The 265,132-nt window shown below is 39.5% G+C and overlaps 1 protein-coding gene across 3 annotated transcripts; it reads left to right on the top strand.

Moving 5' to 3' along the window:
* The first annotated feature begins 36,030 nt into the window (after nt 1–36,030).
* Nucleotides 36,031–206,521, top strand: LOC149257089 (uncharacterized). Of its 3 annotated transcripts, none has more exons than XM_089413609.1 (7): nt 36,031–36,324; nt 87,603–87,672; nt 159,839–159,898; nt 160,899–161,013; nt 190,624–190,739; nt 190,939–191,063; nt 205,283–206,231. In XM_089413609.1, exons 1-7 carry the CDS (start codon nt 36,248–36,250, stop codon nt 205,293–205,295), a joined length of 576 nt encoding a protein of 191 aa, XP_089269735.1. In that variant the 5' UTR covers nt 36,031–36,247; the 3' UTR covers nt 205,296–206,231. The 3 variants fall into 3 exon arrangements, with proteins under 3 accessions (XP_089269735.1, XP_089269732.1, XP_089269730.1); XM_089413606.1 differs by lacking the exon at nt 205,283–206,231 and adding an exon at nt 203,586–203,714; XM_089413604.1 differs by having other exon boundaries at nt 36,040–36,324; nt 206,152–206,521.
* Nucleotides 206,522–265,132: the final 58,611 nt, after the last annotated feature.

Raw genomic sequence — 265,132 nt, 5'->3', positions numbered from 1 at the left:
TAGAAAAATAATGCAGTAGCAAATTTCAGCCAACATACCAAAAGGAGAAAACATCATCACACTACAATGTATGGAAGAAGAAGGAATCACAGTCAGAAAGATGTGGCGTAGCTCAGTGAACAGACAAAACAGACTCAGGAGGAACTGAAAGTATGAGAGAGATTGTGAGAATCCATGGTGTTCTAAAGAAGATTGTGTCTGGTAGGGATGCAAAGTTCACTTCCAAGTTTTTGAAGGAGCTATTTGCAGGCTTGGGTACAAAGTTGGCCTTCAGCACAACTTATCATCTGTAGACAGATGGTCAAACAGAGAGTGTCAACATGATTTTGGAGGATATGCTTAGGATGTATGTGATGCACTAGTAGAGGAAATGGGAGGAGTATATTCCATTGGTTAAGTTCACATACAATAATGGTTATTAGGAGTCATTGAGGACGAGTCCTTTTGAGGCATTTTATGGGTAGAGTTGTAACACTCCCATCCGCTGGAGTGATCTAGTGAATATGGTACTTATTGGACTGAACAAGTTGGCAAACATGGAGCAGGACATGTAGGTTATAACGAAGAATCTAAGGGAAATACAAGATAGACAAAAGAGTTATGCGTATCAACAAAGGGTGTTCAAAGAGTTTCAGGTTGGGGAGCATGTGTATTTGCGCATAAAGCCTAAGAAAATCTCTTTGAGGATTGGTTCATGTGCCGAGTTGGCACCACGATATTGCGGGCCTTTTGAGATCCTTGAGATGAATGGACCAGTGGCATATCGACTTGCACTGCCTCCAACAGTGAAATTCCATTATGTTTTCCATATTTCATTGCTTAAGAAGTAAATAAAGGATGTTGATCATGTTATTGATTGGTTTGTATTGTAGGTGGAGCAAGAAGGAGAGTTCCAAATAGAGCCTCAGTGCATACTACAGTAGAAACATCTCATGTTCAGGAACATAGCCATAAAGCAAGTTAAAGTGCACTGGAAGCATTTTGGGCATGAGGAAGCTATATGGGAGTTGGCAGATCATATGCATGCCCTATATCCTTCATTATTTGTCGGTTGAGGCAAAGTAGTTTTGGTTTGATGTTGGTTTATGTTTGGCATATGTTCTGTTGACGTTTTGATATTTGTACATGTATATGAATATGGATGTAAATACCTCCATGAGCTAAGTTATAAAGCTCCAATAAGTGGTATGGGTGTCATGTTATTATGGTTGTTATATTGTCATGTTGTCATGATGTTTTGCTTTTGAGCAGGTTCTTCATTGTAAATACTGCAACGAGCTAAGTTATAAAGATCCATAGGCAGTATGTTTGATTTCTAGTGGTTTTTCTAAGGTCATGGTGTGGTTTAACATCGAGGACGATGTTCCCCACAGGGAAGGGTTCTGTAACAACCCTAGTGAAAATTTCACGTAATAAAAGTTAATAAAAACAAAATAAGACCACGGTTAAGGGACACTTATTCCAAGCTGAATGTTGGGCAAATATATTCTAGTGGGCATCACTAGATGTGTGTTTCATCTAAGGAAAATTGGAAAAGGCTAAGGCAACGACATTAAAAGGCAGAAAGACTTTTTGACACATTTATTTATGAAAATAAAGGAAATTATGAGAAGAGGAAGGTAAAAGGTCATAGGTTGCATGTGAGGAGAAAATTGAAGGAAAATATTGGAATATGAAGAAATTAGAGGCCTCATGCATAAAAGGGCTTCTAAGGATCAGTTCATGGCTTTTGTCAAGTTCAAGTTTGGAGCTCTATTATTATTCTCTCTCTTTCTCACTCTCTTGGTCACTTAGAGTTTTCTTGGAGCGCTCTAGTTTGGAACAAAGGAAATGGAAGGCAAGCAAAGGAAAGGAACAACAAGCAAGGAACAAGGAAAGGAAAACAGGATCAAGCAACTTCGGCAGGAATACTTGCAGGTAACCTTTTGCATGTGTGATTTCCTAGCTGGTTTGGACATGCATGGCTTTCCATGTTCATGTATGGTTCTCTTGTTGTCGGTGGCATGGTTTTGTTGGGTTATGACAACAGATTTCAACATAGCTTAGCCTTTTTCCTGATTCCATGGTATGTTTGGATGTTTATTTTGGTTTTTGAGCTTTGGTTTACCAGATGGATTTAGGAATCCGGGGCGGAGGTGGTCTCAAGGTTCATTTCCAAAGGCCTAGGAATCCCTTGACCGGTTTTAGCGGGATACATGGTAAATCCTGAGGGAGAAGTCTTGATTTAGGGCCTAGTGATTCGGGTTTGGATTGTGGTAAAGCCTGAGAGACAAGGAAACAAAAAATTCCTCAAGGATAGTGATGGATTCCAGATGACATTCCAAGTTTTGTTCGGTTGTGATCAGAGCATCAGTTTTGGTGTGATCACGATTGGATGAGGGTGGAGGTGGTTTAACATTTAGATTCCCTTAATTGTTCTTGGATTAGTTGTTATATGAGATGCCACATTAATGCTTGGAATATGGCATGAGGGTGACTAGCTGAAAGAGAGATTTGGTTCAACCATGTCTATAGTCGGGTGGTACGTGGAAGTCCCGAAACTTATTGGATATGCCTATGATTAATAAAAGCTAAGTTCTCTTACTTTTGCACCGATTTATATGTGGATTTAATAGCTGTCTAATAAAAATGGCAATGTTTGTATTAAAGAATAAAACCCACTGGTCAGCTCTACGAAAGAGAGTCTGAACCAGGAGAGTTTGGTTCTGCAAAACGCTCTACATTGTTCATGCACATTACACATTAGATAGAAAACATGGTTTTAGGGAAGTTAGAACAACATCCTAAGAAATAGAAACTAATTCCTATCCTCAGGTTACGTGAACCAACTCAACCTATTATAGGATGTTCTCCATTATCTTCAACACCCCCCCTTAATGGAGAACGGGTTCACAAATATGCCTAACATCTCCCTAAACATTTTAAACTTAACTTTTCCAAGAGGCTTAGTGAAAATGTCTGCAACATTATCACAGGTATTACAATATTCCAAATGAATTTATTTGGATTGCACTTTCTCCCTTACAAAGTGGAATTGTGTATCAATATGTTTAGCGTTTTTGTGAAACATCAGATTATTCGCAAGTTTGATTGAACTCTGATTGTTGCATCTGATTATTGTTGCGTCTATCTGTTGTTCCCTAATGTCCTGGAGAAGTCTCCACAACCAAACTTCCTCACATGTTGTTGCACACATGTCTTGATACTCTGCTTCCACTGAGGACAAGGAGATTGTGTTCTGCTTTTTGCTGCTCCATGTGATCACCCCGCATCCAATGCTGAATGCATAACGTGTTATAGATCTATGATCATCTACATTCCCAACCCAATCTGAATTTGCAAATCTAACATCAGAGGAGTCAGTGTAAATAATACCGTAATCTACAATACCTTGTGGATACCTCAAAACACTTTTCGCTGCATTCCAATGGCTTTCAAGTGGCTTAGACATAAATTGACTTAGCACACTGACTGCATAAGCCAAATCAGGTCTGGTGTTGGTTAGGTAGATTAGACTCCCAACCAATTGTCTGTAAAGTGTTTCATTCGCCCCTTTTGAGCCATCCTCACACTGCAATTTGATGTTCTGCTACAATGGTACCGCTGCAGGCTTACACTGATCCATCCTAAACTTTTCTAACATGCTTTTGACATACTTTGCTTGGGATAGAAATGTTTGACTTGAATCTCTCCAGATCTCAAGACCTAAACAGTGTCTGAGTTCACCGAGGTGTTTCATTTCAAAAACCTGTGACATTTGTTAATTGATTTCATCGATTAGATATGTAGCATCACCTATAATGATCAAATCATCTACATACAATGAAATCAACACTACACGCCCTTGTTCATCTTTCATGGTGTAAAGATTAGGGTCATTTTAAATTATAACCAGCTTGCAGAAAAATGAATCAATCTTCTCATACAAAGACTTGGGAGCTTGTTTTAGTCCATAAAGTGCTTTCTTCAATCTACAGACTAAATGTCCTTTTCCTTTATGGACAAACCCTTACGGTTGCTCTAGATAAACCTCTTCTTTTAGTTCTCCATTCAAAAATGCAGACTTTATGTCTAGTTGGTGCATCATCCAATGTTTCTTAGTAGCTAAAGTAATTAACATTTTGATAGTATTCAATTTAGTTACAGGGGCGAAGGTTTCTTCATAGTCTATCCCTTCTTTTTGCGAGTATCCCTTTGCTACCAACCTAGCTTTTAGTTTTTTTATGGTCCCATCTACATTAATCTTCGGTTTATATAACCATTTACAACCTATGGTTTTTTTTCATCTAGGAAGTTCAACCAATTCCCAAGTGTTATTTCTGATTATTGAATCATATTCTTGTTCCATGGTTGTTTTCCATTCACTACATTCATTTGCTTCTTTATAACTAGAAGGTTCAACCACATTCATCATGCTAGTTATAAAAGCATTTTCCCTATATCTTGCAGGCATTTGAGCTTTCCTACTTGATCTCCTGAGTGGTGGGGTGGCTTCAAACCTTATTTGATCATCATTTTCTTTTACTTCCTGCTGCTATTGCTGCTGCTGTTGTTGCTGCTATTGTTGTTGTTGTTCATCCTCTGCCTTTGTCTGCTGCTGATCTTGATTGTTCCCTGCTTCTTCTTCCACCAAGTACAGAATGTCCCATTCCTCATTGTGCTTAACAGATTCTTCATGATCCTGCTCATGGAATTTGACATCTCTACTAACAAAAATCTTGTGAGTAGAGGGATTAAATATTCTGTATGCTTTATATGACGAATAATACCCTATAAAAGGTACATTTGATGGCTTTTGAATCTAATTTTCTTCTATCTTCCTTTGGAATCTGGGCAAATGCTTTAGATCCAAATATTCTTAATTATTTTATTATAGGCTTGAATCCATATAGTGCTTCATAAGGAGTTTTAGAATCAAGACTCTTTGTAGGACTCCTATTTTTCAAATAAACTGTAGTATTCATGGCTTCAGCCCAAAAACCATTCGAAAGATTCTTACCTTTCAACATACTTCTAGCACATTCCACTAGTGTTATGTTCTTTCTTTTTTACTCCATTCCGCTGTGGAGTATGGGGTACTGTGAACTGCTGCAAAATTCCATGATCTTTACAATACTTGATAAGCTCATCCTTCCTGTATTCTCCCCCTTGATCAAAACGGAGAATTTTTATCTGTTTCCCTGTTTGTCTTTCAATCATATTTTTAAACTGCTTAAAGTATTCGAATGTATGGCTCTTCTTAAGAAATACACCAAAGAAAAATTCGTACAGTCATCAATAAACAGTAGAAAATACAATGCACCTCCTAATGATTTTGTCTGCATGGGTCCACAAAGGTCTGTGTGCACTAATTCAAGTATATCCCTCTGCTTCTTTTCTACTTGAACAAGGAATTCTTCTTTATGCATTTTTCCTAAAGTACATGCATCACAGTCATTATGTACTTGCTTTAGTATAGGAAGATCTCTTACCATTTCCTTCTTTTGTAATAACAACAAATCATTGTAGTTGATGTGGCCGAATCTCTGATGCCAAAGCTCTTCTGTAGTCAGGCTCGCTGCTGTTAATGCTCGAACTGGTGCAGGTCTCACATCCAACTTGTACAGTCCTCCTGTTTGGATTCCTGTAGCAATTGTCTTCATGCCATCTAGCAGATCTTTAATGTAACAGTTAGATTTTAAAAATTCAACTTTCAAATCTTGGTCTATAATCATAGATACAGAAATTAAGTTCTTTGTTATGCCAGGCACATACATAACATTATAAATTTGTTTGATATTACCATTAGGTAGAATGACAAAAACTTTCCCACACCCTTTGATTTGATGACTTCTGTCATCACCTAGGTAAATCTATGTGCCTTCGTTGATTTCTTTAAAATCCTTGAGCGAGTGCTTATTCCCTGTCATGTGCGTTGACGCTCCTGAATCTACATACGAGATGTCTGCATCAAGATTTTCATCATGATCTGCCATGAACAATCTGAAATTCTGCCTGATTGTCATTTGTGAGATGACTTGCATGTCTTTTTGGCTTCTGCTGTTCTTCATGATATTTCTTTTTCCTACACTCCCTGCCAATATGACCCAATTTTCCGCAATAAAAACATTTAGTTTCATAGTAGTTTTTATTGGGATGCATACCTTGAGTCTGATTTGGCCGTTTCTGTGAACTTGCTCCGTTTTGCTGTTGTGGACCTCCTTTCCCTTTGTAGAAGTTTTTCTTCACCATCAATGCAAGATCGGCACTCTAGGGCTTTAGAGTTGATCTCCTCTCTTCTTCCTGCATCAATATACCTGTCAGCTCTTCAAATTGCGGGATATTCTCTCTGGCATTTATCCCAGTGATGAACATTTGAAAATCATTAGTTACACCATTCATTGTAATGGTTACAAGATCTGTATCGTCAACTGTATGAACAATGTCTTCTAGTTTGTTCTTTAGATCCTTGATCCTTGCTACAAATAAAGTAATTGTTTCATTCTCCTCCATCTTCAGGGACAGGATCTTACTCTTGAGGAATAGAAGATGATTTTAATTCCTGATCTCGTACAATTCCTTCAGAATTCCCCAGATCTCGTTAGCTAACTTACCTTCTCTGATGTGGGGTATAATGCAGTCTTTCACTGACATCTTTAACATTATCCTCGCTCTACTTTCTCATTTCTCCCAATATGGGATCGATGCTGATCCAGCTGCGGGCTTCGGCTCATCCCCATTCACAATCATCTAAGCACTCTACGCTTCTAGCACAGTCTACATCTTGAACTTCCAATTTGCATAATTGGAACCATCGAGCTTGTTATGCTTGTTCATGCATGCTTCAAATATATTGTTATTCATCTTGGCGATTTAGAAGAAAAAAATTTGATAGGTAAAAGATGTTAAATTTACCCCAGATCTGTGACAGAGACAGATCATTGTTCTTCAATGTTATTTGATCTTGCACCACACTCGCAGATCACTGTGGCTTCCGTCTTAGTGTCCAGATAACCTTCTGTTGTCAGCTACAACCTTGTTCTTGGCTTCCCCACGCAGCTTCTCTGATAGCTACAACCTTGTTCTTGGCTTCCCCTCGCAAGCCACAACCTTGTTCTTGGCTTCCATGATCGTCACAGATATGCTTGTCTTTTCTGCGACGTTGTCGCAGCTATACACGTCTTTCTTGCGACAAAAAAGTTTAAAATATGGGCGAAGGAGCTATAGTGCCCTCGTCGCAGAGGTACACTCAGAACCATCGACGATCTCGCAGTTATCCTCCTCACAACTGCGATGATCTTAGTTCAAAGAACCACCCACCAACCAACATACAGGTTCCTCGGCCCTAACGCTCTGATACCATGATAAAAATGGCAATGTTTGTATTAAATAATAAAAACCATTGGTCAACTCTATGAAAGAGAGTCTGGCTCTGCAAAATGCTCTACATTGTTCATGCACATTACACATTAGATAGAAAACATGGTTTTAGGGAAGTTAGAACAACATCCTAAGAAATAGAAACTAATTCCTATCCTGAGGTTACGTGAACCAACTCAACCTATTCTAGGATATTCTCCATTATCTTCAACACTGTCATATATCTGATATTTACATGGTTTAATGTTGGTTATAAGCATGGTTGTGTGACTCATTCATGTCATGGTAATTTCTTGTATTTACTTGTAACTGTTAAATGGATAGATGCAAGACCTAATTGATGATGTAGTAGTTCATTGCAAAAGGAGGTGATCCTTCTAGTTATGTTTCATAATTTGTTTCTGTCATTTATGCTTTGACTTGTATCCTGGACTTGTAGGTTGCATTGAAGCCAAATGTTTGACAGAAAGTCAGTCCCGATTGGGGATGCTCAGGCGTAGTCCTGACGGTGATTTTTGATTGATCAACATTGTTATTGTGTTTTTAATGATTTCTGAAAGTTACTATAAATTTTGGGCAAAGGCCAGGATTATGGGCTAGAAAAGTGGCTGAAATCCTGTGGTCGCTGGCACAGAACTGGCAATTCTAGACCACAGTCGCTAGCAGGCAGGCCTGAGCGACTTTGGGTTGCTGGTCACTCCCTTTGTTATGGTCCAACCCTAATCTCTTTATTTATGTAATAAAGCCCATGGGGCCGAGTCATAGTCATAGTTAGTTAAAGAGTCAATAAAGCCGTATTAATAATTGTAAGTGGTTGACCTGCATTTAAGAAAGGGACCACAGTTAGTTGTTGTTATGAAACCAACTCACAAAAAGTTAGAAAAGATATATCAATGACTTAGAAATCAGCCTCTTCGAGGGGGCAACCTCCTTTTCATTACACAAATGAACAATTCTTCGATGATACAAATGACAAAACCCCTTTTCTATATATAGGAGTCTAAGGGGTCACAACATAACCAAATCCGACCTAACAATAATAATATAAGGGCACAAAAATAAAAAATATTGGGCTTCTATGGGCCACAGTAATAACAATATGGGGACAATAGGGGCACAACAATAACAATAAGAGCTACAATGACAATACTAATGGGGGAATAACTAGTAGTACTATAGGGACCCAACATGTCCCTCTCCTTCAAAAAAGTGTTGTTCTCAACGCTTGAGTAGTTATGGATACTTTTGTATAAAATTCTCATCCTCCCATGTGGAATCTTCAGCGAGTAAGTTCTTCCACTTGATGAGATACTCTGAAATTGATCGATTTCGTAGCTGTCGAGTTCTTGTTTCCTGTGACTTACTTCAAGTTCCAATATGATTTTTCCTTCCTCATCAAGTTCTGGAAATATTGTTTAAACTGGGAGCTTGTCACCTAGAACCTTCTTTAAACATGAAACATGGAATACTGGGTGCACTCGGGAAGCTGCAGGAAGCTCCAATTTGTATGCCATAGTACCTATCTTTTACAGCACCTTGTACGAACCATAATACTTTGGTGATAATTGATTATCCTTCTTAGCTTTCTTGAGGGACATTTGTTTATATGGTTGTAGCCGTAGGAATACCCAATCACCTACATCAAAACTTCTTTCACTGCGATGTTGAGCTGCCTGTTGTTTCATTCTATTTTGCTCCAAAGTGAGGTTATCCTTTAAGAGTTGGAGAACTTGTTGTTGATGCTCGATGTGATCTTCCACTGCTTGAACCTTAGAATTTTCTCTTAAATATGATATGGTGGATGGTGGATAATATCCATAAAGTGCCATAAATGGGGTCATTTTTGTTGCAATATGGAAGGAAATGTTATACCACCATTCAGCGAAAGGCAACCATTTGACCCATTGTGTTTGTTTATCATATATAAAGCAAAGGAGATATCCTTCTAAGCATTTATTTACTATCTTGGTTTGTCCATCAGATTGAGGATGATAAGAGGATCTATATGCTAACTAGTACCAAGACAAGAAAATAATTATGTCTAAAAATTTCCAGTGAAAATGGGATCTCTTTCGCTTACAACAATCTTTGGGTTTCCATGTAGCTTTTGAATTGTTTCCATAAATGTAGTAGGAATTGTACTCCCTTTAAATAGATGAGATAATGCACAAAAGTGTGCATACTTGGTAAGTCTGTCAACTACCACCATGATAACACTCTTTCCTTCAGACTTGGGTAAACCTATGATAAAATCCATTGAAACCTCTTCCCAACGTTGGCTTGGAATGGATAAAGGTTGTAATAGACCTGGGGTCTTAATTGTTTCAACTTTATTTTGTTGGCAAACCAAACATTCTGCCACAAACTTTTGAATATCCGATTTAAGGCCATCCCCAAAAAAATCCTTCTTAACCTTGTTGCAAGTATTTAGAAATCCTGAGTGCCCTCCTAAGGGAGAGGTGTGCAATTCCCTAAGAATCTTTTGTTTGAGTTGGGAATTCTTACATAGGTATAACAGATCATTGTACCATAACGAATCATTTTTCTAGCTAAATGTATCAAATGTACTGGGATTTTGTTGTAACTTTTGAATGAGTGCCCACACTTCTTCATCATTCTTCCATTCATCCCTTGCTTCATTTATCCAATCTATTTGGATAATAGAAATGTCGCAAAGAAATGCTTCCACATCCTCATCCTTTCTTGAGAGTGTATCTGCCACAACATTTTGCTTCCCTTTTGTGTAGATGATTTCAAAGTCATAACCCAACATCTTTGTGATCCATTTTTGTTGCTCTTTTAAAGATAATATTTGTTCTAAAAAGTATTTAAGACTATCATGATCTGTTTTTACCTTGAAGTGTCTTCCCATTAGGTAGGGTCACCATTTCTTAAGTGCATGTAGTATTGCCAACATTTCCTTCTCATAAATAACTTTGTGTAAATACTTTCCTTTGATTGGATGACTTTCAAAAGCAATGGGTCTTTCTTCATGCATTAAAACAACACCAATTCCATTTCCTGAGGCATCATTTTCCATAATATAGGTTTTTGTGAAGTCCGGTGTAGCTAAGATCGATGTTTGGCACGTTGCATCTTTAAGATGTTCAAAGGCCTTCGTTGCTTCTAGAGTCCATGAAAATGCATTTTTCTTCAATAACGTTGTTAGAGGTGCTGCTATTCTCTCATAATTATTAATAAACTTGCGATAATACCCTGTCAACCCGAGAAATCCTCGCAGATGCTTTATGGATATGGGGATTTTCTATTCCTTAATGGTTTTAATTTTGCTAGGGTCTACCTTAACACCTTCATGAGATACAATATGACCCAGATATTCCACCTCTTGTACTCCAAAGAAACATTTGGAGCTTTTTGCATATAATTGTTTCTCCTCCAATAGTTTGAGTACTCTGTCAACATGTTGAACATGATCCTTCCAAGACTTGCTGTAGATTAGTATATCATCAAAAAATACTAACACAATTTTTCTAAGGAAGGGTTTGAAAATTGAACACATCAAACCTTGAAATGTAGAAGGTGCATTGGTAAGGTCAAAAGGCATGAACAAAAATTCATAATGACCCTCATGAGTTCTAAATGTTGCTTTCAGAATGCCTTCAGTCTTGATGCTGATTTGATGATATCTTGAAAGAACATCCAACTTGGTGAAGTAAATTGATCCATGCAATTCATCCAATAATTCATCAATGACAGGAATGGGAAATTTATCTTTAATAGTGAGCTTGTTGAGCTCCTTATGATTTGGACACGTGTGCCATGATCCATCCTTCTTGTGAACCAATACTACTAGAGCAGAAAGAGAACGTTGACTAGGTTGAATTATACGAGCCTCTAGCATTTCTGCAACCATAAGTTCAATTTCACTCTTTGGACATAGGGATATCTGTAAGGCCTGATGTTTGGAGGAACACTTTTTGGAATCAAATGAATAGCATGATCATGATCACGAATAGGTGGGAGGCCTTTGGGAGTCTCAAATACCTTGGAATGATTGTCCAAGAATTTTTGGAGATTTGGAGAAATAGATGATTTCGATGTGGGAACCTCTAGTGAACATAATTGTGCAATTATGCCTCGTTTATTTGTTTAGAAGCTTTGTCATTCCGTTAGAGCTGACTATCTTTCTTGGTTTCCCTACGATACCCCTTAATTCAAGTTCCTTTCCTTATGAAGAAAAGTTCTTGAAAATTAAAAGCTATTGTACCCAATGATTATAGCCATTGGACTCTTATTACAACATCAGCACCACCCATTGGAATGGAAAGCATTGGGCTATTCAATACATATTTTCCCATGGATAACTTGATATTATGGCACTTTCTAGAGAAATTTATGGTTCCTCCACTTGCAACCATCACTTGACACTATGGTGCTGGATATAGGAAGCAATTCAATTCCTTGGCTATCTTACAATGAATAAAATTATGGGTATTGCCTGAATCAATCAACACTATTACCTTTTTCTTCTTGATATGCCCTTCTATCTGTATAGTTCGAGGAGTGGTAATTCCAGCCAATGCATCACAAAATATGGTCGGATTTATTTCTTCTTTTTATAGGGTGTTTTCCTGGTGTATATCCTCTTCTTTTGACGTTTCTTGTTCCTTTTCTTCCTCCTCTTCACAATCTATGTAAAATTATTTCTTCTCAACACACTTATGACCTTTAGTGTATTTTCTATCACAACTGTAACAAAGCCCTTTTGCTCTTTTTTCTTCCAATTGTTGTGGTGTCAACCTTGTAGGTTGTGGAAGGCTAGGGGAAACAACACTTCCATCTTTATAATTGTGAGGGGTAGGCTTCCTTGTTGCCATAATTTTGCATTCCATTTTTCTTGCCAACCTGAATGCCTTCTCCAATGAATCAGGTTCCCAAAGGTGAAACTCATGTTGGATGTTATCCTTCAAAGTCCCTATGAACACATCAATCATATGCTCCTTTGGAATATCTTTTACCTTATATTCAATTTTTGGAAGTCCTCAATGTGCTCCATCATTGAGCCCTCTTGTTTGAGATTTATCAATTGGCTCAAAAAAGTGTTGATTTTTATATCCTCATAATGTGCTATCATTTCATTCGTAAAAATTTCCCAAGTGGCAATTTGTTTATGAGAGCAAAGCCATCGATACCATACAAACTGATTTGGTTCCAAATATAAAGTTGCAATGCATACCTTTTGTGTGTTTTGCACATTATGGAGATCAAAATATTGCTCCATTTGTAGTATCCATATTACGGGATCCTTGCCATCAAACTTCCTCATATCGATCTTTGGAACATGGTGGGTCTTCGATCCAACGTTAGAGTCGATGAAATCATGATTAGCATTTATTTTGTTCTCATAACGAGTTTCCTTTACTACCCTTTCGTATTAGTAATCATTTTCTGTAGAAACTTTGTCAAATCTATCTTCAAATCTTCCATATTAACTTCCACGCATTTCTTTAAACCATCCATCTTAGCTTCCACGCCATTCATCTTAGCTTCCACATCATTCATCTTAGCTTCTACACCTTCCTTTAAACCATCAATCTTAGCTTCCACGTCCTTTTTTAAACCATCCATCTTAGCTTCCATGCCATACATCTTAGCTTCTACGTCTTTCTTTAAACCATCCATCTTAGCTTCTGTTACTTTTTGTGAGAATGAATTTTGTTGCACTTGGTCTTGTAATTTCGATATATTATGTTGCATTTCTTCCTCTTCTTCATGACTCATGATAGAGCTTTCAGGTTGCTTACTATGTGTTTGCATTTTCTTTCTTCGAGGCATCAATTAATTATAATAATGGTTCACGATTCCCTTTGAATTCCTTCAAACTATTTTTTCAAACTAAACTTATGCAAAAATTTAAAAAAGCTACACACATTTTTTCACTTTGTAGGAGCTCGATATTTAATCTGTTGTAACTCTGTAATTTTGGATCTCCAATGTCTGAAATTGCTTCCTACGGTAGCCCTTTGAGTCCTCTTTCTAACCCACAAATCTGATCAAGATTGGATTCTCCAAGGAAGAGTTATGCCAAATCTCCCACGATGACCTAATTATAGACTCATTCAGTAGAGCGAATTTGTACGAAGTTCCATGTGTCACTGTTTCGACCTTAGGATCTAAAACTGATACACAGAAAACCACAAGTCGTCCTCTTTCTGTAACTTCTTACGAAATTTCAAACAGGTCATTGTTATAGCGAAAATGCCATGATGACTTGTTTGGAGCAGCGAAACCCTAGAATCTAAAGCTCTGATACCAAATGTTATGAAAACAGCTCACAAAAAGATAGAAAAGATAGATCAACGACTTAGAAATCAACCTCTTCAAGGGGGCAACCTTTACATTAAAGAATTCAACAATTCTTCGATGATATAAATGACAAAGCCTCCTTTCTATATATAGGAGTCTAAGGGGTCACAATATAACCAAAACCGACCTAACAATAATAATATAAGGGCACAAAAATAACAATAGTGGGTTTCTATGGGCCATAATAATAACAATATGGAGACAATAGGGGCACAATAATAACAATAAGGGCTACAATGACAATAGTAATGGGGGAATAACTAGTATTACAGGGACCTAACAGTTGCAAACGGGCCATAATTAATAAATAAAGTGGTTAACCCATGTTTTGCAAAGGACCACTAGTCGTTAGGTTGTTGGAGGTCATTTAGCTATAATAGTTGTAGTTAGAAGGGAAATATCATCGAGCCTTATTTGTAATCGAGTTATGCTCTATTGGAGGTTGCCCCCTCGAAAAGGCAACTGAACATTGCATCTATCTCTGAATAATAAAATACTTGTTGTTTTTTCTCATTTTATTATGTGTTCTGGGTTGTATTTCTTCGCATATTTGGCATTCTGGAATTTCTCGTAGGTCAAGAGCATAACAAGTGGCACCAGAGAACTTTCCAGGGTCGGTTGTACCTCCATTTTTTGCAGATTTTTTTTGGTCTAGAGACGTGTTCCAGCGTCTTTAAACCACGGGATCTGCCGTTGAGCGCATAAACCTGCGGATTTGGGGATTCATGCACACACGAAATATAAGAGGTGGTCATGGTTATTGAACTCCCTTGTAACCCCTATGGGTACCCCTTATAGTAGTAGTGCATTAGACAAAACCGCACACAGACTACACTTCCAAGTACCCTTTGGGTAAATCGGAAGCCCATTAGGATCACTTGAAACCTCGCCTTAGATAAGTCGTCGACCGTCTTGCTGCTATAATACATTTAGAACAACACTCGGGGAGATTATTCGCGCATACAATAGGGTAATCGGGTTGAGGGTACGGTTGATCCGCCTTAGTTAGTTCCCTGAAACATTGGGTCGAGTACTATTGTTGGACCCTTATGTATATTGCAATCTATAGCACCTGACACTCCTTTGTGACCATAGTTCCCTCTTTTCTTTGAATATCACCCATTATCTTATCTTCTAGATCAGATCCAACAGTTGGGGTTCTACCGCCGCAATACAATTTAGATCTAACAGTTGTGGTTTTGTCGCCACCACACCATTTAAATCCAACAGTTGGGGTTCCACTGCCGTAGTGCAACTCACATTCAGTAGTTGGGCTTTTGCAGGCAAATCTGATTCTCTATGCTGTGGGGCTTGCTACTGCTATAGTATGAGCTTGATTTTCGCTGGACATTGGGCAAGATCAATTTTTCTGGAATTCAGCCACTGCAGTATTAATCAATGGGGAGTAAAACTTCATTCACAGTAGAAAAAAAAAAGGACTTTGCCCCTAAGATTCAGGACAATGAGTTGATCGTAGTGGTACCATTCACTTGTCAGCTTCAATTTTCTGGTGGTCCCAATTTTTTTTGGAGTGACTTCCGAGATCTGTGTATGGTAGAAACCAGAGCTCAAGTCATGGCCAATGAGAAGATCCAGCTCCTTGAAACAAGGTTGGATGATTTCAAGGACCAACTGGACAAAATTGCAACATCGATTGCACAATTCACTAAGAGCATGTTAGGGTTTCATCAGGAGGCGCATAGTATTGATGAACACCTCGAAGGAGAATCTAGCCATCATATTCACTTCCATGGAAATCACCAACATTCCCACCCTCGGCCACCCAAGCTGGACATGTATAAATTTGATGGCTCTAATCGAGTGGTTGGGGTAGCACAAATGCAACAATATTTCACGCTGAATGATATCTGCAATGATCAAACTAAACTACGTGTGGGAGCCCTTTACTTGGACAAAGAGAGATGGAAATGGTGGCAGTGGCATTTGAAATGTTATCCCGGGAACATAACTTAGCACGTGTTCTCAAAAGCCCATTGTGACCGCTTTGACAGGGAATCTAATTTTTTGGACCGTCTTACTAAGCTCCGATAGGCAGGCATAGTAAAAGACTACATTGCAGCCTTTGAGACATTGGTCATCCAAACAGAAGGTCTAGGAGATGAATTTTACTTGGATTTTTTTATCAGTGGTCTCAAAGAAGCCATCCAAGCACATGTCCGGATGCACCACCCACCTACATGGATAGACGCTTGCAAAAAGGTTGTCGAGGTGGAACTTGCCTTAGCTGCCCAATCTACTCGTCCAAATTTCGTAGCCAAGGGGCGTCCCACCCAGGCTCAGGGCCCTACCCAAACACTTAAGGTTCAAAAGGTGTCTCCAGCAGAAATGGTTGAACGAAGAAAAAAAGGATTGTGCTACTACTGTGATGACAAATACTCCCCGGGGCATAAATGCAAGGAACCAAAATTCTTTCAAATTGATGTTACTGATCATAGCTCATCTGAGGAAGCCCCACCCCTTAGGGGGTCAGAGGACAAAGTTGAGGAAACCCAGCATGACAATGATCTCACAGCTATGCCAGATGAACCAGTTATCTCGCTACATGCTTTGGCGGGCATTTTTGCACCCCAAACTCTCAAAATCTGAGGCTTTCTTAAACATCGCCCAGTAGTGGTATTGATTGATAGTGGAAACACTCATAACTTTATCCATAAGTGAGTCACTGAAGCTGTTCATTGTTTTGTACGGGTAGTCTCTAATTTCCAAGTCCTTATTGCTGATGGGGGGACAATGAAATGTGAAGGCTGTTGCGAAAATATTAAACTTCAGATGGGAGACTACCACCTGAAGACACACATATTTGCGATTAATTTGGGTGGTTGTGACATTGTCTTGGGTGATAAATGGCTTCACGCACTAGGCTCGATCACAATGGATTTCCGGGAGTTATATATGAGCTTTAAGTGGAATGACCACATTCATACACTACGTGGACTCCAGGCAACTACTTCTATTATGATCAACTCACATCAAATGGAAAAGTGGTTGAAAAAGGGCCATCATGGAGTCATCGCCCAATGTAATGCCATTGAGGCCATTGAATCCACTACTCTTCATATTCATCCTGAGATGCAACATGTCTTAGACCACCACCAGCAGGTATTTGACAAACCTAAAGAGCTTCCACCCTCTAGAGGTGAACATGATCGTAGCATCCCTTTGGTCCCAGGGGCCCAACCGCCTAATGAGTGCCCATCTGGATATCCTTTCAACCAAAAGAATGAAATTAAAAAAATCATCAAGGAACTCCTTGAAGCAGGTGTTATTCGTCCTAACATTAGTCCTTATTCATCACCAGTGGTCATGGTGCTAAAGAAAGATGGAGAGTGTCACATGCGTCCAGACTTTCGAGCCCTCAACAAGCTCACTGTCAAAGACAAACTCCCTATTCTGGTTGTTGATGATCTGCAACTACATGGTCCTCAATTCTTTACCAAGCTCGATCTTCACTCTGGCTATCACCAAATACACATGAAAGAAGTAGACATTCCCAAGGTTGCTTTCCGAACTCATGAAGGCCATTATGAATTCTTGGTCATGCCATTTAGTCTCTGTAATGCTCCATCTACATTCAAAGCCTCATGAATCACCTGCTGAAACCATATCTCCAAAAATTTGTCCTCGTCTTCTTTGATGACATTCTCATCTACAGCCTCACTTGGGAAAAACATCTTCAACATGTAGACCTGATCTTGCAACTGCTTTGGAATCACAAATTATTTGTCAAATTGTCCAAGTGCTCTTTTGGCATGGAAGAAGTCGAGTATTTGGGACACATTGTGGGGCATGAAGGTGTGAGGGTTGATCCCAAAAAGATACAGGCAATGCAGGATTGGGCCCAACCAAAAACCTTGAAGAGTTTTAGGGGATTCTTGGGTCTCACTGGCCACTATCGCAAATTTGTCCATGATTATGGTCGCATTGCTAGACCCCTCACTAACCTTCTCAAGAAAAAAATCATCCCTCTGGATTGATGCAGCACAACAGGTGTTTGTGGCTCTCAAACAGGCCATGTGTTCCAATCCAGTATTGGCACTTTCAGACTTCACCAAATATTTGTGATTGAATGTGATGCTTTCGGTACTGGTATTGGTGTTGTCTTAATGCAGAAAGTTCGAACCTTGGCTTTCATTAGCCCACAACTGAGTGGGAAACATCTGGGTAAATCTACCTATGAGAAAGAGATGATGGCCATCTTACATGCAGTAGATACCTGGCGACCATACTTATTGGGGCGACGTTTCCAAATCCGCATAGACCATCAAAGCCTCATATATTTTTTGGAGCAACGTCTATCCTCGCCACAACAAAATAAATGGATGGTAAAAATGTTGGGATGTGATTATGAGATAATTTACAAGAAAGGGAATGACAATGTAGTAGCTAATGCTTTATTGCGCCAATTTGAGGATGAAAGCACCCTACTATCAATCTCTCTTCCCATGCCAAATTGGATTGAATAAGCCTGAAAGGAATGGTTTTTACACCCCTCTTTCCCCCAACTTATTAATAACTTAAGAGCAGATCCTAATTCCTCAGTTGGCTACTCTTGGAAGGATGAGATTCTTCGCTACAAGGATCTAGTAGTTATATTGCTGACATCCATCCTCAAAACCCGCATTTTGCAAGAATTTCATTCATATCCCACTGCAGGGCATGCAGGCTTTCAAAAGACTTATGCTCGCACTCGTCGTTCTTTCTTTTGGACAGGCATGAAAAATGACATTCTTACTTTTGTAGCTGAATGTGATGTGCGCCAACGCCACAAAGGAGAAACAATTACTTACAGCCATTGCCATTCCCTGCCTCCGTCTGGACAAATGTTTCCATGGGTTTCATTACTGGTCTCCCAAAGTCAGGCAACAAATCTGTCATCATGGTGGTTGTGGACAAACTTTCCAAATATGCTCGTTTTTGTGTTCCACCCCACCCATTTACCCCTACTTTGGTGGCTCAAGCTTTCATGGACCAGATCTTCAAACTACATGGCATGCCAACTTCCATTGTGTTTGATCATGACCCAACTTTCACTAGCAAATTTTGGTAAGAATTTTTCAAGCTATAAGGCACCCAACTCCAACTAAGTACTGCCTATCATCCCCAAACCGATGGTCAAAATGAAGCAATCAACAAATGTTTGGAGACATATCTAAGGTGCTTCACTTCAGAAAAGCAACATCAATGGGTACAAACCTTTAGGTGAATGGTGGTATAATACCAACGATCATGAAGCCACCAAGATGACTCCATATAAAGCAGTGTATGGCCAACTCCCACCTTCACCTATTTCTTATATCCCTGGATGCTCTAAGGTGCAAGTAGTTGATCAACTCCTGTAGAACTGTGCCACCATGCTCGCTCGTCTCAAAGATAATATCCATCAATCTCAGAATCGAATGAGGCAACAAGCAGACCAGCATCGTTCAGAGCGCACATTTCAAGAAGGGGATTAGGTATTCCTGCAGTTGCAACCATATAAGTAAGCATCGCTCAAAGAAAAGGGTTGCCAGAAACTAGCTCCAAAATTCTATGGACCTTATCAAATACTTCAACGCATTGGAGCAGTAGCCTACAAGTTGGCCTTGCCACCAACTTCAAAAATCCATCCAGTCTTTCATGTATCATGCCTCGAGAAAGTGGTGGGAACAATTGCAGAATTCAAACCAGTCTACCTGAATTGGATGAGGAAGGTTCACTATGGCTCCAACCAGAACAGGTCCTTGATACTCGTGAAAGACATGCGTGGCCACACGATCAAGGAAATCCTCATCAAGTGGAAAGACACCTCTCCAGAAGATGTGACCTGGGAACCAGCCACTAATCTTCAACAGTTTCCGTAGCTTCGACCTTGAGGACAAGGCTGCTTTTGATGGGGGAGGGCATGTTAGGTCCAACCCTAACCCCTTTATTTATGTAATAAACCTAGTGGGGCCGAGTCATAGTCATAGTTACTTAAAAAGTCAATAAAACATGTATTAATAAATGTAAGTGGTTGACCTGCATTTAAGAAAGGGACCACAGTTAGTTGCAAACAGACATAATTAATAAATAAAGTGGTTAACCCATGTTATGCAAAGGACCACAAGTCGTTAGGTTGTTGGAGGTCATTTAGCTATAAATAGTCGTAGTTAGAAGGGAAAGATCATCAAGTCTTATTCGTAATCGAGTTCTGCTGTGCTAGAGGTTTCCCCCTCGAAGAGGCAAGGAACATTGCATCTATCTCTGAGTAATAAAATACTTGCTTTTTTTTTTTCTCATTTTATTATGTCTTAGGGGTTGTATTTCTTCGCATATTTGGAATTTTGGAATTTCTCACAGGTCAAGAGCATAACACCCTTTCCCATATCATGAGAGGGACTAAGGCCTAAGAGTTGTAGAGTAGCAGTGGGACCCAGGGACGGGTTGTCTGAGTGGCTGACTTGTCTCCTAAGGGGTCTACTGATGATGTTGGATGACTGTAAGTGATGCTTCATCAATTCCACTTCCTTAAGGTGACCTAGGAGGTTGAATATGATTGTAGTAGCATCTCTCCTCATGTTTATCCTGGTTGGCATGGTTGCTTTGGGTAGACCTGGGAGGGGGTGTTACAATAAGAGCACAAGTGTATGTTTATTCTTCCATCTACATCTATTGTCAAGACATTGAAGTTGAAAAGTTCGTGGGCAAAGCACTCAAGCTATGAAACACTTGGATCCATAGAATGTGAGTGACATTGATTGTTCGATGTAGTGTTGACACTGCCTTGATTCTCGACACAGACATGGTGTATCGTTCTCAAGGATTTGAAGAGTCGACACCAATGGGTTTTAGTCAAAAACCTTTGTAGCTTGCTTTGTTGATTGGAGCAGTATCATATGGACACCCTTGCTGTCATTTTTGAATGAGGAGGAGGACAAGGTCCAAGAGAATCTTCTCTGACAAGTGAGATAATTTGTCAAGCTCTTCCTGCACGTTGAGGGCCTGGTGCACTCCAGGATTAACAGACATAAAAGACTGGTATTGTGGTATTCAACGCCATTTTTCCAACTAAGTCTCAATGTTGAATAGTGTGAATGATGTGTGGGCCTTGATGGAGTGGTTGGAATGGTGTTGTAATGAATTAGTGCATTACAAATTCCATTGTTGAATGTTGCTTGTATCCTGGTTTAGGATTCATGAGAACTGTGCGTTGATTAAACTCATGTATGCATATGGTGTGAATGTTACCTGCATAAAAGGCGTTCCTATGGATGATTCTCTGCAATAGAGAAGGTATCCATTTAGGTATTGATACCATTCATTCAAGTTTATGCATTGAAGCATTGATCACTGAAAGAAATTATATGTCAAGCCGAAAATGATAGGCGACTAGTCTTGGAATAAAGGAGCCCAATGAGTTTTCTATTATTCTCCACTCTACTCCAATCATCCATCTAAAGCTTGAACTTTAGATAAATAGTCAGCGATTTGCTTCTCATCTGTGCAGCCTACAGGACAATGAATGCTAGTTGTAAGTGCATTCATAAACGACTTCAGTCTTGCATTAAATCAGGGTAAACCAATGCTAAGAGAGAAGTATATGTATGCAGAAAGTAAAGTTGTATTGATTTGGAAACTAAAAGCATTATTTAGTTATTTGTATAGCCTGCCTTAAGATCTACTACACATTGATTTTTGATTCGATGCACTTGTTATGGCTCAAATTGACGAATTATTAGAGTTATTGAGAAATCTAATTATATCTACTACTGAAAGCATGGTGATAGTCAACAAGAACACTCTATGTGATATTAGAATCTATCTGCAAAATACACTAGAGAAAATATAATTTTTGGAGCTTGAATCTCAGTTTCAACGAGATGAGTTACAACAGAAAAGGCATCCTTCTGAACCTGTTTTTGTTCAGAACGATGCTCTGTTCGAGATTGAGACAAACTCCCCTATTCAAGATGAATTAAAACATAAGAGTTGACATTCTAAACCTGTTTTTGTTTAGAACATTGAGACAAGCTCCCATGAGCAACAAGAAATTCTAGATTCAATACCCATTTTAGGAGCATATGTGCAGAAAGATGCAAAAATTCGACATACACTTCCCATGCCCATCATCAGGCCTTGGGAAGATCTTGTCCATAACAAACACAAAATTGGTATTGGATATGACAAGGATGTGTCCTTTCATATTTCATCTTACTCAAAGCCCATTCAGTTTCATACTGTTGGATTTCTTCATGACAGTTCATCTTCAATTGTTCAAGATTATGCTCCTCTTCCACAACAACCAAAACAGATTGTTAAATGCCAACATTGTGACAGAGTTGGCCATATGAAATATTATTTTTTTAATATTCATTCATGTGAGCACTGTCATAAAACCACTCATTCTTCAAATAGATGCTTAAAAAACAAGCCTCCTGCAAGAACAAAGATTCACCTTGGATGGATCGCTTCTTGGCAATGGGCTTCAACAACCAAGAATATATTTCAGTCGTATGTCAGAATTTGTTCTAAAGTAATGGAAAGTCTTGCAGTTGAGTTTTCTCCACCATCTCACCTTGTATCTAATAGGGGGTGGGGAAGTGATGGTCATCTACAAGCTTCAAAGCCACATGAAGCGAGCCTGAGCCATAATCTGAACTTGTTGCCTAATTTAGAGTTGTAGCCAGAGACACAAAAGTTCAAGCGAGTCTGAGCCACAACTTGCCTTACCAGATTCAGGGTTGTATATAGATACAAAGGTGCCCTTGAGCATGCCTTTGGTTGATGGTAAGCCTTAAACCATCTATGCAGTGTTGAGACCTCCCTTTTCAGGTTGATATTCTCCCTCTTCAAAGAATTGGGGACACTTCCTCTAGCAGAAGATTTTAGCTTCTTGCCAGTTCTGAAAAAGTTCCAGGAATTGCATTAAGCATTCCAGAGTTGGTGGTCATCCTTAAACCACTGCAAGTTGCAAACTTCCCTTTTGTCTAGGTTGAAGATCTCCCTCTTCAAAGCATTAGGGACACTTCCTCTAGTAGAATATTTCAGCTTCTTGCTAGATTTGGAAGAGTTTCGGGAACTTCACTAAGTGTTCCAGTGTTAGTGGTAATCCTTAAACCACCACGGTTGATACCTTGAGTTCTCCCACCTTATGCCATCATTTCAGAGACCACATTCAACCTATTGCTGTCATGCATTATTGTATCTTGTATTATAGTTCTCTTCCTTGACTCAGATATACCCCTTCGGATAAAGGGGGGGGATGTTGGACACCTAATCCGCTAAGGGTTATAGTGTGGAAGTTGAAAAAGTCAAAGGAAGTCCAAGAGACCTTGGAAGATGAATCAAAGCGTCATAAGAATGTATTATAAATGTATATCTACGGTTAATAGAAAGGAAATTCATTGTTTTATCATTCATGTCTGTTCACATTCCATATGTGTCTAACAGTTCATATGACCATTGAATGACCATTGAGATTCCAACACCCTTGTGATGTTTTGACAACCCCAATTGGCAAGAAAATCAGTCACCCGATTACCTTCTATTCTAATGTGGGAGGGTATCAATTAATAAAATTCATTAAGGATGTTCCCAATATTTTGAACTAAATGGGTACTTCTCCAGTTGCAACTAACATTCTCACTGATGGATCCTTGGTTCAGTTTTTTGACTGTATCTATCACCAACCGGGAATCTCCTTCTATCACTAGTTTCTTATATCCTTCTTGTTTAGCGAAGAGTAAGCCCTTCTCTGAGGCAATGAATTCAACTTCATTATTGCTAGAAAATACACAATATGCTACATAAATGAATTTTATTCGATTTTTCCAATCTCTAATTATCCCCCCATATCTAGCCTTGCGCGGATTTCATTTAGAAGCACCATCAAAGTTTAATTTTAGAAAACCCTCCAGGGGAGAAGAGTAATAATTAAGAGAAGACACTGGAGGTACCTATTGTTTCCAAGATGAAGGGGCAATCATTTGAGGTGCTAGATTCAACTGGCAAAGGATTCAAGCTTCATGGGGAGACAATTGCTAGTCATTCAGATGCCATTGATCTACCAATATAGTTTCTCGGATGTTTAGAACTACACCTTCCCAGACCCTCTCCTAGGAGGTACTAAGAGCCTTGAAGATTCTTTTGTTGTGTTCCTTCCATGTTGCCCATAAAAGAAAGTGGATTGAAAGCCCCCAAGATCTATTAAGGACTGGACTCTAAATGAGTATTGTTTGCCAAATATTGATTGTTTCTTTGATGCTATGATGGTCCCTATCAATATGTCCAAAATAGTATCCATATTTCACCAAAGTTGCTCAACAAAGGTACATGTATTTAGGAGGTGTTCAAGATCCTCTCCCTGTTGGCTACACATAATACAATATGATAGTCCCTAAACTTCTCTTTTTTGTATCTGATCCCATGTCAGGATTCTTCTTTGACAAATAAGCAAAAGGAAGTGTGAAATTTTTGGCCATAGGTTCTCTCTCCATATCTTCCTCCACAGAGAGTTGTTATGATCATGAATTTCTTCTGTTGCTAATTGATAGGCCTCTCGTACATTAAACATACCTCTAGTAGAATAACTCCATTTGAGAATGTCTTGGTCATCTTGCTTAGCAATTTTCCTAGAACTAAGTCCCCTTTCTAGATTATGTCATTGATTAGTTATAAGGGGGTTTATCCAATCATTTTGTTTCTTCCACTGTCTCCAATTAGGATTGTTTTGCGTAGATTTCCAGAAGTGGGCTACTAAGGAGCAGTTTTGAATTCTTGTAAACACGAAAATGTCACCCAAATCTTACCCATCAAAGAGCTTCCCTCGTTGCTTCCAAGCATCTTGCCCAAATAGCGTTGTCTTCCCATCCCGGATTTCCTAAAAGGTATGATTCCTGATAATCTTGCAGTTACTGGAAGCTAGGTTCTAGATAGATGAACCTTTTGGTATATCCACACATCTTCACTTATCTACTTGGGAAGCAGACATTCTATATTTCCTCGTTTAGATATCCTTCCAGAGGTCTGTCCCACTGTTTAACCATCTCCACCATATTTTGGCTCCGAGAATTTTGTTTAGGATCTCTGGATATCTAAGGCCAAGTTCTCCCGCTAGCTTATGCCTTATTAAGTTTGTCCAGAACACTAAGGCCCATTTTTTGGATTGTTGAGCTCCACTCCAAAGAAACTTCTTAAAAATCTATGTCACGACGACACAAATTGATTTTGTGGCATCCAAACCCGAGAGTTGGTATGTCAAAATAGATTGCAAAACTACCTTCAATAGAACCACTTTTCCAGCGATGTTTAGCGCCTTAAAATTCCTATCCATTAAGCTTAGATTGATTTTTCTAAATGAGCTCCTACCAACAAGTTGTCCTGAGGGAATTAACAACAAAAGGGATGCCCAAGAATTTAATAGGGAGGGATCTGATGCTAAAACAAAAGGTTCTAAAAAGGAACGATTGGGTAGAGATCAAAGTATAGAAGAAAAGTACGCTATATTTCTTATTGTTAATCAAAGTGTCGAATGCCTACATAAACTCCGATAGAATATCTTTCAATTTTCTCACTTCAAGTAAGGAAAATTTGCAGAAATTCATATTGTCATCCACAAATTGTTGGTGAGTAATAGGAAGTTCCTCTCCCTAAAGACGAAGGCCGTTGATTTGAGAGGATTGGACAGTAGATCGGGTGTGCCTTCCCAAAACCTTCAACAATTGGGATGAACAAAAAGGGAGTCAGAGGATCTCCTTAGTGAATGCCACTTGCGGGAGTTAAGGTTTTTTAGGGATACCCATTAATCAAGATGGAGAAGACATGGGTGGATATGAGAGAAGAAACCCACATAATATAGAAAATCATGTGGATTGGTGTTGAACATCCATGTAACAACCCAGGCGAAAATTCCATGTAAATAAAGTTAATAAAGGCAAACTAATGACCATGGTTATGGGACACTTATTCCAAGCTGAATGTTGGGAAAAACATTCTAATTTGGGTGTTCATTTGGTTTATTATGGCTAAGAAAATCCGCAAAGGCAATAACAAAGGCTTTGGAAAGGCATGAGGCATTAATTGGTATTTTATTTATGAAAATAGTGGAATTTAGGAGAAAATGAAGGTGAAAGGTCACAAGTTGCATGTGAGGAGAAAAATGAAGGAAAATAATGGAAATTTGAAGAAAATATAGGCCTAATTAATAAAAAGGCTTATGAGGATCAATTGGTACCTTTTGTTAGTTCAATTTTCGAGCTCTCTTTGTATTCTCTCTTTGTCTCACACTCTTAGACACTTAGAGTCTTCCTGGAGCACTTCAGCATTGGATCAAGAAGAGCAAAGAAGGCGAAGGAAAGCAAGGATCAAACAAGGAAGAGTACGATCTAGCAGCTACAACAATATTATTTGCAGGTATCGATTTGCATGTGTGAATTCCTTGCTAGATTTAGCATGCATGGTTATGCATGTTTGTTCTTAGTTCTCTTGTTGTCATGGGCATGGGTTTTGCCAGGTGTGACCATGTTTCTCAACCTGGCCTTGCCATTTTCGGATAGCCATGGTGTGATGGGTTCTCATGTTTTTGGTTGAGTTGATGGATTCAAAACAAAGTGATGAAAGAAAGAACACATGGCTGAGTGACCCCTAAACCAAACTCTGGGTTGCGGTAAAGCCAGATTTTGTGTTACCTCAATGAGCCTAGGAATCCTCGACCGTTGAACGACAAGATATATGGTAAAGCCTAGAGGTGGGTGCTCTCCATTAGGCCTAGGAATCCTGGGATGTGATATATAGTAAAGCGTGGAGAGTGGAGTCTTGATTGGGTTTAGGAATCCCAGGATGAGATATACGGTAAAGCCTAGAGTTTGGAGCCTTAGTTAGGGCCTAGTGATCTTGTGTGGATTGTGGTAAAGCCTAGAGACTAAGAGACTGACAAATTCCTCATGGTGTAGGTGGAGAAATATAGTGGCATCCATGTTGTTTTTGGCCTAGTAATCCAGTGAGGATTGCAATAAAGCCTGGTTCTATTAATGAGGGTGAGGTGGCATAGCCTCGGGAAGCCCTAGTTGAGTTTTGCTTATGAGTCCCACCTTCATGCTTGGAATATGTCATGAGGGTGATTGACAAAAAGAAAGATTTGGTTAAGCCAATCTATGGTCGGTTGGTTCATGGGAGTCCCAAACCTGGTTGGCTTTTGCATTCATGAATAAGAGTTCCTTTCCTTGGTATTTTATGAGCAAATGTATTGGTTCATATGTGGTATTTATGGTTGATGTATCCTTATTATTTCCGTTTTTATATGCTGGTTATGAGTATGATTTATGACAATGATGATGTATGGCTGTCATCATGTTTTGATTTGTAAATGAATGAACAATGAATATATGACCTAATAGATGATAATGCAACTAATGTGATAAGGCATCGATGCTTTTTAACGATTCTCAGATAAGTATGAGACCCCTATGCTCATATCTATTGTTATGACATGTAAATTGCATATTTGTGACATGTTTGCTGAAATGTCTATCATGGTTAGTAGGGGTCCAGTCAAGTATTTGTTCAAGCATTTGCACTTGTATCAATGTTTCAATGTTACTTTTCATTCTTGAAGGTTTCATAGAGTTCTAGGCAGTGGCCTGAGCCTTGGCCCTTAAAAAGTGGCACAAAATCTGGGGTTGCAGGCTCTGAACTAGCTAAAAAAGACCCCAGTCGCTTGCATGCCCATTCTGTGAGAGCGACTGGAGGGCCCCAGTTGCATGCATGCCCATGTCATGGGAGTGAATGAGGCTCTAGGGCAGTGAAGTGTCAAGTTGTCTCAGGGGTTGATCACTTGGAAGGGTTGGTTGGCTCATGTAGGTTATGTGACATGTGCATAAGGTCAGATTGGTTATGTTGTATTAGTTCCAATTCCTTAATTGTACATGGGGATTTGAATCAGATTGTAGTAGTCTCTCGTCACATGTTTACCCCAACGGGCCGGTTAACTTGGGTAAATATGGGTGGAGGGTGTTACAGTCCATAGACCAGAAATTTTAGAGATGAGGTTGCATGCTTGTGTACAGCAAAAGTGTCACACACTGTAATATTACTTGTAAATTCAACAGTTCTATATCCCAAAGGGTTCAAGAATGAGACCACAACAATACTTGAAGTTTCAACTCATCCATAGATGAAAGGATTCAGGATCTGACCACAGAATTACATTTATGTCATAGGCAATTATGAATACAGAGAGCCATAGGTTCTGTGCAAATCGTATTCAAGTTTCCTTGCATTTGGGGTGGCGTTAGAAAACATACAGAACTCGAAAAAATAATTAAATGATTGGGTGTTCAGTGAATGCTTCCACAAGCTCTATTATTTGAATTTACAACAAAACTTCGAATCTCTCATTAAATCTTCAAAAAGGGATGCTGAGGTATCGCAAAATTGCATCAATATGTCTTGGCCATAGAGCATATTAAATCACCTGCACACATAATCGAAACCCAACGAATCCCATGCCTAAAAACTGAAATAAAAACCCTTTTAGCTTTCAACAAAATCCTCGCATCAAAATTCAAACAATAATCCAAAACTAGCCTTCATAGCTAATATTCGTCAGAGATCAGTGCACCACAAGGTCCTCCGAGAAACCCAAAAGTGCATAAACCCAAAGATGAATTTACTTTATGGCTGCAGAAGAGCAAAATTACACAAGTACTATATTTATAAGGGCCAAATAATATCTTTGAAGAATAGGCCGACACGAGGCTTTAAGGTAATTCAAATATTTTAAAATTTAATTTATGGAGCTATAAAAATTGAATTGTATTAACTTCTTTTCCATGATTCCAACTTTGGATATTATAGATCAGTCCTCCTTTTCACTTTTAGTCCTTTTGTTCATTATATTATATTGGACCAAATTTATTTTATCCACCTCCACATTCTATTAAAAGTATTAACCTCATTAAATTTAACTCGTGCCACAAATGCTGCCTCAACATCAATATGTTAGGACCCTCAATTCTTCTAAGCAACATTATCAAACAAATAATGTGATGCCACCCAACCAACTAACAATAGGACGCCACATATTCATTCAACCATCTGATGCCACCTCAGCAACCCTTGGGGTTGTGAGCCACAAATTGGGTGCACGACTTTGGTGGGGAAAATCTGTCAAACCGCGAGGACACATAGGTTGCTCCACATACCACTAGAATTTGCTTGACAAGGAGAATCTAATGATGATGATGATGTTTAGGTCAATTTTACTGTTCTTCATCTTCAAAAACCACGACAAATGCAGGGCTATTATGGTTTCCAACCATCCTTCAATTGGAGCTTCCAACTAATGCAATCTAGTCAAATATTAAAAGTGTTCATTACTAGCATTGGAATCAATGACAACACCATTCAACACAGAGTTCGTGAGGAAGACTATTAGCCTATTTGAGAAACCTATTTCGACCCTTGTCTGTGGTACTTCCACAATAATTTCAGTCCTCGCGTGGGGCTCTTACATGACTTGACCAAAGGCTTGAATTCTGTTGTTCTAATATGATTAAAGACACGAATACAGTTGATCTAAATCAATATAAGAATTCTGCCTTGTGTAGTGGGTATATGGAGGTAGGAATTTCCTTGACAAATTTCAGTACTAGGCTTGTTAAACAGTATTTAAGAAGCAAACTTGAAGTATGGTGTTTGAGGTGGCTAGACCATGATACCTGGACACAATTTTATTGACAATAATTTGAATATGTATTGATAGAAGTTGACAATGTTTGAAGGTTATTGTAATTGGGTCATTGTCCCTAGTATGAGAACCCAAGAGTTTTTCTTTTGTTTTGTTTTGTTTTTTTTTTTTTTTTTATTTATTGTTAAGGGCAATATTTTTTGTTCATTTTCTTGTTGTTATGAGTGACATGGTGGTGCTAGGCAAAGAAGTTGTAGCGTCCTTCAAGAGGTTGTTACCTCCTTCTAGTGAGAACTAGTAAACCTGGGGTTGTAGCTAATAAACCAAAAATTGTAACTTCCCTCACAATATAAATAAATTATTTATATATATCTAGTATGTAGAAATTTACAGGGTAAATTCCTCAGAAAGAATACCAAAAGGACACCGCTCACAACCAGATCTCAAATCAATACACCAGTATTTTTGACGTGGTTAAAACCCTCAAAGTGCAAAGAGGGAAACAGTCCACGGCCTGTCCCAACGTGGGTACTACAGGCAATTTATTAATCAAAGAATGAAAATTTACATAAGCTTCTCTCATGCACGGATTACCCGAACAATGACCCTCCATGCGCTTTAAATAGAACTCATGGACCAATCGGGTGTCAAGCCACGGATCAAGTGTCGGTAATACCGAGGTGAGAGTGAACCGTCAGATCACTACATATCGTGACCGTCGGATTGTAAGTTACAAAATGTACAACGGTAAAGAAACACACTTTACCTAACTCTATACTAGACCAAGATGAACTTAACTATATCCTATGTGTCGGAATATCCTAACATCCCCCCTTAAGAACAACTTGGGATAGGATTGAAGGATTTACAAATATGACACAATAGGAGAAGGAAGGAGGCACTAGAGCCTATCCCCCCTTAGTGACAACTTCCTGAACTCCAAGCATATATCGAAGTTTAGTGAACTTCGCCTCTGTGAGAGCCTTTGTGAAGATGTCTGCAACCTGATCATCTGTTGGACAATATTGCACTTCAAGAACATGGTCATGAATGAGCTTTCTGATGAAGTGCATGTGTAGTTCAATGTGTTTGCTGCGCTGATGCTGGACTGGATCTTTGCATAGCTGAATGGCACTTTGATTATCACACCAAAGTGTGGTTGGATGCTGCTGCTCAAAGCCAAACTCTGATAGGATCTGACGAAGCCACAAGGCTTCCTTACTAGCTTCCACGACACCACGATACTCTGCTTCTGCTGACGAAAGAGAAATGGCAGCCTGTTTCTTACAAGCCCATGTAATAGGTCCTGAACCAAGAGTGAAGACATAACCGGCAGTAGACTTCCGATCATCATGGTCACCAGCCCAATCAGAATCAGTGAAACCAACTAACAGAGGAGCTGCTTTGGCACTGTAATGAATCCCAAACTGTACTGTACCTCGAACATAACGAAGTATTCTTTTAGCTGCTTTCCAATGACTTTCACGGGGGTTTTGCATAAAACGAGCAACAAGGCCAACAACAAAGGAAAGATCAGGACGAGTATGGGTTAAATACAAGAGTTTTCCGACAAGTTGACGGTATAAGGTAGCATCAACTTCAGGAGAAGTACAAGAGACTGAAAGTTTGACTCCAGACTGAAAGGGAGAAGGGGCTGGCTTACAGTCTTCCATGTGAAAATGACGAAGAATATCACAAGCATACTTGGACTGGGAAAGGAAAATACCCTCTTGGGATTGCAAGACTTGAAGACCGAGAAAATAGTGTAAGTGTCCTAAGTCTGTCATTTCAAATTTCTTTTTAAGGCTGGACTTCACATGGTTTATAAGGTTGGGATCACTACCAGTAAGAATAAGATCATCAACATAAAGAACAAGGATGATAAGAGAGTTGCCCACTTTCTTGGTGTAGACAGTATTGTCAGAATGACACCTAGAAAAGCCAGATTCTAAAAGAAAGCTATCCATTTTGGCATACCAAGCCCGAGGAGCTTGCTTGAGGCCATAAAAGGATTTCTTAAGTCGACAAACAAGGCTGGAGTCTGTTTGTATGAAGCCAATGGGTTGTTCCATATAGATTTCTTCCTGCAAGTCCCCATGCAAGAAGGCAGATTTAACATCCATCTGATGGACTTCCCATTTTAAAGAGGCAGCAAGGGAAAGAACAAGGCGGATAGAGTTCATTTTGGCAACAGGGGAGAAGGTTTCAGTGTAGTCAATGCCTTCAACCTGTGAAAAGCCCTTAGCAACGAGACGAGCTTTATGTTTATCAACTTTCCCATCTGGTCCATACTTGGTTCTGTAAACCCATTTACATCTAACAAGTTTGCGTCCCTTTGGTAGAGGAACAAGATCCCATGTATCATTTGTCATCAATGAATGATATTCTTCATTCATAGCTGCTTCCCAATGTGGATGGCCTGAAGCTTCTGCAAAAGTGTCAGGATCATGATTTACTGGAGCTTGAGCCAGTAAAGAAGAGGCTCTTTCAAACTGAGAACGTGTACGTCGCTGATCTGTAGGATCACCGGCAAGATCACCTGCTGCATCCCGAGTAGCACGGACCCATCTTGGAAGTTGAGGATCCTGAGAAGGTGGGGGAGGATTATCATCCTCGCTTTCATCATCTGAAGAAGAAATGTTTTCAAAGGTAGAAGAGATAGGAAGAGGTGGCACATCCGCCGGACTAGGCTCGCAGGCCGATTTATTTTCATCAAATTTTACATCTCTTCTAATGATAACATTTTTGGACTTAAATGGAATAAGTCTATAACCTTTTACATCTTCAGAATATCCAACAAAAGTACATTTCTCACTCTTAGGTTCTAAAGCTTTATGCTTTTCATCTGGAATATGGGCCCATGCTTCACTTCCAAACACACGAAAGTGACTTACATCTGGTTTAATGGAACTCCAAGCTTCTTCTGGAGTGATATTCTCTAGAACCTTAGTAGGAGTGCGATTGATTATATAATTTGCACAATTAATTGCTTCGGCCCAAAAACTAAGACTGAGTCCTTTAGATTGCAGCATACAATTAGCCATTTCCTTTAAGGTGCGATTTTTCCTTTCAGCTACACCATTTTGTTGTGGAGTGTATGGAACAGTATGTTGCATTTGAATTCCATTTTCGGTGCAAAAGTTGATGAATGTGTTTTTAACATATTCTCCACCATTATCAGTTCTTAGCTTAAGAATTTGATGTCCAGATTGTTTTTCAACAAAGGCTTTGAAGGCCAAAAAAGTGTTAAATACTTCGCTCTTGAGTTTTAAGAAGTATACCCAAGTGCGTCTGGAGAAATCATCAATGAAAGTTAAGAAGTACTTGCAGCCAGAGAATGAAGCAACAGGAAGAGGACCACATAAATCACTGTGCACAAGCTGTAAAGGGGCTGAGGCGTGCCAAGAGGCACGTTTGTCAAAACTGTCCCGATGATGTTTTCCGAGTACACATCCGGAACAAACACCATCTCTGCAAGATACCATAGGAAGACCTGTCACCATATTTTCTTTACATAGATGCTGAAGGGAGCGATAGTTTAAGTGACCAAATCGCTCATGCCAAAGTTTGCTCACTTCATCATTATGAGCAACAAATACTGAGGGAAGATTTGATGACCCAAAGTTGTGAAACTTATACAACCTTTTGGAATCATCAGCAAGACCAGTAGCTAGAATCTGTTTAGGATCTTTTAGATCCTTGATTACAACATCATGAGGTGAAAATTCAACAATTTTACCTTCACCTGAATGAGTTATCTGATAGACAGATAGAAGGTTGCAGGATAAGGTTGGAACACATAATACATCATTAAACTGACCATTGTCTAGATGAACAGTTCCAGTCCCTACAACATTAAGAGATCTATCATCACCAATATATATATTTTTGGTGTTACAATCATTTAAAGAAGAAAACATGGCTTGGTTTTTGGCCATGTGACAAGAGGCTCCAGAATCAATGAGCCACTCATGAGAATGAGAAGAAGAAGAAGATACATTTAATGCATAACCAGACTGAGATGATTGACAATGACATGCAGAAAGTGCCATTCCGGAAGTTGAAGTTGAAGTAGGCTCCACATGGATGTTATGTTTCTTCATTGCGGCTTCCAAGGCTTCCATCTTCTTAAAGCATTTAGATTCTAAGTGGCCATCTCGATTACAAAAGTTACAATGTCTATCAGTCTTCTTCCATTTGTTTTTATTGGTCTTATCATTTTGCTGAAATGATCTTTCATTTTGAGGCTGAGATGGTTTAGGACCATTCTTTTGAGGATATGACTTCTTAGGATTCTTTGAATTTGGTTGCTGCTGGGCGGCTAACGCTTTCGTGGAAGAGTTTCCAAGATTAAGAAGACCAAGGTGTAAGAGTTTTTCTTGTTCTCTTATTAAGGAATCACAAAAGGAGTCAAAGGAAGGGGCCTTGTAGTCTTGTCCTTGACAAATGAAAGCTTCCCTTGTAGAATGGAAAGTGGAAACAAATACAGAGTAGGCTGGTCCCAACTTAGTAAGGATGGAATAAATAAGGTTACCATCTTCTTTCTTAACTTTAACACCTTCCAAGAGATATCTAAGGGTCTTGAATTTGGACAAGAAATCTTCAATGCAAGAAAAATTATTAGGATCCAAAGTAAGCAGCTCATTTTCAAGTTGATGGGCTCTAATTTCATTTTTAATCCCAAAAACTTTAGCAAGTTTTTCTAATGCTTCATGAGGAGTCTCAAGTTCTGCAATGTGGAATCTAAGATCAGGAGAAATAGACATCCCTATCAAACCACGTGCTTGATCTTGTCTATTTTCCCATTTTGCCGCCTTGTCTTCATCTTTTGGTTTCTTCTCTTGGTCTGTGGCTATTCTGTAGAGACCTTTACTTCTAAGTAAATCTTCCATGTAGGCTACCCATTGGAAGTAGTTAGTGCTGTCAAGAATGACTTGGCATGGACTTTCCATTTAAAAAAAAAACTGAAGCTGAAGATGCTGAAAGTAAGTGTTCCAATGGATAGATCTCGAAAAAATAGGCGGTTTAAAAAAAAACGGCTCTGAAAAAGGCTTCCGGATGAAGAAGTTATGGCTTTTGGAAAAAAAATTGTTGACGTTGCCGGCAAAGTGCGCGAATGTGCGGGAATGAAAAAATCCGCCCCCACAAAATGGAGACTTGAACCCAAGACCTCTACTCTCTTAAAATAGCTTTGAACCAATTGATCTATACAAAAAATTTGAGAGAGAGAGAGAGAGAGAGAGAGAGGGGGGGGGGGGGGGGGGCTTGGTTTGCGTGCTTGCCTTGAGAAAGCTCTTTTTCCCTACAAAACACAAAACACAAAACCCAACACGAATATGCAAAGAAAAACGAACCTTGCGGCTCGAAGTTAGCTTTAGCAAAAAAACTAGAAATTTAAAAAAAAAAATCTCAAGATTAGCTTTAGCCGAAAAACTAAATATTTTTCTCAATGTTTCTGATTTTCCGAGATCACACTAAGGTGCAGGGAAAAGAGCATACGCATGAGAAAAATCCTTCCTTTCTGTTTCTGATTTGCCCAGATCGCACAGAGTCGCAGGGCAAAGAGCATACGCAGAAATGAAAGGTATAGATCCGGTTAAAAAAAAGGCTAAATAAACTGAGACCGAAATAAGCAGAGAGAAAATAACAGTAAACTGCAAAAAAAACACTGTATACCTCCCGATCTGAAAAATGACGCAGCTAGGGCTACCGGAAACCTTTTCGCGTGAAACGAAAGGGGTTCCTCACTGGAACAGATGCTCCGAACGCAACAGAGCAGTCCTCTCGGCCCGAAAGCAGTCAGAAACAGCAGATCTAGGAAACGGCAGCCGCATGCAGTTCTACCGGCTTCAGATTTGGATCACCAACGGACGCGGCCCTCAAATAGCTCTGATACCATGTAGAAATTTACAAGGTAAATTCCTCAGAAAGAATACCAAAAGGACACCGCTCACAACCAGATCTCAAATCAATACATCAGTATTTTTGACGTGGTTAAAACCCTCAAAGTGCAAAGAGGGAAACAGTCCACGGCCTGTCCCAACGTGGGTACTACAGGCAATTTATTAATCAAAGAATGAAAATTTACATAAGCTTCTCTCATGCACGGATTACCCGAACAATGACCCTCCATGCGCTTTAAATAGAACTCATGGACCAATCGGGTGTCAAGCCACGGATCAAGTGTCGGTAATACCGAGGTGACAGTGAACCGTCGGATCACTACATATCGTGACCGTCAGATTGTAAGTTACAAAATGTACAACGGTAAAGAAACACACTTTACCTAACTCTAACCTAACTCTATACTAGACCAAGATGAACTTAACTATATCCTATGTGTCGGACTATCCTAACATAGTATTCCTTTGATTTGATGTTATAAATTAATACTTTTCATACTAAATTAAAAAAAATACTAAATCATGCTTGAGAATATCTAACAAATCATTCACTAAAATAACACAACAAAATTAATACAAATCAATGACACTTTAAAGATTAATCAACATCCCATATAGATGGAATTTAGTGCTAATCACTAAAATAACAAAACAAAAATAATTATATGGCACATATTTTTCTAACACAAAATGTTGAAAGGGCCTTAGCAGAGTCTAGAAGCCCGCAATCCATTAGTAAGAAATGTTTAGCATAGCATACCCAATGAAAGGAACAATATATCGGGAGGGATGATGCGTTTGATGTGCCCACGATCAATGGTCAAGTGGACAATTGTAGTTGTTGCCCTTAGGATCGAACTCGGGTAATAGGGCATATCATCTTATTTATGGTAGGTTACTTCCGTATGGTAATCGAAGAGTGGCTTTTATTTTTACAAATTCTTAGTCTGAATCGTTGGCTGAAGCTTTCTAGTAGCGACCAGAGTAGAAGAAAATGACGCTGTTCCACTTCTTCAACTGCGCAGCTCTCACCTTCGGTCCTCACGCTGTCTATTACACAGCCACTCCGCTGTGAGTTCCCATCCCCCTTCCATTACGGCTTTCTACAGAACGCCTTTGTTTACAGGAATCTTGTAATGCAGATTTTAAGTGTATCAGCAGTGCTTCTGTTATTTAGGGCTTTTCCAGCACTCTGTGCTGACACAATGAATCTTAGCTATAGGCAAATTCATGATTTATTTCTTACGAGATGATAAACACATTTATGACATATAACTTATTCCACATGGATAATATATTAGGTTTATTTCATAGTGAGATTTGGCTTAACAATAGTCATTGTTATAATTTTGCTAAAGTCATTATAGGATCCTACTCGCAGTGAAAACGAACTGTTCTTGTCCGATCTGTAATGCCCAGATCGACACCATAACGTGCCCAATCAATTATTTAGGAGCAACTTCTTTTCTTTGCAATTGTTTATTACTCTTAGTTTTGTCATGCTTGCCTGAGCATTACCCTCTCTCTTTGTAGCCTGTGCTCATCTCTTAATCAAGACGAGAAGATGCTGCTGGAATTCTGAGCTCACAGCAGTATTTGTGCCAAATATAAAATGATCGAAGCATATGCTGCAGCAAGTACATTAGTACTTGATCAAATCGCTGATGAGAGTTCTTAAAAAACTTGAGGCCGCACAATTCCTGATCATATATTGTTTAAAGGGAGAACTCATATCACAGAGCAATGTTGTTGAAGAAAAAACGTGCTGAGGGCCATAGTGTGATGTACCCAGAGTTCATTATTCTAATTAATTATAGTAATAAACATGTTCTATCACCGTAAGGTCGTTGCCAGTGGCGCAAAGCTCCAGATGGACTAAAAAATCGGTGGACTCTTGAACCTGGGCAATCGGAAAAATGGGAAAGAAATCAATAAAAAGCAGACAAAACTCGGACTTATAAAACTACGAAAAGTCAGCAACCTTAAACCACTCAGAAGAACTGAAAAACTCGAAGACATCCGAGAGTTTTGTGACACTGGTCATTACGAGTAGCCCATACTATTTACTTGTGAGGCCTAACTTATATGTTATGACATTTACATTCTCTAAGTCTTGGACTTTTTGTTGCGGATTATTGCAGCCACCCTGGGGTGTGTCACAGGCGGTAATGGTATTTGGTTTGTTTTTGTTAGAAGGCAATAAAATAATATTTAAAAAAATATCATATTTATTGTAATTTATTTATTTTTGGCTGATTTTTTTTGAAACTAGCTCCTGGGGCAGCTCGATTGACAATCATTGTGTTATGAAGTGTTATGTAAACCATGAGATTCAAGTGTCAAATACCTGTGGGTCAAACAAAAAAATTCATTAAAACTAGTTTGACAAATAAAAAATTTTAAGCAATAAAATGCGTGAACATCAAATTAGATTGTTAGAGACAGATAATGTATTGTGTATCACTATAATGAAATCATTTGTTTTCTCACCAGTACTGAAAATGAAGGCACGATGGAGGGCTTTCATCCATGAACAAAATCATGGTACAGAATGTATTCTATACATCATCATGAAATGTCTATTCGTAATGTAAGATACTTTAATTACTCTAACCCGAGTTAACATCAAAGTTTTCTTTGTAGCTTGCAACATTTGGTAGGTTTGTTAGAGATACGTTTTATGTATCACTATAGTGGAATCATTTGTTTCCTCACTAGTGTTAGCACCCTGTAATTACCTCTAGGCTGAAGGATCACAGAGGTAACCACGAACTTTTTGTAGGCTAAGGTCCAGCACCCCTAGTTTTGGAGAGGGCTCTCTCACTGTCTCGTGCTACCAATCACCTAGGGGACTGATAGGATCTGGGTTTTAGGCTGGCTATGATGATCAGAAAATGATTTTTGGTTTGATTTTTGAAGGTGGGTGCAGAGGGCAAGAACTACTTTGGATCAGAGTTACAGATCCAAATGAATAAGGGATATAATGCAATTTGCAACAGGGGCAAGATAGGCAGACTTACTGGGCGATTAATCAAAGTTCATTGTAGTGGAAGGATGAGTGGGGTAGGAGAAAAAGTGACAAACTGAGCATCAAGCCACAGATGAATTCATATTTTCCATAGAAGAAAAGTAACACATATGATCAGCTGAAATTAAACAGAGCAAATACATGAATTCTGAAATAAAACTTCTTTCAAGCTGAGCATGAAGAACTTATACAATATGAAACTATATTTTAGAAACAGATCTGAAAAGAAAATACATATGATTCACAAAGGGAAAACAAACCAATAAGCATGACACAAGTATCCCTGTCCAAATAACATTCACCTTCTTCTATTCATTTGGAAAAACAATACATGCATACAAAATAGCCTTAGCCTCTCACACTTTAGACCCAACAGAAAACATTTTTTCATGTCTTGTCCTCCTTAAATACAATAAGGAATTCGAAATTACCACTAGGTGGTCGAATTCACTGCATGGAAACTAAAAAGACTAGATACAATGTATCTGCAAAGAAGATCGAGACTATCCCAACTTAGAAACATCATGATTTAAAACTTAAAGAAAAATTTAGCAACATCATGTCTAGAAAATCATAATCTAGCTTATCCACACCTATCCGATCACTAACATACTTCTAGAAGGTCCCAAAATACCAATATGCAAAAATAGGCCTGATTGATATAGTTGCGCAACAGTGTGAAATAGGCTTTCAATCTTGACATGGTTGCAGATCATTCTGGACAAAATGAACTAATGGGTGTGCTTGGAATGATGTTGTGTTGGTGTAGAACCTTTTGAAATACTCATCCCAGCTCTGCAGACCTCCCAACTGACTAATACCCACTTGCGTAGCAGATGTGAAATTCTGAACTTGAATTGATAGCTACTGCCCCAAACTGATTGTAGTGACCAGTCAAACATCTCATTCATCCTTATAGAACCCAACATACTTCCAACCTACCAAAATTCGAATTTCAAAAATTTCAGAATTCTGTCAGCAAGAAATTGTGGAAAATAGGTCTCCAAGTGACACTTGTAATTCCGAAAATGTGATACCTGTGCACAAAATGAAGAGGTTTTTGTTCTTTGGCCCATGTTCGACACAAACCTCTTTTAGTTTTGAAAAATTCACTGCATCTATTAGAAAAGTGTGCCTAAAAACATTGACTGAAACAGGAGGAAAACACAGAGTTTTATTTTTTTGAAAAATAGGCCTCCAAGAGCATTGCAGAAATTAAAGGAGGCTTTTGTTATTTGGCCCGTGCTTGGCAAAAACCTCTTTCAGTTTTTTGAAATTATTTTCCACTCTGTCAAAAACCTCTTTTGAAAATGATGACCAAAACAGTCAATTTCGGAGGAAATTGCGTAGTAGACCTCCATGGTTGATATGGTTGCAGATGGTTCTATGCAAGGCTAAGTGTGTAGATGTGCTTGAGATGACCTGGTGATGATGTAGCACCCTTTGAGTGCTTTCCTCCATGCTTTCAGACCTCCATAATGGTTGTTCTCAGTTTGCACAGTGGTTGCGGAGCGATTGTGTGGCTTGGAGTTTGCGCAACAATTGTGTAGCGACCTTCTTCCACCTGAACAACACTTCCTTTTGATCTTCCTGCAACCTTCCTTCGACCCTCTGCTATTCTTTCAACCTTCTGCTCTGCAACCTATCGAAACCTCTTAGAGCGCAGGTTGCAAATGGAGAGAGAATGAGGGCAACTTAAAAAAATTTGAAATTTTGTGCCTCCCTATGTCTTGTTTTGTCATGAAGGTGAACTTTGAGTGAAGGGGTTATGGTATGTTAAAATTGGCAACTAGGGCCAAACTCCATGTGGGTCATCTTATTTATGGCAGCTGATATTTTTCATGGATTCCTCTCGTCGAGAGGTGTAGGATTGATCTAACGATCATCTGATTCGGACATGTATTCATGGAGATATTAATTTATTTGTATTTCTTGACAATTTGTCAAGGTCGGCTAGCAAGATAAAGTGTGTGGCATACCCCTAGCTTAACCTCAATGTTGCATATAAAGGAAGGAGACATTGTGCCTCATTTCACCATCACTCATCTCTTCATCTTCTCTCTCCTAATCTTATTGGGCAAGCGTAGGAGTAGCTGATCTCTCACACATGCAAGGAGGACATATTTCTGTTTTTAGGGTTGTGTTGACTTTTAGGGTTGCATTGACCAAGGTGTAGGGCTGTTGACTGTTGACCGCGTTGCTGAGGAATGCGTTGACCAACGTTGACCAAATCTGATTTGCGCATTTCTGTTTTGGGTGCCATGTTGACCAGTGTTGACCAAGCGTTGATTGGTTAGGGCTGACCGCAGGCTGCTGTTCATTCATTGCTATTTAATTGTTGACCAAGGGCTGTTTTGGGCTGCCCATCTTTGCTGTTGAAGACCAAGTTCTTCAAGGTTGACTTGAGGTCAAATTGGAGCCGTTTGATCAACTTTGACTCTGCTGGTTGATGTTGTATTGCTGCTTATATAAAATCATAGATTTGTGATATTGTACTATCTCTCTCTCTGCCGAATTATTGAAGAATATAGAACAATTGATCAAAGGGTTTCCCCGCATTGGGGTTTGTCATTGGCTAGCCGCCACATCTTGTGTCTCTTGTCTTGGCTTGTCTTCTGTCGATTTTATTTATGTTCTATCAGCATTTTACTTATATGTTAATGTGATTGCTATACTGAGAATTGACATTGGGCTAATAAGAAGAAATTGAAGTAAATTGCTCTAAGCATAGAACATACCATAATTTAACATGGTATCAAAGCTGAGGTGAAGACAAAGCCCAAGCAAGAGCAAGAGCAAGAGCAATCACCGAAGACTGTTGGAAAAAGTCAAAAGACTTCATGGGTTCCTCATCACACTTCCCCGCCGAAGACAAGCTCCGTGAGAAGTCTGACTATCACGGATGGAAGATGTCTCTTGATCTGACATTGGAAGAGCAAGAAGTGTTGGACTATGTGAGAGGCAGAATTATGGAGCCTCCATCAAATGCACCTGCTGTTACAAGGAACAAATACACTAAGGGTGAAGTCAAAGCGAAGAAGATCATCTGGGACTCTATTGACAAGCGCCTGGTGGCCTACGTTTTCGAGCTTGTTTAATGTTAGTGATGCAAATCAAGTTTTGTTCCTCAAGAATAAGCTGAAGGATTAAGGGCAAAGACGAGGATATTCAATCCTACTTCTTAAGGATCACTGAGATCAAGAATGATCTCCTATCGATTGGAGAAGTCATTGCTGACAGGGAACTGACTATCACTACTCTTGGAGGGCTCCCATCTGAATGGTATGTATTTAGAACCACTCTTCTCAACAATGATTGAATTCCAGGATTTGAGGAATTGATGACGAGATGCATTCAAGAAGAGACAAGGATGGTAGAGCAAGAAATGCCTTCATTCAAAGGCAACCCCACTGCTTTCTCGTCTCATGCTAAAAGGAGAAATAATTCTGGGTCTAAATTCAAAGGAAAGGCTAGATTGAAGGGTGGAAGAAAGGGAAGATGCTTCGCTTGCAATAAATTTGGCCACTATGCGAGGGAGTGTCCAAATAGGAAGGACACATCTCATGACAATGATCAAAATCACTCCCGGGGCAACTCCAACCACAATCAAAGGAATGGTAGGTTCAATGGCAAAGGAAAGAGGAATGCCGAAAATCAAGTAAGTGGTCAACCCTCCAAGAAAGCAAGGAACTCTAGGTGTGAATCAAAAGGTGTTAACAATAAGCAAGATGAATATTATCTGATATCGACCCTCTCTACTACCTCTCCGGACTCGTTGAGAAATTGGCTTATTGATAGTGGTGCCTCAAAGCACTTCACTGGTTACAAGGAGGCTCTCTCTAATCTAATAGAGAAAGAGACAAATTTGGAGATTATTCTTGGAGATAACTCCACCTATCCTGTAAAGGGTGTTGGGAATGTTACTCTTCAATTAAATCAGGGTAACACAATTCATTTGCAAGAAGTCCTATATGTACCTGATCTCAAGAAGAACCTCATGTCGATTTTGGCAATGGAAGACAAAGGCTACAAGGTGGCCTTCATTGATGGCAAGGTACGAGCGTGGAAAAAGAATTTTAAAGATGCTTTCACTCTATATCGAGTTGTAGGAAGTCCGTTGGGAGTCATGTCTCACGACACATCTCTCCAGTCTGAACTATGGCATCGGAGGTTTTCCCACCTTCACTATAAGGCTCTACCCGGCGTGAGACAAATGGTGACGGGGATGCCCGAATTCAAAATAGAACATGAAGGTGTATGTCCGGGATGCATTGAAGGAAAGCTCAAAAGGGGACCATTCCACTCAAGCCATAGCAAGACCTTTGACATCTTGCAGTTGGTTCACTCCGACATATCTGGTATGATGCTCGTGAACTCTCTGGGAGGATATCTATATTATCTCACTTTTACAGATGACTACTCTCGCAAGACTTGGATATACTTCTTGAAAAAGAAGGATGGAGTGTTCTCTTGGTTCCGTCACTTCAAAGCCTTGATCGACAATCAAACCGAGAAGAAGATCAAGATCTTGAGGACTGATAATCGGATTGAGTATGAATCCAATGAGTTCCATGACTTTTGCAAAGAGGTTGGCATTAAGAGGGAGACCACAACACCATACACTCCTGAGCAAAATGGTGTGGCGGAAAGGAAGAATTGTATGATTGTGGAAGCTGTTCATGCCATGCTCCATGATCAAAGACTTTCGAAGTTTCTATGGGCCGAAGCTGCGAATACCGCCATATATGTTCAAAACCGATGTCCTCATCAAGCGTTGGATTCCAAGACTCCCGAAGAGATGTTCACGGGTAAGAAACCCAATGTATCTCATTTTAGAATTTTTGGAAGTCTCGTGTATTTTCATGTGTCGAAAGAGAAAAGAAGCAAATTGGGTGCATCTGGAAAGAAGGGAATCTTCATGGGCTATAGCGAAAATTCTAAGGGCTATAGAATCTATGTGGTTGGTCAAAGGGAAGTCAAGATTAGTCATGATGTCACCTTTGATGAGGATATGGCTCTTACCAAGGTTGACAATCTTCCTATTCTAAGGAAAACTAAGGAAGCTGACACGAGGAAGTCGGATGAGAAGGAAGATGAGACAATGCTTGATGTGGACGAGCCTATGGATCCCTTTGAACCCCTTCGCAAGAGCCTTCCTCTTCTAGGAAGAGGCCCTCATGGCTTAGGGGAACACTTGATGATGCTGAAGGTCACATTGCACCCAGAGGGACTTTCCGTGAAAGTAAGAAGCCGACTAGGTATCAGGGATACTTCACCATTATGAGCACCATCATTCAAAATGAGGCTTCATCTTTTGAAGAAGCCGTGAAGCATCAAGTATGGAAGGATGCTATGAATGAGGAATACGAGTCCATCATGAAGAACGATGTCTGGGATGTGGTCCCCAGACCCTAGGACAAAACAGTTGTCACCTCAAAGTGGCTTTACAAAATAAAGCATGGAGCTGATGGGAGTGCTGAAAAGTATAAGGCTCGCTTTGTCGCTCGTGGCTTCTCTCAAAAGGAAGGTGTAGATTATGACGAGATATTTGCACTTGTTGCCTGATACACCACCATCTGCTCGATCATAGCCCTTGCTGCTTCGCAAGGATGGAACCTACATCAGATGGATGTCAAGACCGCGTTCTTGCATGGTTTGATTAAAGAGGAAGTCTATGTGGAACAACCCGAGGGGTTTGAGATTCATAATCGGAATCTCACGTATGCAGGTTGAAGAAAGCCCTCTATGGGCTGAAGCAAGCACCTCGAGCTTGGTATGAGAGGATCGATAGCTACTTGATGAAGCTAGGATTCACTAGGAGTGAAGCCGATCCAAACCTTTACTTTAAGGTTGAGGATGATAAGCCTCTCATATTGGTGCTGTATGTTGACGACCTCTTTTTGACAGGTGCAGACCCTCTCATTCACAAATGTAAGAGGGAGTTGGCTTTTGAATTTGAAATGAAGGATCTAGGACTGATGCACTATTTCCTAGGGCTAGAGGTCCGACAAAAGCCAGGAGAGATTTTCCTATCTCAAGGAAAATATTGGAGAGATTCGGTATGGTGGAATGTAAGCTCGTGACTACCCCGATGGAGCTTAACTCCAAGAAGTTATGTGGTAGTGTTGCCGGACTTGCTTTGGGAAATGCTGCTGAGTATCGTCAACTCATAAGAGCATTAATGTTCTTGGTGAACTCCTGTTCGGATATATGTTTTGTAGTCAACACGTTGAGCCAATATATGGTTGAGCCTCATCACTCACATTGAATTGGTGCCAAGAATCTTCTGAGATATCTTCGAGGCACAATCACTCATGGGTTGGGATACACTATCGAAGATGTGAGGCTACATGGATATTCCGATGCTGATTGGGCAGGCAGTGTGGTGGACTGAAAGAGAAATTATGGGTGCTGTTTCTCTTTGGGTTTTGCCTCGATCTCCTGGATGAGTAGGAATCAGAAGTCGGTGGCTTTGAGCACCACTGAGGTAGAGTACATTGTTGCGAGTATGGCCTCCTGTGAGGCTGTCTGGTTGAGGAAGCTCTTCAGTGAGCTGTTTGGACATACATTGGATACTACCGTGATCCTTTGCGACAACTAGAGTGGGATTTGTTTATCCGAGAATCCCGTATTTCATGATCGCTCCAAGCACATCGATATCAGGTACCACTTTATCCGGGATATGGTACAGTGAGGAGCAATAAGGCTCCATCATATCGGTACAGATGAGCAGGTCACCGACATTCTGACGAAGCCCTTGGGAAAGGTCAAATTCTTGACTTTCCGAGAACGACTAGGAGTTGTTGAGAGACCCTCTTATGAGGGTCCTGTATGATGCATACATTGAGCTATGGGAGCTCCGAGGGGCTTGGGGTACTTGGAGTGACGAGCGACCATAGGGTGACTCACCCTCCCCTAGTGATGCGCTGTGTACAAGGTGAATGGTTTAGCCTTCCCCTATGATACCCTGTGGCGACATGTAGGTAGGATGAGTGGTTCATCCTTCTCCTGCAGAGACATCCTACCCATGCAGTGTGGGACTCATGGGAAGTACCTCTCATCTGGCCAATGACTAGGGAAATGAGGATAGGGACCATAGTAGTACTGATGGACGCATTGTGTATCTACATTACTCTCTGTGCTAGGATGACATTGATCTGGGATCAATTGGCACTGACTTCGGGTCAGTAAGAGTGATATAACTCACTCTCTTTTGGAACTGATTTGGGACCAGTAAGAGTGGTATGACACACTCTCTTCATTGGGATTGACTTCGAGTCAGTAGAGGATGGTATGATACATCCTTGATCAATTCTTCTTCTTCATAGTTCAGCAGAGTGGAGCCGAGCAATGCAGGGCAGTGCATTTGATGGCAAAGATAGTACCGACAGACAGATGGATTAGCAGATGGAGTTCTCCCTAGTTGAGAGGGAGTGTTAAAATTGGCAACTAGGGCCAAACTCCATGTGGGTCATCTTATTTATGGCAGCTGATATTTTTCTTGGATTCCTCTCGTCAAGAGGTGTAGGATTGATCTAACAATCATCTGATTCCGACATGTATTCATGGAGATATGAATTTATTTGTATTTCTTGACAATTTGTCAAGGTCGACCAGCAAGATAAAGTGTGTGGCACACCCCCAGCTTAACCTCAACGTTGCATATAAAGGAAGGAGACATTGTGCCTCATTTCACCATCACTCATCTCTTCATCTTCTCTCTCCTAATCTTATTGGGCAAGTGTAGGAGTAGCTGATCTCTCACACGTGCAAGGAGGAGGACGAATTTCTGTTTTTAGGGCTGCGTTGACTTTCAGGGTTGCGTTGACCAAGGTGTAGGGCTGCTGACTGTTGACCGAGTTGTTGAGGAATGCGTTGACCCAACGTTGACCAAATTTGATTTGCGCATTTCTATTTTGGGTGCCACGTTGACCAATGTTGACCAAATGTTGACCAAGCGTTCACTAGTTAGGGTTGATCGCAGGCTGGTGTTCGTTGACTGCTGATCGAGGGTTGTTTTGGGCTACCCATCTTTGCTGTTGAAGACCAAGTTCTTCAAGGTTGACTTGAGGTCAAATTGGAACTGTTTGACCAGCTTTGACTTTGTTGGTTGATGTTGTATTGCTGCTGATATAAAATCACAGATTTGTGATATTGTACTATCTCTCTCTCTCTGCTGAATTATTGAAGAATATAGAAGAATTGATCAAAGGGTTTCCCCGCATTGGGGTTTGTCCCTGGCTAGCCACCACATCTTGTGTCTCTTGTCTTGGCTTGTCTTTTGTTGATTTTATTTATGTTCTATCAACATTTTACTTATATGTTAATGTGATTGCTATACTGAGAATTGACATTGGGCTAATAAGAAGAAATTGAAGTAAATTGCTCTAAGCATAGAACATACCATAATTTAACATGGTAACACGAATTATGAATTATGATGATGAATTATGAATTTAGGAGGTGTAATGGCATGATGATGAGATGTGAATTGAGGGGTGACATGATGATAAAATGTGAATGAAGGGAGTATATGATGGTGAATGGTGCATGGAAGGAGTACATAAAGGTGAATTATGAATTGTGAATGGTGACATGGGGATATGATGGACACCACTAACAGACCCATAGAACTTTAACTAATGGAACCTGACTGTCATGGTTTTGACTTGTGATAAATGAGACCCCATGAAATGACCCCTTGAACCCTCAATGACTCCTTTTCTCTACATGAGTACAGATTTGGAAATATGACCTTATGACCCTCTCATGGACTTTAGACTCTCTCAAATTTAATTTTGTATTTAAAGACCCCTTTATGACATGAAAAACTTGTAGTGACCTTAGACAATGACCCTTTAGACTATGACATTAGTGATTCATAGGCTAAACTGACATACAAACCCCCAAAATGAATAGAAAGAGGCAAAGACACTTTGATCCCTAGACCCTAGGACCCTAACAACTAGTAGTGAAAATGAAAGTGCAATGGAGTGGTTTCATCCATGAGCAAGATCACGGTACATACAATAGAACGTATACATCAATGTGAAATGTGTAGCTATAATGTAAGATACTCTAATCACTTTAGCCTTAGTTAACAACATTGTAGCTTGCAATGTTTGGTAGGCTTGAGAGGTGGTTAAGCATCACCTTCGGTGAAGAAGTGACCATCTTCTATTTATCCCAAATAATGTTTGATCTTTGATAGGCCACCCATGTTTTTCAACCCTATGACTTTTCAGAAGGCACATCAAAACAATTCATACTATTTTTTTGTTGATCACCTGTTGGCCGCAATTAAAAGATATTTTGAGATTAAGTAATTTAGATAATTTCACTGTTCAAAAAAAATCAATTGTTATTCTAGGTTCTCTAATACTTGACTTGGGGATTAAACCCTTGCACAATTAGTGGAAGTACTAGAATTGGGAGTATGCAAAGCCTTTCTTTAGATATAGTTAGACCCATGTACAAATGTTTGAGTTGGAAGCCCCTAATTGACATCATATGCAATAAATATTGAACGCTCATGTCTAATCTTTTGACTTTGCTCTTTAGAATCAAAGCTATTTGGAAAGCTCCCCTCAAATAAAAAAACATTGTGTTTGCTTGGCCCTTAACTCATAGAGGAATGGCTCTTGGTTGATGCTTGTCTTCTTTAGGTGTTGCAAGTTGCAACCCTTGCTTGTGCCTTTTGTGGAAAGTTGGAGTCTTTTAAACATTTTTTTTGGCATTGCAAAAAAGCCAAAGTGGTTTGGAAATAGGATTACGCCTCCAATGGCCAATTATTCCCACTCCATTTCTTATTTAATTTTGCTATCATTAGAGATGGACATCCTTAGAAATCCAATTTCAACAGTGCTTGTCGTTTAATATGTATATAAATCCTCTTTTGCCTCTCTCGAAATGCCATAATGATACTTTGACAAAAAGAATGCTATATCAAACTTAAGTTGGTTGACAAAGTGGTTTTTCTCACGAACTTGTCCTTACAAATTGACTCATAGGTTGATAAGGCGGTGCATATCTTATTGAATTTATTATCAATTGTTAGCTTTTAGGGTTACTTTAAAAGTGTTTACACCATACTTGGGGGTCTACATATAATGTGATGTTCATGGTGTATGGATGACCCTTGGTTGTTTCTTAATGGGCACTGACATGTGGAGGTTGCTAACTCTTGGATTGCTAGACCTTGCTCGATGTTTATGTAGCATTCTTCCTTGGAGTATTGAAGGCCTTGATAGCTTAGTGACTTTGTCATGATATCCACATGGAGGTTGAGTAGTTTGCTTGGAGTATGCCTTGATTTAGAGAAGTGGTGGGCATTATGGAGGAGGGCATTGGGCCGTAGATGGCATGGGCACACTTGGTTGCTTGCATGGATGCTTGTTCTTGTACTTGACTTGAGGACGCTTGGATAGAGAAGTGTTCAAACTTCATGGCTTTAGAGAAGCATTGGAACTTCAAAGGCTCGTGGTGAAGGAGCCTTGGACACGTCTTGTGGAGCACTCATGCCTTAGAGTCTTGCTTGTGAAATGTCTTCACCTTGGGGTTTGATATGTGTAACTTGGAGATTGAATGCTCCACTTGTGAGCTGGGTTGAGTAAACATGGCTGCTCGTAGAGGTTTAGGCCCACTTTATATTGTTGGCTGCTATTACTTCCCATGTAAACATAGGAAAGAGATAGTCTTTTCATACATTCATTCATAACACTTGTTAGAGTTGTGAGGTGTGTAACACACTAGTCTTTCTCTATGTACACTAGTTGTGAGGTGTATTACCCCGACCTCTGCTCAGCTTACTGTCGCCTCCTTCGCCGCAAGAAGCGCCTCTTCATTGCCCATAGGAGACAGGTTCTTTCTACTCTCCTCCTTCGCTCCCCTAAAGATTTCTGGGGGACCATCCTTTCTTGGCGCTCTCCTAGCCCAATCGACCTTGATCCTGCCTCTATGTTTTCTCACACCTCCCAACTATATGACATCCCTGGGCAGCCCCTGATTCGGGTTACTTCCCCCCCACCTCCTGCCACCTCTTCTCCGACAAAGATATCAGGGAGGCAATATGGACAATGAATAGCAGCAGGGCAGCAGACGAAGAAGGCTTCCAGGCAGAATTCTTCAAGCATGGACTTCACCCCCTAGTAGGATATCTGGTGGACCTTTTCAACCAGGTGGTTCGAGATGGATTTCCGGATAGCTGGTCACACCACATTATCTACCCGATCCACAAGTCAGGGCCTACTTCCGATCCCAACAATTACAGGACAATCATGGTTGGGCACACATTCTCCAAGTTATATGCCACAGTACTCCACAGGAAGCTCTCCCACTTTCTTGAGCAGAGACAACTTAGGGCCAAGGGCTAAGTAGGTTTTTGTCTAGGCCACCAGATGATCGACCACATCCTTACTCTTTGAGCGGTGATCGAGGAGGCTAGGCATTGATCCTCTAAAGTGTACTGCTGCTTCGTAGACTTCCGGAAGGCCTTTGACTCAGTTCCAAGGGAAGATCTTTTCCAGAGGCTAAGAGAGATTGGTATTTCCTCGACTCTCCTTAATGCTATCATGCGTCTCTATGAGGCTGTCCTTGGTCGTCTCCGCACAGTAGGAGGATTGTCGGATTTCATCCGAAGCACCATTGGAGTCAAGCAAGGATGCCCCCTTTCACCTACTTTATTCGGGATATATATCGATGAGCTTGAGTCCTTCCTCCGAGAGCATATCCAGGATACAGATGGATGTCTTCTTCACCAGGTCCTGATTTCCATCCTCCTCTTTGCAGACGATATTGCCCTCATTGCCTCCTCCCAAGAAGGCCTCCAGAGACAGCTGGATGCGCTCGCAGCTTTTTGTGACCGGAGGCATCTAACTGTAAACTTGGGTAAAACCAAAGTGATTATCTTCAATGGAGTCAAGAAATCCTCAGATTTCTGCTTCCTATTTAAAGGAGAAGAGATCGAGATTGTCAGCACCTATACATATTTGGGAGTTCAGTTTTTAGGGCCTCGCTTCAGCCTGCGGCCAACCCTTCAGCCTCAGATCAACAAAGGGTATGGCTCCCTAGCCCTTCTGGAGAGGCAGTGTTTCCGGCACCACTTCCAGGACATCTCGTCCAAAATGAGCATCATGGACACCTTGATTCGCCCCATAGTGCTTTACGGCTCAGAGATTTGGGGTCCCTCTCTCCTAGAGTCAGATTGGGCTTCAGTGGAGCGAGTCCAGACCCTCCTTTTGCGCCGTTTCATCAGATGCAAGCAGACAGTTCCCCAGCACATCATTCTAGCTGAGTTCGGGGCTCAGCCTTTCCGTCTAGAGGTAATTTTCAGGTTAGTGTCCCTCCTGCACAGACTCCGAGGCCTGGCAGACGCGAGGAAGGGTCGTGACAGATACCCGTATTTAGCATATTGCTCCTCGGAGCACATCGCCCGTATGCAGACAGGCCGATCCAAATGTTGGTACACCGGTGTGACAGAGATTTTGGAGGCTTCAGGAATTCAAATTGACCACCTCCCTCCTTTTCAGTACTCTCTGAATGCTCCTGGCCACCTTCTTCCCAATCAGCAAGAGCTGAATAAAATCATTAAGGAGGATATTTACAGACGATACATTCAGACTACATGGACCAATCCTCCCAATGGGTTGCGCCCAAAAATGGCCTTCTATGTGGAGCACTGCCTGGAGATCAGGGATGGGCTCATCATCAGACCTCAGTACACGTTCCAGCATTGGATGCATGCCCTTAGAATCCCCCTCGAGCAGTTCAGAGTCGGATCTCACAGACTCCGGGTGGAAACAGATCACCACATCGATAGGGCAAACAGGATCTGCCAGCTCTGTCATTTACAGGAGATAGAAACAGAGACACATTTCATCTTCGGATGCCTTGCGTTCTATGAGATCTGAGGCCGTTTCCATTGTCTCTTCAGGTTCTTGTTGATCCGAGATGCCTAACACTTTATCTCCAGGAGGCCTTCAGATTTTGGACCGTTTTCTTCAGCCTCCTACCAGGTCGAACACTACGTAGAAGATCATGAACTTCTTTAGGGTGCTACCCTCAGCACGGGGCACCAAAAGAACCATGGACCATCCCACTGATACTGAAAACAGATCAGTGCGGTCCCGGAGGGGCCGACCCACCAGACTGCACCAGCGCTCCAGGATTAGTTCCACCCCTGGGAGGCGCCTTAGAACTTCCAGGCGACATCATCGACAGCCCAGTATATCTACAAGACAACAGACTTTGACAAGCTTCCCTCAGTTTTCTTCTCTCGACCTCGGATGTTAGGAGTAGGGGATAGACAGGAGATCCTCCCCCCCCTCTTCTTCTTCTTCTTCTTCTTTTTCATCTCTGCTTCATCGCAGCGCTCTGTTTCGAAGTCGAGAGCTCCTTGCTTCTTCATTTACATTTTAGATGTATTTCCTGCTTTTTAAAAGAAATGTTAAAGGGGACTGTTTGGTCCACCGACTTGCATGATGTAATCATTGTAACCGACAGTCCCGTTGACCTACTATGGTCATTTGTTGGACATTAATAAAATTATCTTATCTTGCTTGTATTATTGTTGTTTGTCTTGGATGGCTAGGGTTCTTAAAGAAGTTCAAGGGCATTCTAGGGTTAGAGTTTCACACTAAGATGACAAAGAAACTAGGTTTGTGATAGACCCTAGAGAATAACAAAGCATTGTTCTTGTAGCTCTTTCTAGAGAAGGAAGACTAGGGTTTGGAAACCCCAATGCTACTTGCTATGCTAGATCAAGGAGACTTCTTGGACCAAGGTTATGTGGGAGCGAGAGAGGGGAGTGACATTTTCGAAAGCTCCCGGTTCAAGAGCGAATTTTTATATAACATATATTTTTATATATTTTGATGCATATATGTCAACAAAAGCATGTAGAATGATGAATTAGATATAAAAAGCATAAAAACATAGATTGAACCATATAACATCATTCATATATTAGTTATAATTTTCATCAACCATGTCCACATGTTATTGAGTCTCATGATTCATCAATCTTAAAGTTTCAAGCTTTCAAAATTCAATACATAACATTTACATCATTGATCACCAAAACTATATTAAAATTCTAATATGAAATGATATGTTATAAAATGAAATGAAATGAAACAATTTTCAACTTTCACGATGCATCATATTCATAATTCATTACCAATGAGTTATAATTGCCAACTTCAGACTTAAATTGTCATATATTGTTTACAAAAAGTATCATAATAAATATGAAAGAGTCAACAATTATAAAAACTACTAGAAACTAGAAAAGGCAAGTAAAACTATTATCTATTGCTAATGCTTGGGCCTCTTGCCGCCACGAGAAATGTCTAATTTTTGAGCCTTGTTGGAAAATCAGGATCTTTGTCATTAATATCACCCTCTAAGCATTAATATTCAAAGGTATCTGTTAATTTTAGGTAACAATGGTATGTTCTATGCTTAAGAGAAATTTTACTTCAATTTATTTATTAGCCCAATATCAATATCCAATTTAGCAATCACATCAACATGATAGTAAAATGCAGATAGAACATAAACATAAACAGTAGAGGACAAGCCAAGACAATAGGACACAAGATGTGACACCAGTTAGGGACAAACCCCAATGTGGGGAACCCTTGATCAATTCTTCTTATATTCTTCAATAGTTCAGCAGAGAGAGAGAGATAATACAATTTACAAATCTAATAATTTATGACAGTAGCAAAAAAGCCCTAACCAGAAAAGTCAACGCTGGTCAAATGGGGCAGAATTCTTCCTCTAATCAGCTCAGTCAAACCTAGTCGACTTCGGCCTCCAACAACAAGCCCGATCAACGCAAAACAGTCCGAAAAAGTCCAGTCAAAAACTGGTCAACATAAGTCAAATTGCGGCCAACCCTAGGGCAGTCAACGCTGGTCAAATGAGAGGTCAAATTGCCTTGATTCAGTGCCCAGAATCCAGATCTATGGCTTGCTAGGACAGGGACACCTCACCCAAACCACAGTCAAAACAGGTCAACATTAGAGGTCAACGCAGTCAAAGAACAATCCTGCAGCTCGGTCAATGCAGTCAACAAAATCTGTCCTTCTTCCTTCGTATGTGTGAAAGATGCCTAGATATGCGTACCCAATCAGATGAGGAGAGAGAGATGTGTGAAGATGAGTGTGTCCAAATGAGGCTAAGTCACCTTCTATTTATGTGCAACTTTGAGGATGAATAGACTTGATTGTTGGGCTTTTGAGCCTATGTAAGTTTGCTGGCCGACCTTCACAATTTGACCATAATCAAAACAAATTCATAATTTCATTTGTACATGTCAGAATCGGATGATCTTTAGATCAATCCTACACCTTTTGGAGAGAGGAATCCAAGAAAAATATCAGCTGTCATAAATAAGATGACCCATGTGGAGTTTGGCCCTAGTTGTCAATTTTAACAATATCTTTGTCATTACCTCTGGATCTGTATAGGGATCTTTGTCATTAATATCACCCTCTAAGCATCAACCTAAGATAGAGAAAACATAGCATGTCAAGTCAAGATTTTGTTTGAGTGATGGGTACATTTTTAGTAGGGTCATGATAGAGGAGTTCGACAACCACTGTCACTAACATCAAGGTACATAGAAGGATTGCTGCGCTTGATTAAATACGAGTTCCATGCCTTAGTACATGAAAAAATCCAATGGAAACATTGCGAACCCCCCAATCCTAAAATCCTGAAAAATTGATAAGTCTGCTGGATTTTGAATAAGATCTAAAATTCTACTTTTTCCATATGAAATCCAATGAGGTTCGAACCACTCTCAAACATCCTGAGTCATTTCATTGTAATGTTAAAAATTTAAGTAAATGTGACATTCTAAAATCTCAGTTGGATTTTGAATGAGATCTAACATTCTACTTTCTCCATATGAAATCCAATGAGGTTCGAACCACTCTCAAACATCCCAAGTCATTTCATGGTAATGTTAAAAATTTAAGCAAAAGAATGAAAATAAAGATTATGGAGAATGTCACTTTTACTTAAAGAATTTAACATTACTGTGAATCACATATCAATACTAGCTCCATAGGCTTGATCCTTAGGTTGCTTCATTAAAAAATTATTGTTTCTTTGAAAAGAAAGTGCATTTGGAATGTTTTTGCAAAAAAGGCTACGGAGCGAATTTTTTTAGGGAGCGCAATCCTGGAATTCGCTCCTTGTTGAAGTGATTTCGGGAGCACGCTCTCGGGGTCGCTCCCGAAGGGAGCGTGGTCCGGGAGTGGGTTCGAGGGGGGGGGGGGAAGCCACTCCCCCGCAACACTGTCTTGGGCACTTATGGAAGACAATGTTGATGCTATGTTGGGTCCCTATAATATTAGTGATTACCCCATTACTATTGTAGTTATACCCCTTATTTATATTGTTGTGCCCCTATTACCCCCATATTGTTATTTCTGTGCCTCATAGAATCCCTCTATTGTTATTTTTGTGGCTTTATATTATTATTGTTAGGTCGGCTGGATTATATTGTGGCTCCTTAGACTCCTATATATAGAAAGGAGGTTTTGTCATTTGTATCATCCAAGAATTGTTCATTTATGTAATGTAAAGGAGGTTGCCCCCTCGAAGAGGCTGAATTCTAAGGCGTTGATCTATCTTTTCTATCTTTTCTTGAGCTGGTTTCATAACATTTGGTATCAGAGCTTTGGATTCTAGGGTTTCGCTGCTCCAAACAGGTCATCGTGGAATTTTCGCTATAACTTTTTTTCTGTGACGTTTCAGAAGTCGCAAAAAAAACCCATTTGAGAAGAATTGGCGCTGAACCTTGGGTCCGAATTTCAGAGCTTTTCGCGCGATATTTTCGGAGATATGATCTGAGGAAGTTGGCCTTTTTGCAGACTCCTGAATTACATTCAAAACAGGTGACCTGGGGAAAATCGTCATAACTCTCTCTGAGGATCGGATTGAAATTTCGTAAAAAGGTACAGAAAGAGGACGGACTGTAGTTTCTTGTATGTGTGTTTCAGATTCAAAGGTTGAAACAGTGACTCGTGGCACGTCGTACAAGTTCGCTCTACTGAACCAGTCTAAAAGCAAGTCACTGTGGGAGATTTCACATAACTCTTCCTTGGAGAATCCAATTTGGCTCAGACTTGTGGCATTGGAAAGAGGACGCAGAAGGCTACTACAGGTAGCAATTTCAGAACTGGATGATCCGAAATTACAGAGATACATCAGATTCAATATCAGGCTTCTATAAAGTGAAAAAAGGTGTGTAGTTTTTTTAAATTTTTTGTGTAAGCTTGGTTTAACGGAATTCAAAGGGCATAGTAAAGCATTATTATCGGTAACTGATGCCCCGAGGAAAGAAAATGCAAACACCTAGTAAGGAACCTGAAAGCTCTAGCATGACTCATGAAGAAGAGGAAGAAATGCTACATGATATATCAAAATTACAAGAACAAGTGCAACAAATGTCACGCTCACAAAAGCTAACAGAAGCTAAGATAAGTGGCGTGGAATCTAAGATAAATGGCGTGGAATCTAAGATAAAGGGCATGGAAGCTAAGATGGAGGATTCGATGGTAAATTTGAAGATAGATTTGAAGACAGACATGGAAGAATTGAAGAAGTTGCTACAAGAAAGGGTCACTAATGGTGAAAAGGTAGTAAAGGAAACTCATGATGAGAACAAAAGAAATGTTAATCATGATTCCATAGACTCTAATGTTGGATCGAAGACTCACCATGTTCCAAAAATCGATATGAGGAAGTTTGATGGCAAGGATCCCGCCACATGGATATTACAGATGGAGCAATTCTTCGATCTCAATAATGTGCAAAACACACAAAAGGTACGTATGGCAACTTTATATTTGGAACCAAATCAGTTTGTATGGTATCAATGGCTTTGTTCTCGTAAACAATTTATCACTTGGGCAATTTTTACGGAAGAATTGATAGCACATTATGAGGATACAAAAAGCAACACTTTTTTTAGCCAATTGATAAGTCTCAAACAAAAGGGTTCAATAATGGAGCACATTGAGGAGTTCCAAAAATTGAACATAAGGGTAAAAGATATTCCAGAGGAGCATAGGATTGATGTGTTCATAGGGTCTTTAAAGGATAATATCCAACATGATGTGCGCCTTTGGGAACCTGATTCATTAGAGAAGGCATTCAGGTTAGCAAGAAAAATGGAAAGCAAAATTATGGCAACTAGGAAGCATACCACTCACAACTATAAAGACGGAAGTGTTGTTGCCCATAGTCTTCCACAACCTACAAGGTTGACACCACAACAATTGGAAGAAAAAAGAGCAAAAGGGCTTTGTTACAATTGTGATAGCAAATACACAAAAGGTCATAAGTGTGCTGAGAAGAAATTATTCTACATAGATTGTGAAGAGGAAGAAGAAAAGGAGCAAGAAAGGTCAAAAGAAGAGGATATATTCCAGGAACAAAGCCTAGATGAAGAACAAATAAATCCGACCATATCTTGTAATGCATTGGCGGGAATTACCACTCCTCAAACCATCAAGATAGAAGGACAAATCAAGAAGAAAAAGGTAATAGTGTTGATTGATTCAGGAAGCACCCACAATTTTATTCATTGTAGGGTAGCAAAAGAATTGAATTGCTTCCTATATCCAGCACCAGAGTGTCAAGTGATGATTGCAAATGGAGGAACAATAAATTGCTCTGGAAAGTGCCATAATATCAAGCTATCCATGGGAGAATATGTATTGACTAGCCCAATGCTTTCCATTCCAATGGGAGGTGCTGATGTTGTACTAGGAGTCCAATGGCTACAATCCTTGGGTACAATAGCTTTTAATTTTCAAGAACTTTTCATCAAATTTTCTTGGAAGGAAAGGAAGTTGAATTAAGGGGTATTGCAGGGAAACCAGGAAAGATAATCAGCTCTAATGGTATGACAAAGCTTCTAAAAAAGGAGCAAAGAGGTGTAATTGCACAATTATGTTCGCTAGATGTTTCCACATTGGAATCATCTATTTCTCCAGATCTCCAAAAAGTCCTGGACAATCATTCCAAGGTATTTGAGACTCCCAAAGGTCTCCCACCTATGCGTGATCATGATCATGCTATTCATCTGATTCCAGGAAGTGTTCCTCCAAACATCAGGCCGTACAGATATCCCTATGTCCAAAAAAGTGAAATTGAACGTATGGTTGCAGAAATGCTAGAGGCTGGTATAATTCAACCGAGTCAAAGTTCTTTCTCAGCTCCAGTAGTATTGGTGCACAAGAAGGATGGATCATGGCGCATGTGTCCAGATTATAGGGAGCTCAACAAGCTCACTATTAAAGATAAGTTCCCCATTCCTGTCATTGATGAATTACTGGATGAATTGCATGGATCAATTTACTTCACCAAGTTGGATCTTCGTTCGGGATATCATCAAATCAGAATGAAGATTGAAGACATTCCGAAAACGGCATTTAGAACTCATGAGGGTCATTATGAATTTTTGGTCATGCCTTTTGGCCTTACCAATGCACCTTCAACATTTCAAGGTTTGATGAATTCAATTTTCAAACCATTCCTTAGAAAATTTGTGTTAGTATTTTTTGATGATATACTAATCTACAGCAAGTCTTGGAAGGATCATGTTGAACATGTTGACAGGGTGCTACAACTATTGGAGGAGAAACAATTATATGCAAAAAGATCCAAATGTTTCTTTGGAGTCCAGGAGGTGGAATATTTGGGTCATATTGTATCTCATGAAGGAGTTAAGGTAGACCCTAGCAAAATTAAAGCCATTAAGGAATGGAAAATCCCCACATCCATAAAGCATCTGCGAGGATTTCTTGGGTTGACAGGGTATTATCGCAAGTTTGTTAAGAATTATGGGAGAATAGCAGCACCTCTAACAACATTATTGAAGAAAGATTCATTTTCATGGACTCCGGAAGCAACAAAGGCCTTTGAACATCTTAAAGAGGCAATGTGCCAAGCACCGGTCTTAGCTACACCGGACTTCACAAAAACCTTTATTGTGGAATGTGATGCTTCAGGAAATGGAATTGGTGTTGTTCTAATGCAAGATGAAAGACCCATTGCTTTTGAAAGTCGTCCAATCAAGGGAAAGTTTTTAAGCAAAGCTATTTATGAGAAGGAAATGTTGGCAATACTCCATGCACTTAAGAAATGGCGACCCTACCTAATGGGAAGACACTTCAAGGTAAAAACGGATCATGATAGCCTTAAATACTTTTTAGAACAAAGATTATCCTCTGAAGAGCAACAAAAGTGGGTCACAAAGATGTTGGGTTATGACTTTGAAATCATCTACAAAAAAGGGAAGCAAAATGTGGTGGCAGATGCACTCTCAAGAAAGGATGAGGATGTGGAAGCATTGTTGTGTGCCATTTCTATTATCCAACCAGATTGGATAAACGAAGCAAGGGAGGAATGGAAGAATGACGAAGAAGTGTGGGCACTTATTCGAAAGCTACAACAAGATTCCAGTACTTCTGATACATTTAGCTGGCAAAATGATTCGTTATGGTACAAAGATCGCTTATACCTCTGTAAGAATTCCCAGCTAAAACAAAAGATTCTTATGGAATTGCACACTTCTCCCTTAGGAGGGCACTCAGGATTTTTAAAAACTTACCACAGGGTTAAGAAGGAATTTTTTTGGGATGGCCTTAAATCAGATATTCAAAAGTTTGTGGCGGAATGTTTGGTTTGCCAACAAAATAAAGTTGAAACAATTAAGACACCGGGTCTATTACAACCTTTATCCATTCCAAGCCAACGTTGGGAGGAGGTTTCAATGGATTTTATCACAGGTTTACCCAAGTCTGAGGGAAAGAGTGTCATCATGGTGGTAGTTGACAGACTTACCAAGTATGCACACTTTTGTGCATTATCACATCCATTTAAAGCCAGTACAGTTTCTACTGCATTTATGGAAACAGTTCAAAAGCTACATGGAAACCCAAAGATTATTGTAAGTGACAGAGATCCCATTTTCACTGGAAATTTTTGGACAGAATTATTTTCTTGTCTTGGTACTCAGTTAGCTCATAGCTCATCTTATCATCCTCAATCTGATGGGCAAACTGAGATAGTAAACAAATGTTTGGAAGGATATCTTCGTTGCTTTGTATCTGATAAACAGACACAATGGGTCAAATGGTTGCCTCTGGCTGAATGGTGGTATAACACTTCCTTCCATACAGCAACAAAAATGACCCCATTTATGGCACTTTATGGGTATCAACCACCATCCATCACATCATATTTAAGAGAAAATTCTAAGGTTCAGGCAGTGGAACATCACATCGAACATCAACAACAAGTCCTCCAACTCTTAAAGGATAACCTCGTGTTGGCACAAAATAGAATGAAACAACAGGCAGATCAACATCGCAGTGAAAGAAGTTTTGATGTAGGTGATTGGGTATTCCTACGGCTACAACCATATAAGCAAATGTCCCTAAAGCAAGCTAAGAAGGATAATAAATTATCACCAAAGTATTATGGTCCGTACAAGGTGTTGCAAAAGATTGGTACTATGGCATACAAATTGGAGCTTCCTGCAGCTTCTCGATTGCACCCAGTTTTCCATGTTTCATGTTTAAAGAAGGTTATAGGTGACAAGCTCCCAATTCAAACAATATTGCCAGAACTTGACGAGGAAGGAAAAATTATATTGGAACCGGAAGCAGTCACAGAAACAAGAACTCGACAGCTACGAAATCGATCAATTTCAGAGTATCTTATCAAGTGGAAGAACTTATCCGCTGAAGATTCCACATGGGAGGATGAGAATTTTATGCAGAAGTATCCAGAACTACTCAAGCGTTGAGGACAACACTTTTTTGAAGGAGAGGGGCATGTTGGGTCCCTATAATACTAGTGATTACCCCATTACTATTGTAGTTATACCCCTTATTTATATTGTTGTGCCCCTATTACCCCCATATTGTTATTTCTGTGCCCCATAGAATCCCTCTATTGTTATTTTTGTGGCTTTATATTATTATTGTTAGGTCGGCTGGATTATATTGTGACTCCTTAGACTCCTATATATAGAAAGGAGGTTTTGTCATTTGTATCATCCAAGAATTGTTCATTTATGTAATGTAAAGGAGGTTGCCCCCTCGAAGAGGCTGAATTCTAAGGCGTTGATCTATCTTTTCTATCTTTTCTTGAGCTGGTTTCATAACAGACTATTTGATTTTGTTGATGCTTGCTTGGTGGAGATCTTTGGTGGTGGGTCGGGTTTCTTGTTTTTCCCTAGCTAGGGTTTGAAGATCTAGTGATTGTACCAACTTTATGATAAAGCTCTAGTATATACTTGTACTTCATCTTATATATATATATATAAAGTATCTAGATGTCCAAATATTGTGTATTTGTAGATTTGGTTTTCAGCTTGCATTGTCTTTTTGAGTTTGTAATTTTCAACACAAAATTTTGTGATGATTAGTCTTTCTTGGTTTTCCCTAACTTGGGTTTGAAGAGCTAGAGATTGTACCAACTTTATGATAAAGCTATGGTATATACTTGTACTTTATCTTTTATATATATATGAAGTTTCTGGCTGTCCAAATATTGCGTACTTGCAGATTTGATTTTCAGCTTGCGTTGTCTTCTTGAGTTGGTAAGTTTGAACACTAGTTGTTCATGTTGATTTGACATAACTAAGGTTGATAGTGTTAAAACTATTTAATATATATCTTGAAGTTAATACAGCAGATTTACTTTTTTTTTTGTCAATAATAGAGTAGATTTATTGTTGTAAGTATGTTGTAATTAAAGTGAATTCAGATCTCATTTCTGCTTGGAAAAGTGTGTGCCCTAAGGGTTGAAACTCGCAGACATATGTTTGGTATCCTTTTTTTGGGTTTCCTAGTGTGTTGGGTTGAAGTGAGATGAAATATTGCTTGTTCTTTGATATTGTAAATGAATATTTCAGATCAACCCTAAGGCATAAGTTTATAGGGACCAGATCTAAGAAACCTCCTTGGGAAGTGAAATTTTAGTTTTGCAGTGAAAATTAAAGAACACATCAATCTCTACATTGTATTAGAGCTAACTTGTCGAGATCACTCTTTTGGTGAAGAGGGAGTTGGTATTTCAGTTGTACTCATAGTCTTAAAAAGCGGAACTGGTCTTCAAACTGACCACCTATCAAATTGGGTTTCGAATCAAAACCGGATTGAATTGGATTCAGTGGACCATTTTCAAAAAAATACATAAAATAATTAATTTTAGTGGAAAAATATATTTTTAAGATTTCAAACCATTAGAGACAAAATATGCAAAGTTTGCTCATCTATATGCCATGTAAGGGTGAATATATCAAAATGGCACCGAATGCAATACATTTCAGCAACAAAATACATAATCGATGGAGCTCTAAATGGCCTCTAAAGTCCAAAAACCATGCTACATGCTACTGGGCCACTAGTGATTTATGTAATAATTAAAAAAGTGGTACTAGGAGGTGTTATATGCCCGGGGGTACTCGATTTCTAACTTAGAGTACCCACTTTACCTTAGTACCCCCTTTTTGAGAGAAAATATTATTTTTTTCCTCATGAAAATTAATTATTCACTCAAAAAGGTGAATAAATTAACTTTTTCAAAGTTAAAAAGTTTCCTCTTTTTTTTTAATTAATTAGAAAAAGTTTCTTATTTTTCTAGTTAAAAAACTTTTCTCTTTTCTATTTAAAAGAGTTTCCTCTTTTTCTAAGTTGAAGAGTTTCCTGTTTTCTGAGTGAAGAGTTTCTTTGGAAACTCCTCGGTTGAGCGGAGAGGCTCATTCTATAGCCCAGTGTGAGGGGATGTGTAAGTCTGTCCGTCTGTCCATTCCCTTTAAAATAAAAATAAAAAATATAAATTATGTTCTAAATAAAAAAATAATGTCAGCGATAATAAAAAAAAAGAATAGAAGTAACAAAACGTATGAGTAAAATGTTTAAATTTTATACTTTTCAAAAATATTTCAGCAAGAGATTTAAATAAACTATTTGAAGATCTATGTTAACTAATTTATGTCGATATCAACTTCATATATATCTATATATAGAAAACAAATTGTTAAAATAAAACATGTTAATGTTGTATATAAAAAATATTCAATGTAGCTTATCAATAAAATATTTTAATAAGAATTAATATAGACATATACTTAAAAATATATTAATAATAAAAAACCATTTTAATTTGCCTGTTAAAATGTCTCGATGTACATGTGATGTAAAATAATTTAATGTAAAATACGTTTATATTATATATCATTTAGAATTTTTTATACATATATCATGAAAAAAATAAGTATTTTAATGTAAATTACGTTTATATTATATATCATTTAAAAAAATTATGTATATATCGAAAAAAATAAATTTTTATGGTTAAAACATTTATTTGGTTCTATATATACTCTATTTAGCATTAAAAAATACAATTTAAACAATGAAAAATAATGCTTTGTTTTTTGCACTCTAAAGAAGTTTGCACATGAAGAAATTTGATCCCTCTCGGCTCATGTTAGGTCTGTACTTAGTATGGATCTATGCTGGTCTATAAAACAAAACACTCTCCTCCATTTCAAAAGGAGTTAGAGAGTGAGATTGGAAGGGAGCTTTGCTAGCATTTGTAATTGTTCTTCTCATTTGGAAGAAAAGGCTTTAGAGGGAAATAATGGCGTACAAGCTTTGTGTGGATGCTTGATGTTTGAGATATGAGATAACCTTGCTTTGTGTTTATATTGCTTTAAGCTTTGTTATAGGCCTTTGAAGGGTTATTGTTACCTAGTAGGAATAGATTTTTCAAAGTTGGTTATTTGTTAAATGTATTTGTTGTTTTACATCTCAAAATTCAAGGTTATATGTGCTTCTCGTTTGATTGGCATATTTTCTAGATTTCATATGTAGGAAACACCTATCTTTTAACAAAGTTTCTTGGCAAGAATATTTTGTAAGCTTTATTGGCACCTCGATTTGGAGAAGTGAATCACTTTTGCTACATGCTCCATTAACTTCAAACGATAAGAAGGAATATTTGCCCAAGGATTCCTTCTACAAGCTTCTTCCTCTTCTCTTACTTTTAAGTTAAAATCTCTAAAATCTTTTCAGGCTACTTTCCTAAGCTATCATTGATATATTTGGCAAATTTTAGTGCCAATCATTTGTTGTTCATGTTGGAGAATGTAACTAGTTTTGGTCTTCATATTTTTTACCATTATGTATTTTATGTAAAAAGCAAAAGAAAAGAAAAAAGAAAATTATTATTAGTTTTCTAGATAAGCATGTTCTTCATGTTTCTAGGTTTTTGAGTCAAAAGTCAAAGTCCTATTGTAAAAGAAAAAGAAAAATTTTAAATGTAAAATTTTGGGATAGAAACCCCTCTAGATGTCAAGTCGGCTCTGCCCCAATGGACGTGTCTATTTGCACCCCTCTGAATTGTATAATCAAAGGATAGATGGAGCTCTTTTGGACATACACACTTGGATGTTTTTGGTTTAAAATATCACAGAGAAGATGGAGAAGATAAGGAAGGTCGAAGTCTGGAAGAAGATCTACTTTGGTACATCTCTTGTTGTTGGTTTCTTGCTGGTGAATCTGCTATAAAGAATGTTAGGGTCCAATCCTAACCCCCTTATTTATGTAATAGGGTTGAGTCATAGTTATAGTTAGTTAAAGAGTCAATAAAGCCAATATTAATAATTGTAAGTGGTTGACCCACATTTAAAAGGATAGAGACTCCCCATTGAGGAGCGTCGTGTCTTATTTTGTAATCGAGCCCTGCTCTATTGGAGGTTGTCCCCTTGAAGAGGCAAGTGAACATTGCTTTCCTTTCTGAATAATAAAATACATGCTGTTATTTCTCATTGTTCTGTGTTATATTTCTTCGCATATTTGGTATTCTAGTTCTTGCAGGTCAAGAGCATAACAAGTGGTATCAGAGCACTTTCCAAGGCTGGTGGGATCTCCATTTTTAGCAGTTTTTTTTTGGCTAGAGATGTGTTCTGGCGTCTTTAAACCACGGGATCTGTCGTTGAGCGCATAAACCTGCGAATTTGGGGAGGCATGCACGCAGGAAATACAAGAGGTGGTCACGCTTGTTGGAATCCCTTGTAATCCTTGTGGGTACCCCTTCAAGTAGTAGTGCATTAGACAAAACCGCGCACGAATTGTCTTCCATGTACCCTCTGGGTATATCGGAAGCCCCCTAGGCTCACCTGAAACCTCGCCGTAGATAAATCGTTGGCTGTCTTGCTGCTACAGTACACCAAGAATAGCACTTGGGGAGATTACTCGCGCGTACGATAGGGTAGTCGGGTAGTACGACTAAGGGTACGGTTGATCCTCCTTAGTTAGTGTCCTGAAAGATTGGGCCAAGTACTACTATTGGACCCTTATGTATATTGCGATTTGTAGCTCTTGACACTCCTTGAGACCATAGTTCCCTTGTCTCTCTACAGATCGCCCATCATCTTCTTTGCCAGATCAGATCTAGTAGGTTGGGTTCTGTCGCAGCAACAACAATCAGATCTGCCATTCAGATCTAGCAGTGGGGGCTCGGTCGCTGCCACATTCGTACTCACACTCAGCAGTTGAGGGTTTCACAGACAGATGTGACTATTTGTGTAGGGAGGCTTGTGGCTCCTATACATTGGGGTGATTCTCGCAGGACATTGGTTAGGATTAACTTTTTTGAGAATTGGCTACTGCAGTATTCCTAAGCGAGGAGTAAAACTCCGTTCGGAGTAGAGTCTGAGGCTCTCCCGAGACACTTATAGGAGACTTAGCCCATAAGAATCTGGACGACGGGCTCAACAAGGTGGTACCATTCACTTGTCAGCTTCAAATTTTCGGGTGGTCCCAATTTTTTTTTTTTTTACAATAACGACAAGTGCACCAGATCTGTGCATGGTACAAACCAGAGCTCAAGCTATGGCCAATGAGAAGATAGACACCCTTGAACAAAAGTTGGATGACTTAATGAAGTAGATCCAGTCCTTAAGTGACGCGATCACAAAGGGCAAGTTGGGGTTACAATCGGAGGCGAACCTAGCCATTCTCTTCACTTCTATGGAAACCGCCAACAGTCCCACCCTCGACCACCCAAGCTGGACATGTATATATTTGATGGCTCTCATCCGGCCACATGGCTATCATAAATGGAGCAATATTTCACATTGAATCACATCAGAGATGATGAGACTAAGCTAAGTGTGGGAAGCCTTTACTTGGACCAAGAAAGATGGCAATGGTGGCAATGGCATCAATGATGCTATGCAAGGCCAATGACTTGGCAAATATTCTCAAAAGCCCTTTCTGATCGCTTTGATCATGAATCTAACTTTTTGGGTTGTCTTACTAAGCTCAAATAGACAGGCACAATACAAGAATATATTAAAGCCTTTGAAGCATTAGCCTTCCGCATAGGAGGTCTAGCAGATGAATTCTACTTGGAATGTTTTATCAGTGGTCTCAAAGACGCCATACAAGCCCACGTCCAGATGCACCACCCAGCCACATGGTTGGTAGCTTGCACGACGGCTCGTGAAGTGGAATGCGCGTTAGCGGCCCAGTTGCCTCGTCCAAATTTCATAGCCAAGGGACGCCCCACCCAGGCTCCGAGCACTACCCAAACACTTAAGGTTCAAAAGGTGTCACCAGTAGAAATGGCGGAAAGAAGAAAGCAAGGATTGTGTTACTACTGTGATGACAAATACTCCCTGGGGCATAAATGCAAGGAACCCAAATTCTTTCAAATTGATGCTACTGAGGAAGCCCCACCCTTTGAGGGACTAGAGGAGGAAGATGAGGACAACTAGCAGGACAATGAGCTCCCAACTACACCAGAAGAACTAGTTATCTCGCTCCATGCTTTGGCAGGCATTTCTTCTCCCCAAACTCTCAAAATTAGAGGTTTTGTTAAACATCGCCCTGTAGTAGTCTTGATTGATAGTGGCAGCACACATAATTTTATCCATCAAAGAGTCGCAAAAGCAGTGCATTTTTTTGTTAGAGCAGTTCCTAATTTCCAGGTCCAGATTGTTGATGGGGGGACAATGAAATGTGACGACTGCTGTGAAAATGTCAAACTTCAGATGGGGGATTACCACCTAAAGACCCACATGTTTGCCATCAACATGGGTGGGTGTGACATTGTCTTGGGGGCTGAATGGCTCCACACACTCGGCCCAATCACAATGGATTTCCAGGAGTTATATATGAGCTTTAAGCAGAATGACCACATGCATACCCTCTGCGGACTCCAGGCAGGTGCTCCTTCTATCATTAGCTCGCATCGGATGGAAAAGTTGTTAAAAAAGGGCCACCATGGAGTTATCGCCCAATTTAATGCCATCCAGGCCTTCGAGCCCACTTCTCTTCATATTCATCCTGAGATGCAACAGGTCTTAAACAACCATCTGCAGGTCTTTGACAAACCTCATGAGCTTCCACCATCGAGAGGGGAACATGATCATAGCATTACTTTGGTCCCAGGGGCACAACCACCAAATGTGCACCCATATAGATACCCTTTCGCCCAAAAGAATGAAATTGAAAAAATCATCAAGGAACTCTTGGAAGCCGATGTCATTCATCCTAGCATTAGTCCTTATTCATCGCTTGTGGTCATGGTGCTCAAGAAAGATGGGGAATGGTGTATGTGTCCAGACTTCAGGGCCCTCAACAAGCTGACGGTCAAAGATAAATTTCCCATCCTGGTTGTTGATGATTTGCTAGATGAACTAAATGGGGCTCAATTCTTTACTAAGCTAGACCTTCACTCGGGCTATCACCAAATTCGCATGAAAGAAGTAGACATTCCAAAGACTGCTTTCCGAACTCATGAAGGCCATTATGAATTCCTGGTAATGCCATTTGGTCTCTATAATGCCCCATCCACTTTTCAGAGCCTTATGAATCACTTGCTCAAACCATATCTCAGAAAATTTGTCCTTGTTTTCTTTGATGACATCCTCATCTACAACCTCACCTGGGAAAAACATCTTCAACATGTAGACCTGCTCTTGCAACTGCTTTGGAAGCATAAATTATTTGTCAAATTGTCCAAGTGCTCTTTTGGCATGAAAGAAGTCGAGTATTTGGGCCACATTGTGGGGTGTGAAGGTGTCAGGGTGGATCCCAAAAAGATCCAGGCAATGCAGGATTGGCCCCAACCAAAGACCTTGAAGAGTTTGAGAGGATTTTTGGGTCTCACCAGTTACTATCGCAAATTTGTCCGCAATTATGGTCGCATTGCTAGACCCCTCACTCACCTTCTCAAGAAAAATTCATTCCTCTGGAATGATGAAGCGCAATAGACATTTATAGCTCTCAAACATGCCATGTGTTCCGCTCCTGTATTGGCATTACCCGACTTCTCCAAATCTTTTGTGATTGAATGTGATGCTTCAGGTACGGGTATTGGGGCTGTCCTAATGTAGGAAGGTCGACCCTTGGCCTTCACTAGCCAAAAACTAAGTGGGACAAATTTGGGACAATCTATCTATGAGAAGGAGATGATGGCCATCTTACATGTAGTGGATACCTGACGACCATACTTATTGGGGCGGCGTTTCCAAATCCGCACAGACCATCAAAGCCTTAAATATTTTCCGGAGCAACGCCTATCCTCACCACAACAAAATAAATGGCTAGCCAAAATGTTTTGATATGATTATGAGATAATTTACAAGAAAGGGCACGAAAATGTCATAGCGGATGCTTTATCACACCAATTTGAGGAGGAAAGCACCCTGCTAGCAATCTCTCTTCCCATTCCAGAGTGGATTGAAGAGGCTCACAAGGAATGGTTTTCACATCCTTCGCTCTCCCAACTCATTAATCAATTGCAAGGAGATCCAAATTCCATAGCGGGCTACTCTTGGCAGGATGAGATTCTTCGCTACAAGGACAAAGTAGTGATATCACCAACATCCACCCTCAAAAATCGCATTTTGGCAGAGTTGCACTCATCTCCCTCTGCAGGCCATTCAGGCTTTCAGAAGACTTATGCTCGCACTCGGCGTTCATTCTTTTGGACAGGCATGAAAAAGGACATTCTTACTTTTGTAGCTGAATGTGATGTGTGTCAGTGCCACAAAGGAGAAACAATCAAATCCCCAAGCACTTTACAACCATTGCCCATCCCTGCCTCAATCTGGACGGATGTTTCTATGGATTTCATTACTGGTCTTCCGAAGTCAGGCAACAAATCAGTCATCATGGTGGTTGTGGACAGACTTTCTAAGAATGCTCATTTTTGCGCTCTACCCCACCTTTTTACACCTGCTTTGGTGGCTCAATCTTTCATGGACCAGATCTTCAAATTGCATGGCATGCCCATTTCCATTGTGTCTGATCGTGACCCGATCTTCATCAGTAACTTCTGGCAGGAACTCTTCAAGCTACAAGGTACCCAACTCCAACTCAGTACTTCCTATCATCCCCAAACTGATGGTCAAACTGAAGCAATCAACAAATGTCTGGAGACCTACCTCTGGTGTTTCACTTCACAAAAGCAACATCTATGGGTATAGTGGTTACCTTTAGCGGGATGGTGGTATAATACTAACTATCATGCCACCACCAAGATGACTCCATATGAAGCAGTTTATGGTCAACTCCCCCTTCACCTACTTCTTATATCTTGGGATGCTCTAAGGTACAAGCAGTGGATCAACTCCTACAAAATCGTGTAACCATGCTTGCCCACCTCAAAGATAATCTCCATCAAGCTCAAAATCGCATGAAGCAACAGGTAGACCAACATCGTTCAGAGCGCACATTTCAAGAAGGGGATCAGGTATTCTTGAGGCTGCAACCATATAAGCAAACATCACTCAAAGACAAGGGTTGTAAGAAATTATCTCCAAAATTCTACGGACCGTATCAAATACTTCAACGCATCGGAGAAGTAGCCTACAAGCTAGCCTTGTCACTCACTGCCAAAATCCATCCTGTCTTCCATGTCTCATGCCTCAAGAAAGTGGTTGGGAACAAGTGCAGAATTCAAACCAGTCTACTCGAATTAGATGAAGAAGGTTCAATCTGGCTCCAACCTGAACAGGTCCTTGACACGCGAGAATGACACCTGCGCGGCTGCACGATCAAGGAAGTCCTTGTCAAATGGAAAGACACCTCTCCCGAAGATGTGACCTGGGAACCAGCCACTGTTCTTCAACAATTTCTGTAGCTTCAGCCTTGAGGACAAGGCTGTTTTAATGGGGGAGGGCATGTTAGGGTCCAACCCTAACCCCCTTATTTATGTAATAGGGTCGAGTCATAGTTATAGTTAGTTAAAGAGTCAATAAAGTCCATATTAATAATTGTAAGTGGTTGACCCGCATTTAAAGAAGGGACCACAGTTAGTTGCAAATGGGCCATGGTATTAGATAGATGGTATTAATAAGAACCATGGTACTGACCCATGGTATTGCATGTATGAATCCTATATAAAGAATAGAGACTCCACATTGAGGAGCGTCATGTCTTATTTTGTAATCGAGCCCTGCTCTATTGGAGGTTGCCCCCTTGAAGAGGCAAGTGAACATTGCTTTCCTTTCTGAATAATAAAATACATGTTGTTATTTCTCATTGTTCTGTGTTCTGGGTTATATTTCTTCGCATATTTGGTATTCTAGTATCTTCTCGCAGGTCAAGAGCATAACAAGGAAGAATAATTTGACTTGGCATCTAGAGGTGGAAATTTATGTGGTGATGGGTCTTGGATATCTCATTTGATATGATTCTATAAGAACAAGATTTTCTGGGTTTTCCCTTGGCTTGGAGCCTATATTTTATGTTCTATTGTCCTCTATGATCTTCATGTTTTATGGTAATTGCTTGATGAAGAAAGAAAACGTAATAATAATAATGTTGACGGATTCACAAGTAATTATCATGTAATGGAAAATCTAAATAAATTACAGACCCTTCTTTTCCAACATGGTATCAGAGCTAAGGTCTAGTAAAGAGGCCCAAAGATCACGATTTTTCGTTGGCGTTCTTACTTTGTGTGACTTGAGGGTTTACTTGTCTGAGGTTCAACAGAGACTTGCTCTTCAATATAGCTCGCACGTGGATTATTTACCAGCCTACATCCATCTTAACCCAGATCTATCAAGCATCGAAGGGGATCAAATCTCTCGAGGTGCAAACCTTTCCTCAAGTTTTGCAATCAAAAAAGAGGTTTGCACATCAAAAGATTTGATCCCTCTCAGCACTCGATAGATGTGGGGTTAAGATGGATCTAGGCTGGTTATATAATACTATATAATATCTATATTTGTATCTGTCTCTTTCTTATTACCTCTCTCTATCTCACCCCCAAACATACACTCTCTCTCTCCATATCTATCTATCTATCTATCAATCTCTCCCTCCCTCTTCCTTTCACTCTCTCTTCCCCTTCTCTCCCTCTCCCTCTCTTCCCTCCCACTCTCCTCTTTCCCTCACTCTCTCTCTGCAACTCTCCCTTTTCACTTTGTCTCTCTCTCCACCTTTCTCCCCCTCCAACTCCATCTCTCTCTCCCTCTCCCTCTCCCTCTCTCTCTCCTCTCTCTTGAGTCCTCGCTTCCTTCCTCTCTCTCCCTCTCCCACCTCCCTCTGTCTCACCCCCCATCACTCTTTCTCTCTCTCTTCCTCCAACTTTGTCACTATCTCCTCCCTCTCTCCTTCTCTCTCTCCCCTCCATCTCTGTGCCCCCCTCTGTCTCTCTTCCTGTTCTCTCCCTATCTCTCTCCTCTCCTCTCCTCTCCCTTCCCTCCTCCCCTCTCCCTCACTCTCTCTCCATCTCTCCCTTGTCACTCCATCTCTCTCTCCACCTATATCTCTCTATGTCTTCGTTCTTTCCTCCCTCTCGTCCTCTCCAACTCCATCTCTCTCTCCCCATCACTCTCTCTCTCTCTCTCTCTCTCTTAAATTTGATCCCATTGTATTGTGTTTAAGAAAGTATCTAAATTTAAAAAACTCAATTGGTTGTAAAATATTAAACCTATATTTTGTATCAATCATGTCAAAGAAAATAAAATAATGAAAAACTTAAAAGAATTATCAACTATCTTTCCTCTATTATTGTTAGTCACTTTGCTTGCTCTCATCGCTTGGATCCTTAGTTAAGATGGATCTATGCTGGTTCTTAATAATATTATTTATATTATATAAATTTCACATTTATATATATAAAAATATTCTCATTTTTAATTTTATTAAAACCTTGATTTAATTTCCATGAGAATATTTTTAGTAGTTGTGAGGACAGAGGGTTTAGATATATCTCAAAAGTAATTATAACCTTTTTCTTTTTAGATTTAATTAAAAAAATGTTATAAAATTAAATTGAAATAAAATATTTTGATTGTGAAATAAATTATGGTTTTTGGGCATGTGGTATTGATAAGCCATAGTATTGGCCCATGGTATTGTAACTGTCAAGCCAGGAGGTAACTCCTCAAAGCAAATTGTGTTTTTGCATTAAGATTGATCATAGATATATACATGGAGGGAGAGACTCTTGGGTTTCAACTCCCAGTGTTTCTTTATCTTCTAATCATCCTTATTTTCTACTTACAATATTTACATGGTTTACCTAATGCCAAAGATTAGGTGTCAGCATTTCCCCCCTTAATCTGAAGGGATGTTGGTGAGTCCAAGCATCATTCTGAATCTTTCAAAGTTTTCTCTTCCAAGCACTTTGGTGAAGATGTCTACAATCTGCTCATTTGTGGAACAATGGCGTAGGTGGATTGTCTTGGCCTCAACATGATGTTGAATCAAATGGTATTTTGTATTGATGTGCTTTGTTCGATCATGGAACTTTGGGTTCTTGGCCAACTTTATTGCAAAAGTGTTGTCAATCATGAGAGGAGTTGAATGCACTTGTTTCTCCTGCAAATCTTCTAGAATTTTCCCGAGCCACACAATTTCCTTTGTTGCTTTAGCTGCTGCCACATATTTTGCCTCAATTGTGGAATCCGCTGGAACTGATTGTTTGCGTGACCTCCAGGAGACAACTCCTGATCCAAGACTCATAACATAACCTGAAGTAGATACCCCAGTTTCTTTATCTCCATCAAAGTCTGAATCAGAGTATCCAATCAAGCTGAAGTCACCCACCTGTGTATACTTAAGTCCAAAGTCTTGAGTTCCTTTCAAGTAATTTACAACTCTTTTTGCAATAGATCAATGTCCCTCGCAAAGCTTTTGCATAAACCTGGAGTATAGTTTTAAAAAACGACCGTTTCGAAACGGAAACGGCCGAGCTGGTCCGTTCCATTGCCCTCCGGAGTGACTCAGTACAAAAACGGCTCGGTTGGCCGAGTCAGCCATGACTCGGCCGAGTCATCCTTTTACTTAAATTTTTAACATTATCATGAAATGAGTCAGGATGTTTGAGAGTGGTTTCGGCCTCATTGGATTTCATATGGAGAAAGTAGAATTTTAGATTTCATTCAAAATCCAGCAGACTTATCAGTATTTCAGGATTTCAAGATTGGAGGATTGCAATGTTTCCATTGAATTTTGTCATGTATTAGGGTATGGAACTCGTATTTAATCAAGAACACCAATCCCTCTATGTACCTTGATGTTAGTGACATTGGTTGTCGAACTCCTCTAGGATTCGCTCCCAAATCAGGAGCTTCTAAAAATGTCGCTCCCGCTCCCGTTTTCGCTCCTGCTCCCAAGTAACACATAAGAGAAACCGTTTGAATAAAAAACGGTTAAATGATCTAGTTTATGTCCAATACAACCTCCGGCTCAGACGAAACCATTTGCTGAACAAAAGACCTGATTCAGATCCCATTGTGTTGGAAGACATTGATCCAACATCAGATTGGGTAGTGGAGAGTCGTCTAGCAGAGTTTGATCCTGATGAGGATCTTGATTTAGATTTAGATATCGAGACATCAGTTGAACTTGAACATGTTGTTCAGTTGAATGCAGATCCCAATCCACCAGCCTCAGTCTCACAGCCAGCAAGGACTCCAGTTGTAGGTGCTTCCTCTGCTCAGCCACGACAGAAGCGCAGCCGCATATCTACTCTATCTCAGCTTGCATCTGCTGCAGTTGCACAGCCTGCTAGTGGTACCACTTCTACAACTGCAGTTGGAGATGATGATGATGATGAGGAGCCATGGGGCCCCCTGTCTGACTCTGATGATGATCTAGAGATTGATCGACATGATCTTGGCTCCTCTGGAAGTAGCTACTAGCCAGTAGCTGTAGTACTAGTACTGGAGTCTGGTCACAGTTTACTTTTGTTGTAGAGGCCATTTCTAGCCTCCTTGGTTGTGTTTTTTGTTTTGAGTCTTTGATCATGTATGACAGTTGACTATGTATTGCCATTGGGTACCATTTTGATATAGTGGATTGGTTCATGAGCCTACTTTGATCATATGTTGTCTTCCATCTATATTATAATGTTGTGTGTTTGGAAACATGAATGAAAATCTTTAAAATTATGTTTAAAATCTTTAAAATTATGTTTTTTTATAAAAATAAATAAATATTTAATGTATTTTTTACAATGACTGAGTAATTGATATCGAGGCGGCCGAGTCATTACCGTTTCGGAGTCGAAGTCGGAGTTGATCCTCGGCCGAGTCGGAGTCGGAGTCGGAGTTTTAAAACTATGACCTGGAGAGGATTCCAACAACAAATGAAATGTCTGGTCTGGTAGTAGTCAGGTAGTTGAGACTTCCTACGAGCTGTCTATGCTTTGTTGCATCCTTAAATTCTTTTCCTTCAGTGGATGTGAACTTTAAATTCTGTTCCATTGGAGTGGTTAAAGGATTGCACTCAGTCATGCCAAACCTGTTCAACAGATCTCCAATGTACTTCTTTTGAGAGGAATATAAACTTCGGATGGAGTTACTTCAATACCAAGATAGAAGTGAACATATCCCAAGTCTGTCATTTCAAAACCTTTTTCCAATTCCTTTTGTATGGTTGCAATATAGCTCTCATTTTTCCCTGTCATCAAAAGATCATCTACACACACCCCAAGATATACAACTGTTTTGACAACTTTCTTGACAAACAAAGTTGCATCATCAAGACCATAATGTTTGAAGTTGAGTTTCAGAAGATGCTTAGTTAACTTCTTGTACCAGGCTCGTGGAGCTTGCTTGAGGCCATATTAGGATTTTATAAGCTTGCATACTTTATGTTCCTGACCCTTCATAACAAATCCTTCTTGTTGGAACATCAAAACATTCTCTTTCAGATCTCCATTCAAGAAAATAGTTTTTACATCCAATTGATGGACTTTACAACCATTCTGTGCGGCCAAGGCAAAGAGTGTCCAGATGGTAGCCCATTTTGCCATGGGGGCAAAAGTCTTCTCATAATCAACCCCTTCCTTTTGTGCAAAACCTTTTGCCACAAGCCTCGCTTTGTCCTTGTCAAGTGAGCCATCAAATTTATACTTGTTATTGTAGACCCACTTGCAGCTTATTGGTTTGGTTCCCAATGGAGGATCAGCCAGCTTCCAGGTGCCATTCTTTATCAAGGCATCATATCCTTTCTGCATTGCTTTTTTCCATTCATCATGAGAAGCAGCTTCTTTGAAGGAAGTTGGTTCAAAATTCGCAGACAAATTCAGTTCACAATCATAAGAAACATCCTTATTAACAGGTGAATCATAATCATCTACATCACCTCCATTTTGGTTGGTTGAGCTTCTTGTTCCTGTCTTTCCAACCTCATCAGGATGAACACTTTCAAGTGTCTTTGTCAGCGATTTTGGAGGACCTTTCTGAGATGGCCCAGGCTGCTCAATTGACTGAGATGGGGTTGAATCAAGATTTAGTCTCCCAATTTTGTCAATCACATCACTCAAAGTATCATCAGTGGCTAGAGCTTCATGTGGGAGAAAGATTCCATAAGAAGATTCCATAGATTGATCCAGTATAGGAATCCCCCCTTCAAGATGTGGAATCTCATTATCAAATTCTTGAAAAGACTTTGCATGTCCGAATCTATCCAAGTGATCAAACTGCCGCTCAACAACATTGTCAACCTTGGAAGATTCAAGAAATATCACATCTCTAGATATTATAAACTTCATGTTCACTTCATCATAGAGATGTTATGCTTTAGAGGTATTTGAGTACCCCAAAAAGATACATTTGCAACTCCTTGCACTGAGTTTGTTTCTTTGTTCCTTAGGTATCAAGGCATAACAGGTGGAACCAAAAACCCTGAGATGCCTCACCGAAGGAATGTGGCCATACCACATTTCATAGGGAGTCTTGTTTTTTATAGCATTAGATGGACACCTATTCTTTATATACACAACACATAGAACTGCATCAACCCAAAACATCAGTTTAACATTCTTGAAAAACATCATGGAATGTACCATATTTAAGATTGTCCTATTCATTCTTTTAGCTACTCCATTCTGTTGGGGATTATAAGGCACAATTGTTTGATGTTTGATCCCATGCTGACAAAGATAATTTTCAAATTCATTTGAAGTGTATTCTTTTCCATTATCAGTGTGAATAGAGCCAATATGAGATTGTGCATCATTTTCAATCCATGCATGAAAGTTCTTGAATGTTTGAAAAGCATCAAATTTGTTCTTCAATAAATAAACCCAACACATTCTGGTGTAGTCATCAATAAATGTCATCATATATTTATTATCATTTGCAAAAGGAACAAGCATTGGGCCACATAAATCTGAATGAACGAGTTCAAGTTTTGTATGTGCTCTGGAATGAGAATCATGAAAAGACTGTTCGCTGTGCTTTCTTACGATACAAGCATCACATTGCTTAAGTTTCCTAGGAATTTTAGGCAAACCAGTAACACCATTTTTCTTCAACAAACGAAGGCTGTCATAGTTCAAGTGTCCAAATCTAGCATGCCATAAAAGACTTGATGGAAATGTACCTTCATCATAGTGAGAATTATATGAAAAGTTTTGTGCACGAGCAGAGGTACCTTGTAGCTTCAGAAGTCTTTCTTCTTCTATCCCCATCATGATAAGTGAGTGATCTGATGCTTTTCTGACTTCGACCTTCCCATCAAATATATGAATGGAGTGTCCTTGCTGGCGGATGTGGACCAAAGACATCAAGTTTCTCCTCAGCTCCAGGAGGTATAGGACATCATGTAGAAGAAAGTCTGGAAGACTAGGTAGTTTGAGCTTGATGGTGCCAAGCCCTGATGGCTTGAGTTTTGATTTGTCTGCAAAATATACTGCTCCATCAACATTGTCAGTGAATTCTTAAAAAAAATCTCCTAAAGGTCATGTGGCAAGTTGCTCCTGAATCAAGCAACCAATCATTTTTCCATGAAGCAAGTGAAACATTAAACAAGTCTTTAGTTACTTCATTGTTACAATGTACCACAAATAATGAGTAGATTCAAGTGCTTTACCTTTCCCTTTGTCATTGGTTTTACCTTTCCCTTCATTTCTTTCCTGCTTAATTCTGTCCCAAGGCAACTTGCATGTGGATGCATCATGTCCATCTCTATTGCAATGTATGCAATGAAGATCAGACTTTTCTCCTTGGAACTGTCTGCCCCCCTACCTCTAAAATTCCTCCTTCCTCTTCCTCTTTGGCCACCTCTTCCTCTAGAAGAATCTTGTGCATGATTCTTCTCTCTATGTGCAAGACACACAACTTCTTCAGAAGACTGAGGAGTTGTCTTCTTCCCAAAAGCCTTCTCTCTCTCAACAAACTTCTTCTCAAGGGAGTCAAAGGTAATCTCCTTAAGGTTTCCACTTGCTTGCAATGACTCAAGATAATGTGAATAGGTGGGATATAGTGCCTTGACATAAGCTATGAGAGGAATGTCTATTTAAACACCAGTGGTTTTTATATCATGCATAATGGATCTTACTTCTGATGCTAAGGAAAGAGGGTCATCTTTTTTGTTAGTTTTAGGTAACAATGGTATGTTTTATGCTTAAGAGCAATTTACTTCAAATTCTTTATTAGCCCAATATCAATATCCAGTTTAGCAATCACATCAGCATGATAGTAAAATGCAGATAGAACATAAATATAAACAATAGAAGACAAGCCAAGACAAGAGGACACAAGATGTGGCACCAGCCAGAGACAAACCCCAATGGGGGAAACCCTTGATCAATTCTTCTTATATTCTTCAATAGTTCAGTAGAGAGAGATAGTGCAATTTACAAATCTGATAATTTATGACAGCAGAAGAAAAGCCCTCACCAGAAAAGTCAATGCTGGTCAAATAGGGAAGAATTCTTCCTCTAAACAGCTCGGTCAAACCCAGTCAACTTCGGCCTCCAACAACAAGCTCAAACAACCCAAAATAGTCCGAAAAACTCCAGTCAAAGAGTGGTCAACGAAAGTCAAGCTGCGACCAGATCTAGGGCAGTCAACACTGGTCAAATGAGAGGTCAAATCACCTCGATTTCAATGCCCAAATCTGTGGCCTGCTAAGAGGAAGATACCTCACCAAATCCACAGTCAAAAGAAGGTCAACGATGGTCAACGAAGCCCAAAACAACAACCTCTGAAATTCGGTCAAACTGGTCAATGCATCCAAACAAAAATTCGTCTTTCTTCCTTCACACGTGTGAGAGAAAGCTGCCCAGATTTGCTTACCCAATCAAATGAGGAGAGAGAGATGTGATGAGATGAGATGATGATGAAATGACTTGAGGTCTCCTCCTTTTATATGCAACGTTGAGGATGAGCTGGGGGTTTGAATCCCTGTTTTGCTTGCTGGCTTACCTTGACAATTTGTCCATAATATAAATAAATACATATTTTCATTTTTACATGTCGGAATCGGATGATTTTTAGATCAATCCTACACCTCTCGGAGAGAGGAATCTAAGAGAAATATCAACTGTCATAAATAAGATGACCCATGTGGAGTTTGGCCTTAGTTTCCAATTTTAACAATTTTTCAATTTAAGACTGAACAACTTAATCATCAATTGAACAACTTCAAGTTCAGAGTGTGAGTCATAAAATTCCTTCAACTTCTTTAAGGCTTCAAAAGCATTTGAAAATGGCGAAATATGGCGACTCACCTCTTCATTTACTTACGCTGCAATCAAGGCATAGGCCTTGCTATTCTTGTTTTCCCAAATGGCAAGCTCCTTATCTCAAGTGGGCTTTGCAGGTGCATTGTTTCCTTCTCTCTCACAAACCCTTTTCCGCAACTCATTAAAATGAGGGTGTGTTTTATCTTCCGGGACCACTCAAGATAGTTTTCTTTGCCAGAGAGAACTACTCCCCGAATAGAAATTAGTGAATGGCATCATAATTTTTTTTATCTGCTTTTGATTTCCAAAACAAACACAAACTTTCTTGATATCCTCTGTTTATGATAAACCTAACCATGGCAGACAAGAGATATGAAAGATAAGCCTTGAATTGCATTATTATTCACAATGATACATATTTATAATACGTTGGAGTGACCCTTGGTTTCATATTCCAAGTGGTCTCTTGGATTCCCTTTGACTATTCAGCTTCCATACCAACCCTTAGAGTATTAGGTGTACAACATTCCCCCCTTAATCCGAAGGGGTATGTGTGAGTCCAAGAGGAGAGTTGTAATATAAAATGTGCAAAAAATATAGATGGCAGCACTAGGTTGAATGTGCTCCCCGAAATGTTGGTATAAGGGGGTGGTTTAAGGATAACCACTAACACTGGAATGCTTATTGCAGTTCTCAAAACTCTTCCAAATCTGGCATGAAGCTGAAGTCTTCTGCTAGAGAGTTCTCCTAATGTTTTGAAGAGGAAGACCTTCAACTTGGAAAGGGAGGTCTCACCCCGCATAAAAAGGGATAACCTCAACCTGAAAAGGGAGGTCGAAACCTGCGGTTGTTTAAGGATGACCACCAACTTTGGAATGCTTAATGCAATTCCTAGAACTCTTCTAGAACTGGCAAGATGCTGAAGTCTTCTGCTCGAGGAAGTGTCCTCAATTCTTTGAAGAGGGAGAAGCTCAGCCTGAAAAGGGAGGTCTCACCCGACATAGATAGTTTAAGGTTGACCAACAACCAAAGGCATGCTAAGGGGCATCTCTGTCTCTGGCTACAACACTGAATTTGGTATGGCAGGTTGTGGCTTAGGCTCACTTGATGTGGCTTTGAAGCTTGTAGATGACCATCACTTCCCCCCTGTCAGATACAAGGTGAGAAGATGGAGAAAACTCAATTCCAAAACTGTTCAATACTCTAGAACAAGGTCTAACATATGACTGAAACATCTTCTTGGCTGTTGAAGCCCATTGCCAAGAAGCGATCCATCCAAGATGAATCTTTGTTCTTGCAGGAGGCTTGTTTTTGAAGCATTTGTGTGTGAAGAATGAGTACGTCGACCACAATTCTTGCACAGATGAAGATTGAAACAATGATCTTTCACATGGTCAACTCTGTCACAATGTTGGCATTTAACAATCTGTTGTGGCTGCTGTGGAAGAGGACCAGAATTTGAAACAGCTGAAGGTGAACTGTCATGAAGCCAACACTCTGAAACTGAATGGGCTTTGAGTAATCTGGACATAATGGTCTAGAACAAGAGCAGCTCTTGGACCCAATGAGTCTTCCAACACCAATGCTCAATTTATTTGAAGGCAGAGAATTCAATCCCTTACACACCGAGGTAACAATGCTGACAGACTGACTAAAATGTCGTTTTCAGAAGGTAGGTAGAGAATGGTACAGATAGCTCTGAGCGAAAGGTATGGTGGGTAGTAACGCCTACTGTGGTCGGACCAGTACGCAGATCAACAAAACACACTTGAATCATAGGAGAATAGGTCACAAAAACATGTGACTCAAACTGAAAAGAACCAATACACCAGTAAATTGAAACTTCTCACAAAGATGAGCCAGCATATCGGTTACAATGCAAGTAGAGGGACAATCATTAGACAAGCAGAGAGATAGAGCTAGTAATATTCCTCTTTGCAATCTTAGTGCAGGTTTGCAGGCGACAGAGGAATGGCAAAGTTTAGAAACATTGCCTATGTCTTGACAAATGCGTAGAAAGACATAAACCCACAAGCTTCATTGAGACAAAGAAGCGCAGGTTATGAACCTACCAGCTCCGATACCATGATAAACATAACCATGGCAGAAAGGAGATATGAAAGATATGCCTTGAATTGCATTATTATTCACAACGATACATATTTATAATACATTGGAGTGACCCTTGGTTTCATATTCCAAGTGGTCTCTACCCTTTGACTGTTCAACTTCCACACCAATGCTTAGAGGATTAGGTGGCAAAAAATTTCACTATATTAATATTTTTAATGTAGCATATATTCCTCCACTCACAAATATGACGATTCCAACATATGAACCATATAATATATATCAAAAAAAAGATTTCAACTAATTTCATGTCTCATTTCTAGCATCCATTCAACCTCTTCAATAAGTAGTCAGTTCCCACGAAATATTGTGTAAATATATACCAACTCCTTCAATCAACAAAGGAATTTGTGCTCCACACAAGCATAAACTTACTATATTTTGGATGTCAGGCTTCAGCAACTCGTCCAACTCCTAAAGGTAAACTCGCCCTTCCTTCTAAGCAATAACCATGACCAACAATAAAAGGAAGTCTTCTGTCACTTTAGCGTATCAGTCTAGCCACTAATGTGACCACAACTCAGCCAGCAAAGGAGGAGAACTCGACCCTTTTTACATAGACTTGACCATAACTCAAGCCAACAACCCAATAGGTGGTTTCTCCTAGAATTTTTTTGGCACATAGAAACTGACGATGAAGGAAGATTTGCAGAAGGGGCCTCTCGACAAAAATATGTCTGTTAACACTGGGGCCGTTATCGGCACCTTGGTTCCCATGACCTATTTCAGTAATGATACTCGACGCCCATCCAAAAAATATTCATTATATACACCATGTTAGTAAGGAGAACAAGTTTGGAGGAGCAGAGTCTAACTTTGAAACTGTGGACCTTTTTCCTTGGAACTAATGTGAAGCCCTTACCTGAATGGAGTCATTTCACTGAAAACCCTTGTTGGGCGATCTTGCTTTGAGAAGGATCAAGAAGAACGCAAGGCACTAGCAATACAGGGGCTAGGCTGAAGTTGCAGAGCACGCTGGTGGAGTGGAGGGAGGTGTTCAACCTTGAGCGAAGGAAGAGGATGAGTGTGCACATGAGCAAGATGGGGAAAAATATGAAAGAGCATTGGACATGTTTGCGATTTGAGAGGGCATCAATGGAACCAGAATCATTGGAATAGGTGGCATGAAGCATACATGCCCTTCGATTGCTTTCTTGGGACAACGTGGGAGATATTGCAGGCCAGAGGTGACAGTTATGCAAAAATATGCAGGAGGGAGTTACAAGGGCAGAAAGGAAGCCAAAAATAGATGTTGGGACCTGTGCTTTGATACCATGTTAGGCCATGAGGTAATTCCTCAAAGCGAATTGTGCTTTTGCATTAAGATTGATCATAGATATATACATGGAGGGAGAGACTCTTGGGTTTCATCTCTTAGTGTCTCTTCATCTTTTGATTCTCCTTATTTTCTATTTACAATATTTACATGGTTTACCTAATCCCAAAGATTAGGTGTCAACAGTAACAAAGCCTATTTACAAGTTAATAATATCCATGGTAAAGTGGGGATGAATATCCATGGTTAAGAATCTTGTCATATTGTTATAAAATATTTTGATTGTGAAATAAGTTATGATTTTTGGGCATGTGGTATTGATAAGCCATGGTATTGGCCCATGGTATTGTAACAAAGCCTATTCACAAGTTCATAATATCAATGGCAAGGTCGGGGTGAATATACAAAGTTAAGAATCTTGTCATATTGTTATAAAATATTTTGATTATGAAATAAGTTATGTTTTTTGGGCATGTTGTATTGATAAGCCATGGTATTGTAACAAATCCTATTTACAAGTTAATAATATCCATGATAAAGTGGGGGGTGAATATCCATGGTTAAGAATCTTGTCATATTGTTAGAAATAAGTTATGTTTTTTTTGGGCATGTGGTATTGATAAGCCATGGTATTGGCTCATGGTATTGTAACAAAGCCTATTTACAAGTTAATAATATCCACGGTAAATTGGGGGTGAATATCTATGGTTAAAATTCTTGTGGTATTGTTATAAAATATTTTGATTGTGAAATATGTTATGGTTTTTGGGCATGTGGTATTGATAAGCCATGGTATTGGCTCATTGTATTGTAAAAAAGCCTATTTACAAGTTAATAATATCCACGGTAAAATGGGGGTGAATATCCATGGTTAAAAATCTTGTTATATTGTTATAAAATATTTTGATTGTGAAATAAGTTATGGTTTTTGGGCATGTGGTATTGATAAGCCATGTATTGCCCATGGTATCATAGCAAAACCTATTTACAAGTTAATAACAAAATCAAAATATAACAAATTGAATTTTATTATTTTTATTACTTTAACTTTTTATTATTAATTGAGCCAACATTTAAATGTTTACACTCATCCGCGATACTAGGGTTTATATTACTTTTAACTTCTTATTTATTACTTCTAACATTTTGTATGCTACTTTTAACTTTTTATTATTAATTGAGCCAACGTTTAAATGTTTACACTCATCTCCAATGTCACTTTTATCTTTTTATTATTTTTTAATTGAACTGATATTTAAAATTGTTACATTACACCTACACATCTACTCTATACTAGGCTATAGAGCGCCTCTCAGTGCAAAAAGGCTCACTACAAAATGGCCTTGACTAAATATAATTGTTGCATCGCTTATCCTGTGGCTCAATTGGCTTGATAACTTCTATGGCTCAGATGCTCTTCTCTGCGGTCATGGCTCTCTGTGTTCGACTAACATCAATGGTTGTACACATGAAATAATGAACAATGGCTTTGTTTTGCAAATATACAGTGTCAATGCATGTCAGATGGTTTTTTGGCTCATTCGCTACATTGGTATCGCATTATTTGTGTCAGAACAATAAAAAATAATAACGAAACATCTCCAGATTGCTCATTGATGTTAATGATTGTGATTACATTTTTGATGCGAACCAGAACAAAGGAACTCCTCGCTCATAAATTTTCAAGCACAATTACAGAGTTTTTTTTGCACGTCCAATCAGATACAAATTCACTGTATATATAGGTTTGGTTGGGCCGGTTTATACGGACAGTCGACCATCTAACCATATTCATATTAATAATGTTGAATCATTAAAATTTGTGCAGGGTCGACATGCCTTCAAACAGAGTCTTCAAATTTTATGATCTTTGACCAAACCCAGTGAATGAAATTTAAGCCTAGGTCCATATGACTGCATTACATGGTCAGGGCCCACTTGTGCTTATAATAATATTAATTTGAAAATAATATTTCAACCAAATGCAAACTTGGGTGAGCTGGCCTCATGCATTTGGTGTATATTAACTTCAATTACACATATCTCCTCAACTGAGAGGAACCGTGGGGTGCCACCTACCGATGGAAATGACATGATGAAGACCACACAATGGAGATGGTCATGCAAGTAAATTAACTGATATTCCCTATCATATTCTTCCTCAAAGGCGGGGCTTTATGACCACACTGCAGGGACTTGCTTCCTTCTCTTCTTTTCTTGACCATGGGAGCTTCGAATCACTACAATCCATAGACGAATATTAAGGGCGTTCAAAGATCGATGTTGGCATGAATGACAACATCATTTAACACTTTACACTGTTATCTAGCTTAAAAGGCTGCCTTATCTACTGCTGCCCCAATGATAGCAGATAAACTAAGAGAAGACCAAGTTTTTGTTGGTTAGTTAGTGCAGAAATTCAACTTTGGTTATCGGAAATTTTACTTAACATTTTTGGCTAACATATGCAAGTAGTTTTAACTTGTTTTAAATTTTAATCTCTTTTTGGGCATATTCCAACTTCATTTTCTTGCTGGTTTTTAGCAGGCGCTCTCCATAACAAGGGGAGATGTTGGCAAAATTTACCCAGCGTTAAGGATTTGGAGAATCTGAAGGCAACCTAGAACCACCCCTTGCTAAAACAAGTGAAATTCACTTTTGTAAACTCTTCTAAGAATCTTTCTTCTACCCTTGATCTTTCAAGGGATCCATTGTAACTCTTTCAATTTCTCTCCATCCTTTTATTTATAAGGGATTTCCTTCTTTCTCTTGACTTCAATCCTTTTTTCCACGAGGGATCTAATAAAGCATTATAACTTTTCTTGGGAGTTAGGGGATTTTCCCCCTAAGCATCCCTCTCCCCATTTGGGGATCTTCTTGTGGGTGTGTATTTCCATGGTTTACTTTTTTGTGGATTGGATTTAAAATTAACTTAGGGTAGGTAATCACATCATAACATTAGAGTAGATTGCATTTTTTGAGTTAATTTCATTTCATGCAATATAGCTAGGCTTATCTTTCATTTCAACAATCGCGTTGTGATCTAGCTTAGTCTTTCATTTCACTTGAGCATCTAATTGATAAGTTTTGCTCCTTATTCTTAGAGTAGACTAATTGTAAATTTGCTTTAGCTAGATTTCATTTCACTGCTTTAGATTATAAATTTCATTATCTAGATTTCATTAATTAACCTCCAGCAAGTTCCAACGGCTTGTTGGTTGAAGTATATTAACTAGGGACCCTTCCTCTTCTAAGACTTCTTATTCTGAGATTGCGGCCCCAACGAGGATAAGGCACAAAGAGGAAGTTGATTTGTAACTAGTTCTAATTTTGCAATTTGCACTTATATACTGAATTTACCTTAATTCAAGTGAGAACCTAACTAAAACGAACCAAGAAGCACTTCAAAACATTTTGATTTTAGCATCTCTTGTACTTGGTTATTGCCTTTACTTTAAGCATTTATCTTTGAGCTATCATTTTCAAGGCATTTTACTTTCAAGTTGTTATCTTTACTTGGAGCATTTATTTCACTTTGGGCACTGGTCATTACTTGCTATTGATCCTTGTTATATCTCTTGTGATAAGTGGTTATGGTGGTTTATTCTCATTGATTACATCTACATGCTTTGAAGTCATTGCTGTAATCTACTTTCACCGAGATACATAGTTTCTTAACAATCTACAAGCAGTGGAAAAACACTAGAGATAAAAACACATGTACACAAAATTGACGCACTTGTTTTACCCAGGCAACCCAAAAGGGAAAACCTGCTTTCTTTGTTGTGTTATTTTATTGATTGTTCTTGAGCAATTGGATCTATTAGAATTCACGCTACTTCTGCAACTAGCAATCTGTCTCTGAGAACACAATTGTTCTCCTGCCGAATAGCCTTGACTTTCCTTGAGAATCCCTGATTTTTGCTCCACAATACTTGCGCACTGGGGCCCCTATTTCCTTGCTCACTTGCTTCTATTTTCTAACGCACAATTGGGCTCCTATTTTCTAGCGCAAACCTCCTATTTCCTTGCGCACAAGCTCCTCAATTCTGCACACTCTACACACAAAGAATTGATCTCTCTCGAATGATTGATCTTGTGCCTTCATCCTTCTCTTTATAGATAGTATACACACATGCAAGGAGGCCTAGTTCGATTTAGAAGTTTGAGTTGTGATTGTAAGTTAACTGAGAATTCAACTTGTTCTCTCTCCAATCAACACTGGAGTCTTAACTCGTTCTCTCTTCAATCAAGACTGAAGACTTAACTTGTTCTAGCTGAACTTGTAACTGCCACCTCATTCTGTAGTCAAACTGAAGAAGACTCCACTTAACTGAAGCTCCAACACTACGTATGAAAACTTGATGACCATTCCATAAACTGGAAATCAATTCATCGTAATTGAAGTCCATCTCATGAACTTACACTCATGTTACAGAAAGACTAAGTCGAGATCTTCATTGGGTAAGGCACAAGCCAGAAGACCTTCCATCTCTACATTTTCAACAACCACAGTCGATGTGGCGCAACTTCTTCCAATGTGTTTTTCTGATTTGTAGGGTTTCCTGATTTTGGAGTAAAGGCTAGGGTCTGAATCATAAAAGCTGCCCCATTTCAGGCCAGCTTGAACAGCAATGATTTACAGTTTTATGGTTCACAGTTCTGGCTAGAATGGAATGTTTTGGGGGGAGTGATAAATCAGAACCGGTGAAGGGCATGCAACAAAGCAGTTTGCTCTGCCTTTTGTAAATGGTGAAACTTCCGGTTGTAATTCCCTTTTTATAGAGCGTCATCATTTAGCAAAGATTTTTTGTTAATGGTGATTGTTGTGGGCGAATGTAGTTTATAAAATGTGTTTTTTCTTTTGCATACAATTGGTGATTAAAATCTTACAGGTATCAATATTTTCAATCAGGGTTTCTGTGGATTAGCAAAGGGCACTATTCAGCTTCAGAAATCTTCTTTTCCAGTGCTCTGTTTTGACTTGAATTTCATGGGTTCTTTTAAGTTTTAGTAGTATTTTGTTTCCCGTGCTTCTGCTTGGTTTCTATGATACATGTGGCAGTGGAATGATTTCCGGGTAACTTTCCAATTCTCTATTTACTGGTATGCTCCTATGTTCATACTACATAGTGCTTCTTTCACAGTAGTGTCTTGAAAAAATTGGCCACAAGAAGATCTTGCTGCAAGGCAGGATCATTTTGGTTCTGATACCAATGTTATGAACATGTTGGTTTGATAACTACAGATGTAAAAACATCCAATGGAAGTAAGATAAAAATGAGAAATACGTATAAGATAAATATATTTTCTATATACTGACCGAATATTTTCAAGAGCTCTTGTGATGATATAAATACTCATTGAATGGTCATGGTGGTGAAGGGCTATGAGTCATGACCATTGGTGATTAATTATGATTGTTATAATTGTTCATTATTATGTAATGTATAAGTATGCACGTTACACCTCATTTACACAGACCAAGCGATATCATCTTGATAATTCTATCTCTTCTTTACCGTTAAGAAGTTTTTTACTCCTTCAGAATGGTTGGTTGAGCACCTCAATATTTCATGAAGCATAGTACCCTGATATGACATATTCTACTTGCATTCTTAATATTAAAGGCATCATTATATTTTAAATTTTTATATTGTCGTTGATTTTAACACTCTTGTAGTTTCTTAGGAGTTTATACATTGTTATACTAAATTCAAGCTTATTGCATGTTGATTTTGTAATAAGTTCTACTTTTGATTACAAAAACACATGCACTAAAGGTTTTGAGTAAACTGCCAATGTTTTTTGCATTTTATTATGACATAATTTTGCTCCACTATAAAAATAAACAATTCCTTTTAATTCTTAAAGCCTTACATTTGACTCTATGAGGATTAGTTACTATTGATTGTTTGCTTGCAGATCTGAATATGATACTGTTGGAACATGCGTAAAAGCAGCTCTTGTCTACCTTGGCACCACTTTGATTAAGGTTTATTACTCGTCACTGTTGGACCTCTGTTTCCCATTGTCATAAATATCAAATAGCTGTGATTGCGAAACATGAAATTTTTCTTGTTTTGGAAAGTGAATGTTTTATATAAAGATAAATGTATGAAGGATGTAGAAAGATGATTGACACATTATAAGGTCTGATATCTCATAGGATTCAGTGTGCCAAATTACTTAATTTAAAACATAAATGTTACGAGAAAAGTTCGTTTACGCTCTGATACCAATGTTACAAACAGAGTTCGTAATAGCAGGTTAAACACTCCAAAAGACTTGGAATATGAAGATATCCATTGATGATACAATAATATATAAAATATATTGAATAAGAACATGATATGATGAGAATGTTACAAATGATGGCCCACATATATACTTAGGTAAGTGCCCTTTCACGAATGGTCATGTCCTTGGAGACATGCGTCTTCTTTACTAATCACTAATTAATTATTTGTTTGTTATGATTTATTTTTACGTTATTTTTATATATATTATATTCATAACATTGTCTTTCTCTTCAGAAAGCTTTGCCCTCAAAGCTTATTTCTGACAGAGTGTGTTATCTGTTTTTAGGCGCATCTTTCAGAATTTTTTGAGTTGTCATCTTTGTTGATACAGGTTGATATGATCCTCTGAGTGATAAACAAAACTGTCAAATTGAGAAGGGATCTGACCATCCTACATTAATCTTCTATGGAATCTTGCAGTTACTAGATACTTTGTGTGAGTTTTTATTAAGACTGAATTGTGCTGACATTAGCAGTTTGAAATATATGTAGCAAAATATTTAGAATATCTGAAATATAATAATGTCCATTATGAGAAGGATAATATATTATATAAGAATATTTGAATACAAGTGAAATGATAAGATGTTACAAATGAGGGCCCACATATATACTTAGGCAGGTACCCTTTCATGAATGGTCATGTCCTTAGAAACATGCTTCTTCTATACTAATCACTAATTAATCATTTGTTTATTATGTTTTTTTTGCATTATTTTTATATATATTGTATTTGTAGCGAACAAAGTTTGTTCTTCGGATTAAATACTCTAGAAGACTTGGAATATGAAGATATCCATTGAGGATACAAATATTATATATTAAATGTATGAATATGAATGATGATACAAATGAGAGTGAGAGGCCTACTTATATACTAGGCAGGTGCCTCTTCATGGAGAGTCATGTCTCATTTAGACATGCCTCTTCAACCTAATTACTAATTAACTAATCATTATTTATAATTATTATCATTTACTGATGAAAGCCCTGATCTCATTTTCCTGTTTCGGACGTCCTCTTGTCTCAAAATTGTCATCGTTGTCGAAGCAAGACGATATGATCCTCTAAGTGATAAACAAACTATCGCACTGAGAATGAATTTGACCGTCCTAAATTAATCTTCTGTGGAATCTTGCGGTGACTGAAAACTTGTGATGAATTGTTATCACATGAACGGATTGCACTGACATTAGTATTCTTCAGAACATTAGTTTGTTGTTTCTGTTCTAAGTGACACAGATTCGTAGATTGATTGAGATGTCTGTTCTTGTGATGAAGACTCCAACATTGATTAGCAACAAGAGCAATTATGGATCAGATGATACTGTATCGGGCAACAGGTGCAAATATCTCATCATAATCTTCTCCCTCTTTTTGGGAGAATCCCATGGACATGAATTTCGCCTTGAACTTCTCAATGCTACCATCAACTGCATGTTTGATTTTGTATAACCACTTGGAAGTCACAACAGACTTCCCCTCAGGTCTCAGAACCACCTCCCATACATCATTCTTCATGATGGACTCATAATCCTATGGCATCTCTCTGAACCTGTTCCTTCATTGCTTCTTCATAGCTGCAAGGTTCAAAGTGTATAATGTCACTCATCAAGGCAACATATCCCTAATATTTGTGAGGCTGCTTGCTCTCCCTGAAGGTGCCTCTCGGGGCTACGTGTCTCTCTGGATCCTGTTATGTATCACGAAGCCACAATGGTCTCTTTCTCGTGGGAGGATCACAAGGAGGAGGATCCATAGGATCCATGGGTGCCATAGGCTCATCAACAAGGCCAGACTCAAGCATGGATGGCTCAACATCTACATCCATAGAATCAATTCCTCTCTCACTGCTGGTAGGGACAGGAGAGTCCCTAGCTTTCCCAAGAGCAACATCTTCAACAAAAGTCACAGCCCGATTGAATTCAATGTTCCTTTCACCTTGCACATATATTCTGTAAGCTTTAAAATTTCCACAATAGCCAACAAACGTACCTTTCTTTTTGAAATCCTCTAGCTTTGATCTTTTCTCCTTCGGTACATGAAAGTAGACAGGGTAGCCAAATATGCTCAAGTGTCCAACTTCTAGTTTCACACTTGTAAAGACTTCTTTTGCAGTCTTATTTCTCAAGGCATGATGAGGACTCCTATTTTGGACATACACAAGAATATTCGTAGCTTCTCCCCACAGAAACATAGGAAGATTTTGATCATGAATCATGACTTTGGATGCTTCCAAGATGGACATGTTCTTCCTCTTAGCAACTCCATTTTGTTGAGGTTTGTATGGAACAATGACCTCCCTCTTAATCCTGACCTCTTTGTGGAATTATTTGAACTCATTTGAAGTATATTCTCCTCCATTATATGTCCTCAGGATCTTGATCTTCTTTCCTGTTCACAAGAGCCTTGAAATCCTTGAACACATCGAAAACTTGATCCTTGGTCTTGAAGTAGAAGATCCAAGTTTTACGAGAGTAGTTGTCAACAAAGATCGTATAGTATAAAGATCCTCCAAAAGATTTCACTAGCATGGGCCCACAAAGATCATAATGAATAAGATGAATCTCCATAGATCTGCTATTACTAGAAGGGAATGGTCCCTTAATATTCTTCTTGTTGCGGCCCAAAGTGTACACCTAAGGTGCAACGCTCAGAGTAAGGGTTGTCACCTATTCCCTACTCACTCCGTTTAAGCTCTCTCCTAGACAAGTTATGAGGGGTAGTCCCTAAAGATAAATGGAAAATGAAAACTTGTTGGAACAACAAGTTCTAGGAGACTAAGGGCAAGGCACTAACCTCTCTAAACAACCTGATTAAGGATTAGCAAGTAAGATTATTATTATTGAGCAAGGTGGATGCTAAAAGATAAATTCGATTAGATCAATATGACACTTAATGAGATTTAAAGTGAGAGACCAGTGCCTTAATAACAATGCTCAAATATAACTATGTACGCCTGAGAGCTGCTCCAGGCGCGATTTCTTTAGGTGAAAAGGAAAACAATGCTCAAATATAAATTAAAGTACTTGCAAATAACAATACAATATCAAGTTGTGAGGTAGGCAATGCTGCAAGAAAAAATGTTAGTACAAGAAATCAAGATATTATCAACAATTAAAGATATGAGAAACAAGGGATGAGCTTGCAAGAGAAATAAACCTTGTACTTCAAGTAAAGATGATATTTCAAGATGCAACAAGCTTGAAAATGACAAGTGTAATAATGTAAAACTTGCAAGTAGAAAATAAGTCCACAATTCCAATTACAATAATCAATTGAAATGCAAAATGATGATGTTAGATGAGAAAATGCAAGATATATCTATGTGAGATGCAAGATCTTGGTTAATTTTAATTATATGCCTATACTAAGGGTGAAGACCTTCCCCTCAATTATCAAAGCAAGTCTTAGAACAAGGTTGTTGGGAGAAGTGTTGGGGAAGGAGGCCAAGGCCTCATTAACGATACCTAACCAGGACTTCTAGCAACCCAAGTGCCTCCATTCCTACAAGGCACTCGACCACAAGAAAACTGCAAGGTCACTCATTTTAATCGTTGCTCAAGGGTCAAGCTTCTCAAATTGAACAATGTTGAAGGTGATCCTAACTTCCTATCAGCCACACTTATGTTTAGAGGTAAATTTTAGGGGATGCAATCTAGATCTAAGATGCAAATGCAAATGCTTCAATGAGATTCAATGACAATGATACTTCAATGGAGGAAACTTATAATCAAGATTTATGATAATCACTTAGAACACAAGATTATTAGCTTACAACAATGATCAATGAAGCAAATTTTAAGATTACTCAATGAAACAAGAGAGATGCAATTAGATTTGGATGTTAGAGCAATATCCCAAAATGCCTTTGACAATAAGTGCTTCTTAAGATGTTCTTTACTTATATTAGACAATGGAAACAAGTAAAGTTATATGATGAAGGCACAAGTGAATGATGGCAAATGAGATTGCTAACAAGAGATTAGAGAGACTACTTTAAATCTACAATTGCAAGTGAAACAAAGACAAGAACTATTTCAAATGCAATAGATCAAATAGCCAATAAATGCAACTTAAGAGATTAGATCTAATTTGTGATGATAATGAATCTAACAATGCAAGAGAGACAAGTTAGTAAGTTAGATCTAAAGACTAAGAGAAGAAGAAAGAGAAGCCCTCCCTTTTAAATAAGGAGGCGGGATACCATGGGATTGAGATCCCAAGCTCCCTCAAGGAACAAGATCTTTATTATTATATTACAAAGGAGGAAGTCCTTCCAAAGGATTCTTCAACTCAAGGAGATTTACAACAATGACAAGATTTATTCAACAACAATCTCCTCAAGATACAAGGCTGATCAAACCAGATCCAATTATGATTATGATTGTAAATTCCCCAATCCAATTGATCTAACCTTCCATTAACTCACAACCTTTGTCAAGGATGAATAACAACCTCCAAATGCTCTCAGCCTAGGTGAAGGAAAGCCTCCAAGAGATCACGACTAGCTCAGGAAATTGCTTCAAAATTTTGATTTTAGTTAAAGTTTTTATGGTGATTTCTTAAGGTTCAAGGCTCCAAACTTTTCGCAAAAATTCTGTCTTTCCACTGCCAAATCCACTCTTTCGCACCAGTTGAGAAAGGCGTCCTTTAGGAGCTCTCGACCTTGAGGAAAAGGGCTCAAAATGTATGCGACTTTCTCCAAAAAATTTGCAATGAAATCAAGCCTTCCAAATCTGATTTTTATGCCCAAAAATTTGTGATGAAACCCTTCTTAAGTTCATCGATCTCTGCAAAAATTCCAGGGGTTAACACATCAAAATCAAAGGCAAAAATTAAAGCCCTAGAGGGTTTGCGGCCTAGCAAATTTGAGCAAAAATGCTAGCGGACCTCAAAAGAAATCTTCAATGAAATTTTTTGAGCCACAAAAAATGAGACAAACCCTTGCTAGATACCCAAAGTAAGCCTCCAAGGCTAGCAACTATTACAAGAGAGTTATGAACTGTAAAATGACCAAAACGCCAAGTAAAATCCTCAAGAAAAATTTGCAAAAAATTATATGAAGTGAGAAACCGTTGGAAAGGATTCGATCTTGAAGTAAAAAAGGGCCTTCAAACCCTCCTGCGCTTATGTGATATCAATACGATGTGCCCACTCTGCTGCTTTATTCGTCGAAGCCTAAAAGTCATGTCTATGGCCGATCAACTGTTGGAGGACTTGCATCCTTGATCATCATTTATTCCCGGAAAAGAACAATTGGAGGTTTACATAAGATGTTTTTATCCCACACAGGGGGTACTTTTTAAGGCATCTAATGAAATGCCACGACCTCAAGAAAAAATGCCAGACAACCTCAAGAAAATTTCGCCCCCCTTGAAATCCTAGCCGTCTAGGCTAGGAGGAGGATTGTGGCTTCAATTTTTTTTTTCCTTGAAATTCGATGGGATCAATCCTGCAAAAAATATTTACAAATAGATCCAAGCCAAAATTGATGTCCTATCTTCAGATCTGCAAAGAAAACTCAATAAAACCCCACAAATATATACAAGATAAATAGAAATTATATACAAGGTTAGAAGAAAATATATACAAGATCTATATACAAATTTACAAGAATAAACTCTTCAATTACAAATCTATTCATTTAAAGTTATAAAAAATAATTTTGAGAGAGATTTAAAGACAGATAAATTTTGATCTAGAGCAAATGGCAAGAAAACCCCTTTCTTATTTCAAATGATAAGTCTCTAGATGATCCCACTATGGGTTTTTAACTTCTATTCCCGGAATAGTTGGTTAATTGTTAGTTTTAGGTATGTTCTATGCTAGAGCAATTTATTTAATTTCTTTTCCATATTAGCAATCACATCAGCATAAAGTAAACTGCAGATAGAACATAAATATAAATCGCAGAAGACATGCCAAGACAAGAGGACACAGGATGTGGCGCTAGCCAGGGACAAACTCCACAATGTGTGGGGAAACCCTTGATCAATTCTTCTTTTATGTTCTTCAAAGTTCAGCAGAGAAAGAGAGAGAGAGAGAGAGATAATGCATTTACAACAAAAGTCAACACTTTGACTTTTCTGGATCTGAGCATAGATCATTTCCTATAATGATGAGATCAGTTGAAGACATTTTGCTTCAACTGAATCTCCTAGGTGACGACTTCACCTATCCATTTCGTTCATCTGCTGCACCTTATCGTGTAGAACCATCATGCATCTTCATGCTGCTCATGATCGCTGTGCTGCCCATACATCAAGATGTCCATGACTTCATACTTCATGCATCATCATGCTTCATGCTGCCCATGTTGCCCATGATCTCATCATGCTTCATGCTGCCCATGCTCATGATCTCATTCATCATGATATTGCCCATGTCCATGATCTCATTCATTAACATGCTGCCCTTTATGACAGCAACTTCCAGCCTTGCGAATAACCGTTCAAGCCTGAAGGCTATCTTATGTGCCACGCTGTCACCTGCAATACTCAAAGGTTTACATGCTGTCCATCTAGATTACCTCACACTGTCAACAGGCTTGTGACAACGTTTGAGAGGCTCATCCTTAACGAGATCAGGATTGCATCTTTGAGTTCTGATATTATAACCAAGAATTACTGTTGAGGGTATACGAGCTAGCAGGAGCTCAGATCAATACACAAATATATACTGAACTATACGTATGCCAAAATATGCTTTGGCCCAGAACGTAGGAGAGTTCTAGCTGCATATATTGACAACGTATATGGTTCTCTCCATGTGTATGACTCTATTATAGGACTGCGTTCTTTATTACAACACTGCGTTCAGATGACATGACAACGTATCTTCATGCTATGCGTATATCATGACTGTCTTCCCTTACTGCGGTACTACAACATGTATATTACTATGTATATATATATATTTCCATTTGCTGCGTATATGTACCTCGGTTATATTGCCATTTGCTGCGTATATGTACCTCGGTTATATAGTCATTTGCTGCGTATATGTATCCCGGTTATATTGCCATTTGCTGCGTATATGTATCCCAGTTATATTGCCATTTGCTGCGTATATGTACCTCGGTTATATAGTCATTGCCAGCATATATATGAACTCATACACAACGTATTGAACAACGTATCCATGTCCCATTGACCTGTGTATGTTTTATTGGACAGTGGAATAGGTATCTTCATATACCTGCGTATATGTCTCCAGTCTACATATACCTGCGTATATGTTTCCATTTACAGCGGAATGTCCTCAAGATGAACAACATGAATTTTCTCTTCATGAACTATGCGTAGATTAGGGCCTGCGTGCCTCGTATTAGGTCTCTGTCTGTTGCTCATCCTCATATGCCTGCGGCTTCCTGCGGTTAAGGCATCACCCTTGGGCCAGCGTATCTTTAGTTCTCTCCAGTGTTACTTGGGAGCGGGAGCGGGAGCGGGAGCGGGAGCGGGGAGCGGGAGCGGAAGCGGGAGCGGGAGCGACCATTTTCAGAAGCTCCCGGTTTGGGAGCGAATCCCGGAGCGATTTTTTAAAAATATATATATTTTTTATATTTTTTAATTTTTGATACATATATGTCAACAAAAACATGTAGAATGATGAAATAGACATAAAAAACATAAAAAAACATAAATTGATCATTGAACCATATCACATCAATCATCTAGAAATTATAATCGTCATCAACCTTAGTAAAATAATAAATTAAAATAACATTCAATTCAATAACATTTATCATCATTGATCACCAAAGTAACAAGTTGTACTTGTAAGCCAAGTTTAACCATTACAAGAAGTAATATCGAAGATATTTCTAAGTCCTAACTTCTAACTGTTAACATGATATGAAATGTTAAAAATTTATAAAATGAAACATGAATAATGAGATGAAATGAAACAACTTTAGTCTTTCACAAAGCATCATATTCATAATTCACAATCATTACCAATGAGTTATAATTGCCAAGGCCCAACTTCAAACTTCAAATTTTCATTGTCACAGTGATATAATGTTTACAAAAAATATCATAATGTCATAATGATATGAAAGAGTCAAGAGTCAAGAGTCAAGGACTCAAAACTCAACACTGAACAGTTATGAAAACTAAAGTGACAAGTCTAATAGAAACTAAAAAAGACAAGTAAACTGTAAATCTACAAGTGGCCCTTGCCACGAGAGTCTCCAGGAGTATAAGTAGGTCTTGGCGGTCTTCTAGGAGTCTCCCTCCCAGACCGACGACCAGAACTAGAGCCTCCACGCGAGGGTGTCGATGGAGGTGGCGACAGCAATGGAACAAGACTCGGGCCCCGAGAACTGCTACTGGATGGTGGAGGTGGAGGTGGCATGGCTGCTGCAGCTGCTTCAGCTTCATCCCGTACAAGCTCATCTTCTAGTTCTTCCATATGTACAATGCCATCCTCTAAATTGTCGTCCTCAGGGTGACTGTCCCAAATTTTATATGTGGGATCTTCATTAGCCCGATCACAGTAATGGCTCAACAACCTCAAATTGTAGTGCACATAAACCAAGCTTTCTGCTCGGTTTTCGTTGAGCCTGTTTCTTTTCACATTATGTATATAACTGTAGGTGCTCCAACACCTCTCTGCAGAAGAAGAATTTACAACCTGTGCAAGAACTTTCAATGCCAATTTTCGCAAAAGTCCGTCGCCGCCATATGTTTCCCACCATGTGAGAGAATCAAATTTATCTTTGTCGTCCATTGCATGGAAGTTACCATACAAACCACTGCCAGTGAAGTATCTGCCTATTTCAAGGCGCACAGCTGCACATTCCTCCCTGTCAGGCACCAACTTTTCTAATGCATCCAGATATCCTTTAGTTACCTCTCGATCTAAATGGGGTTTGGTCCTAACACCACCCCCTGCTGCAGGTTTGCCCAACCAAGAATCTGAGTAGTATTTTGGCGTAAGGATATACGCCAAGCAATGTAGTGGAAGGTTAAGCTTTTTCCACCGTTCACACACACAATCGTGAATCAGATTGTACAAGTCGGGATCTCTGTTATTAACAATGTCTTTTATTTCCCCCAACATGGTATCCATTTGCTCATACACCTCGCCAATCACTGGTTTGTCTGTATCTGCAAACCGAATCATGTTATAAATTGGCTTGGTGAAATCCAATACCTGTCTCACAGCTGTCCAAAACTGCCCATCAAGAGCGGCCTCCTCCACCGTTTCAAAACCTGCAATGTCAGCTACATTTGTAGCCCTTTCCTTTAACACCTGCCAATTTGGACTTGATACCATGCTAGCTAAACCCTCTCTTACCTTCAAAAGGCGCCTGAAGGTGAGGTAATAGCTACCAAATCTAGTCCTCGCAATCTTCAGCAACTCCAATCTCGAGTGACTGCGGAAAAGGCCATGGGTATTGCTATGATTTGTAATAAATTTTATCATTTTTTTTCCTCTCTTGTACAAATCCCCAATCCATTGGTATTGTTCATTTTTGTTTTTGACAATATCATGCAACAGAAGGTTCAATGTGTGAACCAAACATCCAGACCAAAATATGTTCGGGTATCTATCCTCAATAATTGCTCCCGCTGCCTTACAATTAGGAGCATTATCAGTGATGACTTGGATGACATTGTATGGGCCAATACGCTCAATTGTTTCAAGCAATGCTTCTGCAATGTTGATAGCGGTCTTGAACTTGTCTGAGTAATCATGTGCAGCTAGAAAAATGGGACCACTTCGGGACACAGCAAGAACACTTATCAATGGCTTGCCTTTTACATTTGTCCATCCATCAGATACAATGGACACCCCATTGTCAGTCCAAGAACTTGTCATTTTATTCAAAGAATGTGATATTTTTGCTTTTTCATGATCAAGGCCAACTGTTCTTGCCTTGTCATACCCAGGGCTCTTGTATCCTTTAGGGGCATCATTTATGGCAGAAACCATTTCGTGCCAATAAGGTGAGCGTAGAACATTGAATGGTATCCCATTTGCATAGAGGAACCTGTAAATTTTTGAATCCACATCATTCCTACACCCCTCATCAAGGAAATCTGATATGGTTCTACGGCGTAAAGATGATGACCCTGAGCCTCCATGTCCATATCCACTGCCTTGGGAGGATGCTGAAGGAGTTCTTTGTGAGCTTGGTTCAAAGAAACCCCTTGATCTTTTTGCTTTGTATTGGGCGTCCTCCTCTTCCTTTATGTATTTGGCTCTATCAACTGTTGACACCGCGTCGCAAGTTCTGATTCCTATTTGTTTCTCTCCATCCCATGCCCTTTTCCCGCAAAGGTGTCTTCTCAAACGGGTGTATGAGCCTGTGAAATCAGTGTTGCAATGGGGGCAATGAAATTTAGTGGTTCCACCCCCTCTCCCTGTTTCAGGCCTCTGAACATATTTCCACAATGGAGTTTGGTCTTGTTTAGTTTTTTGACCCTCATGTTCACCCTCCACATCCTCCTCACTGGGGTTTTCACCTATTTGACTTCCTTCGGCTTCTTCATCCACCTCTTCAGTTTCAGGCCCCCTCCGTTTCCTACTCTCCACCACCATAATAACCAGAAAGGGGACCAGGAAGAGGAAAATGCCAATAAAAATGCTCAGGTCCATCGTGTTTGATGTTTGTAGGGTTTGAGTCTTGAATCTGCAAATTAATTTAGTTTATTGGGATTAATTCATTTAATTTATTAATTTAATTTAAATTAATGATCTTTAAACTCAAACAGGTAAATGAAACTAACCAAATTAACTACCTAACCAGCTAAACTAACTAAATGATTAAGTTACTTACCTCTGCAAGCTTGCTCCTCGCTCCTCGGCACTTGCTCCTCGCTCCTCAGCTCTGGCTCCTTGCTCCTCAGCTCTTGCTCCTTGCTCCTTTGCTCTCAAACTCAACCTCAATCTCATTAGAATGATTTTGTTTTGGCCCATTGGGCTTATAAATCCAAAAAAATTTGTTTAATTTTTTGTTTTTTTCGGGTCCGCGGATTTTTTTTCCGCCGAATCGCTCCCGGAAATTTAAAATTCGCTCCCGGAGTGTTTTTTAATGCCCGGGAGCGATCAGGGAGCGATCGCTCCCCGATCGCTCCCGGGCATTAAAAAGCGCTCCGGGAGCGCGGGAGCGATCGCTCCCTGAAGCGCTCCCTCACAGACCAGGGAGCGCAAATTTTTTTACGGGAGCGCGCTCCCGAAAATCGCTCCCGTCCGGGAGCGATTTGGGGAGCGCGCTCCCGACCCGCTCCCGCCCGGAGCGCGCTTCGGGAGCGGGTTCGTAGGGGGGGGGGGGCGCTCCCCCGCATCACTGGTTCTCTCCTTCTCCAAAAACCCGGACATGGAGAGGAGATCACCTCAAGAATACTTGTGATAAATGACTTCAAATCCTCTTCTATTTATGCTGAAATGTAGATGATGAATAGACACATCTATGGGCTTCTGAGCCTACTCAAATTGTTGGTCGGCTTGATAATAATTCCATAATCAAAATAAATTAATATCTCCATAAATACTTATCGGAATTGGATGATCTTTAGATCAATCCTACACCTCTCGACGAGAGGGATCCAATAACAATATAAGCTGCCATAAATAAGCTGACCCACATGGAGTTTGGCCCTAGTTGCCAATTTAACATTAATTCAACTGAGAATGTCCCCAAGTATCTAAGATCTGATCAATTACAATAAATTTATACACACTTGAAAAAGATTTGTTAGATCCACAGAGATTTGGATAGCACAATGGAAGAGTAGTCTAAGGGTTTAACCGAAAATCAATAGATCCACTCCACCTAAAGTGTTTCTCTAGATCTAAACAATGATGCAAGATAATTGTACACCAATGAATCTTCAAGAGCTAATTGAAATAACATGAAGCACAACACATCAGAAAGATATTGCCATATAACTGAAGAATAACACCATAGCTTTGCCCCAAAGACTTTATTTTATTGCTCAGAAAGAAATATTACAAAAGTATTAGAGCTCCACTTAGCCAAGAGCTCAAGATTTTTCATGATTAAATGATGAGCTTAGAGCTTCCTTATATAGAAAAATGAGAGCGTGAGACCTTCCAAGTGGGACAAACGACTAGTTTATTTGATCCATGGATTAATCCTTCGAAGAAAAAATTGAACCCTTGATTGTTGCTGCAAAGATCCATAGAAAATTTTGACCTCCTTGGATGATGAGTTGGATGGAGCATTCTTTGAGTCCGCAGTGGTTTTGGACTACTAGAATATTTTCGAAATTATTTTTCTCAAAATTTCCTCATTCAAAATAACCAACTGGACCAAAAAATTCGATTTCCTTTGAGAAATTATTTTCCTTCTGGCCTTGGAAATGAGACTTTCCCAACTTTCAATTTGATCCCTTATTTGGAAAGTGCACATTTCCTTTTTAATTATTTTTCCACTTGGAGGAAAAATTATTTTCTCTCACTCTAATTTTTTGACCATTTTCCAGCTAATTATTTTGCTATTTTTCACCGGAAAATAAAATAAATGACTTTAGAGGGGTTTAGCCATAATTTTTCACCTTCAAAGTGTGTTTAAATAGAAAGTTTAGGAGTTGAGGTATAATTTTAAGTACTTACCCCTTACAACTTCTATAGACAATATCTTTTACGCCTTACATGAAATATTACATAGATATCCCATTTCAGAAGGGGAATTTTGACATTTAAAAAAATGACCTCTAGTCTCAACCAAATTCTTCGACGCTTTCCAGATGATTTAGTATGATAATTTACATAGACTCTATACACTAGTACTCACCTAAGACTTCACCATCGAGCCACACTCTAGCTTTGGGGTATGTGTGGGAGAAAAACTCAATCAATTATTTGCGGTTGAAACACACAAATAATTAAAGGGAAAAAACTCCATAGAGTGAAACTCTTTGGTAAAAATCATAGGTTTACTTAGATGTTTTACATGGCTTTATAAACATACTAGAATCATTTTTACGTCATGGGCCAGAGGGCTGCATAATTTGGATAACATTATGATGACTAGACGCTGCATGAGGATGATGAAATCTGAAAAATTTCTAATTGCTCTGCACTGTGCTCTGCTCAAGGGGTGGTTGACACTTGAGGGGTCAACACTTCCCACTGGCACATCCCTGACATACACCTTCATGATCCACCTGAATCTTGGGTATCCTTGTAACTATCTTGCTCTAGTCAGGCAAAGCCTTGTAATGAAGGTGTGCAAATCTTTGGTGCCAAAGCTCATATTGATTGGTGGTGTCATGGATTAATGCTTGAATAGGTTGACCACAAACTCTGTAAAGGCCTTCATTTTTGACATCAAGTGTGAAGGCTTCCCTCATACTAGAATTCCTTGGCTAAGCAAGGACTTTACCATCAATGAATGCAACTCTAAACCCCTTGTCTTCTATGGCAGAGATGGAGACAATATTCTTCCTTAGGCTTGGCACATACATCACATGTTGTAGAAGAATAGTTTGACCAGTCTCCAAATGGAAAGAAGCAAAACCAAACCCTTTTACAAGATGAGAATAATTATACCTAAGCAAAATTTTCAAATTGGTCTCCCTCTCAACCAAATCAAAATCCTACTTAGCAGATTTGGTTTTCAGCTTGCATTGTCTTCTTGAGTTTTCAATTTCCAACACTAACTTTTGTGGTGGTTAGGCTTTCTTGGTTTTACCTAGCTAGGGTTTGAAGAGCTAGAAATTGTACCAACTTTTGATAAAGATATGGTATATACTTGTGCTTCATCTTTTATAAATATATGATGTTTCTAGCTGTCCAAATATTGTGTACTTGCAGATTTGGTTTTCAACTTGCTTTGTCTTCTTGAGTTGGTAATTTTGAATGCTAGTTGTTCATGTTGATTTGACATAACTAAGGTTGAAAGTGTTAAACTATTTAACATATATCTTGAAGATAGTAGAGCAAGTTTACTTTTTTGCCAATAATAGAGTAGATTTATGTTGATTTTTGGTAGCATTGGATGTGCTCTAGCCATGAAAATTGGTGGAAAGGCTAAGGCACATGAGATCTCCAAGACCCAGAAATCGTTTGGGGAAATTCCACTCCACTGGAGAGATATTAAAATAGTTAATATTTTTAATGAGACCCTAAGTCTAAACGTAGGAAAATTAAAATATTAACGTGTATTAATATAATATGGGTGATAAAGTTCTAAATAATGAGGATCAAGCCAGATCTAATCTTAGCCGTTGATTAGAGACTTAATGTCGTTCGTTGAATCGTCGACAGAAAAAGTATAAGAGGAGGCTTGAGGGTCACTTGAAGATACACCAAGTTGATCAAGAATTCGATTTTCTGGGGCAGGGTTTGCTGAGAAATCTAGTTAGTGATCTATTGCAGCGAGGGGCAGTTCGGCAGAACGCTGGGAATACATAACAGAGAGGCAGAGAGTGCCGGAGAGAGAGACTGCAGGGGCAGCCTAGGCTGACGCAGTGGCTTGGAGGGCCAGTGCTGAGGACGCAAGAGGCTGAGAAGCCGACGTAGAGCTGATGCAGGCAGATGCAGACGCTAGTAGAGTTGACGCTGGGCAGGAAGAGCTGCATTGTGGTGTTTTCATGGGGTAGACTAAGAGCTGAGAGGCAGACGTAGAGCTGTAGAAGGTGACGTAGTTCCAGAGAGAAGCTTGGAGCAGCGTTTGCTGTCCGGCAAGGAACTGTCGAAGTCACTGTGGGGTTCATCATCCGGTTGTTGATCAACTGGAATATTTGTCTCCGGAGCAAGGTACTTTTGCCAAGGAAAATCTCTGAAGGGTGAGCCATTTCTGGCACCCTAGTTGTATTCAGAAAACTGCATAATTATAAAACCCGCATTGGGTTTTTCCAGGGATGATTGTCCAAAAATAACGGTGTCCCTTGTGTTGTCTCAGTTTATTTCAGTTGCTGATTTGTATATGTGTGAAGGTTGAGTTTGTGTTTATTTCAGTATTTATATTAATAAATAACTTGTTAATGGAAAGACCAAGTAGGAGATAATAAACCAGATAATGCAGTAAGGATTTCTGATGTGTTAGACTTAGAAATTTTCACAATTTACTGTTGTATGTTGTAATTAAAGTGATTTGGGATCTGGTTTGTGCTTGGAAAAGTGTGTGCCCTAAGGGTTGAAACTCGCTGACATATGTTTGGTATCTTTTCTTTTGGGTTTCTTAGTGTGTTGGGTTGAAGTAAGATGAAATATTGCTTGTTCTTTGATACTATAAATGAATATTTTAGATCAGTCGGAATCAGATCTAATAAACCTCCTTAGGAACTGAAATTTTAGTGTTGCAGTGAAAATTAAAGAACATATCAATCTCTACATTGTATTAGAGATATCTTGTCGAGATCACTCTTTTGGTGAAGAGGGAGTTGGTATTTCGGTTGTATTAATAGTCTTAAAAAGCGGAACTAGTCTTCAAACCAGCCACCTATCAAATTGGGTTTTGAATCAAAACCGGATTGAATTGGATTCAGTGGACCGTTTTAAAAAAATACATAAAATAACTATTTTTTAATGGAAAAATATATTTTAAAGATTCTAAACCATTAGAGACAAAATATGCAAAGTTTGCTCATCTATATGCCATGTAAGGGTGAATATATCAAAAAGGCATTGAATGTAATACATTTTAGCAACAAAATACATAATCGATGAAGCTCTAAATGACCTCTAAAGTTCGAAAACCATGCTACAAGCTATTGGGCCACTAGCCTACTACAAATCACTTATCAACATGATCACTCATCACACTCATCACCTCTACTAGAAATGGAATCATCAACAAGAGGTAGATAAACATCCTCTTGATGTCAAAGTAGGAGTATTATGCCATTGATGTCAAAGCAGGAGTAGATGCAACAAGTACAAGTTGGTGCATAATGTAGATATTGTCATTGATGTCAGGGTTTGGAGGCCATTGATGTGATGGGTTCACAGGTTGATGCAGCTTAACCATGAAACCCTAGTTGGAGAAGAAACCCTAATTGAAGGGATGAAACCCTAACCTTGGGGTTTGGATCCCTTGGTGTAGTTATTGATGATACAACTTGATGAGACAAAGCGTTGAGGTCATGGATATTGTTGTAGATTGATGATGGATGATGTAGGTCATTGACACCTTAGCCACTAGATTTAGGGTTTAGGTTCCTTGGACAATAAGGATACCTCACAGTTTTTGGAGTTTTCGGAGCAGCAAATAAATAATATTGTCTTGGAAACCCTTGTCGTTGGATTCTACTCATCTTGCTGATTTCAGTGGTATGTGGAGTGTTCCATGGGCCTTCATGGTTTGGAAGAAACGCTTGGTAAAAGTTGAAGACCCAGTTTGTGGTCCAAAACCCCAAGGGTGATGATGATGTGGCAAATCTGACATCTCATGAAAATATTTCTGGTTGATGATGTGACAATTTTATGATGAGATGGCATCACATTGAAGTGGCAAAGAGGAAAGCCCCATCAATTGATGACTTGGCAAGTCATTTGTGAAAAATCAGAAAGTAAAAAATTAAATGGTTTGATGTGGGTATCAAAAATTGAATTTGGCTCCACGATAAAAATTCAATTTTAAAGTTTCCCTTCAAAAGTCGAACTAAAGAGATTAAGCTTTATTAAAAGGAATCAAAATTTATTTAATTCTCAACCCTAAGTCTGCTAAAGTTTTTTTGATCAAATTAATTTGAATTTCAAGTTATTATTTCCCCTCCTTATCTAAGTCGACCCATAAACCATCTTTCATATCTATAAATGTAGTGTTCGATACCTTCTCTAGGTCATGAATTAAGTGCAACATTTTGGGAGCAAAATAATTTCTCTAGGATCTCGGCCTGAGAATTCATATATACCTATACAAAGGTCGAAAATTGAAGGTAGTCGTTGTGGGGTTTATTTACTCTCCTTTGGGCTATGGCTTCGTTGTGTCTTGAGGATTATTTTTTGCAGGATGAATTCATGACTAGAAATCACACAAATGTTGGAAATACTAAGAGGTGGGGGGTGAATCAATATCCCTTAGCAATTAGCACTTTTAAATCTTTTTAGAGCATCAATTAATATTTAATTATTATTAATGTTTATCAATAACAACAGTAAACAATAAAACACAATAGGCACAAGTATTTTAGGTGGAAAACCCCCTCCGGGTCAAAAACCACAGAACGCTTTTCTAATAAATTCTTTAATCTTCAGCCTCAACTGAAATGAAAGTTACAACTTCCTAGAATTCTAGAAAAACATTCTTCTCCAGCTCCCACTAGAAGGATGCCCCTGCGCCTTGGTTTCTTCAGTAGTCTACTGAAAGGATGCCCCAACACCCTAGACCAACCTACCACCCTGAAGTGTTCACATGCTCCAACCTGTAGGTGACTTCATGCACCAGCCTAGCACCTCCTTGCCACCCTATAATGACTAGAAATGAGACAAGAGTGTGGACTCCTGTACCAGGGACAATGATCCACGATACAATATGATTTACAATGATTTTCTTGTACTTGACCGAACACCCAATCACACTATGACCTGCAACCCAACCATGACATCATCCCAACAATGACTCCTATACCTCCCAACAATGCCTCTTTGACTCTATGCAAATTGACTCTTTTACCATAATGATTCTTTTACAAATTTACAATAATGATCTTTTACAACATTGACTTTTAACAAGACCTGACACTTGACACTAATTATACATACCTTGTTGTAGCAGACTTACCCTTGACTATTGATGTGTGGTCCTTGTTGCAGGGATCTTTGAATGCATACTATAACAATCCTATCATCTATGACCTAACAAGTGACACAAACTATCCCTCTAGACACAACCTTACATAAACCTAGTAGACTGTACATACACCTACAATACATATACTAGACAGTCATCATAGTTCTATAAATCTTGACATATTTACATACTTCAGTATTGTTCAATAATATAGTTTAGAATCCTTGGGTGACTTTAGATGGGTTATGGGCCTACTTGATTTCAACACCATGTGAACTAACCAACCTACCTTGCTGTTGCAAGATCTTTGACAGTCTTGACCAGGATATCCTTTGCAATTATCCTCTTGTAACTGATTGCAGGGAGACCTTAATGAGGGCTTAACATTGCCGCAGAAACCTTGGTACAAAGGCACTGTCTTACTTTGATTGCTGTTCAGATAACCGCTGTCAGTCCTAATCTGTGCCTCCAACGAATTTCAAAACATGTCAATTCTGAGTTGTAATAAGAGTTTTAATGCAGGAAGATACAACTAGGTCTTCACATGTATTTTGATGCCCTAACCACAGGGATATATGGTCGTATGAAAGAGAGGTTGTGTTAGAGATAAGTGCCCTAGATGATCATCCTTCGCTGGCTCATTTCAACACCAGACCACGTTTTGCCACACACTAAGCCTCGGAGGGCCTCAGAAATGACACACTGCCACAACCAACATCACAAAGATAAAATCCTTACGCAGCCACAATTTACTGCCTCATAAAACCCTCTCGCTGCCACAAAAGTTATGCTACCAGTGCTTCATATCCCAAAATTTCTCACGCTGCCATATCAGTCATACGCTGCAAAAGAACAGTCATACGCTTGCCCAACGAATCACCAAACACAAATAAAATTGATCCCTAACCCTCTAAATTTTTTGCGTTGACTACCTCAGGGTTGGATGAAGATTTTGAGAGCCCTTTTCACAAGATCATTCGTTACATTCCATACATTAGGATATATCAAAGTTTCCTTTTATAAATAATCTCTATGAATAGAGGGGGCTTTCAATAATGACCGTTGGAGGACAAATGAACTTGATGTTTTAATTTTTATGTTGGAGTTAAAAAAAATTATTTATTTAACTAAATAATATATCATCTTAAGCCTTAAGCAAACGAATTACATGTTGACTGTGTTTAGAATGTGTTATAGTGTTTTGGAGAGGGCTTCATTAAGTGAATGTTGGAGATGACACATTTTAATTTTCTATTTTTTTTTTAATTAAATTAATTTAATTTAATAGTTATTGATAAATTGTTTGTTTAAGCTCTAAGGAATTTGTACACTAACCTTATTTGGTGTGTTTTGTAGGTGACACATGAGTGTATTAAGTCAATGATTGATTTATTGTAGTGTTGTGAACATCACGATTAAATCACGATTTTTTCGCGCTCCCAATTTAATCGCAGAAATCACATAAATGTTGGAAATAGTAAGAGGTGTGGGGGAGGGGGTGTTGAATCAATATTCCTTAGCAATTAGCACTTTTAAATCTTTTCAGAGCATCAATTAATCTTCAATTATTATTAATGTTTATCAATAACAACAGTAAACAATAAAACACAATAGGGACAAGTATTTTAGGTGGAAAACCCCCTCCGGGTCAAAAACCGCCGAACGCTTTTCTAATAAATTCTTTAATTTTCAGCCCCAACTGAAATGAAAGTTACAACTTCTGAGAATTCTAGAAAAACATTTTTCCCAGCTCCCATTGGAAGGATGCCCCTACGCCCTGGTTTTTTCAGTAGTCTACTAAAAGGATGCCCCAACACCCTAGACCAACCTATCACCCTGAAGTGTTCACATGCTCCAACCTGTAGGCGACTTCATGCACCAGCCTAGCACATCCTTGCCACCCTATAATGTCTAGAAAGGAGACAAGAGTGTGGACTCCCGTACAAGGGACAATGATCCACGATACAATATGATTTACAATGATTTTCTTGTGCTTGACCGAACACCCAATCACACTATGACCTGCAACCCAACCATGACATCATCTCAACAATGACTCCTATACCTCCCAACAATGCCTCTTTGACTCTAGGCAAATTGACTCTTTTACAAATTTACAATGATGATCTTTTACAACACTGACTTTTGAGAAGACCTGACACTTGACTTGACACTAATTATACATACCTTGTTGTAGCAGATTTACCCTTGACTGTTGATGTGTGGTCCTTGCTGCAGGGATCTTTGAATGCATACTATAACACAACTATGACAATCCTATCATCTATGACCTAACAAGTGACACAAACTATCCCTCTAGACACAACCTTACATAAACCTAGTAGACTGTACATACACCTTCAATACATATACTAGACAATCATCATAGTTCTATAAACCTTGACATATTTACATACTTCAGTATTGTTCAATAATATAGTTTAGAATCCTTGGGTGACTTTAGATGGGTTATGGGCCTACCTGATTTCAACACCATGTGAACTAACCAACCTACCTTGCTGTTGCAAGATCTTTGACAGTCTTGACCAGGATAACCTTCGCAATTACCCTCTTGTAACTGATTGCAGGGAGACCTTAATGAGGGCTTAACATTGCCGCAAAAACCTTGGTACAAAGGCACTGTCTTACTTGCTTTGATCGCTATTCAGATAACTGCTGTCAGTCCCAATCCATGCCTCCAACGAATTTCAAAACATGTCAATTCAGAGTTGTAATAAGAGTTTTAATGCAGGAAGATACAACTAGGTCTTCACATATATTTTGATGCCCTAACCACAGGGATATATGGTCGTATGAAAATGTTAGGCCCTATACTACTAGTGTAACACCTTATTGTTATTAGTACAACCCCCCTATTATATTGTTGTACCCATGTAGTCCCCATATTGTTACTATTGTGCCCCATAGAAGCCCACTATTGTTGTTATTGTGCCCTTACATTATTATTGTTATGTCGGCTCTGATTATATTATGACCCCTTAGAGTCCTATATATAGAAAGGAGATCTTCTCATTTGTATCATCCAAGAATTGTTCATTTGTGTAATGTAAAGGAGGTTTCCCCCTCGAAGAGGCTGAATTATAACACGTTGATCTATCTTTTCTATCTTTTTGTGAGCTGGTTTCATAACATTTGGTATCAGAGCTTTGGATCTAGGGTTTCACTGCTCCAAATAGGTCATCGTGGGATTTTCGCTATAACTCTTTCGCTACGATGTTTCAGAAGCTAAAACAAAAACCCATTTGAGAAGAAATCGGTCTGAACCTTGGCTCCGAATTTCAGATCCTGTCTTGCTATATTTGCGAAGATATAGTCTGAGGGAGTTAGGGTTTTTGCAAACCCTCGAATTACATGCCAAACAGGTCACCTTGGGAAAATCGTTGTAACATTATCTCTGAGCATCAGATTGAAATTTCGTAAGAAGTTACAGAAAGAGGACAGACTATAGTTTTTTGTATATATTTTTCAGATCCAAAGGTTAACACAGTGACACGTGGCACTTCATACAAGTTCGCCCTTCCGAAAAGGTATATAATCAGGTCATCTTGGGAGATTGTGCATAACTCTTTCTTAGAGAATCTAAATTCGATTAGACTGGTGGCATTGGAAAGAGGAGGCAGAGGGCTACTGCAGGTCGCAAACTTACCCATTGAAGATTCCACATGGGAGGACAAGAATTCTATACAGAAGCATCAAGAACTACTCAAGCGTTGAGGACAACACTTTTTGAAGGAGAGGGGCATGTTAGGCCCTTATACTACTAGTGTAACGCCTTATTGTTATTAGTACAACCCCCCTATTATATTGTTGTACCCATGTAGTCCCCATATTGTTACTATTGTGCCCTATAGAAGCCCACTATTGTTATTATTGTGCCCTTACATTATTATTGTTATGTCGGCTTTGAGTATATTATGACCCCTTAGACTTCCATATATAAAGAGGAGGTCACTACAGTTATGTCGGCTTTGAGTATATTATGACCCCTTGGAGCTAAAAAAATTATTTATTTAACTAAATAATATATCACGTTAAGCCTTAAGCAAACGAATTACATGTTGACTGTGTTTAGAATGTGTTATAGTGTTTTCGAGAGGGCTTCATTAAGTGAATGTTGGAGATGACACATTTTAATTTTCTATTTCTTTAATAAAATTAATTTAATTTAATAGTTATTGATAAATTGTTTGTTTAAGCTCTAAGGAATTTGTACACTAACCTTATTTGGTGTGTTTTGTAGGTGACACATGAGTGTATTAAGTCAATGATTGATTTATTGTAGTGTTGTGAACATCGCGATTAAATCACGACTCTTTCACGCTCCCAATTTAATCGCAGAATTTTGTAGCAATTTATTTATTTTCAAAAAATCGCCAAAAAATTGTGACGGGCGGAAACAACGGGTTTTAAGAGCCGATTTTGGGTTTTTTTGGTCATTTTTGCTGACATAGGGCAAGTTTGAGAGCTGAGGAGGAGAAGAAGTCATCTACAAGGGCAGGAGAGGAGAAAAACGAAAGAATTTAGCATCCCAAGTAAGACAAATTTGAGTTTGGACCAAGTTTCTTCAGCGAAAGGTGGTTTCCAGGTATGGGCACCAAATTTGGCCATTTTTTTTATTCTTTTTTTTTTTTTGTTTTTGCTTGGGTTTCTATAACCCATTGATTTTCAATGATTTTTGAGTGGATTTGATTTTGTTTTTTTTTTCATTTTTGTTGCATAGAGTGGAGAGGGTTCATTTTGGTAAAAAATGCAAAATCTTGATTGTTAGATTTATAAGTTTAATTTTTTTTTGTGCCCTAGTTTTTTTGCATCATTTTGCTTGGGTTTGAATGTGCATTTTTTCCATTATTGTTGCATTGAGTTGAGGTATTTTTTTGTTTGTTTGTAAAAAATTCAATGTGTTGTATGTAAATTTTATTTTTATTTTTTTAACTTGCAATTTTTCTTGTGCCCTAGGTTCAAATTCAAACTTCATCTTACATTAAAACTCAAGAGTTCAACAAAGTTACAAACATGCCAAGGGAATTGGACCCTCTGTGGGAATTTGTTGAACTTGATGGAGGGTTTGACAGATCAAACTTGACTTGCAAGTTGTGTGAGCATCATATGACAGGGGTATACATATTGAAGTATCACCTTGCACAAATCCCTGGACATGAGGTAGGGCCTTGCACCAATACAAATCTGGAAATCATCCGAAGAGCCCTTAGATCATTGGAAGAAATAGAGCAAACCAAACTGTCCAAGTCAGCTCTGAAGAGTCAACTAACAGGGAATAGAGTGTTAGGAGGTGAATATGAGAGTGGCGCTGGTTCAACTTTAGCATCAGTATCTACAACCAACCCTGTAGTTGCCTCATCATATTTTGTTTCTAGAACCATGTTTGGTTCACAACCATCTATTTCTTCAATTATTAAAAAAAAGGAGAAAGAAGAAACTGACAAGTTGTTGGGCAAGTTTATTCTTTGGAGTGATATTCCTTTCAGTGTTGCAAGGAATAATCCATTTTTCTAGCCTGCTGCTGATGCTATTGCAATTGTTGGCCCAGGGTACAAAGTCCCTTCTTATGATGACTTTAGCGGCCGGATTCTTCAAAATGAAAAGGTTGGCTGCACCAAAATATTGGAGGAGTTTAGGGCATCATGGGCACAAATAGGATGCACTGTGATGTCAAATGGTTGGACCGACCAAAAAGGGAGAACTCTTATAAACTTCTTGGTTAATTGTCCCAAGGGAATAATGTTTATGAAATCTGTTGGTGCATCTGCACATATCAAAGATGCACGATTATTATGTGATTTGATGGATGTGTTTATTTTGGAGGTGTGTCCAGAAAATGGTGTCCAAGTCATAATGGACAATGCTGCAAATTATGTTGCTGCTGGCAAGATGCTTATGGGGAGACATCCTACTTTATTTTGGACACCTTGTGCGGCACATTGCATTGATTTGATGTTGGAGAACATAGGAAAAATTCCTTTTGTCAAAGATATTGTTGACTCATAAAAAAAACATTACAAAATTTATATATAATTATGCATCTATCCTTCATTTGATGAGAACATTTACCAACAACAAGGAGTTGGTGCGCCCCGCCATTACATGGGTTGCCACCAGTTTCATATCTCTTCAATCCCTCTTGAATTCTATGTGGGATGTGAAGAGAATGTTTCTTTTAGATCAATGTCATGCTTTGGCATTTAGACGCAAACCAGAGGGAGAGGCCATATTAAGATTAGTTTCATACTAGGAAAGCTTCTGGGCGGGAGTGTAGGAGGTGTGCAACATCACTGAACCTTTGGTAAAGGTTCTTTGATTATTTGATGATGACAAGTCCGCAATGGGCTACTTGTATCAGGCCATGGACAGGGCCAAAGAATCCATTCAGACCTACTATGATGATAAGGGAGATAAGGGGTTTCAGAAGCAACTCCTCCTATGGGAAGTGATTGATGAACGATGGAACAACACACTCCATCGTCCCATTCATGCTGTAGGGATCTATCTGAACCCCACATTTGCTTACCCCTGTGGGTTCTTATTTGATGCTGAGACCATGGATGGATTCTTCACATGTGTTCAGAGGATGGTGCCATCTCCAGTAGAACGTGCAAAAATTTTCAAAGAAATGGAGATATACAGGATGGCAGGTGGCACATTTAGCTTTGACATGGCTATGGTTGATAGGAAGATTAAAATGCCAAGTATTTTTTAGTTTGTTTCAAATTTCATTGTCTCTTCAAGTTCATAACTTCATACTTTGCTTCAACTTTCAAGTTTCATTTTTTCTTATGTTTATCAACTTTTCCATCTGGTCCAAACTTGGTTATGTAAACCCATTTGCATCTTACAAGTTTTCGCCCCTTTGGAAGAGGAACAAGATCCCATGTGTCATTTGCCAATAATGAACGATATTCTTCATTCATAGCTGTGTCCCAATCTGGATGCCCTGAAGCTTTTGCAAAGGTGTCAGGATCATAATTCGCTGAAGCTTGAGCCAGTAAAGAAGAGGCTCTATCAAACTGAGAACGTGTATGACGCTGATCTGTAGGATCTCCTGCAAGAGCACTTGCTGCGTCCCGAGTAGCTTAGACCCATTTTGGAAGCTGAGGAGTTGAAGGAGGATCCCAAGAAGGTGGGTGAGGATTGTCATCCTCGCTGTCATCATCTGAAGAAATATTTTCAGAAGTAGAAGGGATAGAGAGAGGTGGCACATCCGCCGAACTAGGTTCGTAGGCCGATATATTTTTCAACAAACTTTACATCTCTTCTAATGATAACATTTTTGGATTTAGGTGGAAGAAGTCTATATCCTTTGACATCTTCAAAATATCCAACAAAAATACATTTTTCACTTTTAGGTTCTAAGGATTTATGTTTTTCTGTAAAAATTTCTGTTTTCCCACCCCGGTTTTCAGTTTCTCCTTATTTCTCCCATGTAGTTAAATGCCTATTCCCATAACCATACATTTAACAGACTGAAAAAATAAATATTGCTGAAAACACAAATTCTGGAAATTTTTCAGAATGCTGGAAATTGCAGAATTAAAAATCAGCAATTAAAAAACAGCCATTAAAACACATTAAAACACTGATATTTTTGGTCAACTTGACCCTGGAAAAACCCCCTACAACTCTTGGGGAAAACCAGTTTGAGAGCTCTTCTTTATTTCTGAAATTTGTCTTTTTACAGTGAGAATTATTCAGCAAAAATCAGCAAGTAAATTTACAACTTATCTCCTTTCCCGTGCCTCACAGCAATTTGGAAATTACAGCAAACAGGACAACAATAAATGCTGTACGACCTCCGTTTTGTGTGCAGAAAAATCAGCAAACTGCTCCTCGATTTTTGTGCAAAAATCTGCCTTTCACTATGTGCTGAATTAGCTGTACAAATCTGCTCAACTGCTGCCTTGGAATGTGTGCCAAGCTGCTGTCTCCTTCTCCTTCCTGCTCAGAAATCTCTCTTGCTCTCTTGCTCTCCTTCTCCCAATCTGCTCATGAAAGAATGAATGACCTTTTCCTCCTTTTCCTCCTTTAATATAACTCCAAGTGACTTTTGGGTGATCCAAGTGACTTTTGGGTGATCTCTAAATCCAATGGCTGAAATAGATTTAGATCAATGGTTGAGATTAAATGCTCATTTAAATCTCACTTTCTATTTTTTAATTCACCCCACTTTAATAAAGACCCACTTAGTCATTTATTTCCAAAGTCACTTTTCCTTTCTAATTTTTCATTGACTTTATAAAAGTCACTTTAAAATTAGACTTAATAACTTTATCACTTAAAGTCATTTTTAAATTAGATTTAACTTTATAAAATTATAAAGTCACTTTAGGAGAAAAATTAAATTCTTTTGGACACTTTTCCCTAGGCCAAAGATCAAAGCCTAAGGGAACCACCTGTCCTCCGGTACCAAATTTCAACACTCCCTCTTACCGAGGAAGGTGTTCCTCACCACACCCATCTTGTCTCTGAAGTAGACATGCTTGCCCCGTGGTAAGGCTTTGGTAAGGATATCTGCAACCTGCTCATCAGTGGAAATATACTCAAGCTTCACAGCTCCCTTCTGAACATAGTCTCTGATGAAATGATATCTGATCCCGATATGCTTTGACCTGTCATGAAATACTGGATTCTCCGTGAGTTTAATGCAACTCTGATTATCACAGTAAATCACTGAAGGTCTCAACGGCTGACCAAATAAGCCAAACAACATCTTGCGAAGCCAGATAGCCTCACAACTAGCTAGACTGGTTGCCATATACTCTGCTTCCGCTGAACTCAGTGCTACTGACTGCTGCTTCCGGCTGAACCATGACACTACTGCTGAACCCAACCCAAAACAACACCCTGAAGTGCTCTTCCTATCAGAAGCACAACCTGCCCAATCAGAATCAGTGTATCCTGCCAATCTCACTCCATCTCCCTGCCTGTAGTCCAGACCATAATCCACTGTCCCCTGCAAGTACCGCAAAATGTGTTTTGCAGCCACCCAGTGAACCTTCCTAGGCTCACACATAAACTGACTCATCGTGTTGACTGCAAAACAGATATCTGGTCTAGTGTTGACCAAATACATCAAGGAACCAATCAGCTGCCTGTACAATGTGGGATCCACCAACTCGGAATCCGAAGCATGAAGCTTCTTCCAGTTGGTGATCATCGGTGTCGACATGGGTCTACAATCCTCCATGTGGAATCTGCTAAGGATGTCCACAATATACTTCCCCTGCCCCAGGAAGAAATGCCCCTCCTCCTGCCACACCTCCAAACCCAAAAAGTAATGCATCAAGCCGATGTCCTTCATCTCAAACTCCGCCGCAAGATCTCTCTTGCAGTGCTCTATGAGTCTCTCTGCACCTGTAATGATCAAGTCATCCACATACAGCACCAGAATGAGAGGCTCCTCACCAATCACAATAAAGTAAAGGTTCGGATCTGCCTCACTCTTTGTGAAACCCATCCCCTGCAAGTATGCATCTATCCTGGAGTACCAAGCTCTGGGAGCTTGCTTCAGGCCATAAAGGGCCTTCTTCAATCTGCACACATGGGACTCCTTCCCATGCACCTCAAAGCCCTGTGGCTGCTCAATGTACACCTCCTCCTGTATGAAGCCATTGAGAAATGCGGTCTTCACATCCATCTGGTGGATCTTCCAACCCATCTCTGCTGCTATCGATATAATGGAGCGGATCGAAGTATATCGAGCCACGGGAGCGAAGGTCTCCTCATAATCAACTCCCTCTACCTGGGAGAACCCTCTAGCCACAAACCTCGCTTTGAATTTCTCAATGCTGCCATCTGCAGCATGCTTTACCTTGTAAAGCCATCTGGAAGTAACCACGGATTTGCCCTCAGGCCTCGGCACCACCTCCCAAACATCATTCTTCATGATAGAAGAATACTCCTCCTGCATGGCCTCTCTCCACACCTGCTGGCTAGCTGCCTCCTCATAGCTAGAAGGCTCAGAGTCAAGGATGCTGGTAACCATCGCCATATAACTACAAAACCTCTCAGGTGGTCTACTCTCTCTGACCGGCCTCTTCGGCTCAGCAACAGATGTGGCATCTCTCAAGGTGTCCTGAAGCCACTTGGGCTTCCTCTTCCCTGAGCGCACTTCTTCCACCGGAGAATGAAACTCCTCCTCCTCATCATCATCAGTAGCCTGAACTCCTGACTGTCTGTCTGCTGTCCTCCTGCCTGCACCTGAACCTGTAGAAGCTGAGGTACCGTGTGAACTGTCCATCAGTGGACTCCCTAGTGAACTGCTCTGTGAACTGCTCTGCATGCTGCCCGGAGCACCACCCCTCTGGCTCGATGAGCCACTGCTCACTGATGGACCTGACATCCTCATAGATGTACCTCCGGATCCTCCTGATCCCTGCCCACTGGATCCTTGCGACTGACTCAACTGCTGCTGAGGGTCTGGCTGATCCAGATACTCTAACTCCCGTGACCTCCTAAAGGCCCTGTCCTCCTCGAACTTCACATCCCGTCTGACAACAACTCTCCTCTGTGCAGGAATGTAAATCCGAAAGGCCTTTGAGGTCTCACTGTAGCCCACAAAGATACCCTTCTCTGCGGTGGGCTCTAGTTTGGTCCTCTTCTCTTTGGGTATATAGGAGTATGTAATGCATCCAAAGATGTGAAGATGACCAATATCAGGCTTCTTCCCAGAGAAAGCCTCCTCCGGAGTCATGTGCCCCAAAGCACGATGCGGACTCCTGTTCTGCAAGTAAACAGCTGTGTTGCAGGCCTCTGCCCACAAGAACAATGGCAACCCCTGATCATGTATCATGGCTTTGGCAGCCTCTATGATGGATCTGTTCTTCCTCTCCGCAACCCCGTTCTGCTGGGGGTTGTAAGGAACAGTGAACTCCCTCCTAATGCCTGCCTCCGCACAATAGTCAACAAACTCTCCAAGGGTGTACTCTCCTCCATTGTCCGACCTCAAGGACTTGATCTTTCGACCTGTCTGAGTCTCCACAAGAGCTCTGAACTCCTGAAACCGCTTGAAGACCTCACTCTTGGTCTTCAAAAAATAAATCCAGGTCCTCCTGGAGTGATCATCAATGAATAAAACATAGTACTCATATCCACTCAAGGAAACATGAGACATCCGACCGCTCACATCGGAATGAATCAAATCAAGTATCCCCGTCGCTCTGCTGTCACTGCTGGGAAAAGGGGATTTGGCAAACTTGCCCATCGCACAACCTCTGCAAGTATCAAAGTGATCAGTACTGAAATCTGGCACACCTGTAGTGATCTCCCGCAATGTCCTCAAGGCTCCATGATACATATGTCCCATCCTGCGGTGCCAAATCTCACACAGCTCAGAATTGCTAGCTCTGCTGTCGGTACTACTGCTCAATGCCAAAAGGGGCTGAAATGCAAACTTGTACACCTTTGCATGGCGTACACCTATCACTCTAGCTGAATCAGCTGGAGCGCCCCTGGGATACATCAACACTTGTCCTCCCCTGAACAGTACCTCATATCCTCTGTCCTCCAAAGCTGAGACGGATATGAGGTTCTTCCTCATCCCTGGCACATAAAGAACCTCTGACACTTTCAAGGGAGGTTTGGACTCCCTCTGAAATGTCACTGTCCCCACCCCGACTGCTCTAACAACTCTGTCATCACCGAGTACTACCTCAATATCAATACCACTCTCTGAAAGCTCTGAGAAGTACTCACGGACTCCTGTCATGTGACGTGAAGCCCCACTGTCCACATACCAGATACCTGTAGATGCTCCGCTAATCGAGGGAAAAGCATGCTCCCTCTGAACTTGTGTGGCAGGTGATCCTGTACTAGAGGACTCACATGTAGTGAACGCAAACTCTCGGTCAAAACGACCAGCAAAGTCCTCAATCTCTGCTGAAGCTGCCACGTCCTGGTTCTTCCCCTTCTTCTTCTTCTTCTCCGGACACACAACTGCATAGTGTCCCATCTTTTGACAATTCCAACACTTCACCTTGGAATAGTCCTTCTGTGTGTTCCCCTGTTTACCTTTACCTTTGCCTTTGCCTCCACCACCGCTTGTGGAAGCCTGCTTCTTCCCTTTGCCTTTCTTGCCTCCTGCCACCAGTGCTACGTCCTCATCCTGCTCAACTGACTTGGCTGCCCCAAGTTGCCCTTTCCTGATCTCTGTCTGAATACAATCATCCCAAAACCTCTCCCATGTGGGAAGGGTCTCACGTGCACAAACCCCATCAGCAAAGTTCAACCATGAACGGGGGAGGCCATTCACTGCAATCCGCACCAACTCAGTGGGTGGAATGGCCTCTCCAATCGCTGCCAACTCATCTCTCACATTAGTAATCTTTGTGAGATATCCAGCTGCACTATCATTACCCATCTTAATATTCTTTAGCTTCTCCTTCAGGACCATCTTCCGGTTCTCATTGGTACTCTGGTAGAGATTGGACAATGCTGTCCACATCTCATGGGCATTGCTCTTTCCTCTCACATGAGGAATGCAATGGTCTTTGATTCCGTCTAGAATCAGCCTCTTACCCTTATTGTTCTTCTTTTTATACTCAGCCAACTGAGTAACATCAGTGGGCACAACAACAGGGTTCTGTGCGGTATGCACCATGATATCCCAGACTTCTGCCTCCTCAAAGATACTCTGCATTCTCTCCTTCCAAACGCTGTAATTTGTATGCCCATCCAACCTATCCTCCACCCTCAATCCCAATGACATCCTGCTGTCCTAAAACTGAAAAATAGCACTGTTGTAGTAAAGATAAAACTGCTGTTTATGAAAAAATCAGCTTGCTGGAATTTTCTGAGTGAAAAATCAGCAACTGCAATTTTTCCTTTTGCTGTCCCAAACTGCCCTTCAGCACTCAAGCTCTGATACCATGTAAAAATTTCTGTTTTCCCACCCCGGTTTTCAGTTTCTCCTTATTTCTCCCATGTAGTTAAATGCCCATTCCCATAACCATACATTTAACAGACTGAAAAAATAAATATTGCTGAAAACACAAATTCTGGAAATTTTTCAGAATGCTGGAAATTGCAGAATTAAAAATCAGCAATTAAAAAACAGCCATTAAAACACATTAAAACACTGATATTTTTGGTCAACTTGACCCTGGAAAAACCCCCTACAACTCTTGGGGAAAACCAGTTTGAGAGCTCTTCTTTATTTCTGAAATTTGTCTTTTTACAGTGAGAATTATTCAGCAAAAATCAGCAAGTAAATTTACAACTTATCTCCTTTCCCGTGCCTCACAGCAATTTGGAAATTACAGCAAACAGGACAGCAATAAATGCTGTACGACCTCCGTTTTGTGTGCAGAAAAATCAGCAAACTGCTCCTCGATTTTTGTGCAAAAATCTGCCTTTCACTATGTGCTGAATTAGCTGTACAAATCTGCTCAACTGCTGCCTTGGAATGTGTGCCAAGCTGCTGTCTCCTTCTCCTTCCTGCTCAGAAATCTCTCTTGCTCTCTTGCTCTCCTTCTCCCAATCTGCTCATGAAAGAATGAATGACCTTTTCCTCCTTTTCCTCCTTTAATATAACTCCAAGTGACTTTTGGGTGATCCAAGTGACTTTTGGGTGATCTCTAAATCCAATGGCTGAAATAGATTTAGATCAATGGTTGAGATTAAATGCTCATTTAAATCTCACTTTCTATTTTTTAATTCACCCCACTTTAATAAAGACCCACTTAGTCATTTATTTCCAAAGTCACTTTTCCTTTCTAATTTTTCATTGACTTTATAAAAGTCACTTTAAAATTAGACTTAATAACTTTATCACTTAAAGTCATTTTTAAATTAGATTTAACTTTATAAAATTATAAAGTCACTTTAGGAGAAAAATTAAATTCTTTTGGACACTTTTCCCTAGGCCAAAGATCAAAGCCTAAGGGAACCACCTGTCCTCCGGTACCAAATTTCAACATTTTCCTCTGTAATATGGGCCCATGCTTCACTTCCAAAAACACGAAAGTGACTTACATCTGGTTTAATTGAGCTCCATGCTTCTTTTGGAGTGATATTCTTTAAAATCTTAGTAGGAGTGTGATTTACTCTTTAATTTGCACAGTGAATTGCTTCTGCCCAAAAATTAAGACTAAGTCCTTTAGATTGAAGTATACAATTAGCCATTTTCTTTAAGGTGTGATTCTTCCTTTCAGCTACACCATTTTGTTGTGGAGTATATGGAACAATATGTTGCAATTGAATTCCATGCTCAGTGCAAAAGTTGATGAATTTGCTGTAAACATATTCTCTGCCATTATCAGATCTTAGCTTAAGCATTTGATGTTCAGATTGTTTCTCAACAAAGGCCTTAAAGGCCAAGAACACGTTAAAGACTTCACTCTTGAGTTTTAAGAAGTATACTTGTAGCCAGAGAATGAAACAACTGGAAGTGGATCACATAAATCACTATGCACAAGCTGTAAAGGGGCTGAGGCGTGCCAAGAGGCATGTTTTTCAAAACTATCCCTATGATGTTTTCTGAGTACACTTCCGGAACAAACACCATCTCTGCAAGATACCATAGGAATACCTGTCACCATATTTTCTTTACATAGATTTTGAACGGAGCGATAGTTTAAGTGACCATATCGCTCATGCCATAGTTTGCTCACTTCATCATTATGAGCAACAAATACCGAGGGAAGAGCTGATGACCCAAAGTTGTTAAACTTATACAACCATGTAGAATCATCAACAATGCTAGTAGCTAAAATCTATCTTGGATCTCTTAGGTCGTTAATTACAACATCATGAGGTGAAAATTCAATGATTTTACCTTCACCTAAATGAGTGATCTGAAATACAGATAGAAGGTTGCAGGATAAGGTAGGAACACATAATACATCATTAAATTGACCGTTGTCTAGATGAATAGTTCCAGTCCCTACAACACTAAGAGATATATCATCACCAACATATATATTTTTGGTGTTACAATCATTTAAAGAAGAAAACATGGCTTTGTTTTTGGCCATGTGATAAGAAGCTCCAAAATCAATGAGCCCCACGCATGAAAATGAGAAGAAGATACATTTAGTACATAACCAGACCGAGATGCTTGACAACCACATGCAAAAAGTGCTATTCCTGAAGATGAAGTTGAAGTTGAAGAGTGCTCCAAATGGATGTTATGCTTCATTGCCGCTTCCAAGGCTTCCATCTTCTTAAAGCATTTGGATTCTAAGTGGCCATCTCGATTACAAAAGTTGCAATGTCTATTAGTCTTCTTCCTTTTGTTTTTATTTGCCTTATCATTTTGTTGAATTGTTTTTTCATTTTGAGACTGAAATCGCTTAGGACCCTTGTTTGGTTTAGGACCATTCTTTTTAGGATACTACTTCTTATGATTATTTGAATTTGGTTGCTGCTAGGCTGCTAAGAATTTCTTAGAAGAGTTTCCAGTATTAAAAAGACCAAGATGTAAGAGTTTTTCTTGTTCTCTCATTAAAGAATCACAAAAGGCATCAAAAGAGGGGGATTGTAGGCTTGTCATTGAGAAATAAATACTTCTCTAGTAGAATGGAAAGTTGAAACAAACACAGAGTAGGCTGGTCCTAACTTCGTAAGAATGGAATAGATAAGGCTACCATCTTCTTTTTTAGCCTTAACACCTTCCAAGAGAAGTCTAAGGGTCTTGAACTTGGAGAAAAAATCCTCACTGGAAGAAAAATTGTTGGGGTCCAACGTAAGCAACTCATTTTTGAGTTGATGGGCTCTAATTTCATTTTTAATTCCAAAAACTTTATTGAGCTGTTTCATTTCTTCATCAGGGGTATCAAGTTCTAAGATATGGAATCTAAGCTCTGGAGAAATATACATCCCTATCAACCCACGTGCTTGATCTTGCTTATTTTCCCATTTGGCTTGCTTATCTTCATCTTTAGGTTTAGACTCTTGGCTTGAGGATATTCTATAAAGACCTTTACTTCTAAGTAAATCCACAATGTAGGAAAACCATTGGAAGTAGTTGGTGCTGTCAAGAATAACTTGGCATGGCCTTTCCATTTTAATAGAAACCGAAGCTATAGATGCTGAAACTAAGTGTTCCAATGGAAAGATCTCGAAAAATTAGGCTAATTAAAAAAATGACTCTGAAAACGGCTTTCAGACGAAGAAGTTATGGCTTTTTGAAGAATAGTTGTTGAAGATGCCGACGAAGTACATGAATATTCAGAAGTGAATGATAATGTTATATTTAAAAAAAAATCCCCCCCCCCCTCCCCCTTCCCCTCCAAACTTAATCTAATTAGCTCACTTTTAAAAAATATTACTCTATGTGACCCACTTTTATAAATAAGTGAAAGTGACTTTTACAATGGTACTTTATGAGCTACCCACTAAATTATAACTTAAATAAAAGATAAAGAGACTTTAGACTTATAAGTGACTCACTTTTTATAATGGGTGAGAACATTTTTACATAAAGTAACTTTAAAACATAAGTTACATGCGTTTTTTGAAAAAGTAACTCAACAAAAAGAAAGACTTGAACCCAAGACCTCTATTCTCAAAAAGTAACTTTGGACCAAGTGAGCTAGTTTAAAATGTTAGTAATTTTTGGAAAAGAGGAAGGGAGGTTTTTTTTTTTACTCATTGAAGCTTTGGGGTGTGTGCTTACTTGAAAAACCCCTTTTTGCCTACAAAACAAAAAAACCACACAACCCAAAACGAACATGCATATAAAACAAGGCTTACGACGCGGCGGAAAAGAGCATACATATGAGAAAAATCCCTTCTTTCTGTTTCTGATTTGCCCAGATCGCACAACGTTGCGGGGCAAAGAGCATATGCAGAAACGAAAGGTATAGATCCGATAATAAAAACAGAGAGAAAAATAATTTTAGGTATGTTCTATGCTTAGAGCAATTTATTTCAATTTTCACTGTTGGCTCAATATATTTTCTAGATTAGCAATCACATCAGCATTAAAGTAAACCTCAGATAGAACATAAACATAAATTGCAGAAGACGAGGACACAAGATGTGGTGCTAGCCAGGGACAAACCCCAATGTGGGGAAACCCTTGATCAATTCTTCTTATATGCTCTTCAATAGTCTAGTAGAGAGAGAGAGAGAGAGAGAGAGCGTACATTTACAATAGAAGTCAACACTTTGACTTATTTAGATGAGAGCATAGATCATCTCTAAGAAGATGATACATGAGATCAATTGAAGACATGCTGCTTCAACTGATTCTCCAAGGTGACTCCTTCACCTATCATTGTGCTGCGTCTCGTCATCATGCTACACCTCACCGTGCTACACCATGTTGCACCCATCATCATAATGCTGGACCTCATGACCATGCTATACACATCATACTGCTGCACCTTATGCTGCATTGCTGTTCCATGTGCCATTGTTGCACCATGCTGCCGTAGTTGTCCCATGTGCCATATTGTACTAAGCACCATGCCTAGCTGTCCCATTTTCTTGTTGCATCTTGCCGTTGCTGCTATCCCATTGTGTCATTGCTGCACAATGTCATTGTTGTCCTATTTATCATGTAGCTGTCCCTTGCAGCTTCATGCTTGCCACTGTTGCCTGGTTATATTGCTGTAGTTGCTGTCCCTAACAGTCATGCTATCCCAATTGTGCTGTCCCAACATGTTATTGTTGTCCCACCATTATGCTGCTATCCATAATGACATTGTTGTCCCATCATTGTGCTGTCCCAACATGCTGCTGTCCATAATGTCATTGCTGTCCCATCATTGTGCTGTCCCAACATGCTGCTGTCCATAATGTCATTGCTGTCCCATCATCCTGAATAACCTTCTATGAGGGCAGCCTTCACACAGACCTTGCTGCCTCTTCACACAGTCCTCAAGGAGCAAATCCGAGCTCCTTTCCTTTGCTCTCCAATAGTCACAAGGGTGACCTTAACATCCCCTCTTCTTTTGCTGAAGTAGACCTTGTATTGCGACCTTCTAGGCTAGCATACTGACCCTCCTAACAGCAACTCGGTCCTCCAAAAGACCCATGGCTTTTGCTGCGACTAAGACATATTAGGGTAATGTATGTCCTCCTCTTGATTACCCTTGAGACAGTGTGGATATTGGGGTATCACTGCGTCCTCTAGGTTAGGTTAGGGCTCCTCCTTTGATAGTGTTAGGGCTGCCTTTAGGTCTGCGTTAGGGCAGGAACCAGTGTATAGGTTTAGGGCTCCTTCATGATAGCGTTAGGGCTTCTCTTCATGACTGCACCCTCTAGATTAGGGCAATGTATTTCTTCTTTTTATGGCTAGGGCAACCTCTTTTCCTCCAACATCTAGGGCTTCCACTCCTAGATTTCTCTTCCACTAAAACCCAAGACAAGTGGAGAGAAATCAAGATAGAAGTGTGTGTGAAATAACTCTCAAGTCATCTCCTTTTATACTAGAACGTTGACCACATGTGGGGTTTATTTGGTTGCTGGCCGGCCTTGACAAATTGTTTTATAACACAAATAAATTCATAACTCCATGAATACTTATCGGAATTGGATGATCTTTAGATCAATCCTACACCTCTCGATGAGAGGGATCCAGGAAAAATATGAGCTGCCATAAATAAGATGACCCACATGGAGTTTGGCCCTAGTTGCCAATTTTAACAGCATGAGAAAAATCTTTCATTTTTATTTCTTATTTGCCCAGATCGCACAATGTCACGGGGCAAAGAGCATACGCAAAAATGAAAGGTATAGATCTAGTAATAAAAACAAAGAGATAAATAAACCGAAATAAACGCTGAGATAAATAATTAAAACTGCAAATACAGATTGTATACATCCAGATCTTAAAAATGACGTAGCTAGGGCTACTAGAAACCTTTTTGCGTGAAACGAAAGGGGTTCCTCACTGGAACAGATGCTCTTAACACAATAGAGCAGTCATCTCGGCCCGAAAGTGGTAAAAATGAGTAAATCTGATGCAGGAGTATCTGGACTTAGCCAACAATGTGAAAGTTTGTTCACATATTGTGGCTAAACAAGTTGAATTTCACTGACCTGAGTGGTCAAAAGTCAGTTTTTACCGAGAGGGTTGGATCTCTCAAGAAATGAGTTGTATTTCATTATTGTAATAGTTAGGAATTGTCTTATTTTGGATTTAAAGATAAGTTGTTAGCATCGGTGTGTGATATAGCTGGAAAATAGTGATTTGACTGTTAGATTGTTTAAGAATAGGGATTGAGTCAGTGTTACTTGGGAGCGGGAGCGGGAGCGGGGAGCGGGAGCGGAAGCGGGAGCGGGAGCGACCATTTTCAGAAGCTCCCGGTTTGGGAGCGAATCCCGGAGCGATTTTTTAAAAATATATATATTTTTTATATTTTTTAATTTTTGATACATATATGTCAACAAAAACATGTAGAATGATGAAATAGACATAAAAAACATAAAAAAACATAAATTGATCATTGAACCATATCACATCAATCATCTAGAAATTATAATCGTCATCAACCTTAGTAAAATAATAAATTAAAATAACATTCAATTCAATAACATTTATCATCATTGATCACCAAAGTAACAAGTTGTACTTGTAAGCCAAGTTTAACCATTACAAGAAGTAATATCAAAGATATTTCTAAGTCCTAACTTCTAACTGTTAACATGATATGAAATGTTAAAAATTTATAAAATGAAACATGAATAATGAGATGAAATGAAACAACTTTAGTCTTTCACAAAGCATCATATTCATAATTCACAATCATTACCAATGAGTTATAATTGCCAAGGCCCAACTTCAAACTTCAAATTTTCATTGTCACAGTGATATAATGTTTACAAAAAATATCATAATGTCATAATGATATGAAAGAGTCAAGAGTCAAGAGTCAAGGACTCAAAACTCAACACTGAACAGTTATGAAAACTAAAGTGACAAGTCTAATAGAAACTAAAAAAGACAAGTAAACTGTAAATCTACAAGTGGCCCTTGCCACGAGAGTCTCCAGGAGTATAAGTAGGTCTTGGCGGTCTTCTAGGAGTCTCCCTCCCAGACCGACGACCAGAACTAGAGCCTCCACGCGAGGGTGTCGATGGAGGTGGCGACAGCAATGGAACAAGACTCGGGCCCCGAGAACTGCTACTGGATGGTGGAGGTGGAGGTGGCATGGCTGCTGCAGCTGCTTCAGCTTCATCCCGTACAAGCTCATCTTCTAGTTCTTCCATATGTACAATGCCATCCTCTAAATTGTCGTCCTCAGGGTGACTGTCCCAAATTTTATATGTGGGATCTTCATTAGCCCGATCACAGTAATGGCTCAACAACCTCAAATTGTAGTGCACATAAACCAAGCTTTCTGCTCGGTTTTCGTTGAGCCTGTTTCTTTTCACATTATGTATATAACTGTAGGTGCTCCAACACCTCTCTGCAGAAGAAGAATTTACAACCTGTGCAAGAACTTTCAATGCCAATTTTCGCAAAAGTCCGTCGCCGCCATATGTTTCCCACCATGTGAGAGAATCAAATTTATCTTTGTCGTCCATTGCATGGAAGTTACCATACAAACCACTGCCAGTGAAGTATCTGCCTATTTCAAGGCGCACAGCTGCACATTCCTCCCTGTCAGGCACCAACTTTTCTAATGCATCCAGATATCCTTTAGTTACCTCTCGATCTAAATGGGGTTTGGTCCTAACACCACCCCCTGCTGCAGGTTTGCCCAACCAAGAATCTGAGTAGTATTTTGGCGTAAGGATATACGCCAAGCAATGTAGTGGAAGGTTAAGCTTTTTCCACCGTTCACACACACAATCGTGAATCAGATTGTACAAGTCGGGATCTCTGTTATTAACAATGTCTTTTATTTCCCCCAACATGGTATCCATTTGCTCATACACCTCGCCAATCACTGGTTTGTCTGTATCTGCAAACCGAATCATGTTATAAATTGGCTTGGTGAAATCCAATACCTGTCTCACAGCTGTCCAAAACTGCCCATCAAGAGCGGCCTCCTCCACCGTTTCAAAACCTGCAATGTCAGCTACATTTGTAGCCCTTTCCTTTAACACCTGCCAATTTGGACTTGATACCATGCTAGCTAAACCCTCTCTTACCTTCAAAAGGCGCCTGAAGGTGAGGTAATAGCTACCAAATCTAGTCCTCGCAATCTTCAGCAACTCCAATCTCGAGTGACTGCGGAAAAGGCCATGGGTATTGCTATGATTTGTAATAAATTTTATCATTTTTTTTCCTCTCTTGTACAAATCCCCAATCCATTGGTATTGTTCATTTTTGTTTTTGACAATATCATGCAACAGAAGGTTCAATGTGTGAACCAAACATCCAGACCAAAATATGTTCGGGTATCTATCCTCAATAATTGCTCCCGCTGCCTTACAATTAGGAGCATTATCAGTGATGACTTGGATGACATTGTATGGGCCAATACGCTCAATTGTTTCAAGCAATGCTTCTGCAATGTTGATAGCGGTCTTGAACTTGTCTGAGTAATCATGTGCAGCTAGAAAAATGGGACCACTTCGGGACACAGCAAGAACACTTATCAATGGCTTGCCTTTTACATTTGTCCATCCATCAGATACAATGGACACCCCATTGTCAGTCCAAGAACTTGTCATTTTATTCAAAGAATGTGATATTTTTGCTTTTTCATGATCAAGGCCAACTGTTCTTGCCTTGTCATACCCAGGGCTCTTGTATCCTTTAGGGGCATCATTTATGGCAGAAACCATTTCGTGCCAATAAGGTGAGCGTAGAACATTGAATGGTATCCCATTTGCATAGAGGAACCTGTAAATTTTTGAATCCACATCATTCCTACACCCCTCATCAAGGAAATCTGATATGGTTCTACGGCGTAAAGATGATGACCCTGAGCCTCCATGTCCATATCCACTGCCTTGGGAGGATGCTGAAGGAGTTCTTTGTGAGCTTGGTTCAAAGAAACCCCTTGATCTTTTTGCTTTGTATTGGGCGTCCTCCTCTTCCTTTATGTATTTGGCTCTATCAACTGTTGACACCGCGTCGCAAGTTCTGATTCCTATTTGTTTCTCTCCATCCCATGCCCTTTTCCCGCAAAGGTGTCTTCTCAAACGGGTGTATGAGCCTGTGAAATCAGTGTTGCAATGGGGGCAATGAAATTTAGTGGTTCCACCCCCTCTCCCTGTTTCAGGCCTCTGAACATATTTCCACAATGGAGTTTGGTCTTGTTTAGTTTTTTGACCCTCATGTTCACCCTCCACATCCTCCTCACTGGGGTTTTCACCTATTTGACTTCCTCCGGCTTCTTCATCCACCTCTTCAGTTTCAGGCCCCCTCCGTTTCCTACTCTCCACCACCATAATAACCAGAAAGGGGACCAGGAAGAGGAAAATGCCAATAAAAATGCTCAGGTCCATCGTGTTTGATGTTTGTAGGGTTTGAGTCTTGAATCTGCAAATTAATTTAGTTTATTGGGATTAATTCATTTAATTTATTAATTTAATTTAAATTAATGATCTTTAAACTCAAACAGGTAAATGAAACTAACCAAATTAACTACCTAACCAGCTAAACTAACTAAATGATTAAGTTACTTACCTCTGCAAGCTTGCTCCTCGCTCCTCGGCACTTGCTCCTCGCTCCTCAGCTCTGGCTCCTTGCTCCTCAGCTCTTGCTCCTTGCTCCTTTGCTCTCAAACTCAACCTCAATCTCATTAGAATGATTTTGTTTTGGCCCATTGGGCTTATAAATCCAAAAAAATTTGTTTAATTTTTTGTTTTTTTCGGGTCCGCGGATTTTTTTTCCGCCGAATCGCTCCCGGAAATTTAAAATTCGCTCCCGGAGCGCTTTTTAATGCCCGGGAGCGATCAGGGAGCGATCGCTCCCCGATCGCTCCCGGGCATTAAAAAGCGCTCCGGGAGCGCGGGAGCGATCGCTCCCTGAAGCGCTCCCTCACAGACCAGGGAGCGCAAATTTTTTTACGGGAGCGCGCTCCCGAAAATCGCTCCCGTCCGGGAGCGATTTGGGGAGCGCGCTCCCGACCCGCTCCCGCCCGGAGCGCGCTTCGGGAGCGGGTTCGTAGGGGGGGGGGGGCGCTCCCCCGCATCACTGGTTCTCTCCTTCTCCAAAAACCCAGACGTGGAGAGGAGATCACCTCAAGAATACTTGTGATAAATGACTTCAAATCCTCTTCTATTTATACTGAAATGTAGATGATGAATAGACACGTCTATGGGCTTCTGAGCCTACTCAAATTGTTGGTCGGCTTGATAATAATTCCATAATCAAAATAAATTAATATCTCCATAAATACTTATCGGAATTGGATGATCTTTAGATCAATCCTACACCTCTCGACGAGAGGGATCCAATAAAAATATCAGCTGCCATAAATAAGCTGACCCACATGGAGTTTGGCCCTAGTTGCCAATTTAACATTAATTCAACTGAGAATGTCCCCAAGTATCCAAGATCTGATCAAATACAATAAATTTATACACACTTGAAAAAGATTTGTTAGATCCACAGAGATTTGGATAGCACAATGGAAGAGTAGTCTAAGGGTTTAACCGAAAATCAATAGATCCACTCCACCTAAAGTGTTTCTCTAGATCTAAACAATGATGCAAGATAATTGTACACCAATGAATCTTCAAGAGCTAATTGAAATAACATGAAGCACAACACATCAGAAAGATATTGCCATATAACTGAAGAATAACACCATAGCTTTGCCCCAAAGACTTTATTTTATTGCTCAGAAAGAAATATTACAAAAGTATTAGAGCTCCACTTAGCCAAGAGCTCAAGATTTTTCATGATTAAATGATGAGCTTAGAGCTTCCTTATATAGAAAAATGAGAGCGTGAGACCTTCCAAGTGGGACAAACGACTAGTTTATTTGATCCATGGATTAATCCTTCGAAGAAAAAATTGAACCCTTGATTGTTGCTGCAAAGATCCATAGAAAATTTTGACCTCCTTGGATGATGAGTTGGATGGAGCATTCTTTGAGTCCGCAGTGGTTTTGGACTACTAGAATATTTTCGAAATTATTTTTCTCAAAATTTCCTCATTCAAAATAACCAACTGGACCAAAAAATTCGATTTCCTTTGAGAAATTATTTTCCTTCTGGCCTTGGAAATGAGACTTTCCCAACTTTCAATTTGATCCCTTATTTGGAAAGTGCACATTTCCTTTTTAATTATTTTTCCACTTGGAGGAAAAATTATTTTCTCTCACTCTAATTTTTTGACCATTTTCCAGCTAATTATTTTGCTATTTTTCACCGGAAAATAAAATAAATGACTTTAGAGGGGTTTAGCCATAATTTTTCACCTTCAAAGTGTGTTTAAATAGAAAGTTTAGGAGTTGAGGTATAATTTTAAGTACTTACCCCTTACAACTTCTATAGACAATATCTTTTACGCCTTACATGAAATATTACATAGATATCCCATTTCAGAAGGGGAATTTTGACATTTAAAAAAATGACCTCTAGTCTCAACCAAATTCTTCGACGCTTTCCAGATGATTTAGTATGATAATTTACATAGACTCTATACACTAGTACTCACCTAAGACTTCACCATCGAGCCACACTCTAGCTTTGGGGTATGTGTGGGAGAAAAACTCAATCAATTATTTGCGGTTGAAACACACAAATAATTAAAGGGAAAAAACTCCATAGAGTGAAACTCTTTGGTAAAAATCATAGGTTTACTTAGATGTTTTACATGGCTTTATAAACATACTAGAATCATTTTTACGTCATGGGCCAGAGGGCTGCATAATTTGGATAACATTATGATGACTAGACGCTGCATGAGGATGATGAAATCTGAAAAATTTCTAATTGCTCTGCACTGTGCTCTGCTCAAGGGGTGGTTGACACTTGAGGGGTCAACACTTCCCACTGGCACATCCCTGACATACACCTTCATGATCCACCTGAATCTTGGGTATCCTTGTAACTATCTTGCTCTAGTCAGGCAAAGCCTTGTAATGAAGGTGTGCAAATCTTTGGTGCCAAAGCTCATATTGATTGGTGGTGTCATGGATTAATGCTTGAATAGGTTGACCACAAACTCTGTAAAGGCCTTCATTTTTGACATCAAGTGTGAAGGCTTCCCTCATACTAGAATTCCTTGGCTAAGCAAGGACTTTACCATCAATGAATGCAACTCTAAACCCCTTGTCTTCTATGGCAGAGATGGAGACAATATTCTTCCTTAGGCTTGGCACATACATCACATGTTGTAGAAGAATAGTTTGACCAGTCTCCAAATGGAAAGAAGCAAAACCAAACCCTTTTACAAGATGAGAATAATTATACCTAAGCAAAATTTTCAAATTGGTCTCCCTCTCAACCAAATCAAAATCCTACTTAGCAGATTTGGTTTTCAGCTTGCATTGTCTTCTTGAGTTTTCAATTTCCAACACTAACTTTTGTGGTGGTTAGGCTTTCTTGGTTTTACCTAGCTAGGGTTTGAAGAGCTAGAAATTGTACCAACTTTTGATAAAGATATGGTATATACTTGTGCTTCATCTTTTATAAATATATGATGTTTCTAGCTGTCCAAATATTGTGTACTTGCAGATTTGGTTTTCAACTTGCTTTGTCTTCTTGAGTTGGTAATTTTGAATGCTAGTTGTTCATGTTGATTTGACATAACTAAGGTTGAAAGTGTTAAACTATTTAACATATATCTTGAAGATAGTAGAGCAAGTTTACTTTTTTGCCAATAATAGAGTAGATTTATGTTGATTTTTGGTAGCATTGGATGTGCTCTAGCCATGAAAATTGGTGGAAAGGCTAAGGCACATGAGATCTCCAAGACCCAGAAATCGTTTGGGGAAATTCCACTCCACTGGAGAGATATTAAAATAGTTAATATTTTTAATGAGACCCTAAGTCTAAACGTAGGAAAATTAAAATATTAACGTGTATTAATATAATATGGGTGATAAAGTTCTAAATAATGAGGATCAAGCCAGATCTAATCTTAGCCGTTGATTAGAGACTTAATGTCGTTCGTTGAATCGTCGACAGAAAAAGTATAAGAGGAGGCTTGAGGGTCACTTGAAGATACACCAAGTTGATCAAGAATTCGATTTTCTGGGGCAGGGTTTGCTGAGAAATCTAGTTAGTGATCTATTGCAGCGAGGGGCAGTTCGGCAGAACGCTGGGAATACATAACAGAGAGGCAGAGAGTGCCGGAGAGAGAGACTGCAGGGGCAGCCTAGGCTGACGCAGTGGCTTGGAGGGCCAGTGCTGAGGACGCAAGAGGCTGAGAAGCCGACGTAGAGCTGATGCAGGCAGATGCAGACGCTAGTAGAGTTGACGCTGGGCAGGAAGAGCTGCATTGTGGTGTTTTCATGGGGTAGACTAAGAGCTGAGAGGCAGACGTAGAGCTGTAGAAGGTGACGTAGTTCCAGAGAGAAGCTTGGAGCAGCGTTTGCTGTCCGGCAAGGAACTGTCGAAGTCACTGTGGGGTTCATCATCCGGTTGTTGATCAACTGGAATATTTGTCTCCGGAGCAAGGTACTTTTGCCAAGGAAAATCTCTGAAGGGTGAGCCATTTCTGGCACCCTAGTTGTATTCAGAAAACTGCATAATTATAAAACCCGCATTGGGTTTTTCCAGGGATGATTGTCCAAAAATAACGGTGTCCCTTGTGTTGTCTCAGTTTATTTCAGTTGCTGATTTGTATATGTGTGAAGGTTGAGTTTGTGTTTATTTCAGTATTTATATTAATAAATAACTTGTTAATGGAAAGACCAAGTAGGAGATAATAAACCAGATAATGCAGTAAGGATTTCTGATGTGTTAGACTTAGAAATTTTCACAATTTACTGTTGTATGTTGTAATTAAAGTGATTTGGGATCTGGTTTGTGCTTGGAAAAGTGTGTGCCCTAAGGGTTGAAACTCGCTGACATATGTTTGGTATCTTTTCTTTTGGGTTTCTTAGTGTGTTGGGTTGAAGTAAGATGAAATATTGCTTGTTCTTTGATACTATAAATGAATATTTTAGATCAGTCGGAATCAGATCTAATAAACCTCCTTAGGAACTGAAATTTTAGTGTTGCAGTGAAAATTAAAGAACATATCAATCTCTACATTGTATTAGAGATATCTTGTCGAGATCACTCTTTTGGTGAAGAGGGAGTTGGTATTTCGGTTGTATTAATAGTCTTAAAAAGCGGAACTAGTCTTCAAACCAGCCACCTATCAAATTGGGTTTTGAATCAAAACCGGATTGAATTGGATTCAGTGGACCGTTTTAAAAAAATACATAAAATAACTATTTTTTAATGGAAAAATATATTTTAAAGATTCTAAACCATTAGAGACAAAATATGCAAAGTTTGCTCATCTATATGCCATGTAAGGGTGAATATATCAAAAAGGCATTGAATGTAATACATTTTAGCAACAAAATACATAATCGATGAAGCTCTAAATGACCTCTAAAGTTCGAAAACCATGCTACAAGCTATTGGGCCACTAGCCTACTACAAATCACTTATCAACATGATCACTCATCACACTCATCACCTCTACTAGAAATGGAATCATCAACAAGAGGTAGATAAACATCCTCTTGATGTCAAAGTAGGAGTATTATGCCATTGATGTCAAAGCAGGAGTAGATGCAACAAGTACAAGTTGGTGCATAATGTAGATATTGTCATTGATGTCAGGGTTTGGAGGCCATTGATGTGATGGGTTCACAGGATGATGCAGCTTAACCATGAAACCCTAGTTGGAGAAGAAACCCTAATTGAAGGGATGAAACCCTAACCTTGGGGTTTGGATCCCTTGGTGTAGTTATTGATGATACAACTTGATGAGACAAAGCGTTGAGGTCATGGATATTGTTGTAGATGGATGATGGATGATGTAGGTCATTGAAACCCTAGCCACTAGATTTAGGGTTTGGGTTCCTTGGACAATAAGGATACCTCACAGTTGTTGGAGTTTTTGGAGCAGCAAATTATTAATATTGTCTTGGAAACCCTTGTCATTGGATTCTACTCATCTTGTTGATTTCAGTGGTATGTGGAGTGTTCCATGGGCCTTCATGGTTTGGAAGAAACGCTTGGTAAAAGTTGAAGACCCAGTTTGTGGTCCAAAACCCCAAGGGTGATGATGATGTGGCAAATCTGACATCTCATGAAAATATTTCTGGTTGATGATGTGACAATTTTATGATGAGATGGCATCACATTGAAGTGGCAAAGAGGAAAGCCCCATCAATTGATGACTTGGCAAGTCATTTGTGAAAAATCAGAAAGTAAAAAATTAAATGGTTTGATGTGGGTATCAAAAATTGAATTTGGCTCCACGATAAAAATTCAATTTTAAAGTTTCCCTTCAAAAGTCGAACTAAAGAGATTAAGCTTTATTAAAAGGAATCAAAATTTATTTAATTCTCAACCCTAAGTCTGCTAAAGTTTTTTTGATCAAATTAATTTGAATTTCAAGTTATTATTTCCCATCCTTATCTAAGTCGACCCATAAACCATCTTTCATATCTATAAATGTAGTGTCCGATACCTTCTCTAGGCCATGAATTAAGTGCAACATTTTGGGAGCAAAATAATTTTCTCTGGAATGTCGGCCTGAGAATTCATATATACCTATATAAGGGTTGAAAATTGAAGGTAGTTCTTGTGGGGTTTATTTACTCTCCTTTGGGCTATGGCTTCGTTGTGTCTTGAGGATTATTTTTTGCAGGATGAATTCATGACTAGACATCACACAAATGTTGGAAATACTAAGAGGTGGGGGGGTGAATCAATATCCCTTAGCAATTAGCACTTTTAAATCTTTTTAGAGCATCAATTAATATTTAATTATTATTAATGTTTATCAATAACAACAGTAAACAATAAAACACAATAGGCACAAGTATTTTAGGTGGAAAACCCCCTCCGGGTCAAAAACCACACAACGCTTTTCTAATAAATTCTTTAATCTTCAGCCTCAACTGAAATGAAAGTTACAACTTCGTAGAATTCTAGAAAAACATTCTTCTCCAGCTCCCACTAGAAGGATGCCCCTGCGCCTTGGTTTCTTCAGTAGTCTACTGAAAGGATGCCCCCACACCCTAGACCAACCTACCACCCTGAAGTATTCACATGCTCCAACCTGTAGGTGACTTCATGCACCAGCCTAGCACATCCTTGCCACCCTATAATGACTAGAAAGGAGACAAGAGTGTGGACTCCTGTACAAGGGACAATGATCCACGATACAATATGATTTACAATGATTTTCTTGTACTTGACCGAACTCCCAATCACACTATGACCTGCAACCCAACCATGACATCATCCCAACAATGACTCCTATACCTCCCAACAATGCCTCTTTGACTCTATGCAAATTGACTCTTTTACCATAATGATTCTTTTACAAATTTACAATAATGATCTTTTACAACATTGACTTTTAACAAGACCTGACACTTGACACTAATTATACATACCTTGTTGTAGCAGACTTACCCTTGACTATTGATGTGTGGTCCTTGTTGCAGGGATCTTTGAATGCATACTATAACAATCCTATCATCTATGACCTAACAAGTGACACAAACTATCCCTCTAGACACAACCTTACATAAACCTAGTAGACTGTACATACACCTTCAATACATATACTAGACAGTCATCATAGTTCTATAAACCTTGACATATTTACATACTTCAGTATTGTTCAATAATATAGTTTAGAATCCTTGGGTGACTTTAGATGGGTTATGGGCCTACCTGATTTCAACACCATGTGAACTAACCAAACTACCTTGCTGTTGCAAGATCTTTGACAGTCTTGACCAGGATATCCTTTGCAATTATCCTCTTGTAACTGATTGCAGGGAGACCTTAATGAGGGCTTAACATTGCCGCAGAAACCTTGGTACAGAGGCACTGTCTTACTTTGATTGCTGTTCAGATAACCGCTGTCAGTCCTAATCTGTGCCTCCAACGAATTTCAAAACATGTCAATTCTGAGTTGTAATAAGAGTTTTAATGCAGGCAGATACAACTAGGTCTTCACATGTATTTTGATGCCCTAACCACAGGGATATATGGTCGTATGAAAGAGAGGTTGTGTTAGAGATAAGTGCCCTAGATGATCATCCTTCGCTGGCTCATTTCAACACCAGACCACGTTTTGCCACACACTAAGCCTCGGAGGGCCTCAAAAATGACACACTGCCACAACCAACATCACAAAGATAAAATCCTTACGCAGCCACAATTTACTGCCTCATAAAACCCTCTCGCTGCCACAAAAGTTATGCTACCAGTGCTTCATATCCCAAAATTTCTCACGCTGCCATATCAGTCATACGCTGCAAAAGAACAGTCATACGCTTGCCCAACGAATCACCAAACACAAATAAAATTGATCCCTAACCCTCTAAATTTTTTGCGTTGACTACCTCAGGGTTGGATGAAGATTTTGAGAGCCCTTTTCACAAGATCATTCGTTACATTCCATACATTAGGATATATCAAAGTTTCCTTTTATAAATAATCTCTATGAATAGAGGGGGCTTTCAATAATGACCGTTGGAGGACAAATGATCTTGATGTTTTAATTTTTATGTTGGAGTTAAAAAAAATTATTTATTTAACTAAATAATATATTATGTTAAACCTTCAGCAAACGATTTACATGTTGACTGTGTTTAGAATTTGTTATAGTGTTTTGGAGAGGGCTTCATTAAGTGAATGTTGGAGATGACACATTTTAATTTTCTATTTTTTTTTTAATTAAATTAATTTCATTTAATAGTTATTGATAAATTGTTTGTTTAAGCTCTAAGGAATTTGTACACTAACCTTATTTGGTGTGTTTTGTAGGTGACACATGCGTGTATTAAGTCAATGATTGATTTATTGTAGTGTTGTGAACATCGCGATTAAATCACGATTTTTTCGCGCTCCCAATTTAATCGCAGAAATCACACAAATGTTGGAAATACTAAGAGGTGGGGAGGAGGGGGTGTTGAATCAATATTCCTTAGCAATTAGCACTTTTAAATCTTTTCAGAGCATCAATTAATCTTCAATTATTATTAATGTTTATCAATAACAACAGTAAACAATAAAACACAATAGGGACAAGTATTTTAGGTGGAAAACCCCCTCCGGGTCAAAAACCGCCGAACGCTTTTCTAATAAATTCTTTAATTTTCAGCCCCAACTGAAATGAAAGTTACAACTTCTGAGAATTCTAGAAAAAACATTTTTCCCAGCTCCCATTGGAAGGATGCCCCTACGCCCTGGTTTTTTCAGTAGTCTACTAAAAGGATGCCCCAACACCCTAGACCAACCTATCACCCTGAAGTGTTCACATGCTCCAACCTGTAGGCGACTTCATGCACCAGCCTAGCACATCCTTGCCACCCTATAATGTCTAGAAAGGAGACAAGAGTGTGGACTCCCGTACAAGGGACAATGATCCACGATACAATATGATTTACAATGATTTTCTTGTGCTTGACCGAACACCCAATCACACTATGACCTGCAACCCAACCATGACATCATCTCAACAATGACTCCTATACCTCCCAACAATGCCTCTTTGACTCTAGGCAAATTGACTCTTTTACAAATTTACAATGATGATCTTTTACAACACTGACTTTTGAGAAGACCTGACACTTGACTTGACACTAATTATACATACCTTGTTGTAGCAGACTTACCCTTGACTGTTGATGTGTGGTCCTTGCTGCAGGGATCTTTGAATGCATACTATAACACAACTATGACAATCCTATCATCTATGACCTAACAAGTGACACAAACTATCCCTCTAGACACAACCTTACATAAACCTAGTAGACTGTACATACACCTTCAATACATATACTAGACAATCATCATAGTTCTATAAACCTTGACATATTTACATACTTCAGTATTGTTCAATAATATAGTTTAGAATCCTTGGGTGACTTTAGATGGGTTATGGGCCTACCTGATTTCAACACCATGTGAACTAACCAAACTACCTTGCTGTTGCAAGATCTTTGACAGTCTTGACCAGGATACCCTTCGCAATTACCCTCCTGTAACTGATTGCAGGGAGACCTTAATGAGGGCTTAACATTGCCGCAAAAACCTTGGTACAAAGGCACTGTCTTACTTGCTTTGATCGCTATTCAGATAACTGCTGTCAGTCCCAATCCATGCCTCCAACGAATTTCAAAACATGTCAATTCAGAGTTGTAATAAGAGTTTTAATGCAGGAAGATACAACTAGGTCTTCACATATATTTTGATGCCCTAACCACAGGGATATATGGTCGTATGAAAATGTTAGGCCCTATACTACTAGTGTAACACCTTATTGGGGAGCGATTTGGGGAGCGCGCTCCCGACCCGCTCCCGCCCGGAGCGCGCTTCGGGAGCGGGTTCGTAGGGGGGGGGGCCGCTCCCCCGCATCACTGGATTGAGTTGTTAGACAGGATGGGATTGATAAAATGAAGAAAAATGTAATGTAAAAAGATGGGGCAGAGAGAGAGAGGATTGAGTGGAGCGAGAGTCAAGTAATAGCGTGTGGATTTCCTGATTGAAACAGAGGTCTTTTAATCGCTGTAATGGAGCCAAAGGCAAGACTCTGTAACCATTTTTTATTATGAATAATTGATGCGTGTGTGATTATATTGATGCTGCATGTGATTATACATAAGATTTGTGGAATCCCTGGTTTGCCTTTGTTTCTTTGTATTTGGGACGGAGTCGAGTATTTCTTTGTTTTTTTTATGATTTATGATATAACGCATAGAGTTCAACGGGAATCGTAGTCATTAATGTTATTAACTTTGTTGACACTCGCTTAAAATCCCAACCGTTGATCTATAAGTTCCAACCGTTGGATCATCCCTTATCGCATCGCAAGATTTGTTTACAAGGGAGCGGACCTCAGGCCTTGAGGAATTGCGCTATGCGATCAACGTAATATCGCATCGCAAATAGGCAGTGGGGTGTGGTTGAATCGCGATCTCAAGGAGTTGTGAAGTGCGATCGCGAAATCTCGCATCGCAAGGAGGCTTGTGTATTATTGGAACCCCAGTTGTGGAAACACTGTGATATGCGATTGCGACATATCGCATCGCAACATTTCATTGAAATGGGAGTGGGCCTGGAATATTGAGGAATTTCAATATGCGATAAAAGATCTGGACCGTTTGATCTAAATGTGCTATGATCTACGGTGAATCATGAATGGTTCTATTTAAAAGGGGAATATCATTATTTTTGGCTTTTACAACGAAAATCCGATCAGAGCAGAAAAGGTTGGACTGTAAAGGAGATAGCAAACGCAGGGGCCAATTTAGAAGGAAAACCAAGTCTATATTAACTCTCATAGATGATTACATTATGGTCGAGTTTCGGAGTTTCGGGTATGGGTAGGTCCCGAAATGTCCGGTTCCTAAAAGTTTCGTGCAACATAGGTTTAATGTAAAAAATGTGTGAAATGATTACAATGAGGAATGTAAATGATTATATACCTAGGCAGGTGCCCTTTCATGAATGGTTATGTCTCTAAGACATGCCTCTTCATACTAACTAACTATTAGTTAATTAATTATTATTTATTATTATTATATTTATATTTATTATTTTTATATGAATTATATTGATAACACATACTTCCTTTATGACATAAGTTACACTCCTATTTTGGCATATGTAACTTCTCCTCAAGGCATGGGAGTTACTTAATGAATTCGACCTCCTTGCTCTTCCTATATATTTGTGCCTCTCATCTTATCTACTACTCACCTGTGCATAGTGAAAGGAGAGTACAAACCTGAGAAAGAGAGAATTAGAGAGACTAGAGAAGAATTGAGAGAGAGAGAGAGTCTTGAAGAGTAAGAGCAGAACTTGGTGAGCCAAAGTAATTTAGTGTTTGCATCAACTACTGCTATCAAAGATCTTCTTCAGATTTGTGTGAACTTCTTCTCTCTCTCATTGTATTCTGTATCTCTACTGAACAATTGTTTTCTAATAGAAGAAGAATTTGGTTGGGTTTCCCCTTTGTGGGTTTTGCCCTGGTCATTGGACCTAATTTCACTGTGTCTTATTGAGTTCTTGGCTATCTTCTATTGTGTATTTTGTTTATGTTCTATCTACAATTGCTTAACTAATATTGCAGATTAACGAAGTTATTGGATCTAGTAATAGTTACAAGTTACAACATAGAACTTTAGAATTTCAACATGAGATTGGGCACATCAGGGATTTTGGGTGCCTTACATATTCACGTCCCTGAGGCGAAGAGGATGAAGTTGGAACCCACTGCAGAGAAGGGTATTCTTGTGGGTTACAGTGAGACTTTCAAGGCCTACCACATATACATTCTTGCGTAGAGGAAAGTTGTCTTGAGGAGGGATGTGAGATTTGAGGAGGAGAGAGCCTTGAGGAGGTTGAGGGAGGATGATCGGGTAGAGCAGCAAGCTCCTCAGCAAGGGGCCACACTGTAGGTATTAGGATCTTCAGGAGGTACACTAGGGTCAGGACGATCACCGACTTCTAGGTTGACCGGATCATAGTGTTCAGGATCACCGGTCACTGGATCTCAAAGTACAGGTTCACCACAGAACACAGGAGGGGCATCCTCATCAGGAGGAGAGGCTCCAGGGGAGGATTTTCCCATACCAGTTGAGGAGGCTACTTCAGGGAAGAGGAAGCTAAGATGGCTTCATGAGACCCTGAAGGAAGCACATGAGACAGTGGGGAGACCCAAGTGGTCAGTTAGGGAGAGCAGACCACTAGATAGGTTAGGTGGATATGTGGCGGATGTTGTGGAGATTGAGCCAGCTAGCTATGAGTCAACAGTTCTGGAGGGATGCCATGGTGGAGTATGCCTCTATCATGAAGAATGATGTGTGGGAGATAGTGTCGAGACTTGAGGGGAAGTTAATGGTGACTTCCATGTGGCTACAAGATCAAACATGCCGCAGATTGCAACATGGAGAAGTTCAAAGTGAGATTGGTGGCACAGGGGTTTCACACTAGTTGCTTGTTATACCTCTATTAGAGTAGTGATCTCCATAACAACTGAGATGGGGTGGAAGATTCACTAGATGGATGTGAAGACTGCCTTTCTCAATGGGGTCATACAAGAAGAGGTGTACATTTAACAACCACAAGGCTTTGAGGTGCATGGGAGAGAGTCTCATGTGTGTAGGTTTAAGAAATCCTTATATGGACTTAAGCAGGTGCCAGGAGCATGTTACGAGAGGATTGATGCTTGTAGTAGATGGGTTTCCAAAAGAGTGAGACATATCTGAACCTATATTTGATCATTGTTGGTGAGGATCCACACATTTTGGTTTTGTATGTGGATGATTTGTTTATTATAGGAGAGGTGAGACTCATTCAACACCGTTTGCTTTAGAGTTTGACATAACCGATATGGGATTGATGCACTACTTTTTCGGGTTGGAGGTTTGATAAAAGGATGGGTATATCTTTGTGGGCCTGGGCAGATTTGCAAGGGACATACTGAGGAGATTTCGTATGGAGGATTGTAGGCCTATGGATCTGATGATCACCAACTGTAAGAAGCTGCATGCGTTAGATTCCAAGTTGGTGAACCTTGCTATGTTTTGTCAGTTGATCGGTTCGTTGATGTATTTGGTCAACACTAGGCCAAATATTTGTTTTGTAGTCAACACATTGTGTCAGTTTATGTTGGAGCCTAGGAGGGTACACTGGGTGGCTGCGAAACATGTATTACATTACTTATAGGGCACAGTGGACTATGGATTGGACTATTTGTAGGGGGATGGAGTCAGGTTGACAAGTTGTGTAGACTCAGATTGGGTTGGCAGTGCTAGTGACTGGAAGAGTACTTTCAGATGTTGTTACAGGTTGGGTTCGACAATGGTGTTGTGGTGTAGCAGGAAATAGAGATTAGTGGCATTGAATTCCACAGAGGCTGAGTACATTGCAACCAGTCCGGCTAGTTGAGAGTCTATTTGGCTTCGCTAGTTGAGAGTCTATTTGGCTTCGCAAGTTGTTGTGTAGCTTATTTGGTCAGAGGTTGAGACCGACTACGATATACTGTGATAATAAGAGTTGCATTAAACGTATTTCATGACTGGTCAAAGCACATAGAGATCAGGTACCACTTCATTTGGGATTGGGTTCAGAGAGGAGCAGTGAAGCTTGAGTACATATCCACTGAGGAGTAGGTTGTAGACATTCTCACCAAGTCATTGCCAAGGGGCAAGCATGTGTATCTTAGAGACAAGTTGGGAGTGGTGAGAAACACCTTCCTCAGTAAGAGGGAGTGTTGAGAAAAGGTACCAAGGAGGTGTTTCCTAGTGCTTTAGCCTTTTTGCCTAGGAAAACACATGAGAACACCTTTTTAGTAAGTGACATTATGAGTTATTAAAGTCGTGACTTAAAAGTCACTTTATGAGGTACTTTATTACTATGTACTTTATTTTATTAAAGTCAATTTATGATTTTAAGTTGACTTTATGTGAAAAGGGTACAAGGTACAAAAGCATATTAAGGTGACTAGGGAGACTCATTAATGAGGGGGACACATGAAAAAGGGGGTTAAGTGAAGATTATATCTCCACCATTGATCTATGAGAGCTGAGATCTAATCTCAACCATAGATCAAAGGGTTAGGGTTGTCTCATTGTTATGAGCGAATAAAAAGGGAAAAAAGGCAAAGGAGCTCTCATTTCTTTCAAGTGAAGTGTTGAAGAGGAGAGCAAGGAGAAGAGGAGATTTGCTCAAGGTGAGGATAACTTACAACAAGGAGAAGTTACCCATCAGGCCCGAATTTTCAGGCATGGATACAGGCACATAGTTGAAGGTCAAGGCTGAGTGTAAGTACAAGTTTCCAAGCATATTTCCAGCTCTACTATTTAAGGAAGATATCAGACCCGAGTTTAAGGTATGACAACAGAAAAACAAACCCGTGTCATAAGGTGTGTTCCAGTGTTGAGATTAAGGAAATATCAGGCCTGAAATTCAAGGAGGGTCTAACAGGCACATAGTACAAGGCATAGTTTGCTGGTTGCATGCACGATTTCCTAGAACATTTAATGTTGTGCAGTGGCTCAAGTTCTGAGGAGGATATTCTAGGCAGTGACACAAAAATCAAGGCTGAGGGTTGCTGATAGTGTTACACGGTTCAAGGAAGGCAGAGATTGTTGAAATGGCACTTTCAGTCAATGGCTCACTTTTCTAGGAAGTTGGGCACAAACTTCAAGGGAGAGATAAGTACTTGAAGTGTAATTATTGCTGTGTAAATTTTCCTGAGAAAAGCATAATATAAATCCTCTTCTAGACTAGTTTTCCCCTTGTGGGTTTTTCCAGGGTCAGATATTGACCAAAAACACTATCTCTAAATTTATGTATATGCTTGTTAAATGTTTTATATCAGCTGCAAAGTGAACAAACAATAGAGCTAGTCCTGCAATGTTTCTTTAAATTTGTATTCAGTTTATATATCAGCTTAACATTGCGAAATTTTCATTGTTGAAATCCTATTGCATCAACTGGAATTATTTCTTCTAACTGTTAATTAAATTAGCAGTTTAAAGCTACAACAACAACAAAATAAACACACTGCAATCTTCACAAAAATACTGCGAAAATAATAGTGCTAGAAATATGCTAGCACACATAAAAATTGACACACTTATTTTTGGACAAATGTCCCGTGTCATAAGGTGTGTTCCAGTGTTGAGATTAAGGAAATATCAGGCCTGAAATTCAAGGAGGGTCTAACAGGCACATAGTACAAGGCATAGTTTGCTGGTTGCATGCACGATTTCCTAGAACATTTAATGTTGTGCAGTGGCTCAAGTTCTGAGGAGGATATTCTAGGCAGTGACACAAAAATCAAGGCTGAGGGTTGCTGATAGTGTTACACGGTTCAAGGAAGGCAGAGATTGTTGAAATGGCACTTTCAGTCAATGGCTCACTTTTCTAGGAAGTTGGGCACAAACTTCAAGGGAGAGATAAGTACTTGAAGTGTAATTATTGCTGTGTAAATTTTCCTGAGAAAAGCATAATATAAATCCTCTTCTAGACTAGTTTTCCCCTTGTGGGTTTTTCCAGGGTCAGATATTGACCAAAAACACTATCTCTAAATTTATGTATATGCTTGTTAAATGTTTTATATCAGCTGCAAAGTGAACAAACAATAGAGCTAGTCCTGCAATGTTTCTTTAAATTTGTATTCAGTTTATATATCAGCTTAACATTGCGAAATTTTCATTGTTGAAATCCTATTGCATCAACTGGAATTATTTCTTCTAACTGTTAATTAAATTAGCAGTTTAAAGCTACAACAACAACAAAATAAACACACTGCAATCTTCACAAAAATACTGCGAAAATAATAGTGCTAGAAATATGCTAGCACACATAAAAATTGACACACTTATTTTTGGACAAATGTCCCGTGTCATAAGGTGTGTTCCAGTGTTGAGATTAAGGAAATATCAGGCCTGAAATTCAAGGAGGGTCTAACAGGCACATAGTACAAGGCATAGTTTGCTGGTTGCATGCACGATTTCCTAGAACATTTAATGTTGTGCAGTGGCTCAAGTTCTGAGGAGGATATTCTAGGCAGTGACACAAAAATCAAGGCTGAGGGTTGCTGATAGTGTTACACGGTTCAAGGAAGGCAGAGATTGTTGAAATGGCACTTTCAGTCAATGGCTCACTTTTCTAGGAAGTTGGGCACAAACTTCAAGGGAGAGATAAGTACTTGAAGTGTAATTATTGCTGTGTAAATTTTCCTGAGAAAAGCATAATATAAATCCTCTTCTAGACTAGTTTTCCCCTTGTGGGTTTTTCCAGGGTCAGATATTGACCAAAAACACTATCTCTAAATTTATGTATATGCTTGTTAAATGTTTTATATCAGCTGCAAAGTGAACAAACAATAGAGCTAGTCCTGCAATGTTTCTTTAAATTTGTATTCAGTTTATATATCAGCTTAACATTGCGAAATTTTCATTGTTGAAATCCTATTGCATCAACTGGAATTATTTCTTCTAACTGTTAATTAAATTAGCAGTTTAAAGCTACAACAACAACAAAATAAACACACTGCAATCTTCACAAAAATACTGCGAAAATAATAGTGCTAGAAATATGCTAGCACACATAAAAATTGACACACTTATTTTTGGACAAATGTCCCTGGAAAAACTCAACTTGGGAAAACTGGTGCAACAACTGAGTGTTTTAATTATTAAGCCGCAGTGAGAAATTTTGAGTACAATCTATGGATGCTCGACTGGCAATCATCCAATTACCAAAATAAATTGGCCAAAATATGTGTGAGGCAAATACCTCAACACCACACCTGATCCTGCTTTGACAATTGACCAAACTAGCCAATCGTACAACCTTTGCGTTGTGCTTGCACATACTCGCTAAGCCCGGAATTGTTGGAAAAATGATGTCCTGACTAACTCTGCATTTGGGAGAAATTCACTTGGCCTCCTGGAGAATTTATGGACCAACAACAACATAATTTCTCTTCCCTTCAGCAAAACCGATCTCCCTCTCAAGCTATCTGCGCTGCTTTTGCGCAACTTCTCTGGGAAATACGACCCTTCTGCTGTTGACTCTCGGGATCTGGAAGACTTCCTCCAGACTCACTGTGTCTGCCCCTCTTTGTCTCTGCTTCCCTTCTCTGGCTCGAACTCTTACGGCAAATTGCGGCTGCTTTATGGAAAATTGAACTGCCCAAGGAAATCGATCTCAAGTGTTTGTTCTCCATCTATCCATCGACCACCTCTGATAATCTCTTGTTAGGACTCCAACGACTAAGATTGGAACATAATTGATGGCTGAGATTATTTTTGGATTGATTTGTGTGATTTTCTAGATGATTTACACATTTCTCAATTAACTGATTAATTAACCCCTTTTCCTAAGTTTAGACTTAGGAAATATTTAAAAATAGGCCAATAATCTAATTGAAACACTTCTAGGTGGAATTTCTAGAAATGATTTCTGGATTATGGAGAACTCTTGTGTTTTAGCCTCTCCACAAAGCTTCAAGACTAAAACACCTCCGATGTTATAAAAACTAACACTCCCTCTTAGCGAGGAAGGAGTTCTAGTGCTGCACTACTGCTACAACACCTTGTCTCTGTACCATAGTTTTAAAAACCGTTTTTAAAAACCGGTTACCGGTCTAACCGGCCGGTTAGCAAGCCTGCCGGTCTAAACCGGCCAAAAAACCCGGTTTGAATGCTGACTTCTCCATTTTTGTGCCCTAACCGGTGAAAACCGGCCGGTTTAGGACGGAACCGGCCGGTTTGTAACAAACCGGCCGGTTTTGTCCTAAACCGGCCGGTTTTAGGCACAACCACCATAAAGTTAAAAAAACATGTTTTTGACTGTGTTTGAGGGGTTTTGGGGGGGGACTAAGGGTGTTTCAACCCTAACAATGTTGGCAATTAATGGTAATGTTAAATTCTTAAAGTAAAAGTGACATTTCCTTTAATTTTCATTTTCATCCTTTTACTTAAATTTTTAACATTACCATGAAATGACTCAGGATGTTTGAGAGTGGTTTCGACCTCATTGGATTTCATATGGAGAAACTAGAATTTTAGATTTCACTCAAAATTCAGCAGACTTAATGGTTTTCAGGATTTCATGGTTTGGGGGTAAACAATAAATGCAATTAGAGCACCAAATGATGAGAAAAACTCCTAATCTAGATCCGATTGTGTTGGACGATATTGATCCAACATCAGAATGGGTGGAGGAGACTGAAGAACCTGTGTTTGAGGCTGATTTTGATATCGACATGGCTTTGGCGGGGGATGAAGCAGATTATGTGGTGGCATCAGAACCAGGATCAATAGCGGCATCAAGGAAAGGCAAAGAACCAATGGAAGGCACTAGTCATGCAGGTCGACAAACTCGTGCTTCCATTAGGTCCACTTCTATTGTCATTGGTGGCATTGATACTGAGGTTGCAGATCAGGCTGAGGCATCCTCAGACTCTGAACCAGATGATGTCTATGTAGCTCCTGATGATGATCTTGTGTCTAGTAGTGGTAATGAACTTGATGATTGATCATGTGTATACTGTAGACTTGTAGTAGGCCAATGGCCTCATAGCTTGCAACAATGTTTTTGGACTTTATAGGCCATTTAGAGCCTCATTTGTTATGTATTTTGCTATTTTGTTGATGATATGTATTGCACTCGGTGCCATTTTGATGTATTCACCTTTACATGGTATATAAATGAGCAAACTTTGCATATTTTGTCTCTATTGGCTTGGAATCATGGTTTTACATTTAAAAAATAGTTTTGTTTCATTAAAAATTAATTATTTAATGTATTTTTTTAAAACCGGTTCGTTTAGACCAAACCAATGCCGGTTAGACCGGTTCCGGTCGGTAAACCGGTTCATTAGGTGGACCGGTGCGGTCACCGGTTCCGGTTTTAAAAACATTGCTCTGTACCACTCTTTGTCACACCACTGATGTCTGGCCATTGTGACTGCTTGCTACTACCCACCAGCCACTGCACAACTTTGATGTTGTATCTTTGCTGCTGTTGACATTGCTGTGCTGCTGCCAACTCTGCATTTTCACTACAATTACCTCTCATCTGTTGCTGTTGCAACTGCAACTACTGCAACTAAGAAGCATCCAAAATACTGAATCAATCGTGCCTTTGTGCTGTATCTATCTCCTGAGTATCTGACTGTTACTAGTTTCTGCACTGTCCATTGAAGAATATGTGCTGTTGCTGACTCTGCATTGAGCCTCCTGCTCTGCTGTCAACACTGCTCTGTGCTCCTTAGCACTTGACTACATAAATCACTCTGGAATCTGACTGCATCAACAAACATTGATCCATCTTGGTACTGAGTACTTTGGGCCCATGTAGCAAGGTAATGATCCATGAGGACGACACCTCAATGGACCCTGCCCAAACTTTGCGTTGCTCTGGGACTATAGCTACATATCGTCCCACCTCACTCTTGGAGTTATAGCTGCTAACATGGAAAAATCTTCCTCCAACCTGGAGGACAACTTGTTTATCTCTATAGATGTTGCCGCCTGGTCCTGCTTCTCTTGCTTGCCTTCTTCTTGAGATGACGCTGGGTATTGTAGTGGCCAAACTCGCCACACCTGAAGAACTTGACTTTAGATAGGTACTTCTTCTTCTTCTTCTCCCCTTGTCCCTAACTGGGACCCTTTGATGCTAGGGCCACATTATCCTCTTCCTTCTCACCTTTCATGCCCTTGTTGTCGCTTCTGCTGATGGTGCTCTTCAATAGTGCTCACCTTATCTCCTCCTGCTGTAGGTCTGACGACATCTTGTCCCATCTTGGCAAGTTGTCTCCCTCCAAAATACTTTGGACAAAGACTTGTCACTTCTCTGAGACACTGTTCAGTGCCATTCATACAAGGTCTATTGGTTGAGGTGACTCCCCAACAATTGCATGTTGATCATGGAGCTCTTGAATCCTGGTGAGGAAAGCATCTATGCCTTCACCCTTCTCAATTCTGATGCTCCTCAGCTTCTCTTGCAGGAACATCTTTCGTTGCTCGGAAGTGTTCTGATATAGCTGGACGAGAGCATCCCACATCTCCTTGGCAGTATTCTTGCCAGATATATGCAAGACTACATGGTCTCAAATTCCATCCAAGATCAACCAATTCACCTTCACCATCTCCTTCCTATACACCTTCAGCTGATCTGCATCTTGGGGAACTGCCACCACATTATCTACATAGGCTTTCAGGGCATATTCATCCAAAAAGAAGGACATCCTAGCCTTCCATATGACAAAGTTGGAGGCTCCATCGAACGTGTCTTGATATCTAAGCCCAGTTGTGGCCATCTTGAATTTGATCGAAAATCTCCCTCTCCTTTGCTTGGCTGTTGAATCTTCTATTCGCACTCCCTTCCGAAGTGAGAAAAACTGCTTGCAACAATTGTTGTCAGCAATTGGGAAAATCAGGTTTCTAGGCTAGAAACCCTATGAGAGAATTTCTCTGTGTGCGCCTTTCTCTTCCACTCGACGCTGATTCTGCTAGTGCAAACTATTGCAAAACCCTTTTGCGCCCAAGCAAGGAATCTGCTCAGCGAGAATACTGATTTGCTTCACCAGAATTGTGTCCCAGCTTCGCTACTGCATGTTGTAACTGCTCCTGGACTCTATTAATTTTTCCTGCCACCTGTACTGGAAAAATCGAACTCTTTGCCCAGTAGCTTGATCTGTTAAGCCAGCTCTGCGCAAATTTGGAAATCGTGCTGCCAGACTCCCTCTGAATTTGGACGATTTTTGCATTTCACCTATGAGCTTCCCACTTGATCAATCTCGCTTTGATACCATGTGAAAATTTCACTACTGAAATCCTATTGCAGCAACTGGAATTATTTCTTCTAACTGTTAATTAAATTAGTAGTTTATTGCTACGGAAACAACGAAATAAACACAGTGCAATCTTCACAAAAATAATGCGGAAAATAATAGCACTGGACACTGAGAAATATGCTAGCATACATAAAAATTGACACACTTGTTTGTGAACAAATGTCCCTGGAAAAACCCAACTTGGGAAAACCGGTGCAACAACTGAGGATTTTAATTATTAAGTAGCGGTGAGAAATTTTGAGTACAATCTATGGATGTCCGACGGGCAATCCAATCAGCAAAATAAATTGACCACAATATCTATGAGGCAAACACCTCAACACCACGCCTGATCCTGCTCCAACAACTGAACAAACTAGCTAGTTGTACAACCTCTTCGCTGTGCTTGCGCAAACCCCAACTTGCTAAGCCTGGAACCACTGGAAAAATGACCTCTTGGTTGAATCTGCCTCTGGGAGAAATTCGCTTGGCCTCCTGGAGAATTTCCAAGCCAACAACAATTGGATTTCTTTTCCCTTTAGCAAAATTAGTCTCCCTCTGAAGCTATATATGCTGCTTTTGTGCAACTTCTCTGGGAAATATGACCCTTTTGCTGCTGACTCTCTGGATCTGGAAGACTTCCTTCGAACTCGCTGTCTCTGCTCCTCTCTGTCTCTGCTTCCCTTCTCTGGCTCGAACTCTTCTGGAAATCCACTGCTGCTCTATGGAAAATTGAACTGCCTAAGGAAATCGATCTCAAGTGTCTATACTCCATCTGCCATTGACCTCCTCTTATAATGTCTAGTTCAGTGATGCAAAAATCGTGAACTTATCGGATTATCGCGATTTTTATAATTTAACGATATTATCGCCAGATTTTTAAACGTATTTTTTTCCACAAAAAATCGTGATAAAAACGAAAAAATCGTGATTCGATAGCGTTGTTATTGCTGGGTCGGCGGGCAGCGGTTTTATAACACCAAAACCGAATTTTTTTGATTCATTTGGACAAACATCGACAACGGTGGATTGGGAGTGACCTAGGAGAAAAACCTTGGTCGATTGGGAGCTGATTGGAGGAGAAAAATGACTCAAAAACTCTGGTGGATTGAGAGCTGAGGAGGAGAGGATCAATTTTCTCTGGCAAACCAGTATGGGCACCAAATTTATGTGTTTTGTTTTGGTTTTTTTGTTTTTGTTTTTGGTTGGTTTGGATAACCCGTTGTCTATCAAATATTTTTGAGTTCATTTGATGGTGTTTTTGTTTGTTAAATTGTCAAAAATTCAATGTGTTTTGTCATGTTACTCATGTATGTAATTTTTTTTAATTTGTAACTTGCAATCCTTATTTTGCCATAGGTTCACCATTCAACTTCAAAGTTCAAAGTTCAAACTTCATCTTACAAATATAAAACTCAAGAGTCAAGAGTTCAACCAAGTTACAAACATGCCAAGGAAATTGGACCCTCTCTGGGAATTTGGTGAACCTGATGGAGGGTTTGATAGAATAAACATGAGTTACAAGTTGTGTGGGCATCATATGTCGGGGGGGTTTATAGATTGAAGTATCACCTTGCACAAATCCCTGGATTTGATGTAGGGTCTTGCAAAAATACAAATTCGGAAATCTTCCGAAGAGCCATGAGATCATTGGAAGAATTAGAGCACGAGAAAGAGGCCAAAACAGAAATGAAGAAGCAACTAGTAAAGAGGGTGTTAGGCTTAGGTGAACAAGGAAGTGGTACTGATTCTACTTCAGCATCAACCAATCCAGTAGCTGCCTCATCATTTTTTGTTCCTAGAACCACGCCTGGGTCATAACCATCTATCACTTCAATGCTTAAAAAAACTGAGACAGAACAAGCTGACAAGTTTTTGGCCAAATTTCTCCTTTGGAGTGATATTCCTTTCAGCGTTGCAAGGGATAATCCATTTTTCCAGCCTGCTGTTGATGTTATTGCAACTGTTGGCCCAGGGTACAAAATCCCTTCTTGTGATGACCTTAGAGGCCGGATTCTTCAAAATGAAAAGGTTGGTTGCACCAAAAGATTGGAGGAGTTTAGGGCATCATGGACACAAACAGGATGCACTGTGATGTCAGATGGTTGGACTGACCAAAAGGGGAGAACCCTTATAAACTTCTTGGTTAGTTGTCCCAAGGGGACAATGTTTATGAAATCTATTGATGCATCTTCACATATCAAAGATGCAAAAACTTTATGTGATTTGCTGGATGTGTTTATTTTGGAGGTGGGTGAACATGTTGTCTAAGTCATAACGAACAATGTTGCAAATTATGTTGCTGCTGGCAGGATGCTTATGGAGAGGCATCCTACTTTATTTTGGACACCTTGTGCTGCACATTGTATTGATTTGATGTTGGAGGACATAGAAATTTCCTTTGTCAAAGATATTGTTGACTCATAAAAAAGCATTACAAAATTTATATATAATCATACATATGTGCTTAGCTTGATGAGAAAATTCACCAACAACAAGGAGTTGGTGCGCCCCGCCATTACACGGCTTGCCACCGGTTTCACATCTCTTCAATCCCTCTTGAATTCTATGTGGGATGTGAAGAGAATGTTTCTTTCAGAGGAGTGGCGTGCTTTGACAATGAGCCGCAAATTAGAGGGAGAGGCCATATGCAGATTAGTTTCATACTAGGAAGACTTTTGGGCGGGAGTGCAAGGGGTGTGCACCGTTACTGAACCTTTGGTAAAGGTCCTTTGATTAGTTGATGGTGAGAAGCCCGCAATGGGCTATTTGTATGAGGCCATGGACAGGGCCAAAGAATCCATTCGGGCCTACTATTTTGGACACCTTGTGCTGCACATTGTATTGATTTGATGTTGGAGGACATAGAAATTTCCTTTGTCAAAGATATTGTTGACTCATAAAAAAGCATTACAAAATTTATATATAATCATACATATGTGCTTAGCTTGATGAGAAAATTCACCAACAACAAGGAGTTGGTGCGCCCCGCCATTACACGGCTTGCCACCGGTTTCACATCTCTTCAATCCCTCTTGAATTCTATGTGGGATGTGAAGAGAATGTTTCTTTCAGAGGAGTGGCGTGCTTTGACAATGAGCCGCAAATTAGAGGGAGAGGCCATATGCAGATTAGTTTCATACTAGGAAGACTTTTGGGCGGGAGTGCAAGGGGTGTGCACCGTTACTGAACCTTTGGTAAAGGTCCTTTGATTAGTTGATGGTGAGAAGCCCGCAATGGGCTATTTGTATGAGGCCATGGACAGGGCCAAAGAATCCATTCGGGCCTACTATGATGATAAGGGAGATGAGGGGTTTCAGAAACAACTCCCCCTATGGGAAGTGATTGATGAACGATAGAACAACACACTCCATCGTTCCATTCATGTTGCAGGGATCTACCTGAACCCCGCAATTTATTACCCATGTGGGTTCATATTTGATGTTGAGGTCATGGATGGATTCTTAACCTGTGTTCAGAGGATGGTGCGATCTCCCGCAGAACGTACAAAAATCTCCAAAGAAATGGAGACATACAAGATGGCAGGTGGCACATTTAGCTTTGAGATGGCTGTGACTATAGGACGACTAAAATGCCAAATATTTTTTAGTTTGTTTCAAATTTCATTGTCTTTTAAGTTCATAACTTCATACTTTGCTTCAACTTTCAAATTTCATTTTTTTTCTTATGTTTATTTAAAATTTTATTTGTAATTTTGTTGTAGATGCATGGTGGAGAATGTATGGTGCCAGGGTACCCCTTCTGCAAAAGCTTGCCATTCGAATCCTCAGCCAAACATGTAGCTCCTCAGGATGCGAGCGCAACTGGAGTGTATTTGAAAAAATACACAACAAGAAGCGCAACAGGTTAAACTTAAAACTTAAAATATTGCAAATTTCCAATTAATTTTTTGAATTCATTAAACAATATTTTTTTTATAATTATTATTTCATGATCTTTGTACAGGTTGGAGTCCCAGCGACTTAATGACATGGTCTACGTCTACTACAATCTTTGATTATGGGTGAGGCAACTTGAGAGGATACCTGATATGGATGCCATTTCATGGGATGGGATTGACACCACTGCTGCATGGAGGGTTGAGGCCGAGAGGCCTCTCATGGACTCTGCCAATGATTGGTTAGAGCAGGAGGTAGTTGAAGGCGTAGAGGGGGAGGAGGAGGAGGAGGAACAATAGGAGGAAGAGGTGACACCACCTACCCGGGCTACCCCTGCCACCAGTAGAGGACGTGGTCTACCTCCTATAGCTCCTAGTTCTTCAGCTTCTAGAGCACAACAGAGTCCACTGCCAACTCCACCGACATTTACATCTAGAGGGAAAGGGAAAGCTATTGCATTTTCTCGCAAGAGGGGCAGAGGAAATTAGTTAGTCTATTAGACTTTAGTTATTTGGTTCATTTCATTGTATATGACATTATGGCTCATGATATGAGATACATTATTATATTTTTTGTTGATATTTTGGGGCTGAGTTTGGACTCAAGAGTCAGGACTTACTATTCAGGACATGATTCACTGTTATGTGTGATGTAGCTCTAGAAATGATATTTTACATCTTATATATTAGTTCTTTTATCATATTTATGTGTCAATGTATTTATTTTATGTTGTAGATGCTTTAGATATTAAAATAATTGAAAAAAAGAATATTTCTGTATTTTACGTTTTTTTCGCGATTATTCTCCGATTTTTTCCAATTTTTTCCCTATTTTTTCCTTGCGGATAATAGCCCGATAACGATAACTGCAACATTGGTCTAGTTGGGACTCCAATGGCCAAGATTAAAACATAGCTGATGGCTGAGATTATTTTTGGATTGATCCGTGTGAGTTTCTAGATGATTCACACCTTTCTCAACTAACACTGATTAATTAACCCCTTTTCCTAAGTTCAGACTTAGGAAATATTTAAAAATAGTCTAATAATCTAATGTCTAGGTGGAATTTCCAGAAATGATTTATTGGTTATGGAGAACTCTTGTGGGCATTAAACCATGTGCAAAACAACTGAAACTGGGAAGGGCTACGACATAACCAAAAATTTATACAACAATAATGAAATGGACGGATTGTGCAGAAGTCTAAAGCAATGGGAAGTAAATAGGGTCTATGTTGGCAGTTTCTTGAGTTCAACTTTCACTTCTATGTTTTTAGCATGTGTCTAGGTGAACAAGAGTTAAGTTTGAGTAATTAAAGGAACAAATAGATGCTTAATTTTTTTGGTAAATGAAAGATAAAACTTATATTACTATTGAAATACAAACATATACAAGTGTGTAATAGTTCCATCTATAATCAATTTTTTCTTGAGAGCCTTGACAAAAACTTGTCAACTATTTACCATCCAATCTATATCTTGCAACATAATCTAGTAACAAAAAGCAAAACAATATCTCATATAGCTTGAGTTTAATCCAAAACCCTATTAAAGACTATTATCATCTTGTCTACTATGAATTGTGGATATCTAATATTAACTCTACAATTAGGCATCTTGAAAATATTGATAACCCTAGACCTAGAAATAGAGGGAGCCTATTAACCATGCTAAAATGATTAAAACACTTGGTAGTATTGTAACCAACATATCCTGAGGTTTTAGGGTTTGCCATTCCATGATCTAATTCTCCTTTTCTACGGGATCCCATACGACTGGTATTGTGCTTGTTACCCATCCACATGCTGGGTAACCCTAGAAGAAATCTTTTTCTCCTATGGTGCAGTTTGGTAGCTAATAGCCCCTACATAATCCATAGATAGCCAACCTTGAATGATTCTCGCCCATTCTTCGATCAATACATTCATTTGTCTAGCCCATTCATCTGATAAAGGCGGGTCATCTTTTGTGAGGCATATTAACCATTTTTGCTATCAAGAGCTTTCATTTAATGTTTAAAGCATTCTAGAACGGATCATGGGTATTATAGATTGCTATTGGTTTTGTACTTGTTCCCTTATTTCACCTAGGTGGTTATCATTTTCCCCTTGTCCAGTGTGACCTTCCTTAGCGTTTTTCTTTCGTTTTTTAGGAGGGGCACAAAAAGAAGGAATTGACGATGGTAGTGTTCCATGTTACTCATACCTAACACTTGTCACCATTTCCCTCATTTGATTATCCCATCTTTTGGTTAGGTGTTGTTAGTCACTCGTATTGGTTCTCTGTTGGTCGTGTCCTATGAGAAGAAGGAGTTGGTAATACCTAGGGTTGATGCAATTGTAAGAAAAGAAAAAGCATAAGGCAAATATTTAAATTGCAAAAGAATGGAAAGGGATGTAAAGCAATCAAAAGGCAATTATAGCTTGAACTCTACCCCCTCTTATGTAGCGACATGTCCCCAAGAGTTCCATGCATTTCACATCTATCAAAGTAAAAGGAACTCTCAAAGAGCATCTCGACCTTGATGAAGCAATGAACTGTCCATCATTAAGGGGGGTTATATCATTATTATTACATGATAACTCAATAAAGATTGTTAAACGAGCCATATCAAATGAAGAAAAAGGAAAATACGGGGGCTTAGAAAAACAAAGGCAAGGGAACGTAACTCAAGAAACTACATGCTTCCTCTACAAAAGTGCCTATGGACAATGATTTTACATAACCTAGCATAAGAATATGATACTTTCCATGAAGTAAACCCCAAGCCATAATACCTATCACTTGCACTAATTGTTTGCATGGGTTGGCCGAGGAACTGTTCCTCCTCATATCGTTGGAAGCAACTAATAGGGTCATGTGATGACCCTCTTGTACCTAAGTATGATAACTTGTATATAATCATAAGCTAGTAAGACATTTGAAGATGATACTTATGTGAAGTACTTTGATGGCTTTGACATTGAATATGGTCCACCTTGATGCTCTTATGGTTCTTGTACCCATGATGTTGATCTCACTTGATTTCTTGAGTATGTGTTACATGATTCTTCTAGATGCAACCAAGATCCCCTAAGGCATGATATGATGCTTCTCTACTACTTCATGGATGATGTCTACTAACCAATTTGATGATGAATTAGAGTAGCTTGATAGAGGACGTTAGACGCCTATTGAGGGACATTGACCTTGAGATTGACTTGGCATAGTTGTTGAGACCCTCCCTTAGCTTAAGGACCTTGGATGTTGCTTAGAGATCAAGTGTAGCCAAGAGATGATGTTACCTTCTTGATGGATGTTGCTCTTCTCTTGATGATTATTGATGATTTGATGACTTGAAACCCCTTTGGAGGGGATTTTGCACCTTCTAATCCTTCGACCCCTTTCTTGCAATGTGCACTGCCGCCCTGCAACTCGCACTGGTAAACTGGTAATTCACACTAACCCTCTGACAACTTGTATGATTTCTGGCAACTCGCACTAGTGACATGTGTGGCCTTCTAGAACTCAATTTGCCTTGGAATCTTGATCTATCTTTCAAGCAATTCACACTGCCTCCTGGAGAACTCACACCTCCTCCGTCAAACTTGCATTTGCTCCAAAAAATAACTTGGCCTTATTTGCAGAAAAATAAATTGGCCAACGAAACACACTCTGAAGCTGGAAGTCTCTCAGATGAAGAATAACTCTGGAAAATGCTTCTTGCTCAATCATTGCTGAAACCCTCACTGGTGTCAAACCCCACGCTACCACTGCGCCTCTGTTCCTTGATCTCCAAGATGCCCATTGATTTCCTCTTATAATCTTATGTTGACAATTCAAGGACCAAGATCTAATTCTGATCGATGGCTAAGATCATCTTGACTCTATCAAGTACCTTTTCTAGACTAGAGAGAAATTGACTTGTCTTAATTAATACTGATTAATTAACCTTTTTCCCTAAGTTTTACTTAGAAAAACCATTAAAAATTGATTAATAATATAATTAAGACACTTTCTCTTAGAATTTTTTTTGGGCTTGGAGATATTTGATTTTTTTGTGCTCTTAGCCTCAATGACACCTCCTGAGACTAGAACACCTGCCCGAGCTACAAAATCTAACATATCATTGGTCAATACCCACAAGAGTTAACACATAATAATAGAAAATGATCCTCCTTCAGCTCGGATTTGCCACATATTTCCTTTTCAGCATCTCAGCTCAACCCTTTTCCTTAGCTTTGATCTTCTTGTCACCTCAAACTTTATTCCTTGAACAATACATGAGTTTTTCCATCGAATGAGCTACATAAGTGGCATATTTATACTAAACTGTGGGGGTCTAGGGGCCAACTTGTCACCACAAGAATTTGATTTGGTTAGGCCTTAATGATAGGGCCAACTTGAGGTTGACTTTAGTTGATTCATGTATATAATTACAAGATTCATTTCTCTTCATCATTAAGAGTTAGGGGGCGTACCACTTATCACTGGAAAGGTTTCGTAAAATGCCAATTGATTATGTAACTTTCCCTTTCTTCAGGACTGCCTTTGACATCAATAACAACCATTTTCAACACCATTTGTGTAATTGTGCCTCTGTTTGTTAGTGACCTGTGACCAATATAGGTTAAATGTGGAGGTTTGGGTCTAGGTGGTTAAAATTTAAATCACCATAGCCACTTAGAAGTGTTGGAAAATGCAATATGGCAACTATTAATTCAAATTTTCCTTAACCTTAATAATTGCTTGTGAACTTTATTTATCTTCTTGTGTTTTTCTTTATTAGATCTTCTTCATCAAACAATTATCAAGAGCAAAATAGTAAATACAATGGACACAAAAATTAGGCTCCAAGCCAGGGCAAAACCCCTCCAAGGGGAAAACCCAAAAAATCTTCTCTTCTTATAGAATATGCTTCAAATGAGACAACCAAGACCCAAACCCTAGACCAAGTCCTCCTCCAAGTACCAAGTCAACCCTCCAAGAAGCTCTTTCAAGTAGATTAGAGCAACGATGTTCAATCCTACATCAGCCAGTCCCTGGCTACAACTTCGACCCCCAGCTTCGATCCTGCAACTTCGTCCCGCAACTTCGTCCTGCAACTTTGATCCTGTATCTGCAACAAAAACCCTAATTCTGGCACAAGACAATTCTTCAAGAGGTCCTCCTTTGAGCAAGACAATGTCTCCCATGGTCAACGAAGCTACATTAGAATATTCGCTCTTCTAGCAACTTGTTTTTGCAACTTGATCTCCTGCAATTCGAACCTGCAATTTCGACTTTCCTTGAAGCTGTAGAAACCCTAATACTTCACATGTGTGAGAGAGATAGAGCCCAAAAACAAATCTCCAAGACTTCTTTTGCGTCCTTGATCTTTGCTCTAGCCTTGTTGATCTCCCCAACTTTAGATCGAACTATTTCTTGAGAGATCAAACTTGTGTGAGTGAGTGTGTTAAATGAGGTCGAAGTTGCTTGTATTTATACCCTTTCCAAAAGGCCGAATTTGCTCTTTTAGGCTGATTTGTACTTTGGAGGTTTCCAAGACCTTCTAGACTCAAAATAAATTCTTTTACAAGGTATATCTTGTTCGGAAGGGTCGTATAATCACGATGTTGGTTCTCTTGACTCATGACAATAAATCTTATGACCTAACAAACCCTAGAAGCATGAAGAACATGCTTTTACCTAGAAGACCATCAATAAGAAGCATGAAACCCATGCTTTAAAATAATAACTTTTCTTTCTTCTTTTGTTTGTTACATAAGATATACATATTGAAATGAGTACAATAACAATTATGAAGACTGAAACTAGTTACATTTCCAACACGAAGTGCGATAAAATTTAATTTCCATTTATATGGCGTAGTAATAATAAATTTTAATCTTTACCTTTCCTCTCCACCATTGTGTATATATCTGCACCCTAAATTTCTAAGAACACAATATACAATTTTAACACCTCCATCCCTGATGATAACTCAAATCAAGATAAAGGTACCTCTCTAAAGAAATAGAGGATCATGTGATGGTTGGGGAACACATTCATTCACTCAGCTGATTAGTACTCCCTACTATCCTATTGACCTAACTTACAATCGACTTCAAAAGTACATTATGACGTTTCAATAATATGACTCCATAATATGTTTAAACTTATAACACTTACATTGAACAGGCCATTAAAGTTAGAATAGATTACGATATAGAATATGATTTGATGGCCAACTCGTGGCTGCAAAGAAGGCTTTATTTGAGTGAAATACAAGCACTTTCTATTCTAAATTTTAAATCTAACCTGCAACAGAACTAACATAGACAAAAGACTTTCTTTGCACCATTAATGCCTGACTTACCAAAGTGCACCTCACGGAGTCCTGCCCGAAAAAGGAGTTGCTACTATCCTAAACAATTTTCAGAGCACAAGAAAAACTTAAGAGCTGATAAGAATCATAAATTCTAGATGCTTTCAGAATTATTTCTTTGGAGTGTGCATCTGTGTGACTATTCAGGCTGGTTGCTTGTGTGGTTACTCGAAAACATAAGCAATATGAAGAAATACCATACCATTCTGGACTCTGGAGTCACCCTTTTTTGGCTTGGGTTCTACTGTGTGGTTAGACAGTATAATATAACAATCGGAATATGTTCTCTATTACGTTCATAGTTGTTTAGGATGCACAAGATGGAAATGTATCCATGTGAAATTACCATGTATTTATTGCGTTTTGCAGTATTGCTAGGCTGCACTGTTGGCATGTTAGATAATGGAGAGAAGATGGGCTTTAAGGATATGAAAATTCAAAATTTCAGTTCTTGGATTATGTTTTTCTGTAGGGTACAAGTGCCTTTCTGAAACAGACACGTTTGTGTTTTTTGTGCAGCTCGTGTGCCTTGCAACCTTCCTCCAAGTTTCAGATAATGACAGCTTTGATCCATATCAGGTAGTATTTTCTTTTTTGTGCACCGCTTACTAAAATCACAATTTATTTAATCATGCAGGTAGAAATTAAAAGTGGTCTGGATTTGCTTTAGCTTCTGGTTTATACTACTAAGTTTTAGTCAAGATGGATATTAAAATTCTTGTTGATTATAATAACCAGAAATGTTGTGCTACAAAAGAGAGAACTGTTGTGAAATGGATCTAATCAATTCTTCTTCTGTGTTTGATTCATCTCTTTTATTGTTGTCTTCTCTTGTTCTCTTTATCTTCCTACATCATTCATGAATATGAACTCCTCTTAGGGGTTCTTACATTCAAATAGGTCTTAGCATACTCAGAACGATAGAAGAAATTGATGTTTTAATTTTTTTATCTGGCCTGACATGCCAAAGTCCAGTACATGTAAACCTAACCACTCTGTGATGTATGAATGTTTTCCTCCAAAGAGAAATGCAACCAAATTACCAGTGTTCTATAAACATGCCAAAGTCCAGTACATGTAAACCTAACCACTCTGTGATGTATGAATGTTTTTCTCCAAAGAGACATGCAACCAAATTACCAGTGCTCTATCAACAAGCCTGCCATTGGCAGGTTATTTTCAAGAGAACTGTAGTGATTCCATTCTGCCTAGGTCATTTGCTTCAATACCGTTGTCCATATTATTCCTGTACCATCTCTTTTATATGACTATCTCTGAAATTAATCTATCTCATAAAAATCACGTCATAATCTGCCGTGTTTCCATATTTCACAAATGTTTTTGGATTCCTTCTTGTATGTACATGATTTAAATGTTACCAATCAACAATAATTGCTTGTTCTTGCATTTGGGGTCACTTTTTTACTTTTACTTTTGACGTGAAATTATTTTTGGATTTTGATTGAACTTTAAAAGAGATGCTAAAAACCTGCAGAAATGAAATCCTAGTCCATGATTAGTCACTCTATGGATACCTAAACCATAAATTTCTTGAAAAAAACTGGCTTTTGTTTTGCAGGAGTTGTTGAAGGCATTCATTGGATTTCTTGATGTGGCTGGGTTGTATTTTGCACTCACACAGTTGACGCATAGAAACATTTCTCAAAATCATAAATTCCAAGCTATTGGACTTGGTGAGTGCATTTAATGTGGGAATGTTCAAACAGGGTTCTCTTCTCTTAACATTATTTACTTTAAACTACAAGTTTTGAATATTGATTGAAAGTATGCTTAGGAGAATTCACTCTATCCTTCCAAGCACTTACAATCAACAGATTGGTTTGAGTATACAACATGAATTGTTTAACTCAGCTGCTTTTTGTTTTGAGAAAGACTCACCAATTGTTTTTATTATATCACAACCTTGTGATTAACTAATTGTTGAATCATTTTTAAAAATTTTCTTTTTTTGACAGAAACAAGTCAAAAAATTCAATAATTTGAAGAATATTTTTTTCCAAGGAAAACCTTGTGGGGAAACCCAGGGGATGCTTCCTCACATTCGTGGATGGCATCCCTGGTAAACCAGTTGGCTTAAACTAGTGTGTATAAGTCAGGGGGATTCTAACTGGGCACCTGCCTGCACAATGTAGCTAAATGCCCAGAAACATTCTCAACAACCTGAGCTAACACCTTGGGATTATAATAATTTGCAGAAGATGTACAGAGATACTGGAGATCTATCCCTGTAATGCAGCAGTAGAAAAACCTTATAGGATAGTCTTTCTCAAAGACCAGTTCACTCACAAAACTACAATTGCTATTAAAATCAATAGTACAAATAGAACTAGAAAATTAAAGCACTGGTCTTCTCTATATGTTGACTCTAAACAACAAATTTTACACTCCTGCCGGTAGGATGTACCAGATCTTGCTTGCTTCCTTTGCATTTTATAAACTAACTCCTCAGTCTTTGAGAATAACCATCTTGGGCCTTGATAGTCATAATGATTAACCATGCAGATTAAAAGTTCTCTCAAAAAGATTTTGAAATTCCTTAAGTACCTTTATTGTTCATCTACAAAGACTGTAGCACAGCTGTTAGAGTGAAGCACTGTGCTACAAGATAGGGGGTCCTTCACTACTGATTGAAGGGAGTGGAGGAGGAAGGGGGTTGTGTCACCACCTGGTTCTTTAAGGCAACCGGGAACAAAAGAGGGGGATGTTGAGGGAAGTTAGGCCAGTAGGCTACTTATTAAATTTTGAATTAATGTTCTCCAAAGGGTTTGGTTGATTTTATGTTGTATTTCATTTAGGTTTATGAGGCTTCTTGATGAGCCACAGTTCTAATGTATTGAAGAAAAGAAAACTAGCTGATGAAACAGGAAATAAGCAAAATACCACAAAAAGAAAGGCAAAAGAGAAGGAGCACACCTGGACCAAGGAGAGGGCTGCAATACTTAATGAAGCCAGCCAAAAGGTTGTGTTCCCACTGCAGTTCATGCTACTGCCGATGCCCTCATACTTGTACCTAAACAATGCCTCCACAATGCTACTAGATGATAGATATAACTGACCCTCGGTGATGAGGTGATCTTGCTGTGCTGCTGGTGCTGGTTATTCTCCCTGAAGATGGGATTGAAGAATCAAAGAGAAAATCCTCAAGGCAAACTCTAAAATCCAAGTAACAAAGGGTGACAAAGAGGCGAAAACAAGCAAAAGGAAAGAACAAACCAAGTGAGGGTAAATCCTTGCTGCAACGGATTGATGGAGATAGTAATACAGGCAATGAAAATGTTTGAGTGAAGTTGAGATCCAATCCTAGTGAAAATCCAATATAATTTTCGTAAGATTTGAGAAGCGAAAGTGGAACTTAAACAAAGTCCAAAAGAGGGCTATTTATACATGAAGTAAATGTTGATGTGAGTAACATCGGAAGGTCTTCTACAAATGCTTGTCTTGGCATGTGGAAGGCATTCTTTGCCTCTCCTAGTGATTTATGTCTTCTTTCCTAACTTTAACTTAGGAAAAGTGCAATAATTAAAGTCAATTAATTGTTGTGGACTATTGTGTTATTTTCTAAGATAAATAATTTAATTATTTAAGTGACTTAGAAATAATCTCAACCAGTGATCTCTAAGATGTTTCTAGAAGGAAGATTCAATATGTTTCTAGAGGGGAGATTTGGGGTTATTGATTTGGACTCAATGAAGATTATAAATGGAGGCTAGCGAGGGAGGTGAAGACACAACAAAGAGCACAAGTGTGTGAGTGAGTCATCATGAGAGAGACAGAGTGATTTTCTTTGCAGTGCGAGTGGCTCAATGACCGGTGCACAAAGGAGGAAAGGTAGAAAGATTTTCTTATGTTGACAATTACTTGTGATATTCTTGTATTCTTATTAAACCTTCTTTATGTTCTTCTTTTGTATCCTTCTCATCAGGCAATTATCAAATGAAAAGCATGAAGATATAGGCACTCAGCTAGGGTAAAACCCCTATGAAGGGGAAAGCCCAGTCAAACTCTTCCTCTAGTAGTTTCAAACAAAATGTGACAATCCAAGACCTTAGACCTAGACAAAGAACCTCCTCCAATCCACCAAGCCAACCTCTCAAAAAGATTTATGAAACTCCAAAAATCAACTTAGGTCAAACAACAACAAAATTGCATCAAGTTCATAATTTCGGACCTTCGGCCCTATTGCTTCAGAACTTCGACCCTTCTTCAAATATGCAATTTTGGACTTTCTGGAGCTTCAAATCTCGCACATGTGGGTGAAAAGAGAGAAAAATAGTCTTTAACTTCTTCGCTAGGGTTCCTCATTCTTCGCTAGCCTTTTTGCACCTTCTTCTTGGTATTTCACACTTCTTATTTCCTCTTGCAACTGCAAATCAAACTTGCTTGATTGGATGAGCAAATGAGGTCGACTAGCTGCATATTTATAGTGGTTCGAAGATCCTTTTGAGGTCGACTTGTAGAACTTGAGGCCGACTTGGTGGAGGAGGGTTATTTGACCAAAATACATCAAAAAATATTTTTCTTTCTTGTTATACAAAGTCCAAGAAGGGTCTATTAAATGATAAGGACTAGGACGCATGGCATAAACCCTAGAAGCCTACAATGGACGCTTTGACCTAACAATAAAATAATAAAGCACGATGTTGAGAAATCTATAGGGCAATGATTAGATGGATTCCTCTTTCCTTGATAATTGCGTGTGATGTATTTTAACTTTTGCTTACTTATTAACTTCTTTACTTATTATAACTTTTTTACTTATTATTATGGTTGTATATCATCAAACAACTACCAAAACAAGAAGAACAAGAACACAAAATATAGGCTGCAAGCCAGGGCCAAAACCTCTCCAATTGAGAGGAAAACCCGCAAATCTCTTCTCTTCCTTATAGATTCTTCAATTGATGAATTCCAAGACCTCTATACCAAGACCAATACCCTCCAAGACCAAGTCCAACCTTTTTGGATGATGTGTTTTCCTTGAACAAGTCAAACCCAGTCAAATCTCTTCCAGTAGCACAACTTCGACCCCCAACTGCAGAATTTCGACCTCCACTGCAAACCTGAAATTTTCGGCCCTCTTGCAGTTACTGCTGCCACACGTGTGAGCTTCGTTTTAGCCTTCCAAGGCGTCCTTGTGAACTAGATGCACGACGTAAAGGGTGCAATACTTGTAGTTATCTGTATATGTCACATGATAGAAAGGGTGAAGTAACTTGATTGTCTCTCAAACATGCAACAACCACTAGAGGGGATTTTGCACATGCTTTGACCATATCTATCATTGAACATGTGTGTTCCGAATAAGGCTAGGCAATCAAGACAAACATTAAGGGGAAAGCCACAAATGCCTTGACGGTAGCACAAGAAGAACCTAATCATAGCTTTCCTTGAGCGAGGTAGAAGGTAAGAGGGGTCTCGACTCCCTTAAGGGAAGAGGATATACATGCCTATAGAAAGAGAAAATAGGGGAGAGGCTAAGCTAATTGACAAAATAAGGAAGGCATGATCATGTCAATCAACTTGGAGCGCTAAGAGACCAACACATCTAAGCTTGTGACTATGGAAGACAACATTGTTGTGGATCAACAAAGTCAAGGTGGAAAAAGCACAGGGGCAAGAAGAACAACAGAACATGGAATAAAACAAAAATCACATAAAAGTGATGTACATGGTTGAAATGAAGTGGAGCTAGGGCAAAAGTTAGGACGAAGAGTTACATCTGGATTTGCCCTTAATGATTCACCATCTGCATAAGAAGCAAAGGTTGTGGATGCTAGTGCATGTAGAGGAAAGGAGGGAGTCAAACTCCACCCTCTACAAAGGGGAAAATGACAAATAATAAAGCTTTGTTAAGCATGAGACATGCTTACCTCTGGATCTATACTCCCATAGAACATAAGAAGCTTGCACAAAATCCATGACCATGAGTCCATTCAACTACGAATTAGAGGCTTTCACATGGCAAGTCAAAGAAAGACCGACAAGGCCATCGTGTATTAGAAAGAGTGGGATGTCTAGGAGGAATCCATAATGTTTCTTGAGTCTCTTGGTCTTTGGGGAGTGTTACCCTTCCTTTTAGCAGGGGTACCTATAGTAAATTTTTTGATGAAAAGAATAGTTGTGGCATGGAATAACCCTCATTCATGATTTGGTTGCATTTTGATTTTTGGGTGCTTTCTCGTTTCCCAAGGTAGTTCATGTTGTTCAAGGCACTTCATGTAGATTGATGCATTGGTCATACCTCCCGAGGCAGTTTTAGGGTTGTTTATGACTACTGGACACCTCCTATATATGTCACATGGAAATTGCTTGAATGCTGTCCTTATTGGTCATTGATGGGATGATTATGACATCATTTCAGGGTTGATTTGCACCTATAACACTTGTGGTAGCATTTGGGATACTTTGGTGACCTAGAATGGTGATGTGTCACTCCCTTGGTGTACCTTAGATGATGTGAACATAGCTGGAATGAAATATTTTGAAGAATAGTTGAGCTGGAGTGGGAATTAACTTCATTATGTTTTATGTTACATGGTTTGATGAGGGTTTTATGACCCAAATTTTGACTTGAAAAGACATCTCCCATGTTTCGTAGAGTGCCTTGACGCAAGGTATGACCATGGGCCTCCATTAGGGACATTGTTTTGGGGCATTGGACCTTTATTTGGCATAATTTTTGGAGTTGTTATCATGATGCATATGATTTTGATAAAGTTTACGACATCTTCAGAGAGTCGTTGCCCTAGAAAAGGAAGAACGTTGAAGTCCTTGGCTTGGGAGGTCACTTTGCCACATCTTGAAGCATTGGACCATCTTTGTGCACCACCTTCCAAGGACCATTGAACATCTACAACAACATTGGAGCTAAGTTGCATGGTACAGGGAAACGAGAACACATATTCGAAATAGGAATGTGCTAGAGACATGACCCCCCAAAAATTAGGATATAGATTTAAGATTCAAGAATAAATGAGCATGTGCCAAGGTCCAATAACATTTAAATGAGAAACATAAAATAAATTGGACAAGTGATACATCATACATGTAACATAATGCAAGCAATAAACTCCAAAAACAACCTTTATTATTTATAAATGAGGCTATATATCCAAAATTAGCCTCTATATATGAGCCTTAAGGCTACAATGTTGCATGCATGAACTATGAACAATGAACATAGAAGCTAGTAAAGCCTAAAGGGCGAAGGCTAATAGTCATCATCCTCTTCTTCATATTCATCATGGAAAATAGAAGAAGAGGCACGTTCAACAATGGAATGTGGATTTGTAGAAGTATTTCCAATTCCACTTCTAGGTTCATCAATATTCAATGCAACAAGAGAGATGTCCAAGTCAGGACATTCAAGATCCACATCCCATTCTTTACAAGGTCCACTACTATACTTTGGAGCTTTATGAGATGTGAGGTGAAGGTTGGAATGTACATAAACAAGATCGTCAACCTTCTGCAAACTAGAGGCTTCTAGAAATCTCGATAAAAATATTATTAAAAGCAACTATCTGAATTAAAATTTTTTTAAACCATTAAAAATGAATTTTGTGGGTCCCAAGTGAAACTGGGGTCATCATCCACGCTTTAACCCATTGAAACATGTTGTACGACCGTGGAAATGCATTGTAAGATGCTTCAAATTCGTTTCCACAATTAGCATCATGAAATACATTTCAACCCCACAGAAACATGTTTTAGGCACATTTCTACGTGTTTCAACATTATTGTGCCCAAATGCGCCTGGAAATGGGAGGTGGGGGTTGCTCTTCCTGCATGGATCGATCCCTCTTTGAGGGTTTTACTCAATCTTTCATTCTACATGTGGCTTTCCCACTTCAATTTTATTGTTGTGATAGCTTAGTTAGTTGGAATTTTGATTTACTTAGTTAAATTTAAGGATTCACTTAAAGAATTATTATTTTATTGTAAAGGAAGTTAGATCTCACTCTATAAATAAAGGAATACTTCCTTATTTGTACTCATGGTTGGATTGTGAGAGCACTTCTCTCCTTGGAGCTTAATCGAAATATCTTTATTGGGGCATTTTTGGTGTTAAGGGCTTATCTATGTGGTGAATTTTTTTGACTTAGAAGTTGTTGTTTCTTGCTTATTCCTTCTATATCATTAAAGGCATCATTGTTAACAACCAAAGCTAGACATCATTGTGATTATTCAAGGCTACCATAAGGCTATTAAGATCGATCCATTTGAAGGGAAACTTTGTCACTTAGGAGGACATCTAGAGGCTCTTCTCACATGATCTCCTTTGTTGGTTTGGGGTAAGTTTTAATCCTCCTTTCTAGGCCATACTCTAAAGTTTCTTAGTAAGGGTTTTGATTCTATTTCATGCCATAGTCGATCTTGTAGTTGAAGGCTCTACCCTTGTAGGGATCCCTTCTAGTGGGACCATGATCTCATGATTTTCCTTGATTAGTTGAGGAGTTAATGTAGCTATCAGGTTCTAACCGCTTGACCTAATCCATAAAACATCCAATAACTGACCCAAGAGGGTTTTCTACTTGATCTCATATTTCCACTTGATTCCTCTTGATTCCATAACCCTAGAAGGATATTGGCATTGATCTTCATATCCCTCCATCACCTTTTTATTTTCTCCAAAAACCCTAAAAAATCTCCAAAAAAATGTTTCACTCTAGTCGCTATTGACATTACCTTTTTCTCTTTTGACTAAGCCTTGGTGATCCTAGTAGGGAAGCCCCCCTTGAGTCATAACGGAGCCAACCTAAAATGAGAGGACAGGTCATTGAGGTGGCAGTTGGTGACCTTCCTAAAAGGTTGCCATCATGTTGTACATCGTGGTTTGGGGCTTTTGTCACACGTGTACAATTTGGGCGGTAACTTTTCTTTGGCACCATTGCTGGGGATAAAGCCCATTCTTTGGGGAAAATGACATTTGTGAGAGTGCATTATTGAAGATTTTCTCCCATGGCGATTCCATGATGGGACAAAGCTCTTGTTCGTTACAAATTTTGAAAATGTGAGCACATCCATCAACCGTGAAGGCTTTTGAAGCAATCTCATCATGGTGACTCCATTGTGGCAATTTTTGTAAGGCACGATTAGCATCTATAGCATATTTTTATTCTTCAACCTCACTTGAGGATGAAGCTTCCTTCATGGATAGCACAATGGTATGATCTGGTTGATACCTCAAAAACCAAAGGTTTTCCCCATGAGCATCCATATGTAGGCTCAAAAGAAATTCCAAGATTTAATGAATATGGTAATTTGGTTACACACCTTCTACTTGCCCATATAGAATTCATCAACAACATTGTCGCCTTTCATGATGCTGCTACGATGAAATTTCTTGCACTTGGTTTGAAAGGAATTGCAAGGGACTAGAGGTAACTTTTCTTTGCGCCATTGCCGGGGATAAATCCCATTCTCCGGCGAAAACGACATTTGTTAGAGTGCATTATTGAAGATTTTCTCACATGGTGTCTCAATGATGGGACAAAGCTCTTGTTGCTTACAAATTTTGAAGACATTGTTGGGTGTAGAGGTGAGCACATCCATCAACCGTGACGACTTCTGAAACAAGCTCATCATGGTGACTCCACTGTGGCATTTTTTGTAAGGCATGATTAACATCTATAGCAAATCTTTATTCTTCAATCTTACTTGAGGATGGATCTTCCTTCATGGATAGCACAATGGTATGCTCCAGTTGATTTCTTGAAAACCAAAGGTTTTCCCCATGAGCATCCATATGTAGGCTCAAAAGAAATTCCAAGATTCAATGGATATGGTGATTTGGTTACACACCATCTACTTGCCTATATAGAATTCATCAACAACAATGCCCTCTTTCATGACATCGCTACTATGAAATTTTTGCACTTGCTATGAAATGAATTGTAAGGGATTGGTACAACAATCTCAGCCATGGAATATATGCCTCCTTTGTAGATATTCTAGAGGCATTTTGTGCACATTATGACTACGATGATGAGTAATGGCTCCCTATTGTCTGAGACATCAGAAAATTTTGTGAATGGAAAAAGCTTATTGAAGAGTGCCTTGGTATTCCTGAAGACATTGAAACCAACAATTAGAAGGAAGATATTTCCAGCTCAGTCTTAAAGGAAGAATGATAAGATTTGAGGGAGGATCAAATTTCAGTTTCAATGGTTATAAAGGATGCAGATGAGAGAAAATGCACAAATTGCCATAAAAGATGTGTTCAACTCTTCATTGGAAGATGATGGTTATCACACTGGTAACTTGATCAATGAACATAACAGAATTGAAGGGTACTCAATGAATGAATGTGACAAAGATGAACATGATTTCTGATGTGGTATCCCTGGCAAATTAAGGTGGAACAGATTGATTATTGGACAGAGTGATTGACAGATAAGACCAAGGAAGATATTTCTAGTGCTGTACTCCAAGAAGATGAAACCAGTGCTAAAAACGATGTTTCCTTAGGGACACAACCCCACTTACTCCCTACTACTATCTAGCAGATGTGATGTGACATTCATCAAAAGAAGAAAACCCTAAAATGGATACATTGATTACATTATTCTATATAGTTCTAGGGAATCGGTTATAGATTTCCTTAATGTGAAAATTCCTATCCTCAAGGAACCCCTACTGCAGCAAGACTGAATTTACTTCTCCTACTTGATTTTAATATACATTATCAAGTTATTTTCTGAATATTGAAGTAAATTACTTCTGCAACCTACACTACTTTAAATTTGATTACATGAAACGAAAAACTGAGCAAAGAACAAGATACATAGGACACAATTATTTTTGGACAAAATAGTCCCCGGAAAAACCCAATGCAGGAAAACCAATGCAACAACTCTGAGGGTTTTCTATTATTAAGCAGTAATTCTGAATATAATGTTGGATGCCCTCACGACAATCCAGTGACAGAAAATATAATGGTGGAAAACTGAGTGAGTTTTACCTCACTTAACCGGGCAAATTCCAGCTGATCCAGCAGCAGAACTGGTTAACCCGACTATCTCTGCGCTAGCCCTGCGTCAGCCTTACAAGCTTTGCGTCAGCTTCTGCGCTGTCTCTTCTACCTTCTGCGTCAACCTTCCTGGCTGTTCCAGTAATTCCTTGATAGTTTCCAGCTTTCTGCGTGAGGGAAACTTTACTTCTACGCTGGCCATTGTGGCTCTGCGTCAAGCCTGCATGAGCCTAGATTGGCCCAACGTTAGTCCTTCTAGCTGTTGCACTGCCTCCACAAGTGTCTCTCCGCCTCTCTGCCCAGTATTCCCGAACTATCCCTGCCCCTCCGCTGCAGAATGATCACCTAGTTCGAATTTCTCAGCTTACTAGCCCCAGAAATCGAACTCCAAATCAATTCGTTATCTCCGTGTGTGTTTCTAAATGAACCTTGAGCCTCCTTATAATTTTCTCGTTGAGACTTCAACGACTGAGATTAAGTTTCTAATCAACGACTAAGATTAAAACTTGACTTGATCCGCTTTATAGATCATTCTCACCCATATTTTGATTAATACCCTTTAATACTTTAATTTTTATAAGTTTAGACTTAGGAACCCCATTTAAAAATATTAATTATTTTAATAAAATACAATTCGGGTGGAATTTCACCAAAGGATTTCTGGGTTCTTTAGAAAACATCTGCCTTAGCCTCTCTACCAATTTTCACGGCTAGAGCACATCTGATGCTACCAAAAACTAACACTCCCTCTTAGTGAGGAAAGTGCTCTAGCAACAATGTCCATTTGCATGCTGCTCTGTCTCTGAAGCATCTCCTTTCCACACTGTTGCTGCCACCAACACTATGCTGCGACTACTACTATATTGCTGGCCATGACACTGCCATTGCCACTGCTGCATCTATACTACAACTCCCTCTGTATTTGCTGCTAACACAACCATTGCTAGCTTTACACTGCGTCATTTTCCAATTGCTGCTGCTCAGCAACGGAAAAGCATCCAAAATTTCTGAACTAACTGTGTTCAGCATAATATTAATATTGGAATCTGACTGCTACTAGTTTTTGACCCTCTGAATCTTCTGTGCTGCTGTGGACTTCTGCACTGTGCCATTTGCACTGCTGCCAACCTTGCTATGCGCTGATCAGTCTCTGGTCTCAGACGATTGCATCTGTCTCTCCACTCAACCCACTGCATCATTTGACACTAAGTCCATCTCGCTACTACTGAATCTCGGGCTCCCGTAGCAAGGAATTGATCCAAGAGGTGGGTTCCTCAAGGATCCTACCCACATGTAGTCCTCCCGACTACAGTTCTATATCGCCCCATTTCCCTCCTAGAGATGCGTGGGCTCTGATACCAATAGGCTCTAATGCCTCCTTCCTTCTCCTGTTGTGTCATATTTGTACATCCTTCAATCCTATCCCAAGTTGTTCTTAAGGGGGGATGTTAGGATATTTTGACACATAGGAAATAGTTAAGTATAACTTGGTCTAATGTAGAGTTAGGTAAAGTGTGTATCTTTACTATGTACATTTGTAACTTACAATCCGACGGTTCATTCTCTCCTCAGTATTACCGACACTTCATCCGTGGCTTAAGACGTTATTGGTCCATGATCTCTATTTAAAGAGCATGGAGGGTCATTTGTAGGTTGATCGTTCATGAGAGAAGCTTATGTAAACTTTCTTTCTTTTATTAATAAATTGCTTGAAGTGGATGTGTTGGCTCAGGCCGTGGACTGTTTCCCTCGTTGAGGGTTTTAACCACGTCAAGAATACTGGTGTATTGATCTGTGATTTGTTTGTGAGCGGTGTCCTTTGGTGTTCTATCTGAGGAACTTACCCTGTAAATTCCTACATGGTATCAGAGCTATTTCAGGGCTGCATCCGTTGGTGATCCAAATCGGAAGCCGATACAATTGCATCCGACTGTCGTTTCCTAGATCTACTGTTTCTGATCGCTTTCGGGTCGAGAGGGCTGCTCTATTGTGTTAGGAGCATCTGTTCCAGTGAGGGACCCCTTTTGTTTCACGCGAAAAGGTTTCCGGTAGCTCTAGCTACGCCATTTTTAAGATGTGGAGGTATACAATCTTTATTTGTAGTTTTAGCTATTTATCTCTCTGTTTATTTCGGTTTATTTATCTCTATGTTTTTAATTACCGGATCTATACCTTTCATTTCTGCATATGCTCTTTGCCCCATGACTCTGTGCGATCTGGGCACATCAGAAACAAAAAGGAAGGATTTTTCTCATGCGTATGCTCTTTTCCACCGTGCCTTAGTTGTTGATTTGGGGTAGCATCAGATGTGCTCTAGCCACGGAAATTGGTGGAGAGGCTAAGGCACATGAGATCTCCAATACTCAGAAAGGGTTTGGGCAGATTCTAAACAATTTGGGAGATATTAAAATAATCAATATTTTTAATGGAGTCCCTAAGTCTAAACTTAGGGAAAATAAAATATTAATGTGAATTAATATAAAATCTACATTAAAGTAGGTAGGAATAAATCAATAAAGTACATGAAGGGTTTCTAACAGGTTAGACGAAATTCCAACATGGTATCAGAGTGTGGTTGCGGATCAGAGGAGAACTGAGGACATCAACTGAGCAGAGCAACAACAGCAGAAAACAACTGTCCGGAGTGACAGAAGCTGTTCCTAGCAGAGAAGCACCAAGGAAGGGGTGACGCAGTGCCTGCGTCATCAAGTTCCAATAGAGTGTGGAGGCAAAGAGGGAAGTAGAGGAGGCAAAGACAGGCTCACGCAGAGGCCAGGAGGGCCGCCACAGTTGGCTAAGGAAGCTGATTTGCCGGTGTCGGGATTGCGCAGAGCCTAGGAGCTCTAACCTTCAGTTTGCTGGGATTTAGGAGGCTGTGGGTAAGTTGCAGAGTGGAGCTGGTGGGGTATTGTAGTCGGAACAATGCCTAACAGGGCAAGGTCAAGGAGGAGGGAGTTGCTACCGAGGATTTCTAGCTGAGAAATCCGGATCAGTGGTGCAGTTGCACTAACGATCGGAGTGGGGGCATCTCGACATTGGTAGAAGGGTTTCCAGGAGGGAAATCGAGGCTCAGAGGGAGTCACACCAAGAACTTCTAGGAGGGAAGTAGAGGAGCAGCGAGATGGCAGTGAATGGGGTAAGAGACCAGGACAGACTAGACGAAGCCTCAAACTTTGTAGTTTGGAAGGCCAGAATCCTATCCGTTCTAGACATAAATCGTGTCAAGCACTTCGCCTTGAGGATGATAGCTATCCTAGTTGACCCAACTGATAACGACAAGTATGAGGAGGCAATGGCGAGGGCCAAGAGCATCATTCTTGACGGGGTCAAGGACCATGTAGTACCACATATTGTCGAAAAGGACACAACAAACGAGATGTGGGAGGCCCTAAAGAAATTGTTCTAGCATACTTCTGTGCAGAGAAGGATGTTACTAGAAAATCGGCTGCGATCATACCAGATGCAGAAGGGAGAACAGATCGACGTCTTCCTTGGTCGATTGAAGGAGATTCGGGATCAGCTGACTTCCATAGGGGCCATGCCGGATCAAGAATTGATGGTGAGAACAACCTTGCACGTAGTCTTAGAAGATTGGGAGGTGTTTGTCCAGAGCATACTAGGCAGGGCGACCCTTCCAGATTGGGAGGAAATGTGGGTTGCTCTTCGCTAAGAAGAGATTAGAAGGCTGAGTAAGGTGAGAAGTAGTGGCAAGGGGATCAGAATCACGGAGGAGGAGGTGGATGCTGCCCTAGCATCTGAGGGAACGCAGGAGAAACGAAAGAAGGACCTTTCCAAGGTCAAATGCTTCCACTGTGGGGCGCTGGGTCATTATGTGACCCAGTTTCCAAGGAAGAAGAGTAAGGGAGAGGCCTCTGAGACCAAGGCTATGCCAGCAAGGGCAGAGAAGGAAGTGGAGACAAACGATGACTGTGCCATGAGTGCACACACACCACTTGAGCGGAAGTGGGGAGACATCGAGCTATAGTCAGACAGACTACAGGTGATGAGGGGCATGATCCTCGAGGTACCCAACCTCTTAGATTAGACCTTGCTACGGGAACCCCGAAGAGGAGTAGCAGTACTGGCGGATGTCAGTAGAGACGGATGCAGATGGAGTGATAGAGGGAACTACAGTGCAGGATTCCCATGACAACGTGAGGCAGCAATGCGAGAAGCACGTGAGTGTTGCACTAGTGCAAGATGGCACAGAGAGGTGTGCAACGATGCGAGATGCATGGAATAGTTGCAGCAGCGTAGAGAGGGAGCAATTGTTAGTGACAGAAGGAGCTTCAACATCGGGAGTGTTTCTAGCCTAACAGAGATGTCAGAGTTGGGAGATCAGTGACTTATTTCTTAGTAACTGAGTTGCAGTGCAACAGTTAGCAATGACAGCGCTATGGGCAACATGATGCAACAAGATGAGAGGGAGTTGTAGTATGGATGCAGTAGTGGCAGGGCCATGGGTAGCAGTACAGGATGCAATAGTGCAAATGATGGGTAGCAGACCTAGCATCAGCACAGTGACAAATGCTGAATGATCAGGGTGATACTCAGTGAGGAGTATTGCTAGAGCACAGTCTTCGCTAAGAGGGAGTGTTGATTTTGGGTAGCATTGGATGTGCTCTAGCCATGAAAATTAGTGGAGAGGATAAGGCACATGAGATCTCCAATACCCAGAAAGGGTTTGGGCAGATTCTAAACAGTTTGGGAGATATTAAAATAAATAATATTTTCAATGGAGTCCCCAAGTCTAAACTTGGGGGAATAAAATATTAATGTGAATTAATATAAAACTGTGTTAGAATGGTCCAAAAATCATGGATCAAGCCAGATCTAATCTTAGCCGTTGATTAGGGACTTAATCTCGGCCGTTGATTTGTCAACGAGAAAAGTATAAGAGGAGGCTTGAGGGTCACTTGGAAAATACACCAAGAGATCAAGATTTCGACTTTCTGGGGCTGGGTTTGCTGAGAAATTTGAGAGAGTGATCAGAGTTGCAGCTGAGGGGCAGTGAATACAAAAGTAGAGAGGCAGAGATAGCACCGGAAGGATTAGCGTAGTAACCGGAGAGAGGGATGCAAAAGCAGCCAAGGGTTCATGTAGAGGCAGCCAAGAGCTGTGCAGTGCTTCAGAGGGTCAACGTGGGTGACATAGAGGGCCAGAGGACTGACGCAGGCCAAGCCAGAGTGACGCTGGGCTAACGCTGGGCCAGAGAGAGGCTGATGCTAGGGTTTGGTGGGGCATATTGGAGCTACCAGAGTGTTTATTCGGGGTGTCAGCTGGAATATTTGCTTTTAGGTAGAGAGGTACTACTGTCAAGATTTTTCTCTATTGGGTGACCTTGATTTGGCACCCAGATTGTATTCTGAAACTGCTTAATAAATCAAACCCTCAGATCGCTGCACCGGTTTTCCTGCATTGGGTTTTTCCGGGGACATTAGTCCAAAAACAACGATGTCACTTGTGTGCTTGTTTCTGTTTCCTTCAGTTTTTGATTTGTAATGTGTTGATCATGTACTTGTATTTATTTCCAGTATTTACATGGTAAATAACTTGTTAATTAACAGAACAAGTAGGTAGGAATAAATCAGTAAAGTACATGAAGGGTTTCTAATGGGTTAGACTTAGAAATTCCAACATTAGTGTGATCTTAGAAAATCAGAAACATTGAGGAAAATATTTAGTTTCAGGCGAAAGTTAACTTCAAACCATAAGGTTTGGTTTTTTTGTATGTCCGTGTTGGGTTGTGTGTTTTTTCTGTTTTGTAGGCAAAAAGAGTTTTTTTAAGTAAGCATGCACCCCAAAGCTTCAGTGACTAAAAAAGAAAGCCCTTTCTCTTTTCAAAAAATTACTAACCTTTTTAAAGTAGCTCACTTGGTCCAAAGTTACTTTATGAGAATAGAGGTCTTGGGTTCAAGTCTTTCTTTTTGTTGAGTTACTATTTCAAAAAGCACATGTAACTTATGTTTTAAAGTTACTTTATGTAAAAGTGTTCCCACACATTATAAAAAGTGAATCACTTATAATTCTAAAGTCTCTTTATCTTTTATTTAAGTTACAATTGAGTGAGTAGCTCATAAAGTACCATTGTAAAAGTGACTTCACTTATTTATAAAAGTGGGTCGCATAAAATCTTTTTTAAAGTGAGCTAATTAGATTAAGTTTGGAGGGGGGGGGGGGTTTTTTTAAATATAAATCCTAACAACGAACTCATCTTCGTCAATTTTTGCTAGAGCAACCTTAGGATCATGATTCTCATCCTTATCCTTTTGCTTCAAAGGACACTGGGATGCAAAGTGGCCCATTTCGCCACATCTGAAACATTTCACCTTCGAAATGTCCTTCCGCTTCTGCTTCTGCTTTCCCTTTGATGCTAGAGCTGTGTTCTCCTCCTCCTCCTTGTACTTCGTGCCACTCCCATTGCTGCCATTGAGTTTGACCTTAATTAGATCCCTCCTTAATTCGTCATGTGGAAGGGCTGCCCACATCTCCACCCATGAAGGTAGTCTTTCCCTGCCCAATATACTTTGGACGAAGATTTGCCATACATTCAAGACTCCATTCAGGGTCGTCCTTACCATCACGGTAGATTGAGGAGTAGACCCCACTGCAACAAGCTGGTCTCTGGTGTCCTGAAGATGTTGAATATAGGAGTTAACCCCTTCTCCCTTCCCGCATCAATGTCCGCTGCAAATTTTGTTCTAGGTACATCTTTCGCTGTTAGGAAGAGCCTTCATACAGTGAAGACAAAGCTTCCTACATCTCTTGGGTTATATCTTTGCCCTGCAAGTGTGAGACCACATGATCTCGAACTCCATCGAGTATGAACCTCTTCGCCTTCCCTTGCTCGGCCTTGCACTTCTTCTTCTGATCATTGTCTGTGGGAACAACCACAACACTCTTGACGTAAGCTTCGAGATCGTACTCCTCCAGAACAACTAAGATTCTGGTCTTCCATATGACATAGTTGGAAGCTCCTTCTGACTTGTCCTGATCTTTGAGCCCATGTGATGCCATCTCACCCAAATTGTCGAACTGACCCCTCTAGTCATTGTGCAGCACTCGTCTATTGCCCGGCAAGTGAAAAAATTCGAACTTTTGGCGAGAAAAGTTCTCTAAGGAGAAAATTCCCCTTTTATGTGTCTTCGCTCTTTTCCAATAGATTTTTGCCCCAACAGAAACTGTGCCCTTCAAACACTGCGCCGAGGCTTTGCATCACTCCCTCTGCCTCTACTAACTCATGAACTGGAAATCGTACCTCTCTGTCGACTCTCTTAGAGAGAGATTTCCTCGGAATCTTTGCTTTCCTGGCAAGGACTGTGCAATCCCTTCTAGGGGATTCGAATTGCTGCCAAATGAAACTATTGGCCTGTCTACTCAATGTTGGATCTGCTCTTCCTGTTTCAAAATCAATGCTCTAATACCATGTGAAAATTCCTATCCTCAAGGAACCCCTATTGCAGCAAAACTGAATTTACTTCTCCTACTTGACTTTAATATACATTATCAAGTTATTTTCTGAATACTGAAGTAAATTACTTCTGCAGCCTACACTACTTAAAATTTGATTACATGAAACAAAAAACTGAGCAAAGAGCAAGATACATAGGATACGGTTATTTTTGGACAAAATAGTCCCCGGAAAAACCTAATGTGGGAAAACCTGTGCAACAACTTTGACGATTTTCTATTATTAAGCAGTAATTCTGAATACAATGGTGGATGCCCTCTCGATAATCCAGTGACAGAGAAAATATAATGGCGGAAAATTGAGTGAGTTCTACCTCATTTCACTCGGCAAATTCCAGCTGATCTGGCAGCAGAACTGGCTAACCCTGATTATCTCTGCATTAGCTTCTGCGCTGTCTCTTCTGTGTTCTGCGTCAACCTTCCCGGTTGTTCCAACAGTTCCTCGACAGTTTCCGGCTTTCTATGTGAGGGCAACTTTACTTCTACGCTGTCGCATTTGGCTCCGCGTCAGGCTTGCGTGGGCTCGGATTGGCCCAACGTCAGTCCTTCTAGCTGCTGTGTTGCTTCCACTAGTGTCTCTCCCTGCCCCTCTGCTGTAGAATGATCACCTAGTTTGAATTTCTCAGCTTCCTAGCCCCAGAAATTGAACTCTAGATCAATTCGTTCTGTCCGTGTGTATTTCTAAATGAACCCCAAGCCTCCTTATACTTTTCTCATTGAGACTTCAACGACCGAGATTAAGTCTCTAATCAACGTCTAAGATTAAAACTTGACTTGATCCCCTTTCTAGATCATTCTCACCCATATTTTGATTAATACCCATTAATACTTTAATTCTCCTAGCTTTAGAGTTAGGAACCCCATTAAAAATATTAATTATTTTAATAAAATACAATTTGGGTGGAATTTCACCAAACGATTTTTGGGTTCTTTAGAACTCATGTGCCTTAGCCTTTCCACCAATTTTCATGGCTAGAGCACATCTGATAAACTAACAATGGTGAAGGCTGCAATGTATTAGTTTCGATGTTTATTGTAGGAAACAGTAAATAACTTTGTTCAGTAATTAACAAATAGAAGAAACATAATCAGTTCTTGTAGTAGTAATTTGGGCATCCAAATTTTCACAATTGGTGGAAGGGATAGAAGAGGAGTCTTGAATCTCATAATTGTACTCAAATTTACTACTGTATAATAATAAAACCCTCAGAGTTGCTTCACCGGTCTTCCCGCATTGGGTGTCAAGGGGACATTTGTCCAAAAATAACTGTCATTGTGTTGTATCTTTTTCCTGTCCAGTTTCTTGTTTCCGCATTTTATTTAAATGGTGAAGGCTGCAATGTATTAGTTTCGATGTTTATTGTAGGAAACAGTAAATAACTTTGTTCAGTAATTAACAAATAGAAGAAACATAATCAGTTCCTGCAGTAGTAATTTGGGCATCCAAATTTTCACAATTGGTGGAAGGGATAGAAGAGGAGTCTTGAATCTCATAATCATCATACCCACTCTCTTTCATGGCTTCTAATAATTCCCTCTTCCTTGCAATGTCAACTTGGATGGCCTTCTCCCTAGCCTTATCCTCGTGAAACTTTTCAAGCTTGGAAAGGTATTCTGTCCTAATAGGACGTAACACTTCATTTGGTGCTTCACATGACTTGTTGAAATTTGATGACTAAAAAAAGTTTCCAACAATCCCAACCCGGTTTTAATTTCACCTTATCACTCCCATTCAATTAAATTCCTTTTCCCATGTGAAATCTTCTCAACACATCCACAACATACTGCCCCTGCACCAGAAAGATATGCCCCTCGTCCTGCCACACTTCAAGCCCCAAAAATTAATGCATTAGCTCAATGTCCTTCATCTCAAACTCTATAGCAAGATCCTCCTTGCAACCACTAATCAGTCTCTTTGCCCCAGTAATGAAGAAGTCATCAACATACAACACAAGAATGAGCGGATCATCTCCTACAACAATGTAGTATAGGTTCGGATCTGCATCACTCTTTGTGAAACCCATCTGCTGCAAGTAAGTATCAATCCTCGAATACCAAACTCTCGGAGCTTGCTTAAGTCCGTAGAGTGCTCGCCTTAACTGGCATACATGGGTCTCCTACCCAAGTACCTCAAAGCCTTGTGGTTGCTCAACATACACCTCCTCCTCTATAAATCCGTTCAGAAATGCGGTCTTCACATCCATCTGATGGATTTGCCAACCCATTTATGCAGCAATAGAAATAAGGGACCGGATAGAAGTGTACCGAGCTACGGGAGCGAAGGTCTCATCATAGTCAACTCCCTCTATCTGTGAGAACCCTCTAGCCACATACCTCGCCTTGAACTTCTTAATGCTACCATCCACATCATGCTTGATATTGTAGAGCCACCTAGAAGTCACAATTGACTTTCCCTCAGGCCTAGGCACCACTTCCCAGACATTGTTCTTAATGACAGAGGCATACTCCACCATATCCTCTCTCCATACCTCCTGGCTGGTAGCCTCCTCATAGCTAGTAGGCTCAGAGTCAACAATGCTGGTAGCCTTGGCTACATAACTGCAAAACCGCTCAGGTGGCACATTCTCCCTATTCCTTCGAAGGACCAACGAACTCTGCTTCCTTTAAAGTGTCTTGAAGCCACTTGGGCGTTCTCTTCCCCGAAGAAGCTTCCCCATAGGGAACCTCATCCTCTGCCCCCCCAGTCTGGTGAACTTGAAGGTCTGCCAACTGACCCTAGTGTGTCTGTACCAGCACCTGTCCTCGAAGAACCTGTACTGGCACCTGTGCATGTGTCAGCTGAAGTGCCATGTGAACTTTGTACCAGTGGACTCCTTAAAGAAGTGCTCAGTGAACTTGCCACTGGTGCCCCAAATGTCACTGGCACTGAAGTACCTCCTGTGCTAGTCGATCCAGAACCTTGAGGTCCTGCTCCTTGTACCTAACCTCCTTGTTGAGGCGAAGCCTATGACTCTCTCTCATCATACTCCCGTGATCTCCGATAGGCCCTCTCCTCCTTGAACTTCACATCCCTCCTAATCACCACTCTCCGTTTAGAAGGAATGAAGATCCAATAGGCCTTTGAAGTCTCGTTGTATCCCATAAAGATACCCTTCTCTACCATGGGTTCCAGCCTTCAGGTACGTTCTCTACTCCTTGGGGATATAAGAATATGTGAGACATCTAAAGATACGAAGATGTGCCATATGAGGCTTCTCTCCAGTGAAAGCCTCCTCCGGAGTCATATTCCCCAATACTCTGTGAGGACTCTTGTTCTGAAGATAAACAACAGTATTGCAGGTGTCAACCCACAAAAACAAATGCAATCCTTGATCATCAATCATCGCTCTAGCAGCCCCAACAATAGCTCTGTTGTTTCTTTCAGACACCCCATTCTGTTAGGGGTTGTAAGGAGCTGTGAACTCTCTCCTAATGCCCTCCTGTGCACAGAAGTCAGAAAACCCACCATCGGTGTACTCTCCATCATTGTCTGACCTCAAGACTCGAATCTTCATACCTGTCTACTTTTCCACAGGAGCTTTGAACTCTTTAAAGCGATGGAAGACCTCACCTTTGGTCTTCAGGAAATATATCCAAGTCCTCCTAGAGTTGTCATCAATGAATATAACATAATACTCATAACCACCCAAAGATACATGAGACATATGACCATTAACATCAGCATGAATCAAGTCTAGTATACTTGTAGATCTGATGTTGCTTGCTAGGAATGGTAACTTGGTGTACTTGCCCAAAGCACACCCTCTGTAGACCTCATAATGCTTGACACTGAAATCAAGAACTCTAGTATGATCTCCCTCAATACTCTCAAAGATCGATGATGCATATGTGCCATCCTCCGGTGCCATAACTCGCACAAGTTTCTACTACTGGTGGTACTAGTGTGAGTGCTACTAGATGTGCTACTCACCAATGCTCCTGCCGAATGAAAACTGAACCTGTATAGTTTCCCAGAGCGGAGTCCAATCACTTTGGCCGAAGTGATGGAAGCTCCCCTGGGGTGCATCAATACTTGTCCTCCTGAGAAAGTGACTTCAAACCCCTTCTATTCCATAACAAACACTGAAATCAAGTTTTTCTTCAACCCCAGAACATACAAACATCCATGACCTTCAAACGAGGCAAAGGCTGCCTCTCAAAGGTCACAGTCCGCACACAAACAGTGCTTGCCGTGCGGTCATCTCCTAGTACAATCTCAATATCAAGTGACCTCTCTGCAAGCTTTGAAAAGAACTCCCATGCACTTGTCATATGGCGGGAAGCCACACTGTCTATGTACCACACATCGAATGATGTACTCCTACTAGTTGTAGAAGTAATAAATGCAAAGTCCTGGTCAAACTGTGAAACAAACTGCTCCACCTCTGTTGAAGCTGCAGTACCCTTCTTCTCCTTGTTCTTCCTCTCAGGACACGTAGCAACATAGTGTCCCATCTTTTGACATGCCCAACATTTGACTTTGGATATATTCGTATCTTTCTTCTTCTTCTTCTCCTTTCCCTTAGCCCCATCTGATGAGGCCCCTTTTGTTGGCCTTACCTTTGTTCACCCCCCTAGCTATCAAGGCTACATCCTCCTCATCTGCTATCTTCACCCCACCACTGCTAGTCTTCCGTATCTCATGTTGCACACAATTATCCCATAATCTGTCCCAATTGGGAAGATTCTCCCTAGAGGTAACAACATCTCCAAAGGCCTCCCAAGATTTAGGAAGTCCTGCGACAACTATCCTGACTAACTCTGTGGGTGCAACTGTCTCACCAATAGCAGTCAAATCATCATGTACGTGTTTGACCCTGCCAAGATAATGAACTACACTTTCGGCCTTTGTCATCCTGATGTTCTTCAATTGTTCTCTGAGTACCATCTTCCTGCTCTCATTAGTACTCTGATAGAGAGTTGTTAGAGCTGTCCACATATGATATGCATGTGTTTCCTCTCACTTGAGGAACCACATGATCCTTCAGACTGTCCATCAAAATCCCTTTTGCCTTTGCATTATTTTTTGAGAATTCAGCAAGTTCATTTGCAGTAGTAGGAGGTACAACCACTTGCCGCACTATGTCCCAAACTACTGCCTCCTCAAACACTGTTTGAATTCTGTCCTTCCAAACGACATAATTAGATATCCCATCTAGTCTGTCTTCTATTCTTAAGAACATGGCCATGACTATTGTCCAAAATTTACAAAACCAAGAATATGGAGAAATGAACTTTCCAGCACACCTTGCTGTCCCAAAAGTTCAGTCTGTGTGAAATTTCACCTTGCTGTCCCAAAATATTAGTTTGCTGTCCAAAAATTCAGTTTGTTGTCCAAACCACTGTTTGCTGTCCAAACCACTGTTCGCTGTTCAAACTGCAATTTTCAGCCTATAGCTCTGATACCATGTTGAAATTTGATGACTAAAAAAACTTTCCAACAATCCCAACCTGGTTTTAATTTCACCTTATCACTTCCATTCAGTTAAATGCCCATTCCCATAAACATACATTCAAAATATAAAATTCTGGAAATGAAAATTTCAGATTAAAACACATGGGACTGTCAACACATGTTGAAAATAAATATGAACATAACTAGACTAACAACACACATAAAAATACACCCGGATTTTTGGTCGACTTAGACCCAGGCAAAACCCCTTTAATCTTCTCCGGGGAAAACTTGTTAGAGAGCTCTTCAAATTTATTTATTTTTCAAGTTTAGGAAAAATACATTTGCAGGCAAAACAAAACAGCGAAATACAACTTATCTCTTCAACCCAAAACTCCTTGAAAACCATGCCTACTTTACCTTGATTTTTGTGCCCAGTTGAAGCTAGAAATATGTATTGTACAGATACGACTGTACGGACCATCCCATATGGACTGTACGCATTTTTTTCAATTTTTTTTTTCAAAAATTTCTCTTGAATGGCTTGCATCTCACAACATTCAATGTTGTTCGTACTGTACCTTATGCTGTCTTCTAAACCTTGATTTCCATGCCCAACTTTGCCTAGAAATCACTCCTTCAGCTTGCTGCAACAAATTTCTCTTTCAGAACTTTTCTCCAGCTCTCAGCCTCCTTTCTCCAATTTGCTCATGAAGAATGAATGTAGTCTCTCTTTTCTTTTCCCCCTTTTGTTTCCCTAAATGACTTTTGGGCAACCCTAAGATCTAATGGCTTAGATTCATTTAGATCAAGGGATGAGAATAAATGTGCATTTAATTCTCACTTTCTGTTTTTTAACTCACCCATTAAATAAAGTACCCACATTGTACTTTATGTCTAAAGTCACTTTCACTTTATAATTTAACATTGACTTTATCACTTATAAAGTACTTTCACCTTATAAAGTCACACTTAAGAAAATAATTATTTTGGACACTTTTCCTTAGGTAGAGACTATCCCATGGGAAACCACTTGTCCAAGGTACATTAAAATCAACATTACTTGGCCTCTTACTCCAGCGAAGTGTTGTTTCAATCTGAGAATACCCCCACCTCCAATAGGTTTATGGCATAATTTGCATACCATTTTTCCATCAATCAAATTACAATGAGTCCATGCATTGTCCTTGGCTTTCGGAGCCATGTTGACTTGAAATAATTAAAATTTGGAAAGAAATTTGCCATATAAAAAACATTGCAGCTAAGAAACATTGAAAACCAAATCTAAATATAGGAAAACAAATGCACATGTAGCCTACAAAATTTGATAGCATATAACTAGAGATTTGATAGCATAGATGATAGAAGTTAGAAGTTTAGAACACAAAAAGATTTAATGCATGGACAACAACCAAATGAGGAACTTTCAAGTGAAAATCCTTGCCTGGAAATACAAATTAGCTTCCTTAGCCTCCTCTTGAAGATGCCAACTCCACTGACAACTCCAAACTATCTCCAAAATAGCTCCAACTCCAACTCCCATTCCAACTCCAAGCCTCCAAGATGACTACTCCAGCAAAAACTCAACACTCTCCAAGCTCCCAATCAAAATCACAAATACTCCAAATGAGATGTGTGAGACAAATGAGAGGGACAAGGTCCTTTTAAAGGCTTGGAGAGGGTGTTTTTGGAGGGAAAGAACCCTTATTTTTCCTTCAAAACACCCTACAACCTTGGAAAACCGCGCTGTGTGGGTCCTCCGCGGCCTTGGCAGCGAACCGACTAGTTTAGGATGGAACCGTCCGGTTTGACCATAAACTGGCCGGTTTCGTCCTAAACCGGCGGGTTGGGACTGTTTTTTCCTTTTTTGGCGAAATGAGGCGTTAAGCCAGGTTTTTCTGCTGGTTTGACTAGGTGGGCTAGTGAACCGGCCGGTTTGACTGGTTACCGGTTCAAACTGCCCAGTTTTTAAAGCATTGGTACTGCTTGCACTAAGTTTGCTATCACCCGTTCTTTCCCTAGTCATAGCACCATACACCTTGTTCCAAGAAAACCGTCGTCCAGTGAACAACCACATCAGTTCATCACAGACATCACCCATCACTATTCAATTTTGTAACCCATTTCGTCTAAAATCGTTAGCATAAAAGTTCTTTTGTAATGACAAAATATCTGAAGATAATAGTTTAAGTAACAAAATTATTATTTTATAAACAGGAGGCAATTTTTTTTAGATAAGTGCTAAAGGTTTGTTTAAAAGACTTAAAAATACATATATTTATATTTAAAAAAATCAATCTATGTTTATAAGCTAGCAAAAAAAAAATTATAAAAAGAAAAAAAAGAAAAAAAAGAAGAAAAGGGAAATACAACTATCATATTCCAAGGTTTGTTCTTATCTATCTATATATATATATTAAAAAAATTTAAATGGTCGTTTGTCATTGGCAAAGTATTGTTGACGAAAAATTATTGACATGCGTAAAATGGAGATCAATAATGAAAGATTTCCTAAAACCTTTAGTAAATGTGTTAGTACACTATTTAAAATCGAAGGATCATTCGCAGGAAGAGATATTATAATCTCTATCAGTCCTATTGAAGAGAGTAATTATGTTAGTCCTAAATTTGCTAACCAATTAGTGATTCCTGAATCGAATATAGTTGAAATGAATTTTGTTGACCCAAGTGACAAACAATACGACATAAACAATCTACAACTAAGTATTGGGGATTATACTTTTATCTCGCAATTCACTATGAAAACCTTATTTTTTGACTATAATAACATTGTTTTGGGCTTACCTTGGATGGAAACACTAGGGTCGTTTATCCTAAATATTAGAAAAATGTTTTCGATATTTTCCCACAAAAAGGGAAAAATAACACTATAAGACATTACTTTGAAGCTAGATTCAGTGACACCAAAAAACATACAAGATATTTCAAAAGTAATTTCTCAACAAAGTAAAATGGTGATACAAAATATGCAAAGGGAAGTTGACGAAATCGCTGCTGACAAAAATGAAGAAATTACTCGTGTCAAGGACCACAATGAGAAATTATTGACACAAATTAAAAACTCAAAAATGATAAGAAATCATTGAACAATAAATTAGAGGAATTTATTACGAAAGAAGTGTCGAAGCTTGTTGGAAATACAAAGAGGGGGAGGAATCAATATTTCTTTTCAATTGTTATTTTTACGAGTTAGATCACTTATATTTAGAACACAAAATGAACAATGATAGAATAAATACTTTTATTAATTTCTTCTTTCAATAAATCAAGTACAATATATGTAGGGCTCCAACCCTAGATGAAGACACCAATCTTCAATCTCCCAAGCTCCAACTTGTAATATGCCAAGCACCGACTTGGACTTCCCAAGGCACCAACCTTGTCAATTTCGAGGCACCAACCTCTAGGGCTCCAACCCTATTTTTGGTTCAGGCTCCGACCTGGTTTCTTGAGGACTCCTATCCTCTAGGGCTCCGACCCTATCTTCCAAGGCACCAACCTTGTCTCTACGAGGCTCCAACCTCTTGGGCTCCAACCCTTAGCTTTACTTCGTCAAGATATGTTTGGTTATTATTCACGGCTCCCAATGTCTTCTTCAACGAGCCCTGTCAATCTTCAACTGTCATCACTTAGCATCCACGTCACATCATCAATGACAACCTTGTTCTCTTAGAAGGTGTCACCACTGCTCTTCATCGTACCCAAACAATTTCTCCAAGGTCACCTCATGATGGCTAGTGCATCATGTCCTTCAATGTTATCTCCAAGATTAGTCAAGGCTGCAAGACAAATCTACAAAGGCTTCTTCAATATGCTTACACACCACTCTTAGAGTGTTCTTTAACAGGCTATCAAAACTTGAAGTGTCCTTCAATTATGCTTCAATATAGGATTAACCTTCAATCAAGACTCAAGTCTGCTTCACACAAGCTCCAAGATCTGATCTGGAAAACCTTCAAAATTTGTTCAAACTATCATCAAAGTCTTCTTCAAAGATCCTTCAATAGTTGCTCCAAGGAGGTTGCTCTAGGTTTTCAAGTGCTTCAAATAACTGTCCAAACTAAGTCTTCAAACCTGCTATAAATCCACCTTCAAAAGGTCTTCAATGTGCTACAAAAGGGTACCTCAGGACTGTTTCAAAAAGACTTTCAATTGCTGCTACTATTGGTCCAAAACTGGCTTCTAACAGCCTTAAAAGGTGCTCCACAAATACCTTCAATAAACTGCTATAAAGATCTCTCCCAAAACTGCCTTTTAAGTTTGAGAAACACTGCTTCAATATGGTGTTAAGGTCTGCTCTTTAGTTATGTAGAAAACTGTTCCAAGGTGAGACTAATCACAGGTGGCTCCCACAGCTTGCTGCACTAGTAACAGTCTTCTGCAATTGAAGACCGAGATCCTTTAAGTGACTGTCTCACTGATTCGAGTCACTGCCCACAAGACTGTCCAAAAATTTGCCTCTGCAATCCGAGTTCTGAAGGTGACAGTCCACCACTGTAAAAGGAATTAACCCAAACAATAGATCTTCAAGTTTTCCTCGGCTTCCTGTAGTTTCTATCTGAATTTCTGTGTCTTTCACCGAAATTTCTTGCATGAAATGAGTGTTAAGACTTGTATTAATAGTGATTTCGTCTTCCAAATGAAGGGACACGTCCCTTGACTGAGAGGCCGACTTGCATGAGTGAGTGTAGGTCGGCTTGCAATAAAATATATATTTCTCAACTTAAAAATTCATTTTCTCAGCAACCACTGGGAGTTTTGGGGAAAGTAAGGGCTCATTAGAAAGAGGAAAAAATCCTCTTTAAGATGGTCTAGGTCCCATTGAGAAAAGATGCCTCTAAGGTGGCAAAAATAATTTTTCTTTGTGACTGTCCTTAAATTTTATGCATAAAAAGTTTGGGACAACATGAGGAATGTTTGGGACAGTATGGCTTCTCCATTGTTTGGCTTCTTCATCATCATAGGATCATGTAGGACATCCATGTCATCATGATAGTATCCAGCAATGAGTGTATCATCCCGTGTCATCATATAATGGTGCAGTGATATGTCATAGGCAACATCATTAGGAAAGTTCCAAGGTAGTCTTCCAACCATCAAATGAGATCTTCCACATCATCATCTAGTCTTCCAACCATGTTATCAAGACCTCATCAAGTGCCATCAAGTGTGGTCATTCATCAAGTGTAGTCCTCCATATGTCATCAAGGGTTAAGGTCTAGATCATCAAATAAGGCACATGATTGGCATTTGGCACTTGGCACTTCCTAGGACTTCTTCATTAGTGGCTTGACATATTAATTGATTGCATCTTTGTCAAACAAGAATCATGACATCATCATCTGGAACCAGGCATCTATTGTCTTCAAACTTATCATCACATTCCAGGGTTTCATGATGATCATTAGGCATCTCAAGAACATTTGCCATCTTGGCCAATGCCATATTGACGTCAATGACAACCTTGATTAACAAAGCTTTCAGTCCAAGTTGAAGATAAAGGAATAAATACCAATCCAATCAATATCACAACTCAAAAAGAGGACAAATCAGTTGAAGAAAAAACATATTCAGATTGCAGTTCAAATGATGGAAATTCCAAGTGACGATTCGGTAACCAACTCAACATCAACACCTACAGTAAATCAGGAAATTGCCAAACACCTGATAAGAGAAAATCAAATCACTAGTACTCCTTATCGACATCTGAACCACAAGAGAAGATATCCCAATCAGTCTGCATATCTGTATCATTCAAAACAGAGACAACAAACATGTTCTGAAAAATTATGATGTCGGCACAATCCAGACTGATGATAACAAATTGTCCCAGCTATCAAGTAATTGCCAAGTTTCACAAAAGATTAATTTAGGATGGTCTGATCCTTTCTCAGTTCGGCAATTTTATTTATCACTTAAAGGATCATATCATCTTGTATCAACGAAGATGATAGTTCCGAGACGAGAAGACATTCAAAACAGGAAAAGTGATAAAACCTTTTCATTAGCAAGCTTTGAGGACAAAGCTTTTTGAGGAGGAAGACAATGTTATGAATAACATATAGATATAAAGAATGTAAATATAAATAATAAAAACACATCATAAATAATGATTAATTAGTAATTAGATAATGAAGAGGTATGCCCCTAAGGACATGGTTGTTCACAAAGGATCAGCTGCCTAGGGTATATAAGCAAGCCCTTATTCTCATTTGTAACATCATATTCTCATACATTTTAATATATATTCTTGTCTCTTCATTGGAGATCTACATATTCCATGTCTTCCTGAATGTTTAACTTGCTAATGAAGACAATGTTATGAATAAAATATAGATATAAAGAATGTAAATATAAATAATAAAAACACATCATAAATAATGATTAATTAGTAATTAGATAATGAAGAGGTATGCCCCTAAGGACATCACTGTTCACAAAGGATCACCTGCCTAGGGTATATAAGCAAGCCCTCATTCTCATTTGTAACATCATATTCTCATACATTTTAATATATATTCTTGTATCTTCGGTGGAGATTTACATATTCCAAGTCTTCCAGAATGTTTAACTTGCTATAACGAAACTTGTTCATTACATTGGTATGAGAGCATTCTTCTGATTATACGAACTTTGTTTGTTACATTGGTATCAGAGCATTCCTCTGAGTATACGAACTTTGTTCGTTACATAGCTAAGGTTTTATATCTCAAGTAATAGTCACTTGGCGCAGTACTTCCAAATATGTTGAAAAAATTGCATGATGAATTTGAATAGCATTTATAAAGACAAGTTGTAGTATCATTCAGAATTTGCACAATTGCATTTATAGTATATACTGGTCCCTTTTTAAATAAAGCTGATATTGTCAAATAAAAGGGACTAAACACTCTTGTTAGTTGCCTGTAAAAGCTGTAAAAGTAGTTGAACAATGCTTAGATTTTTCCTCTTATATTTGTGCTTAAGTTTAAGTTGTTAAAGGTGAGGGGTGCAAATATCTAACATATGAACAAAAACACCAAATGTATTCGGCAGTTCTTAGTAGTTTATTCCAAGTTCTACAAGCTTAAGTTTAATTTTGAAGGGAATTTAGCATATGACATGCAAAAACGATGACTGTATTTGGCAGTTTTTAATAGTTTATTTCAAGTTCAACAAGCTTACATTTAATTTTGGAGGGAAATTGCTTAATAAAAACGTTATTGATTTTTTTATTTGTTATAATTTTCAATGCTTCAACCATGTTCTGAAGATAATGCAGTTCCCCAATTGGTATTATGTACTTACATGAACTAAACTAATGGGTTTGTTTATCATTTCGTTCATCTAACTATGCAACGAAAAATTATGATTATGTTGATTTTTTTGGGTTTTTTGTTTCAATAATTAATTTAAAATCCTAAATGTATTCCTGTGTGTTTGTAGGATGGGCATTTGCAGATTCTTTATTACATAGATTGGCACCTCTATGGGTTGGAGCTAAGGGATTGGAGTTCACATGGGATTACCTTCTTCAGGGTCTCGAGTCAAATGCAAATCTGGTCTTCCTCTCTCCATCTTAGTGCTTTCCTCCATTGCTGAAAAGACCCTGAATTAAAAATTGCCAAAACCCTAGATGAATGTGTAATATCTTCGTTGGCTTTATTGTTCTGTCAATGCACACGCTCGTTTTCTCCTTTGAATGCTTATTATATCTAAATTGGTATCTATTCTGATATCATTCTTCCCCTTTTTGTGTAGGTGTTAACTGTGTCACTTGCTGCATTAGGATCCTTAATGTGGCTTCGCAAGAATAAGCCAAAGGCATTGGTTCCAATCATATATGCAAGTGCCGGTATTCTTGCATCTATGCCTTCTATTACAAGGTTGGTAATACTGTTTGAATTAGATTGCTTTCTGGATATACTTTGATGCAAAAATATGTTTGAAAAGTTTGTTTTCACCATTTATACGATATCTTTGAAGCGCTATAGATATAAAGAGTGTCATAGAATGTGATTTAAGTGTTGTATTGATATGGAAAATCCCTCTAAAATATTTTGAGGCTGATCATCAAAATCAAGGTTCTTCGATGTTTGGAAAGGAATCACTGTCAAGGGATGCAATCAAACTTAAAAGCTTTAAAGATTCAAAAATTTGAATATAAAATCCTGAAATTTAAATCTTATAATTCACGTGTCCATACTATTAGAAAATATTGCTCAGGTGGATGAAGAAAAGATTGTACCTACCCTCAAGGATAAGAAAGTTAAACAAAAGTTTAGAAGAGCTGCCTAGCTGCCACCTTGTTATACTCTCAATATTGATGAAGAGCTGCTGTGGAGAAGCTGGTGGGTGTTAGTGGCTGCTGTGAACGGAATCTGGACTGAGCTTTATTCTAGCCGAGTTTTCTCCTGTTGATACTCATGGAAATCATAAGATAAGATAAGATAATTCTATTAATGTTGAGAAATGGTACAAAAGAGGTATTTCCTAGTGCTTTGTGCCTAGCCTAGGAAAAGTGGTAAACTTTAAAGTGAACCCCTTGAGAAAAAATGATTTTATGAGTTTATTAAAGTCGTAATTTATTAGTTACTTTATGATATTACAAAAGTACATTGTACTTTTTATTATTAAAGTGACTTTACGAGAAAAGTTACTTTATGTGTTATAAAGTACATGGGACGCTTTTAAGTTATTAAAGTGACTAGGAGGGTCAATGCGAGATTAGATCTCCACCTTTGATCAAGAGAAGCTAAGATCTAATCTCAGTCGTTGATCTTAGGGATAGGTTTTTCTCTTCATTAAGAGAATAAAAAGGGTGAAAACTTAAAAGGCACTTTGCATGGATTCATTCTTCATGTGTCTGATTGGAGAAGAGAAAGAGAAGGAGAAGGATAGGAGAGTAGAACAGGTTGACTTGTAGAGGAGGCTTAAGGCAAATTGAGTGCTGAGAGGGAAAATCATACTGCCTGTGGAGAGCAAGAATTCCCAGGCAGACCGTATAACTGAGAGGGCACGAATTATTGTTGTCTAAGCAGCCTGATTTTCAAGGAGCAACAATGCTGAAATCAAAGTCAGGTTGAGTGAAATTTTCAGCCCATAGCAACTTTGGAAGTCTTTGATCATGTAGCATGGCCCGGACAGCTTCCATCATCGTGTGGTCCTCCCTTCCCACCACACCATTCTGCTCAGGATTATGTGGTGTAGTAGTCTCCCTCTTAATGCCAACCTCAGGTATGCCTGAGTAAACCAATTGTAATATATCGAAGGTCTTGCTTTGGCTTGAGGGGAATGGTCCCCTTTTGAGCTTTCCTTTGGCACATCTCGGACATACACCTTCTTTCTCTACTTGGAATTCGGGCATCCCTGTTACCATCTGTCTTACACCGAGTATAGCTTTATAATGAAGGGGGGCAAACCTCTAATGCCAAAGTTCGGACTGAAGAGATGTGTCATAATACATGACACCTAGCAGACTTCCATCGACCTGATATAATGAATCAACACTAAACCCAAGAGTAAAGGCATCTTTAACATTATTTTTCCATATACGTACCTTGCCATCGCTGAAGGTTACCTTATAGCCTTTGTCTTCCATTGCCGAGATGGATACCAGGTTCTTTTTGAGATCAGGTACATATAATACATCTTGTAAGTGAATCGTATTACCTTGATTCAGTTTAAGAGAAACATTGCCTACACCTTTCACTGGGTATTTCATGTCATCTCCAAGGACAATTTCCAGGTTAGTTTCTTTCTCTACCAGATTATAGAGTACTTCTTTGTAACCAGTGAAGTGTCTTGAGGCACCACTATCAATGAGCCAAATTCCCATTGAGTCCGAAGGAGCGGAGGTAGATAGAGCAGCTGGTAGATAATATTCAGCCTGCTTATCGTCAACAATGTTAGATTCATACCTGGAATTTCTAGCCTTCTTGAATGGTTGCCCTCTTCCTTGATTTCCCGCATTCCTTTTTCCTTTGTTGTTGAATTTTCCATTCCTTCGATTACCATGAGAGGGATTTTGATCATCGTCACAGTGAGAGTCCTTTCTATCAGGGCATTCCCTTGCATAGTGACCTGCTTTATTGCAAATGAAACATCGTCCTTTTCTTCCACCCTTAAATCCAGCCTTTCTTTTCGATTTAGACCCAAAATTGTTTCTTTTCTTAGCATGAGAAGAAAAAAGCAGCAGAAGGACCTTTAGGCAAGGGCATTTCCTTCTCTTCTACCCTTGTTTGTTCTTGAATGCATCTAGCCATTAATTCCTCGAAACTAGGAATTACATTATTGTTCAAGTGAGTAGTCCTGAACACATACCATTCAGATGGTAGTCCTCCGAGAGTTGTGAGTGCCATTTCTCTGTCAGTAATGGTTTCCCCAATAGATAGGAGATCATTCTTGATCTCGGTGATTCTTAAGAAGTATGCTTGCATACTTTCATCTTTACCCTTCTTGATTTCCCTCAACTTATTTCTAAGAAACAAAACTTGATTTGCATCATTAACTTTAAATAAACTCACCAGTCTGTCGTAGATTTCCTTGGAGGTGTCTAGATCAGAGATGTAGGCCACCAAGCGCTTGTCGATAGAGTCCCAGATGATCTTCTTTGTTTTGACTTCTCCATTTTTCCATTTGTTCCAGGCAGCAGCAGATGCATTTGATGAAGGCTCAACAGTATTGCCTCTTACATGGTCCAACACTCCTTGATCTTCAAGGGTTAGATCGATAGACATCTTCTATCCGTGATAGTCAGCTTTCTCACGGAGCTTGTCTTCGGCAGGAAAGAGTGTTGAGGACCCCATAGTTCTTTTAGGATAGCCTTGCCAATCTTCTCATCAATGATTGCTCTTGCTCTTGCTCAGGCTTTCTCTTCACCTCAGCTCTGATACCATGTTAAGTTATGGTATGTTCTATGCTTATAACAGTTTACTTTTTTTCTTATTATATTCCACCGATTAGCAATCACATGTACATAAAGTAAAGTGCAGATAGAACTTTAAACGATCGACAGAAAACAAGCCAAGACAAGAGACACAAGATGTGGCGGCTAGCCAGGGACAAACCCCACAATGTGTGGGGAACCCTTTGATCAAATCTTCTTTTATCTTCAATAATTCAGCAGAGAGAAATAGTACAATAAATCTGATTCATATCAGCAGTAGCAAACCCTAGATCAGCGGCATCAGTATTAGCGGCTTCATTATCAAACTAGGGCAGACGATATCTCACAAACCGACCGTCGGATTGACTTCATTCCACCACCAAAAGTTTCGGCTTACAGAGGAGGTTCAGATGAACCTACAACGCAGTTCAGATGAGGAGATCTTCTAGGCCACGCAAGTCAATCTTTACTTCTGCAGTTGCAGCAGTTTCCGGCTTCAAACTAGGGCAGTCGATATCTTGCAAACCGTTCGTCGGATTGACTTCATTCCACCACCAAAAGTTGCGGCTTTCAGAGGAGGTTCAAATGAACCTACAACGCAGTTCCAAAGAGGAGATCTTCTAGGCCATGCAAGTCAATCTTTACTTCTGCAGTTGCAGCTTCAAATTCAACAGCTTTCGGCTTCACATGTGTGAGAGAGAGAGACCCATTTCAACACAGTAGAGAAGAGACTCATATCTGCGCAGTAGAGAGAGAGAGATGTGATGAGATGAGTGAGTCTAAATGAGGAAAAGTCCTCTTATATTTATACACAACGTTGGTGGGTGAATAGATGCGACTGTTGGGCTTCTGAGCCTACATGAGTTGTAGGTCGGCTTGATAATAATTCCATAATCAAAATAAATTCATATCTCCATGAATACTTATCGGAATTGGATGATCTTTATATCAATCCTACACCTCTCGACGAGAGGAATCTAATAAAAATATTATCAGCCATGAATAAGATGACCCACATGAAGTTTTGCCCTGGTTGCCAATTTTAACAGCTTGTCGCTCCTATGGCTTCCGATACACTGCTCCAATAGCTCTTCTCTGATATTCCTCCGATATCTCATGATATGGTTCCTTTGTTAACTGCTCTTTCACTGGCTTCTCCTCCTGATGCATGTTCCTCTTTGTTCCTTCTCTTTTGATGACTTCTTCCTCTTTGCGGGACTTCTTGGGCATATAATACATGCGATACTCCCGATATGGCTCCTCTTGCTCCAATAGGTCTTCCTTTGGCTTTGCAATGTCTTTCAATGAACTTCTCTGATACCTTCATACCTTGATGGCTTCTGATATCTTTTTCGATATGCCTCTCTTGCTTTGATATTCTGCAATACTCCTCTGATGTGTTAACTCCTCTGATACTTTGCAATACTCTTAAGCATAAGCGATAGCTTTGATATGCCTCCTTTGTTAACTCCTCTGTTAATAGACTCTTACTCATGGCTTAGCTTTCCTGATGGCCTTGCTCCTGTTTCTTCATGAATCTACTCTGCTTCTCCTTGGCTTCATATCATCATTTAACATCCTAGAATATTGCCATATTGAGATCAATGGCAATCTAGGTCAACACTGTAATCTAGGTTGAATCAATCACTGTTTGGCACATCATGGTGACATTTTGTGGTATGTCATCCAATTTAAAAGGTATGTATTGCAGAGCCTTCGATCTACTATATAGATGACACTATAATTGCTGCAATTTTGCCTATCCGAAAATCACAGATATACAAGTATGCCGAGACTGTGTTCAGTATATTAGGTAGTACTCCTTGATTGAGATCCGAGCTTGTTGACTCATGCAACCGAACTGTGGGAGACTGAATATTGCACGGTGATTAACCAGAGCCCTTTCTTGTAACTAGAGCTCTGATACCATGTTGAGAATTTGATAGGGAAAACGATAATTTAAATTCTCTTAAATGATAACTGCTTGTGTAACATTTTTACTTATTATCTTTGTTCATTATTATTACAGTGTTCAGTACATCAAACATCTATCAAGACAATAACATCAGTGACACAATAGTTAGGCTTCAAGCCAGGGCTAAAACCCCTCCTCTTGAGGGGAAAACCAACAATTCTCTTCTTATAGATTCTTCATTAGATGAGTAAACTGACCTTGACAATTATATTTGACCCATAAAGCCTCTCCTAGACCAAGACATAGTCATCCTTCACTAGTTCTTCTATCATCACTATAACACCATGTATCACTAGCCTTTGTTATCATGTAGAGCAGGCACCAAACAATATCACTGAGTAAACTGAGCATGACTGTCATCATTGAGCTGTTGAAATTTCTAAGTATGACCCGTTAGAAATTTTATCTGTATTCTCTTGTTTATTTCTCCTACTTGTTAATTATGAACAAGTTATTTAAACATATAAATATCGAAATAAACACAATAGTGTCTCAACCATCTATAGATCAACAACTGAAAGAAATAGCAAACACACAAGTGACATCGTTATTTTTGGACAACTCGTCCCCGGAAAAACCCAACTTGGGAAAACCATACAACAATTATGAGGGTTTATTTTATTATGCAGTCTATCCTTGAGTACAATTGGGTGCCAAACTGGCTCACCCGACAGAGAAAATAATCCGACAATAATACCTCTCTATTCGGAAGCAGATATTCATAAAATCTGCCCTACGAAACCCTCTCCAACAACCTTTGAAGCTCATTGTCAGCCCACCTGGCCTCAGCGTCAGCCCTTTGAGGCACTGCGTAGCCTCTACGACTCTCTGCGTCACTCCTGCTGCCCTCTGCGTGGATGACGCAGGCCCTTTTGGCCTCTGCGCAGTCCCTGCTAGCTCTGCATGGCTCTCTCTGGCTCAGCGTCTGCCTCTCTCTGCTTCTGCGCTAGTCTCTCGGCACTATCTCTGCCTCTCTATCTCGTACTCACTGCCCCTCGCTGCAAACTGATCACTGATTCGACTTTTCTTAGCAAACCCCGCTCTAGAAAATCGAATCACTGATCACTCTGGTGTATTCTCCAACTGACCCTCAAGCCTCCTCTTATACTTTTCCTGTTGGTCCTTCAACGACCGAGATTACATCTCTAATCAATGACTAAGATTAGATTTGGCTTGATCCATGTCTTTTGGAACCTTCTAACCCAGTTTTATATTAATACCCATTAATATTTTATTTTTCCTAAGTTTAGACTTAGGAACTCCATTAAAAATATTAATTATTTTAATATCTCCTAAACCGGGTAGAATTTGCCCAAACCATTTTTGGGTCTTGGAAATCTCATGTGCTTTAGCCTCTCCACCAATTTTCATGGCTAGAGCACATCTGATGCTACCCCAAATCAACACTCCCTCTTAGCGAGGACTATGCTCTAGTAATACTCTACACTGAGCATCACTATGATTATACAACACTGGTATCTGTGTTGATGCTAGGCCTCCCTGCCCAACATCCTCTGCACTGTTGCATCCTGTACTGCTGCCCATGGCTCTGCCACTGCCACTACTGCATTTGTATAACAACTCCCTCTGCATCCCATGTTGCTGCTGTTCCTTTCTCCCAACACTGCACCTGCACTGCAACCCCCTCTCATCATGCTGCATCGTGCTACTGCACTGCAAGTCATTTATTGAGAAGTAAGTAACTGATCCACCCAACTACTGACATCCCTGTCAGGCTAGAAACACTCCTGATGCTGAAGCTCTCTTTGCTGCTATCAAGTGCTCCCTCTCTTGCCTATGCGCTGCTGCAACGACTCCCTGCTTCGCGCCGTTGCAAACCTCTCTGTGCCATCCTGCACTGTTGCAACCTTCTTTGTGCCTCTCGCACTGCTGCAGCGTGCTAGCTCTGCATTGCTCGGGGCTACTGCACTATAGCACTCTCTGCCACTTCATCCGCATTCATTTATACCGACATCCACTAGTCCTCCTGCTACTCTCTCTTCGGGGCTCCCGTAGCCCGGTATAATCCAAGAGTTTGGGTGCCTCAAGGATCCTGCCTCTCATTGCCGGTAGTGCTCCTGACTACAACTCGATGTCTCCCCCCCTTTCTCTAGAGGTACATGAGCACTCATGGCATAGTCGTCATCAACGACCATCTCTGCTCTTTCTTTCGACTCCTCTGAGTCTCTATTTCCCTCTGGAAGTTCTCTCTTTGACTCCCTCTGAGTCTCAATTTCCCTCGTGGAAATCCACCTGCCAACCGTCAAGTCTCACCTCTCTGATCCCCTATGCACTTGCAACACTGATCCAGATTCCTTCGCTAGAAATCTGCCTTGGTAGCAACTCTCTCTACCTTGGTTTTGCCCCGTTAGGTACTGTTCTGTCTTGGCAACAACGACACCCCGCCAACTTCACTCCTTGCAAACTGCCCACAACTTCCTAAGCCCCAACAATCAAAGGACCGAGCCTCCAGGGTCTGCGCAATCCCGACACTGGCTGAAATGCTCCCCAAGCCAACTGCATCAACCGTCCTGGTCTCTGCATGGCTCTTCGTGAGCCTTCTTCTGCCCTCCTCAGCCTTTGCGCTGACCTCTCTCTGGCCCGAATTGATGACACAGCCCCTCTGTGTGAACCCTTCTTCGCCGCTTTCTGCTAGGAACAACTTCTGTCACTCAGGACCACTGTTTTTGCGGCAAATGCTCTGCTTCAGCTCTCCTGTGATCTGCAACCATGCTCTGATACCATGTTGAAATTTCTAAGTATGATTTGTTAGAAATTTTATCTGTATTCTCTGGTTTATTTCTCCTACTTGTTAATTGCGAACAAGTTATTTAAACATATAAATATCGAAATAAACACAATGCAGTCTCAACCATCTACAGATCAACAACTGGAAGAAATAACAAACACACAAGTGACACTGTTATTTTTTGACAACTCGTCCCCGGAAAAACCCAACTTGGGAAAATCGGTGCAACAATTCTAAGGGTTTATTTTATTATGCAGTCTATCCTTGAGTACAATTGGGTGCCAAACTAGCTCACCCGATAGAGAAAATAATCCAGCAGTAATACCTCTTTATTCGGAAGCAGATATTCAGAAAATCTGCCCCACGAAACCCTCTCCAGCAACCTCTCAAGCTCAACGTCAGCCCAGAACCCTTTGCGTCAGCCCTTTGAGGCACTGCGCAACCTCTACGATTCTCTGCGTCACTTCTGCTGCCCTCTGCGTCGATGACGCAGGCCATTCTGGCCTCTACGCAGTCCTTGCTAGCTCTTCGTGGCTCTCTCTGGCTCATTGTCTGCCTCTCTCTGCTTCTGCGCTGGTCTCTTGGCACTATCTCTGCCTCTCTGTCTCTTAGTCACTACCCCTCGCTACAAAATGATCATTGATTCGACTTTTCTTAGTAAAGCCCGCTTTAGAAAATCGAATGACCGATCACTTTTGTGTATTCTCCAACTGAACCTCAAGCCTCCTCTTATACTTTTCCTATTGGTCCTTCAACGACCGAGATTACATCTCTAATCAACGGCTAAGATTAGATTTGGCTTGATCCATGTCATTTGGAACCTTCTAACTCAGTTTTATATTAATACTCATTAATATTTTATTTTTCCTAAGTTTAGACTTAGGAACTCCATTAAAAATATTAATTATTTTAATATCTCCTAACCCAGGTAGAATCTGCCCAAACCATTTTAGGGTCTTGGAGATCTCATTTGCTTTAGCCTCTCCACCAATTTTCATGGCTATAACACATCCGATGCTACCCCAAATCAACACGAGCTACTGTGGAGGTTTTTTGAGTTGCTGAGGAGAGATCCGAGTTTCTGAGTTGATGCCCGAGCTCCTGTACTTGGGATACAATCCGAAACATGAGATCTGAATCTTTGTGTTAATGATCGAGCTCTTGTAGTTGACCCAAACATCTCAGAGGATATGCGAGCTCTTAATCTCAAAGGATCTGCGGGGTTTCTCCATGCTGTAGCTTGACATCCGAATTCTTCCATAGTAATGAATCATCGAAACAAAGAATCCACACCTTTTCCTGTTCACCGAAATCTTAGAGTGATGCAAAGTTTCTTCTCTGTCTTTTTGCGATGAGCATAGCCTCATATATATAGTTGTTTGTTCATATATAGGCCGACTTATATCAACGAATAGTTGTATCTATTTATTTGATCCGACATAGATGAACCGACATGTCTCATATATATATTTATTCATTGGAGCCGACATGAAGCTTCTTTTTGCATACGTTGAGGCTAACTTATGGATGACTATGCTTGTCTTCTAGGAGAGCTTTTACATTGACATCTTCACAAGTGTAGCAATACTTCAATTATATATTTATGACAAGATGACAAAACCCGTAAAGACATCAAGAATAAGTCTTTGACCTACAATAAAAACTTCTTTCTCATGAAACCCATAATGCAAGTATAAAATACATTTTATTATCATTGTCTTCTTCATAAATTCATAATTACAAGTCATTATGAAGACCGAACCTAGTTACATTATACAACAACAAAGACCCAATGAATTATAAAATTTCCTTCTTAAGTAGCAAGATCTTGGCATGCAATATAGAGAAAGAAATATCCTCCTACTTGCCCCTGTGACAACGATGTAAAAATACAAACTCACTGGCTCTTGCATTTTCAAAACGAGAATGATTATGATCGAATCTAAACCATAAATGCATTAATAGAAAAATAAAAATCATGTTACCCATTTGTCTGGATTAGTCTCTCACTTTGAGGGGGCATCAATTTTTTATTATTATCTATAATGACATGAGGCTTGAAATAACAAGAAATATTTAAATCATTTATAAGTTCAATTACACACTAAGTTGCATGAAGCGCCGAAACGTTTTAGAGTTTCCGAAACAGATATGTTTAGAAATGTCACCTGCCAAAAATGGAAACATCGGTCGAAACGTCATACACACACACACACACACACACATATATATATATAAGTTTATAAATAAGTGATTAACACATTATCTTGGAAGAAAAAAGGGAAATAAGACCCATAGATGACACTTTAGAAGGAAAACCAAGTCTATATTAACTCTCATAGATGATTACATGATGGTCGAGTTTCGGTCAAGTTTCGGAGTTTCGGGTACAGGGACGCCCTGAAACGTCGGGTTCCTAGAAGTTTCGTGCAACATAGATTACACACAACGCCTTTTCCCTCTTACAAATTGGGGTTAGTTCGCAACAAGCTCTTTTCATTCAATCTGGCAGGAAAGAATATGCAGCCTCCAAACAAAAAATATCAGATCTGCAGAGTGAAAAAGTGAGTCCTCGAAAAGAAAAAAAAATGCTAAAAATTAACTTCTAAGTTGTTGTTGCCTTTTGCAAGGGATGCTATTTGATGCCAATATGTGAAGTTCGATTAATGCAAGTGCTCCTTATGGAAAAAGGAAGCATCCATTTGTAAGAATACATATTATTCATGTTCACACCATTGAACACACGTAACAATATACTTGCATGAATTCATGGAGCTACAAGCATTGTGTATATACTCTACATGAAAAGATGTGGGAATGCACAAAACACATTAAATGCACAGTTATTATCAACAAATTGATCATTGTACATATAGGTCCCATCATAAGGTTTGTGGATTCTCCAATTGACCCTAAGACTAGAGAACTCCAGGTCTATGTTGGAGCCCTCATAGCTTGAGGTTTGTGGATTCGCCAATTGGCCTTAAGACTAGAAAACTCTGGGTCTATGTTGGAGCCCTCATAGCTTGATATAGTGAATATTTATTGAAAAGACACGAGACATTTCATATTCAACCATATATAGGCATTCTGTGATCCATAGGCGATATGAACATTTAATATTTGCCCTAAAATTATTTTAGCCTTTATATTCCTAGCAAGGAGAGTTTTGTACAAACATTCTGAGTTACCTGTCATGTGGCTATCAATCCATAAAAGAAAAACTAAGACAAATTTACAAAATTAAATGCTGATAGGGATTTTAAAGAAAAACTAAGACATATTTACAAATTAAACACTGACAAGGATTTTAAAGAAAAGCGAAGACAAATTTACAAATTAAATACTGGCAAGGATTTGAACAGTGGAAGATACTCACCCATTATACGCGTCCAACTCAAAGCCGCTTATATTTGCAACCTGAGAAAGAGCCTCTTTCCAACCTTGAATTCTCTGTGGGTCGTATCGCCCCTCTTCTTCATAATCATGTAGGGCTTTAGCCTACGGTCCATCTTGAGCTCCGTCCACCTGCCAGACATCTGAGAAGGTGAACATTGTAAAATGCAGGTAGAATGGTAGCCCCACGCTTCTTCAAGTCTACCATGAGGACCAATTCGAATTTGCATAGTTTTTAGAGAAAATGGCTATGTGGACAGAGGCGTCTTGGATAACGGTTTCAATTTCAGAAGGAATTCTTTTTCTAGCTTGTAATTCTGGCTGGTTAAGAAATGCTCGCAATCCATGGGAACTTAGATGTAAGGCGTTGGTAGAGATGTGCGGCGATAGTTTTCTTGACATTGCAGCCATGGTGAGTTATAAATATATGGAAGTAATTCGACGCAGAATAGGTCGCGAAGGAGGAATTAAATGCAGAAGTAGGGGCGTTGCCATGGGACTATTGCCATATTTGCGTGGTTGGTGGCATATTCAATCAAACATAATGAAGGTCTGCTCAGGCGTACCAACAACACTTGAGGACTTGGTCAATTTGTCCTGTATATATATATATATATATATATATAATTTGAAACTTTTTTAACACTATGACACTTATGACACTTTTTTAAATTAAAAGCAAGTTGACCATGACATGTTTATTTTGAAATAAACTGTATTTGACGGCTAAAAACAGTTAAAACATGTAAACGAGCATCAATTTTAAAGCTTGATCATACATAACAAAGCACTTGGTTGAGACGAAATTTCTGTGTGCTATTCATGTTATGTTTTATGTTCTGTCTTGATGATCAGATTAACTAATGGAATCTAACCGATTGTAAAAATTAGAGGAAATACTGATTCACCTCCCTCTTCGTATTTCGAGCAATTGGTATTAAAACAGGTCCTTCTTGGAAGCTTAACCCATTAAAGGTAGATCCAGAGCATTGATTGAGCTTGTAGTTGAAGATAAGATGGTTGTTGATCTCAAAGATGTTAAGTCTCTCAAAGACAAACTTCAAAAGGTGGAACAAGACAGGGATTAGACCACAACTATGTATAAAAGCTTACTTTAGAACATAAAAAGCTAAAGATCGAGAATACGAAGAATTATGATAATTGGAGATGATCCGTAATTGAAAACAGCTAGCTTCAAAGTCAAATTAAGAAACTACAAACGCCATAAAAGGATTGTGAACTTGATGAATTTTAATTTCTATATATGTATACATTTATTTTTATAACTTTTTTCTCTCTCTCTCTATTTTTTTTAATGGCCAAGGGCCTCATGTTAAGATGGAGAATCTCCAAAACTGTGTAGCGAAATGCTTTGATCACAATGGCAATGATGTTGACAGAGAGTTGATGTCAAAGGGCGGATCAAACTAAGTTTGAGCAGCGGTTGAGCGGCCAGAAGATCGAACAAGTCTGAAACCAAATGTTATGAACAAAATTCATAAACGCAGCATAATACTCAGAAGATCTAAAATATATAAATATCCATGATAAGAAAAATATATTTATATAGAAATGTACAGAAGATATGAGATGATATGGATACAAATGAGGGCCCACTTATATATCTAGGCAGGTGCCCCTTTATGAACAACCATGTCTTTAGACTCTAGAGACCTACCTCTTCATAACTAATTATTATCTCTGTTACACGGGAACTGCCCCCGAGAGGTGGAAAACCCGTTTCGATGGTTCCTGCGATCCCGAGAGCTTTGGAATTGTATGGGAACGTTACCTTTTCAGCGGGAGTTGCAATGGGAGTTGGGGAAAGTTCCGGGAGCTTTGAAAACTGTTTTTTTTTGGAGTTCTGACATTCCTTGGGGTTGGGGAATACAAGCCTGTAGAGAAATATGCTGAACTGCCCACAAAACATGAGCCTATGTTGAAACCTTCGCAGGAAGAAAGGCCAAAGACATCCTTAACACCGATATCCTTAATTGAGAAACTGGAGCAATCTCTTGATGGGTTAAGGAAGCGTGTGGCACCTCAACGTAAGGGCTATATCTGGGATGTCATGCCGATGAGTATTTCTTTTGCTGTTTATGTATATATATCACAGAATATTGTGTGTGCATATTGTATGTGGCAATGAATACTTAAACATTAGAGTTGCTTTGCTTTTTCTCTTAAGAATAACTAGAGAAACATATGTAAAACTGTTCCTTTGTATTTTTAAGCCAGATTGTTTCAAAGACTGGTCATGTGTCAGAGAACTGATAATGAACTTGACATTTTATATATATATATATATAAGAGATTATATATTTATTATTTATATATTTAAATTGATTTTAATATTTGAATATTTTGATTCAATATTAATTTTGATTATTATATAAATTATATAATTAAAAAAATATTTTTTATTTTTTTATTATATAATATTACCGCTCCTGATTAACCGTTTCCTGTAAATTTTGGGGAAACCTCTAGCCGTTCCCGACACCCGTACCCAAGTTCTCAACGTTCCCACTTTCCAGAAACTCATGCAACATAGATTATTATTAAATTAATCATTATTATTATTTATATTATTTTTATACATTTTATTATAACAACCTCCCAAATATTTATAACGAGTCTTATCCTATGGTAAGAGTTTCACCCAAGATGGAAAGGTAAGAAATTTTATAGTCAAAGAAGCTATTTCATGATGTCAAAAATGGCATAATCAAGTACTGCTTTACACGCTTTCCTTTTCTTTATTTGTCCACGTATCAGATCACTTATTTTTTGTCTTTTATTTTAGAACCAGTTTCGTGGATCCATTTTGGATCATTATGTCATTGGACAAAATAGATCACAAGGAAAAATATAACAAAGTGACCAACTTGGGGATGAAAAACATAACCTGAGGCCTTGATAGAAGGCAAGGCCTCAGATTGGGCTTAGGCATATTCATTGATAAACAGGCTACTTTTGCACAATTATATTATAGACAAATATGCTAGAAATGAAAACAGTACAAAATGAAGCTTGAGAGTTTGGTGCGGTCACAAAGTTGTTTTCTGTTAACCACGTTGTTGGTCTTGTTGCACAGATTATCTGTTTAGACAGCTATACCTATCATCTGCTGGATGTTAACTATGCTTGAAATGTTACTGAGGAAGTTGAATTGAAACTGTATGGTAATGTCCCTTGGGATTTTAGACACCATTCTCATAGAATTCTCTTTAGGTTCTCGTGAGGTGGGCTGTTGTTTTAATGATTTAAAGTTGTCTCAGCAAAGCGATAAAAGAATGTTTGAAAGCTTAAATGCCTGTGTGATTCTCGAGTTCCATTCTTATATTATTTTCTATGCTGAATATCTGCTCTGGGATTATCCCTTCCATTTTATGGCTATTTTTCAGTCTGTTTAGGTTGCATTTTACGGAACTTTACGACATATTAATGATAATTGTGACCATTATAAAGTCGACTATTTGAGACATCATCTTTTATTGAATTCGCAATTACATGAGATAGGAGATTAGAGAGATTCATCATTCAGTTGTTTGAGATGTAAACCATGGAATCCACTCAATTATTTTCCCTTGGACTATATATAGAGGTTTTTGCACTATATTTCCATGCAATGCTATCTTTCTTTTGATCTTCTCTGTGAAGCTAATAATTTGTTTTTGACATCCTTACAGAAATTTGGGTTCCCTAAATTGAACGAACCTGTGGTTATTAACTTGTTCATGCCTTGTGCTGGCTGACTGGAATATTTGTGTATCTAATTTGCAAATCATCTTTTTATTGTTAAGATAATGACCAAGAAACTTAGTAAATGCACTTCCACCTGTAAGTTGTTAGTAAAGAACAAGCATCATTGGTAGAATAATATGTTTTGATACAGCAATCAATATAATGTAAATGGCAGAAAGTTTGATTGTTTGTTGCTTGTTGCTTTTAATGGCTGTGCAGCTACTTAAGAAGGGGTTTGGGATGGGACTTCGAGAGTGTGGTTGGATTTGAATTATTTTCATCATTATTGATGGCATTCATCAGCTGGCAACTTTTTAGTGCTTGTCAAAAGCCTTCACAGTAGGATTGAATCATTGAAAGATTGTCTTTCAGGTCCTATTCTGTGTTGTATGCTAGATACTGATAGATTCAGTTCCATTACATCAAAAGGCGAGACCAAACAGAGATTATCAACAAATCATTCTGGAAGGGGTGGTGGGAACATTTTTGTCATTAACTGATGAATAATAGTGAATGAATTTCACAATGTTTTCAAAGCTGCCGATAGAGCAGTTTAATTCAATTTCAAGGAACATAACATTTCATTATAGTTTCAGTCCTGAAACATCTCCGTTGTTTGTTGAATTCAGTTTTTAAGCATGGTTGTTATTTGTAGATATCCACTTTACGAGGATGGATACTAGTATAATTATGTGCACCAATATCAAAATAATTTTAACTCCTTTCTGATATCCTATTCGAATGTCCAACCATCCTAATAGATATCTCCAAGCTCCCTAATCATAATTCTTCCATTTTAATTCCTTGTATTAAAATGTGCTCAAGGTTTGTTATGTTGATTTTTCAAGTGTTCTCTAAACTTATAATTACTTCTTATGATTTCTCTTAGGTTAATCTTTTCTTACATTTGTATTCATCATAAATTAATTACACATAGGATGTCAGCAGTAAAACAAAATGCTAGTAGGATCATAAAGACGTAGCCAAACAAGAACACAAGATTTTTACCCTGGGAAAACCCCACTTGGTGGAAAAGCCCAACAACCTATTTCTTAGAGAAATTATTCTAGTCAACAGAGATGCATCTATGGCAAACATAAAGTCAATCTGACAACTCTGGTCACTCTTGGTCAAACTGCCGACAAGACAAGTCAATCTGTTGCTCAACAAATACAACCTAGTCTGCTTTGGAAAGGACTGAACTTTGACCTTCTTCTCTCAAGAATGACTTGATTCTGCTCCTTAGATAAACCCAGAAACTCTCCCACAGGTTTGTCCTTATTTGCCTTATATGCATCTTCTTCGCTTGCCTTAGACAAACCAATTTACTTGCCCTTGGAGGAGGACAAAATGGTATGTATATATAGTGTCTTGAGAGGCTGAATGGGTGCCTTTAGAAGCTGGTCCGACTTGTCTTGTTGCAGGGCCGACCAGGTCGTCTTTGGAGCCAAATTTCAAATTTAAAATTCCCAACTTTTCTCTTTTAAAAAAATGACATGAAGAACATGTCATATTTTATTTTTTATTTTTTATCTTTTGACAGTAGCATGAAGAACATGCTTTATATTTCGCATGATAAATGCATCAAGGGTTAAAATATTAATTATGAAGATCAACCATAGCTACAAAATTCAACGCTCCCTCTTAGCTAGGGAGGTATTCATAATGACTATCTAGATGCTTTCATGTTGCCAAATTTCTCTAAGAAAAGGTTATAACAAATCCAATTACCATGATGAGGTCAACAATTGTGACACCTCGTAACACAAGTAACCATAATCTGGTTAACAACTATGATACATGGTAAATCAATAGCATCAACATGTTACTGTAATATGGTCAATAATTGTGACACATGGCAAACCAACAACATCAACAAGTTACCATAATTTCGGTCGGTACCTCTAACCTATGGTATATCCTCACCATAATCTTGGTCAGTACTCCTAACACATGGTATAACATATAGCATCAACTAGTCACCATATTTCCGGTCTATCTAACACATTGTATATAGACTAGTCTTGGTTCACCATCATTCTTGTCAATATCTTTGACACATGGTGAATCTCCAGAGGCCACACTCTATTTGAGTAATTCGGGGCTTGATGCTAAACAAGACTGATGCTCCAGGACCATTCTTCCTAATTCGGGTGAACATACTTGACCCAGGAATAATGACTGTACTCTGCCAAATAATTCTCCCTTATTTTTGTCAATATACTTGATACAGGGAGAATGTCTGTCCATGATGCTATCTCATCAGCAATCCCTCTCACTGAGAGTGGCGTTCTCAACAAGCCAAGTTTGTCCTTGGAGTATACAAACTTTGATCTGAACATAGGCTTTGTAAGAATATCAACTATCTGCTCATCAATGGGGATGTAATCGAGCTTCACTGCTTCCTTTTGCACCATGTCACAAATGAAGTGGTACTTGATTTCAATGTTTTTCGATCTATCATGGATTTTTTGTAAGCTTCACACAACTTTGATTGTCACAATATATCACAGTCGATTTTAGCACCTGATCAAAAAGTCTTACGAGTAACTTCTGAAGCCACACTGCTTCACAACACGCTAAACTGGTTGCAATATACTCTACCTTGACAGTATTGAGTGCAACAAATGTTTGCTTCTTGGAGCCCGAACTGAAGCAATATCTTGATAAACTCTCTCTGACTTCTGCACTCTCTGCCCAATCTAAATCTGTGAATCCCTACAACTACACTTCACTTTTTGAGAGATATCTCAAACCATAACTAACTATGCTATGATCAACTGTACTATGCTGGTACTTCACATGTTGAGCCACACATGCCTTGGCTTAAACATAAATCGATCGACTTCCTTCACTGGGTCCATCATCATGGCTACTTTGTGGTTACCCTAATTGGGTGCTCTTTCTTTGCCACCATTGCCTTCCAACATATCAGCGATCTAGCCTGACAATGTTAATGACAGACCATCATTCGAACTTAGAGTTCAACTCGCTTTGAAGCTAAAAACAAGGCTTCCTGACCGCTCCTTTTGTTACGAAAACAAATCATTCTACTACAGTTGCTCCCTCTAACACATGAGTTCTTCTACTTTCAAACAAATCATATAATAATAAGATCAACCAAGAAACATAATATATCCATCAATCCAAGAATACCAAGCCCAACACGTCTGCTTGTAGTTGTACAAATCCTTCTTCAATCATGAGACTTCTCCTCATGTACTTCAAAGTCCTTGTTATTTTTTGTAGCATTAAATGGTGTTCTAGTCTCAAAATTTGTGGAGAGGCTAAAACACAGGAGATCTCCAAAACCCAGAAGTTGTTTATGGAAATTCCACCTAGAGATAGCCCAATTAAATTAATTGATCATCATTTAAATTTTTCCTAAGTCTAACTTAGGAAAACTGGTTAATTAATAGTAATTAATTGAGAAAGGTGAGAATTCTCTACAAACTCACATGGATCGACTTGGAGATGATTTCAACTATCAATTAAGTTTTAATCGTGGCCGTTGAAGTCTCAACTGGAGATTATAAGAGGAGGTTGATGGGGTTGGAGAAAGACAAAGTGTGAGCCAGTAGAGCGAGTTTCTTGGCAGGTCGAGCTATCTAGCTTTAGAGGTCGAGAAGAGGAAGAGAGTTCAAGCCAGAAGGGGCGCAGAGGGGTAGAGACAGTGATTCTGGAGGAGGATTCCAGTTTCAGAGAGTTAGGAGAGGAGGCCGAGTTATTTCTCTAGGAGGTTGCGTAAGGATTGCATAGTAGCCTCAAGAAGGCAATTCAATTTGGTTGAAGAGTAGGGTGTTTCAGGTGCCAGAGGCTGGGAATATTTCTAGAGGACTTGGCCAGTGACTTCGAACAACTACTGAAGGAAAAACAACTTGATCAGAGAGGGTTTCCAACCACACGTGTGAGGGTCTGTGTAGAAGGGCCTGCGCAAGAGTTTGGATGACCAATTTCTGAGTGCTTGTGAGAGATAGGATAATTTCCCTCAGTTGATTTTGGCTAGTATTTCTCTCAGATTGGATTGCTAGTTTAAGCATCCAATTTGTACTCAGAGTTTAACTGCTGCACAATACTATAACCCTCGACTGCTGCACCGATTTTCCCACATTGTGTTTTTCCAAGAACAATTGTCCAAAAATAATTGTGTCATTTTTATGTGTGTATGCTAGCATTTCTCAGTTTCCAACATTTTATTTTCTACAACATTTTTATGGTGAAAATTGTAGTTGTGATTTTATTCATTGTTTCTTGTAGGAAATAAACTGCATAAAAAAATTTACAGTTAGAAGAATAATTTCCAGTTGCTACAATAGACTTGTAAACTTTCACATGGTATTAGAGCACAGTTTGACGGAGAAGAGGCTTAGAGACGAAGAGGGAGAATTTCATGGCTCAGGAGCAACAACACAAATTTCTCAAGGGTTGCGTAGTGCCAAGTCTGGTAGTGCAAATTGCTGGACAGGGGTTTGATTTTCTAGTTGCAGGTGACAAGAAAGTTTGATTTGTCTGGGAAGTGATTCCAATAGGCAGAGGTGAGCAACACAATATTTTTGTAGAGCAGATTTCTTGTTTGGGCGCATTAGGGTTTTGTAGCAGTTTGCAGGAGTAGAATCAACACTGGGTGGAAGAGAAATTACACACACATAAGGAGTTTCTCTCAGAGGGTTTCTAGTTTCAAAAACCCAAAATTTCCAATTGTAGTTGTTAAAATTGGAAACCAGGGAAAAACTTCATGTGGGTCATCTTATTCATGGCTGATAATATTTTTATTAGATTCCTCTCGTCGAGAGGTGTAGGATTGATATAAAGCTCATCCGATTCCGATAAGTATTCATGGAGATATGAATTTATTTTGATTATGGAATTATTATCAAGTTGACCTACAACTCATGTAGGCTCAGAAGCCCAACAGTCGCATCTATTCACCCACCAACGTTGTGTATAAATATAAGAGGACTTTTCCTCATTTAGACTCACTCATCTCATCACATCTCTCTCTCTCTCTCTACTGCGCAGATATGAGTCTCTTCTCTACTGCGCTGAAATGGGTGTCTCTCTCTCACACATGTGAAGCCGGAAGCTGTTGAATTTGAAGCTGCAACTGCAGAAGTAAAGATTGACTTGCGTGGCCTAGAAGATCTCCTCTTTGGAACTGCGCTGTAGGTTCATCTGAACCTCCTCTGAAAGCCACAACTTTTGGTGGTGGAATGAAGTCAATCTGACGAACGATTTGCAAGATATTGACTGCCTTAGTTTTGAAGCCGGAAATTGCTGAAACTGAAGCTGCAACTGCAGAAGCAAAGATTGAATTGCGTGGCCTAGAAGATCTCCTCATCTGAACTGTGCTGTAGGTTCATCTGAACCTCCTATGGAAGCCGAAACTTTTGGTGGTGGAATGAAGTCAATCCGACTGTCGGTTTGTGAGATATGGTCTGCCCTAGTTTGATAATGAAGCCGCTAATGCTGATGCTACTGATCTAGGGTTTGCTACTGCTGATATGAATCAGATTTATTGTACTATTTCTCTCTGCTGAATTATTGAAGATAAAAGAAGATTTGATCAAAGGGTTTCCCCACACATTGTGGGGTTTGTCCCTGGCTATCTGCCACATCTTGTGTCTCTTGTCTTGGCTTGTTTTCTGTCGATCGTTTAATGTTCTATCTGCACTTTACTTTATGTACATGTGATTGCTAATCGGTGGAATATAATAAGAAAAAGAAGTAAACTGTTATAAGCATAGAACATACCATAACTTAACATGGTATCGGAGCTGAGGTGAAGACAAAGCCCAAGCAAGAGCAAGAGCAATCATTGAAGAGAAGATTGGCAAGGCTATCCTAAAAGAACTATGGGGTCCTCAACACTCTTTCCTGCCGAAGACAAGCTCCGTGAGAAAGCTGACTATCACGGATGGAAGATGTCTATTGATCTAACCCTTGAAGATCAAGGAGTGCTGGACCATGTAAGAGGCAATATTGTTGAGCCTTCATCAAATGCATCTACTACTGCCTGGAACAAATGGAAAAATGGAGAAGTCAAAACAAAGAAGATCATCCGGGACTCTATCGACAAGTGCTTGGTGGCCTACATCTCTGATCTAGACACCTCCAAGGAAATCTATGACAGACTGGTGAGTTTATTTAAAGTTAATGATGGAAATCAAGTTTTGTTTCTTAGAAATAAGTTGAGGGAAATCAAGAAGGGTAAAGATGAAAGTATGCAAGCATACTTCTTAAGAATCATCGAGATCAAGAACGATCTCCTATCAATTGGGGAAACTATTACTGACAGAGAAATGGCACTCTCAACTCTCGGAGGATTACCATCTGAATGGTATGTGTTCAGGACTACTCTTCTGAACAATAATGTAATTCCTAGTTTCGAGGAATTATTGGCTAGATGCATTCAGGAACAAACAAGGGTAGAAGAGCAGGAAATGCCCTTGCCTAAAGGTCCTCCTGCTGCTTTTTCTTCTCATGCTAAGAAAAGAAATAATTCTGGGTCTAAATCGAAAAGAAAGGTTGGATTTAAGGGTGGAAGAAAAGGACGATGTTTCATTTGCAATAAAGCAGGTCACTATGCAAGGGAATGCCCTGATAGAAAGGACTCTCACCGTGACGATGATCAAAATCCCTCTCATGGTAATCGAAGGAATGGAAAATTCAACAACAAAGGAAAAAGGAATGCGAGAAATCAAGGAAGAGGGCAACCATTCAAGAAGGCTAGAAATTCCAGGTATGAATCTAACATTGTTGACGATAAGCAGGCTGAATATTATCTACCAGCTGCTCTATCTACCTCTGCTCCTTCAGACTCAATGGGAATTTGGCTCATTGATAGTGGTGCCTCAAGACACTTCACTGGTTACAAAGAAGTACTCTATAATCTGGTAGAGAAAGAAACTAACCTGGAAATTGTCCTTGGAGATGACATGAAATACCCAGTGAAAGGTGTAGGCAATGTTTCTCTTAAACTGAATCAAGGTAATACGATTCACTTACAAGATGTATTATATGTACCTGATCTCAAAAAGAACCTGGTATCCATCCCGGCAATGGAAGACAAAGGCTATAAGGTAACCTTTAGCGATGGTAAGGTACGCATATGGAAAAATAATGTTAAAGATGCTTTCACTCTTGGGTTTCGAGTTGATTCTTTATATCAAGTCGGTGGAAGTCCGCTAGGTGTCATGTCTTGTGACACAACGCTTCAGTCCGAACTTTGGCATCGGAGGTTTGCCCACCTTCATTACAAAGCTCTACCCGATGTAAGATAGATGGTAACAGGGATGCCTGAATTCCAAGTAGAGAAAGAAGGTGTATGTCCGGGATGTGCCGAAGGAAAGCTCAAAAGGGGACCATTCCCCTCAAGCCAAAGCAAGACCTCCGATATATTACAATTGGTTCACTCAGGCATACCTGAGGTTGGCATTAAGAGGGAGACTACTACACCACATACTCCTGAGCATAATGGTGTGGTGGGAAGGAAGAACCGCATGATGATGGAAGCTGTCCGGGCCATGCTACATGATCAAAGACTTCCGAAGTTTCTATGGGCTGGAACTACAATCACCGACGTATATGTACAAAATCGATGCCCTCATCAAGCATTGGGTTCCAAGACACCTGAAGAAAAATTCACCGGTAAGAAACTTGATGTTTCTCATTTTAAAATTTTTGGAAGCCCTGTATACTTTCATGTGCCGAAAGAGAAAAGAAATAAATTGGGAGCATCTGGAAAGAAGGGAATTTTCGTGGGCTATGGTGAAAATACTAAAGGCTATAGAATCTATGTAGCCGGTCAAAGGGAAGTCATAATTAGTCATGATGTCACCTTTGACGAAGATATGGCTCTCAGCAAGGTGATCAATCTTCCGACTTTGAGGAGCTCTCAAGAAGCTGACACCAGGGAACCGAAAGAAAAGGATGATGAATCAATGCCTGATGTAGAAGAACCCATGGATCCGATTAATCCTCCTCCATATGAGCCTTCCTCTTCTAGGAAGAGGCCTTCATGGCTTAAGGGGTTACTTGATGATGCTGAAGGACATGCTGCACCCCGAGGAACCTTTCGTGAAAGTAAGAAACCTAATAGGTATCAAGGATACCTGACCATCATGAGCACGATCATACAAAATGAGCCTTCGTCATTCTCAGATGCCGTCAAGCATCAAGTATGGAAGGATGCTATGACCAAAGAATATGAGTCTATCATAAAGAATGATGTTTGGGAAGTAGTTCCCAGACCCCAGGACAAGACTGTTGTTACTTCAAAATGGCTTTACAAGATAAAGCATGCAGCAAATGGAAGTATGGAAAAGTATAAGGTTTATTTTGTTGCTCGTGGTTTATCCCAGAAGGAAGGTATAGACTATGATGAGATATTTGCACCTGTTGCCAGATATACGACCATCCGCTCGATCATAGCCCTTGCCGCTTCACAAGGATGGAACCTACATCAGATGGATGTCAAGACTGCGTTCTTGCACGACTCGATCAAAGAAGAGGTCTATGTGGAGCAACCCGAAGGATTTGAGATTTATGATCGAAAATCTCATGTATGCAGGTTGAAGAAAGCTCTCTATGGGCTGAAGCAAGCACCCCGAGCATGGTATGAGAGGATCGATAGCTACTTGATGAAGCTGGGATTCACTAGGAGTGAAGCCGATCCTAACCTTTACTTTAAGGTTGAAGATGACAAGCCTCTCATACTGGTGTTGTATGTGGATGACCTCTTTCTAACAGGTGCAGACCTTCTCATTCACAAATGTAAGAGGGAGATGGCTTCTGAATTTGAAATGAAGGACCAAGAACTTGAAGTGTGGCAGAAGCCAAGGGAAATTTTCCTATCTCAAGGAAAATATGTGGTAAATATATTGGAAAGATTCGGTATGATGGACTGCAAGCCTGTGACTACCTCGAGGATCTTGACTTTTAGAAGTTTTATGGTAGTGATGTCGGACCAGACTTGGGAAATGCCTCTGAGTTTCAAAAACTCATTCGCATTGATGTTCTTGGTGAACCTCCGTCCAAACATATGTTTTGCAGTTAGCATTGTGAGCTCATATTTGGTTGAGCCTCACTGGATTGATGCCAGGAATCTTTTGAGATGTCTTCAGGACACAATCTCTCATGGATTAAGATACACTGCCGGAGATGTGAGACTACTTGGATATACTGATGTTGATTGGGCAGGCAGTGTGGTGGACCGTAAGAGCACTTCCGGGTGCTGTTTCACCTTAGGATCTGCTTCGATATCCTGGATGAGCAGGAGATAGAAGTCGGTGGCTTTGAGCACCGCCGAAGTAGGATATATTGTTGCTAGCATAACCTCGTGTGAGGCAGTCTGGTTGCGAAAGCTCTTCAGTGAGCTGTTTGGATTTACATTGGATACCACTGTGATTCTCTGTAACAACCAGAGGTGGGATTCGATTATTGAGGAATCCCGTATTCGTCAATTGCTCTAGTAGATAGACGTCATCTGGGATATGGTAAGTCGATGAGCAAGGAAGCTCCATCACATTAAGATGATGTACAGGTTGATACACCTTGTCAAAGCCCCGAGGAAAGATCTAATCTGTGATTTTCCCAAACGACTTGGAGTCGGCAAGAAACCCTTGTACAAGGGTCCTGCATGTTGCATACATTGAGCTCTGGGAGCTCTGAGGGCTTGCGGTTCCTACTGGAGCAACATATGACCACAGGGTGACTCACCCTCCCCTGGTGGTGCACACTGGAACAAGATGATTCGCTCTCTTGTGGGACAAGATGATTCGCTCTCTTGTGGAACAGGATGATTCGCTCTCCTGTGTAGCAGGATGATTAGTTCTCCTGTGAGGCCTGGATTGATGTGTTCTCCATGGCAATTGTAGCAGGATTGATGTGTTCTCCTGTGAGGACATGATTGATTAGTTCTCCTGTCGAGGCATCCTACCCATGCAGTCTGGGACTCATGGGAAGTACCTCTCATCTGATCAATGAGCAGGGAAATGAAGTTAGGGACCATAGTAGTACCGATGGACGCATCGTTGTATCTACCGTACTCTCTACGATAGGATGACCTCCATTGATCTGGGATCAATGATACTGGTCTGGGACCAGTGGTAGGAGTTGTACCATACTATGATGCTGACTTCGGGTCGGTTGAGACTGGTCTGGGATCAGTGGTATATACTCTGAGACTGACTTTGAGTCAGTGGAGGATGATATTGGTTTGGGACCATTGGAGTTGTACTCACTATGACGCTGACTTTGGGTTGGTTGAGACTGGTCTGGGACCAGTGGTACATACTCTGAGACTGACTTTGAGTCAGTATGATACATCCTTGATCATTTCTTCTTCTTCATAATTCGGACAAAAGCAGAGTAGAACAGAACAATGCAAGAGCAGAGCAGAACAGAACAAAACAATACAAATCAGTGCAAGGCAGAACAAGACAAAGCAGAACAGGCAAAATAGAGCAGAGCAGGGCAAGGGTCAGGCTGTACAAGGCAGTGCATTTGATGGATGAATAGTAACGACCGATAGACAGATTGCAGATGAAGTTCTCCATGGTTGAGAGGGAGTGTTAAAATTGGCAACCTGGGAAAAACTTCATGTGGGTCATCTTATTCATGGCTGATAATATTTTTATTAGATTCCTCTCGTCGAGAGGTGTAGGATTGATATAAAGATCATCCGATTCCGATAAGTATTCATGGAGATATGAATTTATTTTGATTATGGAATTATTATCAAGTCGACCTACAACTCATGTAGGCTCAGAAGCCCAACAATCGCATCTATTCACCCACCAACGTTGTGTATAAATATAAGAGGACTTTTCCTCATTTAGACTCACTCATCTCATCACATCTCTCTCTCTCTACTGCGCAGATATGGGTCTCTTCTCTACTGCGCAGATATGGGTCTCTTCTCTACTGCGCTGAAATGGGTGTCTCTCTCTCACACATGTGAAGCCGGAAGCTGTTGAATTTGAAGCTGCAACTGCAGAAGTAAAGATTGACTTGCGTGGCCTAGAAGATCTCCTCTTTGGAACTGCGTTGTAGGTTCATCTGAACCTCCTCTGAAAGCCGCAACTTTTGGTGGTGGAATGAAGTCAATCCGACGAACGGACTGCCCTAGTTTTGAAGCCGGAAACTGCTGAAACTGAAGCTGCAACTGCAGAAGCAAAGATTGACTTGCGTGGCCTAGAAGATCTCCTCATCTGAACTGCGTTGTAGGTTCATCTGAACCTCCTCTGGAAGCCGAAACTTTTGGTGGTGGAATGAAGTCAATCCGACTGTTGGTTTGTGAGATATGGTCTGCCCTAGTTTGATAATGAAGCCGCTAATGCTGATGCTACTGATCTAGGGTTTGCTACTGCTGATATGAATCAGATTTATTGTATTATTTCTCTCTGCTGAATTATTGAAGATAAAAGAAGATTTGATCAAAGGGTTTCCCCACACATTGTGGGGTTTGTCCTTGGCTAGCCGCCACATCTTGTGTCTCTTGTCTTGGCTTGTTTTCTGTCGATCGTTTAATGTTCTATTTGCACTTTACTTTATGTACATGTGATTGCTAATTGGTGGAATATAATAAGAAAAAGAAGTAAACTGTTATAAGCATAGAACATACCATAACTTAACAGTAGTTCGTAGTTGCAACAAGCAGATTTTCTCACTCCAGGAAGGTGTGTGAATAACAATGCTAGCAGGTGAAAGAGGGAGATTTCCATCCTAGGTCGAGTTTTTGCAGTGATGGCTTCAACAAGACTGATATCAGGACATATTAGAGGGTGCATCGAACTATTGTATCTGGAAGGCTAGGATGGCATTCCTGCTAGATGAATATGGTCTGAAGATGTACACAAAACGAGTTGTAGTTGTGCCTACAAATGCAAACCAACTAGCTAATTACAATAAGGAGATGGCTAGGGCAAAGCGGTTGATTCTCGATGGAGTTTGAGATCATATAGTCTCACACGTTGCGGCCAAGAATACAACCAAAGAAATGTGGGATGCTATTGCCTCACTATATCAGAATCCTTCCGAGCAGCGGAAGATGTTCCTGAAGGAAAAGCTGAGGAATGTTCGTATGCAAAAGGGTGAAGGCATCAACCCCTTTCTCACCGTAATTCACGATATCTGGGATGAGCTCGCAACTGTAAGAGAGTTTCCACCAACTACAGAACTTGTGCGTTTAGCCCTCAACAATGTCATCGAGGAATGGGAGAATTAGGTTTAGAGCATTCTGGGACGAGATCAACTGCTTGGGTGGGACTAGATGTGGGCGAACTCTAGTAAAGAGATCCATAAGCGACAATAGTAGCAAAGGGTCGAACGGTGTGAAGGAAAAAGAAAATGTGGCCCTTGCATCGAAAGAGAAAGAAAAAGGTCCCAGTCAGGGACAAGGCTTGTAGGGAGAGAAGAAGAAGAAGAATGATCTATCCAAGATCAAGTGCTTCAGGTGTGTTCAGTTTGGCCACTACAACACCCATTGTCATCAGAGGAAGAAGGACAAGAAGGAGAAGCAAGATCAGGCGACAACATCCGCAGAGATAGATCAATTATCTTCCAAATTGGAGGACCAATTCACTTTGTGTGCAACTATACCTCTAGAAGAGAGGTGGGGAGACATTGAGTTCTAGACACTAGAGTAGCACAGAGCTGGGTAGGGTCCATAGAGGAGCAAAAATTGTAGTTTATTGCTCACATGGATTATTACCCTTGCTACAAGGGCCCACAATATTTAGTAGTAGGAGGATCAATGTCAGTTGGTGCAGTCAGTGCCAGAGTGACAATTGTAGACTAGTTGTAGTCAAATGTTGAGGAGCACAAAGTAGTGTTGGTAGTAGTGCAAGAGGCATAGTGTAGAGTCAACAACAATGCAAATATCCTAGTAGATAGTGTAGAGGCTAGTAGCAATCAGAAGCTTAGGAGACAAATGCAACATGTGATCACAGTTGATTCAATATTTCTGATGCTTCTCAGTTGCAATAGTTGTAGCAACAACACCAACAGTGAGAGGGAGTGTTTGTTGGGTTGTTGTGCAAATGCAAAGTTGGCAACAATACAAGTTGTATAATGCAGTGTCATCAACAACACATATGCAACATGGTTCAACTACATATAGTAGCAGATGAATCAAAGTTAGCACAATAGTTGGTGGACAGTGGTAGGCAACTACAGCTGTCAGACATCAACAACATGTATGGAAGGATGATGCAGAGATCGGGTGTATTAGCAGTGTAACACTAGAGAACACCTTCCTCGCTAATGTTGGTCAAAGTTGTCATTGATGTCAATATGAGCATTATTGAAGATGAAAACCCTAGTGCATTCCTTAATGATCTAAGTGCATTTATGACAAACCCTAGTTGTTGGAATGTGAAGATGCCCTAGCCTCATACAAGAAGTCCTCACTATGTGATGCCCTAAAAGACCTTGAGAATAATGCCCTAATCCTAGCCTAACAAGACCTAAAGTCATAAATCTAAGGACTATCATAAAAAACCTAAGACTATCACAAAAGAAAATATTTTTTTGGCATTTAGAGACATCATTTTGAAAATGTCTTTACATCAACTGATAGAGGGCTTCAAGCCCTTTCCAACAAGTATTCATATGCATTCTAACTCTTTGCCAATTGAGAGAGATTAATTTTTTAATTATGACTGTCTAAAATGGCAAAGTCTGCCAAGCCGACTTATGTAGTCTCACTAAGTCATAGACGTGTCCCTCCAATGGACATGCCCCTTCATGTTTAAGTAAAATCACTATAAATATAAGTCAAATTCTTCCATTCTAGCTATCTGAATTCGTAAAAGTAAAGGGAGTGTACAGGAGCAGCATAAGTTCATAACTCATGAACTAGAAGAGCTAAGGATATCAAGGGATCAAATTGTCTAAAGGTTTTTTTGGTACGCATTTCTTGAGAACAATTCAACATTTTCTGAAAAAGGAGTCCCTCCTATTGCAGCTCTACATCATAGAAGAAAATTCACATATCTTCAAGACTTGTGATGATATTTTTTGGACTTGTAGAGGCACTCCTTTGTGGATCTATGAGAGACCAGAATTTGGACAAATAATTGAAGCTTGGATATGTTACAACTATAATCCTCGATCTCCTACAACCCTGCAACTTCAGACTTGTAGAAAGGATTGGAATCTGTTGTAGATCAGTGGAGGTACAAGGAAAAGATTTGGTTGAGATTGTAAGAGAAAAAATCTGAGCAAGAATAGGAGTCTCTCTATGATATCAACCGAGAATTTTGTGTGTTATAACAACTAGACAAAGCCCTATTTTAGAGAGACTGTGTAGCAATGTAGGCTGCCTGATCTAAGCCACATTTTTTTGAGCACCAATGTATGGATTTAAGGCTTGTGAAAGAAATTTCCCTGTGATTTGAAGCTGCTATAACGCTGAGTGTAGGAATTTACAGGGTAAGTTCTTCAGAAAGAATACCAAAAGGACACCGCTCACAACCAGATCTCAAATCAATACACCAGTATTTTTGACGTGGTTAAAACCCTCAAAGTGCAAGGAGGGAAACAGTCCACGGCCTGTCCCAACGTGGGTACTACAGGCAATTTATTAATCAAAGAATGAAAATTTACATAAGCTTCTCTCATGCACGGATTACCCGAACAATGACCCTCCATGCGCTTTAAATAGAACTCATGGACCAATCAGGTGTCAAGCCACGGATCAAGTGTCGGTAATACCGAGGTGAGAGTGAACCGTCGGATCACTACATATCGTGACCGTCGGATTGTAAGTTACAAAATGTACAACGGTAAAGAAACACACTTTACCTAACTCTAACCTAACTCTATACTAGACCAAGTTGAACTTAACTATATCCTATGTGTCGGAATATCCTAACATCCCCCCTTAAGAACAACTTGGGATAGGATTGAAGGATTTACAAATATGACACAATAGGAGAAGGAAGGAGGCACTAGAGCCTATCCCCCCTTAGTGACAACTTCCTGAACTCCAAGCATATATCGAAGTTTAGTGAACTTCGCCTCTGTGAGAGCCTTTGTGAAGATGTCTGCAACCTGATCATCTGTTGGACAATATTGCACTTCAAGAACATGGTCATGAATGAGCTTTCTGATGAAGTGCATGTGTAGTTCAATGTGTTTGCTGCGCTGATGCTGAACTGGATCTTTGCATAGCTGAATGGCACTTTGATTATCACACCAAAGTGTGGTTGGATGCTGCTGCTCAAAGCCAAACTCTGATAGGATCTGACGAAGCCACAAGGCTTCCTTACTAGCTTCCACGACACCACGATACTCTGCTTCTGCTGATGAAAGAGAAATGGCAGCCTGTTTCTTACAAGCCCATGTAATAGGTCCTGAACCAAGAGTGAAGACATAACCGGCAGTAGACTTCCGATCATCAGGGTCACCAGCCCAATCAGAATCAGTGAAACCAACTAACAGAGGAGCTGCTTTGGCACTGTAATGAATCCCAAACTGTACTGTACCTCGAACATAACGAAGTATTCTTTTAGCTGCTTTCCAATGACTTTCACGGGGGTTTTGCATAAAACGAGCAACAAGGCCAACAACAAAGGAAAGATCAGGACGAGTATGGGTTAAATACAAGAGTTTTCCGACAAGTTGACGGTATAAGGTAGCATCAACTTCAGGAGAAGTACAAGAGACTGAAAGTTTGACTCCAGACTGAAAGGGAGAAGGGGCTGGCTTACAGTCTTCCATGTGAAAATGACGAAGAATATCACAAGCATACTTGGACTGGGAAAGGAAAATACCCTCCTGGGATTGCAAGACTTGAAGACCGAGAAAATAGTGTAAGTGTCCTAAGTCTGTCATTTCAAATTTCTTTTTAAGGCTGGACTTCACATGGTTTATAAGGTTGGGATCACTACCAGTAAGAATAAGATCATCAACATAAAGAACAAGGATGATAAGAGAGTTGCCCACTTTCTTGGTGTAGACAGTATTGTCAGAATGACACCTAGAAAAGCCAGATTCTAAAAGAAAGCTATCCATTTTGGCATACCAAGCTCGAGGAGCTTGCTTGAGGCCATAAAGGGATTTCTTAAGTCGACAAACAAGGCTGGAGTCTGTTTGTATGAAGCCAATGGGTTGTTCCATATAGATTTCTTCCTGCAAGTCCCCATGCAAGAAGGCAGATTTAACATCCATCTGATGGACTTCCCATTTTAAAGAGGCAGCAAGGGAAAGAACAAGGCGGATAGAGTTCATTTTGGCAACAGGGGAGAAGGTTTCAGTGTAGTCAATGCCTTCAACCTGTGAAAAGCCCTTAGCAACGAGACGAGCTTTATGTTTATCAACTTTCCCATCTGGTCCATACTTGGTTCTGTAAACCCATTTACATCTAACAAGTTTGCGTCCCTTTGGTAGAGGAACAAGATCCCATGTATCATTTGTCATCAATGAATGATATTCTTCATTCATAGCTGCTTCCCAATGTGGATGGCCTGAAGCTTCTGCAAAAGTGTCAGGATCATGATTTACTGGAGCTTGAGCCAGTAAAGAAGAGGCTCTTTCAAACTGAGAACGTGTACGTCGCTGATCTGTAGGATCACCGGCAAGATCACCTGCTGCATCCCGAGTAGCACGGACCCATCTTGGAAGTTGAGGATCCTGAGAAGGTGGGGGAGGATTATCATCCTCGCTTTCATCATCTGAAGAAGAAATGTTTTCAAAGGTAGAAGAGATAGGAAGAGGTGGCACATCCGCCGGACTAGGCTCGCAGGCCGATTTATTTTCATCAAATTTTACATCTCTTCTAATGATAACATTTTTGGACTTAAATGGAATAAGTCTATAACCTTTTACATCTTCAGAATATCCAACAAAAGTACATTTCTCACTCTTAGGTTCTAAAGCTTTATGCTTTTCATCTGGAATATGGGCCCATGCTTCACTTCCAAACACACGAAAGTGACTTACATCTGGTTTAATGGAACTCCAAGCTTCTTCTGGAGTGATATTCTCTAGAACCTTAGTAGGAGTGCGATTGATTATATAATTTGCACAATTAATTGCTTCGGCCCAAAAACTAAGACTGAGTCCTTTAGATTGCAGCATACAATTAGCCATTTCCTTTAAGGTGCGATTTTTCCTTTCAGCTACACCATTTTGTTGTGGAGTGTATGGAACAGTATGTTGCATTTGAATTCCATTTTCGGTGCAAAAGTTGATGAATGTGTTTTTAACATATTCTCCACCATTATCAGTTCTTAGCTTAAGAATTTGATGTCCAGATTGTTTTTCAACAAAGGCTTTGAAGGCCAAAAAAGTGTTAAATACTTCGCTCTTGAGTTTTAAGAAGTATACCCAAGTGCGTCTGGAGAAATCATCAATGAAAGTTAAGAAGTACTTGCAGCCAGAGAATGAAGCAACAGGAAGAGGACCACATAAATCACTGTGCACAAGCTGTAAAGGGGCTGAGGCGTGCCAAGAGGCACGTTTGTCAAAACTGTCCCGATGATGTTTTCCGAGTACACATCCGGAACAAACACCATCTCTGCAAGATACCATAGGAAGACCTGTCACCATATTTTCTTTACATAGATGCTGAAGGGAGCGATAGTTTAAGTGACCAAATCGCTCATGCCAAAGTTTGCTCACTTCATCATTATGAGCAACAAATACTGAGGGAAGATTTGATGACCCAAAGTTGTGAAACTTATACAACCTTTTGGAATCATCAGCAAGACCAGTAGCTAGAATCTGTTTAGGATCTTTTAGATCCTTGATTACAACATCATGAGGTGAAAATTCAACAATTTTACCTTCACCTGAATGAGTTATCTGATAGACAGATAGAAGGTTGCAGGATAAGGTTGGAACACATAATACATCATTAAACTGACCATTGTCTAGATGAACAGTTCCAGTCCCTACAACATTAAGAGATCTATCATCACCAATATATATATTTTTGGTGTTACAATCATTTAAAGAAGAAAACATGGCTTGGTTTTTGGCCATGTGACAAGAGGCTCCAGAATCAATGAGCCACTCATGAGAATGAGAAGAAGAAGAAGATACATTTAATGCATAACCAGACTGAGATGATTGATAATGACATGCAGAAAGTGCCATTCCGGAAGTTGAAGTTGAAGTAGGCTCCACATGGATGTTATGTTTCTTCATTGCGGCTTCCAAGGCTTCCATCTTCTTAAAGCATTTAGATTCTAAGTGGCCATCTCGATTACAAAAGTTACAATGTCTATCAGTCTTCTTCCATTTGTTTTTATTGGTCTTATCATTTTGCTGAAATGATCTTTCATTTTGAGGCTGAGATGGTTTAGGACCATTCTTTTGAGGATATGACTTCTTAGGATTCTTTGAATTTGGTTGCTGCTGGGCGGCTAACGCTTTCGTGGAAGAGTTTCCAAGATTAAGAAGACCAAGGTGTAAGAGTTTTTCTTGTTCTCTTATTAAGGAATCACAAAAGGAGTCAAAGGAAGGGGCCTTGTAGTCTTGTCCTTGACAAATGAAAGCTTCTCTTGTAGAATGGAAAGTGGAAACAAATACAGAGTAGGCTGGTCCCAACTTAGTAAGGATGGAATAAATAAGGTTACCATCTTCTTTCTTAACTTTAACACCTTCCAAGAGATATCTAAGGTTCTTGAATTTGGACAAGAAATCTTCAATGCAAGAAAAATTATTAGGATCCAAAGTAAGCAGCTCATTTTCAAGTTGATGGGCTCTAATTTCATTTTTAATCCCAAAAACTTTAGCAAGTTTTTCTAATGCTTCATGAGGAGTCTCAAGTTCTGCAATGTGGAATCTAAGATCAGGAGAAATAGACATCCCTATCAAACCACGTGCTTGATCTTGTCTATTTTCCCATTTTGCCGCCTTGTCTTCATCTTTTGGTTTCTTCTCTTGGTCTGTGGCTATTCTGAAGAGACCTTTACTTCTAAGTAAATCTTCCATGTAGGCTACCCATTGGAAGTAGTTAGTGCTGTCAAGAATGACTTGGCATGGACTTTCCATTTTAAAAAAAAAACTGAAGCTGAAGATGCTGAAAGTAAGTGTTCCAATGGATAGATCTCGAAAAAATAGGCGGTTTTAAAAAAAACGGCTCTGAAAAAGGCTTCCGGATGAAGAAGTTATGGCTTTTTGAAAAATAATTGTTGAAGTTGCCGGCAAAGTGCGCGAATGTGCGGGAATGAAAAAATCCGCCCCCACAAAATGGAGACTTGAACCCAAGACCTCTACTCTCTTAAAATAGCTTTGAACCAATTGATCTATACAAAAAATTTGAGAGAGAGAGAGAGAGGGGGGGGGGGGCCTTGGTTTGCGTGCTTGCCTTGAGAAACCTCTTTTTCCCTACAAAACACAAAACACAAAACCCAACACGAATATGCAAAAAAAACGAACCTTGCGGCTCAAAGTTAGCTTTAGCCAAAAAAACTAGAAATTTTATTAAAAAATCTCAAAGTTAGCTTTAGCCGAAAAACTAAATATTTTTCTCAATGTTTCTGATTTTCCGAGATCACACTAAGGTGCAGGGAAAAGAGCATACGCATGAGAAAAATCCTTCCTTTCTGTTTCTGATTTGCCCAGATCGCAGGGCAAAGAGCATACGCAGAAATGAAAGGTATAGATCCGGTTAAAAAAAAGGCTAAATAAACCGAAACCGAAATAAGCAGAGAGAAAATAACAGTAAACTGCAAAAAAACACTGTGTACCTCCCGATCTGAAAAATGACGCAGCTAGGGCTACCGGAAACCTTTTCGCGTGAAACGAAAGGGGTTCCTCACTGGAACAGATGCTCCGAACGCAACAGAGCAGTCCTCTCGGCCCGAAAGCAGTCAGAAACAGCAGATCTAGGAAACGACAGCCGCATGCAGTTCTACCGGCTTCAGATTTGGATCACCAACGGACGCGGCCCTCAAATAGCTCTGATACCATGTAGGAATTTACAGGGTAAGTTCCTCAGAAAGAATACCAAAAGGACACCGCTCACAACCAGATCTCAAATCAATACACCAGTATTTTTGACGTGGTTAAAACCCTCAAAGTGCAAGGAGGGAAACAGTCCACGGCCTGTCCCAACGTGGGTACTACAGGCAATTTATTAATCAAAGAATGAAAATTTACATAAGCTTCTCTCATGCACGGATTACCCGAACAATGACCCTCCATGCGCTTTAAATAGAACTCATGGACCAATCGGGTGTCAAGCCACGGACCAAGTGTCGGTAATACCGAGGTGAGAGTGAACCGTCCGATCACTACATATCGTGACCGTCGGATTGTAAGTTACAAAATGTACAACGATAAAGAAACACACTTTACCTAACTCTAACCTAACTCTATACTAGACCAAGTTGAACTTAACTATATCCTATGTGTCGGAATATCCTAACACTGAGTACCTCAGAAATTATATGATCAAATTTGAAGTGAATTGGGAGAGAAAGTAGGTTGTATTCAAGGGAAGAAGGGTGCCGGGGAGGTCCAGGTTTAAGACAATTTGTGGAGTAGTCTAAGAAAAGCGTGAAGTTCTAGTGTGGCTTGTTTCAAGCCCTAATAATAGTCATTGGTTAAGGAATTCAAAAATGTTAGGTGGGCAGATTTGTAGGCCCTAAGAGTTGATTCTTTGAGGACTTGTGAAGAGAAAGGAACTTTGAGCATTGGAATTTTGTACTCATTGAAGCAGTGATTGAAAACATTGTAGACCTTTTGAAGAAGCCCTTGAAGAATTGATTGAAGGCTTTGTTAAGTCTTGTTGAAGGAGCATTGATGACTTGAGAATTTTTGGAGCATCTCTAGTATTGTTGAAGATCCCTTGAATTCTAGTGTGCAGATCTTGTGAAGACTTGTTGACTTGTGAAGCATTCTTGAAGATTTGGAGCATACCTTGGAGAAGCCTTCATTTCTTGGGGAAACTTATTGAAGACATCTTGAGGCATTATTGAAGACATCTGGAAGACTTGTAGAAGTTGATCTTGGAGGCATTCTTGGATACTTTGATACATGATTGAAGCCCTCATGATGTGACCTTGAAGAAAATTGTTTTGGTGATCATGAAGAGTTTTGGAGACATCTTTTGAGGTTGATAAAGTTGTCATTGATGAGCTAGGGTACTTTTAGGGCATTGTTGAAGATGACTATCAGGGCTTGTTGCATAAGACATAGGAAGCCTTGAAGAACCATTGTACTTGTCTTGAAGAGTTGCAGCAGAGGGTTGGAGCCCTAAAGGATATGAGTCCTCAGGAAGATCGGGTTGGAGCCCTAGTGGTTGGGGCCTCATAACTACATTGTTGAAGCCTCATGGAAGATAGAGTTGGAGCCTCATAGAGACCAAGTTGGAGCTTGACATCATACAGGTCTGAGCCCTAAGCATTATTGTACTTGATTTATTGTAAAGAAGAGGATTGAAGTCCTCGTCATTTCTGATTAATAAAATCATTTATTCTATATTGTTCTAAGTGATCTAGAACTAGTAAAATGACAATTGTAAAATAAATATTGATTCACCCTCCCTCGGTATTTCCAACAACTAAGAGGGAGTTTTAGTTTTTGTAGTATTGGATGGTGTTCTAGTCTCAAAATTTGTGGGGAGGCCAAAACATAGATCTCCAAAACCCAAAAATCGTTTTTGGAAATTGCACCTAGAGATAACTCAATTAAATTAATTGACCATCATTAAAATATTTCCAAAGTCTAACTTAGGAACATTGATTAATAATAATAATTAAATGAGAAATGTGAGAATTCTCTAGAAACTGACACATATTGACTTGGAGACGATCTCAACCATCGATTAAGTTTTAATCGTGGTCGTTGAAGTCTCAATTGGAGATTGTAAGAGGAGGTTGATGGGGTTGGAGAAAGACACAAAGTGTGAGCCAATAGAGCGAGTTCCTTGGCAGGTTGAGCTATCCAACTTAAGAGGTCGAGTAGAGGAAGAGAGTTCGAGCCAGAAGGGACGCAGAGGGGCAAATACAGTGATTCCATAGGAGGATTCTAGTTCTAGAAAGCCAGGAGAGGAGGCCGAGTTATTTCTCCGTGAGGTTGCGCAAGGAATGCACAATAGCCTCAAGAAGGCAATTCGATTTGGCTGAAGAGCAGGGTGTTTCATGTGCCGAAAGCTGAGAATATTTCCAAAGGTCCTGGTCAATGACTTCCAGCAGCAGCTAAAGGCAGGGCGACTTGCACAGAGGCAGCACAAAAGGGCCTGTGCAAGAGTTTGGACAACCAATTTCTAAGGCATCTTGTGGCAGAATTGCTTGTGAGAGAGAGGGTAATTTGCCTCAATTGATTTTTGCTAGTATTTCTCTAAGATTGGATTGCTAGTTTCAACATCCAAATTGTACTTGGAATTTCGCTGCTGCATAATAATATAACCCTTAGTTGCTGCACCGGTTTTCCCACTTTTGTGTTTTTCTAGGGACAATTGTCCAAAAACAAATGTGATTTTTATGTGTGTGCTAGCATTTCTCAGTTTCCAACATTTTATTTTCTGCAACGTTTTTATGGTGAAAATTGCAGTTGTGATTTTATTCGTTGTTTGTCGTAGCAAATAAATTGCATAATTAAATTTACAGTTAGAAGAATAATTTCCAGTTGCTGCAATATACATGTAAATTTTCACAGTCTTGAGGTGGCTCTATATACACTTCTTGATCTCTACATCCATTTGGTGCAATTTTCAAAGCAACGATAAGACTTCTAATAAATGTGTACTTGAGAACTGAAACAAATGTCTTGTCATGATCCTCTCGCTCTTTCTGGGAGAATTTTCTATTTTCAACTCTCAATTTGTACTTTTCTATCCTGTATGCTAGATCTTGTATATCCATTTGAAAGTCATCATTGACTTCTCTTTGACACAGACAAGGTATACTTCAAACTTGATGATCTTCTTGCTCCCTCTAAACTCAGATCTCATCTAATACAACACACATCACTGATTTTGGGAAAGTCGTCTTGTCACATGCTTTGCTTCATTCTTCCACTACTTCCGTCTGCCCCCAGAGTCTAAGTGGCCTTTGCTATGTACCTGCAATTCGCACTAGGAGGCCATAGAAGAACAATTACAACCAAGCAAAGGATACAAAGACAAGAGACTAGCTGATAGTAAAATAACTATGATAAAGGAAGAAATATATAAGATACTGTTGTCACTGCTACAACACCCTCCAAAAATTTCACTACTTTCAAATTTTGGAGCCTTCTTTACTATCATACCTAGTGTTGCCTTGATCGTCAAGTGTCTTCTCATGTCATTCTATACATTTCAAGTGTTTTGGGATGTTCTCAAGCGTCGTCGCAATGATTAGAATATCTTTTAGTGCATCTCATGGTTGTAACATCTTTGTTGTTGCGAAACAACATTTTTTGGTCGCAATCGTGCACACTTCACCTGTTGTACTTGGGGAATGCATGCGTAGTGGCATTTTGATGTATACTTATCATTGTTCAAGCTTGTCTAAATTTTCTTGATGAGTTGGTATGTGTCACACTTCATTTTATGTCTAAACTCATCAGGTTCACCCCTTTTCCGATCTTCTAGACTTAGACAATTTTTGGTTTCAAAGCAAACCCATCAAGGCAAAGAGCGCATGAGCACACCCCGAAGGCTTGATTGGGATTTCTTCGTTGTTTAGAAGTGCACCATGCGCCATCCAAGAGCACAAAACGCAATCCCTAAGCCCTTTCCCCTTCCTTGTCTCGAACTGCACCCTTCAGGAAACCATGTCTTCCTTTGAGCGCATTTTTTTGACTCAAAGAAGTGCGTTCTCCTTGAGCGCATGAGCGCACTCGGAAGGCCTTAAGCTCAACGCTTCAGCCTTCCACAATGTGCCATGCGCCCTCCTGGCCCTGTAATGAACAAAGTTCATATACTTGGAGGAATGCTCTTATACCAATGTAACGAACAAAGTTCGTATACTCAAAAATTAAATACTCCAGAAGACTTGGAATATGAAGATCTCCATTGAAGATACAAGAATATATATTAAAATGTATGAATGAGAATATGTTACAAATGAGAGTGAGGGCCTGCTTATATACCCTAGGCAGGTGTCCCTTTATGAACGGTCATGTCCTTAGGGACATACCACTTCATTAACTAATTACTAATTAATCATTAATTATGATGTGTTATTATTATTTATATTTACATTATTTTTATCTATATTTTATTCATAATATTGCCTTCCTCCTTAAAAAGCTTTGTCCTTAAATCTTACTGATGAAATGGTTTGATCTCTTTTTCTATTTCGAATGTCTTCTCTGTTAATCTAGGTTGTCATTGATGTCAATATGGCATTGATGAAGATGGCAAATATTCTTGTAATACATGAATAACCCTTTCATGGTGTTACCCTAACAGAACCCTAGGAAAACCCTAAGCATGGAGATGATGCATATTCCCTAGCTACATGAAAAAATCCCTAAGTATTTATACCTTATGTTCTTGATCTATACCTAATGCACATATCTCTTAACTAGTGCACATCTCTTAAAAATCCCTAAGAAACCTAATTCTGGTATCCTAACCCTAACCTATGCATAATAGGAACCTTAGGTCTTTGTTGAATATACCGTAAGATAGCAACCCTATTATGTATTAGAAGATGAATGTATATGTTGACACTTGGATTAGGGAGCTGGAACTCCTCTTGAAAGCAGGCCTCAACTCACTCACCTTGGGCATGTCGTATGCCTGTAGGCTTTAGTATGCTTTGAGAGGAAGAGATATGTTGTCAACAGTAATCACAGGATGCAGTCAATAATTATCTGTGCTTGAATCCTCTACTCCCTGAAAGGAAATACGTATGCCTTAAGGAATGTTGGAAATTTAAATTGTATGTCTGCAATTATTGTTGCCCCAAAGAAAAAAATTAAAACAAAATTTAAATACGCAGGTTGTTCTACAGAGATTTAAGTCGACCCTCATGTCGGCTCTCTCTCCAATAGTCGTGTCCTTTCAGATATGGTAAATTACTATAAATATAAACCACAGTTCCTCAATTTTGACAAGAAAAATTTGGTGCAAAATACAGAGAATATAACGCAACAAGAAGTTCACAACTCGTGAACTATAGGAGGCCGAGAAGAAGTGTTTAAGGGTAAATCTGAATTGGGTAATCTGAAGAACATCTCCGTACCTCACAGTGGTTCAGATATCCAACCCTCAGACCTATTGTAGCCCAATTTAGGGCTCGAACTTGTGTTGCAACCTTGGATTGAGGCTCAAATTAGTTAAGAACAACCTTCAAACAATGTTGACCTCCTGTGGCTGGTTTTCTTTGAAACATTGCAGTTCTGACGTCTGATAGAACCTTAGTCCAGTATTAAGAAGCCTTTATACCCTCAGACCTGTGACAAGAGTTTAATCTTCAGACCTATGACAAGAAGTTTAACTCTCAGACCACTTCACATCTTTGATTAAATAATTCAGATCACTTACAACACTTCAGTCTTGGTTTTGGTGCAACATGGTGCATTGGACAATGGTGTAGTGTGGTGCAAGGATTGTCATTGCTGAAGTCTTGGTGCAACATGGTGCATTGGACAGTGGTGTAGTGTGGTGTAAGGATTGTCATTACTGAAGTCTTGGTGCAACATGGTACGCTAGACAATGGTGTAGTGTGGTGCAAGGATTGTCATTGCTAAAGTCTTGGTGCAACATGGTGTGTTGGACAATGGTGTAGTGTGGTGCAAGGATTGTCGTTGCTGAAGTCTTGGTGCAACATGGTGCATTGGACAATGTGATATTTTGAACAGTGGTCTGATGCAGTGAAAGATTATTGCTCATAGGAAGATTGAAGTTTGGGTCTGAAATTTATTGATCTGTTAAAAGAAAATTCACTTGGAACCTATGATGTGTGGATGAGCGAGACTTGAAAAATCCTTGGAGACATGATGTTGTGCTGAAGTCGTCATGAAGCAAACTTGAGGATTTGATTGGGTACCATGAAGAACAATGGTGACACCTTTGATATGACAAGGTTGTCATTAATGATGTAAAGTGGAAGACTACAGTGGAGCTGAAGATTGACAGGGCTCAATGAAGAATATTTTGGGAGCCATGAGTTACTACCAAACATATCTTGACGAAGTATTGCAGTGGGTTGGAGCTAAAGAGGTTGGAGCCTCGAAAAGATAAGGTTGGTGCCTTGGAGGATAGGGTTCGAGCCCTAGAGGATCAATGTCCTCAAGAAACCAGGTCGGAGCCTGTACCAGAGAAGGGTTGGTGCCCTAGGGGTTGGAGCCTCTAAATGCAAGGTTGGTAACTTGTGAAGATAGGGTTGGTGCCCTAGAGGTCTAAGCCTCACAAAAGTCCAAGTTGGTGCTTGGCAATAGGTTGGAGCTTGGGAGATTGAAGATCGGTGTCTTCATCTAGGGTTGGAGCCCTATATATACTGGTAAAAGTAACAATTGAAAAGAGATACTGATTCACCCCCCTCTCAGTATTTCCAAAATTCTCGTCTCAGAACTGCCATTTTCGTTAATACAAGATGATATGATCCTCTAAGTGATAAACAAAAATGTCGAACTGAGAAATGATCTAATCATCCTAAATCAATCTTCTGTGGAATCTTTTGGTTACTAGAAACTTGTGATGAACTATTATCATTGAACTGAATTGGGTGAACTTAAGTATTCTGTGGAGCATAAGTTTGTTGTCTATGTTCCAAGTGATACAAATTCATAGATTCACTGAAATGTCTACCCTTGTGATTCAAATTTTGATAAGGAATTCTAGTGATTTGATTTTCCCTTATCTTGTTTGTGTTGTTTTCTTGATTTACTTGAAGTACCTGATTTCCTTTAGCTATGGGTGTTGCATATTTCCGGATCTTCACTCGAAACTTTTGTTGCTTGAACTACAATTTCTGAGTACATCTTTACTTCAACTGGTTTGTCCTCTTCTTGAGTTGTGATATTGACTGGATCAATTTTTGTTCCCTTATCTTCAACTTGGATTGTTACGGCTTGCCATTTTTAAGCTTCTTTATTTGCGTAAGAAGGTTTTGATTATGATTCCTTAGACGTGAAACTTCTTTGTTGTATTTTTGACTTTAGCCAAATATCCTTCTCTTAATATTTTAAACTTTTGATTTGTTTTAATAAATTTGTATTAAGGTTCTTTAAACATAAATTTTTTTCGTCTTGTTCTAAAAAGTGCTTCTTGAGTTCCTTCTTTGTGACATTAGTCTTCTTCACTTGTGCAAGTAATTTTTCAACGTGGTCTTTGAGACAAGAAATTTCTTCATCCTTTTCCATTACTTCCTTGTAATGCATATCCACAAGATCTTTATATTCCCATTGTAACGCTTTGTTTTGTCTAAGTTTGGCTATTTCGTCCCTAAGGACATACCTCTTCATTAACCAATTACTAATAAATTATTATTTATGATGTGTTATTATTATTTATATCTATATTTTATTCATAATAGACTCATTGAGGACATTAGCGCACTCCGAAGCCACGAAGCTTCACCCTTCAGCCTTCAGACTTGCATCATGTGCCCTCCTGGGCCTCTTGAGCACATGAGCGCACCTCAAAGGCTTGAAGCCTTCATCCTTTAGCCTTGATGAGTGCGCCCTGTGCCCTCCCTCTCTCCCTTGAGTGCACAATGCACTTGGGAAGCCTAAAGCATTCCCCTTCGTCCTTCGGACTTGCGCATGTGTCTTGTCCTTGATGGTCTCTTCCTCTTGAGCGCATGAGCGCATGTCGAAGCCTTGAAGCCTCCCTCCTTTAGTCGTTCGACCTTTCGAAGTGCGCCCTTGCACCCAGAAGCTCTCCTTGCTCTTTCAAAAGCGCACTGAAAAGGAATGAACATAAAATCTGCATAAAACATGTTAGATGAGGAGATGAGATTTTCAGGCTGATGGTTGTTTGTCATGAGTGATTGTAGCTATAGGTATCTTAGGAACAACATGACAAGCACGCATGAGGAAGATTAGGCAAAGAAGGAAAACAAAAGAAGCATTGAAAAACAAATAACACATTGAAATCTTGATGATCAAAACACCTTGAAGACTCCATTAATCAAAGACCCTTGGAGGGTGAAGACATCAATGGTCGACGCTGCATGAAGAATGAAGAGACAAGTGGCTACCATGTCACCACTGAAGAAATTCTATGTCATCAGTAGGCCCAGTGATCAAAGATAGTGACATGTCATGTTTTCATCACATGATGATGTGGAGGTTATGATGTAATGTTCTAATCACCATAAAGACAAATAAGTGGAAGTCCAAGAGTTATGTATGGACAAAAGAGTCATGGAAGTCCTAAAGACATGTAATACAAAAATTCATATGTAATTCCAAAAGTCATTTGGAAGTCCAAAGGTTGGAGAAGTCCGGAGGTCATTGGGAGTTGGAAAGTCTAGAGTCATGGGGATGTGAAATATCACGCCTCAAGTTATAAAAGGATCCTCATTCTCATGTAAAGGGCTTTTAACCTTGGTTTCTCCCACAAGTCATTAAAAAGACAAAGTTAGTATTTTTGGGGAGCAAGTAGTGGCTCTAATGCTCCACTATTGGAGCGAGTAATGTTCATTGTATTTATGTATCTTGGAACTTTTGCTTAATATCGAAGCCTTTCAGGTCATCACATTTTCATGCATGGATTGTGGATGTTTCTGAAACTATTCTTTGAATGTTTATGATTCATGTTTTTTGTCACATGTACTGGAGTAATTGAACTATTTTGGTGACTTCGATGCTCAACCTGTGATGTAATCATTACATCTATGTGAACTATTTTGCTTGATGTTAGACGAATCTTTCTCATCTGTGTGTGTCTCCATTAGGGTAGTACTATTACTTCTCTCTTAGAGGCTCACTTTCTTTTCCTTATGTAGTAAAAGAACCTTGATACATTTGCAATCGAACATTCACAAGGCACACTTTCTTGATCATTCAAAATCACATACACGCTTCACTTTCGTGTTGACAGCTAAAGCCAAGGCATATCTTTAAGTAAATGCTTGTCGGTCCATATTCTAGATGGGACTCCTACACCAAATGGTGTGAGGTTTAATTGGGACCTTATATCAAGGAGATCCCCTGTATGTTGGCAATATCCATCATCGTCAACATTTTGGCGCTAGTGTTGAGAATTCAATAGGGCAGTAAGTAGGTTAATTCTCTTAACTTGATAACTGTTTGTGTTACCTTTTTACTTATTAGCTTTGTTCCTTATTATTGCAATGTGCGATACATCAAACAACTACCAAAACAATATGAACAATGACACAATATATAGGTTGCAAGCTAGGGCCAAAACCCCTACTCTTGAGGGGAAAACTCGTAAATCTCTTCTCTTCTTATAGATTCTTCAATTGACCAATACCATGACCTAGTGACTCAGACAAATACACTCCAAGATCAAGATCAACTCGACCTCCAGCTGTAGAGACTTCGACCTCCCAGTGTAGATTTGAAATTTTGGCTCATGACAACTGCTGCTACTTCTCTTGGAGTCTTTGATCTCCCTTGAATAGCCTTTTCCTCCCTTCGGTTGCCTTTCCTTGAGTCTTAGGGCTACTAAGATACCCTAAGAGACCTTCGCTTGCCTTCTTTTCTCTTCCTCTTCCAAGATCGAACCAGAGATAGTCCCATTGCAGAAACCCTAATTTCGACCTTCTCAAGAGAGAGAGATCAAGCCCAAGCACTCCGATTTCCTCTTCTTCATTCCCTCTTCTTCGACTTCTGCTCTTCCTCTTCTTTGCATAGAATGAGATGAGTGGATGTGTAGAATGGAGGACGAGTTCCTCTCTATATATAGGCTCTTCCAAGGGGGAGACGTTGCTCTTCATGTAGGCCGACTTGACAACTCATTAGGCCGACTTGATCTTGGAGGTATTTCGACACTTTAAAGATAAAATAAAATTTTCTTTTCAAGATACAATGTGCCCATAGGGTCTTCAATATATGACAATGACACTACAATCCCTAGAATCACTCAATGGGTGCTTGCCTTATAAAATAAAAGAACTTGAGCACGAAATCCATGCTCCAATAATAATTTCTTTTCATTTTATTATTTACAAGAATACATTTCATACTTATGAAGACCAAACCTAGTTACACACTCTTCAACACTCCCTCTCAACTAGGGAGGTATTCATAAGAGACACATGGTCATTCTCAATTTGAAGAGATCTAAGAAAAGAGTCGGATTGGATGGGATGTCTAGCATCATATCGACCAACATTGTTTACATAGCAAGGCCTTGACTAACAACTCTATCCACATGATTAGAGCACAATGCTGGCGAGACCAATGATTCATAGACACCATAATCATTGTCTCACAAGGTTCATACTCCACCCGAATGTTCACAGATTATGACCTTCCTTTGGACTATTCTTATCTTGGGTAGCTAGTCCTCAAATAATATCGGTCCACAACTACTCTTCTCTTGAATGCTCTACCACATTCTCAAAGAGTATCGAATGCCATATGGTTACCCAGTCCTCCATTGTTTCTTCCCAAGTAAAGACAAGAATGAAGTGTCTAACTCTCCCTCTCAATTTGGGAGAATACATCTACCAAACCAAACTTTTCCCTCAAATATACAAGCTTCTTGTTTGGAAGTGATTTCGTCAATATATCAGCTACCTGCTCATCAATGGAGATGTATTGTAGCTTCAACAAACCATTTTGTACTAGCTTTCAGATATAGTGATACTTGTTGTTTATATGCTTTGTATTTCCATGAAGCACTAGATCTTCAGACAAACGTATACAATTGGTGTTATCACAATGTATCACTGTAGGGTTCATCGGTCCTTCAAACAGATCAGATAACAACTTTCTCAACCATATTGCTTCTTTCCTTACTTCACAGGTTGCAACATATTCAGCTTCAGCACTACTCAAAGTAGCTGAGTCTTGCTTTCTGCTCATCCATGAGACCATGGAGGATCCCAAACTAAAACATCTTCTCGTAGTGCTTCTTCCATCCTGCTCATTGCCTCCCCAGTCGGAATCTATATATCCAACTAATTGGACATCATTCCTTCTATCATATTTAAGACAATAGTGGATGGTTCCTTGTACATATCTTAGAATATGTTTTGCTGCTACCCAATGATCATGCTTTGGCTCCACTTCGAATTGGCTGAGTATAATTACTGCAAAGCATATGTCTGGACGAGTATTCACCAAGTACATCAATGAACCAATGAGTTGCCTATACTTGGAAGGATCACATGGCTAGATTCAAAATTCCTTAGTCTCTTCAAGTTTGTGATCATCAAAGTAGTCATAGGTTTGTAGTCCATCATTTCAAACCTATTTAGTAACTCAATCACGTACTTTCCTTGACCCAAATAGACTTCATTAGGTCCTTGCCAGACTTCTAGTCCCAAATAGAAACGCATCAACCCTAGATCCTTCATGTCAAATTCTGTTGCAAGTTGCTTCTTACATTCTTCAATTCAACCTTCTACACTTGTTAAGAGAGGATCATCTACATACAGAAGAATGATTACAGGTTCATTATCTACAACCTTAATGTAAAGGTTGGAATCTGTTATAGATCTGATCCAAAAATATAAGATAATAGAAATAAACCCAAGAATTAACAAGATAGAAATAAATAGAAATGCTTATTTATTGATCAAACCCTTAATGTAGGGCAACACCATACATTCACTCCTTAAGGAAGGAGAACATTCCACAAGCCATCTGCCTGTTCATACAATAATCCTTGACATCTCTCAATGGGGAGTCTCTAGCATCTATATAAGCCTCATACATACAATACCATGGGTCATTACCATGGTTCCCTCAATACCATCTATCTAATACCATGGGCTTATTACATTATTGCTAACTACTTGTGGTCTCTTACATGATACTGGTTAACCACTTTATTTATTACTATGGCCCATCCCATTATTACATTATTCCCTTGGGTACCTCCCTCTGTACCCCATATTATCCCCCTTAGGTATACTACATTCCATCTCCCTTAACATGTTTCGTCCCCGAAACATACAAAGAACACAAATAATAAGATCTATTCAAAAGACTAGTCCACGGTACCATGCACGTGCATCTAGCCATCCAAGAGAAAGGTGAACCCTCGATCCAGCTGGTGCCTCGCTCGCTTGAGATGGAAGTTGACCTTGGCGGCTCTTCTGTGTTGATGTGTAGTAGGTGGATTGTCGCTCCTCTCTATCTGTCATGCGGAGGTTGTTGTCCTTGTGGCTAATTCGTTGCCATTTTGTTGGTTGTTTTCTTGTGGGGTGATGTGGGTGGTGATATGCTGAAGTGTTAACCAACGGTGTATCTTTCTTTAATTCACCACCTAATGGAGGCTGATTGGTATCTGGTACATGTTGTGGTGCCTGCTGGTCTTTCTTATCTTCCAATATTACTTCAACCACTGAGTCCTCATATGACGTATCAGTGTCTGTAACCTTTTCTGCTTCAACCTCCTTCGTCACTACTTGTTTTTCTGGTATCTGGTTTGATGTGTGTGTTTGATTGTGGACCATCAAAGGCTCATCATTTAATGTGTAAGTGTCATTAGAGCTTTGCTTTTGCCTCCATAGTCTCTGTGTGGGTCTTAATAGAAATATCTTGCAATGTTATTTATTTAATTTTTTTTTTTATACTAGAGTTTCATGAATTTCTTCTGCACATTAATATTGACAGTACCCACAGATTCCATCCAAGGATATCCCAAAACAACATCCATGTTATCCATATCTGAAATATAAAAATCACAATGCAACACATACTTATCCATAGAAAGCTTCAAATCCTTATAAACTTGAACATCCTCATCATCAACCTATGTGTTTTCAATGTGTTTTGCTGGAACTTGCAATTTTTTTGCCAAATTAACATTGATAAAATTATGCTTGTAGCTAGGATTTATAGACACAATGATCTTCTCCTTTTGAATACATCCATGAACCTGCAATAAGGAGATACCAGCAGAAAATAACCCTTTAGGTTTCTTGGTTTCCTTCTTTCTTGTAAAAATAAAATCTTTGCTAGGTTGTGTGCCTGTCTGTCTGAACTTAATAAGGGGACCTAAAAAATTAGATTTAGGGTCAAAACAGTCACAAATGGATTTTGCGAACATCTACCAAGTAATTGTCATTAGATAGCATTTTTGATGACACTGCCACCATTGCCATCTTTCTTGGTCCAAGTAAATGGCTGCCACACTTAGTTTAGTTTCATCATCTACGATGTGATCCAGAGTGAAATATTGTTCCATTTGTTCTAGCCATATTGCCAAATTCGAGCCATCAAATTTGTACATCTTCATCGAATTTCGATCTAGGCACTGGAATTTCAGATTCGCACTGATGTTGTCCCGCCTTCACAAAAATTTATGAAAAAGAGCTGATTTTAAATCAACAATACCTCCCTCATCCGTAATCTGATTCGACTGATTTTTTTGTTTTGAAATTGGGTATTTTTTTTCACAAAGAACCTATATTTGCAATTAGATTCTGCAAATGTTGCCCCAAAACATACAAATCTAATCTACAAACTTGCCACCCCAAAAAATGTCTGCAACACAGCTGATTTTTAAATCAACGATATCTCCCTTATCCGGACTCCGATTCGGCTGATTTTTTCTTTTCAAATTGGGTATTTTTTTGCCAACAACTCAGATCTACAATTAGATTCTGCAGATTTTGCACTAGAACATACAAATCTGAATTTGCAAACTAGCCGTCCATAACCTTAGGTAGATCATGATATTGTAGTATTGCTTTTACACTTTCTTCAATGGACCTATTCTTCCTTTCTGCAACTCCATTTTATTCGGGATTATATGGGACTATCAACTCTCTCTTAATCCTAGGCTCCTTACAGAATGCTATAATCTCTTTGGATGCACATTCTCCTCCATTATCAGATCTTGGTATCTTGATTCTTCTTTTTGTAAGGTTCTGCACTTCAACTTTGAATTCTTGAAATTTTGTAAATACTTCGTCCTTGGTTTTCATTAAGTAAACCAAGGTCTTTGTTGAATGATCATCTATAAATGTGATATAGTATAGATGACCTCCAAGTGATTTAAGAGTCATAGGACTGCATACATCAGAGTGAATGAGATCCAAGATTTATTTTGACCGTGAAGCGTTGCTTCCAAATGGTCTCTTGCTATTCTTACCGAATGCACATTCTTTACAGATACCTTCATGATCCTCTTTCAAATTAGGAAGTCCATCTACTATGGAGCTTAGGGTTGGAAGGATTTTGAAATGTAGATGATCAAATATTCGATGCCAAAGTTCACATGGGCTAATTTCAATGTGGACTAGGGCTTGAGCCACATGAGACATTAATATGTAGAGTCTTCCTTCTCGAATGCTTATAACTTTGGCTTTCTCTATACTTGATTCTTTTCCCTAAACAACGACCTTTCCATCAATGAAGGCTATTCTATCGCCCTTATCTTCTAGACTTGAAAATGAAAGTAAATTCTTGTGCAAATTTGGAACAAAGAGAATGTTGTTGAGGTGGATGTTGCTTCCGTCTTCCAGCTTTATGGAGGTTGATCCAATGCCTTTTACATGATAGCTCTTGTTATCTCCAAGTTCCACTGAATAAGCAAACTTTCCTTTTGATAAGGTCTTCAATCTATTGGAGTGACCAGTCATGTGCCTTGATGCACCATTGTCAATTACCCAAATGTCTTCATCTTGGAATGTGTTAGAGAGAGCTAAGAAGAGGCCTTCATCCCTTTCTTTGATTGATATCTTCTTTATAGAGAATAATAAATTCCAAGCTTCCTTAATGCCTTTCTTGAGATGGCTTGCAATCTTGTTAATGAACTTCTTCACTGTAGAGGAGATCTTCATGACGCCCTTAGATAACCTTAGCTCTGAAACCATGTTGAGAATTCAATAGGGCTGTAAATAGGTTAATTCTTTTAACTTGATAATTGTTTGTGTTACCTTTTTACTTATTAGCTTTGTTCCTTATTATTACAATGTGCGATATATCAAACAATTACCAAAACAATAAGAACAATGGCACAGTATATAGGCTACACGCCAAGGACAAAACCTCTCCTCTTGAGGGGAAACCCATAAATATCTTATCTTCTTATAGGTTCTTCAATTGACGAATAAGATGATCTAGTGACTCAGACAAATACCCTCCAAGATCAAGATCAACTCGGCCTCCAACTGTAGAGACTTCGACCTCCCACTGTAGATATGAAATTCTGGCTGAGGGCAACTGCTACTACTCTTGCAGATTTCGATCTCCCTTGAATAACCTTCTCCTCCCTTCGCTTGCCTTCCCTTGAATCTTTTAGGGATACTAAGATACCCTAAGAGACCTTTGCTTGCCTTCTTTTCTCTTCCTCTTTCAAGATCAAACCAGAGATAGTCCCAATGCATAAACCGTAATTTTGACCTTCTCAAGAGAGAGAGAGAGATCAAGCCGAAGCACTTCAAATTCTTTGACTTCCTCTTCTTCGACTTATTCTCTTCTTCTTCTTCGCATAGAATGAGATGAGTGGATGTGTAGAATGGAGGACAAGTTCCTCTCTCTATATAGGCTCTTCCAAGGGGGGAGACGTTGCTCTTCATGTAGGCCGATTTGACAACTCATTAGGCTGATTTGACCTTGGAGGTATTTCAACACTTTAAAGACAAAATATTTTTTTATTTACAAAATACAATGTGCCCATAGGGTCTTCAATATATGACAATGTCTCTACAATCCCTAGAAGCAGTCAATGGGTGCTTTACCTATAAAATAAAAGAACTTGAGCATGAAACCCATGCTCTAATAATAATTTCTTTTCATTTTATTAGTTACAAGAATACATTTCATACTTTTGAAGATCGAACCTAGTTATACATTCCTCAACAATTAGAAGGAGGGCCACCAATTTTTTATGGCTGACAATTCCACACACCTTAACCATCCATCTTCTGGACAAGGTAGCAACATTCTGAGCACCATTCCAACTCTTATTCCTGAAGTAGGAGGGTCTTCTCAGCCTAGCCCGAATTTGACATACGAGGTTACCTACGAACAAATATGGGAATTTTAACCTATAACCCATCGGTTTGCTAAGGCAATCGGTTTACTTCCAGTTGTACAAAATCTACCGCATTACCTGAAGAAGAAGGAAACAACTCGTACTAGTATATTAGGTTCTACGGTGAAAGATTTTTTTTTTTTCCCACTCTTGAAGAGTTAGCAGAATCCTCTGAAGATACGATGCAACAAGATCCACTTCCACCTGTTAACGAAGGGTACGAGGAAGACATTGTTCTTTCTGACGAAGTTTTTGAATTCAACGACGGTTTAGATAGTCAAGGAGGAGGCTCCTCAGATTCTGAGGAGTGTTAAGTTGGAAACTAGGGCCAAACTCCATGTGGGTCAGCTTATTTATGGCAGCTGATATTTTTATCGGATCCCTCTCGTCGAGAAGTGTAGGATTGATCCAAAGATCATTCGATTCCGATAAGTATTTATGGAGATATGAATTTATTTTGATTATGTAATTATTATCAAGTCGACCAGCTCTTACGTAGGCTCAAGAAGCCCAATAGACATGTCTATTCATCATCCACGTTTTAGTATAAATTGGTGAGGACTTGAAGTCATTTGGGATATGTATTCTTGAGGTGATCTCCTCTCCACGTCTTGGTTTTTTGGAGAAGGAGAGAACCAAAAGAATACACTGGCCTAGAAGGAGCCCTAGCCACTATGATGCCCTAATTGCTGTAATACCCTAGCCACAATAAGCTGCAGACTTATGAGGATGCACGCCGAGACCTTATAAGTTGGACCTTAGTTAATGGAGATCCAATTTCAGATCTCCGATTCTTTGATTGATAAATTCATCAATGTTCAATTCTTACAACTGGATCTCGCGTGTATTTTATTCGATCCGGTGACCATTGGATTGCCCCGATTTTTTAAGTAATCTTCCAATTGAGAAAGGATATAATATAATGAGTATAGGACAGTCGTAATAATTTTTTGAGTGAGGAAAGTTTTGATATTCTTCGGGAAAGTTTTGATCTTCTTCTTCGGTGGACAGAAATCCGGAAGCTGGTGGAGCTTGGTTATATGGTGAGATCCTAACAGGGATTGATTTATTGTTCTGGCAGTACAAAGAAACAATGGTGGAAGAAACCTCGTCGTCATCTCCTCGGGTAGTCGGCTTTTCAGTTCCACTGGGAAGACAACGATTCCATATAGAACTGAAGACTGACGAGACCACATTTGTTTCATTGAAGAAATTGATTAAAGATCCTTGAAGGCTGTTCACTCTCATCCTATTGAACCACCCGTCAGAGCTCACCCTGCTTTGGAGGCTTGGATTGCTCCAGAGATTCTTATGCGCAGGGTATAGAGATAATTAAACGCAATCAGAAGGTGCCTCCTGTTACACGCAGTCAATCCCAGATCATTGGCGCAACCAAATATACATATAGTTGCAAGCAATGGCAATACATATACACAACAATATTTGCACGCTGTAATGAAGATACCTTCCTACGCTATCAGGAAGTCACCTTCTACACAGTCATGGAGACAAGCCTCTATACGCAGTCAAAAAGGAAACCTGCCTCAGACATTCTCCTGCTCAATCACATATAGACAAGAATTCAAATGGATAGTAAGCTGTAGTTTTGTTGATAGTAACCCCTTCTCTGAGATCTCGATCAAAGGAGCAGATCTCGGATGCCATGAATGAAGGTATGATCTCAGATGTCATCTTGGATGAATGAAAAAGGTATATGTTTATTAGTATATATATGTGTGTGTTGATCTATGCTCCTACTAGCTGATCCTAATGTTTATATGATGAAACTGTCATTATATAAAAAAGAAAGAAAAAAGAGCACATTGAAGATCTCAATGGATCTGATCATTGGAAGATGCAACAGTAACAAAGGTACAAGTAAAATTGCAGCAATGATGCAATTGTGATGACATCATGATGTATGTGATCATGAGCAGCATGATGATGCATTGTTGCAGTGCGATGAAGCAACAAGAAGGCAGAGGCAGCAACATGGTGGGCAGCACTATGAGATCATGTGCATAGGCAGTACAATGATACATTAGCAGGGGCAACAACATGATGATGATGCACATTAGTTTGAGCAACATTATGATGGATAAGATCATGAACATGGGCAGTGTGATGATAATCATGATTAGAGCAGCATGGTGTAGTATGCAGTGGTGCAACTAGAGGACCAGATGCAGCACGATGATAAGTATCAGTTGAAGTAGAATGTCTTCAACTGATCTCATCGTTATAGGAGATGATCTATGCTTAGATCTAGACAAGTCAAAGTATTGACTTCTGTTGTAAATGTACTATCTCTCTCTCTTTCTCTGCTGAACTTTGAAGAACATAAAAGAAGAATTGATCAAGGGTTTCCCCACACATTGTGGGGTTTGTCCCTAGCTTGCGCCACATCTTGTGTCCTCATGTCTTGGCTTGTATTCTACCATTTATATTTATGTTCTATCTGCGGTTTACTTTATGCTAATGTGATTGCTAATATGGAAAAGAAATTAAATAAATTGCTCTAGCATAGAACATACTTAAAATTAACATGGTATCAAAGCTGAGGTGAAGGCAATGCCCAAGCAAGAGTGAAAGAGCAATCACCAAAGACAGTTGGGACAAGACAGAAGGATCAATAGGTTCCTCATAATTCACCCAGGGTGAAGTTGAAGCAGAGAATGTTATCAGAATGGCATAGCGGAAGTTTTTGATGGCCCATCTAAAGATCACTTCATTGGGAAGTTCAGATCTAAGTGTGGAAGGAAAGGCTGATTCCTTGGTTGCAATAAGTTCAGCCGTTATGCGAAGGAGTGTCCGAATGGCAGAGACACATCTCTTGATGAAGATAACAATCATTCCAAGGACATCTTCAATGATCAAAGGAATGACTGGTAATGCAGGTCATCAAGGAAATGGTCGACTCTTCAAAGAAAGCAAGGAACCCCAGAATCTCTTTTATGTACCTGATTGCAAGAAGAACCTGGTGTCCATCTCGGAAATGGAAGTCAAAGGTTTCAGGGTGGCACTCATCGATGGAAAGCAGGTCCACAGGTGTGGAACAACCTGAGGGGTTTGAGATTGATGATCAGGAATCTTACGTATGCTGGTGGAAGAAAGCCCTCCGTGGCTTGAAGCAAGGCACCCTGGGCGTAATATGAGAGGATTGATCGCTGTCAGATGAAGCGGAGATTCACTAAGAGTGAAACCGATCCAAACCATTACCTGAAGGTTGAGGATGATAGACCTCTCATACCGACATCTCTGTTTGACAGGTGCAGACCCTCTCATTTGTAGAAGACAGAGGGAGTTGGATTCCGGATGTGGAATGATAAACTGCAAGCCTGTGACTACCTCGAGGATCGTAAGTTATATGGTAGTGATGTTGGACTAGATTTGGGAATGCCTCTGAGCTTCATAGACTCATTCGCATTGATGTTCTTGGTGAACCTCCGTCTGGACATATGTTTTGTAGTTAGCATGGTGAGCTCATATTTGGTTGAGCCTCACTGGATTGGTGCCAAGAATCTTCTGAGATATCTTTAGGGCACAATCTCTCATGGATTGAGATACACTGCCTTAAAGATGAAATTGCATTATTATTCAAATGCTGAATGGGCAGGCAGTGTGGAGGACCACTAGAGCACTTTTCAGTGTTGGTTCTCTTTGGATTTTGCTTCGATGCAGGGAGCAGAAGTCGGTCGCTATAAGCACCGCCAAGACCAAATTCATGGCTACGAGTATGATCTCGTATGAAGCTGCATAGTTGCGGAAGATCTTAAGTGAGTTGTTTTTCTCTGTGACAACCAGAGGTGGGATTTGATTATTGAGGAATCCCGTATTCGACAACTGCTCCAGCAGATAGACATCAGATACTGCCTTATTTGGGATATGGAAAGTCGATGAGCAAGGAGGCTCCATCGCACTGAGATGATGTACAGGTCGCTAAAGCCCCGGGGAAAGATCAAATCTGTGATTTTCCCGAATGAATTAGAGTCGTCAAGTGACCCTTGTACAAGGATCTTGCATGTTGCATACATTGAGCTCTGGGAGCTTTGGGGGCTTGCGGTTCTTACTAGAGCATCATACGACCACAGGGTGACTCACCCTCCCCTGGTGGTGCGCACTGGGATAGGATGATTTTCTCTCCTGTGGATAGGATGATTCGCTTGCGTGTGGACAAGATGATTTGCTCTCTTGTGGGACAAGATGATTCGCTCTCTTGTGCGACAGGATGATTCGCTCTCCTATGGATAGGATGATTTGCTCTCCTGTGAACAAGATGATTTGCTCTCTTGTGGAACAAGATGATTCGCTCTCTTGTGGGACAGGATGATTCACTCTCCTGTGTAGCAGGATGATTAATTCTCCTGTGAGGTCTGGATAATGTGTTCTCCATGACGATTGTAGCAGGATTGGTGTGTTCTCCTGTGAGGCCTGGATTGATGTGTTCTCCATGACGACTTTAGCAGGATTGATGTGTTCTCCTATGAGGACATGATTGATTAGTTCTCCTGTCGAGGCAGCCTACCCATGTAGTCTGGGACTCATGGGAAGTACCTCTCATCTGATAAATGAGTAGGGAAATGAAGTTAGGGACCATAGTAGTACTGATGGACGCATTGCTATATCTACCGTACTCCCTACGCTAGGATGACCTCCATTGATCTGGGATCAATGATACTGGTCTGGGACCAGTGGTAGGAGTTGTACCATACTATGACGCTGACTTCGGGTCAGTTGAGACTGGTTTGGGACCAGTGGTACATACTCTGAGACTGACTTTGTGTCAGTGCAGTACTGGTCTGGGACCAGTGAGAGTGGTACATACTATGACGCTGACTTCAGGTCGGTTGAGACTGGTCTGGGACCAGTGGTACACTCTCTGAGACGACGATACTGGTCTAGGACCAGTGGTAGGAGTTGTACCATACTATGATGCTGACTTCGGGTCGGTTGACACTGGTCTGGGACCAGTGGTAGGAGTTGTACCATACTATGACGCTATGGTAGGAGTTGTACCATACTATGACGCTGACTTTGGGTCGGTTGAGATTGGTCTGGGACTAGTGGTACATACTCTAAGACTGACTTTGTGTCAGTGCAGTATTGGTCTGGGACCAGTGAGAGTGGTACATACTATGACGCTGACTTCGGGTCGGTTGAGACTGGTCTGCGACTAGTGGTATACTCTCTGAGACTGCGATACTGGTCTGGGACCAGTGTAGGAGTGGTATTCTAAGACTGACTTTGGGTCAGTGGAGAATGGTATGAGACATTCTCGATCAATTCTTCTTCTTCATAGTTGAGTAGAGCAAAGTTGAGCAGAGCAGAGCTAGCAGAGCCAGCAGCGCTGAGCAGAGCAAAGCATAGTAGAGCTAGCAGAGCGAACAGAGCTGAGCAGAGCTAGGCAGAGTAGTGCAGGGCACTGATGACAAAGATAATACAGTCGGACTTATGGATCAGCGGATGGAGTTCTCCCTAGATGAGAGGGAGTGTTAAATTGGCAATTAGGGCCAAACTCCATGTGGGTCAGCTTATTTATGGCAACTGATATTTTTATTGGACCCCTCTCGTCGAGAGGTGTAGGATTGATCCAAAGATCATCCAATTCCGATAAGTATTTATGGAGATATGAATTTATTTTGATTATGTAATTATTATCAAGCCGACTAGCTCTTACGTAGGCTCAAGAAGCCCAATAGATGTGTCTATTCATCATCCACGTTTTAGTATAAATTGGTGAGGACTTGAAGTCATTTGGGATATGTATTCTTGAGGTGATCTCCTCTTCACGTCTTGTGTTATGAAACCAGCTCAAGAAAAGATAGAAAAGATAGATCAACACCTTAGAATTCAACCTCTTTGAGGGGGCAACCTCCTTTACATTACATAAATGAACAATTCTTGGATGATTCAAATGACAAAACCTCCTTTCTATATATAGGAGTCGAAGGAGTCACAATATAATCCAGCTGACCTAACAATAATAATATAAAGCCACAAAAATAACAATAGAGGGATTCTATGGGGCACAGTAATAACAATATGGGGGCAATAGGGGCACAACAATATTAATAAGGGGTATAATTACAATAGTAATGGGGTAATCACTAGTATTATAGGGACCCAACATGCTCCTCGCCTTCAAAAAAGTGTTGTCCTCAACGCTTGAGTAGTTCTGGATACTTCTGCATAAAATTCTCATCCTCCCATGTGGAATCTTCAGCGGATAATTTCTTCCACTTGATAAGATACTCTGAAATTGATCAATTTCGTAGCTGCCGAATTCTTGTTTCTATGACTGCTTCCGGTTCCAATATATTTTTTCCTTCCTCGTCAAGTTCTGGCAATATTGTTTGAACTGGGAGCTTGTCACCTATAACCTTCTTTAAACATGAAACATGGAAAACTGGGTGCAATCGAGAAGCTGCAGGAAGCTCCAATTTGTATGCCATAGTACCAACCTTTTGCAACACCTTGTACGGACCATAATACTTTGGTGATAATTTATTATCCTTCTTAGCTTGTTTGAGGGACATTTTCTTATATGGTTGTAGCCGTAGGAATACCCAATCACCTACATCAAAACTTCTTTCACTACGATGTTGGTCTGCCTATTGTTTCATTCTATTCTGTGCCAACATGAGGTTATCCTTTAAGAGTTGGAGGACTTGTTTTTGATGTTCGATGTGATGTTCCACTGCCTGAACCTTAGAATTTTCTCTTAAATATGATGTGATGGATGGTGGTTGATACCCATAAAGTGCCATAAATGGGGTCATTTTTGTTGCTGTATGGAAGGAAGTGTTATACCACCATTCAGCCAGAGGCAACCATTTGACCCATTGTGTTTGTTTATCAGATACAAAGCAACGAAGATATCCTTCCAAACATTTGTTTACTATCTCAGTTTGCCCATCAGATTGAGGATGATAAGATGAGCTATGAGCTAACTGAGTACCAAGACAAGAAAATAATTCTGTCCAAAAATTTCCAGTGAAAATGGGATCTTTGTCACTTACAATAATCTTTGGGTTTCCATGTAGCTTTTGAATTGTTTCCATAAATGCAGTAGAAACTGTACTGGTTTTAAATGGATGTGATAATGCACAAAAGTGTGCATACTTGGTAAGTCTGTCAACTACCACCATGATGACACTCTTTCCCTCAGACTTGGGTAAACCTGTGATAAAATCCATTGAAACCTCCTCCCACCGTTGGCTTGGAATGGATAAAGATGTAATAGACCCGGTGTCTTAATTGTTTCAACTTTATTTTGTTGGCAAACCAAACATTCCGCCACAAACTTTTGAATATCTGATTTAAGGCCATCCCAAAAAAATTCCTTCTTAACCCTGTGGTAAATTTTTAGAAATCCTGAGTGCCCTCCTAAGGGAGAAGTGTGCAATTCCATAAGAATCTTTTGTTTTAGCTGGGAATTCTTACAGAGGTATAAGCGATCTTTGTACCATAACGAATCATTTTGCCAACTAAATGTATCAGACGTACTAGAATATTGTTGTAGCTTTCGAATAAGTGCCCACACTTCTTCGTCATTCTTCCATTCCTCCCTTGCTTCGTTTATCCAATCTGGTTGGATAATAGAAATGGCGCACAACAATGCTTCCACATCCTCATCCTTTCTTCAGAGTGCATCTGCCACCACATTTTGCTTCCCTTTTTTGTATATGATTTCAAAGTCATAACCCAACATCTTTGTGACCCACTTTTGTTGCTCTTCAGAGGATAATCTTTGTTCTAAAAAGTATTTAAGGCTATCATGATCTGTTTTTACCTTGAAGTGTCTTCCCATTAGGTAGGGTCGCCATTTCTTAAGTGCATGGAGTATTGCCAACATTTCCTTCTCATAAATAGCTTTGCTTAAAAACTTTCCCTTGATTGGACGACTTTCAAAAGCAATGGGTCTTTCATCTTGCATTAGAACAACACCAATTCCATTTCCTGAAGCATCACATTCCACAATAAAGGTTTTTGTGAAGTCTGGTGTAGCTAAGACCAGTGCTTGGCACATTGCCTCTTTAAGATGTTCAAAGGTCTTTGTTGCTTCCGAAGTCTATGAAAATGCTTCTTTCTTCAATAATGTTGTTAGCGGTGCTGTTATTCTCCCATAATTCTTAACAAACTTGCGATAATACCCTGTCAACCCAAGAAATCTTCGCAGATGCTTTATGGATGTGGGGATTTTCCATTCCTTAATGGTTTTAATTTTGCTAGGGTCTACCTTAACTCCTTCATGAGATACAATATGACCCAAATATTCCACCTCCTAGACTCCAAAGAAACATTTGGATCATATCTCCGCAAATATTGCACAAAAAGCTTTGAAATTTGGACCCGAGGTTCAACGCGATTTCTTCTCAAATGGGTTTTTTTTGCAACTTCTGAAACATCGCAGAAAAAAAGTTATAGCGAAAATTCCACGATGACCTGTTTGGAGCAGCGAAACCCTAGAATCCAAAGCTCAGATACCAAATGTTATGAAACTAGCTCAAGAAAAGATAGAGAAGATAGATCAACGCCTTAGAATTCAACCTCTTTGAGGGGGAAACCTCCTTTACATTACATAAATGAACAATTCTTGGATGATTCAAATGACAAAACCTCCTTTCTATATATAGGAGTCTAAGGAGTCACAATATAATCCAGCCGACCTAACAATAATAATATAAAGCCACAAAAATAACAATAGAGGGATTCTATGGGGCACAGTAATAACAATATGGGGGCAATAGGAGCACAACAATATTAATAAGGGGTATAACTACAATAGTAATGGGGTAATCACTAGTATTATAGAGACCCAACATCTTGGGTTTTTGGAGAAGGAGAGAACCAAAAGAATACGCTGGCCTAGAAGGAGCCCTAGCTTCAGATGATGCCCTAACCACTATGATGCCCTAATTGCTGTAATTCCCTAGCCGCAATAAGCTGCAGGCTTATGAGGATGAACGCCGAGACCTTATACGCTGAACCTTAGTTAATGGAGATCCAATTTCAGATCTCCAATTCTTTGATTGATAAATTCATTAATGTTCAATTCTTACGACTGGATCTTGCGTGTATTTTATTCGATCCGGTGACCATTGGATTGCCCCGATTTTTTAAGTAATCTTCCAGTTGAGAAAGGATATAATATAATGAGTATAGGACAGTCGTAATAATTCTGTGAGTGAGGAAAGTTTTGATCTTCTTCTTCGGTGGACAGAAATCCGGAAGCTGGTGGAGCTTGGTTATATGGTGAGATCATAACGGGGATTGATTTATTGTTCTGGCAGTACAAAGAAACAATGGTGGAAGAAACCTCGTCGTCATCTCCTGGGGTAGTCGGCTTTTCGGTTCCACCGGGAAGACAACGATTCCATATAGAACTGAAGACGGACGAGACCACATTTGTTTCATCGAAGAAATTGATTAAAGATCCTCCGAAGGCCGTTCAGTCTCAACCTGTTGAACCGCCCATCAGAGCTCACCCTGCTTTGGAGGCTCGGATTGCTCCAGAGATTCTTATGCGCAGGGTATAGAGATAATTAAACGCAGTCAGAAGGTGCCTCCTATTACATGCAGCCAATCCTAGATCACTGGCGTAGCCAGATATACATATACTCGCAAGCAATTGCAATACATATACACAACAATATTTGCACGCTGTAATACCTTCCTACGCTATCAGGAAGTAACCTTCTACGCAGTCATGGAGACAAGCCTCTATACGCAATGAAAAAGGAAACCTGCCTCAGACATTCTCCTGCTCAATCACATATAGACAAGAATTCAAATAAATAGAAAGCTGCAATTTTGTTGACAGTAACCCCTTCTCTAAGATCTCGATCAAAGGAGCAGATCTCGGATGCCATGAATGAAGGTATGATCTCAGATGTCATCTCAGATGAATGAAAAAGGTATATGATTATCAGTGTATATATGTGTGTGTTGATCTGTGCTCCTACTAGCTGATCCTAGTGTTTATATGATGAAACTGTCATTATATTAAAAAAAAAGAAAAAAAAAAAGAGAGAGAGCACATTGAAGATCTCAATGGATCTCATCATTGGAAGATGCAACAGTAACAAAGGTATAGGTAAAAGTGCAGTAATGATGCAATTGTGATGACAACATGATGTATGTGATCATGAGAAGCATGATGATGCATTGTTGCAACATGATGAAGCAACAAGAAGGCAGAGGCAGCGGCATGGTGGGCTGCACTATGAGATCATGTGCATAGGCAATACAATGAGACATTAGCAGGGGCAGCAGCATGATGATGATGCATATTAGTTTGAGCAACATTATGATGGATAAGATCATGAACATGGGCAGCGTGATGATAATCATGATTAGAGCAGCATGGTGTAGTATGCAGTGGTGCAACTAGAGGACCAGATGCAACACGATGATAGGTATTAGTTGAAGCAGAATGTCTTCAACTGATCTCATCGTTATAGGAGATGAGCTATGCTTAGATCTAGACAAGTCAAAATATTGACTTCTGTTGTAAATGTACTATCTCTCTCTCTCTTTCTCTGTTGAACTTTGAAGAACATAAAAGAAGAATTGATCAAGGGTTTCCCCACACATTGTGGGGTTTGTCCCTAGCTTGCGCCACATCTTGTGTCCTCATGTCTTGGCTTGTCTTCTACGATTTATATTTATGTTCTATTTGTAGTTTACTTTATGCTGATGTGATTGCTAATATGGAAAAGAAATTAAATAAATTGCTCTAGCATAGAACATACCTAAAATTAACAAGGAGGAACCTAGACGCGAAGACATGGTCTGCCATAACTTGTATTGGATGGCTCAAGGGCCTTACTCTTTCAGATAATCTTCACAAGATGCCTAGACACCCGGAAAAACTGTTATCAAAGTTCGATCCAGACAAAAAGACAAAGAGGATCACATTGATGATTTCTACATGCATCTACAGATGTTGGAGGTAAAGTACAATGATGTTGCTTGCAAAATTTTTCCTTTTACATTAGAAGTGTTGGTCAGGTAAATCCCCTCTGCGGACAGAGGCGATCCCACTAGCCTATAACAGAACTAGCCACAATCAAACCACGCTGCTACGCAAGTTCCTAGTTATGCATCAAAGGTGAATCAAGAAGACCAACCTGGAGTCCAACGCTATGATTGAAGCAGAGTTGATATCCCCGCTCCCTCGCTCCAACAGATCACAAACGAACACCTGCACATGCAAAGGAAGAGACAGATACCAACATAAAAACTACCAAGGCACAACTATATTTCAGTCAGAAAGGAAATAAATCACATCACCATAATAGACAATGAGATTGGAACTATAATAGCAGTCGCTCATCAATTAATAAACATGGAAAGTTACAACCATTGTTCTGACGTTGACCCTTCTCCTGGCTGGGCGAGTAACTATATGTGTCTTGCAATGCATCTCCTCTCCGGCAGCATAACCTCTCTAGCACTCACTAGCATTCCTCCAAGAACTTAAGAACTCAACATCTAACACTCCATGACCAATGATTATCACTACTATCACTCAATCACTAAATCACTAGCCCTAGCTTGTCCAATGCATAATGACAAGCTTATATAGATGAAGAAGGGAAGAGGATACGATGAACCGGGACACCTTTTGTGGATTAGCATTATCCTCGAAAGCCATTAAAGATGGATATAGGATAAAGCTCGACAAAAGACTGATTTTTTATCTTCAGAAAAGCTCCATGTAATGAAGGAAACAACAGTCGGACGTGCGTTAAGGCAAAAAGCACGACTAAATTTGGTTGGCGCGACTGTTGCTCTAAGACAGAGCGCCAATGGTCGCGCCCTCTTTTGAGGATCTCCATCATTGGCGCGGGTAGGATACTGTGGACTTGCGCCAATGGAAAAAGAGCACTTTTCAGGGATGATCTGCAGAAGGTGTCTTCAGGGAACATGGAGTACATACTCAGGGGAACATAATGCAAGTGTTTTTAGACTTTGTCACTTCTTATAACTCCCGGGATGGGTCCTCCAAGGTACGACAAGAGGAGTAACAGGGATGGTGACAAATTACTGTGTAACAAGAAGGTAGAGCAACAATGTGGTACCATAATCTGCCTGTCAATTCAGTCCATAGTTTGAGGGAGTTTAAGAAGTTATTTCTAGAGAAATTTGCTGATGACAAGACTCCCGCCATGTTATTGAAAGAGCTCAGAAATAGTAAAATGGGTGTAAGGTAGAGAAACTTGGTGCACAAGAATATTTGTGTGTAAAGTGTAATAAGTAATTGTATTAATATCAACTGAATGAGTGATTACAATCCTTCCTGGCGATGTGCCTCTATAGGCATTGATTGGCCAAGAAGGTGACTGGTCACACCTTTTGGCCTTTGCCCTTTCATAATAAATTGGCCATTAATTAATTAAATTATTTAATTTATTATTATTATTTAATTAATGTTATTTATGAATATTTTATTCATTACATTTCCACCCCTTTTAAAGATGCTTTGCCCTCAAAGCATAACAAGAAGGGTTTATTTAGTTGAATACGTTACTATGGATTGACATCTTTACTTCAACTTTGTTTGTTCTTGGTGAAGTCATAATGCGTACTTGTACCTTCCTTGAAGCTGGAAGCGTTAACACCATATAATTTATAATGTCGTCCTTGCCAATTAAACTCCATGAATTGTTCTTTAAGGTTTGTAGTATAACTTCCTAGTTGTATTAACCATTTTTCACTTGGAACTACATCCATTTTTTTGAGTGGCAGGGAAAATAGATCTGTTTGTAGCTCTAGTTTTTGTATATGGATTGAAACCTTATTGCATTCTCCTATCTCTTAGAACTTTTGCCCAGTAGCAACAAACATGGTTAGGTCTTCGATTGGGCTTATACAAAGGTCAAGTTGTTTAGCAAGATCACTGTTTATATAATCGTGAGTACTACCAAAATCTACAAGTATATTGACATTTCTGCCTCTTATGAGCGCTTTAAGCTTCAGGGTTTTAGGGCATAATCTCCTTATCGTTTTTGTTGGTAGAGTAGTAAGCTTAATGTTCTGTTGGTAGAGTAGTAAGCTTAATGTTCTTTCGTCTTGGAGACTAGTTTCTTTGCTTCCGAAGGTGTGGTGGAACATATTTTGTAGTGACTTGTTGTTTTTGCCTTTTTAAAGAATTGCTTTTTTCACCTTGATTTTGTTGGACACATGAGATTGCGGCTAATGATGGTTTCTCAGAATCTGAATCTTCATTGTGTATAACAACGATTTCTTCGTCATGTTCTTCTACTTCAACTTGCTTCCCATCTACTATTTTATATTAGCATAAGGACGTGTTTTCACATTTATATCCTGGTGCCTAGTATTCTCCACTCATTACTTGAAGTGTTTGACTCTCTCTTAACTTCACATGAATACAATTTCTTGTTAAGTTATTCATGTCCTGCAGTCCATTTGTCTCCACAATACCCACATTTGTTTGAATCCTTTTTATCGAAGTATTGTTGTTGGTCTTCGTCTTCCTTGAATGATGACATTTTGAATTATGTTTTTGTTCAACAAATTATGCGGCATGTCTGGCTTCTTCAATAGTTTTGGGCTTGTACAACTTCAATTCTGCATAGATATACTCCTTAAGTACACATCTATACATTTTAAACGGTTGCTCATCAGTAAATCCTTGTTACCTTGTAGCTAATACTTCCCATTCGTGGGTTTATTCACTTACATACCCTTTTTGCTTGAGATGAACACATTTTTCGTAGACATCATCTTCTTTTTCGTCATAAAACCTTTTTAGCAAAGCATCCACAAAGTTCTTCCAGAGAGAATGAGCTTCACATTTGCTGGACCACCATAGGAACTAATCATATGCCTCAGCTTCCAAATTGTTGGATGCAATCATGATTTTGTCTCTTTCACCTATTGGAGGGTTCAATTAAAAAATGGATTTAATTTTATTAACCCACAAAATAATACCTCTATGGTCTTTTCCATTGTATTTTCGGAGCTCCTTCTTGATTCACGATAGTCTTTTTCTGTGAATTTTGTATAGTACTTGTTACCCACCATTTTGTGGGTGATATTCCTAGGATATATCTATATATATATATATATATATATATATATATATATATAACTGAAATAGTCCTCAGCCGACAACCAGTAGCCCCTTGCAGCCACCAACTAGCTCATTGTGCCATTTTTCCACCACCTGAGCCAACGATGTGGTCCCTCACCCATCTGTCATGATCATATGTTTGAAGGTGGGCTTCTGAAACCTAAAGGTATACTTTGTCATTTGATAATAGAGTATTATGGTTTGCTTATCATGGACACTTCTGGGCATGGATTACTCTTGGATTCGATGAAAAGAGTGGGCTAGGTTTGTGCTCGTCTCCTAGATCTCTTTTGGATGTTAACCTTGGAACCTAGTTCTGTGGGATCTCTTTTACTAACCTTTGGATGTAAAGAATGCAGTGTTTATGTCCATCTGACGAAGAGTCCATCCTTTACTTGCGACAAGGGCTATTATCGAATGAATGGTTGCATATCGAGCCACATGTCAAAAGATAGCATCATAATTCTCTCACTCTTTTTGTGAGAATCCTCGATCCACGAACCTTGCCTTGTATTTTTCAATGCTACTACCATCAATTCCATGCTTGATCTTGAATAACCATTTTGAAGTCACCATAGATTTCCCCTTCGGTCTTAGCACAACATTCCATACATCATTTTTCATAATCGATTCATACTCCTTGTTAGCGCTTGAAATTTCACCTCAGGCTGAGAAAGGTAAACTTCAAGGCAACATCAAACCACTTAGCCTCGTAGCTAGCCCTCCGGGCCGGAGAGGGCTCTCTCCGGTCTATCTCGATAAAGACCTTCAATGGGCGAGATAACCAATAGGGTAACACAGATTTTAGGCTAGTAAACTGATCAAAAGGGTTGATTTGGGATTTTTAGGGTTTTTGGTGGAAAATTGGGGAATTGGCAATTTTAGTTGCGGGGATTGGACACAGTTTTCGCAGGGGGTTCTTTGGGGCGAGGTAGGAAACAATATTGATGCCTTTACTAGAGATGGATGGATGAGAATGACCGGTGAGGAGTTAAAGAGAGCAAGCAATAACCTTGAATTCCCTTTAAACAGTCGAAAACATTGATATTAAGCAAACTTAAAAGCAGAGCATGACAGTCATGAGTTCTACTTTAACACTTCATTTGCCTAATGTGCAGAAGGAAAAGTAAGGAAATGATTCACATAACACACTTACAAGTACAAAGAGAAACACACCATCAATACATGTGACCACAAGAATCCCAAAAAGGACTGCAAAACCTTGGTCTTCCTTTGCCAAAAATTGCAGAGATACAGTGAATAATACAATAAGAGCTTCTCCCTCAAGGGTCCAACCTTCCCACCCCTGAAAATGACTAAGAAAATACATAATATAGGCAAGCTAACACCTTTCCTTGCCTCTAGGGGTCGAGCTCATCCTTCTAGGAGCTGTTTCAACCAATTCTAAACTGAGCACTAAAATCTAGGCAGTCAAAACAACTTGCCTCTATAAGCTAGGAAACCAATTCATTCATTTAATTTTCACCTATCTCATGAATGAATCTTCTAGAAGAGATACATAAGTGTAAAAGTGTCATAAAATTACATCATTTACAACAAGGAGGATAAAAATCAACTCCAAAAACTCAAACACAGTCAAAACTGCGTTTTGCTGAGCTGTAGGCTGAAATCCTGAGCAATTTGCCTGACGGGTCGCGCGCCAAATCCTGACGGGTCGCACGCCTTTGAGAGAACTTTTAGGGCACTTTCAGGTGTCCAAATGAGGCAAGAGTAGGCTTGTTGGAAAGGTCTGTGAGTCTACTTTCCAACCCAACTGGAATTTCTGAATTTGGTTCTCATTTGCCCCTCCAAAATTGCAATCTCCCAAGACTGCTTTCTGTGTGTCAAAAATGTGGCAGAAAGTCATTTTTTGCTTGGTTTTTGACTTTCTGGAGGCCCAAAACTTCATAAAATCTCTTGGCAATGGGTGAACATGTGTAACTTTTCATGACAAATCCAGAAATGCTGAGTTTTCCCGGAACGGAGTAGCCAAATGAAAGGGTCGCGCGGGGGGTGAGACCCGTTGAGGGGACAAAACCTGTTTTTTGCCTGAAAAAACCAAAATGACCCAAAATGCTCAAAATTTCTTGGAATTTGTGCTGGGGCTGAGCTATTTAGTGCCATGCTCCTTCAAGGAAGCCTCGGCCAAGATGTGGAGGGGGTCAGACCTTTTTCTTCGTTTTTGTGCTTTGGCCAACCGCCTTTGGAGCACTTTCATCTTCGCCTTGCACACGTGCATTCGGGCCCAATAGTGGTTTTTCATGTTCCGGAGCAGGCTCAACTTCTGGTGTTGACTCACGGTCATCACTTTGCTCATAGTCGGTTTCGGTTTCTGACATGGTTTCAGGGGCAAAGTGGCTGAAATGTACTGCTGCTTCTGCTTTGAAATCTGCTGTTTTAACTGTTTTGAAATGCTGTTTCAAGGGGACAAGTAGCACAAGGGAAATGTTAGGGAAGGGAGACTTGGAAGGGAAATTGGGAAAAATATATGAAACAGGGGTTAAAGAGAGGAATCATGACATCAACATCATCATACAATTTCATTTGCAAGGATGTTATGGAAGGTAGGGTTTAGGGTTTGATTTTTGATTTCTTAATATTTTTGGTAGGGAAATTAAATAACAGTGATAAGGGAGTAAGAAATGGGAGGTGGGAAAATGTAGGAACAATAGGAATGAAAAGGAATACCTTAAAACAACAAAACAAACCCTAGAAACTTTGATATTTTCAAGCAAAAGCACATGAAGTCTTTACTTGCAAATGAAGGCTCTTAAAATATTTTCATGATCTTCTCAAGCTTTAGCAAACCATAATTTATATGATTGAAGGCCTACCGGACAAGCTTGAACAATTTGTGGTCGCTTGGCAGCTTGCTGGTAATTTTCTGTGGAGGAAACCCTGATGGGTCGCGCGCACTGCCCAACGGGTCGCGCGCCCTCAACGGGTCGCGCGCGTTATAACTTAACACTGGCACAGGGCCCCTAACGGGTCGCGCGCCTCCAACGGGTCGCGCGCCTGGTTCAACGGGTCACGCGCCTTCCCAACTCACACAATTCGCTCAAACTCTCTTGGAAACAATTGCTCTATCACTTGAATGCACAATGAGGCTTGATGGAGGGAGATTAGGGCTTTTATAGCCTTGTTTGAATTAATTTCATGTCATAACCCACTTTATAATGTTTTTCCATGACACTTTATAAACTTGACTTTTTGGTTTCCTTTTGTCCTGAAATTGATTGATTTGATGCTTTTCTTTGATAATTTTTGCAGGGATAGCTTCTGAAGGATCTTGACAAGGGAGCCAGGGTTACATGCTGTCCTTTGAATCATTTTGAATTTTTACAATTTTTACAAAATTTTGAGAAATGACCTTGGCAAATTTTGAGAAATGACCTTGGCTTTAAAAAAAGGGTTTTTAAATCCAAGGTGAAAATTAACTGTACAAGATGAAATTTTTCGAAGAAACATTTTGAAAATCATCCCTCTGGCTTGCTGGGCACTTATTGACCTTCAGAGACATGACCTTGAAGACAAATTTGACCTCAACCCTAGACCTAAAAATTTTGACCTAATGACAAAGACAAGTAACCTTGAACAGTTTAATGACTGAAACAACTTGATCCAGCAGTGCCAAGAGGGGGACAAAGACAGCAGCTCCTCCATCATGGTTATGGCATGCCTAATGGAATGCAATAAGATGACACTGATGAGACACCTACTTATGCAAATGCAAAGAGCTTTGATTGCTGATGGAGGGCTACTAGACCGACTCTAACATTGGCTCCAATGGGGATGGTAGCTCCTTGGAGGTGCCAAGAACCGCAAACCTCTGGGAGAGCAGACCAGTGCTTTCAACCATTGGGCGATGGAGTAAAAAACTCAAGCTGAAATGCATGACTAAAAACTGATGACTTGACAACCCAAATTGACTCTCACTCAACTAAAAACTGACTCAACACTTAAACACAACCAACAAGGACATTCCATTCATATGTTTGATGGCAAGGTTGAGGTGAGAAAAGCATCAGATCACTCACTTGTCATGACGGGGATAGAAGAAAGGCTTCTCAAGCTGCAAGGTACCTCTGCGCGTGCACAAAATTTCTCATACAATTCTCATTATAATGAAAGTACATTTCCATCAAGTTTATTATGACATGCTATATTTGGACATTTGAACTATGACAACCTTCGCTTTTCAAAGAAAAATGGTGTTACTGGTTTGCCTACAATTCCTAGGAAACTTAAGCAATGTGATGCTTGTATTCTAGGAAAGCATAGCAAACAATCTTTTCATGATTCACATTCCATAGAACATAGAAAACTTGAACTCATTCATTCATATTTATGTGGTCCAATGCCTATTCCTTCTGCAAATGGAAATAAATATATGATGACATTTATTGATGACTACACCAGAATGTGTTGAGTTTATCTACTGAAGAACAAATCTGATGTTTTTCAAACATTCAAGAGCTTCATACATGGTTTGAAAATTATGCACAATCTCATATTGGCTCTATTCGCACTGATAATGGAAAAAAAATAAAAAAATAAAAAAATAAAATAACTATCATTCATATTCTATCAACTTTGGTCCTGATGATGGACCTCCTTTGGGTTCGAAATGTTGGCATAATGAACATAATACTGTGGATAATCCGAATCATGCTACTTCAATACAATTTAAATTAATTTGAAAACTATCTTCGCAAACATGGGATCAAACATCAAACAACTGTGCCTTATAATCCCCAACAGAACAGGGTCACTGAAAGAATGAATAGGACAATCTTAAATATGGTGCACTCCATGATGTTTTTCAAGAATGTAAAATTGATGTTTTGGGCTAATGCAGTTCTATGTGCTGTATATGTAAAGAATAGATGCCCATCTAATGATATTAGAAACAAGACTCCTTATGAAATCTAGTATGGGCACATTCCTTCGGTAAAGCATCTCAAGATCTTTGGTTCCACCTGTTATGCCTTGATACCAAAGGTACATAGAAACAAACTTGGTGCATAGAGTCGTAAGTGTATTTTCTTAGGGTATTCAAACACCTCCAAAGCATACCGCCTCTATGATGAATTTAATAAAAAGTTTGTTGCATCTAGAAATGTAGTCTTTCTTGAATCTTCCAAAGCTGACAATGTTGTGTGACAATTTGATCGCTTGGATAGATTCGCAAATGCAAAATCATTTCAAAAATTTGATAATCATATTCCACATCTTGAAGGGGGGATTCCTATTCTGGATCAACCTGTGGAATCTTCTTCTAAAGCATTCTCTCCCCCGCATGAAACTCCAACCATTGATGATTCCTTGAGTGATGTGATTGACATAATTGAGAGACTCAATCTTGATTTAGTCCCAACTCAATCAACTGAGCAGCCTGGACCATCTCAGAAAGGTCCCCCAAAGTGGCTGACAAAGACACTTGAAAGTGTTCATCCTGATGAGGTTGGAAAGACAAGAATAAGAAATTCAACCCGACAAAATGAAGGTGATGTAGATGACTCTGATTCACCCGTTGATATGGATGTTTCTTATGATTGTGAATTGAATTTGTCTACAGATTTTGAACCAACTTCCTTCAAAGAAGTCGCTTCTCATGATGAATGGAAAGAAGCGATGCAAAATGAGTATGATGCCTTGATAAAGAATGGCACTTGGACGCTGGTTGATCCTCCATTGGGAACCAAACCAATTGGCTGCAAGTGGGTCTATGAGAACAATTATAGAGCTGATGGCTCACTTGACAAGCACAAAGCCATGCTTGTGGCAAAAGGTTTTGCACAAAAGGAAGGGGTTGATTATGAGGAGACTTTTGCCCCCACAGTAAAATGGGATACCATCTAGACACTCTTTGCCCTAACAGCTTAGAATGGTTGGAAATTCATCAAATGGATGTAAAAATTGCTTTTTTGAATGAAGATATAAAAGATAATGTTTTTATGTCCTAACTTGAAGGATTTGCTGTGAAAGGACATGAACATAAAGTATGCAAACTTGTGAAATCCTTGTATGGCCTCAAGCAAACACTGCGACCCTGGTATGAAAATTAACGAAGCATCTTCTGAAACTCAATTTCAAACATTATGATCTTGATGATGCAACTTTGTTTGTCAAGAAAGTTGGCAAAACAGTGCTATATCTTGTGGTATATATAGATGATCTTTTGATGACAGAGAACAATGAAAGCTACATTGCATCCATAAAGAAGGAATCGAGGAAAAGTTTTGAAATGACTGATTTGGGCTATGTTCATTACTATCTTGGTATTGAAGTAACTCAACATCCGAAGTCTATATTCCTTTCTCAAAAGAAGTACATTGGAGATCTGTTGAACAAGTTTAGCATGACTGAATGCAATCCTCTAACTACTCCAATGGAACAAAACTTAAAGCTCACATCCATTGAAGGAAAAGAATTTGAGGATGCAACAAAGTATAGACAACCTGTAGGAAGTCTCAACTACTTGACTACTACCATATCAGACATTTTGTTTGCTGTTGGAATCCTCTCCAAGTTTATGCAAAAGCCTTGCAAGGGACATTGGTCTGCTGCAAAAAGAGTTCTAAAATTACTTGAAGGGAACTCAAGACTTTGGACTCAAGTATACACAGGTGGGAGACTTCAGTTTGATTGGATACTCTGATTCAGACTTCAATGGAGACAAAGAAACTGGTGTATCTACTTCTGGTTATGCTATGAGTCTTGGATCAGGAGTTGTCTCCCGGAGATCACGCAAACAATCAGTTCCAACAGATTCCACAACAAAGACAGCATATGTGGTAGTAGCTGAGATAACAAAAGAAATTGTGTGGCTCAGGAAAATCTTGGAAGATTTGCAGGTAAAACAAGTACATTCGACTCCACTCATGATTGACAACACCTCTGCAATAAAGTTGGCCAAGAAACCAAAGTTCCATGATCGAACGAAGCACATCAATACAAAATACCATCTGATTCGACATCATGTTGAGGCCAAGACAATCCATCTACGCCATTGTTCCACTGATGAGAAAATTGCAGACATCTTCACTAAAGCACTTGGAAGAGAAAAGCTTGAAATATTCAGAACGATGCTTGGAATCACTAACATCCCTTCAAATTAAGGGGGGGAATCACCTAGTCATGGGGATTGAGTGAACAATTGTAAATGTGTAAATAATAAATAATGGAAAATGAAGAGTCATCGGGAGATGAAACCCAAGAGTCACTCCCTCATGTATATAAATATGAGCAATCTAAGTTAATAAGCATATTTAATTTGAGGAGTTACCTCCTGGCCTGTCAATTCCTGATGTATATCTTCTTCTTTTGACAATTCTTGTTCTTTTTTTTCCTCTTCATAATAGATGTAAAATAATTTCTTCTCAGCACACTTATGACCTTTAGTGTATTTGCTATCACAACTGTAACAAAGCCCTTTTTCTCTTTTTTCTGCCAATTGTTGTGGTGTCAACCTTGTAGGTTGTGGAATGCTATGAGCAACCACATTTCCATCTTTATAGTTGTGAGTGGTAGGCTTCCTTGTTGACATAATTTTGTTTTCATTTTTTCTTGCCAAGTTGAATGTTTTTTCCAATGAATCAAGTTCCCAAAGGCGAAAATCATGTTGGATGTTATCCTTTAGAGTCCCTATGAAGACATCAATTATGTTGCTCTGGAATATCATTTATCCTTATATTCAATGTGTGGAAGTCCTCAATGTGCTCCACTATTGAACCCTTTTGTTTGTGATTTATCAATTGGCTAAAAAAGGTGTTGCTTTTTGTATCCTCATAATGTGTTATCATTTCCTCCGTAAAAATTAATCAAGTGACAATTTGTTTACGAGAGCAAAGCCATCAATACCATACAAACTCATTGGGTTCTAAATATAAAGTTGCAATGCATACCTTTTGTGTGTTTTGCACATTATGAAGATCAAAATATTGATCCATTTGTAGTATCCATGTTACAGGATCCTTGCCATCAAACTTCCTCATATTGATATTTGGAATATGGTGGGTCTTTAAATCACGATTAACATTTCTTTTGTTCTCATCATGAGTTTCCTCTACTACATTTTCGCCAGTAGGAAGCATTTCTTGTAAAAACTTTGCCAACCTCCCTTCAAACCTTCCATGTCTTTCTTCAAATCGTCAATGTTTCTTTTTGCTTCATTGATTCCATTTTTCAAACCATCCATCTTAGCTTTTGTTACTTTTTGTGAGAGTGAAATTTATTGCACTTGGTCTTGTAATTTTAATATATCATGTTGCATTTATCTCTCTTCTTCATGAGGCATAATAGAGATTTCAAGTTTCCTACTAGGTGTTTCCATTTTCTTTCTTCGGAGAATCAATTAATGATAATTATGCTTCACTATTCCCTTTGAATCACTTCAAACTATTTTTTCAAACAAAACTTATGTAACGTTTTAAAAAGACTACACATTTTTTTTTGTAGGAGCTCGATATTGAATCTGATGTATCTCTGAAATTTCGGATCTCCAAGGTTTGAAATTATGTCCTGTGGTAGCCCTCTGAGTCTTCTTTCCAACACCACAAGTCTGATCGAGATTGAATTCTCCAAGAAAGAGTTATGCCCAATCTCCCAAGATGAGCTGATTATAGACGGGTTCAGTATAGCGAACTTGTACGAAGTGCCATGTGTCACTGTTTTGACCTTCAGCTCTGCAAACGATACCCAACAAACTAAAGTCCTTTCTCTTTCTGCGATTTTTATGAAATTTGAATCCAATGCTTAGAGAGACAGTTATGACGATTTTCCCAAGGTCACTAGTTTGAGATGGAATTCGGGAGCCTACAAAAACCATAACTTCCTCGGATCATATCTCCGAAAATATAGCAAGACAAGATCTGAAATTTGTCAAAAAGGTTGACCAAGATTTCGTCTCAAACGGGTTTTAATTTCAGCTTTTGAATTTTCATAGAAAAAATGTTATAGCGAAAATTCCACGATGACCTTTTTGAAGCAGCAAAACCCTAGAATCCAAAGCTCTGATACCAAATGTTATGCAACGAGCTCATAAAATAGTAGAAGAGATAGATCAACGACTTCAA

The sequence above is a fragment of the Pinus tabuliformis genome, chromosome 6 (assembly GCF_031772625.1).
Source record: "Pinus tabuliformis cultivar Carrire ecotype Pingquan chromosome 6, CPIR1, whole genome shotgun sequence".
Classification (NCBI taxonomy): Eukaryota; Viridiplantae; Streptophyta; class Pinopsida; order Pinales; family Pinaceae; genus Pinus; species Pinus tabuliformis.
The sequence above is the reverse complement of the archived record's forward strand: the minus strand, read 5'-3'. Positions and strand labels throughout refer to the sequence as shown.

Excerpts from the sequence above, each read along its gene's own strand:
- LOC149257089 (XM_089413604.1), top strand. The coding sequence starts at position 36,248 with ATGACGCTGTTCCACTTCTTCAACTGCGCAGCTCTCACCTTCGGTCCT. Across the intron at positions 190,740-190,938 it reads TCGAGTCAAATGCAAATCTG|GTGTTAACTGTGTCACTTGC; the intron begins GTCTTCCTCTCT and ends CTTTTTGTGTAG. Across the intron at positions 191,064-206,151 it reads TCTATGCCTTCTATTACAAG|CTACTTAAGAAGGGGTTTGG; the intron begins GTTGGTAATACT and ends ATGGCTGTGCAG.